This window comes from Vulpes vulpes, chromosome 3 (genome assembly GCF_048418805.1).
Source record: "Vulpes vulpes isolate BD-2025 chromosome 3, VulVul3, whole genome shotgun sequence".
Classification (NCBI taxonomy): domain Eukaryota; kingdom Metazoa; phylum Chordata; class Mammalia; order Carnivora; family Canidae; genus Vulpes; species Vulpes vulpes.
Genome location: NC_132782.1, coordinates 89,101,475 through 89,384,034, shown reverse-complemented (window position 1 = coordinate 89,384,034; position 282,560 = coordinate 89,101,475). Strand labels below are relative to the sequence as shown.

Here is a 282,560-nt window from a genome sequence, read left to right as displayed (position 1 = left end):
ACCAGCTCTGAGTACAGACCCTAGGGGATTTCTCCAGCAGAGGGGGTGGTCGAGGGGTCTTGGGTACCAGTGCCAGCCGAGGTGGGTAATGTTGGGCAAGACCTGAGGCCTTTCTGACCCTCAGTCTCCTCATCTCTGAAATGGGGAAAGTCTTGTTCTTCTAGTATGGTGTTGTAAGAGGAATGGCAAAACGGGGAGGTGGAGGGAATGAGTCAGGGTGGGGGCTGTCACTGCCCTGGGCCCCGAGGTCCCTGCTGAAGGGGCCACTCAGGTTTCCTTCTGAACCCACCCAGGAAAGGCTGCATCTGCCCCAGCATCAGCTCGTGTGTCATGGCGTGCCAGAGGGCTTCACATCGCCTCGTTGGGCGAGGGGGTGCTTGAAACTATCCCGACCAGGGTCCTCCTCTCCCAGTCCTGTGCCTGGTGATTCAGACTCGGTGTGATGGGGGAAGACTCTGAGAAGTCCAGGCTTTGGTGGGGGAAACCCAGAGAGGCTGTGCAAGCTGAGAGTGGGCATCTAACTGATGTGGAGGGTTGGGGGACTTCCTGGAGGAGGTGCCATTTGAGCTAGACAGCGCAAGTACAGAGCATGTATAAGAAACTTCCAGCACTTGGCATGATAGGGGGTTGGGGGTAGGTGGGGGGCAGGGGCGGTCAGCAGGGGCCACACTGTGACAGTGCTCAATGAGTCCAGGATGAGGGGCTGGACCTTTGGCCCCCATGCCCCCCCTCATAGGAGTGGGCCAGGCTTCTGCGGCTGCCACCACAGCGGCCACAATTGCTGGGGGAGAGCTTGGCATCCTGTGTTTCTTTGAATCGCAGCTCCAGGAACAATGCCGCTTCCTGTGGGTGTCCTCCCGCCCGCGCTGGGGCAGCCTTGCCGCCCCTGCTGCCCTGCTCTTCCTCCTCCAGCCCCATCGTTAGGGAAGTGGGGAGGTGGTCTGCGGGGGTGGGGTGGGGTGGGGTGGGGGTGGTCTCGGTCTCTGGAAGGCTCTTGGGGCTAGACCAGCACCCCCTCTGCCCCAGGGCATGACCACAGGCTGGAGGCTGCCCCTCTCTGGTCCTCCTTGTCCCTGGTGTACGTTAGGGAGTAATGGAGCCCACCTCTCAGGGCTGCTAGGGAGACCGAAGAAGAGTCCTGGGCGGCCCAGGACTCTGTTTCCGTGCTTTGCTCTGGCTACAGGGGAGCTCTTGTTATGCCCATTTGACAGAGGGGGATACTGAGGCTCTTAACTGGCAGACAGCCCATCCCCTCCTCTGCTGGTTGCTCTGAAGTAGGGAGACCGGAGGCCTGGCACACTCACAGCCCCACCCTCCCGGGTACCCTCTCCAGGCCGCCTGCCTCGCTCTCCCCACAGCTGAACAAAGGTGACTTTAATCTCCGTAGCCTTGGGCTGGGTTTTTAGGGCACCACCAAAGCGCGGGAGAACAGGCCCCGCTTGATCTCATTAAGAAAGCATTTTCCTTTTAATCCAGCGACGGCAGTGGCGCGTCTGCACTGGCCGGTCTCAGCCTCCCACAGCATTCCTGGGCTGAGATGCTGGGGAGTGGGTGGGGGGCTGGGTGCAGGTCTGTGCGTGCGGGCTGCCTTGGGGTGCCTGCTGGGCTCTGGAAAGAGTGTATGGAGAGGGACTACGTGGGGTCTGCCCCGGCTCTCAGCCTGTGATCAGCAGCTAGTGGCCTCACCTGAGTATGTGCTCTAGTCTGAGGTCAGGCCAGGCAAGGGGTGGGGGGCTGCCCTGAGGACCACCTCGAGGTGGGTCCCCCAGATTCCTGGATGTGTACTGTGCTCCAGGCTTGCACGTGCTAGATCTCTCTTGGACCCACAGAAGGAAACAGGTCCGGTGGGCATGGAGGTGGGGGTCTTCTGCTGCCTTCTTAGGCTCAGAGCACCCCCCTCACCAGCACCGGGCCCCGGCTTTGCATTCAGCCATGCCTGGGTGCGCTGGACGGCACGCGCTGGGCGGGCCTCGCAGAGGAAGGAACATTCCTCCCCGTGTGCCGACGGGCCCAGGCGGGTGCCGGCAGCTCCTGGCCCCGCCCCGCTGCCCCCTCCCCCTTCCTCGGAGCGATCCTGGCAGGGGTGGCCCGAGCTGGCACAGGTGGAGCCTTGATGTGGCCTTGGGCGAGGCCTGTCTGCCAGCCTGGATTTCCTTGCCTGAGCAGTGGGAGGGGGGCTGCCGGGCCTCGTGGGGGCTGGGGGTACTGATCTTGGGGTTGGGGCACATGCGGTTTCCTGCCTCAACCCTCCTGATGATCAGCGTCTCCAGAGAACAACGGTGCCTTCTTAGGCTCAGAGAAGGTGACCTGCCTGGCTAGTCACCCTGCCCAGGGTGTTGGGGGTGGGGGCAGACTTGAAGGCCCAGCCCAGAAGGCTGTAGTGCTGTGGCTGCACCCCTGCCCATTGGACCTCTCGCCCAGCCCGGCCCAGTTAACCAGGCCAGCTGTATGGTAATGGGCAGCTCGGCCACTCCTGCTTAACGCGGCCGAGTTAAGGCCAGCCCGGCGAGGGGCGCCGCGCGGCCCAGGACAAAGCTGGCGGACAATGCCTGGTGATTCATCCTCCCTCCGGGCCCTTTGTCCGCCAGGGCTTGGCAGCCGCCCAGCAAAGGCCTTTGTCCCTGATTGAGACTTGGCTTCCCAAAGCCGACCTCCTCCGCCTGTCCCCCCCCCCCCCAGCCCCTCTGCCCCCTCCTGCAGGCTGGGCGCTGTGTCAATAAGGGTGTGTGTCCCGCCAGGTGTGCGGGGCAGGCAGGGAGCCGGTTACCTGGCGGGTGGGCGGGGCGCCCTACCTGGCTCGTGCCGGCACAGCCGCCCAGCGACCTGGGGGCCCAGCTGCTGACATGGGGGGTGGGGTCTGCAGGAGTCCCAGCCCTGCTTCTGCCTAGGTTGGGCATTGGAGACCCACTCTGTGCACGTGGGGAAACAGGCCGACTGAAGGGTGGGCGTGACTGAGCTGTGGCTGCTGGAGCCCTGGGGTATCCAGCTCCGCACTCCCACAGTGGCCCCGGGGTTGGGGGACACAGAGCTGCCTGTTCAAGGTCACGTTTCTCCTTCCAGACGTTCATTTTCACCGATGGGGAAGATGAAGCCCTGGCCAGGCGCACGGGTGAGCCCTGGGCTTGGGGAGGCCAGGGGGACTCCATTCCTGGGAGGAACTGTCCCCTCCACCCGCCCTCCTCCCCTCCAGAGAGGTCACAGAGGCCACGGGCCAGAGAGGGCAGTTTACTCAACTGGTTTGCTCAATGCCCCGCCCCACCACTCGGAGGGGGGGGGGACACTCAATTCTCATGCAAATGAGGTCCTTTCAGCTCCCGAGGCCCTTTGAGCTGATGTGGCGGCAACAGGTGGCCGGTGCTGGGAAAAAGCCGCCTGAATGGGCAGGGGCGGGCCGGGTTTGCCCTGAAGGGGGCTGGGCGGGGGGGGGGGGGGGGGGGGGGGGGGGGGCTTGATCACTGGGCCGTGAGCCCTGTGCTGGGGAGGGGGCCGAGGGGGGAGCCCGCTGCAGGGCACAGCTTGAACCCAGGGCACCCTGGGACAACCCCCGCTCTCCCTGCTCTGCTCTCACGGGGCGCTCGGTCCTCTCTGAGCCAGCTCGAACCTGCTAACGGCCCCCCTTCCCTTGTTCACAGGCAACGTGGTCAACACCAACTGCTCGGCTGCCCACAGCCGCCAGGCCCTGTCCTGCAAGATGGCCGTGGAGTATGACCACTTCATCGAATCGGGGAGGAAGTGAGTGTTGGCCTCAGGCTGCCACCCAAGGATTGTGCCCCATCCCCTCCAGGTCCCTGCCCTGGCCTTCTGCACCCCTTGACGCCCTGCCCTCTGTCCCCTTTGCTGCCCGCTTCTCTGCAGGTGGTTCTGTCATGTGGACGATGACAACTATGTCAACGTCAGGGCTTTGCTGCGACTGCTGGCCAGCTACCCGCACACGCAGGATGTGTACATCGGCAAGCCCAGTCTGGACAGGCCCATCCAGGCCACAGAGAGGGTCAGCGAGAACAAGGTGGTGAGTGCCCTGCTCTCTCGGGCCTGCCCTGAGCGGGGAGGAGGCCAAAGGTGTCCCTGGAGCCTGGGGCGAGGGTCTCACCACGCTCCCTTCCCACAGCGCCCTGTCCACTTCTGGTTTGCCACTGGTGGGGCTGGCTTCTGCATCAGCCGTGGGCTGGCCCTGAAGATGAGCCCGTGGGCCAGGTGAGTGCCCTTGGTGTCCCCCCCCCCCCCCCCGCAACCCCCCCCCCCATGAACCTACCCTGGGTCCCAAGGTTCCCCCTCTGGGTGCCTGGCCTCCTTCATCTTCCCAGCAGCAGGTGTCCCTAACCTCACTTATGGGCGGGCTGAGTCATGAATTCCCACCTCTGCCCCCAACTGGTCACTTCCTGCCTACTGGGCAGCAGGGGCTGGTCAGCGCCAGACCCAGGCACCACTGGGCAGGACTCCTTTCTGCACCTAGTAACCTCCAATTCAGAATTGTCAGGCTGGTTCAGAGCAGGGTGCTGCACTGGGAGGGGATCTGCATCCAGCTCCCCAGGGGCATGTTCCCTCCTCTCCCCAGTCTGGCTTCTTCGTTCCCTGCTGGGTCCTACCAAGCTCCTGATGGGCAACCAGCTCCTGCCTTTTTGTTCAGTGGTTGGGTCCTTTCCTCCTGCAGCAGGGGCCACTTCATGAGCACGGCCGAGCGGATCCGCCTGCCGGATGACTGCACCGTAGGCTACATCGTGGAGGCCCTGCTGGGTGTGCCCCTCATCCGCAGCGGCCTCTTTCACTCCCACCTGGAGAACCTGCAGCAGGTGCCAGTGTCGGAGCTCCGGGAGCAGGTGTGCTGCCCTGGCCTTGGCAGAGGAGAGCTGCTGGGCTGGGAGGGAAGGGGAAAACCAGAGGAGGAACCAGGTGGTGTGGGGGGAATGGGGAGTCACTGTTGTAAGCAGGGACATCAAGAAGGGCCCCACTCTTGGCTGCCCCTCGGACACCCCCACCCCCGGCAGGACCCTGTTCCTCTCCTGCGCGACATACCTAGTCTGTGCTGTTTGGGGGCTCTTCCTATATATAGCAGCAGAGGACTCTTGGCCTCCGCTGAAGCCCCCACTCTAGACCTCATCCTGGGTCGTGCAGGGCAGGTGGGGCGAGGTACAGTGTGACTCGTGGGCCTTCCTTCTTGGTCCAAGGGAGGGCAGAAGGCACAGCTGTCCCCCTGGATTAAAACCACAGGGCCCACCACCGACAGAGCCCAGGGCATGGGGGCCCCTCCCAGCTTCACTCTGTGCCTCCTCCCATAGGTGACCCTCAGCTATGGCATGTTCGAGAACAAGCGGAACGCAATCCACATGAAGGGGCCCTTCTCAGTGGAGGCTGACCCGTCCAGGTGAGGAAGCAGGTCCAGATAGAGGCTGGGATGTGCGGCAGGTCCCCTGAGGGTGCGGTGGGGGTAGGGGGTCTGCAGGAGCTGGTCCTGGGAAGCCCCCCCAGGAGCCTTGCTCAGGGTATAATAGGCCCCCCTCTGCGGCGGTGGGTCTGAAGATGGGTCTCAGTACCCACTCCCCACACAGACCAGCCCCCTACTCCATCCCTACAGGTTCCGCTCCATCCACTGCCACCTGTACCCGGACACACCCTGGTGTCCCCGCACCACCGTCTTCTAGCAGCCATGGTTGAGACCCCGTCCTCGGGCGCCCCTGGTATCCAAAGGGCCCGGGGACCTGTGTTGTGCCGCCCTGGCCTTGGCATTCGAGGCTCCCTCAGGGCCGTGCCTGCGTGTGTGTGCTCTGTGCCTGTGTGCAGCAGGCTGCTGGGCAGTTCTGCTCTGCCAAGGAACAGGCCAAAGTGCCACTTGTCTGCCTTTCCATGCCCCGTGGGTCAGCAGGCTCTGGCGCCCCATCCCAGGATGTGTGTCAGAGGTCACTCTGTGGGCCTTTTTATTATTTTGGGGTCTTTCGACAGCATGAGGACCAGGGGCTGCTCTGCAGGGATATGCAGGTGCCTCTCCCTTCCTGTCGGGTGCAGGCTCTGTGCCAGGGGGGCCCTGCCTCCGAGCCCCTTTTCCCACACACTGCGCTCAGAGGAACAGCAGCCAGCACCTGGGCGCAGCCACCCCATGAAGCCCCTTGCGACCATGTGGCCAGGTGAATAGCAGCTCCCCTCCCAACCATCCTGGGTGGGGTGTCTTTCCAGTCCTTGCGGAGGTCTTCTCTTTGTCTCCCCATGATGGGGAGACAGAGCTGAGCATATTATCACCTCTCTGAAGTAGAGAGAAAGTCGCCCATAATGGGCGTGTCTGTAAATATTGTGACAGTATTTTTTTACTGTGCTTGTTTTTTCATAAGAGGGTGGGTAAAAGGTAAGGTGTTCTTGTTTTGGGGGGTGGGTGGGGTGGGTGTTATTTTATCTTTTCTGTGGATCAGAAAAAGCAGAAGCCAAACTTGAGATGATCTTTGTTGTTCAAGCTGATGGAAATGTCTACTGCTCCATATATTTATATGTCCCAGCATCTGGACCACCCTCGCCCCCTCCTGCACCGTACCTGTCCCCTGTAGGCCCAGCTTGGCACACCTGGCCCGTGGGGTGTGTTTTGTCTTCTGTTTTTCTTTCTGCAAAGACATAGCTAGGAAAGCCACCGATAATGGAAAAGTTCTCAGGGAATTGAAGTGTGGTTACTATGGTGACGTCCTTTGCTGTGAATAAAGTGCTCTTTGGGGCAACCCTGGGGTTCTGATCTTGCTGGAAATTGGGCCTGAGGTGCAAGTCCATGGGAGATGGATCCAGGGGACCTGGGGGCTTGTTTGCTGTCAAGGAGGGGGGGGAGAGAGATAGAAGGGAAGTGGAGCAGTCACTGGCAGGTGCGTGGGAGGCACGGCCAGCCCCAGGCACCCTGGATATGGTCAGGGGTGGCGGAGTGGCCCTAAGGCTCCATCCTGTGTCAGGCCTGGTTCTGGAGGCTGCAGGGAGCCTTGCCTTCCCTGCGGGAGGGATGGGGGCTTGAGATGGCGCAGCCTGGGACCTTCTTACCTGGCTTCATCCCCATCACACACTCACGGATGCCATATCCTTGTCCCACTTTGGAAATGCCAGAACTAAGGCTCGGAGCCAGGGACCGCCAAGGTCAGGCACCTAGGCTGGCGGGGTGGTAAAGAGCTCAAACGCAGAGGCCTGGTGGTCTTGGGTCCTGGCCTCCCCTTCATTCACTTCTCAACACAGAATGGAGACAGTCATTTGAAAAGTGCCACATTTCCCCAGCCCTGACCTGCCGGGGGGACTCAAAGCCAGTCCCATGCCTGGGTGGCTCAGCAGTCGCGTGTCTGCCTTTGGCTCAGGGTGTGATCCCAGGGTCCCGGGATCGAGTCCTGCATCAGGCTTCCTGCATGGAGCCTGCTTCTCCCTCTGCCTATGTCTCTGCCTCTCTCTTTGTCTCTCATGAATAAATAAAATCTTAAAAAAAAAAAAAACTTAAAAAAGCCAGTCCCATCCCCACCAGCCATGTGCTTGCATACTCAGCACCCCCAAATGGAGGGCATGGGCCAGGACATCCTCCCTTCCTCACAACCCTTGCTGGTGGTGGCTCCTCGGGCCTGGGGGCACCTGGCCAGGGCCTGACCCCATCTGGGCCTGTATAGCCCTGAGTCAGCAGAGTGGCTTCCGGAAGGGCTGTGGGCAATGTCTGGGACAGAGGGAGGGGAGGAGGACCCCTGAGCATCACAGCCTGATCCCCTGTCCAGGGTGCCCCCTCTGTGGTACAAGGGGCCATCCTAACTAATCACCAAGGAGAGGGAGCAGAGGGCGGCCACCGGCAGAGGAGCCTGCTGCCTGCCTGAGTACAGAGCCAGGGCCCAGGCCGCTGGCCGCAGCCCCACAGAGCTGAGAGAGCCCTTGCTGAGACAGGTAGTGCTGGCCTCAGAGCTGGGGGCGTGGGGAGGAGGCCCTGGGTCCTCGTCTGAGAGCAGGGGTAAATGAGTCCCCAGGGCTCTGGATGTGGGGGGCTGCCACCCAGGGGCACAGACACCTAGCCCTTCCCTCTTCTCAAGAAATGGAGGGCGGGCAGTTCCTCCTGAGAAGGGGAAGCAGGTCCAGGAGGGGCCTGACGGGAACCAGCAGCCTGATTTCTTCCATCTGCTGCCCTCAGGGGTGTGGGGAAGGGGCCCTCCCCCAGGAAGATGAGTCACAGAGTTGACCTCACTTCTCCCCCCGCAGCAGGCCTGAGGGTGTCATGCTCTCCCCTCCACCCCCCTGCACTGGGCTAGTGGCTGGTTGCCACACAGGGTCCTGGCTGTCCCATGGGGGTGCCCATCCCCCAGCCTGGCCCCTCCCACACTGCCTGTCTTTTGGGGGCTTTCAAAATAAGTAACCATGCAGCCATGGGGGCAGCTGGGTGCTCCCCACCCCCACCCCCTGGGGCTTCCGTGCTGCCAGGCGGCTGAGCACGCTGCTGCGCCAGGTCCAGGCTGGGGGGCCCCTCCCTGCTCGGTTTAAACAAACTTCCCTTCACCTGGGGCCATCACAGCCGACTAGACTTCCTGAGAGGCAGTGGCGCATCTGAGCTCCAGGCTTCACTGGGGTTTGGGGGGGGGGGGGGGAGGTCCGGGTCTCCGCACAGCCCGGGAAGAGGTGCGGAGGTGGAGGTGGCGCTGCTCCAGACGCCTGGGACAGAGGACAGACAGCGGACTGGGTCCCCACCACCCTTCCCCAACCTGGCCCACCCCCCTGTGGTCAACCCCGGGACTGCCTGGAGGCTCCCTTTCCTGCTGGGGGCTTCCTCCAATTCCGGCCTCTCTGGGCCTGGGGTGGAGCGGGTGGGGAATGACCAGGGACGGTTTGTCAGACGGACAAGCCCTTCCTGCTGCTGCCCCAGGCCCATCTGCCCCCGCCCCCCCCCCAGCCCCAGCCTGGCCAAATGTTGTTGGAGGTGACCCCTTCCTGAGCCCAGGGTGGGACACAAACACACAAGGCCCTTGGGGCATCACTAGGAGAAACCCAGGGACCAGGGGGCTCCTGTCTGCACCCCTGGAGGTGGTCGGGCTTATGTTAGCATTCTGGGTTGGGAGCTTAGAGCTGTGGCTGCCCCTCCCGTGTCCCCTACCTGCTCTGGTGCAGGTTTGTGGGGACCCTCCCCCTACTGCCGTGTGCAGTCCACTTTGGTCCTTGGGTGCCAGCTGCTGAGGAGAGCTGCTGCTCTCTCCCTACCCAAATCAGCCTTCCCTAGGACCCACCAGAATCCCCGGGCACGCCCCATTCTTGCCCTTAAAAGTTCATATCACGAACCTGAAAGTTTTTACCAGTATGTGGTCAAGAAGAAAGCTCCAGCCGGCTGCAGCAGGCCACTCAGGCCGCCCCTGCCACCATCCTGCCCACCCCCCAGCTCTGATGCGGGGCTGGCCGTGCCACATCCTCGAGGCCCATCCTGGTGGGATCCTTGGGGCCTCCACCCGGCAGAGCCACGGTGAGCCCCAGACTAGCAGCGTTGCGGGAATGCAGGAGTGTCCTGAGCTCCAGGATGGGTCCCGCAGTCCTGGGACCGGCCCTGCCCGGAGTCTCCCGTCCTCTGAGGCCCCAGCGCCCCCTGCTGGCCATCTATCTGCCTGACTCCTGGAGATGCTCTTTCCACCACTTACAGACCCTGCTCCTTCTTGACCTCCCAGGGCTGGGATCAAAACACCTGCCGCCCCCCAGCCCGCCCTGGGGCTCCGAAGTCCCCTCCTTCCTGGAAACCTTGCCTCCTGGCTCCCAAGCTCGCTCGCCCACCCTGCTCCTGTGTCCATACCAGGTTGCTTTGGCCTCCCCTCCCCCAGCCCTGCTTCCTTGGTCCCCACTACATGGTCACTCCCCAGATCTTACCTGCCCCAACACCCCACTCTGCGTCCACCTCCTGTCTGTGCCACTCCCTCCCTCCATTTCCTGACCCTGGTGGACCCCCAGCCCCCCTCACACCTCATGGGCTCATCCTTCCCTTCCCCAGGTTCAGTCATAACCTTGAGCTCACCTCTACCTCTCCTGGCTCTTGCTTCTTTGTCCTCTCTCAGCCAAGCCTGTCCTCTGCGCTTGGGCAGCTGAAGGGAAACACTGCCCTCCGAGTTCCAGAAGGAGCCTCTGGCCGTGGTGAGTCCCCTGTGCCCGCATTGTCCCCACCTGCTCTCTGGCTCCCCTGCAGTCTCTGCCCCCACCCTCCACCACTTCCTCGGGCCCCCCTACTTCATGAGATCCACCCCCCATCCGCCCCCCACTGCTGCCCAAACAGCTGACAGCCAGGCCAGCAGGGAGTCCACCCTCCCATCTCTGGTCAGCCCTCCACTGTGACTTGGGTCCCACCCTTCTTGGTGACTGAAGGCCACTCCATAATGAGCTGTCCCCTCTTCCCTCTGCAGCCATGCCGTGTCAGTCTGTCCCATGTGCTGTTATCTGTCCTAAAACACACACGCAGGCTGGCACACACACACTCCTCGAGGCCACACTCCCTCCCGGTGTGGCACTGTTTTTCTACGTTGCAGCTAAACTCAAAGAGGAGGAGTCACATCTTGCTGTCCCCGCGTCCTCTCCGGTGCTCTCCAGAGCCAGCTGTTAGGCTTGTCCAAGGCTCCCGTGGTGTCCAGGTGGCTGAGCCCACTGGTCTCTTCTGGTGCTCCTGGAAGGAACCTGGCCATTAGCAGCACACAACATGGTCCCTCATCTCTCCTCCACACTGTCCTCATGTGGCTGCCGGGACACCCCCCCCCCCCATCCTGGGCTCCTTCTGCCCTGCTGGCTGCTCCTCCCCACTCTCAGACCCCAAACACTGGCTCTCGGTCTCCTCTTCTGCACCCATTCCCTGAGGGATGTTACCCAGGATCGTGGCTTTCAACAGTGTTCAAGCCAAAGACTCCAGCTGACTGTTGCCACCTAGTGCTCTCCCCTGACTCTCAGACTCATTGTTCCACCCCTCCCTGCGCCACCTCTGGAGGAACTAATAGGCATCTTAGGCTCAACATGTCCAAAATAGGACCTCTGACCTTCTGATCCCAAACCTGCTCCCTCCCCAGCTGCCTGTCTTATTTTATGACAACACAGACCCCTACTTGCAACGGATCGACCTGAACCCCACACCCACACACAGTGTGGGGGAAGTGCTGTTGGCCTGCCTTCCAGAACCCACTCCTTTCTCACCACTCCTCAGCTGGCCAGCACCGGCTGGGCTGCCCTCTGCTCTGGCCTGCACCATTGCCATTGCCTCCTACCTGCTCTCCTGCTTCTGCCCCTCCTCCCTTCCCAACTCACCAGCTAGGGCCATCCTGTTAAAATGAATGTCAGGTCGTGTCAGATGCTCCACGGCATCCTCCTCCTGCAGAGTCAGCCTCCCAAATCCTTAGGAGACCCACTGGCTCTTTGCAATCCTCACACCTGTGCTTCATCTCTGACCACTCTTCTCTGCCCCTCCATTCCAGTGACCCTCGCTTCTTTTCGTGAACACACCAGCCTCAGGACCTTTGCACAGGCTGTTCTCTCTGCCCGGAATATTCTTTCCCCAGATATTCTCCACACTAGCTTCCCCTGTGGGCAGAAGGGTAGTCCCCAAAGATGTTCACATCTTAATCTCCATAACTGGTGAGTATGCTAACCTCACAGCAAAGGGAACTTTGTAGATGTGAGTAAATTAAGGACCTTGAGATGGGGAGATTATTATCCTGGATTATCCAGGTGGGTCCCATGCAATCACAAAGGTCCTCATGAGAGGAGGCAGGAGTGTCAGGGTCAGACCAAGGGATCTGAAGGTCCACCACTGCTGGCTTTGAGGATGGAGGAGCCGTGAATCAAGGAATGTGACAGGTTCTAGGACTGAGATGTCACTGTGCCTTCTCTGACACACAGGGAAACTGAGGTCCCAGAGGGTCAGGAAGTGCCTGGACTCTTTCCCTTGTGGGGCTCTCTTGCCTTTTGGGCTCCTTGGCCTGATGTCCCCAGTTCACTCTGGGGGGCCTCAATTCACCCTGAGGCCCCCAGTTCACCCTGGAGGCCTCAAATGTCTCCACCCCTGGGTGCTGGGTGTCCTCAGGAGCCAAACTGGGGTCAGCTGTCCAGGCAGCTGGGGTGTGCTGTAGCTCCGCCTGGTGTCTTCCACTGAGCCTTGCAGGTGCTTCGGTCACCTGTGCCCCAGGCATGGGAGACCAATGCTGTCTGGTGAAAGGGTGTGTCCCCCAATGCCCGGGGCTCTGAGCCCTCCTGGGAGGTGGGTGGTATTACCTTCAGGCGAGGAAAGTGAGCCGACCAGCGCCCCTCCAGAGCTCCGTGCTGGATTATGTGGCACCTTCCAGAGTCCCTTTCTCAGATGAGAATAAGAGTGACTGTTAACCCTAAAAACACAGCAGCCAGTTGTCACCAGCAAAACGAGCTTACTTGGGAAGGGCACAGCCCCGGAGACCCCCACCTGCGCACGAATCACAAACAGGGCTGGCAGCCAAGGGGCGCGCCTGCTTATATATCCCCACGGGGGAGGCGGGGCTGCTCTGGACAGAAGCCCATTGGAGGAGACCCGAGCGGCTGCTTCTCATTGGCTAAGCGGTAAGGCCTCTCATTGGCTGGGCTGTTGCTGGAGGAAGAGATACACCTGTGTCTTCACGTTGGGTGGGCAATTGGGGCCCATGGTCCCTGCTGGCCTCTGGGCACACATCGGGCTCCTTTATTCCTTTTCTGGCCATCATCCTGCCTGTGGAGTAGGGGTAGGGGTAGGAATGGGAAGGGCCCCAAGGAGGCCAGTGCCTGGAGATGCCCCCATAATGGGGCCCAGGAAATGCACTTCCCTGGGGACACACCATCGTTCCCACATGGCCCCCTTCAACACCCCTGGCCTAAGGCCAGACCTGTCCCACTCAGAGGGCACTCGGCACAGGCTTCCCACTGCCTGAACTCCTGGGTTGGGTCGGGTCCCCGCCTACCTCCCCCTGGGCGGAGGGGGGCAGGGCTCTTGGCTCCCCAGCAGGTGACCACACTGCCCACACACTGGGTCAGGAGCCAAATCAACTCGGGAAACGAGGCTTGTTTTTTAAAATTTGTTTATTTTAAAACATGAAACCCAAGCTGAATAGAAACCACAGAAATTACATTGACGAGATTTTTAGTTATCTGCCAAGAAAAATAAAGCCCCCAAAGAAATAAAAATCAAACCCCAAACCCAGTTAAAAATCAAAATCAAAAACAAAAAAAATTAAAAAACACAGCGACAGCACATACAGCCATGGCCCTACAGAGGTTGGAGGAAGATGCTGGAAGAAGATGCCGAGTGGTTCAGGCCTCAGTACCCCCTTCCCGCTCAGGGCCCTAAATCACACTGGGGAACGGGTGCCAGGGCCAGAAGGGGAATTGGGAGGGTTGGAGTCTTAACAAAATTATATTGACTGATATGTTATATGTAACAAAACGGTACAGCACACAACCATTATGGTTAAACAGAAGACCCTGGCCCCTGCTGGTCCCTTAGTAGGGGCCCAGGGAGGCTACCCACCTCCCACAGGGCTGGGCAGGGGTCCCGGGTACCACGGGAAATGGTGCTTGGGCTGGAATTGCATAGTGAGATGGGGTGGGTGGATGCTGGCCCAGATGTCCCGGCTGGCCCCTGCCTCCTACTTGCCCAGCCTGTCCGGGCCTGGGAGCCAGCTGGACCCTCTGAGGCTCCAAGGCCCCTGGTGGTCCTCCCTCCCACCTGCCACCCACTTTGTCAAGGGCCACCCCCCAGATGCTGTAGGGCCTGCAGGGAGCGAGGCTGGGGAGGGATATGGACAGGTCACTGGGATGGGGGGAAGGGGACCCTGAAAACTCAGAAAGAAAACCAATGGCGGGACCTGTTCCCCTCCAGACTGAGGCTTGTGTTTGAACCCCCGCTGATGATTCTCCTTTTCCTTTATTCAACCTCGGTGAGTAGAAGGAACTTGATGAAGTCACAGACGGGGCAGGCACACACGCATACGACGCACGGTGGGGACTCCCAGGACGGCCGAGGTCCACAGCCTGTCCAGGCAGCGCCCGCCTCTCATGCTATGTACATTCACATTGCGGGCGGCCTCCGAGGGCCGCGGGCAGCCTTTGTGCTTCTGAGCAGCGACAGAGCGCACGGCAGGGACCAGGCAGGACTGCCGGGGCCTCCCTCCTGACACCGGGCCAGGGACACTTGCCACTGGTGGAGCCCGGAGGGAGCACTGGGCAGGCCTGCCGTGGGGGCCCAGCGCAATGGCCGGGGAGGCCTGGGGCACACAGGGCCCTGCAGTGAGGTTTGGCCACGCCCACAGGCTCAGATGCAAGGCTCAGGGCCCCAGGCCCACCTGGAGCACCCTGCGTTTGCTTGCTCACTCCCCTCCTTTCCCCGGGGCGGAGGTGGCCCCAGGAGTGGGGCAGATGTGGCCTGGCCCCCAGCCCACCTGCCCTTTTGGTCCCAGATACCAGCACAGAGAAAGGTTCGTGGAGGGGCGGGTGGCATCTCCCCAGGCCTGTCCCTGGGAAGGGCACTGTCCCGCTCTGGAAGGAAGAGCCCACATGCCCGTAGGCGGCCTGGCCAGTTGCCTGCTTCCCGCTGCAGGACCCTGGCCCGGGCCCTCCCTCATGGTTGCTGGCTGGTGCTCCGCAGCCCCTGGCCTGACACACAGGCCAGAGCCTCTCTGTTTCAGGCTGGCCAGGCCAGGGCTGAGACTGGCAGGGGACTTCCCATCCTGACTTGCCGGTGGCACACCCTCCACGGCAGGAAACACAGCAAACATTGTACACTAAAGCCAAAGCACCTTAGGGAAGCCTTGTTCCCACTTCACAGGTAGGAAGAATGAGGCCACAGGGACCTCGGTCCTACAGCCCAAGGGACATTGGTTCCCAAGGACACAGTCGTCCTGGGGCAGCACCTGCCCAGGGACAGGTCTCCAGGCTTTCAGGCTGCCTGTCAGTCTACAGCCCTTCCCCAGGAGCACCCCAAGAAGAAAACGGCTACTCCAGCCCGACTCCCAGCCGGTTGTCCTAGGCTCACCTCTGGCCTGGACTAGGGGTTACATGTTTCGGCTTGGGGTCGGCCAGGGGCGCTCGCAGAGGTGAGGTTAGTGGTTAGTCCCAAGAGGGGCGGCAGGGGCCGAGGGCACATTCACAGCCAGCTCGGGTCCAGCCCCAAGGCCGGACTCGGGACACTGCGCCTGTCCTGGACAGAGAGGGAGCTGACAAGGGAGCGCTGCTCGGCCTGCAGCCCCGCCTGCCCTAGGATGACAAATGTGGTTAGTGCAAAAATGAACCGGACGAGCTGCCAAGTCTTGGGGTGAGGGAGGGGTTTGGCACCAAGAACATGGCCACCCCTGGGGGGCGCAGCCTGGGCTCGGCGTGGCACCTGCCGTCCTCCTGCCGCTGTGGACGGCTGGGCTCCACGGGCAGGGTGGGCGCTAGGGGAGAGAGCGGTGCTGGGTGGGAGGCAGAGAAATGGGGGCCTCCCCAGGAGGCTTCTGGCAACCGGCAGGAGGGGGCCTGTGGTCAGGTGGAGTGAGAGAAAGAGGAGCTCCTCGGGAACTTCCTGCACAGGAGCCTACCGGGGGGCAGGTGCACGCCGAGGCCCCTCCAGCTCCCTGGCGCAGAAGGGGTGCTGCACAGCCTGTGAACCAAGTGACGCACAGAAGCCTTGAGGGCGCAGGAGAAGCACTGGAGCTGCGGGAGGGAGAGAGCAGGCTGGGGCGTGAGCCGAGATGGGGGTCCGCAGGGTTGGTGTGCTGCACAGTAAGTGTCGGGGACACAGCACTGAGCTCAGCCCCGAGCAGGGCTCTGCAAACCCAGATCCTCAGAGGTGGAGGGGCGTGGGGAGTGAGGGCTGGAGGGCCCAGCGTTGGTGGCATCGCTGCCCTGGTCCAGGTGCATGACCCGAAGAGGGCTCCTGCATCTCCAGGCCCCTGCGGGAAGGGGAGGGGAGGGCGAGCGGCCGCGAGGGTGCCTGCAGCGGGCCTGGTGAAGGTGCGGAGGGTCCAGCGGGTGGTCATGGGTGTAAGCGGCAGTGCTGGCACGGGGAGGAGCAGGGCGATTGGCACGTGGGCGGGTGGCCGGCCGGGGCTGTCTAGTGGCCGCTGCCGCTGGAGTCGGGGCGAGGCTGGCTGGTGGCGAGGTATTTGGCTCTCATGCTGGAGGTGTACTGGAGGGAGATAAGGGGAAGAGGGGGTCAGCAGGGCGTCGGACGTGGCCGTGTGGGCCTAGGTGAGCCGAGCCAGAAGCACCCCTGCGGCAGGACAGGATGGGAGTGGCACGGCTGGCGGAGCCCTGGCAGAGGGGCTCAGAGGAGCCGGCTGGCCTGTGAGCAGAGGGCCAGCCCCTGCACCCCAGGCTCAGGATGGGGACCAGCGTCCTCTTCTGGCGACAGGAGCACACTCAGGCATCTGGGCCCCCGGCCAGGCAGAGCTCAGCCCTACAAATAGGCAGCGTTTGGAGGCTCCCCAGCCGCACCCCCAGGTGCCCAGGACCTGCGGCCACAGGCAGGTTGCCCTCAACGGCTGGGCTGAGGGGACGTGGCGAGCCCGCCTCTCCGAGTAAGATCCTGATCGAGGAGAGCATCGTGCAAAGGCGGAGTCAGGTTATGTTCGAGAAAGGGTCAGGCAGTCCCCGAGGGCCCAGACAGGCAGGGCCATGGGCCACAGGAATGGGGAGGCCCCACGGCTACACTCTGCCCTGTCACTCGGGGAAAGGAGGGCCCCTCAGGCCGGGGTGATGCTGCTGCCTGCTCAGGAAGGGAACAAAGTGCGCGTCCTCCCAGCTCACGGACGCAGGAACGGACGCAAGGATGGAGGTGGTGGGGGAGGTGAGGCAGGTGGGGGAGGGCAAGGGCTGCTCAGCTACCCTCGTCCAACCTGAAGCACGAGGGTCTCGATGTATGTGCGGGGTCCTCAGGGAAAGACAGAGGTGGGTGCTACGGCCACAAGCCCAGCGGGGTGTGGATGAGGACCATGCCCTGGGCTGCTGGTGGTAGAGAGCGTGGCAGGCTGACCCCGCGCCTCAGTCTCCGCACCACGGCCCCTAGCTCAGGAGGGACAACGCTCCCCGGACCTGACAGCCCTCCTGGAACTCCTGGTAGGGAAGAAGGTCATGAGTGCCGGTGGGCCGGCCAGGACATTGTCGGAAGGAGGAGCAGTGGGCACCAGGGAGCCATGTCATTCCACAGACATGCAGCAGGGGGTGGGCACAGCACCCCAGGCCCCTGAAGGAGCCCAAGCAGGCGGGCACAGACATGTGGGGTCGGCTGGGAACAGCTTGCACGCTTGCCTGCATGCACCTGTGTGTACTTTTGAACATGCAGGGTGGCCCCTCAAGGGCTGGGCCTGCTGGCCACACCCTCAGGGGTTAGCTCACTGAGCCTAGGCCCCAGGTGCAGGCACGCCCTCGGGCCTGGGCAGATGGTCTCCTTGCTGGGAGGCAATTAGAGAGGGCTAGGAGCAGCTGCAGCTGGGCCAGGGGTAGGGAAGGGGCTCATGGCCCAAGGCCAGCATGAGGTCTCTGGCGGGGCTGGTGGCTGACAAGTCTGCAGGCCTGTAAGGACCCAGGGCTGGCCCAGCAGGTGCCTGGCTGAGACGGCCCTGCTGTGGGGCAGCAATCAGCAGAGAGCACGCAGCAGGCGGTGCAGGGAGGGGCACCTGGGGGGTCAGTACCTGTCACTCTGAGGGCACGGCCACCACAGCGTTCAGGCACTATCCATGGGCTTAAACTGCCAGCCCGCGTGGCTGCCAGAGTCCAGGGCCGCCAGATAGCGCTAGGAGGGCCCGGGGTGGGAGGGGTGCAGGAGAGAGAGAGAGAAGAGAGAGGGCGGCCTGAACGCCAGGCTGTTGGGGCCCGGGCGGGGGAGGGGATGGAGCAGAGTGGCGATGGGGAGGGCCGCTGGAACAGGACGATGGCTTGCAAGCCCACACAGCTCCTGGCACCTGGGGCCACTGCACAGACCTATTTCTGAAGGTGGGTGAGCTTCAGCTTCTCTGGCCCTGTCTTTTGCAGCCCATCACCTCCAGGAAGGCCACCAGGGCCCCTGTCAGTCAGCAAGCTCCTTCTCTTTTGCACCAAACCAACCTGTCCCCTCTTTTCTGTTTCAACCCTGAGGCCAGAGGGGACACTGGCTAGAAGAGCCTGAGGCTGAATTCTGGGCTGAGTTCAGGAAGTCCGTGGAGGAAATGAAAGGAAATGGAACAGACTGGGGAAGGAGAGCCAGGGCCCCTTAGGGTCAAGGTGACCCACCAGGTAGCCAGCCCCCAGCTGCCCACTCTGACCCCAGGGCATCTCCAGCACCACCATCTCCTGGGGCCAGATGTCCACTGGAGAGCCCCGGCTCAGGAGACCCCTCACTCCGGCGCTGGGGGCTCACAGCAGCAGCCCCTGGGGCCACACTGAGCAGGAGAGTGACACCAGACCCCAAGGCAGCAGGGCGCCCCCCTCAGGCCTGCCCCCCACCCACAAGGCCTGGGACTTACTGAGGGCGGCGGGGACTCGCGCCCGATGAGGGGGGTATTCTCACAGCGTGGATTCTGGAAGTTGGCGTTCTGGCTCCTGCGGTGTGGGGAGAGGGGCCGTGAGTGGCTCCAGCCTCGGCAGTCCCAGCGCTGGTCAGAGGCAACTCTGGAGCCAGGTGGACCCCATGTCCACCCTGCTCTGCCTGGCAGCCTCTGACCCTGGGCGTTCTTGTTGCTTCCCTGCATGTGGCCCACAGTCAAGTGCCTGGGGTGCCCGTGACCTTGGCAGAGTAACCAGAGCTCAGTGGCCCACCTGCCTGCCTCAGCCCCGCTGGAGCCCACCCCCAGCCTGGAAGCCTGCCCGCCACATGGCTGGCCCTAGGCCCTCCACCGCGGTACCCTCACACCCTAGACACAGGGCCTCCATCTGACCGAGTGGCCTCACTGTTGTGGCCACAACACAGGTTTGCCTTACCAAGCCCTGGCAGCCCCAGTGGGGGGCCCAGCTCTGATGTGACCCCGCTGTCTTGAGGCCCCTGCCCCGGCACCCCCACAGCTTCTTGGCTGTACTGGGCACTCTGAGCTCCACACGCCTACCCCAGGGCCCGGGTCTGCCTGGCTCTGCTCCCTCACCTCCAGCTCTGGATGCTACTCACATGTACTCGGTAACAGGGGCATTGCTGACGGTGTGGGCCGCAGCTGGAATGCTGGTCTCACTGCCATAGCTGCTGCCACAGCTGTACAGGCTCGGCATGTGGACACGGTAGAGGCTGTCGTGTGTTTGCCTTGGCCCTGGGGCCGCTTCCTCCTCCCCATCCTCGTCAGGGCCTCTGCAAGGAGGGACACCCGGCACAGGTTCACACCCTGGCCCAAGGCAGCCAGCCAGGAGACCTGAGCGGGGTCAGCTTGGATGTAGATATACCTTGTTCCAATCCTGGCTTGGTCACAGATGGCCTATGGTACTGTGGGCAAGTCACCTTGGTTTCGTCCTCTGTGAGTCGGGGGTACCAAGGGCCCTGACCTTCAGCCTGTGCACAGGGATGCTGTCTGCCTTGAGGGAAAGGGAGTGCAGTGCCTCCTTGGGGGCAGAGGCGGTTGGGGGCCTGGAGGTAGGGGTGCCCTCTTCTGGCCCTGCAGGTCCCAGCCTGCACCTCTGGGTGGCCTGAGCCTAATCCTCCTGCTCTGCTGTGCTCTGGCTTTCTATCCTCTCTGCTCAGGCTACTGCAGAGCGAGGCAAGAAGCTGGAGCTAGGCCTTGGGCATGCTCAAGGATCTTCATGAGCTGCCTGTTCCCAGGTCAGATTTATGGCCAGGCTGCCTGGTGGTGATGGCATAGGTTAGCCAGGCCTGGGTTCACGTCCCACCTCCCAACCACCAGCTGGGTCACCTTGAGCAGAGGGCCTTCCTCTCTGGGCCCCTTGCAGTGAGATAAACAGAATAGGGGTAGCAACTGGTTGAGGGTCAATTACCAGCCAAGCCCAAGGGTGGGCCCTTACACGCAATGGTTCATCTAGTGCCTACCTGACCCCAAGAAGGGTATACTCTTACAACCCCCATTTTACAGTTAAGGAAATGGAGATCCAGAGTGGCTAAGTGACTTGCCCATGGTCACTCAATAAGCAAAGACAGAACCAGGATCTGAATCCAGGCCATGTGGTTCCAGGTCTGTTCTCTTAGCCACTTCCCTAGAGCTGCCATCTTTAGTATTTCTGCCATCATCACTACCAGATTCCTCACTGCCACCACCACTACTATCATCATCATCATCACTACCATCATTATCACTACCACCACCATCACTGTCATCATGACCATCAACACCATCACTACCACCATCACTACCATCCCCAGCACCATCATCACCATCATCATCATCACTACCATCATCATCATCATTGCCATCATCATCATTATCACCACCACCATTATCACCATCACTTTCATCATCATGATCGTCACCAACACCACCACTGACAGCATCACCACAGAATACAACAGAGTAGAAATCCAGACAGAAGGAAGAGATCTGAGCTGTTATCAGAGCTGGGCCACCAAGAAGCAGTCACAGCCCAATAGGAAGGGAGTTGGTAAGTCTGGGAGATCAAGTGTAAGGACCTAAGCAAGGGAAGGGGCCTGGCTCCTCCATATACCATTCAACTCAGTGCTGATCAGGGGGACTGAGGCAGGGGCTGCCAGGACCCCCACATCAAAGATCAGGACATAACAGCCCCATGGGAGGTAGCTGCCATCCTGGTCACTCAGCTGAATGGGCCACGAAGGCCACAGCCACCTGGACCCTCCCTGCAGAAGCTGCAGGTCCCTATAGCTGGATAGCTGCTTTTTCCACCCACAAGCCCTGCACATGTGCACACAGGGGCATGGAGACGGACAAGACATTGTGAGGAGAGCTGGGCAGAAGAGTGGAGGGGCATGATGCACGGAGCCAGCACTAGCAGGCAGGAGACCTGGCTCCACTTGCCTGCTCTGGATTTGTACGTCACCTGGGCTGGGAGCTCCTCTAGACTTAGTTTTCCATCTGTGAAACGGGGCTACTCCCCTCGGACTTGCCAGCCGCAGAGCACTACAGAGGCTTACAGAGTGTCAGGAGGTGAGGAAGCATTTGTTCCTGTCCCTGGGGACTAAGACATGGGTGTCCAGAAGGCACGTCCCTAAAACACCTTCCATGCCATATGGCCTGGGGCAAGCGCTGAGTCCCTCACCTTTTCTGCTGCCAAGTGTGGGGGACACTGCAGACGATGGAGCTGAACATGAGGGCTGTGACGAAGGAGAAGAGGGCCAGGTAGATGAGGCCCTCCACGCCGTCATAACAAAAGCCCGTCAGGGCCTGCACGTAGTCCTGAGGCCAGACGGCACGGGGACAGCACGGCCCACAGAGACCAGGAGAGAGACGGGGAAGGGAGGGTGAGATGAGACATGCCAGAGCCTCAGTCCAGCCCGCTCCTGGCAGCCTGGACCCCGCTGGCTCCAGTCTGGGCTTTGGACCCACCAGCCCTTGGTGAGCTCCCATTCTGAGTCCCCATCCCCCAGTTGTTCCTCTCTGCTCCCTGCTGTTCCCCCAACACCCCAGCTTCTTCCTCTGCACCCCCTCAGCTACACCCTCTGCCCTCCACCCCCAGCTGCTTTCTTCTGTTCCCCCAACACCTCAGCTGCAACCCTGTCCCGCAGCTGCTCCCTTCTACCCACCCCCCCCAGCTACTCTTCCTGCCGCACATCGCCCCCCAGCTGTTCCCCCTGCACCCTCTCAAGAGGCTGGCTCTCACCAGATGCAGGCTACGGCAGTCCACCAGGGCAGTGAGATGCTGCAGGTTCACCTCTGTGCCGTTCAGCACCTCCTGGACTCGGAGCAGGGGATCCTGGAGGGACACATGGCACACAGGGTCAGTACCACGGTCGAGAGGGGGCACTCGAGCCAGGCACAGGTCCCCTGAGAGCCCTCCAGTGCCTGTCCACCCACACCCTGCTGTCAAGACCACCCTTGACCCTGCAATCTTGGCACACGGACCCTGGTCTTCTAGAAACGACAGCAGTAGTCTGGGTCCTGGGCTCAGGGGCACTGCTGAGGACATGAGTGTAGTGGGCAAAGTGAGACCCACCAATGCCTGTCAGAAGGGGAGCAGCAGCAAATACCCATTTATCTCCTGATGGGGGCCCTGGTGTTTTAAAAATTCTACTTTAAGGGACAGTTAAAGGGAAATTTTTCATGATATTTCAGGTGACAAAACATCATCCAAATGCTCTGTATAGCTGGATGCTGTAGTGTGCGTGTGTGCATCTGTGCGTCTGTGTGTCTACGGGCACCGCTGTGCACACCCTCTCCATGGAATGATGACTTCCCAGAAACCCTCCAGGTCAGATAGGGTTCCTCCAATACCAGCCACAGGACCCAACACTGCAGGTTACGGTGTGTATTTTAAGGGCGCCCTGTGATTCTGAAATGGGCCTCAGAATGACCTAACTCACTGTTAGGGGCTGAATTGCATCCTCTCACCCCCTCCCCAGACTCATACATTGCATTCCTAACCCTGAATACCTCACAATGGGACTATTTGGTGGTGGGGTCTTTCAGGAGGTAATTAAGGTAAGAGCGGGTCATCCGGGGGACCCTAACCCCACAGGACAGAGGTCTTGTAAGAGGAAGGGGTCAGGGCACAGACATGTGCAGAGGGACAGCCACGCGGGGAAATAGGGAAAACAAGGCGTCCACGCACCACGGAGAGAGGCTGTGAGAGAAGCCAGCCGAGCCTGCGCCTGGTCTTGATCACCCCGACTTGCAGCCTTAGCATGTAAGGAAGTAAATCCCTGTGGTCTACACCCCCCGTGCGTGGTACTCCCACACAGCACCCAGCACACCCACATACCCACTCACCCACTCACAAAACACCTAGAGGATGCCCTGGCCCTGACAGAAACAAGAAAGAAAAGGAAGGAGCTTTAATGTATGTGTGTATATGTGCATTTTTTTTTTAACTTAAATTTGGTGAAGTTTGTTGCAGAAGGTCCAGCCGGTCACAAGAGAAGTCTGAGAGGTCAGCCGTGCGCATGGGTGGTGCCCAACCCACTTGGCAGTGTGCGCACCAGGCAGGCCCTATAGGATGACCCCCGCAGGCAGACCCCCGCAGGCAGACCCCCGTGGGATGACCCCTGCAGGGGCACCCCCATGGATGATCCTTTGAGGATGACCCCTGTAGGCAGACCCCCACGGGATGATCCCCTGAGGATGACCCCTGCAGGAGGACCCCCATGGGATGATTCTCTGAGGATGACCCCTGCAAGGTAGACCCCCATGGGATGATCCCCTGAGGATGACCCCTGCAGGCAGACCCCCATGGATGATCTTTTGAGGATGACCCCTGCAGGCAGACCCCCATGGATGATCTTTTGAGGATGACCCCTGCAGGTGGACCCCCATGGGATGATCCCCTGAGGATGACCCCTGCAGGTGGACCCCCATGGATGATCCCAAGGATGACTCCTGCAGGCGGACCACTGCGGGATGATTCCCACGGGATGACCCCCACAGGCGGACTGGCACCTCCTAGGAAGCTGAGTTTTGTCAGGAGCATGGTAATGGACGGATGTATGGGACCAAGTGCTCAGGCCCCAGAACACCTCAGGGGAAAAGCTGCCACCTCTCCAGTTCCCGGAACAGCCCCCATGGGCCGGGGGTGGACTTTACTTTGTTCCTACATGTTTCCTTGATGTTCTTTTTTTCAAATTCAAAGAGTTTGTATTACTTTTCAAATAAAGAACAGAATTATTTTAAAAAACCTCTCCCAAGGGATCCCTGGGTGGCGCAGCGGTTTAGTGCCTGCCTTTGGCCCAGGGCGCGATCCTGGAGACCCAGGATCGAATCCCGCGTCGGGCTCCCGGTGCATGGAGCCTGCTTCTCCCTCTGCCTGTGTCTCTGCCTCTCTCTCTCTCTCTGTGACTATCATAAATAAATAAAAATTAAAAAAAAACAAAAAACAAAAAACAAAAAAAAAACAAACCTCTCCCAAGTCCCCAGGGCCACAGATGAAGGAGAGGAGGAGAAGCCTCTCCATGGAAGGACTCCCAGCAAGGTCCCAGCACGAGCAGCCTGAGCTGGGGCACCGGGACAGGTGTTGCACTGAGCCCTGCTCACCCTGCCGGCCACTCACCTTGGTGGCCGGGTACTCCCGGGGGACCGTCTTCAGAAGTTCAGCCACAACGTCCTGCATTTCTACCAGCGCCTTGTGGCTGCCAGACAGCTTCTGCTCCACAGAAAGGCAGGCTGATTCAGGAGGGGTGGGGCACTGGCTCCCGGTCCCACGGCCCCACCCACACACAGGTCAGCCAGGTTGTGATGCTTGGGGCTCAGGCCAGCCCCAGGCACTCCACTCTGTGGGCCTAGAGAACAGAGCTCCCCAGTGTCCAGAGATAACAGATCACCGAAATGATCTTCAGAGCAGGTGGTTTTCAGGACCAGTAGGCCATGCAACCATGTGGAGAGACAGGCAGTGGGCCAAAGCGTTTCCCCCCAAATTTCACCATGACACCTGTACAGTTATTCCCCTCCCACAATGAGGCATCCCTGGGTCGCCAAAGACAGTTGGATTTGCCCTGCAGGGTGGCCAAGGGCAACCCAAGAAATGAAAGAAACTCCAGGTATTTGGGGGGCATTAAGCAGTCCACCTCAAGGGGCTTACACTGAGGGCATCAGGGCGCCAACCCCAGGGGCAATTAGTGAGGTCAATATGGCATTCATCCAGCTGCCCCTGATGGCGCCTTGGGTCCTGGGGTCTAATGAGGTCTGAGAGAGGGACTGGGGGGCTGCGGACATCTGGGCTGTGGGGGTCAGGGCCAGTTTGGCCTTCCGGGGGCAGGAGAAACCTGGGCACTCACCTGCTGGAAGGGGTTAGAGGCACGGGGCGAGCAAGCCAGGTAGTACTGCAGGATGTCTGTGGACAGAGGTCAAGGTGGCTGTGTGAGGCCAGACATCCGTGTGTGCTATGTATGTGTCTATGTGTGTGCCCACATGTGTGCTCACACAGGCACACGTGTGCGGGTGTCCACAGTGGTATATAATTTTGTAGCTCTATATAGGTCTGCATGTGTGTCTGTACACACGTGTGAACAGACATGTGTGTGACATGCATGTGCGTGGGTACGTGCATCTGTCTGTTGTGCCTGTGTGTATTCGAAGATGTGTGAGAGGGGAGGTGGACTGCAGAGAGCCCAGGCCCAGGGCCCAGACCCTTCTGCTCCAAGCGGCATCCCTGCAGCATGCATGATTGCATGCGGGGGGCAGCCCTCTTCCTCCCTTCCCTCTGGGGCAGCAGGCAGGGCACCAGGGGTGGACATGGGGTCAGAAGACACCTAAGCACGCATCTGCCCCTGGGTCACCAGGGCAGAATAACAGTTCTTAGGCCAGAACATTACCCCACGGAGGAGAGGACGTGACGTGTATGTTGCAGCCAGGAGGGCCTAGGACTCAGGTGGCCTGTCTCCCCATTAGAACATGTCAATTTGGCATCTCACATTTGAAAATGGGGATTCACTTACAATTCTGATTCTGAGAACCCTAGGAGAACCAAGCCTGGCTGGAGCTGGGGGAGGAGCCCTGTCTGCCTGCCCCACCCCCACAATGCAGGCCCCCCCCTCAGTGGGGTCAGGGCTCTTGCCTGAGGCAGTGATGCTGGCTTTGGAATTCCAGGCACCTCCCATCTGTGGGGAGCCCTCTAGTGCCCGGTGCAAGATGGGGACCAGGAGTAGGAGCTTGGGCACAGGGCTTTGCCACAGCCCGGGCAGCTTCTCGCACAGCTCCCACACTCCCACACTCCGCCCCTCTGGCCTGGGTTCCCACCCAGCCTGTGTGAAACCCACTTCACTTTGGCCACCTGTAAATGGAGCCAGCACGCTGGCCGTGGTTCTGCCTGGCTCTGGGAGGGGAGGCCTGTGGCTTGCAGGTGGGAGCCCACACTCACTTGAGGTGGGGGCAGCTCGAGCTTGCTAAGGACCTAGGAGTCCTGAGCAGTGAGGACCTGGGGAGGCCAGGGACACTGGTGAGCACAGCAGGCCCAGCCCTCCCCACACTGGGGGGCAGACAACCTGCCCTCCGGGGGCCTCCTCGGGCTTGGGTGGAACCAGTTCCTTCAACCAGATAAGCTAAAGCCAGCCCATATTCTCCTCCCTGTGGCTTTCTCAGGCAAAGAGGGGAAGATGGTCCCAAGAGGGCCAGCATTTGAAGGCTACTCAGAACCCCTGTCCCCACGGAGACAGCCCCTCTACCCTTCTCTCAAGGAACACACAACACTCACAGCAGGGCAAACTGATGAGCTGAGCACCTTCCAGCTCTGGCTGCACCTGAGCCCCAGAGTCCTGCATGCACCTGCTTCCTGGGATGGCCCAGACCCGCTCCCGGCAACCCCCTCCGTCCGCGTCCCCATGACGACAGCGGCTCAGGCAGAGAGCAGAGCCCTGGGTGGCTCCCTCCCTACACTCTGCTTCTCCAGGTGCCCCAACATGCTGCCTCACGGCACATCCCCATCCACCTCTTACCCCGCTGGCTGGAGGCATCCTATCTCCTGCCTGGAGGAGTGCAATAGCCTCCCTGCCTTCCTACTTGACCTCCTTGGCACTCCAATAGCCCAAAGCACCTTTTAAAAGGCAATCCAATCCTGGATCAGGTCTCTTCTAGGCTTCCCACCCTCCAACGGACCCCTCAGGATTAAGCTCAGATTCCTGTCCTCGACCTTGCCTGCCAGCCTCCCCATCCTCTCCTTTCCCAGGTAGTCTATCTTCTGCCTTACAAACACATTAAGTCTGTCTCTGCCTCAGGGCCTTTGCATAAGACACATAGCCTTTTCTGGTTCAATTTTAAAGCCACCTCTTTGGCAAGCCACACCAACTGCTCTGAAACAGCCTGTCATCACTTGCCTTGCCTGCCCCCTGGTCACCTGCCTTCACCCTCATCCCATGCTCCACTGTCACTGGCCTCACACAGCACCTGTCATCATTCTCAGAGCACCCCGCCTCCCTCACAGAAGGTGTTCCTGTTCACTCACTAGCCTCCTCATCTACGGGAGTCCTGCCTCCCCCAGGATGCCTTGGCCTCACTCAGGTGGGTCTCCCCAGCCTGGCCACCGGGGGTGCGGGGGTGCCAGCTCAGACATAACTGCAGACTCACCCCCGCTCAGCACCGAGTGTTCCTCCACCATCCTGGTCACATAGGTGTCGGGGTCCACACAGAAGTCACTGGAGCCCTGATGGGTGCAGGCAAGGAAGATGGGGTGACCAAGCTAGGCCCCCCAACCTTCAGCTCTCACAGATAGAGCCTGGACCCTGGGTTTGCTCTCAGCTCAGGAAGGTAGAATAGGGATCTGGGAAGGCACCGACTTGCTGCGTGCCCATGGAAAGGTCCCTACTCCATGGGGAACGTCAGTGTCCCAGGGGAGGGTGGGAAGGGAGAGAAGTGTGACATTCCCCACCCCAACCCCATGCCTAGGCCAAGCAGACCAGATCACACTTTCCCCTGCCACTCACCACAGACACGGCCAGCTCCAAGCCTAGGGCGCCCCAGCTGATGACCAGGGCCAGGACCCCCAGTAGGCAGACCCTTGGGGCAAAGAAAGCCAGTCAGCACCCTTACAGCTAGAGTGGCTGCAGGCCGGAGGGTCAGCATCCTGGGAACATCTAGGGGTCTGCCCACACAAGGGCTGCTCCTCCTGCAGTCTGGCCTTAGCTAGAGTGACCCGAAGGCCGGGCACAGATGATCTCCCTCCTACCTGGGCTGGGCTCGAGTAGGGCCCAGGGTAGGGCCAGGGAGGGCCAATCTTCCTGCTTACCCCTCCCTCTAGCAGACGATGAGTCTTGGCCTTCACCCTGCTCTCCATGGCGTGGCCAGAGGGACCTGGTAGCCTGGGCCAGACCCTATGGGGCTCAAACCCTGCGGGGCGCCTCCTCAAACCACCAGGCAGGGTTCTTGCTGGCCCCTGCCTTACTGGAGGCCTGACCTCACCTGCCTCCCTTGGTCCAGTCACTCAGGCCTCCCGCTGCTCCTCATACCCCCCACCCCCCGCCAATGCAGGCTGTGCCCTGGTGGTCAGACATCCCTGGGTCCCTTGGGCCTGCGCTCCAGTTTTCCCATCCCAGTGAGCCACCTCCCCAAGGTGGCCAACTGAATAAGTGATGCAGCAGGGACTGCTGCCAGACTGCCTCCAGGCTAAAGACAGAGTCCCCAGCTGGACCTTCTGGTGTCCTCATGACTAAGTGGCCTCTGGGTTACAATGTGCAGACTTAAGGGGCAAGGAGCCCAGTGGGAACTGAGGACAGGCAGGGCAGATGTGCGCACCACAGGGGCACAGGTCCAGGACACAGGAGGAATGTCAGAGGCTCCCCATAGCAGATCTGAGGCTAGCTGCACAGATGGGGGAGGGCGAGGCTGACTTAGAAGATGGTGCTGTGGGTACCCCACCTCTGCCCTCTGCCCCTCACGCCCACAGACTCACCCAACCAGGATGCCTTTGGAGCTGCGGATGAGGCCGACCAGCACCAGCAGGCAGATGGCCACGTCAAGCAGCAGCAGGCCCAAGTAGCCCAGCCACCTGTGGGCACATGGTGGGTGTGGGTGGGGCACAGAGGGTGGGAGTGGTGGTACTGCAGGGGCGGAGCTAGCACAGGGGCAGAGCTGAGGGAAATAGCCAGGGGTCCAGGGGAACTAGGCCCCAAACCACAGCTCTGACCCCAACCAGCCCAGGGAGGTCCACCTCTCCTGCGTGGGCAGAAAAGAGGGCCATCCGCACCTGTACCAGTCGTAGACATCGGCCTGCTCAGCCAGCACCTCCAGCGACACAGAGGGGTTCCTCCAGAAGGGGATGGCAGCTGTGTAGCCCAGCAGCGTCTCAAGAAGGCCCTGCAGCCGCTGGACCGCACGCAGGGGCTCTGGCCGCGCAGCCAGCTGCCGCTCCAGGCTCTGCAGGCTAGGCTCCGCCGAGCGGTTCAGGGCGGCTGCCGTGTCCCACACCTGCGCCGGACCAGCGGCCAGTGAGCCCGGGCACAGACGGGCTCCCCGCTTGTCCCCCCGCTCACACACGCAGACACTGGGCCCCCTCCCCACCGGGCGGCCACTCACGCGGTCCTGGACCCCTGCCACTGTGCGGTTGGCGTGGCGGAGCGAGTAGGTGGCCCGATGGATGCCGTCACTGGTCTCCCCGTTGCCATAGAACCCCACGGCGATGCCGGCGCTGGGACAGGGTGGAGGGTGGGGGGAGGGGGGAGGGGGCATGTGAGGGCGGGGCGCCCTGCACTGGGGAGATCCGGCCTGTCAGGCCCGCCCCCACCCGGCCAGCCAGGGCCCACGCTCACCTGCAGACCAGCGTGGCGATGATCACGCACCAGGCAGTGCAGCAGCAGTCGGCGTCCAGGTGCTCCTCGCTCTTGCGCCGCCGGCAGCACAGCCAGAAGGAGTAGAAGAGCAGGAAGAGGAGGTCCAGGGCGAGGCAGGCCAGCGCGGTGGCCCCCAGCAGCAGCAGCGCCTGTGGGAGGTGGGGAGGCGCTGGAGGTATGGCCCCCCGCCGGGCTCTGCTGCACCTAACGGGCACCCGGGCACACTCCCACCCAGCCGTCCCCCCAGTGCTTGGGTGGCTGGCTCAGCAGGCCTGAGATCCCACGGACGCCCCGTCCTTTACCCTGTACTGGCCATCAGAACTGGACCCAAGCTACACTTGGAGGTCCAGGATGTCATGGCCATGGGGTCCTTCCAGGCCCTGTGCCCTCCACATTGGAGCCCAAAGCAGGATATGTCTATTCCGGGGCCTCTGACCAAGCCCAGGAAGGAGGGCAGATGGCCACGTGGCCCAAGAAGGCCCCTAACCTCCTGAGCCTGTTTTCTTTTTTGTAAAAGGGGGGCAACCTCTCCTCAGAAGAGACTGGTAGAGTGTCAGCAAGGGCACGCCTGGTAGGGCCAGGCACACAGCAGAGCCCTCACCGTCAGCCTGGACCCTGCTCTGGATCTGGCCACCTTCGCAAGCCCCTGGGCCCTGGGTGGCCCGAAGGGCCCTGAACTCCCTGGCCACACCCCAGGCATCACCAGGGGAGGAGGAAATGCCTCCTGCAGAACCCCCTGTCACGGAGGTGGGCACCACCATGGATGTGGCTGACTTGAACTTTCCTAAGAATTATGAACACGCTAAGTAAATTTAAAAGCTTTTGTCTTACTTTGGGTTTATTAACAGACTTATTATCTTGGCTGATATTTTCTACCTCATCTCATCTATGATTATTAAAATAGATTTTAGAATAAAGTCCTGATTATATTGTTAAAAAGTTACTAACTTTCCAGAAATGTATGCCCACAGGTCAACTTGGCCAAGGCCAAGTGGAGCCAAGTCATCTTATTATTAGTAGAGCCTGGTGAGCTCACTATGTGGAGAAATGAAATAGCAGAAATTCTGTAGTTCTCAAGTAGCCCACAAGAAAGCTGCATCTGCTGCAACATTTTGGAGAAAGATGTTACTTTCCCTTAGCCTCTACCATCATACCTTCCTTCCATTACCAAGGGGGCGGTTTGTTACTGGCAGAAATAAATTGCATTATATACCAAAAAAAAAAAAAAAAGAAGTGGCTGACTTGATCCAGCAGGGACTCCCACTGTGGGCCCTGCCCCGGGCTGGGCCTCCCTCTGTTGGAACACATGCCAGATGCCAGCCTGGCCTCCCCTGGGCACCCTGCTCTCCCTCTTGCCTGGCCCAGTGTGTCACCTCCACTTCACCAGGAAAGAAACTGCCCTCAGAGATATGGAGGAAGGAGCCATGTTCCTACGTCACGGCCCCTCTGGGATCTCTACTCACACGCTTTGTTGGCATGGGAGTGACCATCTGACAGGGATGCAGACTGGGCCTGACCATGTGAAACTCACGGCAGAAGGCAAGTAAGTGCCACGCATGAGGTCCAACGCATAGTAGCATCCACCCCACAGGGGCCATCAGATCTGGGGTGCAACCAATAGGCACCCCACAGCTGCCCTCCCTAGGCCTGGGGGTACCTGAACACACCCTCCCTCCCCATGTCTGAGTACTCAGCAATGTGGCTGTCCCTGGAGTGCTCCTGAGGGGTGGGAGGCCCACCTGCCCCCTGCAGCACCCCCTTGGGAAGAGAGGCTCAGCCATAGAGGCCCTGATACCCAGCAGCTGTCTCCCCAGAGATGGTTGCCAAGCAGCAGAGGCAGGATGGCACTCCCTGCACTCCCAGGAGCCCGCTGCTCCCACAGGTCTCCCACCAGGCCTCCCACCTCCCACCTAACCAGGGCTCACACCTCTGCCCCCACACCCCACCATGAGGCACAAGATGGGGGCCCTATCTTGGGGAAGACCAGGGTTGCAGGCACCATGAGGCTGTAGTCACATGTCACAGTCTGGCCTTGCTGGCCGCCCCACCTTCCATATGGGGACCATGGTCACTGGGGGCTGGCGCCCTCTGTCCCTCCCTCAGACTGGGGGTGCAGCTGCCCACTATCTCTGCCCTGGCAGGAGGGCCTGATGGGCCCTGGCCACCCCTGCAACCGACCTGGAGTCAGCGCCCCCTCATCAGCCTAAGGCTCCTGGAGGTCAGGGGCGCTCATGTCACAATGGTAACTCGGTACTGGTAAGACCAAGGCCACAGCCAGGAGTCTCCAGGCAGGAATCAAAGGCTTGTCAGAGGGCCAAGGGCCAGTCAGGGAGGGGGGTCACCTTCACAGTCCTGCTATCAGGCCCCGCCCTCACCCCGCCCAGCACCGGATGTCATTAACATTAGAGTGGAAGAGCACTGTCTCCAGGGGTTGGCCCTCCCATGCACAGGTCCCACCCACTGCCTCCTCCCGGGTCAGAGGCAAAGGGCACATCGCAGCACTGTCCCTGGGGCCATGGCTCACAGGGGACATCTGAGCTTCCATTGCCACCATGTCCTGATGCTGCCACCTCTTCTCCATCCTGCCTGCAGGCTCCTCTCCTCCCACAAGCCCCCAAAGACCACACCACACCCCCACCCGGAAGCATCCACCCAGAAAGAACCCCCCGTCAAAGCCCTGTCAACCCTGGCTCCCAGACTGTGGCTGTGCCCACCAGCCCCATGCCTGGCCCATGCTGGCAGTCCCCCTGGAGGCCACCCTCTGCTCTAACAGACGTCCCTTGGCCCGGCTGGGTGGAGTCGCCTGCCCCTGCCCCTGCCCCTGCCCCTGCCACCCCACCACTTCCTGTCTTGCTTGAACCTCCACCACCCCCACCATGTCCAGAACACAGCAAGCTTGGAGCAGGTGGTTAAATACACACATGGACACACATCCTCCTGAGGTGGGGAAGCTGGGACTAGAGGCACCCGCGCTGGAGTCCCAAGAGCCCACCCAGCCCTCACTGTCATCATGACTCACCAGCAAGCTCCTTGCAGGCCCAGAACACTGCCTCAGGCGTGTCAGGACCACCCATTCCCATTTGCCAGATGGGAAAACTGAGGCAAGATAGCACCACCGGCCAGGTGAGACATCACACCTGGAATAAGGCTGGGCTCCCCACTCCTTTGGGAGCTATGGCAGGTACCAGGCCTGGCAGGTCCACAACGGATCTCACTCACGGCCCCCGGAGCCACCCAGCAGAGGGAGCAGGGACAGTGCCTGCTGGACGTGAGGTGGGCCCCAGAAACCAGAGAGAGCAGGACAGGGAAGCGCACAGGGGCAGGTCTGTGATTTACAGTGACCGGGCACCTCCCTGAGTGGGCACGTCCTCCTCCAGGAGGTCAGGGAAGGGTGCTGTGTCTCTCTGGGCGAGAATCACACTGGTACCTTCCTTGGGTCCTCTCCTACTGCTTTGATTTGGTTTGTTTTGTTGTTGTGGGTCTTTGGTTTTGTTTTTTTTTTTTTAACCACACACTTGTACTAACTTTATAATTAAAATGCAGAACCAGAAACCTGTTCGTTCTTTCCAGCTGAGCGTGGGAGGCCCCTGGTCGGCGCCCAGTTCTGCCACATGAGAGTTCCTGTGTGGTCCTGTGCCCACATGCACACTCACACACATGTATCCACACTCAAACATCTACACCCATGCATTCCCAGATGTGCACGCCCACGTTCAGACCTACAATATGCATGTGATGGTGTCATCCTATATCTCCCCAGCAGTGGCAGGAACAGTGGCCTGTGGTCGTGGGTAGGGAGAGGGGCTCCCAAGCATCTGGGTGCTGGGATACCTGCAGCAACTGGCAAATGGGAAAGGCTGCTCGCCTTGGGGGCATCACTACCACAGCCACGGGGGCAGAGGACACTCTTATCCCGTGCCTGTCTCACAGAGTGGGTCCAGGAGTGGGGCCACTGCCCAAGGAACCCCAGAGCCCGGCTGGACGGTGATCCTATGTTCTGGGGCTCAGATCCAGGTACTCTCCAGAGGCTTCCCTGGAGGCAAGGACAGTCAGAAGCTCCGGTGCCCCTCTGCCCCCACGTCCCCCCTATAACACTGCACCTTGGGAGCCAAGCATCCACACAGCCAGGATCCCAGCTCCAAGAAGCCCCCTGACTATGAAGAGCCTGTTTCTATCATCTCTGCACTGGGTGTGTCTGCCCAGGCCTGCCCCGGTACAGTGCTGGAAAGGCCTCATGAAGCTCACCGGTCTAGCAGAGGCAGTGCTCCCAACCCCAGCACAGAGACCTGGCACACAGGGGTCACTCACACGTGCCCCTCTCACCACCCCGAAAGTCTGAGAGGCTGGGGGCTCTCTCTCTCTGGCAGGAAGTCAGTCTCCGGGGCTGGTACCACAACAGCTTCCCTCAGCCCCCAAGGAATGCACCAGAACCCACCCCTGCCCCCGCCCTGGATCACACAGGAGGGCACTGGGTTCCAGCCCATCATGGTGAACGTGCAGAGCCTGTCGCCGGCTGGGGGCACGAGCCAGGCACGGGGGCGCCCAGCACGACCTCTGCCCCTGACTCCTAAGGCCGCATTCCCAGAGGACAACCTTCCGCTGGCCTTCCCAGGGGCAGCCCCGCCTCCCCCTGGCCCCCCTCCCCTTCCCCTGGGCCCATTCAAAGAGAGAATGGGAAATGTCTGATCAGCATCTGGGCTCTAACCACATGGAATCTTCCATCTGTGATGGAAGTGATGTCAGCACTCGGTCAGGCGAGGCGAGATGCTCGGGCCCGGATCCCCACCGCTGGCCACAGTGCTGGCCGCCAGCCGCCTGAAGCGCTAAGAACGCACTGGGCTCTGGGCAGGCGCCGGCAGCGAGGACTCGGCGTGGCCCTCCCACCCCTCCTGGCCCCACAGCTCATTTCTGGGCCCTGGACCATCCCATCCTCTCAAGGCTCCCGCAGCCCCTTCCAGAGCACAGCCTCTACCCCAGCCTGTGCCCACACACTCTCCTGCATGCCCTGACGTCTGCCAAGGCCCCTGTCCACTCTGGACACACCCAATGAGCCAGAGCTTGGGGGTCTACAGCCTTACCCTGGCCCAGGTCTGAGGCCCACTGAGGGACCCAAGCCCCCAGCCCCAGTGGGGGAGCAGGGGTAGGAGGGGGCCCAGGGCAGCAGCTGTTCTCTGTGTGAGCCTAAACTGGTTCCCTGCCTGGGGCGGGGGTGGGGGCAGGGGGGGATGTTCCCTGGCTCAGTCCCAGGCTTGCTGGCAGTCAGGGTACTGGGGGCCCCACGCTAGCCCCGTGAGGGGAGGGCTCGCGGCATGCCACCAAACCTTACTAAGAGCTTTGCAACAGGAGGCTCAGCCTCACCACTGGCCTGGACATGGCCTGTCAGTGTACCCCACCCGTGTGCAACACCAGGCTCACGTCAGCATGGGCCACCCCAATGTGCCAGAGGCCACCAGGCCAGGGTAGCCACACAGGGCCCTTGGCAGCACACCCATGTGCCATCTGCACACAGACAGCCCAGCAGTAGCCGCACACAAGCCTGCATGGGAGCACGCCACCTGTGGAACCTACACTGGAACCCCCGATGGACCGTCTCCCTACACACCTCCCCCCAGGGAGGAGCCTCATGCCCTTGGCAACTGCTCCTGACAGGGACCCAAACGGTCAATCCCCCTGTGGACCACCACTGCCAACAGCCAGGCTAGGGAACCCCTGCCCCCCTGGAAGTCCCTCCCTGGGGCTCTGATGGGACGTGTGGGCCTCCAGCTCCCCCTAATCCCAGCCCCACAGTGACGCACCCCCTTAGCCAGCCTCCTTGTGGGAAGTCACGTGCACCCAGGCACAAGCGCTCACGGGCTAGGGAGACGTGGGGGCCGGCAGTCCAGGGGTGATTGGTATTCTCAGGGAGTCAGGAACCCTCATGATCACACAGCAGGAGGTACGGAGCCAGGACCCCAGCCCAGGCTGGTGGAACCAAACCTGACATCCCACCACTGCCCGTGGCACGAGAGGGGCCAGCAAGGTACCACCCAGGAACCCAAACATGCCTCAGCTGGAGCCTGGGTCTGGGCTGAGCCAAGGGATGGGCACTGAGCTGGGCTGCTGCCATGGCTCCTCTACGTCCGGGGTCCCTCACTGGAAAGGGTTCACACCACACAATGTTGCCCACTCCCCTGGGCTGGCCCTCTGGCTCACGCATGGACTCCCTGCTCCCTAGACCACCTGGGGAGGGGTAGCACCCACCTTGCAGGCCAGGGGCCTGAGGCCAGAAGGGATGTTGGAGGCCCATGCACTTCAGTGACACAGGAAGCAGGGTCCAAGCCCACATAAGCCTCCTGAGGAAAGCTCTGGAAAAGGCCCCTCTCAGTTCTTGGGCCAGGCTAAGTGGGTGCCGAAGGCTCTGGCCATGCAGCAGAGCTGGGCGCCGGGCTGGCTGTTCAGCCCGCAGCCCCCCACCCCTCTAACACACTTGGCTGTGGCTCCCAAATGCCGACCAGAAATTAAAAACAGATTTTCCACTGTGCTGGGCTTGGGTTTCACGAATTCCATGACGGTGAGCTCGTGGCCATCCTGGAGAAAGCACAGCCAGCGGCCGGCCAAGCAGGAGCCCAGAAGGGGCCCAGCTGTCTGTCCAAGGCTGTCCCCCCAGGCTGAGGGCTGAGGGCTGAGACCCAGAGCACCAGGCCGCACATGGACATGCAGCAGCTGAGCCCTCATGTCCCCACAGGGGAGGGGGTGGGTCATCCCCCAACCCAGACCCTGCCTGCCTGCCACCCTCCAGCCTGCTCTCCTACTGCCCAGGCCACATGAGCTCACGGAGTGAACAGACACAGAACACGGCACAGAGCTTGCCCTCCCCGGGGTGAGGGTATCTATTTTGGTCCTGGTGCTCTAACACGTTTCCCAACATGACACCCAGAAAAGTCCTCTGCTCTTCCCCAGGCTTCTCTGCAAGCGCCTCTCCAATGGCCACCCCTAAGACCTAGGCCACGGGCCTCAGATGCAGCCAGGAGCCAGATTCCTCTGGGGAGTGGTAGGGGCACGCCAGCTGAGGCCTGACGGTGGCCCACATGTGCAGGCTCGTGTGTGTGCACGAGTCCATCTGGGCACATAACCACCAGGCCCCCTGCAGACCCTGGCACAGCCTGGGCTCTCTACCTGGTCCTGCTCCTGGGGGCACACCCCACATCCAGACACCTTCTCTGCAGCCCTCATCCTGCTCCTGATACTTGCCTGAGGCCTGGCTTTGACCAAGGCCCACCCAAGCCCTCACAGCCCCCTCCACAGTGTGAAGCACACTCGCTGCCTCGGCAGATGTCTGCTGTGCGTGGACCCCCCAGGAGTCCTGCTGGGCAGGCAGCAGCACAACTCTGCAGACATGCGTCATCCCATCCCTCCCTCGGAGGGACCCTAGGCAGGCCCTGGCAGTTACACGCCCCACCTTAGGACCTTAGCTCAGGGGCACCCTCTGGAAAGCAGCCCCCACCAACGATAGCATGAGTGACTCCCTGCTCTGGGCGACAGGGCCCAGTGTGTGCCTATCAGAGCCTCACCATGCTAGCTGCAATGGCCTGTCTATGGGTCTGAGTCCTTCCCAAGACCACGAGAGGCCCCCCAGAGCCATGTGAGGGCCATGTGTGAGTGCTGGCCCAGCACAGGGCTAAGGGCAGACTCCCCGCAGACTCCGGGAGCCAGGCACGGGTCCAGCCACGCACTCCTGGGATTCTGCTCCACCCACCATCAGCCTGGTCACATGTCCCAATTCCTGGGGGGGGGGCCACATGGGGACATTTCCTGTATCTGTGACCCAGTCCCTGGGCTGCAGATTCAGTTCCTCTTCCCCAGTCGAAGACTCAGCAGAGCTGCCTGTGGTTGAGGGGGCCCGGTCCCAACACCCGCTGAGCTCCCCAGAACTGGCCCCTGCTTGGGGACCCAGGGAGTCTCTGCATGGGGGCTGAGTCCACGGAAATGGGGGTACCAGGCTGGAGCGCAAGCCTGCCCACATCTTCTAGCTCACCGATGCTGGCTGGTCAGTGGCCTCGATTCTGCTTCTAGAGAGGCCACGATGCCCGCCCCGAGGGCTGCTATGTAGCTGCCCAGAGAAATGCTTAGGAAAAGGAACAGCAGGAGCCCCTTCTGGCAGAGCGGCTGCAGCCTGGGCTAAGAGCCACAGTACAGCCTGCCCAAAGCCTGCCCAAGAGCCCCCGGCCAGAGCTGAAATGGCTGGTGTCCCTCCCCGCATGTCCCCTGGGCAGAGCAGTACAGTGCTGGGGACACAGCTTCTCACCACATCCCCAGGCCCTCCAAAACCAGGAGTCCCCAAAAGGCCTAACAATGGATCCTATGCCAATGCCAAGCGGCAGATGTGCCAGGCTTCCCATTACCCACCTCCCCCCAACCACTGCCAGGGTGTGGACTCGGTTGTAGAGGTAACCAAAGGCCAAGTTCCCCCTCCCCCCTACCAAATAGGAAACAGCCAGTCCATTTGTCCCAGCAGGGCTACCCTGTCCCCCACTACCACATCCCCCAAGTCCAGCTCCTCGGCTCTGTCTATGCACAGGGCATTCTAGAATGTTCCACGCACTCCTCGGGGAGCTCTGTCACACTTGGTCTTACCATCACTCAGCATCCTGACCATAACCGTGGGACGCTGGCACCAAGAACCAAGGGGCAACAAAATGGCCCAAAAGTTGGTGATGATAAGGGCATATGGTGTGACTCCAGTTTTAGGGGACACCTGGCCCACAAGGATACCTGCATGGACAAAATCCAGCCACAGGGGCTCTCTGTTGTTTTCTTCATGCTTGTTCCTGTTTTCCAAATGTCCCATGAATGTTTACAATTTTTGTAAATGAGAAGGCAGGCGACAAACACTTTTCTAACCTCTGGGTTAACAAGAAGGGTGACAACAGGGCTAGCCCACCCACGGGACACAGGCAGCCTGCAGTCAGGTACGTGGCTGACCTTGCCTGAGTCACGGCTTTAACCAAGATGCTGTGGTGTTAGCTAGGAGACCACTGGTCCCTGATGGTCATACAACCCAGAGTTCCAAAAGGCCCTCTGAGCGGCCACCCAGCCTGGGTTCACACACCTCCGGGCATTGAGTGCTCACTACCCACTGAGGCAGGATATTCAGACTCCCTTATTTGGGGCTGAGGCTGAAGTTTCTCTCTGCCTCAGGGCCTTTGCATGTGCTGGTCCTGGTACCAGGACCGGCTTCCCCAAGGTCTCTGCATGGCTACCTCAGTCTTATCTTTAGGGTCTCAACTGAAACATCCCAGAGCTCAGGGTTCTAACAGGAAATAGGTCCCACATTCTGGGCAAACCTGAAGTAAATGCTACCATCTGACCTGGAAAGTGAGCCAGGCCGGTGTCCACTTAATGGCGGGCTCCAGGCAAGTCCCAGTCCTCTGGGCATTCACAGTCTGGCAGGCCAGGTAGCATGTCCTCCAAGAAGCCTTCCCTGACCACTGAGCTCCTGCAGGCCCTGTCCTGACCCCTCCATCACCTCATAGCTTCCAGCTGCCCCCCACACCCCCGCCCCTGAATTGGCAGAGATAACAAGCAAGAATAAGAGATAAAAGAGGCTAAGGGCCAAGAGTGTGAAGTCGACTTTTGCCTGAGGACATGGGGGTGTGGAGAGTCCAAGGGAAGCCCAGAAAGATGGCTGGTCCCACCCAAGGTCACACAAATAGGAAGCAACAGAGCTGGCACCCAGGCCCCCAGTCTCCAGCCTGAAAAGAAGGCTCTGGGACACCGCCCCAAAGCCAGGACAGGCCCTACCATCACCTCATCAAGGCACAGACTGGCCTCAGGCCACATCAGGCCCCCAGACATGGGGCCCAGCCAGCTCAGCTTAGCTGAGCGGCCACCAGTCTCCTCCTTCCTCTGGGTCTGCAATCCCTCCCACTGCCCCCCATAAAATGAGAGTCCCCATCCACTCGGCTGCCCCTTGTACGGGGGGCTCTGGGCCCAACCCCAGGGAAACAAGGCCAGCGGATCTTCCTGGCAGACATGTGGGGGGTGGGGTAGCACAGACCAAACCCAGAAGCTTCTCTGCCTCCTTCCACTACCTGCCCACCCACAGATCCCACCAGCCCCCACAGAAACCACAGCAGCACCCTTCCTGTAATCTGTCCATTCAGCAAACGTCACGGGCCCCTATGAGATGGATTCAGAGGCCGGGGAGCCCCTCCCCTGCAGAATGGAAGTCTTGGGAACAGGGGAGCCTGACACCTTCATCCCCTAGAAAGATGCCATCCTTGCTCCTGCAGAGGCTCCAAAGCCCCCAGTGTACAGCCAGCCAGGGCTCTGGGAGTCCTCAGAATAGCCCTGCAACTGTTCCTAACCTCTGCAGGGGGTGGCAGAGGGGGACCCAGGAGGCCCCCACCCTCCCAGGACAACTCTGGCTCCTACCACCTACTCATCATGTGATTCTGAGCCTCAGTTTGCTAATCTGTACAATGGTGACAACCATCCTCATACCCCAGGCTTGCGAGAGAAAGGGCTAGTGATAGCTCCACATGGTGCCTCAAATCAGGACCTAGCTTAATGGGGTTTTCCAGTGGATTTTACCAGGGCTCCCAGCAGTGGCTGGTGGGGGCAGGAAATAGCAAAGAAAGGCAACAGCTGGTCTCTCCCCTGGACTTGGGCTGCGCTTTGCCCCTGGGCAGTCCAGAAGGCAGAAGCCCTTCTCCCCAGCTGGACCCAGCTCACAAGGGGTCCAGCTGCAGCCCAGGTGGGGATTGGTATAACAGGCTCCCAGGCCCAGAGGGGGTGCCTAGGTCAGGACAATGAGGGGTCCACCACCCAGCAGTGGGAAATGGGATAGGAACAGCTGCCCCTTCACAGCTAGGAATACTGCATCAGGGGAGGCAGGAAGGGGCTCCAGGCCACCGCCCACACCGACCCATGGCCCAGCCACCCAGGAAGGGAGCTCTGTCTGTTGCAACCAAAAATAGAGCAGGAACACAGGGCCCTTGCATTCCCCACTGTGACCCCACAAAAGTGTGCCAGCCCAGATTTCAGGATGTGGCAATTAAGGATCAGAGAGGTCAAATGCTTGCCCAAAAGCACCAGCATGGGAGGGCAGGGGGCAGGATGTATGTCCAGGCCTGGCTCATTCTACAGCCCCCAGCCAGGAGCGGAGGCGGCGGGGGATGGAGACAGGCTGGTTTCCACGCCGTGAATTATTCAGTGGCTAATTCTGCTCCGCAGAGAGGAGGCAGAAGAGTGAGTCAGAGCCCTCCCACAGCGGAGGAGGGAACAGTGATCACAGAGGCTGGGGGCAGACACCAGGGACCTCTTAGGGGCACAGGGCCCTGTAGGGGGTCAGGCTGAGCTGGGGGGCTGGCTACCATTCTGGAGGCTTCCACAGGCTGCAAGCGTTGGCCCCTCACTCCCTTCCCCACAACATGTCCCAGGAGCCCCAGAGGGCAGGAGGTTGGCCCACAGCAGGTGCCGCCTGCAGGCCAGCAGGCCAGCTCTGTGCAAGTCCCAGACACCCCAGGTGGCCCCAGGGGCAACCCAAGAGCTTCCCAACTGAGAAGTGGCAGAGAACTTCCTAAGTACAGCAGAGCCCCTGGCCCGTGGGAGCCAGGAGATGGACGTGACAGAGCCATGACATATGGAAGCCCCTGGGAGCACAGAAGGGTGTTGTTCCCACACTGGTCGGCACCCCAGGGCTGGGCTTGTAGAATGTGGGCGTTGAGTTTTATAAAAATCATGCTCTCTCTGGGCATGCCTGGGCCAATCCTTGGCCCCCTTTCTAATCTGCTTAGAAACAAATCAGCAGAGCTGGGGGTGGGGCGGTGGGGGGCAGGCCTCAGGTGAGCACTGAAGCTGGGAGTGGTGGGCTCCTCTGCAGAGTTGGGGTGCCCATGGAGCCCTTGCTCTCTGCTTCCGATTCTCATCTTCTAGATGAGGGTGGCCACAGAAGACAGAGTTCTACAAAGGCGAGGTGCGATCATATCATGGAATCCTGGATTCCCAGGCCATCTTGACAAGCAAGGCCGTTCTACTCCACCTGGGGCTCTGCAATGACCACTGGAGAGAAAGCACCCCGGGGGAGTTCTGGGTGACCAGGCATCCCTGCCATGGGGCTTCTGGAATCCGGATCCCCAGGCAGGAAGGAAATGCCCACAGCCTGGTCCCCTGCCCTGCACTCAAATGACAGTGGCTCAAGCGAGGGGGGGGGGGGGGGAGTTGGTGCTTGGGCTTGGCATGACCCCAGGCCTCAGGTTCTACTGGGAGAGCCTGGTCCCTTGGGGAGAAGGCTGCAGAGGCTCCCACTGCCCCCTACTCTGCCCAGACTCCCAGACTGAGGCCCACCTTGAGTGTCCCTGTAGTCAGGCCTTCCTTCCTCAGGGGCTACTGGCAGCCGGGTCTCTAGGCAGGCCAGGTGTCACCACCGCACACACGGCACTGTGTGCATCCCCACAGCCTGGCCACCCAGCCGGGGGTCACTGCCAGCCACAGAGGGCTGGCACCTGCCCAGCTCACTCACCCACCAAAATCTTGGCAGGGAGTGGGATTCCCCAGCTGGGGGGAAGGGAGCGAGGAATCCCCTCCTGGCTGCACCCAGTACTCTCAGGTACCAGCTTGGTCTCAGAGCCCTGGGCCCTTGTGGGTTGGGGGCTCTGCAGGGCCACAGGTGAGGGCTGCCCCAGGAGTCAGGCAGGGGCCTGGGCTGGGGCTGACAGCTGGCACAGGGGGCTCCCCCAGACCCCAGAAGGGAGGGCCTAAGTGACACCCTTAGGGGAGAAGACTAGCATCTGCAGGAGGGCCATGGACCCTCGATGCAGGACGGGGGTCTCTAGACGCTCACGGAGGGGAGCCCCAGGACGCAGGAGACCCTGGGGAGGGCGGAGGCCATGACCCTCCAGGGGGACGGGGGCGGCGACCCTCGGGGAGGGGAACCCCCCAGACCCTCGATGGCGGTGGGGGGGGTCGAGGGCCCCCAGACTCCGGCATGGCGAGGCCCGGACCCCGGGTCCTGACCCCCGACCCCGGGGGGCCGCGTCACCTGCTGGTAGTCGGTGTCCTCGGGCCGGAACTGGCTGCTGGTGGTCTCCCAGCGCAGGTCGAAGTGGGGCAGCCGGTGCAGGAGGTTCACCCACCAGGGCGCCGCGTAGCTGACCCCGGCCATGGCGGGCCGGCTGCCTCGGGCGCGCGCCGCCGCGGGGCTCCCTCGCTGGCCCGGGGGCGCGGGCTTCAGGGGTCCGCCACCCCCCGCCTGGCCGCCCGCATCGCCCGCGCGCTCCTGGGCCCGGCCCGGCCCGGCTCGGCCCGGCTCGGCTGCGCTCGGCTCCGCTCGGCCGCCCGCGCCCGCCGCCTCTTTGTTCGCCGCCGCCGCCGCCGCCGCCGCCGCCTCCACGCGCGCCCCCGCCCGCCGCCCGCCGCCCCGCCCCCGCGCCGCCATTGGTCCGCCGCCCGCCGGCCCCGCCTCTGCCGCCGGCCCCGCCCCCCGCCGCCATTGGTCCGCCGCCCGCCGGCCCCGCCCCCGCGCGCCCGCCCCGCAGGCCTCCGCCCCCAGTCCGTCATTGGCTCGCTAGAGGAGGCTCCGCCCACCAGGAGCCCCGCCCCTCGGCCAAGGGGCGCCGAGCGGGGAAGACGGAGCGGACACCCGGCGCCCAGCCGCTGATTCTCCACCCGCAGGTGGGGGTGGGGGCTGGAACCCCGCTGCACATCGGCACGCCTGGCTGCGCTTCCCAGGGTTCCCAGGGTGCTCGCTCGTCGGCTCGACCGCAGCACGTTCCTTGAGCTTCTGCGGGGGTTCAGCCTGGAGGGGCTCCGCTGGCCTCTTATTATTATTTCTGGACCTCTTGCATCCTGAGAAACAGGTCCCTCCTTACATCTGGGACTTTGTCACCTGCTATGTTCTGGCTCAGCCAGCTCTGTGGGCAGACAGGCCCCTTCTGGCAGGCTGGCTGCGCTCTTGTAGACTCCGGGCAGTGGCTTCCCAAGAGGCCTGTCCATCTGCTCACCTGCTTGACCTGACTTGTCTGTTTTCTTGTAATAAGGCTGGGTGGCCTCACTTGGCCTCCTGCAAAGGCCCATGGGCATAGGAGAGCCTTTGCAAAACTATGGTGTCCACCCATGGGATAATGTAGATACCACCCAGTTGGGGAAGAACAGCCTTGCAGGAAGAGAGAGGTCACATTCTCCATCCCTAAAGGGCATGGTGTCTGGGTCCTGTTATTAGCAGCAGGTCACACAGCCACAGACCCCCTGCATCACCCTGACTCCCATGCCCCCAGGCACCAGTGTATCAAGCCTACCAGGGTCCTCATGTGGAGGCATGGGGTCTATGAGCTCTTTTCCATGTTTCCAGAAGCCCCAAAACATTGTGCATTTCCATCTGATAAGGCCAGAAATCCTGACCTAAACATGTGAAATGATAACTCAGCTGTCCTGAGTGGACTTGTGTCCTCCCCACCCCCACAACACACACACACACACACACACACACACACACACACACACACACAGATAAGTCCTTGTCCTAACTCCTGGTACCTGTAACTGTGGTTTTATCTGGAAATAGGATCATTGCAAATGTGAACAAGTTACGATGAGGTCATACTAGACTATGGCAAGCCCTAATCAAATGACGATGTCTTCATAAGAAGGAATTTGGACACATTGACTCGGAGATGCAGAGACACAGAGGGAAACACCATATGAAAACAGAAGCAGGGTTGGGGGTAATGTCTCTGTAGCCAAGTGACCCTGAGGGTCACCAGAGCCACCAGCAGCCAGGACAGAGAGGCCTGCAGTAGAGTTTCCCTCAGAGCATCACAAAGAAACAGCCCTGCCGACATTTCAACCTCAAATGTGGGTATCCAGAACTGGGAGACCCTAAATGCCTATTGTTCAAGCTGTCCAGTATGTGGTGCTTTGTTATAGCATCTGCAGGAAACTCATACGTTGGGCTGTTCAGAGCTTCCACATGGCAGGTGTTCTGCACCTCTGCGTGGCCGGAACGGCAAAGGAGGTCATTGCTGATCAATACTCACAATGTGTCTGGTCTGTGGAAACTTTTCCTAAGATTGAGGGAGGGGAATGGGCCCTGGAGGGAAAGTAATAAAGGGGCCCAGGGTGGAGAAAAGGAAGAACCTACAACACATAGTTCTAGAAAAGCACTTCAAGAGCCTCAAATCTACTGTGGCTTAGGGCCCCCAGGTACTAGAGATAAACCCCCCTCCCTGAGACTGAAAGGCCCCCAGGAAACCACAGTTCTTTGGTGGGCAAGTAGGATCCAGGGGTTCTGGAGTCTGACACTTGTAGCTGTGTGATCTTGGGGAAACATCTTTACTCCTGTCCCTGATGGGCAAAAGGGGTTCCTGTAGCCCCACACCCAGAAGGGTGACAGGTAAAGGGAGAATCCTGGGTGGAGGGGAGAGGCTACAAGGAAGTCCTGTCTGCCACTCACACACACCATCCTTTTACCTGGTGGTACTGGCTCAAGTGACACTGGTGGTTTTTCCTGCCTACCCTGGACAGCTGTGGCCAGACTCTGGCCCCACTCTACAGATGGACAAACTGAGTCCCAAGCCCCACCATATCTCTGAATCACCACCCAAGCAGGGAACCAAGACTCAGGCTTGTGCTGTTGGCCGTAGACCGAATGACCTGAAGTAGAGCACTGCTGACCCAAGAAGTCAGAGAGGACTCCTTCTGCTTTGCTGGCCCCTGACCAGGGTAGCAAAGGACACACTCTCAGTGACTCAGCAGTGACTCAAGAGAAGGCAAGGGAAACAGCTAGTCCTCCTCCAGCTAGGGAAGCAGCTGGAGCATCCCAGGGGGTGATCAGCAGCGGGGACATCCCATCACCTCTACCATGGGGACCTGGAGCCAGGAGCCCAAAGGCAGGAAGGACAGCTGGCAGTCTCCAGCTGAGCATCCCTGAGCCAAGCACCCCTGGAGTGCCCACGCCCGTGTCCTCCAGCTCCCCACCAGGTGCCCACATCACAGAGGGGTAGTGAGGGGGGTTTCAAGCCTCAGGAATGAAGAAACTTGTTCTTTATCCACACAGTCAGGTGGCAGACAGATGGGCCTCAGTCCTTGTTTAAAATGGGATTAGAACCAGTCCCATATTGGGGCATCTGGTGAAGCACTGGTCTTCAGCTCAGGTCATGATCCCAGGGTTCTGGGATGGAGGCCCACGTTGGGTTCCACATTCGGCAGGGAGTCTACTTCTCCCTTTCCCTCTGCCTCTCTACCAGCTCAGGCTCTCAATCAATTAAATAAATGAAATCTTAAAAATAAAAAACAAAAAAACAAAACAAAACAAAAAACAGTCCCATGTCCTGGGAAGTTTGTGTGGTGGAGGCCATGCCTGGAAACGGCAGCAGGGACCAGGTTCCCATGCACATTCCGTGTGTGGGCACCATTCTGGTGCTCCCATGACTTCTCCACCTCCAAAGCTCTATCTCTGAATTAACTTTTCCACATGACGACCTCAGATCCTCTGTGAGCCTTTGCCTTCTCATGGCTGAAATGGGTAGAGTCATCCTTCACTCAGGAATGAAGCGCTGACTCACGCTGTCACGTGGATGAACCTCAAAAAACATGACAGAAGCGAGACACAAGGTGCCACATCTTGTGTGATTCCATTTCTAAGAAGTGTTTGGCGTAAGTGAACCTAGAGAAACAGAAAGTGGCTGAGTGGATGCAAGAGACTGGGGCTTTAGGGGTAGGAGGAAGAACAGGGAGTCACTGATGAATGGGTATTGGGGTTTCTCTTTGTACTGTACTCTGGGGAAAACTTTGGGAACAGAGGTAGTGCTTGCACAATATTGTGAATGCACTGAATGCCATTGAACTGTTCACTTAAAAACAGAATAGTTATATCTTACTGCACACACAAAATATGATTACATACCCCCCTCCCTTCCTTCCTTCCGGTGAAGTAGAGTTTGTGAGCAAAGGACAGAGATGAGAAAGCTGCTTAGACGCATCTGGTAGAAGCATCTGGAATGCAGTGGGAGGGACAGGCCAGACCAGGAACTCCCCAGGGTCCGAGTCCCAGGCCAGGAAGGTGGCTGAGTTGAGGCTCCTGAATGGTTGTCCCAAGACCTGTGGGCGCCAGGAGAAAGGCCTGGCAGGGCCAGGTCCCCAGATGCTGGGGCGGAAGCCAGAACAATGGCATCCCCTGCATTTGGACCCCTTCCAGAGAGGTTCACATTTTCCATGGAGATAGCACTCATGAGAACTGGCAGGGAGAAAAGAAAGCCAGGGGCCAGGTTTCCCTGGCGCCTGCTGCGCCCAATGTGGCTGGGTGATGCTCTGCTGCATGCTCCCTGTGGATACCTGGCTCGTGGGTCCTGGTCATGGGGAAGCCGTGGGAGCACTGCTTTCACTCCACCAGGTGACCTGGTGGAGAGATGCCAGCCTGCCTGGTCCCCGAGAGGTCCACAGGGCAAGGCGAACACAGACCCAGCCAGAGTGAGGATGTGAGCACCCCTCACTTGTCTGGAACCACCTCCCCAGCAGCCTTGCCTATCCAGAGAGCCCCTGGAACAGTAAATCAACAGGGATGGCCGCTGGCAGCCAGGGATCCCGCCCCAAGTCCCAGCCTGCAAGCTTCGTCTTGCTCAGAGCCTCCTTCCTGCTGGCCCAACACGCAGCACAGACAGGGCTGGTCTCTGGGACCCTGGGCTGAAATGACAGGAGAAGAGCATTCACAGAGACCCCCACCTCCGGGGTGGGGCGATTTCCCCATAGCCCCTCCACCCTGCCTGTCTGCCTGGCCCAGCAGGGCCGCCAGGTCTCGCCGTGAGGAGCATCACGTCAAGAGTCACCGGAGGGACTCGGGCTCATCTCAGGCTTTGTCCACCAACTCTGAGCCCATTGGAAACCCCATGTCACCTTCCAGGGCTTTATGCTCACAAAGCACAGCCTCCCCATTTTACAGCTGAGAAAACTGAGCTTCCAAACCACAAGCCTGGCTCGTCAACAAAGCAGGAAGCTGTGTCCAGTGGTTCATCTCACGCCAGAAGATGAGAATCTGTGCACTGCACAGATAGCACGGACACCAGCCCCGAGCCGGATGGCTCATCTTTACAGCCTGCAAGAGAACCATTGCTCCCTCATTTTACAGACAAGGATACTAAGGCCCAGGACTTGAAGCTGCTCGCCCCGAGTCCCAAGCCAGGAAGCTGGAGACACCTTGGGGCCACTGGGTAGTGCACACCTTGTCCTGGTCCAAACTGAGGTCCAGCCTTTGCCTTCAGCTTTGGGAAGATCTACGTCAAGACTGTAACTGTGTCTTCATTTAGGGCAGGGACTGGCCCCATTAGAAGACCAGCTGCATGGGATGCAGGATGCTTGGGTGGCTGGCTCAGTGGTTCAGCATCTGCCTTCAGCTCAGGGTCGATCCCAGGGTTATGGGATCGAGTCTCACATTGGGCTCTCTGCATGGAGCCTGCTTCTCTCTCTGCCTGTGTCTCTGCCTCTCTCTCTGTGTGTCTCTCATGAATAAATAAATAAAATCTAAAAAAAAAAAAAAGAGAAGACAAGACCAGCCAGATGATTTAGGATGGGGGCTTCGGGGTCCCACGGCATCAGCCGACTTGGTAACCACGTGGGCAATGAATGAATGAATGAATCAATTAGTCGTGCCTGTGTCACAGAACCCGAGGGCGGGGCTGGGGTGGGGCCCCCTGGCTGGCTATGCTCCATGCATTTGCTCATATGTCACTGCCGGAGGGTCACCCACCCTGAGGGCAACAGAAATGTCTCCTGTGAACACCTCCTGGGCTGCCGTCTTGCAGCACTAACTTTGGCTGGTTTTAAGCCTTCGTGGTAATGAACTGTTTTGGGGAGTTTATCTTGCTTTCATGATGTCCATGAGTCCTTCTAGTGAATTCTCGAATCTCAGTGTGGTTTGGAGAGCTCTCCAGACTTATGGCAGGTGGAGTGAGCAATGAGACAATCTCAGGGACAATGCCCTCAGACTCTCAGGCAACTTCCCTGTCACACTTGGATCTTGCTCAACCGTGCACGAGATGGGTGACCACCATCCCCCTGTTAGGAGGAGAAAAAAGGGCTCAGAGAATTAATTACACATACAAGATGTAAACCTCTGTCTTTCAAATTTTAATCTAAACCTCTCTGCAGTGTAGACCACCAAGCCATGTATTTTGAAAAGGCCAGTGTAGGACTTATTTATTGCTGCATAATGAACCACCTCAGAACTTGCTGGGGTTTTTTAAATTTTTTTTTAATCTATTTTTTTATTTTTTTCATTTATGATAGTCACAGAGAGAGAGAGAGAGGCAGAGACACAGGCAGAGGGAGAAGCAGGCTCCATGCACCGGGAGCCTGATGTGGGATTTGATCCCGGGTCTCCAGGATCGCACCCTGGGCCAAAGGCAAGCGCCAAACCACTGCGCCACCCAGGGATCCCCGAACTTGCTGGTTTAAAACAACCGCTGCCTTATTCGTTCATGACTCCGGGGGTCAGCTGCTTGGTGCAGCTGGGTGACTCTTGGGCTGCTGTCACCCTGTGGTCATGGGGCAGCTCCGCTGGTGCTGGATGGTCTCAGATGCTCTCACTGGTGGCTGGTGATTGGTGCTGACCCTGTGGGCCATGTGGTTCCTGCCAGCCACGTCGGGCTTCTTCCTTGGTGTCTCGGGAGGCTGGAGAGCACAAGCCCTGAAGCATGAGCGCTTGTCTGCTCATGTCCTGGTTAATAATGCTCCATTGGCCAAAGCCAGTCATAGCCAAGCCCAGAGACAACAGGCAGGACAGAACAAGACATGGACACAGGGAAGTATAGACTCAGGGTTGTGGCTATAGCAATCTTGACTGTGTGGACTTCCAAAAGGGGAATGGATTTCTTAAAGTTCTGGTGCTCTCAATGGCCATGAGAATACATCCTCTTCCTCCCTGGCAGGCACAGAGGAGGCACAAGAGGGTCTTTGAAGCTGAAGGACTCGTCGTTTCCTCCTGGCGGCTCATGACCCTGACCTCCGTCTCCAGGAGCAGTGGGAAGGGGACTCTGGCTTCTAGCTGGTAACAAAGGCTGGCCAGGCAGCCATTGGAAGGATGGGCTGCCAATCACACGGTCCCCTTGCTGGGGGGGAGAGAAGATGTCTTCCTGGGACCTCGGAAGCAGGCCAGCAGCGTGGGGAGGGATCGGGGCCCCTGGCCTGGGGCCGTGGGAGAGATAGGCTCTCCCCTCCTCCGGAGCCCTGCCAGCTGCTCCCAGGCTTGGGCTGTCTGCTGACACTGTTCCCCTTCCAAGAGCTGAGCCCCCTGGGTCGGGCAGCCTTCCAATAGCAGTCCCCCCGTCTGTAAAAGGAGGACAATCTTGCCTCCCTCCCTGGGTGGGTGCCAGGATTACACTAGAAAGGGGATGTTCACAGCCGAAACCCAGCTTCCTTCCATCATTGTAAGCTGTTGTCCCACATGATGCACCCAAGTGCCCTTGGGGGCCTGTCATTCACCCCACCACTGCTATGGCCCTGCCCACGTCGTCACCTTGGGGACAGAGTCCACAGGGGCTTAGACTGGCCTCGTTCCCTCACACATGGTTTTGCTGGTCAGGGTGGGGCCCAGGGAGACGGGGTGCGCCAGGTTTCCCTCCCCAGGGTGGGCTGCCTCTTCTGGGACGCTGTGGAGACCTCCTGCTCCCCTTGGTCCAGAAGGAAATATCAGCCCACCCAGGGCTGTTAGAGGAAGCACCTCCCCCACTGTGTCACTGGGCACCTGGGGCAGACAGGGCCATGCTCCCTGCCTGAGCTTGTCCTCACCACCCTTGTCTGCATGAGGGACGCTGACTGTGCCACTCCCCTGCCGCCCTCATCCTCCCTATCTCTCCCGGAGGTGCAGGGCGGCAAGGGTCAGGACAGGGGCAAGGCAGAGGCTTCCGGAACCAAGGCTATGATGATGATGTCACCATGGCCCTTGATGGGTGCTCCGTGCATGTCCTGGAATGGACACCCTCATGATCTCCGGGAGGTGCCCTGGCTGGCATAGGCCCGCTCCAGCCACCTGCTCACAGCCACCCACAGACAACGTGGCCCCTGTCACTCCCTCGTTTACAGATGGGGAAGCTGAGGTTTGGGTCACCCCAGGTCACTGGTCAGGGTGGTCTGGCTGGAACTCTTGGCCTGGATTCTTTTGTCTGCAGGCACAGGACCCCTTTCCTCCTCAGATACCCCAGCTGGCTCTGCAGCATGGGTGGGGAGAGGTGGGCAAGTGGGAGGCACCACAGGGCTCACCATCCTGCCTGTCTCTACTATCTCCATCAGGGCCCCAGGAATGCATCGAGATCACTGAGGATGGAGTGTGCTGGAAATGTGCTGCCTGTCTGGAGGGGTATCCCCATATCCCCCACCCCGGGATGCTCTGAGTGCTCTCCTCTCTCTGCACAGGTGGCTGGGAGGGGCTGGCTTCACTGGGCTCCAGTGGGCACTGGAGGGGGGCAGCAAGCAGCATTGACAGGCTTCCTCACCAGCCCCTGAGCCATTGTGTGCCCTCCCAGCTGCCAGCGGGTCCTTCACCTCCTGAAATACAAATCAGAGCTTGTCATTCTGCTGCCAGCAGCCCTTCCCTGCTCCCAAGGTTCCCAGGGCTGAAGCCCCCCTGCAGCCTCTACTTCCGCCCTGGCCCACCAGCCCCAGGCACATTGGAGCCAATTCCAGTTCCAGGGTGAGGACCCCCACCCACACAGCCCTACCCCTCATTCCCTCCCCTGGGCCCCCTGGCCACTGCTTGCTCTGTACTCTGTGCCCCTAGGCCTCTGGGGCCTGGACCCTCGCCACCCGGGTAGGGAAGGCCCCACCAGAGTTCTGCCCACTGGGGGCCTGGCACCCTGGCATGTACATATTTGCTGGATGCAGGAATTCACTGCAGTCTGCATGGCGCTCTGCCCAGTTGACAGGCTTGCAAACAGATGAAATACACCCTGGTACTTGAAGGGGCACAGAGCTTACCCCCTCTGTGCCAGGCACACAGCAAAACATGTAGCAAATAGTAGAGTGGGCAAAGGAAGTGTGAGAGGAGGGGCTGATCCAGAGACCTTCCCGGCAGGCCACTTGGGCTGGCCTGGGGGACAGGAGGCTGCTGGCAGGAAACAGCTTGTGCAAGAGGGTCAGTTGGAGGGGGTGTTGCTGTGTGTGCCTGAAAGGGAGGACAGGGGTCAGGGCCAGGAGCAGGGAGCTGTGCCAAGCTGGGACATGGAGGGAGTCCAAGCTGCCACGTGGAACCTCAATGAGTCTGTTGGGGAGAGAAGGTGTGCGTTTACACTGGTTTTCAACAAAGGAGCACAGGGCAGTGTGGGGAGGGTGGACCCAAGGGCCTGACTCTAGAATCACGGTGCCAGGAGGGAGATGAGGAACAGGGAGGAGAGTGCCAGCCACCTCGCTGGATCTTACCTCCCCTTCTTCCTTAGTAACAGAACCTCCTGTTTTTATTGTGTCTATGGCCAGTTAGAATAAAGACAACATTTTCCAAGCTCCTGGGCAGCTGGATATGCAGGTAACTATCTTCTGACCAAGGGGACATCAATAGAAGTGTGAGGGGACACCTCCTTTCTCCTTCCTTTCTGTTGGCAAGAGTGTGTGTCAAGGCTGGTATCCAAACAGCCACTTTGGGCCATGAAGCCTTGTGTTCCGGGGAGTGAAGCAACAAGAGTATGGGTCTTTGAAAATTGTGCAGCCACCCTATCTTACCTGCACTGTTTCTCTGGGGCCTTTGGAAACTTCTAATGTGTTTGGGGTTACTGTGATTTTAGGTTTACTGTGATTCTCCAGCCAGATCTAAACCTAACAAATGCAAGGATGGAGGGGAGGGCTCAGATTCTGAGGGCTCTACGGAAACTTGATGGGGTGTGGGGAGCAAGAAGAGAGAGCCAAGGCTGCCTTTGAGGTCCTATTGGGAGGTAGAATGATTTGTTCAGCATGCATTAGGCACCTTCTGTGTCTGCTCAGTATACAGGTGAATGCCTGCTTTCTTCAGGGAGCTTGTGGTCCTCAATGGGACAGACAGACACTTGAAGAGCTCTGCTGGAAGAAGCAGCCGTGAAGCCCTTCGTGCGTTTGTTCTGCAGTTATTGAGCACCTACTCTGTACCAGGTGCTGTGCTAGGTCTTGGGACCAGCAACAGGCATCACAAACCCAGTATGGAAGGTAGGGAGTCTGATGGGAATGTCAGACAAGCATCAAATGATCTTGTCATTAAATGACAGAGTAGAACTCGCCAAGTGCTACAGGGGGAATCCCAGGCCCTCAGCGTGAGTGACTGCCCGAGACTGGGGAGGAGGGGCCGAGGGGGTGGTGGTGGTGTCAGGGCACGGGAGGCTCCCAGGGGCTTTGTGACACTCTGCCCTGTGGGGTGGGTGTCTCCAGGGCTCTCCTAGACCAAAGCCACTTGCCCAGTGCTTCTCCCTCCCACTTGTTCCTGGCGGCCCCGACTTGGCTGTGGTTGACAGCAGATGGGGCCTGGCCAAAGCGAGTCCAGGCCCACAGGATGAAGGGGCAGGGCCATGCAGGCAAGGCTGGGGTGCTGGTTTGGGCTGTCATGGGCAGGGATGGACACGAAGAGGAGTGGACACATGGGGGCCAGCTTTAGGAGGTGAAGGCGATGGGAGATTGTGTCGACACATTGGGGACAGTGATGAAGGAGAGGGAGAGGCCCACGTAGCACCCCCTCCAGGCTTCTGGCCTGTGTGCTTGGTGACGGGTGGAGGAGGGGTCCTCTGAGGCTGTGCCTGATGGGAGGAGAGAATCAAGTCACTTAGAGGGATTTTTTAATTGGGGTAAAGTATATATAACATAGCATTTACCATTTTCACCAATTCCCAGCATCCAGTTCAGGGGTACACTCACACTATTGCACACCTGCCCCATCTGGATCCAGAATGTTCCAACCACTCACACTGAGATGCCGACCTCATCATGCATGGACCCCCATGCCCGCCTCAGCCTGGGCACCACCATCTGCTGTCTCTGTGGGTTTCACAGCTCCAGGGACCTTGTACAAGTGGACTCAAGCAGTGTTAGTCTTTTTGTGACAGTCTCGTTTCTTTGTCTTTCTTTCTTTCTTCTCTCTCTCTTTCTTTCTTTCTTTCTTTTCTTTCTTTCTTCTTTCTTTCTCCTTTCTTTCTTTTTTTCTAAGATTTTACTTATTTATTCATGAGAGATACATAGAGAGAGAGGCAGAGACATAGGCAGAGGGAGAAGCAGGCTCCCCATGGGGATCCCGATGTGGGACTTGATCCCAGGACCCTGGGGTCATGCCCTGGGTCGAAGGCAGATGCTCAAACACTGAGCCACCCAGGCGCCCCATGACCACCTCATTTCAATGAGCCCCAGGTCCTGTCCTCCAGTTCAGCACTGGGTAGCAAGGGTCCGTGCTTCCTTCCTCTTCAAGGCTGTGGAATGATCCCCTGTGTGTGTGGACGGCATCTTGTTTGTTCCTCTGACAATGGACAGTTACCGTCTGACTCCGGGGAGCACTGCTGCTGTGGACGTGGGTGTGCGAATCCCTCTTTGAGTCCCCGATTGGAGTTCTTTGGGGCCATATTCCTGGCTGGGGCCTGTGCTGATTCTGTTTCCTTTTCTTTTCTTTTTTTTTAAATTTTTATTTATTTTATGATAGTCACACACACACACACACACACACACACACAGAGAGAGAGAGAGAGAGAGAGAGAGAGAGAGAGGCAGAGACACAGGCAGAGGGAGAAGCAGGCTCCATGCACCGGGAGCCCGACGTGGGATTTGATCCGGGGTCTCCAGGATCGCGCCCTGAGCCAAAGGCAGGCATCAAACCGCTGCGCCAACCAGGGATCCCTCTGTTTTCTTTTCTGAGGAGCTGCCAGACTGTTTCCCAGAGCGGCTGACCCGTCTTCCATTCCCACCGACAGTGAGTGGGCAAGGGTGCTGACTCCTCTGCATCCTCCCCAGCACCTGTGACATTGTGTGATTTTATGTTACATTATGCGAGTCTATCTCATGACTTTGTGTGTGATTTTACTGCCATAGCCATCCTGGTGGGCATGAGGTTGCTGAGTGTAATTTTGGACAAGTTGAGGTGGAGGTCTTGGAACATCCCCAAGGCAATGAGGAGGGGATGGCTGGGCAGCCAGGACTGGGGTGAGCAGACCATCCCTGGCTGCAGAGGCACATGTGCCATCATCCACGCAGCACAGACGACGGAGGCTATGGCACCTGTGAGCTCGTAGGAGCGGAGGACACCGGTGGGTGGCAGTGGTCTGTGGCACAGGGGTGTGGGTTTTGTGGCAACTGAGGGAAGGGGTGGTCAGCGGTGTCACCTGTCGCTGGGAGGTCTAAACTTCCATGGGCTTCGGGGTGAAGGTGGGCGTCTGAGGCTGGAGCAGAGAGCCTCCTCTCAGTCCCCAGCAGGAAGAGGAAAGAGTCGACACAGGAGAGAGAAGTCAAGATGCCATCAGTAGTAACCACATAAGGACGGGGATGCAATCGAGTAGCAAACAGAAATGTAGAAGATTCCAGAAGCATACATGCAGATCATACCTCTACCTCAGGCCTCCAGAAGCAAAGAACGAACGCAGCAGAGTCCACAGAATTCTGAGAGATTTTTGTCAGGACCTCTCCTGATTTCCAAAGTACTCACTGCAGGGGTGGATGGGTGGGCAAGAGACATGGTTCAGAATGTTCCAGAATGCCCTGAGACACCTCTCCACCCCCCAGCTGCAGGATGCGCTTTTTCGGAGCGCCACGTGTCCTGCTGGGGGGCAGTCGGAAGCCGACCAAGTGCCTCTGGGCAGAGAAGCTGCCTGGGATGTGGGGTGAGCCTGAGGGCAGCCTCGGCCCTGCGCTGCCTCTCAGGGGGCCGCCCAGAGCAACCACGGCTGCACCACGCCCTTCGTCCCAGCGAGTAGGACAAGGAGCATCCCTGGAAGCAGAAGCCACCCCGCAGCGCGGCAGAAGGGACGGAGGATACAGCCCACACAGCCCGTGGAGGACGGCGACCCAGGTCGTCAGCAAGCGTCAGGAGAGACTGGGAGATCCTGGCTCTGGTGCCTGGAGCACGGGACCCAATGCCCAGCGTGAGCCCGGTGATCAGACGGTCCCTCAGGCTCCTTTCCTCTGTTGAATTCAAGTAACATTAAAGGTGGTATTTAAAAACCAAACCAGCACATATCCGTCTCTTTCTAGCCTATTGTAAACTTATGTCTACGTGGCATTTACCTACCTGCCTTCCTTCCTTCCGTCCGGTCCATCTACCCTGCCCTCCGTATACAAATGCAGGGAGGCATGGACGCAGTGATATTTACCCAATGCCAACGGCGGTTATCTCTGCGCAGAAGGACTGTGGACCCTGTGTGGCAGCTCGAGGCTTTTCTAGCTTTTGCAATAATGTGTTAGATGTGAGGGAAGTGGTCTGAGAGCCAGCGGGCAGGAGGCAGGGTGCACAAGGCAGAGGTTGGGGGTGTCAGGGCACGGGGACAGTGGGTGGGTTCTTTCCAGGATGGTCCAAATATAAGAGGAGGATTTCCCCCTGAAACACATCCTTGGGGAATGAGGACCCTGCCTTGGGCTTAAGTGCTTACCCAGCATCTCATCCTGCGGGGCTCTCAACACGGCAGCCTGGCTCCTGAGAGCCAGAGCCGGGGGGCCCTTCCGACAGAGCCAGCTAAAACTGTCACCATCGTAGCAGGAGAGCCTCATGTCTCAAATGCTGGGTGTCCCCTGTGGCACTGGCCTTTGGAAAATCTCTTGGCGCACACAGCTGTGATTACACTGTGAGAGACGAGTGCCCGCGGCCGGGCAGGAGCCAGCACACCGGGACACAGACGTCCTCACGTCCTCACGCCTGTCCTCAATGCTTGGGTAGAAGTGTTTCCAGAGGCCAAGGTTTCCTTACGGATCTTTACATGGCTGATGATCGGACAGCATGGGCAAAGTGAGGACGACGTGCATTGGAAACTGTCCCGTGACTCACATGGGGTGGTGTAGATGCCGGTGTGAGCTGGCCAAACCCACGAGTGGCTTATTTCATAAGTGGTTGTAAATATGTCCGTAGGACCCAAGAACACACTACTTACAGACAAGCTGGCGTTGGACAACTTCATCCACATCTTTCAAAAGTGCCTGTTTGCACATTGGTCACACATTCCCCTTTTGTGTGGTCTTCTCCTTGGAACAACAGAGGTGCCCCATATAGTTCAGCACTGCCAGAGTTTATAGCATGTGTATGTGTTTGTGAGTTTTTGCATATTCATGTGTGTGTTTGTGGTGCGTGTTTGTATGCATGTTTGCGTGTGCATATGTGTGTGCGCATGCCCATGTCCATCGGCATGTGTCTGTCCACAGGTGTTTGTGTGAGGGGCGGTGTGGCCCATTCCATGGGGATGGCTGGTGGCCTTGCTCAGATGTGGCAGCAGAGTGGGGCTCTGGGCAGGAGCCCGGGGCCTGGTGACCGAGTGTAGGGTGAGGAGCATGGAGGGAGACAGGGGTGATGGCCAGGTTTCTGGCTCAGGAAACCCAGAGGCCTGTGATGTTGTCATGGAGACAGCATCGAGGGGCAGGGTGCAGGTTACAGGGCGAAGGTCAAAGCTGGGCCAAGCTGAGTTTGAGGCATCTGAGACACGTAGGTGCAGACATTCATCTCAATCTCCGGGGAGTCCGGGTGTTAGGGACAGGGCCCTGGGGTTGCCCGTGCCCGGCAGGCAGGCAGGGGACAGGGCTGGTAGAGCTCGGGGGCTGGGCAGGGTGGAAACTGAGATGAGACATGGGGCAGCAGCCACCGTGTCAGTGCTGCTGAGGGGGCCGGCCCTGGAGCTGAGCTGGGGAAAGGCAGTCCAGGCAGATGGCAGGCCGTCAGCAGGGACAGCCACTCTAGGGCCCCGACCCCAGCAACCCCCTCCCTTCCCACCCCTTGCAACCAGGAAGGGGAGGGCTGAGGAAGAAGCGGCCAGGCTGGGCTCCTGAATGAAAGCCCTGGGGCCTTGGCACACATTGGACCCTCTCCTTTGAATCCCTGGCAGTTCTGGGGCTTAATTAACGAACAGCTCGGGGCACCCCTCTCTCTTCAGAAAGGACTCCATGGAAACGTCCCACAGGCTCCTTAGGCAGGCTCTGGTTAATGGGGCCGCTCCTCGGGGCTGTAACGGCCCGGCTGGGTTCCCAGCATGTTAATGGAAGGTGCTGGCCAAAGGCCATCCGCTGGCACCCACGCCAGCAACCTGGGCCCGTTCCTCCTCCTCATTCACGTTCCCAGCCCAGTAGCAGCGCTGGAAGGAGCCAGGGATTTGGAGTCTGACATTTTTTTTTTTCCTATTCCCTGGTGACTTTTGAAAAATCTCACTTTTAAAGTCATCTTGGCCAAGGGCCTGGGGGTAACTTGCAGTCATGAGTGGTAAAGAGGCCACACGGTCCTTGCGGGCCAGACTGGGCACCAGACCAGTGACTCCCAGGAGCCCAGAGCCAGTGGCAGGAACGGGGAGGTTATGTGTGTTGGTGAGGTGTGTATCTGTATGCATACTTGCGTACCATGTGTTTGTCTACACCTGCTGGCCGGGGCCGAGGCTGGAGCTATCCCCCCAACCCTGGAGGCTGCGCCTGTGCTGGTGGACCTCAGGCTCTTGGAAGGACCCATGGGGGTGGGCTCAAGGCTGGGGAGGGTGTCTGAGGGGCCCTGCCCTCCGCTGCCACAGACTCCATCAGGCCCAAGCAGCTTCCCGACAAAGCAAGAAGCCTTCCCAATGAGCTATTGGTTAAAGAGACGCATGGTGATGGGGCACGAGGTGGGCTTGGGCAAGCGCTAGAGCCAGCCAACAAGTCCCCAGAGGACTTCAGGCAGATCCCAAGGGACCCGAGGGCCTGGCAAACAGCCACATGTGAACCAAGTCATGGGATACCTTGCTCTGTGCAGCAAACTCCTGGGAAGTGTATTCCCCAGAGATGGGCTCCCTTATGTCACTGGATAGTGGGATTCCTGACAATCATTCCTTCCCTGCTCCTAAAGAAGAATTTGGGGGAATGCAGTGGGCCAGGAGAGAGAAGGGGGTGGGTTGGCAGCGGAGGCCCTCTCCTTCCTGCTGGTCCTCAGTGCCTGAGCCAGTGCAGCCACCCAGGCAAAGGGCTGGAGGCCCAGGAAAGTGACCCACCACTTGGCCCAGCGGGTGTCTGAGTAGCTTCTGGTCCTGCCCCATGGTTTTCCCACCAGCTCCTGCCCCCGCTGTCCTTTCTCCTGAGCTCTCGCCTGCTGGGAGAGAACCAAGGGCTGCAGAGGCCATGGCATGGCCTGAACTCGTTTGTCATCACTTGGCTCCTTCAGAAAAGCCACAGAACAGTCTTTCCCATGAGACAGGAACAGCATCTGGATGGCCAGCCCAGGTCAGCCTGCATGCATCCTGGGGGGCATCCCTGGGGCCCCTGGACAGCAGTGCTTCGAGAGGGCGGGCTCCAGCAGGTGCACAGGAGCTGTGGTGATAGCTAGGGCAAAGTGAGTTGTACATGCTCCTGGACTTCCCCTCTGGAGGGCAGGCACCTGGGCCTTTGGGGTGCTCTATGCCTTCCTGCTGGGTTCCTTTCCTTTCTCTGTCTCCCAGGCATCAGCCTAGCTGTCCTAAGGCCCCATGCTGGGACTGGCCCCTAGGTGAGGCCCCTCTCCCACCCTGCCTTGGGCTGCTCTGAAGCCCTGGGAACCCTACCCCCACCCCAGCCGCCATGCTCGGGCGCTGTAAGCACGTGGGCACCTGGGGTTCTCCACAGGGCCTGCAAGGTCACAGAGCTGCAGGGTGGGCTGTCCCTCAGAGGGTGTGCGTGATGGATGTTGGCTGAAATCACAGCCTGGAGGTGCATCAGTGACAGAGGCAGCTTCCAGACTGTTTGCTTTTAATAGATCAACAATGCTACACCAGAGGTGCACGGACAGACCAGTGTACATATTTACAGTTCCCAGGGGATGATCCTGCCCTCTGGTCGCGGCGCACAAGCCAACCCGGATACTGTGCGGAATTGCCCCTTTCTCCCGGGCAGGCCTTGTCCAGGCCCGAGGCAGGGACATCCCTACGACCTGAGCCCCCAGTGCCACTCGCTCCTCAGAGTGAAGAGTTGGCAGAAATGCCCGTGTTTTGTGGGAGGGGCGGGAGGAACCACATCCGAGCTCACAGGCCTACGGGCCCAGCCTTCCTCGCCCTCGGATGCGCACTCGGCCCCTACAGACCCTGAGCTCTGAACCCGGCGCCCAGAGAAGGGTGGTCTGGTCACCGTGGAACAGACCCCATGGATGACCCAAGTCAGGGCCAGCAAGGAATTCAGTCAAGTTACCAATCAGTCCAGTGGGAAAATAAAGAGAAAAGAGAATTGACCTGACAGCCCACAGACCAGGCAAAGAGAAGAGACTAAACTAGCCAAGCCTCCTGGCTGAATTCTTCTCAACCCACTGTATGAGCAGAACCTAACAGGGCGGGCCCAGGTGACTTGGGATGGACGTGCTGGGCTGGGGGACCTCACTGCCCAGGGGCGGGGGATGCAGAGTGCCTCCTGCCACGTGTCTTGTTGGTGCTGGAGCAGAAGCTTCCTGACCACAAGGAGGAGGGCCCACGATTTTCCCCAAGCAGAACCTCGTGCTCCTCAAGAGTGACCTCAGAAGGGCTCCAGTAGGCACTCTGTCCCAGCCAGGGTGAGCTTTCTAGCATCAGCTCTGGGACCCGGAGACGTGGGGTTCTAGAGGCCCTCGGAATCCCACCCAGGCCTGAAGGTCTCCATGTTACCATCAGCAAGGGCTAATCTCATGAAGGGTGAGACTGGGCTTCTGAGTGGAGCTCTGTGCAGTAGAGGCTGGGCTGCGGGCTCCCCACTACTCTTTCCTTGGGGCCGGGGGCAGCTTGACCATGCAGGTCGATGCTACTTCTTGATTACAGTTTGGTATCTTTTAAGGCTCAATCTACACAGTGACAAAGATCCCTCCAGACTCCTTCCTGGGCACATCCCGGGGGTGGGGGACAATGAAGAGGAGAGGTCTGCTTGGAGAGGCGCAGGGAGGAGCAGCCTGAGGAGCCCGAGCCCATCTTGGGGCCTTGACGTCTTCGTGTCCTGTCATGGGTTGGGGAGAGCCTGCCCCAAACAAGCCTGTCACATCTCTCTCTTCCAGAAGGTGTGGCCCTGGCGTGTCCAGCTTGGCCTACTTACTGGGCAGAGGTGGGAGCACATGGTGCCGGGAGATGTTGGTGGGGAGAAGGAGGTGCTGGCGGCCCAGCTCCAGACAGAGCAACTCCAGACAGAGCAGCTCTTCCCAGCTCAAGGCCAAAGGTGGCCAGGAAGCTGCTCCCCAGAGCATGTGTTTGCAGGGCTCCTGGTGGACCCTCAGGCACAGGCATTGTCCATCTGACCCTGAAAACCAGCCCAGCTGGCCCTTCCCAGAGATTAAGTAGAGGCTTCAGGATTCCTACACAGACAACCAGACAAGTGACAAAACCAAACCAAAGAGAAAAGCCAAATAAGAGAGTGCTGAGCTGTGGAGTAGGTAGTTCTTTCTTAACGAGATAAATTACTTTCCAATTCTGGTCACTATGTCCCCCGGAACATGCCTCGTCCTACGAACCCTGAGCTCCCCGGCAGAGCCGGCACCGTGTGAGGGCCCAGGGCCAGGGCCTAGGGCAGGGAGGCCATCTTCCTTGTGGGCAGAGCTGGAGCAACAACAATCTCGTCTGAATCCTCTGAGCTGCTGTCATCCACTTGTGGAGGCCCCATGGGCTGTGGTTGCTGTTGCAGTCCTAAGGGAGAGGACGGCCCTGCAAGGAACCAGAGGGGGTTGTCACCCAAGCTGCTCAGGGCTGGAGTGTGCCTTGGGCTGCTGTTCTCCAACACCTTGCATCGGACCTGCTCCTGCCGGGACGCCCAGGGTCACACCCAAAGCAGTGAAGGTGGGACAGGCCTTCAGAATCAGTGTCACAGCATCCACAAAGCCACCTCAGCCTCCAAGCTCAGCTCGGAACATTCTGGCCATTTCCAAAAGGCCAACTCCTGTAAAAGGTGATGGCTGGCCAGCAGTGAGGAAGTTTGAGCGTGGGCGGGGGTTTCTGAGGACCACTTCATGTTGGCACCCTGAATCTGGGGCCTGGGTGGGGCTGCGACCTGAGTGCAGGTGGGGCTGGGGACCACCTGCATGGGTAACAGCCACCTTCCTTATGACATGGGCCCTTGGGCAGGGGAGGCAGGCAGGACCAGGAGGTGCCCAGTGAGTCCTGTGAGGCTTCCAGCTTACCCTCCCCTGCTTTCTACACATACAGCCAATTTCCCAAATCCTCAGTCCGCGCTGGAAGGGGCACCCCTGATGACTGCCTGCACCCGGAGTGCCAGCTTGGTGGAGGGCGGGGGAGGCGAGGGCAGGGGGTGGGTGGGCAACTGGCCCCACACAGGGCCATGCTCCAACCGGTGGAGGATGCGCAGTCATATGGCGGCCAAATACCACAGTTCACAAGCTCTGATAGGGTGAAAGTTGAGTGGGGATCTTTGGGTCAGATATGGCGTGAAACCCTCAGCTCATGCAGGAGATCCTCCAGGGCCCAGACCCAGCCTCCCACACTCACCAGAGCAGGGCTGCAGGGAGGCTGGCTTCCCTGGCCCCCATGGCCCCAGCACTTCATCCTCTGCTGCCGGCCCCTCCACAGTCTCCCCACTGCTCACGTCACTGTCCTCCTGGCCTGAAACAACACGCACACTCAAATCACCTGCGGTGCACAAAGCCAACAGCCAACACAGGCAGGGCTCGTCACCTCCACCTGTCTTTCTACCCCGAGGGCTTTGGTTTGGAAAAACTGCTTCCTTTTGCAATTTGCCCTGTCCTAATCGGATTCCATCTGTGCGACCCAAGGGCTCAGCACGGAAAAATCCTCCAGTGCACATGCTCCACACGAGCGCCGCGTGGTGACAGCATGCTGCCCTCACAAATGAGACCTCAAGACTGTGTTTCTTGGTCTAAAGACAGCATCAGATCTCATGCACTCCCGCTCATCTCCAGCATCACTGGGAGCAGGAGCTGGCAGCAAGAGAGGCTCCCCAACCAGTGTGAGGGGCCATCAGAATCCCAAGACCTGAAGAAAATGCTCAGGCCGCTCACATTGGGCTCTATCTCACACATGAGGCTGCAGGCCCTAGCCCAGGACCCCACGTCAGCCACTGGGCAGAGCAGGGACTGGGCCTCGCAGCTGGGGTACAGCAGTCCTGCCAGGTCCAGGGATTTCTGCAGCTTTTGGACCGTAATGAGGCAGAGAAGCAAATACAAGCAAAGCTTTGCTCAAAACTAACAAATAGGAAAAGCGCTGGCCTAAGGGAGGGAAACCACACAGCTCCAGTTAGAGCCAAGAATAAAAACCAAAGACACATGAGCCACGAAGCTCCAACTGTGTGGCCCGTTGGTTCCTGGAAGCTGCTACAACTGGCACCAGGGCTGCCTCCTGTGGGCTTGCCTTTCCCAGCAGCCTGGGGGATGAGGGCCGAAGCTGGGGGCACCTCCCTGCTGACAGCCATACTCTGTGCCTGAGTGGTCGCCCTGGGACAAGCCCCCGCACGTGCCTGCACACCCCGAGCTTCCGGGGCAGCGGCCGCACTGTTCTTAGAGCCCAGAGGGCCAGCAGCCCCTTGCATGGAAATCCAAGACAAAATGAAATTACCAGGAGAAGCAGGGCAGGGTGGCGCGGGCGGCTGGCGGGCGGGTGCCAGAGCGGGTCTCCTCCTCCTGGAAGCTGCAGGGGCGGCTCTCTGACTGGCGGCACTGGGGAAGAGAGAGAGGCTGGCCGCTTGGACTTTACAGATGCCCCTACCACCAAGGCCTTGGCAGAACCAGCACGGGTGGGTGGCACAGGGCACAGAGCATCTGCCATTGGCCTCCTGGGCACATGCCAAGGTCAGGCGTTGACGCCTTCTCTCCCATGGTCTCTAGTGCTTGCTGCCGTGCCTGGTGGCACTGGTGAGACCCCAACCTGCGTGGCATCCCCAGCCGCCCCAGCTCATTGGGAACCAGACTGTGAGATCCTGGCTCCACCTGGCTCTCCTTCGGCAGAGAGGAAGCATAGCCTGAAAAGTGATGGGCGGCTGCCTTTCCTGTTGTGTAGACTGGGAAACGGGAACCCAAGCCTCTTGCCCCTGCACCCCAACAGACACTCCCTTGCCTGCTGCAGATCCTGCTCTGCCCGAGTTGACCTAGATGGGGTCTGAGTTTCCGCATTCAGGGCTCCAGCAGGTCTGGCAGGATCGTGGCTATTGAGAACGAATGTGAGCTGCTATGGGAAGGGCCTGACAACACTCGCGCCCTCCTGAGCACTGAGGTCATGTCGAATTTTTTTTTAAAAGGGTAATGCGTTAGGACAAGAGAGCCGACTACAAACTGGTGGGAACCAGAATCACACGGTGCCTATGCCTTTCTGTTGGCTTTCCCCAGCACAAGGGAGCCATTCCAGGAAGGCACCCTCCTGAGGGGCAGACCTGGTGGGCTACCCCACCTGCATCTGCAGGAGGAGCTCTGCACGGCGCGTTTGTGATCACGTGACACGTCCTGGCTCCCGTGCCCTGTGCCTGTGCATGGGTGGCCTGGTGGATAGGCAGCTTCCTGCACCGTGGCTGGTGTCTCCCAGTGACATGCAACAGAGGGAGGCCTGCCAGTTGGATTTACCTGTGTCTGACCCGTGCCAAGTGTGCCCGGAGGACGGACTGGATGGTGGTGATGGCCTCTTCCTCCCCGGGGTCATCCTGGGCCTGGATGGCACGGCTTGGAACACGTGGTGGTGGTGGGTCCTGCTATGATACCACAGTGGAGAAAAGAGCCATTTAGAAGCCTCTGCCCACCTTCCAGGTGTGGCAGGGCCCCTACCAGGCCCCCAGAAAGTCGTGTGGGTGTGCAGCCCCATTCCAGGTGGCTTATCTCGTCACTAACCATGTGCTCAGCAGGCTCCTGACCCTCAGATCCTAAAGATTCTTAAAATGAATGTCTTGTCATTTTTGCAGAGGAGGGACAGATACAGAAAATGCTCATCTTTATTGTGTTTTTAAACTTCTGCCTTAATTGCGAGACAGGCACACTACCTAATATGTGAGCACCTCAAAGCCATGTGGCCCCTGAATTAAATCCAGCTGAGCCTGCACTACAGGTCCTGGTGCCTGGCCCAGTGTGGCCCTCTACACACAGAGTAAGGTGCCAGGTAGGACACGGACATAGAGATGCCGTGCTGCCCTGGATGATGGGGCATGAGATGGCGATCTGGAGAGAGGGCAGTTAGCACCCTGCTGTGTCCCACTCCCAGGGTTACCTGGCCTGGCAGGCTGGGAGGCCCGGGGGATTCTGAAGCACATGCCTGGCTTGATAGAAGCTTCACCCGTGCTAGGTGTCCCCTGAAAACTGACTGAAGCACCGTAGCCGCCTGGTGGGGAACGAGGAGAGGGAAATGGGTGTTAATCTCCCTGGAAGGTGGCAGGTGCAGAGAATGGGGTGATGGAGGGGAAAGCTCTATCAGCAGAGAAAACTTTCTCTCTCACTGCTGCATAGCCACAGCCTCTGTGTCTCCTGCCTACTGCCTCGTGCAGGAAGAGGCATACCCAGCATCTGAACCCAGGCATCTGTTCAATGCTATCACATTTAGCTGCTCATATTCGTCCATATTCTAAACACAGTTATGTTTCCATATTGGGTAGTTAAGCCCATGCAACCTGCTTTCTATACACCTCTTTCAAAACCAAGTGGGCCAAAGCATGATCTCAAAAGGTAGCAAAGGGATTATTTATCCTCTGACCTTAATCTTAAATGATCTCCTCAGACACACATATGGATGCTCTGTTAAGTCTGAGATCACTGTTCTGGATTCCAGGGGCAGCCCTGGCTGGAAACGTCACAGCATGACAAAAGGGTTGAGCTCTCATCGCATATTAGGCAAGCGCCACGCGAGCACACTGGGGCCTGATATGTCGCGTGTTTCGAGGTCAAGATGCTTCCAGCATCACGGTAACTAAAAGAAACAGCTTTGCTTTGTTGTTATTGGAGGCAGTGAAGGAGATGTCCTGAACTCAGGGTTCAGAGACAAGGCCCAAAAAGCGTGGTGAGAATAAGCAGGTGCATGTATAGACCGACCTGGGGCGGGGCGGGGGGGGGGCTTGCTGCATGCAGATGACCCACAGCGAGGGCTCGTAATGAGCGACACAGGCTGGGGTGACATGACAGCCACCAAAGCACTACAGAAGCCCAGCTCAGCAGCATCCTGCAGGGGTCTTGTCATCATCCCTTGCCTGGGGAGGTGAGGACAACCAGGCCTGGGGAGACCCCTGAAGACAAGCAGGAGAACACGATAGCACATGCTAGCCAGCTAGCTGGCTGGGAAACACTCTATACAGTCCTTTGAGGAATCCCAGATTCACCCATTCACTCACCCATTCATTCCACACAATCTGCTGAATGCCTACCACGTGGTGGGCAACATCCTAGGAACTGTGGATACAGTGGTGTGAGGACAGAGGTGGTCCCTGCCTCCGAGGAACTTACATTGCAATGGGAGACAAGCAATTTTAAAAAAAGTAAAATATCAAAATATCAAGTGGGGATGAAAGCTATGAAGAGAAATAAAGCAGGACATGGGGCTGGAGTGATGGCTGATGTGGGGTATTCAGAGACCGGGTCTCTGAAGAGGTAACGTTTCCTGTGTAAAGCAAGGGGGCAAGGCATGCAAGTGTCTAGAGGAAGAGCCTTCTAGGCAGAGGGAGCAGCAAGTGCAAAGGCCTGGTGTCAGGAATAAGGTTCGTATTTCCAAGGAGTGCTGAAGAAGCCTCCAGATTGGCCAGAGAAGAATGAGCAGGGCTGGAGGGGTAGCCAGAGAGTGTGACATGGAGAGTCTTCAGGCAATAACTTTAGATTTGCTTCTAAGTTTGAGAGCAAGTCATGTACAGTGATGGTGTTATTTATCATTTAAAACATGTCACCCTGGAGGCTGCACAGGGAATAGGCTGAGGGCGGACAACAGCAGCAGCACAGGGCCGTGTGGGTCTCCAGGGTGGTCTGGGTAGCTGGAGGCTCCCATCAGTTCTGCTGCTGCCTCCAACCTCTGCTTCCAACTGATCACACAGACCTGCTCTCTCCCCAGCAAGCCATGCTCCTGTGCACGCCTGTCTTCTCCCTACGCCTGGGAGCCCCCACACTCCCCAGGCCATGTGCCTGGCCTTCACAAGAGCCCTAAGGCACACCTGACACCCTGACCTGCAATGACTTGTCTCAACAGCTTTCTGAGTCCTGAGGGCCCACCAGGTTACCAGACCTGAAGTGATGATCAAGAAAAGTATGTTGAAAGAACGATTGATTGAATATATCTGAACATGTGAAGTTATCCCAATATTCATCTGACGTTGGTATCACCGGGTCTGGTCTGATTTCATGGAAACCAGTGTGTGAGACATCCCACTGTGACTTTGCTCTAGTGCAAGACTATATATTTTGAAACAGATGAAATAAATCTTGCTTACCTCAGCCAGAACAGCCTCTTTTTTCTGAAATAAAGAGATACATTATGAATTAACACGAGGATGAATTTTTCACAATACAGTGTTCATTTCCTGATCCTGTCTCTGCCACAGTCACCACAGATGGAGAAAAGCAGAACTGGGGTACCAGGGCACTCCTCTCATCGAGAGCGCCCTCCTCACCACCTGCAGCCCAGGAAGCTGGGTGCATCCCTGTCCTCAGCTGGCAGTGCTGAGGGAGCCAGCAGCCATATCCAGATGGCCAGCTTTCTTAGGATGAGTCAGCTGCAGTCGGTGTCGCCTGTGGCTCTGGGTCAGCCCATGGGAGCTCTCTGTGAGACATGACTCACAGGCACCACCGTGCACACTTGTCTTCAGCCCCAAGTGAGGAAGCCCCTTCCCACAGCCAGAGCGGTCCTGACACAGGTGTCCTCTCTGGATGGTCATGTCTGCTGAAGAAACTACAAAGAGGACCCCCATACTGACTCCCAACCCATTGTCAGAAGCACCCAGGGACTGGAGGAACAAAGATTGAGCTACACCCAAGGCTGAGCCAGAACCAGCACAGAGGCCCTACGAATGTGTATTTTTATAGATGTCAGGGAAGCCCGAGTCCTTCTGGTGTGGAAAGCCCGGGATGATACACGAGCTATAGTGGTCAATGACCACAGCCAACAAAACATACTTGCCAGATCCTTTTTGATATTAATCAGAGTGCATGGCCCACGGCCATTATAGAAGAGGATTTGACCCTTGACGGGTTAAGGAAAAATGGAGTATGAGGACCAGCAGGATGTAAGATGAATGAATGAATGAATAATAGTAACAATCAGACTGGCCAAGAAACCACCAAGCAGCAGATGAGGATAGCACCAGCAAGGATGTGGGGCGAGCTGCAGAGTGAGGAAGTCTAATGGTGAGCCTGAAAAGTGCAAAAGTGGGGGAGTGGAAATGTGCCATGACTCGAGACAGGCAGAAAAGATGGAACCACATTGCTTGCGGAAGTGGACTCTGAGTCAAGGAGGCATGGTGGAGTGTGGCCAGCTGTAGGCCTGTTGATGGCAGAAAGCGTAGCTGGGTGTGGGGTGCAGTTGCACTGCCAGGGGGCTCCAGGAAGGCCCAAGGCCTTCCTCCTCATGGCTTCAGACACCATCACACCCTGACATGAGTCTGAAACGTGCAGACCAAGAGGACCTGGGGCTGAGGTCCCAGGACCCCAATTTCCAATCAAGTAGCCTTTTGAATGCTATATTCTCAGATGTAGGCATGTGCATCTGATGTTTCTGAGTTCTTTTAACACAGAATCCTGAAGAAATGACTCTGCTCACGAGTCAAGAAGTCAGCTGTGCCCCAGCTCCTGGAGGGGCAGGCAGTGGAAGCCAATGTAGGTGACAGGTCCTGCCAAGTTGGTGGGGAGCAGTGAGCTAGGGCACTGCTCTGAGAGCACCTTACATTTTGTCTTTTTAAATTAATTCATTAATTAAATTTGAGTTTTTTAATTAATTTGAGAGGGAAGGGGGCAAAAGGAGAGGGAGGGGCAAAGAGAGAGGCAGAGAGAGAAGTCAAACAGGTACCCCACTGAGCGTGGAGCCTGATGTGGAGCTTGATCCCAGAACCCAAGATCATTACCTGAGCCGAAATCATGAGTCAGATGCTCAACCAACTGAGCGGCCCAGGCACCCGCATTTGGTCTTTTTGATTAAGGAAAGGTCTGATGAAGACAAAGGTGAAGGGAAAAGCAGCACCCAGACAGACATAGTGGCTCAGTAATGGTGAGCTCCCTCCAGGTCTGGGGTGAGGAGGACGGGGAGCTTGCAATGCCTTCCTGAGCCAGAAGATGAGAGTGTGCTGACAAGAACAAAGGCCCAGGAGCCAGACCTGAGCGCTCCCACTGACCAGATGTGGGACAAACTGAACGAGAAAAGAAAAAATGACTAATTAATCTAAAAGCCAGAAATGTCCCAGCCCTCAGATAGAGTGGGGGAAGAAGCTTGCTGGCTTCCTGTAGAATGACCACCGGAACAATCCCCTGCTCTGAAGTTAGGGTTTACTTAGCGCTTGATGGGAAACAGGGAAGTTTTGAGCCTGCCTTTTTGGGAGACCATGGAGTGATGCCCTGCTGACCAGCCGATAAGCAAAGCTGCTTTACAGAAGAGTGCCAGCCCCAAAGTCCCCCCATAACTGTGTGACGTGATGGGCTGAGTAAAGGTGTGTGAAGGGTGCAGAGCCATTGGTGGAAGGTGGGGACCAGAGTGCAAAGAGGTCATTCTTCCCACAGATTTACAGGGTCATTGTCATGAGAAAGGTGTTGCCTGACAATGGCAGAAGCTGGCAGCTGTGACATTACCCTGTGCCTGCGGTCAGACACAGGAACAGGACTCCCTGGTCTCACCTGTGCCTGAAAGGAGATGATGCTCTGGCGCAAAAGGCCTAACCTGAGCGGCATCAAGCTTGCAACCCTGACTTGCTGCTTACAGGGAGGAGACAAGGGCCACCACAGGAACACAATGGGACAGATCCTGTACGTGGGCACCCTGCAGGGGACTGGCCCTCGCTCTTCATAAGGACGTGCAAGAACACTGCAGAGTTCTCACTGGATGTGGGTCAACGCTCAACCTTGACTGGATTGGGGCTGACAACGTTGATCCTTGAGAAGGGATCCTGGGGCACGTGGGGAGATGTGGCTATGAAGGTATGCCAGAGGCCATGAGACACCCTCTGCCTCACTTTGGGGTGTCTGAGGGTGCCTGCTGTGGTGAGCTGGGTGCCCTCGTGCTCAGAAGATGCCGAGAATTCACGTTTAAAACTTACTCTCATAAGGTTGTACCAAGAAACGATCCACATAGAAAAGAAATAATGCTGAGTGTTAACTGCTCTTGAGGTAGGGGCAAGAATTTGCGTGGTACCTTCCTGAATACATGGAGTTCTTCCAAATATTCTAAATGTTCTATACATTCTCATAACAGAAGTTGCGAAGAAACAGTAGCTTAAGAAACTCTATGGACAACCTTCTGGAACTAAGATCTTATGATATTCAGACAGCCAGAGAGCTGCACAGTCTCTGTTGATTCAGCCGGGGAGAAAGGGCCCTGCCATGTTCTACAGCCAGGAGCTCTTTCAGAGCGCAGAGCTCGTCCAAGGAGACGGCCACTCTTACCCCAGAAGCTCAGGAATGGAGCCCCATTCCTCCCTCCACGAGATAGCATGCGGTCTCCCGGGCTCCTCCCCGGTCACCCTGCTTCCCCTGCCCCGGACTCCTTGCCAGTCACCCCACTTCCCCCACCTCAGGCTCCCCTTCTCCCTCCCCCCTGCCCCCCCCCCGCCCCCCGTCATCTCCCCTGCTTCCTCTGCCCCAGGCTCCTCCCCCTGTCACCCCACTTCCCTTGCCCTGGGCTCCTCCTGTCACCCTATTTCCCCTGCCCTGTGCTCCTCGCTCCACCTCTCCCCAAGCATGAAGGCATTCAGCACAGACTCATAGCTCCTTGTCTCCTGGGTCTGAGACATACATTCTCAGCTTTCATGGGTGGCCTTCCTGTACCCTAACTTATAGGTGGTGTCCCCTGAGGAGCAGCCACTCAAGGCAGGTTTTTCAGAGTCCCAGGAAAACAGACCACAGCCTGAGCTGCTTTCCCCCAGGCAACCCCAGAAGAGGGGCTTCTCTGGGGGTTTGAATTTCCAGTTGTTTCTAGACTGGATCCACCTCACTGTGGAGCCCATGCTCAGCCATGTTTAGGGGGACAGGGCAGAGATTTCAGAGTGCGGTCAGGGGCTGCACCCAGAGCGGGTCTCCCTTGGAATCAGCCACCCGCCGCTGTGTAGTCAGTGAGCTAACAAAGGCTTCCGGACAAGCCACTGCCCCTCTCCACCTCCAGATGACCCTGTAAGGGTCCCTGTAGGAGCTACTTTGGGTCCAGGTGCTGGTCTACCCCTCACCCCCCACGACATTCTGTCCCACATTTCCATGCACGCCAGCGGCACCGATGCACAGAGCCTGTGTGGCAGAGGGAGCAGACCACAGTGAGGCTGCCCGGGCTCTCACCTGCTGGCAGTATCTCTTCCAGCGGGCCTGCAGGATCCTGGCTGCCGTGTCTCTTTGCCCCTTGGAGCAGGTGGAGGGGGGCCGAGAGAAGCCCTCCTCACTTGGATCTGGCTCATGGTCCTGCTGAGAGAGCCTGCTGGTGGGAAGGGAAGGTCGGGGTTCTTCTGGGGTCTGCAGAAAGGTGCAAAGGACGATTAAGCCGGGCAGGGAGGATGGGTGAGGTGGCAGGATGCTGGCATGATACAGGCTGAGCTCATCAGACTAGATTTTTTAATGTGGAGGAAAAATCTGTACCCTACACGTTCAGTATGCCGTACTACAAAAAAAAAAAAAAAAAAAAAAAAATCTCTGCAGAAACAAGGTACAGCTAATAAATGGCTTTAAGGTGGTTTTCATCCACCTCCCTAAACCCGGTGTGATGGTACTCCCATGAGAGGATGACGGGGTGACACCCCTGTAAGTCTGACACGTGGCCCTTCCGAAGCTACGATGTACTTCCTGAGCTCAATGACACGTGTGTGTTATTTCAAGGTTTACCTGCTTCTCAGGCATCTTGTTTTTGGTCTTTCTTTTACTCTAAAGACCTTTGCAATTGAGGGCAATAGATTTCTAGTTCAGTTTTCACGGTGAAAAGAAGCTCCCTGCATGGAGCCTGCTTCTCCCTCTGCCTGTGTCTCTGCCTCTCTCTCTCCTCTCTGTGTTTCTCATGAATAAATAAATAAAATCTTAAAAAAAAAAAAGAGTCCAAATTTATTATCTGCAATGACATCTCTCAATAAAAATCCACACCCTGGACTATCGTCCTCACGCTGGGGGCCTATGTTGCTGGAGGACCCCTTCGTGAAGATGGAAACTGGTAAAAACTGACACTGTCCCAGGTCCAAGGAGCCAGGCCCACCACCCACACCCCGGGGCCCCTAGTGGATCAGTCACTATCACCAGGCCCTCCTGGCGCGCCCAGTTACTACCCACCGAGACCCCCAACATCCAGCCAGAGAGGGGCTTATCTTCTCCCTCGGTACCAATATGCCCCCCACATCACTGTTCCTCTGTGGCAACATGACCTCTGTCACTATGTGGCCTGTCCCAATGGGAGCAAGAGAGTCCCATCAGTCACCTAGAGATAAAGGAATACTCACTCCAAAACTCTTGGCAAATAGCTGAAAGGATTTTAAATTTCAATAGAGAAATTCCTTGAGGCAACTGTTAGAAACTGACCCCCTGCCACCCTGATTAAACCTACAATTCATCACCCATGTCCAAACGTGGAGAGCCAAGTCCATTTGGAAATGCATTTCCAGCAGGAAAACCCCAAAGCCTGTTATAAGAATATACATGCCTGTTATAAAAAATTCAGACTACGCTAGAGGTAAATAAAACTGCTCATGGTCCCACCATACAGAAGCAAGCCATACTTCGGTAATTTGTTCGGATTTTTTTCCAGTGTGAGTTTTTTTTTTTTTTTCTAATCTCAGGGGATCGCTGCTGTGACCTTCTCTGGAAGAGACAGATTTGTTTCCACCAAACAGTAGGTCACAGGTGGCTTTCTGAGTCAGCCAGTGGAGACCTGTTCCCCACCAGCAGTGGCTGGACAGGGTCCTGCTATCCCGCTGGCAGATGCACGGCTCACCCGTCGGTCTCCCGTCCGTGGCGTCTGCACCACTACTGCCAGGCTACCTAACATCCTTGTCCCTGTGGCTTTGCAGAGGGTACGGCTATTCCCTTGGCCCACTCTTGGCACGAACAGTGTGAAACCTGGGGCCCAAGGTAGGCTCCTGCAGATAGTAGGGACATAAAACCTCCAGGTTGAATAAGATGCCTCAGTAAGTCCTGAGTATAACTTTGACACTGGGCAAACCTCGAGAAGCCCCTCTCAGGGGACGTAGAGATGGTGATTAAGGATGTCAACCCTTGAGAAAAAGAACGTTCATCAGGGCTCCCTACCAGTGCAGCCACTGTGTCTCACACTGAGTTAGTGGAGGATCAAAATCCCGAATTGCTGGGACTCACAGGAAAAGCGGCATTCTTGTGGTAAGGTGTGCAGAGAAGTGGGCCTGTGCCCTTGGTGCCGGATCCTCCTGGAGGTCAGCGCGAGGCCTGGGGGACGAGGAGCCCGCACCAGAGCCACCTTCCTGACCGTGGGGGAACATCAGCGCACGGGCGGAGCCTGGCGCTACAGTGACTCTCCTCTGTCTCCGCATCAACACTCTGAGGAGACAATAGGAGAAACTTGCTTTGCTTCCCACATGAGTGTCTACAGGAACCCTGAGCAGGTCTCTCTGTAGAGGGAGGGGTCTCCAAGAACCAGATGAATTAAAACAAGCAGAAGAGTTGACGTTTGCTTCTGTTGGGTGCCTCCGAGGGGTCAGGATCACCCAGAGTGGACAAGTCACAGATGGGGGAGCCCTGTCGGCTCAGAGGTCTGTGAGCACCCGCTCGGGAAGAAAAGGGGCCCCTGCCAGTGAGGTGGTCCCCGGAGACACACAAACATAGCTCCACCGCCCACATGCCCCCACCCCAGCAGCCCTGGCCTCACATCTATCCACCCAGAGCAGACAGCGGGCATGGTATGCAGGGGGGCAAGGGGTCCCCTGGAAGGTGACGGTCATGCAGAGCGGCTGGCTTCCTGGACACTGGGACCGTGACTCTACAGGACTCAGGACATTAACCAAAGCACTTTGGAGAAACCAGCACAGAAATGCATCCCACAGATAACACAAAAAATATACTTTACTGAACCACAAAAATAGTTTCCGGAAAGGCTCAGGAAGGACTCACATAGTCCGACCCTCACACTTGGCCAGCAGGATATGCCGGCACCAAGGCTGTCACGCAACCTTCGGGAACTCCAGCGCGTGTGCACCACGAGACTGCCTTTCCTTGCCTCCCTGGTAAGCTGCGGCTCATCTCCATTTGCCACCAGAGCTGCACCCATCAGCTTCTGCAGATTCCCGACTGTCAGCACTTCTCTGTTTTTGAAGTACACACCATGTCATGTAGTGTAAGAGCCCTCCCCACGGAGACTCCAGCTCAGGAAGCCAGCCTCAGAAGACACCAGCCAGCCCAGATTCAAACATCAGAATGTGTCTGTTTCACCCTCAGCAGGTAACGCAGCCCTAGAGCCCGGGGACATTCTCTTTTCCCGGCGGCCGGTGACCATCTCTGTCAGGTCACTTGTTATAAAACAGTAAGTCGCCTTCTGAAGCAACAGAACTTCTTGGCTATGATGTGTACCCCGTAAAGGCCCACTATCCTGGTGGATCCCCTGGGTGTTACCATGTCTGTAGCAAGCAGACGGGGGCTCATGGAAAAGGGATCGTAAAGGGGCTGCCAGGTGTTATCTACCATTTCTGACGTGTGCTCGTTGTGGACGCTTCCCCACCAGCCTGGCTTTATCTACCACACGTTTACATGGTGGAGTCCTCTTGGAGCACACTGCTACCACAGAATTTTAATACCAATGTTATTTGTGTTAATAGATTATACCTGCCACCTGAAAAAAATCCATCAATTGGAAAAAAGGATTAGCAAGGAGGCACAGTGCAGCCACCAGAAGTCCAAGTGCAGGTGGCATAGGGCCAGTGGATACCAGAGGGCTGCTCTGGCTCAAAGGTGGTGTCAGGGGAGCCAGCCCCTTGTGGCCACAAAGACCAGCTCAGCTGTAGCTGCCTCCATGAGGGGACAGGGACAGGAGGGTGGGTGCCTGCAACTTACCTCTCACCTTGAACCTGCCATTTGCCACACACTCATTCAACACCTGGACATGTGCAAAGTTCAGTGGCAGGCACGGGGGTCTCGGAAGATGCTCTGCCACAGTGAGCACTCTCCTGGCCAGGCTGTGTCCGTGTCATGGCCTGAAGCTTACATTAAACACGCAGGACGGGGGACAGGAGGTCCTCCCCAAGCGTTGCCCCTTCCCCAGAAGGCCTTCTCAAACTCCTCACCCACTAACAGACACCCCTTGTTGGACAATTAGACTTTCTGAATAGGTGAAATCCGGGGAAGATCTTCACCCAACTTCAGTATCTAAGACTCAAACACTGTTCAAAAAAGTCACTTAACTGACAATTGATCAGTTCAGATCCTGGGTTCAACATACACAATTTGTGGAGATCAAGGGGGACGGTAAGGGGAACGGCCTGTCAGTGCCAGAGTCAGGAGAACCAGGGGACCAACCCAGCAGAATGTCCCGCTCAGGCCGAGAGCCCCACGGCACTTGCACAGGAAGTCTGAAGCCCAGCTGAGCCATACCTCAGGACTCATTTCCACGGGGTTGTCTCTCTCTGCTCTCCTAATCTCTTCCAGTTCTTGACACTTCTTCACAAGCGTTTGAATTTCCTCTCTAAAGTAGGAGGGAGAGGATGACATCTTAACTGGTCATCATGCAGTGGCCCATGTCTCCATGTCTGTATGTGACTGCAGGGCCGCCTGCGGGGGTACCTCTCCTGCAGCCATTTGAGGCCCCCAGTACCACCTCCCTGCACCTTGGCCAGCATGGGGTCCCTACTGCAGGACCATGCTCTGTGGCCTGTGTCTGCGGCCAGGCTGGCAGCCCCAGGAGGGCAGGGCCGGAGGATCCCCAGGGCCAGCACTGCCTCTGATGTGTGGGAAAAATCCTGGTGGCTGGAGTGATGCATGGGCCAGCAGCATTTGGGGTTTTCAGTGCACAATGTGAGTGGAAGCAACTAGGACTTGTGTCCTTGCTATAGGTTTTAATGGCAATAGAAAAATAGCTCTTCCCTGCACGCCTGCCCTTTCTGGTCTCTTCCGGCCCTGCCTTCCGACAAAACGTCGTCACAGTTCTCCTGAAAACAAGTACTATTCATTCTAGCAATCTGTGTCTTCCTCATTATTCTGAGTGGTATATATTTCCATCTAGGGTTCTAGCCTACTTTGGGGGGGCACTTCTCATTGAGGTAAAATTCATAGAACATGGTGCGACCATCACCACCAATTCAGAACACTCCTCCCACCCAAGGGAGCCTTGCGTGGAGCAGGCCCTGCTTATTTCCCTGCCCCCCACCCCTCCCTGAGAATCTGCCCGTGCGTATCCAGTCTGTGACTCTTCCTGTCTACTTCCTTCATGTGGCACCCTGTGCCGGAGGCTCATCCACGCCATCATGTGTGCCAGAACCTATTTCTTTTTCTTCCTTCATGTGGACATACTTGAATTTCTTATCTGTGCCTCAGCTGATGGGCTTGGGGCTGTCTCCCCTTTGGGGTCTATGAACAATCGTGAAGGAGCAGGATTCTGGCCCTGGATGGCGCCCCTGGTGGCTGTGGCTGCAGTGGAGGGTGTGTGTGGAGGACCTGGCATCACACCACAGAGGCAAAAACTGCCTGATTGTGAAGAGCTCTTTCCCAGAATTGGGATTTTTACTCTAAGGGACACAAAGAGCTCCTGCATGATGTCAGGAAGTGAGTGACGGATTCAGGCTGGGGCTGCAAGAAAATGCTCCAGAAGCTGTACGGAGGGAAGACTGGAAATGCCTGGAATTGTGGGATCTCTTGACAGCCTCTGACTCCTGGCATGCTCACCTCAGAGCCTCCTCTCTTCCTCTTCTCTCCTCCTCACCTCCCTTCATGTCCTCCAGCTCCTTCTGCAGGTCAGCATTTGTCTGGAGCAGCTGCTTCATTTCCAAACTGAACATACAGAACCAGAAACATTTCAGAGTTCGTGAAAATGAAGGACCACGGTTACATGAATTATCACCAAAGCAGGAAGAGCTTTCCAAAAACATCACGTCACCCAACTTCCTTCCTCATGACAGTGGATGGACGTGGGGGCAAATGGATAGAGGCACTTGTTTATAACCACGCAGCCAGAAGACCCGAAAGGCCTGCCACCCTGGGGGGCTGTTCCTCCAGATATTCACTGAGTACCTGCTATGTGCAGCTATTAGGTACCCAGGATACAGTGGCGAGGAGACTCAGATGAGCTGTGGCCCTGCTCTCATGGAGAGAGGCTTTATCCCAACAGTCCCACAATTGGTATGTAACCGTATCTCAGATGAGTGCTAGGAGGGTCCTGCCTGCACCACACGGGGCTGCTACTTGAGCTGAGCCATTGAGGACAAGGGGGTGACCTGGGACCTCCAACTAAACTGCTTGCTCCCTGATAGGCTTTCCTGGTCCTACAGGTGGCATGTGGCTAAGAGCACCGTTCCAAGTCTGAACTCAGCTCCACTGCTCACTGTTATGTGACCTAACTTTTCTAGGTCCCTTAATCTTCTATGAATCAGAGGAAAAACCTTGACTATTTCAAAGAGTAAGGGCTGAATAGGTGGAAGCTCTTATCATGCCAGGTGACAGCTGAAGAGATTATCAGAGACGTTACTTACCTCTCAAAATGACTAGCATTATTTACCTTTCAAAATGACTAGCCCAGTTTTTTTGATAAATACTAATTTTTACAAAGAACCTACCAATTCACATAGATGTACTTGGATTGGAGGACTAAGAACAGGTGGAGTGTGAAGGGATTTTCCTCTGCTGTAAACAGAAGGCAGCAGAGAACTTAGTAGGTGAGGAGTCAGCTAGGGAGTCCTTCTCAGACTTAAATGTGCACATGAATCATCAGGGGGCCTCATCAGACAGAGTCAGATTCAGGAGATCTGGGTCTGACAAGGTTCTAGATCTCCAACCAGCTTCCAGGTGTGCCACGCCTAGGTTCTGCATCTCTAACCAGCTTTTGGGTGGACAGGGCCTAGGTTCTACATATCTAACCAGCTCCTGGGTGGGCAGGACCTAGGTTTTGCATCTCTAACCAGCACCCACGTGATGCTGAGGCTGGTGGCTTCCCTAGGCCACTCTGAGAGATAAACCCCATCTCAGAAGATGCATGGGTTTAGCTTACTTATGACAGAACTGCGACCAGAGAAGCCACAAGTAAACAGCAGAGGAAACATCTTCAGTAAACTACAGATCAAGACACCAGAGAAAAAAACAGTGAACAAGCAAAATCTGGAGATTTCGCCTTTCAAACTCTGAGGGTCACACTGAACCCTTCACAGAATTTGTGTCTTATTTGGCATTTAGACTGGATGTCATAAACATATAACTGCTCTCTGAACCACTGAAGATTTAACTGGCTTATCTACTTTACAAAAGTCAACGAAAGTCAATTCTTCCCAAAAAAAGAATTTGGAAATCACTCTGGAATTCTGCATGAAGAGATTTAAATACCTCCCCTTCTTTCAATGATGTAATATGGTCAGTTAAGGCCTTCTTTTCACCACTAAGTGACTTTTACTTCACAAATAAGATACAGGAAGTTGGGACGCCTGGGTGGTTCAGCGGTTGAGCATCTGCCTTCTGCCTTCGGCTGAGGTTGTGATCCCAGAGTTCTGGGAGGGAGTCCTACAACGGGCTCCCTGCAGGGAGCCCGCTTCTCCCTCTGCTTACGTCTCTGCCTCTCTCTCTGTCTCTCATGAATAAATAAAATCTTTAAAAACATAATTTATTCGTTATGTTTATTATTTAGTCTTTGTCCCCTCTGAATGTTGCCACTAAATAAACATTCAAAAAGGGTAGGAGTTTGGGACTCTTGGGTAGCTCAGTGGTTGAGCGTCTGCCTTCGGCTCAAGGCATGATCCCAGGGTCCAGGGATCGAGTCCCTGCGAGGAGCCTGCTTCTCCCTCTGCCTATGTCTCTGCCTTCTGTGTCTCTCATGAATAAATAAATAAAATCTTAAAAAAAAAATACAGTAAGTCTCTGAATCCTACAAAACTACCCCAGGAATTACTACCAGGAGTTGAGCATCTCCCCTGTATTCACCAGAATGCCAGTCTCTAGCCACAAGCCCTCCCGGGGGGCCAGAGTGCCAGTTGTGCCCCGAGACCTACTCTTTCTCCTGCAGCTGCATCTGTAGGGCATTCCGCTCGCCTTTCAGGCTCCGCACAGTCCCCCGCAGATGCTCGCTGTCCTCGTGTTGGTCACCTCGTGGCTGCCTGGACATAGTGGAGCTGGACGCAGAGTGCACCACAGCGTTTGCCTTGACCACTTCTGAAGCATGTAATTTGGGGCTTTCCATCGAACTTATTTTCTAGAGGCAACACAGGCATTTTTCAGATGTTCTTTCTCATTTTATGTTGCGGTTATGAAACCCAAGGAAGAGATAGTGACCAAGCAAAACTCGTCCCAAGCCCAGGTTTGGGACAAGCTCTGGGTGTGACCTTAAATCGTGGGACAGCTCCACCTCACGGGAGCCTTTTAGGACGGGAGCCCATTGGGGAGTGAAGAGCACCCCTGCCAGCAGAGCCCAGCCTGGGACAAGTGGGGGCAAGGCACCATTAACAAAATAGAACACAGGGCCTATGAAAGGGAAATTCATAAGCTTCTTTTCTTTGTGCTCATTTACTCTAGTATTTCCTTAGGATTTCTAGAATTTTCAAACTCTATGATTTTAATCTTAAGTGATAACCCAGTTGTGCCCACTAAGAACTCCTGAGGACTTGTGGCTTGCCTGATGCCAGCCTGCATCAGCAGACAAAGTACTGCCCTCGTGCACTTCAGAGCCACCTCTGGCTGACTTCCTTTCCTAACAAACTTTATTTTCAAAATACCCACAATATATAAAACTTATTAGGTTTTTCTGCTGTGTAAATATGTAAAGTTCTTTTTTTAATGCTCCTCTCTAGGTTTACTCTGCTCAGCCAAATAAGGGGGCAGATCCCACTTTACCAGGCTACTCAGAAGATGCTGACACTTCTGACTAACTCCAGTAGAATCTGATTGATTACTGACCAGAGGAATGATACTAAATTTACAAATTCACATGGCAGATTTGAGGAAATATTCATCTCCCCGATTTTCCGGGGGATACATAGAGTTTTCTGATGACTCAGATATACAGGATGGTGAGGGACCGGCCTGTAGAAAGCTCACATGCACACGTCAGGCTGAGTTTCTAAAAGGCTCTAGGATCACCTGCATCCATCCCTAGTCACACACAGAGAGTCCAAAACCATGTGCTGTGTGACCACCTGTAATATCAGAGACAGGAAGGACATGAGCCTTGGTCTCATCCAGACCTGCAAGGAGTCTGCCCTGAGTGCCATCCAGTAGACAGCGACTATTCATTAACATGTCCTCTCTGAGTATCCTATGAGCAGAGGACTTGTCTATGTTCCCACTTTATAAGCTGTCTGGCTTCTCTTTGAGCACAGGCTGATCCTAAAGGACAGGAGGTGGGCTAAGAGGCACACCACTCACTTTTTCCAGCTCTGTGATCCGTCTCAGCAGCCGGGGCTTACTCCACTCCATGTAACCTGATGGAAGCAATGGTTTTAAAGATGTACTTCATACAACCATCCGATGGCCCCTTCAGCCCAACCCAACTGTCTCAAGCGCAGCCTGTGAGTTTCCCCTTCCACAAGCTGGCACAGCTCGAACAGCCAGAAGCAAAGCTGGGAAACCCCCACCTGGCAGGTTCTTATAACCCAATGGCGCCTCCCCGCAAAGGATTCCCCACTGTGGAGCTGTCTGTAGGGTGACACCTACTCCTGATTCTACCGGTTAGGCTTTGGTGCCCCCGGTCAAAGATGGTCCTTCTCAAGGTCACACGAGTCCACTTTGCTGTATCCTTTGTCCCTTCCCTCCTGCGGGCACTTCCTTCCCTGGCCCTCCTAGCTCTTCCAGCTGTCTCACCAGCTACTGGCAGCAGCGCTGCTGGCTCACCTCGCCGGTCACCCTCTGAACACTGCCATGTCATATCAGGGTCTGCACTTGGGCCCTCCTCTGCACCACTCACTCGTGGGTGCTCTGAATCTCACCCAAGTCCTCTGCTGGTGATCACCTGCTGAGCCTCTGCCCTGAACTCATGGATACATTGTTTCCACTTGGATACTTAGTACACACCACAGACTAGACCTGTTCCCTTCCCCCAGACCTGCTCCTGTCACCTCCACCCCAGTAAAGGACATTCATCCTTTCAGTTGCTCAGATAAAAGCCCTGGAACCGAGCTCCTCCTGCATCAGAGGCTGCACCTGATCTCCCAAAGGTATCTGGAACCTGGCTACCTTTCAGCCCTATGGTGCTGCCCTGCTCCAAGTGGTCAGCAGCCTGTATGAGGACATTGTAGAAGCCCTGTCTCCCCATCTGCTTTTCTACAGTCTGCTCAGCATAGTAGCTGGTCTTCTCCCCAGGCCCAAACCCCCAGGGCCTAGGCATGGCTGGCACAACCCTGCCCTCCACCTGACCCGGCTCCTGTCTCATTGCTCCACCCTGCCATTGCCGACACATGCTGTACGCATTGGCTATGGGCCTGGCTGTCCCTCAGCTGTCCCAGGTCTGTTAGCTGTCACTGTCCCTGAAGACCCTATTCACAGGTGCACACCCTGCCCCGACCCCTGCTGACTTTCCACTTTATTTTGCTCCACGACACTACCACCTGACCCACAGCTGATGGGTTGACTTCTTGTTCCCCTCCCAGCATGACATCGCCCCCTACAAGGGATGTCTGCTTTGTTCACCACTCTACTCCACTCCCTAGATGGGTGCTTGGCACACAGCAGGTACCCATTAGATTTTGGGATACATTTTAGTGTAGCCTAGCAGGATGTGTCTGCATTTGTGGCAACTGAAATCAGGCCTCAGAGGCTGGGCAGGAGGGCCAGGACTCTCCCACAGCCTCTGCCTGCATCTTCCCTCAAAGAACATGAGACGTGGCCTCTCCTCAAGCGTCCCTCTGTGGGCGGCTCCAGGGATGGTACCCTTCATGGTGGAGACGGTGGGAGAGTTGCTCAGCACACGGTCCAGATCTTCCTTCAGGCTCTGGTTTTCTTCCGTGAGCTCCTGGACGCTCCGGGACAAGCTCAGGAGGGCACTGCTCACTTTTTTCTGTCTTCTGAGGCCCATTTTCTTCTCCCCTGGAGGCCTGGGAACAACAAGACCAACAGCTAGGTTTGAACTCCTAAACTGACTTTATAAAATGCCTTAAAAGAGGGGTGGGCACACAACAGCCCGTGGGTGTCTGGCCCTGGCTCAGAGAGATTTCCGCAGATATTTGCAATTGAATAGGAAACACAGACTTTGAACTCCAAGGAACATACAGTAACATATTCTAAATTGCATCACTAAAGTTTGTGTGAATTTACTTTGTCTTGTTACATAAACACTTGTCTAACGGTTCTGATTTTGCCCCTTATCCCAGAAAGTCTAACATACAGCCTGTTCAGTTTCTGTACCTGCAAATTTGCCTACTTGCTAAAATTTATTTGTAACCCCTGAATTGATACTTGGGGTGGCTTCACGGTCACTCAGGGACATGGGCAGGGTGGCGGGAAGCTTCAGGGCGAGTTCCTGGTGGGAGGGTGGGTGGAGGCCCCATGTGCTCCTCAAGCAGCACCTCCACTATATTGAGTGTGTATTTCCCTGTGTCTTTCGTTGGTGGTCTCACGGTTTAAAACAGGCTCTTCAGCACAATGCTCGGGTCTGCCCCATGGACCTAATCACCAGAAAGCACGTGTGTGTGATGCCACTTGATGTTGGGAATCAGCAGTATGTACTAAATAAGTGGTTTTTCAGCAGAAATACACACAGAAACAGGATGGGTGGTGATGTCGTGACCTGAGGCTCGCAGGAACCTACTCTGTATGTCCCCCAGGGGAATGGCTTTGTATTTGTTTGTGGACGCTGCACAAAACATACCTACCTCAAACAGCAAGAATCAGTTGTCCTTTATGGAAAAAGCTTGCCAAGCCAAAGGGGGCAAAGAGAAGGCTGTGCGTGGCACAAGGTAAATGCCTGATACACATATGCAGCTCAGTGCAGAGGCCAGTGGCATGGCCAAATCTGCAGTGAGGGAATCTTGGCGATAAGGAAACCCTGATGTCTCTCCTAATAAACTCCTTCAGGAAAATGAACTTGTGTTTACTATTGGGTATGAAATGTCTTCTTGACAAGGAAGGCCTGCTTTCAACAACAGTGCTTTCTAACTGTATGAGGGAAGTGTTCCATAGTAGGAATTAGGGAAGTAACGTGTGGAGAGTTGAGCACGCTGTTAGTAGCCAGCGTGTGGCAACCACGAGGGCACCTGTGTAACCATGCCAAATGGAAACAGGTCCACTCTAACAATGAACAAACCAAGCAGGTGTGGGTACTGCCCGCACTTCCCATGTAATGCCTATGCTATTCTTAGGACCAAACACAAAACACAGCTCCCAAGGAGATGATCATACTTCTTTCCGACAGTCTCGGAGCTTGCCAGCAGAGTCTGGAGACGATGAATCTGTAAACACCAAATTAAAGTCCATTACAATACAAAATGAGCATGAAGGCCCTCCTCTGAAAAAAGTCATAATCAGATTCTTGATTTCTGCCTAGTGGCTGGAGGTAAGCACTGAGTTTCTGGGATTCATAGTCAAGCAAAGATGAAATGGGAGAGCAGGGTCCCCAGGGCGTTGTGGGGTGACTGCCCAGCTCAGCAGTTGACCCGCCCCACCCAGAGAAGGCCACACACCTCCTCGTAGTATGTCTCCATGGCAATCCTCATCTCTTCCAAGTTGGTGGTCTTCATGTCAGTCTGCAGTTTGCTAGAAACCCAAGTTCAGAGTTAGCACAGCAGTGCTGGTATCCCCAGGGCAGACCAACAAGGGGAAGTGTGTCTCCCATAACAACAGTGATAGAACGGCTTTGCAAGAGAAGCAAACTGGGCAGGGAGCCTCATGGACTGCCCTTGAGGCCCATGGGAGGATCCTCACACCCTCAGGAACCCCTCCCTGTTGGACCAGCCACCTCCAGGTGCCAAAAGAGATTCCCTAAAGCAATTTCTTACTAAATAGAAGGCTGTTTGGGAAGAAGCAGAGTAACTACTAAGTACACGATAGGTGAGAACAGCTGCCTCTGGGGGTGGTGGGAGGAGCAGTTCAAAAGGAAGGAGCATCACTTCCCTCCTGCAGTACCAGTACCATTCCCCCACCCTCAGCATCCAGCAGACTTCAGACAAAAAGCTTTTGCAGACAAATGAAAGTACAGTTACAGACTTCAGGAATCTGTAACATAGGAGAAACCAGCAAACAATTCAAATTTTTATAGGTGACAATTTCAGCAAGAAACATAGGGAGGGGAACCAGGGCCAGGATGGACACTCCTCTATACCACATCACCAGGGGAGAGTGTGTGAGGCTGCCTGCTGCCCTGAGCAGCAGCAGGACGAGGCAGGGGCCAGGCAGGCAGCTGGTGTCCCAGCACTGACAGCTGGCATCAAGACCACAGACCCATGGGCACATACTCAAGCAATCCACAGAAGACCAAGGAAAGGAAGCATTTCTTAAATGCAGTGGGGACAGGAAAAGAGATTAAGGAAGATACTGTCCCCCAGTGATGTTTGGGAGAGATGCTAATACTCATTTTCATTTCTTTAGTACAAAGAGGAAGCTGGGATAAGGGACATGGGATGGGGTTGTAGGGGGACTGAAGCTGCAGACAGAGCAGACATTGCTACTTGAGACCAGGTCAGGTGGTGACCCTCAAGAGCCCCCCCTGCTGTCCTCCCTCACCTCCCCCCCGTCCCACCCATGGCCAGTGCCTCCATACTTGATGGTGTTGTCCTTCTCCTTGCACTGCTGCTCTAGCTTGAGAATCCTCTGCTTTAGCCCGTTAATGACCTGCCAATCAAACACCAGCAAATCAAGTTGACTGCCTCCATGTCCGCAACCTCATCCTCCCTCTGGACACTCAAGACTGTCCCCGGCCAGTTGACCCAGCAGCATCTGAACACCCTGCCCCCTTTGTTGCTGGCTTCTTTTGTGGTCTCTAGGTGCAGCAAAGAGAGGGCCAACTGTCCCCCTGGCTCAGTATGTGGTGGCAACAGTGGGGCGGGCCCCAGAGATGTGCCAGCAGGTGCAGGGCCCTCCCCTTGGCCTCATTCCACACTTGAGGGCTGACAGGAGCCACCACAGTGCTAGATACAAAGATTGACAACTGTGACCCTGCCCAGGGTGACTGGGTCCACAGTATTCCCCTGGGAGTGAGCAGAGCGGTAGAGGCCTGGAGAAGCCCCCCATGGCCCCATGCTTCCCTCTGGGGAAAGACCACTCATCCACCTCATTTCTTCCTTCTCTCTGCTAACGTACCATTCTGGGAGCTGGCACCCTTATGTTCCTGGAAGAATAGCTCTTCCTTTCTTCTTGAATAGCCAAGTGACTTTTTTTAAAAGCTAATTTTAAATTATATTAGTAACACATGAATACATCTCCTTGCAAAAAGGATTAAAACATTATAAACTATGTTCCTTGACCTTATCCCTCTCAACTAAATATCATTACGAATTGAATCTGTATTCTCTAGACCTTGTCATACGGATGTGTCCCCACTGGCATTATGGCACTGTTGTGTTTGCAGAAATGCCATCCCACCACGCAGTCTGCAAGTCGTTCATTTCACAGCACAAACGGTCTTGGTGGTCTAACCCTGTGCTGCCTACAGATCTAGGTTATTCTTGCACAGTACGATCATTTGGTGTAGACAAGCATTTCTCCACTGACAGATGTCTAAGCTGTGAATACAAACAAGCCTGCAGTAGATATCCAGCCTTCCTTGTGCATGTGTGCAAATGTCTCTTGAGGGGAGACGGTGACCAGCACAAGTGTCTAGTCACAAGACGCTGTGACTCTGAAGGGTGATTTGGCAACGGATGTGAAAGCGGGAATGGTACATACCTGAGGATCTAGAATTTCTACTTGTAATCAACTTTAATTGAAAAAAAAATTCATAGCAGGGCGCCTGGTGGTTCAGTCGGTTGAGCCTCTGACTCTTGGTTTTGGCTCAGGTTGTGATCTCAGGGTCGGGAGATCAAGCCCCACATCAGACTCCACACCCAGCAGAGTCTCCTTGAGATTCTCTCACTCCCTCTGCCCTGCCCCCTGCTCACATGCACTCTCTCTCTAAATAAAATAAAGTCTAAGAAAAAAAAACAACCAAAAACCCTACAGCATCAGAACAAAAATGCAAAAAGCCCTTCCTCTACAAGTATGCATTATTTACATAATTCTAAATCCTCCCCTAAATTAATCACATGATTCTGAACATAGTTGTATATTCTTTATAAATCATTTTTTTAAAATTAAAAAAATAAAAAATAAATCATTTTTAATAATCTTTAAAAATCATTTTTCTTAAGATGTATTTCAATGTAGTGTTATTTTAATTTTAATGGTTTCTCCTCAATATTCCCCTCTCGATTGGGCAGCTATAAATATCCTTATGTGAAAGCCCTTTTATATTGGATTTTTTCCCCAGAGATACAGCCCGAAAGAGAGCAGTACTGGACAAATGGAAGGCATGACTTCACGGACCATTCCTTGGCTCAGTCGTGCCAACTTAAAATGCAGCATCCAGCTCCGAGTATGCCTGTGTCTTCTCAGCCCTGCGGACACGGGTTTTGACCATCTGTTTATTCTGCTGTTTTAGGGCATGAGGGCTTTACTCATGGTGGTTCAAGTGAACATCTTCACTCAAGTATTGACGGCTGAGGTAGTGGCGGGGACCAAGGCTGATGTCACCCAGCCTGCATGGGGCCTGTGGATTCACTACGAACCCAAGCGGGGAGAATCTCTTAACCTGTTTCTGGATTTTAAAAAAAGGAGATTGACTCCCTACCACAAAAAATCCAACGAGATTATGTACGACCACGTAAGATCCAGGAGTCACTATTCATCTAAAAACGATTTTCTTGTGGAAACACTTGGATTTGTTCTCAGGCTCTGAAAGCATTTCCTTTGTGCTGTCCTCGGAGCAGAGCCAGGCTTTAACCATTTATGCAGGGCTGAGTTTTGCCTTCTGTACAGGCCAGCACAGACTCTTCGTGTGCTCGGGGTAGAGGACTCTGTTGAACTGATTCACATCCCCCCGTTCCCCGTTATATCGAGCCAGTTCCCACTGTGGTCTCAGAGGGTTTTGTTATAAATTTTGTGTCACCAAACCCAACAATCCTCTCACTAATGTTTCTTAATTCCTTGTGTTCAATAATCTCAAAACCGTGTCCCTTCCCACTTTCTTTTTGAATTTTGCATTTCTATAAAACTGTGCTCCCTTGACTCAGGTTTATCATGATACACTTTTGGACAAAAGTGTATCATGGTTCCTGCCACTGCACCCACTGCAGAATGGCTCCCTTAACCATCACCACATGTTGTGCAGTCTCACAGCAGAGGTGTCGTGTGTGTGTCTGCTGTTTCTGTCCCCACTTAGCGTCATTAGTTCAGCGCGATGTGTGTATTGGGTGTGGCGGGGGACATCTCCACTGTGACCTTGTTCCCTACAGTGTACCTCCTGCTCTGTGCGGAGCCTGCTCAGCCCCCTCACGTCCCCTAACAGTGCCCGCGGCGTCCTCTTGCAAGCCCTCTGGCTGCATGAGACTGGCTTTAGGGAGCTCTGGGCCCTCATCTCTGTCATTGTTGCACGACTGTGTTAGAGGAAAGGCATCCCTCAACCGTGGGCTGTTTTCAGATTTCAGTGGGAAGGTTATGCGTCCTGCTGGAGATCGTACTCACCCAGCCAGTATCAGGCCTTTTCTCTGCCAGAGTCCGAACAAAATCCGGGCCCTGCAGTAAGCAGATGGAGAGATGAAGACACAGGCGGAGGGAACGGCCTCTCCCCCCAGCAGCCTGAGGAGTGGAGCCTGTGCCTTCCCAGCCCATGGCCGGGTGCCACCACTGCAGGACCATGACTTACTCGGGATGAATCCAAAAGCTGCTCTATCTGCCGGTCCTTCCTGCTATTTTCCTCTTCTAGGCGCCGAAGCTTTGTTCTCATGAGATCCACATCACTTTTCTGCATGTGCAGGGACTGAAGGGAAACATAACCACGCACACGCACACCCATGCACACATGTGCGCACACAAATGCCAGGGGAAATAGCAGCCGGAGCAGGTCTGGCAAAGTGGCCTGGTGCCCAGTCAGGGTACTGTGTGTGGCGCAGGGGGACGGAGAGCTGGATGTCACAGGAAGGAGTCCTGTGGGCACCCCCGGCACTTGGTAGACGGGGACTGGGGAGATGCCGTTAGGTGCAGGACCATCCCAAGCGACTAGGAGCCCCCTGCCCTAAAAGGCACACCCTCCCTCTCTGAGAAACACTGCTCTACACATCGACACCATCAACAGCACTTCTGGAAAGTTCTACCATCACACTCCCTTCAACACCCACCTGACAGCCCACATATGTCACAGCAGGTGTCACTAAAACTTATCAAAGGCTAACTAATGTCCACTTAAAATCCTTGTCCTCAGCTAAGGCTCAGGGGGTCAAGAGCAATGGCTCCTAAGTTTTTACCAGTCTGTGGTGAACTGAGGAGAAAAGACCATGCTGTCAATTTTCCCCTAATCTAAGCTGGTTCAATCCCACAGCTGCCCTGTACTTGGAAATCTCTCCCTCCTTCTATTCTGGACTTCACCCTTTTATGAAACAGTGATGGCAAGGAATCTTTCATTTTTGTTTTCCATGTCCTCACTTGAAAAAGCTCTCTCCCGGGTGGTGAAACCCCACAGTACAGAGAGCATGAGGTTCCAACAGCAGTGATCAGCCGCTGCAGCCAGTGCCCATATGAGTAGCCAGTGTACATTTAATCAGCTTCCAGCATCAGCCTGCATGTCAATAAGCCAGTCATCCTGGAAACACCCTTCTCCTTTCTGGAGTCTTGTGGTGCGTAGCAGAGAGACAGCATCTGAACAAAACTACAACCGGCCAGCTGACTCGTAACGTGCACCCACGGAGGGTGGCCTGGCAGGTCGGCTGCATGCCCACCATTGGCCAGTATTGCTCTGGGGCATGAGAGTTCCTGGCACTCCATGAGGGCTTAATGAATAAGTCAGTTCATGTACAGTCATTGGGAAAAAGAAATCAAATAGTGGGAATTCTGCTTTGGAAATGGGGATACACTCACTGTTCTCTTTCCTCCTGCTCTGTACGGTGAAAAACCTTGGACATAGTACGTAGCACAAACAAAAGGAGCATCAGAAGGGGGGAGAGAAGAAGCAGACTAGCCTGGGGCTCAGGACCCAAGAGATGACCACAGAATCCCCTCTTGTGCCTTACACACTCTCAGTGGAGTGCAGAGGATGCCAACAGCCTACACGAGTCCTCAGACACAGACAGGAAAGCCTCTGCTCCCCAGCAGGAAAGGGGCAGCCTCCCTAGGCAGAAAACTCACAGACAACAAATGCTCCACCTTGGACAGATCCTGCAGAACAGAGCATAGCCCCACCCCTGTCAGCCAGGGCTGAGTGCGGAGCCCAGCCCCCACCCCTTACCCCCACCCTCTGGGCTGTAGCAAGGCTCCCAGCCCCTTTCTTGCTGAGGGAGAAGGGTGGTCAGAGGAGGCCCGTGGGAGGGTCAGGGCTTTAATGAGGCCACACACACAAAATAAAATGGAAGAATTATATCACGGAATACCAAAAATTGTATTAAATATAAATGATCTAAACAAACCACCTGGAAGACAGAAACTGGCAAAGTAGATTAAAGAACATGACCAAGCATATGCTGTCTACAAGAAACTGACTTTAACGTAACGAGACAGAAGGTGGCAGTAATAGGATGGAAAGAGACGGAGTGAGTATATTATCATCAGGCAAAGTTGATGATACTTCACATAGTGACTTTAAGGGTCAGTCCACTGAAGAGACAGGGACCCTAAATGCATACACACCCAGCAAGAGAGTGTGAAGGCACGTGACAAAACTGGAGGGGAAATGAAACCTATGAGCACAGTGGGGCCTTCAACACTCTTCTCTCAGTGATGAGCAAGCAGCTGGACAGAAACCCGGCAGGTGTGCAGGGGAGCTCACCCTGACACCCCAAAGGGTTTGACTGCCTGCACACGACACCCTGCCTGGCAGCAATGTACATGCTCTCTACTCTGGCCTGTGGCAAAGCTGCAAAGGGGCACTCCCTGAGCCACACAAAAGAAATGAAACTACACGGGATGTGTTCTGTGGCCGTAATGAGTCAAACTCACTTCAGCAACAAAAATAACGTGAAAATCTTTAAATTCTCAGAAATTTAACAACACAATTCCAAATAATCCACGGGCCAAAGGGTCTTCGGGGAATTAACACATCAAAAAAATACAACAGGGACCCTAAATGCATACACACCCAGCAAGAGAGTGTGAAGACACTCAGACAAAGACACAGCTGGACCAGGGCCGAGTGGAAGGAGTCACTTGTATGGGCTGCTGTGGAAGGCTCTCAGGGCAAGACACTGATAGAAAATACCAATCTTAAGAGGTCACATGCTCTTTAATTCCATGTATAGGACATTATCAGGATGCAAAAATTATAGAGATGGGGAGAAAAGTCAGTGGTCACCAGGAGTGAGGAGTGATGAATGGGGAGGGGAGGTGGGTGTGACCACAAAGGGACAGTTTAAGGGACAGTCTGGAGCAGCATGTATGTTGACTGTGGTGGCGGGTATGTGAATATACACACGTGGCAACATGGCATGGAATCCAACACTCACACTGTGCCCATGTCTGTGTCCTGGTTTTGATACTAAGCTGGCGGGTAGGGGAGACTGGTGCTGGGTGCAGAGGACTCTCCATGACATCTCTGCCACTGCCTGGGCGGTCTACATTCCTGGCCTCCAGCTGAGTACCAGGCGTGGAGTGGTGGCACGCACATGGGTACCTTGCTAAACTCTCACAGTGACCCTGTAAGACTGCCCCTTTATGATTGCCATTTTTCAACAGGAATTGGGAGGCATCACTTGCCACAGAAAACTGATCCCAGAGCAACAGTCATGGAAGTGACGTTCTCTTCTCTCTGCATTTAGGAGCTTAGGCTGATTTTTTTTCCAGAAGCCCATAATGTTAAGTTTGAATAAAGTCAGTATAATTTTACCCAGAGACCCAATTCTAGCCCCAAGGAGATTCACGAGTGTTGCTGCAGTGATTATTCGGAGTTCAAAATGAGGGTTCTCCCCACAGTATGCCTGAGAAGCAGTTGTCCAACATGTGCTTACAATTTCGAAGGACAAGGGAGTTCGGGTGCATGGAATAGCACTTTAACCGCCAGGCAGCTCCCATGGGTGAGGAGTATCTTGGTTCTATCTGAGATCTGAGCATCTTGTTTGGACCAAGACAGAAGGGCTGCGTCTTGTCCACAGTGGCCTAGACCACATGCTCCTCAGGTAGGATGGCTCACAGACTCCTCTCCACGGCTGTGCCCTGGGCGTGCTAGCTGCCCACACCCCGCTTAACTTCGGGTGCCCAGAGGATCCTGCCCCTGGATGCAGCTCAGCTGGCGGAGATGGTAGGGCTTGAAAGAGATTAATGCTATGTAAGGGAGTGAACCCTGGCCTCTTCTCCAGGGGCACAGGAATGCGGATGAGCACTAAAGAACAGTGTGGCACTGGTGGTGATGGTGACAAGGATGACGGTGATTTATCAGTGCAATTCATACTTTAAGGATGGGAGATAGCATGGGAAAGTAAAAGCAGCCCTGGCCCTGGGAGGCAGATGGCCTTGGTAGAAGTCTTCATTCTGCTACTGGTCAACCTTGGACAGACTACCTTGTCTGAGTCTCAAGGTCAGCACTGGCTAAGAGCCATGCACTCCCTCCCAGACTCCTGTAGAGACCCACTGAGTGAGGGCATGTGGAACATCCGGTAAATGTGAAACAGTCACACACATGGGAGGCTACTGATAATAATGACACCAGTGACCTTACCCGATGCCAAATCTCTGTGTAGAGGGACTGTGAGGTCAAGTCTGTGTTTCCCCTGCCTCCCTGCCAGGCTGCGAGAGCAGAGCACAGATGGAATCTACATACTTGGGGAGGCCTCTTCTACAGTGGTGCTAGGTGGGACACCCAGCTTTCATGACACGGGGCTGGGGTTTGAACTCGGGTGTCCCTTCAAAGCTCATGTTCATCCCGGGCAGACATTTCAGCACTGACCCTGACCTTCCCCGCTGCCCTTGCAGAAGGCTCTTGCTGTCGAAAACCAGCAAGGGATAGACAGAAACACTACCTTCTTCAGTTCAATGATCTCATCATACATGTCTTCCTTCTCTCTGTAGATGAGGGTTCCAGGAACGTGACCTGGAGGGGGACAAGCAAATGTTGGATAAGATCATCTGAACAGTAGATAGAATTCTTGGCTGTACCTGAAGGAAAACCTGGAAGTTGACAAAATTACCTTTTTTAAAAAAGGAGGCTTAAAAAAAAAAAGAGTAAAAATACTTCAACGCTTTTAGCCTGACCGCCATACTCCCCGCAAAAGTAAGGAGACTAAAACTGAGAGTGATCCAGAAAGATAAAGCAGGAGGAAATGGAAAGGTATGAACACAGGGCTCGCATGCAGGAAAAGGAAAGAAGGGGTCAAAAGAAGTGGTTAAGTTCAAGTTTTTAAATAGTAAACCAAGTAAAAAGGCAATGAACAATACCCCTTCCAATGTCCAGTGAATGAAGTGTAGTGAATGAAGCATACTCTGGTTTCAGTAGGATACTTAATGTATTAAGACTCTAGAACATTCAAGCCTAAAGTAGAACATAGAGCCAGCAAATGCAGGGAGGGGATCAGCTCAGGGGGCAAGGTGACATGGGCTCACCATGCTCCCTGCACAAGTCTCCAAGGAGAGCAGTGAGAGCCAGGTAGGAAACGTGGATAAAGGCGAGACAGAAAGGCAGAGACAGGACAACAGACCCAACCTTTCTGGTGAGATTTGGGCTTTTTATTATTTGCAATTGTTATTTCTAATATTGTTTATCCAATAGATTTCCTTTTTTTTTTAGATGTATTTATTTATTCATGAGAGACAGAGAGAGAGAGAGAGAGAGACAGACAGATAGACACAGGCAGAGGAAGAAGCAGGCTCTTAGCAGAAGCCCAATGCAGGACTCGATCCCGGATCTCAGGATCATGGTCTGAGCCAAAGGTAGCTGCCCAACTGCTGAGCCACCCAGGCATCCCTATCCAATAGATTTCTTTAAGATTTTATTTATTTATTCATGAGAGACACACACAGAGAGAGGCAGAGACACAGGCAGAAGGAGAAGCAGGCTCCACGTAGGGAGCCCGACGTGGGACTTGATCCCAGGTCTCCAGGATCAGGCCCTGGGCTGAAGGTGACACTAAACTGCTGAGCCACCTGGGCTGCCCCCAATAGATTTCAATAAGACTCTAAGCTTAGGGAGGCAGGCCCAATTGGAGCCCGGGAAGATACCACTGTCCACATTAGGGAAACTACTTTCTAGGAAAGCAGAGTGGACTTGTAGGGTCCCTGTCCTCTCTCCATGATCTCATAGGGATGGAGCCAGTACAGGAAGCCCCAAATCTCACTATGTCAAAGCACAAATCTCGGGCTTTCCCTCCTTGTGGCCTCGTCACCATTAGCGTGCTCACCGTTGCTGGCGGAACGCCTGAGATTTGACCTCTTCATTCTTAAAGCTTCTGTCAGATAGTCGGGAGTGCTGCTCAGGGGGTTGGTCCATGCATGCTCCAAGGTCAGGTCTGACTTCAGGGGTTGGGTCAGACTTCCTGGTTTGAATGTGCATGGATTTAATAGGACAGGACAGATAAATGAAACAGGAGGTTTTGCCCCTAATAATCAATCTTCGTGGGTTGAGGAAAGTTTAAGTCAACCAGCAGATACTGACAATCTTGGTAGGCTGATAGATGTTTAATCAGCAGCTCTCAAAAGACAAAGCCCAGTTTTATAGCATCTGCCTATTTCCATGGTATAAATATTCCCACCACATCCAATTTCAAGCTGCCAGTGTGACATCGACCAGCTCACAAAATTCCTAGAAACTGAACAATTGGCTCTTGCAAGCCAGTAGGAGCTGGTTCCAATAGGCCACGGCCAGCACTGCTGAGACATCCTAAGACTCAAAGGGATACAGTGTCACACACGCAAACCATCAGAAACCACACTTAATGCAACGTCTTTGAGAGGATTAAAAACAATGTCATTCAAATATGTCAATATCAGAAACTCTATCCTAAATTACCACCTGCAAGTCCTAAAACTCTCCTCTGGAGCAGGAAAAGTTTCTGTCGGAGCAACCACATACCTTGCTTTGAGCTTCCCAGCCACAGCTTCTGTGGGGTTAAGGACATTCTGTTACCAAGAGGCATGCTGGCTGCTGTCCTCAGAGATCTCCAGGATGCCACTTTTCGTGGCTTAGAGTGATAAGGTGACTCTGGAAAGCCAATATATGGTTTCAGAAGTGCAAGATATCAATGCCCCCTCAACATATGTGCTTCAGAGAGGCAAAACAGCATACTCACCAGAACATTCTGACAAAAGTCAAAAACACAGCTATGATATATGTACATATACTTATATTTCTTTTTAAATTCCATTATAAAGACAACATAATGGGAAATTTGTCTAAAAACACAAATCCTTAATTTTACCAATATTTGGCGTTTTCAGATGCATGTGTAGTTTTACATAGTTGTAATATAATGAACATACAATTTTGTGTCTATTGTACTTAACGTTGTAAAAAATGGTCCATTTTGTGACATAAGCAATAATATCAAGAACTTAATGTATTAAAAAATCTAGAAGAGGGGTGCCTGGGTGGCTCAGTGATAGAGTGTCTGCCTTGACCTGGTCCAGGTCATGATCCCAAGGTCCTGGGATTGAGTCCCACATCAGATTCCTTACAGGGAGCCTACTTCCCCCTCTGCCTATGTCTCTGCCTCTCTCTTTGTGTGTCTCATGAATAAATAAAATAAAATCTTAAAAAAATAAAAATAAAAAATCTAGAAGAAATGAGAAAAAATGACCTTTCTACGGCATTTTTAGTTTTATCAAAACAAGGGAAATGTTTTAAAATTCTTTTTTTAATCTGGGATTTCACCTCTTTAATTCTGGAAGATATGACAAATTTATGGAAAAACTTAGTTCGTCATAAAACATGTTTATAATTAGCAAAGAAATGTCTGTCTATAGCAGGTCCTGAAAAGTTAACATTTTTTAAGTTTTTAAAAAACTTCCATGTTTTTTTCATGGCTTCAAAATTTATGAGAAATTTCCCATTATGATTTAGAACAGGAGAATAAAGATACATTAGACTTGGATGCATTTTCGCTCACCGGAAGATGAAGGCCTTCCAAATTTGTTCATTTAAGTGCTCACTTATAAAATAAATTAGTGGTTAGGAAAACAGCTCCCCAAGTAACATTTCCCTCCTAAATGTATGCGATTCATCGACAAATAGTAAGAATTCCTCAGGAACATGTATACGCGTAGACCAAAGCGGGAAGTACGCTGGCGAGAAGGGCTGCAAGCACCAAACCCCCACGCCTTGGAAGCTACAAACATGCGAAACTGGCTTAGGCATTACAGAGAAGTAACAAGCTAAGGGAACAGGACACGCAGTTGCTGCTGTCATAGCCCGGGGAATCCAGACAGAAGTGCACCTGCTGAAGGGGCGTTCCGAAGGCCGTGAAGGGAGATCAGGCCAACCAGTGTGAGGCCACGCCGGCCCAGGGAAAGAGGCGTCAGAGCAGGGGGACAGGACACTGATAATCGGCACTGGTGCTGGATGAGAGGCCCTGCTAGGCTGCCAGGAGAAAGCGCGAGAAGAAGTGGGGCCGCTGAGGTTCAGCAGTCCTCTCGAGTTGTGATTTGGGGGTTCTGACCATTGTGTATTACATGAAATGCAATTCTGACATTTGCAGAAATCAAGTTAAAAACAATTTGATTTTTACAATTTTAAACACTCGAAACACTGACTTTCAGTAAGAATCATGAAAGATGCTGTGACATTTACCTTAGGTACCTTGTAGCCAAAAAGGACTTCAAACAAAATGGTTCTAAAACAAGAAGGGGGCGGCCCGGGTAGCTCAGCAGTTTAGCACCGCCTTCAGACCAGGGTGTGATCCTGGAGTCCCAGGATCAAGTCTCACATCAGGCTCCCTGCATGGAGCCTGCTTCTCCCTCTGCCTGTGTCTCTGCCTCTCTCTCTCTCTCTGTGTCTCTCATGAATAAATTTTTTAAAAAAAATCTTAAAAAAAAAGTGAAATAAAACAAGAAGGGTTAAAACACAAATACCACACTTCTACTTCATATAGACTGTCAATTTCCTCCATGGAAGGAGAGGACCACATCAAAAATTCAAGCTGATAGTTTCTTTCTAATGCTTATATTACTTTGTAACATAAAACATGCTTCTCTCCTTTGCTGGAATTTATCGTTCCAATTATGTTTTTCTTGGGCTAATTTCTCTGAGTGTGTCACATACATGACACAGTCTGTTTGAAATGTACATGTATGTAAAAAACATATATATAAAATAAAGTCAGGGACAGCCTCAGGTTTTTGAGTCACAAAAGGAAGCCAATCCAGGATTTAAACTTTGTCATAAAAACATTCCTAAGCATAAGATTCACATGTGATTGGTTCACTGTGCTCTAGAGCAATGTCAGACAGTTGAAAATGAGAGAGGCCGGGCTGGCCATCTGAACTAATTCCATGGACCTCGGACTAAATGCCTGTGCCTCCCATAAGCCTTACTTCGAAACCTAAAGCCCTAATGTGATCACATTAGGGGGTAAGGCCTCCAGGAGATGGTTGGGTCATGAGATGAGACCCTTGTGATGGGATTGGTGCCCCTATAGAAGGGACCCCACAGAGCTCCCTCACCCCTTCCTCTGTGTGAGATACAATGGTAGTGGCTGTCTACAGCCCAAAAGAGGCCTCACTAGAACCCAACCATGCTGGGATCCTAGTCTTGGGCCTCTGGCCTCCAGGACCATAAGAAGTAAATGCCTGTTATTCAGAAGGCACTCAGCCGCCTGGGTGGAGGACCCATCCCCACAACCTGGTTCCCCGACAGGCAGCCACCTGCTTGCCCACGGCCAAGGACAGTGTCTCCCGGACAGATCTGCCACCCCTGCAGAGGATGGGGAACACAGAACCTGCCAGCAAACGCAGCCAGGGAGAGCCCACAAGAAAGCCACTACACCTGCTCAACACAGTGTGCTGACAACAGCTCTGACTCTAGAGCCAAACCCCAGGGCACAAGGCCCTCTGGCCACAGCAGAGCACAAGAGAAAGGAAAGAGCACAAGAGGCCAGAAGCACTGCGTCTGCCAGAGGCCCCAGGGACAGCAACCACTCAGGAGCCTCAGCTCCTCATCAGGCCTCCTCCCACGGGGACCACTGGGGCCACAGGGGAAGGCAGGGACCCCAAGAACGCCAGCTCCAAACACCCTAACACAAAACAGAGCCAAGCAGTGGAGTGTCTTTTCTCAATGACCCTAAGTGTTTGAAGAAGATATTCATGATCTTTCTCCCAAGATGCCAGGGAAGGACAGTTTCTGAAAATCATTTTCTGGGTTAAACTAAAGAAATTTGAGGGATGAGGGGCCTGGTCATACTTACTCGGTGATGTGGGTGGAGGTTTGTGGAAACTTTTCCTTTTTGCTTTCTGAAAGAAAGAAGAAATGAGGTAAAGCATGCCCAGCCTTCTGGAGCAGCCCAGCAGCCTCAGGTGTGAAGCACAGGTGTGATCAGGATGGGTCAGGGCAGGTGCAAGGGCAGCGAGATTCACCCAGCAGAGATGTTAGCATAGTCTGGGCCAAGAAAGAAACCCATTGCAAAGCAGGGCGACCCCAGGAAACGTAATGAGTACAGCACTCTAGCTGGGCCAGGTCCCCAGGAGCTCTGGTGACACCACCTAAGTGCAGACAGGAGATACCACACAAATGGTGTATCTGTGACCACCCCACTGTCCTCATATCAGCGCCTGGAGCGCCAGGGTATGACTGTCCATGAGGGCAGATTCAACAAGAAGAAAGCCTTATGAATAAGGCACCTGCGAATCCTCCTGGGGAGGGAAGGTCCAGCAGAGGACAGATCTGTTGGTTCACCATCTCCCGGGCCAACCCTGATGCCAAGTGCAGAACTGGGCACCAACTTGGTTCTCCTACCCACTACTTGCGCGCCTGGGAAATGACACACCTTTGGCACCTTGTTTTCCTCAACTGCTTCCCACTAGACAGAGGATCCCCTTTGCTTCCCTTCTGGTAGAAACAATGAACTCTACATTCTGAATTTTACCCAGTGGACGGGCTGGATCCCTACTTCTCCAGGGGACATGTTGTGCTCCTATTCTCAGTGGTGTGGAGGGAACATCCCTAACTCTGCAGAGGTTCCTCACGACAGACAAGGAGCCTATGAGGCTCTTGTGGAATGGGGATCTGCTGGGGCCACATGCCCTCAGAACTCTGTGCAGATGTTTGTCTGTGACCCTGCCTTTTGGACACATGCTCCTTGTGCTCTTCTTTCCCAGGCTGGTGGGCTTTTCTATCCAGCACAGCCTCCCAGATGAACCCAGGGAGACCAGGATGGGGGCTAGTTTGCCTGGAGACGCTTCAGCCTAGCTCCCTGCATCCTGGGGACTCCAGGGGCCATCTGGCCAGGACATCATGCAGTGCCAGGGCTGTGGCTGCCAAAGGGTCTCTTTCTCACCCGGAGCCCTCTCCTGACTGGGGATCTGGAGGGGGGTGGTGCAGGTTGTAGGCCAAAACCAGATGCAGAATAGGAGTTTATAATATGCCTCAAATATACTCTGTTCAGGACTAACATCTGGATACAAGTTTTAAAATGATAACCACAGTTGTTTACATCCAACTAAGAGCTGAGTAGCATTTGGAGTTTGTATTCCAGCTCCAAACACAACATTTGTGGGGTATGACCTGGTGCACATGTTTGAGTTACAAGAAAAAGGGGCAAAATAGCCTAGCTGGTGCTAGGATATGTGGCTGCCCCTCAATCACACTCACCGTCTCAAAGTCAGAGTCAAAGGTAATTGCAGATAGACTGTCATCTCCCTAGAAGAAGAGATGCAAACATTGAAATTTTAGGGCACTGCTTGGCTCCCTACAGTCATATACACAAGGTAGAAAAAGCTCATCCACAGCTATGGAGGCAGAGACTCAAGAAATTCAGGACACATGAAACAGGTGGTGGCCAGATGGCTCCATCCAGCAGAAGGAATGGGTGGGGGACACAGCACAGAAACCCTGCCTGAGGGGCTGCTCTGTGTCTGTTGGTCCAGAGACACCATTTTCAGGGAACTGCTGGGTACTGTTGACAAACAGTTCAGGATAAAAGGATTTCGTTTTCTGCACTGTTTAAATGTGCTCGCATCACCCTCACATCAAAACATGAGGAATCTGTAACTGGATCCTATAAGAGCAAGTCAAAGTCATTTCAAAAAACACATTCATTCATTAATACATGCATTATTATTTGGACTAATAAAGCTTCCTGCCCTGGCCTGGGGGTTGGGGGTATATTTCGGTACCACCTAATTTCAGTAAGTTAGGAAATAAAATCTGTACCACCTAATTTCAGTACTAGGATGTCATTTCCCAAGAGAAGAGTGTTTCCATGTTAACTCACCCAAGTTTAAATCCTAAAAAAAGTGAGAGAGAGAGAGAAAGGAGGAACAAAATTTAAATCCTTCAGACTGTTGTGTTGCTGATTGAAGCTGCTGCTGAGAGGACTGCACGCCCCTCTTGTGAACCAATGACACTGTGTCTAGCTGCTGGGGTGAGTACGTCTCAGTGAGCCATCTGTGGTGTGGTGGAACCCACTTACTATCCTAGTGGGGCTCTGATGCCTTCTGAAAAGCACAGAGATAATCCAAGGCTGAGCATCAGCACTTTGAGCAATAATTCTGCTAGCAGCTTGAAGGACCCCTGGAAACAGGACCGCGGCGGAACATGGATCAGGTGTTGCTACACAGCCTCTCTGAGACACAGTCTGGACTAATGGTGCAGCGGGACTTGACGTGGGACCAGGGGGAAGGTAGTGTGCTCAAATAAACAGAACCTTTTATCAGCCACTTAGATTTTCGATGTCATTAAACGGGTGATGTTTTCAGGTGTAAATAGCACATGCCCATTATAGAGTTTTCTTTGAGCAAAGTGGATTAATATGATGTGCAACATTAAGGAAGGGAAGGCAGAGGATTTGATGTGCAGATCCTGTTCAAGACCAGAGGAGCCACAGCAGCAACCATGTCCTGGTGCCCTGGCATCACAAAGGACACACCTGCCAACCACACGTGTGAACCCCCAGGAAAACTACATAGAGAAGCCAAAAAAAGTTTCTCTTGTGGAGACTCATCATTATGACTTGTTCTGAATAAAACCTTAAAAACTGTGTAATGACCTGAAGGCTCAACGAGGGATTGAGGTTATGTGTGTTAGCTCTCTCTGCAACAGGTCTGTTCACCCACCACGCCTTCTCCCCAGCCTGTCCCCCACCACGGGTCACCACCTGCGCCCCACCAGTCAGATCTGGAACCACAGAGCCTCCTCAGACCCGCCCCTTCAGTCCCCAGGAGAGAGACCACACACAGTGTTAAAAACAACCAAAGCATTAATGGTTGATTCCCTGAGCATGATCCGCGCTGCTGCAGGCTGGCGAACTAGACAGCACCCATTCATGGCCCGCCAGGAACACAGGGGCCTCTGGGCACTGGGCAGGCAGGCAGGGGGGTCCTGCAAGGCAGGGAGTAGCAGCAGGCCTCTGGGCCAGCTGTGATGTTGGCCACGCCACCAACCCTCCGCAGCTCAGCTGCCTTGACAACGGAGGACACATTCCTCTACCAGATGTTTAAAAGCACTGGAAGTATACATACACTAGTAATTCAACCCTGGGGCAGAAGATATGGCATGTCCAGAAGGAGATGCAGGGGCCTCTAGGGACTCAGTACATGGTGACAGAGAGGAAGACGTCTTCCAGAATGGTGAGGTGAGGAGCTTGGGTGATTGTCTCAACAAACAAGAAAATTATAAAACAAACAATCGGTTGAGGTTTCTGGAAATTGACCTAAGGGCATACAGCAATAGAGAAAGATTCATTCAAGAAAATTTACTAAATCTGAGGAAGAATCTGAGTGAGAGTCTGGGGCACTCCTCGCCCCCCAAGCTCCATCCCATAGAAACTACTTCAGAGAGACCTGCTCTAGGTGGGTGCAGGCAGGATGGTGGGGAATGGTGGGGGAGTGTTCCAGAAGCAGAGTGTAAGCTCTGCCCCAGGTGTGGCAGGCTAGGGATTCTGGGTCCCCAAAACCCCTAAGCCAGTTTGCTTATAGGGCAGAGATTCCACACAGGGAAGGTCAGGCCCAGAAGGACAGCACCCCTCCTGGAGCAGAGGTGTCACTCCAGGAGAAGCATGTGGCCGTCCCCACTGCCAGTTCTGTGCAGTAGCACAAAGGTCCTTTCCCAGGGGAGAGGCAGGCCAACACTTGTGCCCAAGGGGACTAGCTTTATTTGTGGCAGGTAGTGGAGCATCTTCATGCTTCCCTGATCCCACTGCCAAGTCAAAAACCACAGTGACACAGTGGAGAGTAATTGCAAAGCCCCCTCACGGTGTGATCATACCAACAGAAAACTAACCAGCAGAGCAAGCAGAACTACAACAGGCCCAGGAGAGCCTTCCCAGGGTCATGGTCAACCCTGAGGCTCAGGGAGGCTGCCTACAAGCACTGGACTGCACCCATCAGCAGCAGGCTCAAGGTGGACATGGAAACACCCCCCACACGCACCTAGATCAACAAAGGGGCACAAGCCCACCAGCACTTGGGGCCTCAGCATGACCCTAAACTAAATACTAGTTGAACAAGAAGCTCTGACCCAAGAGCAGCTCCCAGGAAGCCAGGCTTAGAGGTAAAATCACACATCCTTGGAAGTCTCGGGGGGCACGTGCTCATCTAAGGCTGCCCTCTTAGGCGACATGGGAGGGGAGCAGTCCAAGCTGCTAGGCCCTGGTTGCAGGTGGGCAAAACCGTAAGTCCCCATCCTGTGGCAGCAGCCCCCAGGCCACATACCTCAGATGCACACACACATGCCACAGATGCACATGTGCACAAACACACATGCACACACACACACCACACATGCACATGCATATAACAAAGCACAGGTACACATGTGCACACATGCATGCATACACATGCAAATGCATGCACACATGTACACACAGTGATAAAGAGCAAAGTTTTGACTGGCCAAGGAGCTTACCCATAACCTTTGACCAGAAAGTGGCTTCTGCTGACCCAGGGGTGACCCCTAGGTAGTTAGGCTAAAAGATGCAAACAAGAAAGAATGTGAGCAGGGAATCAGAGGCCGCACAGGTGTGGGAAGACCAACTGCAGAGTGAGTCCAGCCAAATCACTCAGCAAACAGACGAACCACCAAGCAAACCCCATTGCTCCCATGGGGAGGAGGGATCAATACCAAGTTGCTATAACATTCTATCTAAATGTCTAGCTTTCCTTTTTTTTTAAGTTTTATTTTTATTTTTTTAAAGATTTTATTTATTTATTCGTGAGAGAGACAGAGAGAGAGGCAGAGACACAGGCAGAGGGAGAAGCAGGCTCCATGCAGGGAGCCCGACGTGGGACTTGATCCTGGGTCTCCAGGATCACACCCTGGGCTGCAGGCGGCGCTAAACCGCTGAGCCACCGGGGCTGCCCCTAAATGTCTAGCTTTCGATGAGAAACTATGATACACAGAAGCAGGAAAGCATGAGTGGAATAAGGGAGAAAAGCAGAAATAGAGTCTTTTGAAGAGGCTCAGGAAATAGACTAACAGCCATCATAAATATGTTCAAGCCCTTTTACCAGCACTGGCTCTTACATCACAGGTGGTCCCACTCAGGCTCCATGTCACCCCTGTGGCTCTGTACCGTGGTCAGCGGGGCTGCTTATAGCCCGCACAGTGAGCCCCCGGCACACAGCACATGCTCTGTGAACTTCACCGGCCAGCCTGGAGGCAGCTCCATTCCACTTAGGGAACGGACAGACAGAGCAGTGCCTGCTCTCAAGAGGTTTTTGTCTAATCTCAGACTGATCCGAGATCAGCAGAAAGCCACAGGTCAGCCTGGACCGAGGGCTGAGAGTCTCCTAAGCGCCAAGAGACTTTTGTGCCAGCTTCTCCACGACTGGACTCCTTGAGACCAAGGCACCAGAGCATAACTGGTTTTGTGCCTCGGACTCCCATGTATAGGGGGCTTAACAAATGCTTGCGGGTGTAAGAATGTGTATAGTCACATAAAAGTGAAAACAAGAGAGGGAAAGCTGAGAAACAGGTAAAGTAGGAGTAGCCACAGGTTAGACTTTAAATCACGCTCTTGAAAACACGTGGCTGTGGGAAAACGTCAACAACAAATTAAATGGTAAAGGTCACGACACAATTTAAACATGATCTCGATTTTTTAGAAAATCTACGTGGGAAGAGATGCACTGAAGAAAGACTGGGAGGAAGTCCACCCGATATTGAGGTGGTCTGGCACAGGTGGTTAGATCATGGGTAAGCTGTCTACGTTTTCTCTAGCAGTCATGGCTTTCGTAATCACGACCTGGGAAGTCACTTTCTAAAGATGAAGGAGCAAGGAGTGCGCCCAGGTAGGTGAGCTGGAGATGGGCCAGGACTCGGTGCCTTGAGGGATGCTCTGGTACTGGGTAAGCTCTGTGCAGCCCTGCGGGGCTCGGCCCTCTGAGAAGGAGCAACGGGGCCAAAATGTCTCTGTCTGGAGCCCTCCAGAGGCTTCTCACGGTGCCCACAATAAGGTGCAAACTCCCTGCATGGCCTGCGAGGCTCCCTGTGGTCAGGCCCTGCTCTCCTTCTGGAGGGGCAGGGGGCAGCAAGCTCTCTCAGGCCCTGGAACAGTCCCCACCGTCCCACCTCCGACGCTCTCAGGTCTCCTTGCGCAGGGGCATCCAGGGAGTCCTGGGCACCTGCTCCAGCACCCAGCCTGAAGCAGCCGTCTGCAACCCACCGCGGCCCCAGGGGCCTGTTCCCTGTTCTGCTCGGGCCACCTGAGTGCTGTTGCAGGCCTCGTTCTCCCCGCACCTGCACCGCAGTGCCACTCATTCACCCATCGTGACACCTCCGGCGGAGGGCAGGCGCCCCCCCAACACTTGGCAAAGGCGCGAGCTGTCAGCACGCCTGCCCTCACCCTAGGGTGGGAACTTGGGGGCACCTTCTCCGGGAAGCCTCCGCCGGCGCTGGGCCGGACGCAGGTCCCGGAGGGGGGGGCGGCGCTGGGGCTTCTTTCCCCCCACCTCCACGCCTCGCACATCTGGAGGGCTCGGGCTGGGCGCCCCGAGGCACGGGGAGGGGCGGGCACTTACGCAGTGAGCTCCGTAGCCCCGCGGGCCGCGGTCGCAGGCTCGGCACAGGCCGGGGCCTCGCAGGCGCCGAGCGGCGAGGACGCGGCGTCCGGGAGGGCTTCCTGGAAGCGGCGGCCTGTGCAAGGGCGGGCGGGGTCGAGGGACGGCTGGAGGCTGGGTGCGGGGCGGGACGCCCGGCCGGCCGCCCGCGGGCGGGGACCCGAGGGCCGCTCTTGTGCGGTAACAATAAGGGCGGCTGTGAGCCGGCGGCCGCCAGCCGTGCGCCCCTTCCTCCGGCCCGCGCCCGGCCCCGCGGGCCCGGGAGCCGGAGGGAACGGGGAGGCCCGCCCGCGCTTACCGTCTCTGAGGCCGGCTCCGCGGTGCCCTGCGACATGGCGGCGGCGCTGCCCGGCCGGCCCGGGGCGCTGCGGGCGCGGCTGTCCCGCTGCGCGGCTCCGCGGGCCCCCCGGCCGCCCGCAGCCTCCGGGCCTGCCAGCCCGCGCGCCGGCCGCGCCCCCGCTGCCATGGTAACCGCGCCGCCGGCGGGGCCCCGGATGTGGCCGGCGCCGGCGAGCCGGGCCGACCATGCGCGTGCGCAGAGAAAGCCGCGGGCCGACGCGCCGCGCGCTGGGAGGTGCGGGGCGGCGAGCGCAGCCGTGCGGGAGCCGCGGGGTGGAGCGCGACGGTTCCCAGAGGGCGCCCCCCGCCTTCTCTCGCCGAGGCTCTGCGACAAGCCTGGGCGGCAGTCACCCCAACGGGATGCAAGTGCGTGCTCGGTTGACGCTGAGAGGGATGAGGGGGTGTGCAGGGTCCCAGGCTGCTCGCTCCGGACACCTGGCATTCCGAGAGCTCTCCTCCTTTTCTATCCCAGGCTCTGGGGTTCTGATGCAGCCCCAGGGCAATAAAAAGTGACGACTTTGCACGCACTCGGTGTGCATCATGAAGATCGTTAGGAGCATCGGGCTGCAGAGTTTGTTTAAATCATGAATAGCAAATATGATTTGCCCTTGCCCCTTGGCACAGGTGTGCAAGGGCACTTGCTCTGTCCCCTCACCCTGCTTTCTTTTTCCAGCCACTGACATTATCTGCTAACGCGTTGCGTGTCTGGAATGCAAGCTCTTGGGGCAGGGGCTTTGTTTAATTCACAGCCGTCCCCTCATCCCTGGGAACGGGGTCTGGCCCAGGCAGGTGCTCCATTAATATTTGGAGTCCGGGGAGTCATGTGACTTCCCTGTGGCGCTGTTTCCTCAAATATCTAGTGGGGGAAAGTGTTGCCGTGAGGACCAAGTGAGGCAATAGCTGTAAGGTGCTTAGTACAGTTGGTGGTCCGCCCCAGAATGAGTGCGATGCGACACGTGTCCTTTTTTTTTTTTAATTTTTTTTCAATTTTTATTTATTCATGATAGTCACACACAGAGAGAGAGAGAGGCAGAGGGAGAAGCAGGCTCCATGCACCGGGAGCCCAACGTGGGATTCGATCCCGGGTCTCCAGGATCGCGCCCTGGGCCAAAGGCAGGCGCCAAACCGCCGCGCCCCCCAGGGATCCCCTAAGTGTCCTTTGATGGGGTGGATGACTGACTCCTCACACTGCCGCAGTGCGGCGCAGCAGAAATGCCTGGCAGGTTATTACTGCCCTAGTTCTGGCACACAGGCTCTCCCCACCAGTAGGAGAAACTGAGCTGCTTATTTTAACAACTGCCATTTATTTCCTGGGGATACTGCCCACGAGGTAGACAAGAGCTTGTACCACCTAAACGACCTATGCCCGTGTGCCTTTTGCTCCTGCAGTCCCTTTGCTCTTCTGCTTGTGTTGTTTCTCTTACTTTCGCTCATTTAGTTGTCAGGACAGTACAGGGCCACTTTTTTTTTTTTTAGATTAAAAAAAATTATTATTGAGAGAGCAAGCACAAGCAGGGAGGGGCAGAGGGAGAGGGAAAGCAGACTCCCCACTGAGCAGGGAGCTGAAATGTGGGGCTCCATCACAACCCGGAGATCACAACATGAAGGCAGACGCTTCACTGTCTGAGCCACCCAGGCACTCTGTGTCCACAGCTTTTTCCTCTGCTGTTCTTTTTTTTTTTAATGACTTTTTCTTCCTTTTTTTAAGATTTTATTTATTTATTCATGAGAGACACACACAGAGAGAGAGAGAGAGAGAGAGAGAGAGAGAGAGGCAGAGACAGAAGCAGGCTCCATGCAGGGAACCTGACGTGGGACTTGATCCCAGGACTCCAAGATCATGCCCTGGGCCAAAGGCAGGCGCCAAACCGCTGAGCTACCCAGGAATCCCCTCTGCTGTTCTGAATCCTAAAAACATCTAAAAGCCTTTCAAAACGTATTGGCAAAAGCTGTCCTGACCTCATTTGTCAACAAAAGTCTGAGCTGAAGCTATTTATAGCGTCCACACGTTCAGCTTGTATATTAATGTGTTTCACCACAGAACTTTTAATGCATTTGATTATGGTGTGCCCATCACAGCCTGGCAGGAATGTAACCTCACATTACAGTGTATGTGTACCACGTAACCGCTCACACGTTCCTGAACCAAATGTCCTCAAAAGTTTCAGGTGAGGAACACCTGGATGGCTCAGAGGTTGAGCATCTGCCTTCGGCTCAGCCTGTGATCCCAGGATCCGGGATGGAGTCCCGCATCGGGCTCCTTGCAGGGAGCCTGCTTCTCTCTCTGCCTGTGTCTCTGCATCTCTCTGTGTCTCTAATGAATAAATAAATAAAATCTTTTTTTAAAAAAAAGTTTCAGGTGAGAAATGGTGGACCTGCATAATCTAGTATCCAACTCTGGAGCCATTCTGCCTGGGTTCGGACCCCAGCCAGGACAACCCATTAGCCCTGTAAGCTTAGGAGCTAGCCTCTGTGCACTTGAGTTCCCTGGTGAGGGGATGGTCATAGTACCCCTCCCCCCCAGAGTTAGTGCAGAATCACCCGAACTTCTATTAAATGAAGCACTTAACACAGTGCTGCCCTAAGATGCTATCCCCACGACTGCCAGACTGCGCAAATGCTCCTGTCCCCGTGTTTACAACGAGGGATCACAATTCAGGGAAGAGAGCTGCTCAGGTCAAGCCTTTTCACCCAAGCACCTCTAAGGGGCGGGGTGTCCAGAGTGATCACCCATTAAGTCAATGTTTTTAGAGTTCCTTTTTATGTTCGTACTGGTGGGAATTCTGCTTTCTATATCCTAATATGTACCTGGTGTATCCCCCAATATCCTGCTGTAACACTGATGCTCCAGGAAGATGAGGCTTTTAATATTTTATTTATTTTTTTATTTTAAGTAAACTTCCTGCCCAGCGCGGAGCCCAACATGAGGCCTGAACTCAGGACCCTGAGATCACGACCTGAGCTGAGATCAAGAGGCAGAGGTTTAACCACTGAGCCACCCCAGCGCCCCAAGATGAGATGTTTTTATCCACTGGCTTAGAGACCCTCTGGCACACCCCTGATGGGCCCTGAGGACCCAGGCTTAGAGACCCTCTGGCACACCACTGATGGGCCAGGCCCTGAGGACCCAGGCTTAGAGACCCTCTGGCACACCCCTGATGGGCCCTGAGGACCCAGGCTTAGAGACCCTCTGGTACACCACTGATGGGCCCTGAGGACCCAGTTTTGGGCCTAAAGACCTAGGGACTTAGCCCCCCAAACTAGGAAACCCAAAAGGGCATCCCACCCACCGGCCGGCCCAGACCCTCGGTCCTCGGCGTGGGAGGCCGCGCCCCTTCCGGCTTTGCACCCGCCCCTTCCACCGGAAGGCCCGCCTTCTGGGCGCAGGGCCCGCCGGATGTCGGGCAGTACCACTCGGCGCCACCGTGAGGGTGACGGGTCGGGCCCACCGGTTGGCCCCCGTCTGCCTCAGCTCCTCCCAGCTAGAGCTGGTTCCTCACGTGTAGGCCTCCGGGGCTCCCAGAGTGGCCTCCGGGGACTTTCGGGGTTTCCGGCGGCCGCCGTCCGCCCGCGCGCCCCCGCCAGGCCCGGCCAGTGGTGCGGTCCGGGGCGGGGCCTGCGGCGCCGGAGGCCCGCGGAGCAGGTGAGCGGCGAGCCCGGGGAGGGGTCGCGGCCGCGGAGGGCGCTCGGTGCAGGCCGGCGGGGGGGCCCGGGCTCCGCGGGCAGCCGGGGACCGGCCCGACGGACATCTCCGCCTCGTGCCTTCTGTGGGCCTCTCGGCCGGCCGGGGCGGCGGCGGCTCCCGCAAGGAGGGCTCCCTCCTTAGCGACCCAGCTTCCCCGCCGTCGGACAGACAGACACTCCCCCGCGACGGAGCCCTCGCGCACCCCAGCCTCCCGACCGCGCGCGGCCTGAGCGCCTGGCCACCGGGCTCCCGGTCCCCGCCGCGGCAGGACTGGCAGGTGCACGCCCCGGCCCGGGGGGGCCGACGGTGGCCCGAGCGCCTTCGGGGCAGACGCGCTGACCCTGGCGGGGAAGCTCTGCCCCTGAGCGTGGCTGGCGCCGGCCCACGCTCCCCTCCCACCAGGGTCCAAGGTTGGCAGGCCCGGAGCTCCTCAGGCCCCGAGCTCAGGGCCCTGCTTGCTCCTCACCACCTGCCAGGACCACCAGGCCGAGGTCTAGCGTCCAGCCCCGTCCAGCCCCGGGGGGACCCAGGCTGGGGGAGTGGCTGCCTGGGGCCAGGGTGGGTGGGACCTGGCCCGGACGTTTTCTTTGCAGGGATCTCCAGCATCACCATGGACCCAGAGTGCTCCCAGCTCCTCCCGGCTCTCTGTGCAGTTCTGGCAGACCCCAGGCAGCCCGTGGCAGATGACACCTGTTTGGAGAAGCTGCTGGATTGGTTTAAAACGATAACCAAAGCTGGTAAGGGGAGGATGCTGCTGTCGACTGTTCTCCGGAAGGCCAGAGGGTGCATGGGGCTCTCCTGTACAGGGGAAGGAGGGACCCTCTGGTTCCCTTCCTTCCATCCTAGAGAGGCCGCCTGGCGAGTTGGGGACAGCATCAGTTGAAGTCTGAGGGAGTGAGCAGGAGAGCTTGATCTTGGTACTCTCAGCTGCTTCCTGCCCTGGTCCAGGCTTCCTCCTTCAGTTCACTCTAGATGGCTGTGAGGGCAACGAGGAGCTTACTTTGTTGTTACTGTTGCATTTGTTTGTCTGCTTTTAGGAAATCATTTTTTGTTATGAAACTAACGTGTATCCTTTAGATAAACCTTGAACAACACAAAAGAGTAAAGAGGAAAATTAAACTACCATCTTTTAAATTTCCTTCCAGCCCGTTTTCTTAATGTGTCATAAAGCTGCATTTGTCTTTTTTTTTCTTTTTTTTCTTTCTTTATTTTTTAAGATTTTATTTATTTATTCATGAGAGACACAGAGAGAGAGAGACAGAGAGACAGAGAGACAGAGACACAGGCAGAGGGAGAAGCAGGCTCCATGCAGGGAGCCTGACGTGGGACTCAATCCCGGGTCTCCAGGATCAGGCCCTGGGCTGAAGGCAGCGCTAAATCACTGAGCCACCCGGGCTGCCCTGTCTTTTTTTTTTTTTTTTTTTTTTTTAAGAAGATTTTGTTTATTTATTGAGAGAGGGAGCAGAGGGAGAGAGAGAATCTCAAGCAGACTCTGTGCTGAGCATGGAGCCCCACAAGTGTCTGGATTCTACAACCCTGACATTGGGACCTAAGCTGAAATCAAGTGTCACTTAACCAGCTGAGCCACCCAGGTGCCCCAAAGCTGCATTTTCTTATAAAAGCAAAGTCACGCCATAAATACAATATGGTGTGTTGCTTTTTTTCTCTTTTTTAAAGATTTTATTCTTTTTTTTTTTTTTTTTTTTTGAGAGAGCATGAGCGCATGTGCAAGTAGGGTGGGGGCAGAGGGAGAAACCAGCTCCCCTTGCTGAGCCGGGAGCCTGATGGGGGACTCATCATGACCTGAGCCAAAGGCAGACACTTTACCAGCTGAGCCACCTAGCGCCCCTTGCTTTTTCTCTGTTAGCACTACAGTGAGTGTTTTCTCTGTAGAACATGCTGATTTTATTGACTGTCTGGTGTCCACTATATGAATGGACCATAACTTACACAATCACACCACTGTTACTAGGTGTTTGTGTTTCTGATGTTCCCTAGTGTAAATAATGCCCTACTGGCGTTTGATCTCTTGACTACCAGTGATCTTAGGATAGCACCCGTCATTAATTCCTGCTATTTGTTCATTTGGTGTACCTGCTTTTTTACCCTCCTTTGAATTGAACATCTAGGTCTTTTCTAATACATGCACGTAAGGCTGCACACTTCCCTGGAAGCTGCACCCCACAGGTTTTACTGCTCTGTACTTTTGCTGTAGTTTGTTTCCAAGTATTTCATTGTGAAATTGTGATTTTTCACAATTTTTCACTCTTCATTGTGATTTTTTTCTTTACACACAAACAATTTAAAAGGGTTTCTTTTAGATTTACAACGTGCGGTTTTTTTCAGTCTTATTATTGATTTCTAACTTATTAGACTTTAAAATACCTGTATTTTGATTTCTTTGTATCCGTCGAGGCTCTTACCATGGTAGAGTATCCTATTTTCTCATTCTATAGATTTTGCTTCCTGCTGCATTTCTGGTATTTGTAGAGTCTTCAGTGGTGGCCTAGTTTGTAGTCAAATTTTAAAAATTACTTTTATTTTTTTATTATTATTTTTTAAAAGATTTTATTTATTTACTCATGAGAGACACAGAGACACAGGCAGAGGGAGAAGCAGGCTCCATGCAGGGAGCCCGACATGGAACTCGATCCCAGGTCTCCAGGATCACACCCCAGGCTGCAGGCAGCACCAAACTGCTGTGCCACCAGGGCTGCCCTAAAAATTACTTTTAGACAGGTTTCTTTGAGATATAGTTTACATACCATGGAATTGACCCAAAGTAAACAGTTGATTGGTTTTCAGTAAATTCACACACAGGGGGCTTGGTACAGCCATTGCCACAGTGTAATTTTGCAGCACTGTCCGTCCCTTAAAGGAAGCGGGCCTGTGCCCCATGGCCTCAGCATTCTGCACAATGAGAACGGTCTTCACACGCGCTCCTTAGTTCAGATCTCCCTGGTTCAAGCTCGCTGTGTTCTTGCTAATTGGTTTGCTTGATTGTTTCTGAGATGGGAAGACCCTACCCTGAGATTGTGGATTCAACAGTTTTTCTCTGAAACTCTGCTTGGTTTTTTCCTTTACAGATCTTGAAGCTAGCTTAGGTACCTGCAGGCTTAGACTGTTCTACCTTTGAATGATGACTTTCTTCTTGAAGCACTGATGGTGCTTTTTGCTTTCAAGTCACATTGTCAGATGTTCTTCTGGATGCAACTGCCCTTCTAAGGCAGGAACCTGCATGCTGCACCCTTGCTGCTGTGCTCCTAGCCCTTCTGTACTGTCCTGCTTCCTCTGGTCTATAACACTATGCGGCTGGCTTAGTCTCAATTTAATATGAGCAGCGCCCTAACAGATGATCTTCTTCATTTGTTGAGCCTACTGTTTATTCTATTTGAAGCTATGTTCTTTGGGATTTTTTTTTTTAAGATTTTATTTATTTATTCATGAGAGACACAGAGAGACAGAGGCAGAGACACAGGCAGAGAGAGAAGCAGGCTCCATGCAGGGAGCCTGATGTGGGACTCAATCCCGGGTCTCTAGGATCACACCCTGGGTCAAAGGCAGCGCTAAACTGCTAAGCCACCCAGGCTGCCCTCTTTTGGATTTTTTAGAACTTCCCATGCCTTGTCTTTGTTTCTTTCCCCTCCTTTCTGCCTTGCATTGGATGGATAAAGCTTTTTTTTTAAAGTTTTTCATTTTCTGGTTTTGAAATTATACATTCCACTTAGGTTCTTTAGTGGTGACTCTCACACACAAACTGGATTTAAAAAGCCAAAAGTTAAAAAAAGTCAGAAGTTAACTAGAATCTCTATCCTCCATTCCACTGACACAAGGATCTCAGGGCCCTTTAACTCCAGCACAGTCTAACTGTTACTGTCTGGCATTTTGATTCTATCTTGTCTTAAGACCCATCAAAAAGTTACTTAGTATTTAAAATTGGTGCCTTTTTAAATTCGCCCATGTGTTTATTGGCTTCTTGGATTCATGATTCTCTCTTCCTTATGCTCTTCTCTTTCATTCTCCCTGAACCACATTTGTTGATGGTTGTGTCAGCAAGGGCCTCTTAACAGGAAACTGTCTCAGCCTGTGCCACACAGTCCCCTTCACCAACCTGAGTGCCTTTGAATAGGAGCATCGTGGAGTATAGACAACTCTGGTGCCGCATCTGGTTGAGGATGGCTGTTCCATTGTACTTCCTTGTGGGCAGCACTCTGAGTGTAAAAGAAAAGCACCCACTTGGGAGGTAAAAGTGGTCTTCTGCTTTAATTTGCATTTCCTTTTTTTGTAATCAGCAGCAACAGGAATGCCTGTTTTGGTTTGCTAGACACTTCTATTTCCTGTCCTGGTCCCTTACCTGATGTGGAGGTGATGGCTTTCTACTTCCTGCCCTCCCATCAAGTTCAAGTCATGACTCCCTTGTTGTAGTTGTTGCAAATGTTTTCTCTTGGTGGGATTGCTAAACCTAATATCGGGGGAGAAGAAGGTCTGGGAGTTGCCCGAAGAATGGTCCTTTATGGGGCACCTGGCTGGCTCAGTCAGTTAAGTGTCCAACTCTTGATTTTGGTTCAGGTCATGATCTCAGGGTCGTGGGATGGAGCAGTCAGACTCCATGCCAAAGGGGAGTCTGCTTGACATTCTCTGTCTCCCTCTCCCTCTATTCCTCCCCCTACTTGTGCACATGTGTGCCTGCACTGTCTTTCTCTAAATAAGTAAATAAATAAATAAATCGAAAGAAAGAAAGAAAGAAAGAAAGAAAGAAAGAAAGAGAAAGAAAGAAAGAAAAAAGAGAAGAAAGGAAAGAAAGAAAAAGAAAGAAAGAAAGAGCAGTCCTTTAGAGAAAGCTGCATCACTGTGCCCCAATGACACTCTCCCTGGCTGGGCCTGCCCCCAGGGTCCAGTCTCCTGTTATTACAGGAGAACCCCTGTCTGGTGGAGCTGCTGTGTCACGTGCTGAAACCCCAGGACCTGAGTTCCAGAGTCCTCTCCTTCTCACTCCGCCTCGCAGGGGTATTTGCAGCCCAGGAAGATTGCTTCCAGTATCTTCAGGTGAGCCGGGGTCTTCCCAGCTGAGGGACCCACAGGGAAGTGCACAGCTTGCTTTTGCTACAGGTACCTCAAGCAGTGGTGGCCGTAATCCCTAGGCCTCTGAAATGTGCTGACCCGTGTTTTGTCTTATATCATGAGGTTTTTATTCCTGAATGTGAACCTTCTTTGAAAAACCGGCCAAGAATGATGTTGGGGTGAAAGGGTCAGGTTTTTGGAATCAGACAGAGCTGGGGTTGGCTCAGTTCTGACACTTGGCCTGCTGTGTGGACTTGCCCAAGTTCACGAGCCCTCTGAGCCTTAGTTTCTTCCTGTGACAGACAGGAGAGTTGTACACGTCATGTGGAACTGTCACGAGGGCTAACCAAGACTGTCGGTCTCCCACTTGGTCCTGTTGGATGAATGAATGAATGACTCATAAGAATTTCTACTTAGTGATAGACATGGAGTTTGGGGAGCTCCCCAGAGCACTGCACCTCACAACTTTGCCTGCTCCTATGTGGGCACAGCTGGGTTGGTTAGGCGATGCCTGAAGGAGCCTGTCTAGCCCTTCATTGGCTTCTCTTGGCACCTCTCAGAGCCTCACCAGCTCTTGGGGAAAGCACATTAACTTTCTCTGACCTGGTGTGCACAGGGCCCCAGGAAGGCCATGCTATGATACAGTCACCTGAAGAGAGGACAGTAGTGGGGAGGGATGTGTTCTTTCAGTAGCTTTGGGATGCTGTTCATGGGTGCTCCTCAGTCTGGCAAAGCAGATCCTCCAGAGGCATGGCTCAGCACAGCTTGCTGTGGACTGACTTTCCAGGATGTTCTCTGGCACCTTACTATGCCAAAGTGTTTTGAGGCATAACTTTGTGCTTGCTGTCCTCATGGTACATAGGATAACGCACACGTACCCGTGGTACCTTGCGGCATATGGAGCTCTTCAGGGTTTGCAGAATCACTTTTGTTTTATCCTGGCAGCCCTGGCCAGTCAGCAGACCAATGGCCTTTATTTCCCTGATGAGGAAACAGGGGAGGCTTACTCTAGGAGCCTCACGGAATAGAGAGTCTGCTGCTGGCTACACGAGGGACGAGGGCCGCAGTGCCAGGCTGGCCTCCTGTTCCCTCCTCAGCTGCCCCTGCACACACTCCCGGGTGGTCTTACAGCCCCACGGGCTCCTCACCAGCCAGCTGCTCTGCAGTGGACAGCTCCAGGCAGGGGGCTGAGCTCTGTACCCACCCACTGGTGAAGGGCTGTACCTTCCTTTGGTGACAGAAACCTCTCTGCCCACCTACTGGTGAGGAACTGTAACTTCAGGGGGGCCCCTCTTTGATGACAACAGACCCCACAGGGGGCCTTCCCTGTGAGCTGCTAGCAGTGGCTGCTATAGAGTTAGACTTAATCCCTGAGTGAGTTAGACTTAATCCCTGAGTGGGTGGAGCCTGTCTCCAAGGTCTCTCGGTCCCTGATCCAGGCTCGGTCCCTGATCCTGGAGTCTGAGATGATTGGAAGGCCCCTGTACCTTGATGGTTGGGCCAGAGCCGATCAGGATGCTCCGTGGCCTGGCTTGCTCATGGCCTGGGCTCTGACTGCCGTGCCTGTTGTGCAGATAGTCTCAGAGGGAATAGCTGCACCAGTGAGCACTGACTGCCCTGGTAAGAGGCAGCATACTGTGTTGAAACCAATAGTGGTGGAGAATCTTGTACATGTGGCAGCAAATGTAGCACAATGCATGATTGTACTGTGGGCATCCCTAAGCTGGTGGAACTTGAGTGGGGAGTTAGCCACTGCCAGCTGGGCGGGAGCGGAGGGGGGTTAGCTTTGTGGGGGCAGTGGGCTCGCAGCTGGTTTGTAAAGGGTTTGAACAGGTACAGGGAGTGAGGTGGGCCGAGCACAACAGGTGTGCTGGGGCATCTGGAGTGGGGGATACCCAGAGGAGGGTGAGTGCCTTGGTGGACCCCACATGCCCAGCTCAGGAGTTCAGTAGGCTTTGGAGTCTATCAGGGGTCTGTGAGCCCGACGTCCTGGTCAGAGGTGGACTTTTGGAGGTGAAACTCATGGTACTGTTTTGGGGAGAGGATTTCTAAAGTAAACCAACAACAGGATTGATGAACCTTTGTTTAAAACCCAGTTCTCCCAAAGCTGTACCCTGGAAGGCAGACTTGGCCGTGCCTGGGCTGCCATGGCTGGCACTGGTGGCCACCTGCCACTTCCCAGAAGCACAGCTGCCTGTGGGCTCCCTGTGTTGGCAGCAAGAGAGAAAGTGCCTAGAAAAGTGCCTTGACCAGCCCCGGACAACGGAAAAATTGTCCATGATCTGCCCGCCTATGGGAACGGGCCCACGTCACCACTTCCTTCTGTACTTCCCAGCAGGGGGAGTTGCTGCCCAGGCTCTTTGGGGAGCCAGGGCCCCTGGGAGGAGCCGCCTGGACTGCCCCCTCAGTGCGCAGTGGCTGGATCCAGGGCCTGCGCTCCCTGGCACAGCATCCTAGTGCCCTGCATTTCCTGGCTGACTGTGGTGAGTGCCCTTGCCTGCCCCGTCTTTAGCCCGTGGCCTTGCCATACCTATGCGACCTCATTGCACCTTGCTGGGCTCATCTGGGAAAGCAGCTATGATGTCATGGGGCTGTTGTGAGGGGCACCCGGGGTGACTGGGGGGCCTGAGGCTCCTCGAGGTCACTGCAGTGTCCTTTGGCTTGCAGGTCAGACCCAGCAGTTAGGGTTGACTTTGAAACTAATTAGAATCAAAAGCTTCCTTCCAAGGGTCTAAAGCTGCCCCCCTTGGTGCCCTCCGTGCTGGTTCCCCTGCCTCTAAGCAGAGGGGAGGCTGGGGCCTTAGTGGTGCCTCTTGTGGCTTGCTGCATTCAGGCCCTTTCCCTGAGGCTCCCAAGTCTGGCAGTTAAAGCCGCCTGGTGGTTTTAGCATCTCTGTCCTCTACCTCGGATTCTGTTCCAGCTGAAGCCCATTTTCTTCTCTCCTTGCCCCTATCCCTTCCCCAGGTGCCGTTGACACCATCTTCTCCCTGCAGGGAGATTCCAGCCTGTTTGTGGCCTCGGCAGCTGGGCAGCTCCTGGTGCACATCCTGGGCTTGTCCATGCAAGGCCTAGCCGAGGGACACCCCAGCCTGCAGGCTGGTGATTGGCCAGTGTGTGCCCAGAAGATCGTGGGTCACATAGAAGAGTCCCTGCACTCCACAGCCGTCCCGCAGATCACACAGGCTCTAAACGTCCTGACCACCACGTTCGGGCACTGCCATGACCCTTGGACACAAGTTCTGTGGGTACGGCTGAGTCCCCTAGTAGGCAGTCTACTTGAGAAAGACCCTGTCCCAGCTGCACACTCGCTCGTGGACCTCCTCCTCAGTGTGGCCCGGTCAGTTCCTCTGGGGTGCATCCGGGGGTGGGTAGGAGTTGGGGGCACTATTTCCCTTGGGGAGTCTTAGGGTAGCTGTTACACCTGAGGCACATCTCATGGGCCCATCCAGGGCACCGCCTGGAGCAGGGGAATGCCAGAGGGGATCTGAAAGCCCACCCACCTAGGAAGGACTCTGTCTCAGCTGGGCATGCCCCAAGCCAGGGCTGTGGCAGTCCCGCCGCTGGGTGCTTCATGGGCTTTGGTGGGCAGGACAGAGAACTAACTATCTTTCTGGGCTTCTCTGCAGTTCTCCTGGGCTGAGCTCTTCTAGCTGCGGCCTGTGGGAGACTCTGGCTCAGACTCTGAACCATCTGAGCCCTACCCAAGCAGGGCCGCTGGCGTTAGGGATCCTGAAACTGCAGGACTGGTAAGGATTGGGGTTTGTTTTATGCAAGGACAGGCAGAGGGGTCTGAAGCATAGCCCTCGTGGTCAGGGACCTTTTGGGGAACTCCTGACGCCAGAGAAGGGTCGGAGGCGGCCATTGGGGGTATGGCTGGGCCGTAACTTGGTTATTACCAAGGTCTTGCTGGAGGCTATGGCTTCTATGTGCTATAGTGACAGAATGTTTTCAGTGAAAAACTGTATAGGCTCCCCAGAGATAAAACAGAGGCTTGGAGCTGTTCCCTTCTGAGCAGGGTTAGGTTCGTACCCAGGATCTGCTCCCCACTTTAGCGGCCTCAGCATGGCATGCATGTCAATGGGGTAGGGACTAGGGGCCCTGGGAAGGTAGAGGGGGACTCAGTGGGCAGGAGTGGCTGGACAGCTTCCTGCAGGGAGAGGAAAGGGTGCGTGAACCTAGAGAGATGGGAGGAATGAGTAAGTCTTTCCAGGGTTCTGGGCAGATGAGAGGTGGTCATGTTGGCCCAGGTTAGGGATGAAGGTCACCACAGGACCCACTCCCCAGAGGTTACTAGGGTATGGTGCAAGCCTGGTTCTGGGCTTCAGGCTGTCCAGATGTTCAGGGTGAGGTAGTGGTCCGCAGGGGGAGGACCGGGCAGCCAGCCTACAGGGAGAAGCTGTGCTGGCTTAGCCTCTCACCACACCGTGAGCCCAAGAACACTCCCTGGAGGTGGGCCTCCTGTCCCTGGCCCTGAGTAGACACTGTCCATTGGAGCAGGCTTGTCCTTCAAGGGGCTCTTCCTGGGGCTTGGGGAGGTACATTCCAACAGCTCCCATGGAGTCCCACATTGCTGGCCTGTGTACTGGTGGCCTGAGTGCTGGTCACAGTGCTTGAAAGGAAGCTGTTTCTCAAGGGGGTGTCCAGATCCCCAGCACTGGCCTCTTTGCTCCAGATTTGGTGGAGAGGTCAGGGTCAGGAAGCGGCACTCACCGTGTCCTCTGTGCTTAGTCCACAGGTGCTGAGGGCCCAGGCCTTTGTCATTCTTCTCCAGCCTCTGGCCTGCGTCCTTAAAGCCACGGGTCAGGACCCCGGACCCTCAGGTATGCTGCTTTCTGAGAGTAGACAGGTATAGGATGGGAGGCCCCTGGGGTCCCAGACATGTCCTTTATATTGGGGCAGTGACCAGCATGGTACCTAGCTCGCTGCCTTTGCCAAGTGCAGGTGGATGGGTGTAGGTTGTTGTCACAAGCGTTACTGCTGCTTGTCTCGTGTCCCTGCTGGGATTCACGAGGCAGCATCACCCCCCCGTGTGCTGTCCGGGGTGGCCCCAGAGCAGCTGGGTGTTCATGTGGACCTGAACCACATGGTGGTTTCTGTGACCAGGGTGGTGGTAGGGGGGGTGGCTTCCCCTGCTGTGACTCACGTTGCTTCAGCTATGAAGTGTGTCGGTGTGTCGAGGATTAGCAAAGTGGACCCAGGTGTGCCTCGTACCCCCATGTTGAGCACAGGGATGAGTATCCCAAGTAGTGGGACTGGCCCAGGAACAGGCTGTGGCCAGAGCTAGGCTCGATGGCTCAGGAGCCCTACATACAGGTTCAGAGCCCAGCTCTAGCCAGCCTGTGTCACCCTGGGCATGTCACCTGCTGGGAACCCCCGATCCTGGTCTCCAGTGTGTGGTGGCAGCCGCGGGGTCGGTGGCCCTTAGCGAGGCCTGCAGTGGCCAAGTAGGAGGCACCCGCTGATTGGGAGCTGCCTCTGGCTTGGCCTGCAGATGTGCTGGACAGTGCCACAGGTGACTCTCTGACAGTGGACGCGCTCCTCTCCTCCAAGGCGGCCTGTGTGGGTCTCCTGTGCCGGACTCTGGCCCACCTGGAGCTGCTGCAGCCACTAGTAAGTGCAGTCCTGGCCCATGTCCGCAGTGGCAGCCGGAATTGGGGCCTGCACTGACCTGCCCTCTCTCCCAGCCCCAGCGCCCCTGCCCCTGGCCTCAGGAGCCCCTGCTTGGGGCCGCGGTGACCCTGCTGCAGTTATGCAGGGGCTCAGCAAGCCCTGCCTCTGACGTGGGGCGCCACCTCTGCGCGCTCCTGCTGGGCTGCGTGCGGGTACAGCGGGCGGCCCTGGATTTCCTGGGGACGCTGTCTCAGGAGACAGGTAAGCCACGGTGCCCCCGCAGGCCCTGCTCACCTGCTGCTCAGCTGCACTGGGGATCAATGTCCTCTGCATGTTCTCTCTGGGGTAGGGTTGGGGTTCGGCTGTCTGACTTGTTCTGCCCCTGCTTTCCTTGGATTGATGCACTTTTGTGCTGGGGAGGCCCCTGGAAGGGCAGGGTGGGTTCTTTCTTCATGTCTGTCTCAGGCCCCCAAGAGCTGGTGACGGAGGTGTTTGCTGTCCTTCTGGAATATCTCAGGAGCCCAGACTCCAGCCCCACGGTACAGGCATGGGGTGCAGGGGGCGGGGGGAATGGGGAGATGTCTGGGGAGGACCCCTGCAGGCCTCTTGGAACCAGGTCTCTGTGGGCCACAGTTGCTCCTTTTTTTTTTTTTTTTTTTTTTTTTTAAGATTCATTTAGAGAAAGTGTGGGGGAGAGGAGTGGGGAGAGAGTTTCAGGCAGACTGTGCACTGAACGCAGAGCCCGACTGGGGCTCAGTTCTCACAACCCTGAGATCATGACCTGAGCTGAAACCAAGAGTTGGACGCTTAGCTGACTGAGCCACCCAGGCGCCCCCAGAGTCACTTCTTAAAGTGAGTTTGGAGGGGCAGGCAGCAGCATGGGGTTTGACCCAGGGCCTAGCAGTGGTGAGGATTGGGCACCAGGGGAGCTGAGCCATGGGAACAGGGCATGCTCTGGCGCAGTGGGGAACTGGAGCCAGATGGCCTCTGCACTTGGGATCCAAACTCTTCGTCAGCGTTTTCTGCAAACGTGGCCTCCCCGTGGCCCTGTGGTGGCTGTGCTCTGGTGGGTGCGGCGTGTTTGCCCCCTGCCATTGAGCAGACGGTTAGAGGATGGGACAGAAGGCATGGTGGATTCCTAGGCCTTGGAAAGGGTGTCTGGAGAGTCTCTCCGGCAGTCAGGGACCTTACGGGAGCCGCCTCCTTCTATCGGGATCCGCAGTGTCAGTTCTGCCCCTGCCTGGTGCTTTCTGCCTTGTGGAAATGAAAGCCAGTGCTTCCTTCTCACCATACCCCGGGGTCCCCTCTTGTGTCCTAGGGCAGGCACAGGAGTGCAGTGTGGGCAGATGGGGGCAGGCAGGCCAGCTCGGCCCCTCACCACTCCTGGCCCTGCAGCCCTGCTTTGCCTGCTCCAGGTTCTGAAGAAAGCCTTCCAGGCCACATTCAGGTGGCTCCTGAGCTCACCCAAGACCCCCGGCTGCTGTGATCTAGAACCCCATGCCCTGCTGGTCCTGAGAGGTAATCTTGGCTCTTCCCAGGTAAACCAAGGGAGTCGCCGGGTAGAGGCAGTTGGGGGCAGGATGGGCATGGCCTGGGCCACTCTGAGCTGCCCCTCCTGCCCCAGAGCTGCTTCCTGTGCTGCAGAAGCGTCTGTGCAGCCCCTGCTGGGAGGTGAGGGACTCCGGCCTCGAGTTCCTGACTCAGATGACCAGACACTGGGGAGGTGAGTACAGGGCATAAGGGGGACCCGACCTTGCCATACTGGTTGTCTCTTGTCGGCTTTGGGAAGCAGACCACCTAGGCTGCCCTTGGGGAAACAAGGGAGGAGGCTTTGGACTTGGGCCTTGGTCACAGCCAATGTGGCCGCTTGGACCCTCCCAGGGCAGGCTGGCTTCAGACATGCACTCCTCGCTTCGGAGGTACCCAAGCTTACCGAGCAGCTCCTACGAGACCCTGAGAGTTACGTCCGTGCCAGTGCAGTGACCGTCATGGGGCAGCTCTCCAGCCAGGGGCTGCATGTCACCCCTGTGAGCCCTGAGCACCCAGGGGGCCAGCAGGTAGGAGGCTATGGGTCCCCAGGCCAGGTAGCCCACATCTGGCAGCTGTCTTGATGCACAGGGTCCAGTGGGTTAGCCACTCGGTCTCAGGCAAGTCTGGGGCCAGGGTTCTATTGGACACATTACCTGAATCTGGCTCTACTTCCAAGCACTCCTTTTTGATACATGAGCAAATGGAGGGATGAGGGGAGAAGCAGGTTTAGCCCCAGACCTGCGTGACAGAAGATTCTTGGGGGGGGCGGATCTTCCCTGCTGTAACCCGCGCCTGTCAGTGGCGGCTCTGTCTCCCCTCTCCCCTCCCACCGCCTCTTGCTCTGTCTTCCAGAAGAGTCTGCTCGTGGAGCTTCTGCATATCCTCTCCACAGATTCAGAGGGATTCCCGCGGAGAGCAGTCATGCAGGTCTTCACCCAGTGGCTGAGGGACCACCATGCCGACGTGGCGGGGGACACGGAACAGTTTATGGCCAGGGTGCTCCAGGTTGCCAGCCAGGATCTGGACTGGGAGGTCCGGGCCCAGGGCCTGGAGCTGGCGCTGGTATTTCTGGAACAGACACTGGGACAGTTCCACTCCCACTGTCCCTATGCTGTGACCCCACCCGTGGCGGCCCCAGCTGGCCCGCTGGCCCAGGCCCTGCAGCCACTGTGCCGAGTGCGGCTCTTTGAGTTTGCCTTCCGTGCCTTGTTTGACTGTGACCGACCTGTGGCTCAGAAGTCCTGTGATCTCCTCCTCTTCCTGAGGGCCAAGACTGCTTCTTCCTCTGGTAGCCTGCAGGAGTCCAGGAGCGGCCCAGATGTGGCCTCCGTGGAGGCTGCCTTGCAGAGGTGGCAGGCAGGTGATCAGGGCCAGCCCCTGGGGGACCTGGAGCCTGAGGTCGTGCTGGCTGTGCTGAGGTCTGTGGACCTGGAAGGCCTTCGGGGTGCGTTAGCCGAGGGCAGTGACCACATGGAGAAGAGCCCTCAGTCACTCCTGCAGGACATGCTGGCCACGGTGGGCGTCCTGGGGGAGAACGAGGCCGACTGCTACTGAGCCAGCCCAGTGGCAGCGTCCCCAGCGTCCCTCTCCCCTGTGCCACGTCCCTTCCTTGGGACTGTTGTCCTGAGATCTCTGGCTGACCTGGCTGCACGAGGGACTATTTAGGGAGACCGGGACCAGGTGAGCCCAGCAAGGTTGAAGAGTCCATCTTGATGTATTATTAAAGAAGTGGCTTATTTTTTACTCAAAATAAATGGCATTTGATGGTGTCCCTGAGTTAGCCTGTGTTCTAAGACTGCCCAGGGGTAGGTCCCAGGCCCAGTGGGGCTTTGGAAAAGCAGCATCTGGGGGAGGATTTCTCTGCCAGACAGCCATGTGCTTCATGGCTGTGGGTCAGGGGGGTCTCCACCCCACTGTGCCCCGGGAATGCCCAGGAATCCGAGAGACAATAGCTCGGGCTGGAGAGTGTCCAGCCCTGGATTCTAATCCCTGGTGATAATGACCCCAGGTCAGACCAAGGCCAGGTCTCCAGCCTCTGAACCTGCAGGATCACCATATGCTTGTAGTGATTCAGAACCTGCTGTCTCAACTGACCAGGAAGGGAGAGGTGCTGGTGGTAACATGGGGGCGGGGGCGAGGGAGGATGGTCGGAACCTGGGCCGGTGCCCAGGGGGCCACACAGCTGCACTGGGACCAGCTCTCCTGTCTCCCAACTTTGGGATACTGGGCACATCACTCCCTCTTGGAGCCTGTTTTCTCATCTGTGAAATGGACATTCTCCCCTTTGGCTCCCACAGGCAAATGTCCTGGAGTTCTCTGCAGCTGGCACCGTCAACGAAGAAATCTCCAGAGAAAGAAACATTTTTAACTAAATTAAAGTACAACTTACCGAAGTTTGTGGGGTGAAGCCGTGCTCAGAGAGAAGTTTAGGCATTGAATGCAGGGATTAGGAGATGGCGAACATCACAGATCAGTAGGCTCTGCCTTCGATAACTAGAGAAAGAGCAGCTTACATCTAAAGCAGGAAGAATAGGGCAGTCCAGGTGGTTTAGCAGTTTAGCTCCTTCAGCCCAGGGCGTGATCCTGGAGACCCGGGATCGAGTCCCACGTCAGGCACCCTGCATAGAGCCTGCTTCTCTCTCTGCCTGTGTCTCTGCCTCTCTCTCTGTCTCTCATGAATAAATAAAATCTTAATATATATATATATATATATATATATATATATATATATATATATATATCAGGAAGAATAGAAAAAATTAGAACCGAAATCAGTGAAATTGAAATAGGAATTCAGTAAAGAAAATCATCTTAGCCAAAAGCTGATTCTTCGAAGAGATCAGTAAAATTGATAAGCTGGGTATGGAAAAGAGAGTAGGTACAAATCACTAGCCCCTGAAACAGAGGTGGGGACCTCAGTGCAGGTGATAATAACGGAATGCTGTGAGAAGTTTCAGGGTCACAGCTTGACCTAAATGAGATGGCCAATTCCTTGAATGACAGTCCACCAAACTCACACGGAAGAAATAGAGGATTTAAATTAGCCTGTTTCTGTTAAGGAAGTTGAGTCCATAACTCATAACTCCCAAACAGCACCAGGCCCAGACGGGTGTGCTGGTGAGCTGTACCAAGCACAGGAGGAAGCAATGAGCGCTCTCTGCTCTCCAGAGTGCTCACTCACCCTGACCCCCAAATCAGAGATGTTCTAGGGAAGCACCAGAGACCAGCGTGCCGTGAATGGTGGTGGTAGGCATTGTCATAGCTCTGGCAGGTGGGATCCAACAATGGAGAAATTCTAGACTGCCACCAGGTGGGATTAGTCCCAGGTGTGCAAGGCTGGTTCAGCCTTTGAAAATTAACGTAAGCGATCACGTCCACAGGCTCAGGAGAGAAACTGCACACTGGTACCAGTCAATGCGGAAAAGGCACCTGCTAACCCCTGCCCTGCCCTGTTCTCACCTCAGAGGTGAAGGCCCTGCCACCTCTGGAAAACCTGTGCGCTTTGCCGACATCACACACAACCTTCTGGAGGGAGAGGAATGTGTGGACAGCGGGGGGACCTGCTCAGGAAGGTTTGTGCGCTGTGGAAAGAGCCAGGGCTGTCCTGGGCCGGTCTGCATTCCCAGCGTGGGCCCGGTTGCCTCCACCTGCCCACTAAGGGAGACTGGCCTGCCAGATGCACTCACGGTCAGGGCCCAGCTCCACCTCTGACAGGCTGTTGGGTCCTGTAGATGCCCCCCCGCCCCGCCCCGAGCTGTGTGGGCCTCACCAGGCTGTTGAGAGCTGACAGGGAGACATGGGGCGTCGTTCGCAAAGTGGTTGGTACATGTTAGCTTCTCACTTTCCTCTTTTGTCTCCAACTGCTGTGTTCCTGAGGTCATGTGAATTGACCTGCCCACCTCCTTCCCCTGGTTACATACCCACACCCACACACACACTCCTGCCCAGACTTCTCTCTGAGTCCTGGACCTGCACACCCACTGCACACGGGTCAGCCATACTGGGGTGGGGCAAGGACGCTGCATGTGGGACATCATAACACTTCCCTGCACCCTCTGCCTCTCTTGTGGGTTCCTGGGGCCACTTCTTAATGTGTTTCCTTCCACTGACCTTCCCTTTCTCTGGCCCATTCTCCCTGGCTGCAGAGTAATCTGTCTAAGCCTGGGCATTGTCACTTCCCTGCCTACAACCTACCATGGCTCCCCATTGCCAGCAGGCTGCACGGAAGATTCTTAGGGCCAGGTGCCCATCAGCCTCTCCTGCATGGTGTCTTGCAAAGCCCTCCCCGATTCTCCTGGAAAATCATCCACAGGAGACTGAGTCACTGGCTGTGGCCCAATCTCTGGGCCTTCAGCCATTCCAGCTTCAGCAGGTGGTGGAAAGCAGGTGCCTAGGGAGCCTGCACTTATAGCAAGCACCTCGGGAGAGCCTGGTGGTGAAAATCCTCGTTTGGGTTAGTCTGAACATGTCATTCTGTCAACCGTCCTTCTTGGGGTACACTGATAGCAGGTATAGACTCTGAGCTGGCAGCTGTTTCTTCCAGCACATGGGGGTCCATGGAGCACACCACCGTCCCTGACAGAGGGACAGCAGGGGGACCCCGAGAGGTCACTGCCGGCCTCACTTCTGTTCCTGAAGGTAACCTGTCTTCTCTGCGGCTGCTTGGACAATTTACTATTGTGTAGGTGAGGGTTGCATTTTTGTTTTGTTTTGTTTTGTTTTTTAATTCTTGGGATTCACTGGGATTCTTGAATCTGGATTTTTTTCCACCCTGGCGAATTCTCAGCCCCTGTCCTTTCAGATGTCCTTGATCCATATTGTCTCTCACTTCTAGAACACCAGTCAGTCCCTGAGATCTCACTTTTCCCCTCAAATATCCTGTCCTTTGATTTATGTCCCATTCTGTACTGTTTGAAAATTTGCCATCACTTCATATAGCCTCTGCTGTGTGCTGACACTTTCAAGCTTGCCTTTTAATTCTTTAAACATGGCAAGCTCAAGGTGCTCTATGGCCTGTCTACACTAGTTGTAACACTAGCTGCTTATCATACCCCTGAAGATGCCATGGATGAAACTCACTGCTTACAGAGTGGTGGGTGCACTGAGGCTTCTTTCCTGGGCAGCTTTCCTCCCAGGGGTGAAGGGGACCCGGGCCCTGCTGTCCTGGTGTCACCGTCTGCCCATGGCTCCCAAGGCTCCTGTTTGGAACCTCGCCAGGTGTGCAGAAATGAGAGGAGAACATGAAGGGTCAAACAGGCCAGGCTTTGTGGGTGGGGTGCAGAAGGCACAGGTTACTCTGCACATTCCCAGGTTGGGGCTTCAGTCATGTGGTCACGACCAGCGTGGCAGGGCAGACAGAGGAGAGCGACTGGGGCCAGCCAGCTGGGATCTGCCATGACATGTCACATGGCACCTCGCTTCTGCCTGTTGGCTGTTGACTACTGACCGCTGGCTTTCAAACACTTGGAGGGCTCGCGTGAAGGGGAGCTTTCCTAGGGAGGAGCTCAGTGGGGACCTCCCTCAACCCAAATTCACAGCTTGAGCCAGGGAGCTCCACCTTGGGTGTAGAGTGGGTGCTCTAACGTCTGAGGAACTGTGGTCATTCAACTTTGGGTCACTCTTGGCCAGTTCCCTGGGGTTCGTAGCAGGATGGGGGGTAGGTTTAATTCTGACCCATTCCCACACTAACAGCATAGCCCTTTAGGTTTTCAGTTTAGGGTGAGGGGGGTTTTTTGTAATACAACCCCACTGTGGGCAGAACTGGCCCTGACTTCTGCCCTCCGACCCCACAAGGCCACCCAACAGGTATTGGCAGGTGTTGACAGATGCTCTCTGGGCAGAAGGGTGCCAGCCAATCAGAATTGATGTTGGACACTGATGTAGCCAATCAAGGTGCAGCAGCTGACCACCAGCACTGTTGCTATGCAGATTTCTCTTCCCAGTGAGAGCAGTTTAGATTATCTGGGCCACCCATATCACTGCAAACAAGGAGAGACACGGGACTTAATGCCACCTGTAGGAGCCCTGAGGTGCCCACAAGAAAGTGAGGAAATTGCTCAGACACAAGCCCTCCAAGGGGGGCTCTCAGTCCAGGGATGGAGGACAGATGCCCCTCAGGGTGGGAGCTCTGAGCCACGGTTCCCACTGAACACAGGCTGAAAAATCACACCGTCTCTGACCCACTAACATGCAGCTGCCCAGGAAGTGAAAGGTTTCCAAACAGGTGTCCATGGAGTGGAAAACTTAGAGTATGAAAGTTTTCCACTTCTGGTCCCCAGGTCCTGTGGCCACAGCCTTGGGCGGGCCAGCCACCCTCTAGCACCTGGGAGCTGTGGGCTCCTGGGAGGCTGAGGTGGGCCTCACACATGAGTCTCCATCCCTAGGTTCCAGCACAGGGCTGGCACATAGTAGGTCTGTGTATGGCCCGCACACTCTGGCCTGGTCCTTAGCATCCTGGGTGGAGAGCTTTTAGGGCACTCAGCATGTGCTGACTACATGAGATTGGGTGGCTGGTGGCCAGGGCCCTTGGGTAAGGGTATATTGGTTGGCTACTGCCGTGTAACAAATCATTTCAAGCCAGTGACTTAAAACCGCAGTGTTTGATTGTTTCTGCAGGGTCTGGGGGCCAGCCAGGCAGTGCTGCTTCCCTGGGCTTGATCTCATGCATCTGGGGTCAGCTAGTAAGTTTTTTGGGGTGGTCTCAGCTGGCATGGCCTAGGCCCCCTTTGTTCTCTCAGCTCGCAGCAGGTCGGCCCGGGCTTGTTCTCATGCTGTCACTACAGCCTAGGAGAGAACAGGCAGAGGCACACAGCTCCCTGGGGGCCTGAACTCAGAACTGGCCTGGGTCACTTCTGTCATCTTTTATTGGCCAAAGCAAGTCACAGACAGGCTCAGACTCAAGGTGGGATAGAGGCTCCACCTCTTGATGGGAGTTTCTGCAAAAGGCACAGATGGTTCAGGGAAGGGTGGAGACTTGGGGTTGCTTTTGAAGTTGTTCTTCCACAGAGGGGGAGCCCTGAGACCTTGCCCCATGGAGTCAACCTCCAACAAGATGGGAGGCTGGGCCTTGGTGCTCACAGAGCTACTGACCTGCCTAGGATAGGCCTCCAGTGGGCCAGTGGGGACAACAGTCCTATCTTAGGGCACAACCATGAGCTCTTTGTGAGCCAGGCCCATGCCTCAGGCAGCACTGCAGCAGGCACGGAAGCTTTGTTGAATGACTGAATGATCGAGGTCAGCTCATGTCGTACATAGCAAGAGGAGGTCCTGAACTTCCTTCTCAGGGTGCAAGCCTAGTTCAGGGTTGAGGGGACGTCTCTACTCCTGGGAGCACAGCCCCTGTGCCTGCCTGGGAGCCTGAGGGCAGAGACCTCGAGCCTCATCCCCTCCGTGGATACTGTCTTCCCTGCACTTGTCTGTTCCTGTCAGAGCCAAGATGTGTCGCCATGGAAACTGCTTGGCAAACACACCAGCAGGCAGAGGCGGCAAACAGCAGCTCGGGCGCCTGTTGCAGCGAGGGTGGCGGGGATGGCATGAGCGAGTGAGCGAGCGAGCACGCCTGGCTGTGTGTGTGACCTGCGTGTGTGAAGGCTCGGGGTGGTGTGCAGGGAGGGCGGCCCGCCCGGGTGTGCACTGTGCACGTGTGCCAGTGGGGGCAGGTGTGTCCGTGAGGGTGTGCTGGGAGTGCCACGCGCAGGCAGGGTGTGTGCAGGGGTGGGGGCTTATGTGCTGTGATGCCAGGCAGCACGTCCACCTGGGCTGAGTGCTCGGTAGGAGCTGGGCATCGCGCTGGACGCCGACAGGAACAAGACCCATGTGGCCGCAGCCCCCCAGCCTGTAGCACGCCATTCCGGGCCGAGGACAGCCACTGACTGGGTAAGCGCGTGTGAGGAGGGCTTCTGGGAGGAAGTAGTTGTCGGGGAAATGTGGAGTGGGCGTCATCCTAGCCGAGGGGCACGGGGTTCCGGGTGGGACGCCAAGGCCTGGAGGGCGCTGGGGAGGGGGAGGCGGGCGGCAGGGGGTGGGGCCAGAGCCCCCCTGGCACTGCGTGGGGTGGGGACTCCATCCCAGGCTGGGAAACCCAGGTGAGGGTTGCTGGATGCCTTCTAGGGAGAGGGACCCCAGAGGAAGAAAGAGGGCAGTGTCTGGAGCAGCCAGGGGTGGGCTGACAGACGCTAAGCGTGGGACGTGGTGGGCGAGGTGGCCACCTCAGGCGCTCCAGCGGGGACGGCTGGGCTTTACCAGGGGGAATCCTTGAGAGGCTTCTGGGGGGGCGCTTGGCTTCCTCCAGGGGTGGGTGTGTGTGGCTCGGAAGGGGCCACGGGAAGCCTGAGCCGTCATGCAGGTGAGGCTGGGCAGTCCGGCCCGGGGCTGGGGACGGTCCGAAGAGATTCTGGAAGTTGACCAGAGGCTCCTTGGGGACAGTGGGGGTGAGGGAGCATCTACTGGGTTGGGAAACGCTGAAGGGAGAGGGCTGTGGGGGGGGGGTTGCTTACTGGTGCCGTGATTGTGGCCCCAGGAATGTCCCACCAGGAACCCCCATAACGAGCTCTGAGCTGGAACAGGCTGGACCCCACAGCTCTCGGGGGCTCCAGCTCCTGCAGGCCCCGGCCCCTCCAGGCTGGGTGGATGTGGGGGGGGGGGTGCAGCACAGCCAGCAGACCTGTCTAGAAGAACCCAGCCCCAGGTGGGACTTTCCTGGCACCTCAGGAAGCCCACCCGGGTCCTTGGCACCCACTCCTGGCTGCTGTAGGCTCTGGGTCCGGGTTGTGCGTGTGAATGCAGTAGGGGTTCATGGCCTCGCCTAGGAAGGGGCCCTGCAGTGGGGTGGCCTCGTTCCGCAGCCTCCCTGCTCTGGCTGGTGGGAGATGCAGGCAACCTGCTCACTGTGGCCCTGCAGCCTCGTCGTGTCAGGCCGATCCTGGCCCCACTGGGACCCCCTCCCCTGCCACCTACCCTGATGGAAGCCATCATTTTGTGCTTGCTTGGAGAAGCTTCTGGACCACGGGTTCCGAGGACTTGCATTGGCCTCAGAGGCAGGCCCCCTCACAGGCCTGCCCAGACCTGCCCACCCATGTACCCACCCACTGGGGGTCTGCTCTCCACTGGCCTTCAGGCCTCCTCGGATCTCCCCTTCAGAGCAAGCAAGGGGCCAGGTGCACCTGACGGGAGGGTGAAGGGTACCCCAAATCCTGACAGCGTGACCTCAGGCGGTCCCCCTGGCAAATCGCTAAACCCTAACCCTTGGACACTGTGTCCCACAGAGATGAGCTGAGTGATGTGTGTGTGCCAGATGTCTTGGGGTCAGACACCTCCTGGAGGGCTGGGCATTGCTGCCGTTCCTGCCCCGTCAGCCCTACTACAGCCACCCGAGCTTGGTGACAGATGGCCACTTACTCTGGTTGAGGAAATTGGGCTGTCTGGGGGCCCCACTGTCACAGCTGAGCACGGGTCAGGCTTAGTCCTGGAAAGCCCTGCTCTCTGCACCCTGAGGATGGAGCTGTTGCTGCTGCTGCTGGGGCCCAGGCATAGGGCCTGTGGTTACCTGGAGCCCAGGTGGGCCAGCTCCAGAGTCCCGACGACCCTGATGGGGACAGATGTCCCCAAAGTGTGGGGGCTGCTTCCCCAGGAGAGGGCAAATGTTCCAGCAAGGGTCCGCATGTGCCCCACCCAGTTTCTGTTTCTCTGAGAAGCAGCATGTGGGGACTCCCTCTGGTCCCCTGACCTCCCCAAACCAGGAGAGGCCAGAGGATGTGCTGTAGAGACGCAGACACAGAGAGGTGGAGGGGACGTTGGCCAGAGCAGTCCTCCTGGGTACCCAGGACCCCCACTCTCACTGTGGGCTTGGCTGAGCCTGTGGGGATGGGCCGTGTGCTGCCACCAGGAGGGGCCGGGCCCTCAGTGCGTGGTGTGTTGGCAGGGGTGGGTGGGGGGGAGGTCCCCTGGCCCCAGCCGGCCTGGCTGCTCTCTGGAGGGCACAAGGCTTTCTGAGCCTGTGTCACAGGGAATCCTGATCTGGAGCTGAGGGTGGCCCCTTAGGCTGGACCCTTCATGCCCACTTGTCCCACCTCTACCGCCAAGGTCTTCTGTTCCCCCTGGGCGCCCCATGGGGCCTGGTGCAGGGTGGGCATTCTGCTGGGCATTCCGGGTAGCCAGGCAGGAGGGTCCTCGGCTTTACCTTGCATTCCTCTAGTGAACACAGCTCAGCTCCGGAGGCATTGCTGGGACCGGAGTCCTGGGGACACTGAGGCATGTGCAGGGAGTGACCCCCCCCCCGGTGGGGGAGCCCTGAATCCACATCCCTGCCCCATTCGAGCTGACCCCAAGTCCCACAGGCCATGGGGGGTCCTCCTGCTGCCTGGGCCTGGGCTCGGCCCCCGGTACCTCCCACCTGAACATCACCTGCCTCCCCGCGCTGCTCCCAGGTGACCTAGTAAAACATGTGACCGTGCCCGGGGGGGCATTTGTCCTTTTGGCCTTTGTTCCAAGGCCCTTGACCACCTCCCCACACCCCGGCCCCCCGGCCCCATGTAGCCCTACTTCCGTTCTCAAGCACCCCTGCCAGGACTTTCAATTCCCCAAAGGCCCCGTCCACTCTAACGTCCTGTCCACGCTCAGGCTGCCCTCTGGCTCGCAGGACCCCCTTATCTGCCCCAGACCCCAGCTCCCCTCGTCCCCCCCCATGGCACAGGCTCGGCAGTGCGGTCCCCCGCCCTCCCTCCTCCCGTCCCTGCGGTGCTCTGTCCGCATTCGCCCCTGTGTGCGCCAGGGGACAGGACAACAGCGCAGAGGGGCCCGGCCTCCCGTCCCCCTGCCCGGCGCCTGGCACAGCCCCTGTCCGAGCACCTGTGGAATGAACGCGCTGCGACCACCGTATGAAACACGTCTCTTATTCTCTTGTTGGTATCAGTTTCCTGAGGCCGCCCTGAGGAATCCGAGGGGACAGGGCCTCGTTCAAAACAGCAGAGACGGATGCTCTCGGCTCCCGAGGCCGGAGGCCCGAGTCGAGGTGTTGGCAGGGCCAAGCTCTGTCCAGAGGCTCCGGGGAGGCTCCGCCTCAGCCTCCAGGGTCCCCTGGCCTTCTCCCTGTGTCCTCTACCCTCTGTCACTGATAAGGAACCTGCTTCTGGATTTAGGGCCACTCTAATCTTGGGGTGATCTCATCTTGAAATTCTTACCTTAACTTCTACAAAGATGCTCATTCGCAGCAAGACCCCATTTGGGAAGGAAAACCGCAAGAGGCAGGTGCAGTGAGGTGGGAGCGTCCCCAGACCACAGGGCTCTCTTCCGCCAGGTCTGCCCAGGCTAGAGAATGGCAGTGAGCACAGAGGTGGGGACACTACCCTTTGACCATCTGGCTGAAAAGGTGGAGGAGCCCGCATTACTGCCCATTTCTGGGACTGGCTCTAACGAGGCGACTTCACAAGAGAAGTCTGGGGTCTGAGACGAGTGTGTCCCGGGGGCAGGGGCGTGGCCCGGGCGGGATGTCAGCAGGCTGCCTCCGATTCTGGGGGACCCGACACTGGGTAACCCCTGACTCAGAGCAAGGGAACGAGCAACTGAATGAACAGGCCGTCATCTGATTTCCAATTTGAGGCACTCAGTGGGCTGCTAGAAGGAGATGGTGTCCTGCCCCGGCGGTAGCGGCTCGGAGGGGGTGAGGCACCCACAGAGCCCTTCTCGGGCTCCCGGTTCTTTAACCCGGAAATCCTCAGCGCCCTGCACATCAAATGTGTAGTAACACCGGGAGCCAGACTCTGCTTGTAGAGATTTATCCCAAGGGGGACAAAATCAGATACGTGTGCCACAGAGATGTGTGGAAATAAGATGAGTACATCAAATATCGAGGAAACTGGGAAAAAACAACATCCCAAACCAGGTGCACCAGCCATGAGACAACATACACAAGGTGGGGACGCCCATTCCTGGTCGTTGACGAGGATGGTGCTACACAGGGCAGTCGCCCGCAGGACAGGATGTGGGGTGCAAACCCCTCCAAAGTATATTTAGACGTGGAGCAAAAACATCATCTGGAGGATGTCTGGCAAAAAGTTGAGAGATGACCTCTCGATGGTCGCCTCACAGGGTTTCCTTTGTTTTCCTTTATTTTTCAGAAATTTCCAAACCTACTACAATGGACATTTGTTGTCACATCATTTCCTAGGGTTTAAGTGAGAAACTCCCTTGCATTGTTGGGGACCGCGATGACAAATCTCTCAGCCATCCCATCCGTGGGGGCTCTTGTTTCTCCAGAGCGAGGCTGGGCAGACGGGTGGGCGGGTGGCCCGGGCGGGCCTGGGGGAGCTGGGCTCGGGAGCCCCCCTCCTAAAGGTTTCTGGACAGAGAAAGGGCAGCTTGGGGAGAATTGGAGCCCGGAGCCATAAGGCCGGCCTGCAGCTGAGGGCTCCTTCCTGCACTTGGCGCCCGCTCCCAGCTCGGGGCTGTGCACGGGACCAGGGAGCCACACCGGCCGCTGGCTTGGGGGCCCCGGGAGAGCCAGGATGCCCTGGACGTGGGAGGAAGGGTGGCCTTGTGCCCAGAGTGTGTGTCTTAAGGACGGAGCCCCTCCCTCCCTCTGGCCAGCACCCCTGCCACCAGCCCCAGGCAGGAGCCTCATGGAGACGGCAGGGGCCAGCCAGGCTGACCACCAGGGAGGAGCACCGCCTCCCAGAAGTGCGGGAGGGAGCTCCTTCCCCAACTACAGGGGCCAAGAGGAGGAGGCTCTTCCTGGCCACCCAAGCGACCTTTGGGAACCTGGGGGAGGCCCAGAGCCCAGCGCCGTCAGGACACAGAATAGGGGCTGCTGGAATTAATGGGTCTGTCGGGGCCCCACGGATGGGAGGACGGATTGTACTGGTCAGTTTGCCCTGCCTGGCCTGCTCTCCGTGCTCTCCTGGGTGGCAGCATGCAGATGGGCTCTCGCCCAGACTCAGGCCTGGGAGGTCAGTGCTGTCAGGAAGGAGGCCTGATAACCTGGCACTGTGGGCTGGCGGAGGGCTGCCTGGGAGGAGCACCGAGGAGGGAGCACCGGGCTTCCTGGTCTCCTGGTTTGGAAAGCTCAGGGTACACCAGCCACATTCACAGCCCAAAGAGGAGCAGGGTCCAGGTGCACTGGTCCTCTGGAGGCTCAGGGGTCCCCTGGAGCCAGAAGGGAACCTCCTGCGGGCCTCTGGCTCACCCTGTGGGAATGTCGTGCCAGGGCGATCCCTCCGGGTCCCTCCCCAGCTGTGCAGAGGACCCTGCCACACACCTTCCGTGTCCAGGCTGGGATGGGCTCTGAGGGCAAGCGCAGAGCTGCTTCCCTTGGGGCCCAGAAAGCTGTTTTCCCTCATCTTTAACAGGATGCCAGCGTTGCTGTGGGTTCTCTGTACAGTTGGGGGACCTTCACCAGGGGATGAGATCACCCCCAGACCCCACAGCCCAGGCTCCAGCTGTGGGCCCTCCCCCAACATCCTCCACAGTGCTTGTCCCTGGTCCTTCCTGGACATGTGGCTGCGTAGACAGAGACCAGGAAGGGTGCAGGGTGAGGTTTCGGGAGAGGTGCGTGTCCACAGCATGCTGGCTTGTGGCCCAGACTCAGCGTCCCTCCTGCCGCCCCTCACTGTGGCAAAGGCATCCTGAACAAGTGTCAGACTTTGTACCCCTAGACCTCCAATTTGCTTCTCCCATTAGCAGTTCGGGCTGTGAGATCTGGCACATTTGCTGAGGAATAATGGGCCCCATCTCACTAATCTGTGTGCGGAGCGTGGCCGTGTGTGCAAGCACAGGGAAGCTCCCAGATTCCAGACCGGGCAGGGGTGCTGCTTCCTGCTTGCAGGAGCCCCGATGGGTGGGGCGCCAGGGGCCAGGCCGGAGCCTGGGAGGGGACAGGGTGATGCAGGGCCCAGTTCCCTTGCCTTGGAAGCTTCTGCTGCATACACCCAGCTATTCTGGGTCCCAGATATCCTAGGGCTCCCCAGCCCGACACTTCCAGGGCAGGTGGCCTAAGAGCCGCTGAGGGTCAGCCAGGTAACATGGCCCCAAAACATGGGCTGCATCTGTGTCATCAGCATCCTAGGTTCCAGGGTCCTGACAGGTCTGGAGGCCTGGAGGCCTGGAGGCCTGGACTGGGTCTTCACTCCCTCCCAGTCCTCGCTCAGTGGTGCCAACAGATGTTTGAGGGAATACGTGACCGTAGTTTGGACACTAATGAGAGAGCTACAGTAGGTTACACTCTCATTTGACAGCATGAAGTGTTTCCCCATCCGGCAAACACTTACTGAACACCTGCTATGTCCCAGGCCCTGATGCGGGTGCCAGGAATAGGCCGGTCTAGTCCCCGCGTGGATTTATGCCACAGAGGGAGGGACGGATGATGAGCACAGAAATGCAGGGAGACCGGGTTCAGCCTCACATAGCCGTATGAACTGTGACGCTGGACCAGGCTGAGCTGGGGAGATCGGGAGGGGTCCGTGCACGGGGGCCAAGGAGGCCTCTGCAGGGCAGCCAGAGCCACGGACCTGGTGCCAGGGCCACGCAGGGAGGAACGTTCCAGATGAGATAACACACCCAGGAGGAAGACTACAGTGACCACGCCGGGTGGAGCTGCGTGAGGTCAGGACGAGAATTGGAGTTTGGGACTAGACGATGCGATGTGTCTTTGGAGCCGCACAGACCTGGGTTTCGGTCTCAGTGACCATTTATAGGCTGTGCGACTGCAGCCCCCTGAACCTCCGCTTCCCCATCTGTAAAATGGGATGCCAGTGCCTCCTTCCCTGCTGGGTTGGCACAAACATTACCCGAGGTGACCGCAGCATCCAGCGCCTGGAGGACCTGCGCCCCTGAGCGGACACTCAGCGTGCCTCGTGCTGTGGCAGGGGTGCCCACACAGAGCGCCATGTGACCGTCACAGAGGCCCCATGTGGCCAGCGCTCTGCAGGCAACATTAGTGGAGTGAGGCCCCCAATGCCCTATTCTGCGGAGCCAGGACCATTGGCGGCTCCGTCTTGCAGGTAAGGAAAGAGCTGAGGCGGGAAAGGACTTTCCCTGGCCTGGCAGCCCGAGTAGCAAGTCCTGGTCAAGTCCTGGCACCGTGCTCAGGACGTTCGTATGCCTCCCTGGGCTTGCTGGGAAGTCTTTACAAAATCCTCCAGATGGGACCTGTTCTTGGTCATAGCTCTTGGGGGGGCAAATGGCAGAAGTGCCCTAGAGTGCACTCAGGGCCGCGGTGCCTCCGGTGGCTCCGTCGAATCTAAACCATTCTCCGCTCTGTACGGGAGACCTGGGTCTGGGCCGCACAAGGAGAGCGTGCAGGGGGTGCAGGAAAGGTGACGGGGCCTCTGGCGTGAGCTGCGTTCTCTCTCAGGAGTGGGGGTGACCCAGGTTGGGGTCCTGTGCCACTGTGGGTCCCCGTGCTGAGCTACAGATGAGAAGGAAGAGGGAACTGTTAGCAGTGGTCTGAGAAGCCTCCGTGGCCCGGGGAGCTTCCCTGCTGCATCTCATCGGCAACCCCCCTCCCCTGGCAGCCCGGCGGGGTGGATGCTGCTCTAGAGAAGAGCAGTGAATGAAGCTTAGGGCAAGTGACGATCCAGCGACAGCTGAAGGGACCTCTCCCCCGCCTGCATCAGGGCCTGCCCTGCCCCGTGGGAACGGCCGGGGCCATGGCCTCCAGGACGGACATGCTGAAGCCCAGTAACCAAAGGGGAGCTGTAGCGAGCGACAGGGCTAGCAGACCCTGTGGCGTGGTGGCGGGACTGGCGGGATCCCAGTACTGAGGATGCCCTTCCCCTGGGGACCAGCCAGCACTGAGGCCAGGTCGCCCTCCAGTGTGAAGACCACCTGGGCCGCAGGCAGCAGGCTGGTATCCCGGGGTCACGGTGCTCACGCTCCAGACATGAGTGCACAGTGCGTGCTGCTCCCCAGGCACCGCTCGGGCTGCACTGAGCTGGGCTCTGCCCTCGGGGGCTGTCACCGTCCCAGCCTCCTCTCAGTTTTTCATCTATAAAGTGGGGGTGCAAGAACTCAGGCTCATTAAGAGGTTGAAATGAGGGGATATGGGCAGAGCACTCCCTGTGCTGTGCCCGGCACAGAAAAGTCCTGAAAAATCATTACCTTCGTATAGGCGGACTGCCAAACGATGGGGAAGTTCCAGGGGGCATGATAACAGAACTGGACTGTGTGTCATATGCTGGTTGTACCCCCGCATTGCTGGGGTAACCCTGATGCCTGAGTGCTGGCTTACCTGTCCCACCTGGGGCCTTCCCCTGGGCGGTGCTGCTTACCTGCCCCACCACCCCACCTGGGGCCTTCCCTGGGCCATGTGGGGCTTACCTCTCTCACATGTTTAGTTTCAAGAGCTCAGGCTCCATCCTCCCCCCTCCCCTAGGTATTTCTGGGAGCATCGGGGTGTCCCAGGTGCGCTCTGCAAGCACTCAGCAGAGGTCAGTAGCCATGTTTGGGGCCAGGGAGCCCCGGCCAGCCTTCTGCCCACTGGTGACCCCAGTGGCGGGTAAGACAGCTGTAAGAGGGGGTGTGGCGCCCTCGGCAGGAGCAGCCTCCAATCCCGCCTGGCAGCCCCATCACACTTTCCCCAGGCCCCACCTCGGTTCCTGCCCCTGTGCTGACGTCATGCTGGGACCTCCTCGATTTTTGATTTTCGTGGCCCAGGACTAGTGCCCACGATGCCCTAGGCTGCGCTGCTTGTGCTGGTTCCCAAGGGTGCAGGGCTGCGAGGTAGGGATGGGGCGTGAAGGCCATGGGCAGCACATGGAGGGAGGTAGTGGGGGCATGAGGACCCAGAGGGAACTGGGAGGGCCCCCCCCTGCGGTGGGGAGGGGGGTGGGGGGGGAGTGGGGGGCGTGGGGACTACCATGCCGGGTGCCCTGCACTGCATCAGCAACGGAGCACAAGGCACCGTGTCCGGGCTGGAATGTCCTGGCTGCGCTGCAGCGCGGGTACAAGCACGCAAGCCCCGCAAGCCCCGCAAGCCCCGAGGACGCCCTTGTGGCGGTCTACCCTGCTTGGTCCGGGGGAGGAAAACCTGGGTACCCCTGGGGCGGGAGGTGGGGAGTGTGGGGACTGCGCACCGGGAGGGTTTGGTGCAGGGCTGTGCTCTGTGGCCACCGCCAGGACGCCAGGACTGGACTTCCCGCCGGCCCCTCAGGCCCCCCACAGAGGGGACACCCTGCCGCGCAGGGGATCTGGGGAGGGACGGGGCTCAGGGACCCCAGCAGGCCACCTGTGTCTCAGAACAAAGTGACCCTGCCATTGCTGCCCATCAGTGTTGGAAGCACTCAGGCAGTAACGGAGCCCAGGGCGGGAGGGGGAAGGAGGGCACATAGCCTGCCCTGGGGTGGGAGGTACCCAAAGAACCTCTCCCCAGCCAGGGCTACTCCCTTACCTGCTCATCGGGAGGAACCTCGGGGACCACCCTTTACCATGAGGAGGCTCAGTTGGCTGTCCACCCCCCCCCCCGCCCTGCTGCCCCCCAGGAAAACAGGGCAGCACGCTGGAGGCAAGAAGAGGGTGTAGGGTTACTTAGAGATGCTGAAGTTAACCACCTGCTGGAATCCGGATGCGGGTCCTTCCCAGCCCTTGTCGCAGGGAAGGGTGTCTGGAGTCCAGGTGTGGGCTTGCAGGTGCAGGTAGTGGCAGGAGGCCCGGGTCTGACACGGGGCCCCTGGTCTAAGCCCCCGGTTCCCCTCCTAGCAAGTGGAAGCCTTCTGAGAAGCCATCACATCTCGTTCCGCGTGGGGCGGCTCTAGACACCTCGAAGGCTCGCCCCCAGCTCAAGAATGGCGCGATGCAGCTGCTGGGATATTCTGCAGAGCGAATTCAGAATAACAAGAATCAGAGCCTGCTTTGTCACCCGGAGGCTGGGGCATCTGTTCAGTCAGACAGGGGGGAGGTGGGGGCAAGAGCCCAGGGCTTTGGGGTTGGCAGCCTGCCCTCCATCACCTGGCCAAGGAGCCTGCTGTTGCTGCTGGCAGACGTCCCTGGGGAGGAAGTGGCTCGGACCAGGGTGCTGCTCCAGCAGAGGCTGGGAGAGGGGAACACAGTGCGACAGGGGTGGGGGAAGCGGCTGGAAAGGGTGGCCAAGGCCCCAGTGTTAACAGCTGCTGCGCAGAGTCATCACTGTCTTTGGGAGAGGGCAAGTCCTACCCCCTGCCTAAGGTTGCCTCCCCTGCTGCTGAAACTCCTTCAGCACCTAAGGGTCCAGGCTCCGTCGTGAGGTGTGGCTTTGAAACCCGGGCTGGCTGCTGTCCAGCTGTGTGGCCCCGTGTGATCACAGCACCTGTGACATCCCACCTTAGTGAGGCTCAGATGGGAGGACGCAGGTGGAGTGCAGGTGCATCGGGCACCTCTCGTGCTTAGCCACCACCCTACCCGGTAAGCAGGAGCTGGTGGCAGAGGGTGGCAGAGCCAGATTCACAGTGGGGAGCCCAGCTGGGGAGGTTTCCCTTCTGTATCATTCATCACTGCCAGGAGCACGGGTTGGCAGTAGCAGAGGGCTGGGAAGCGCCTCCCCCCGCCGGGCTGCAGCGCCCCGCCTCACGACACCCCTGCTGCCTCGGACCTGGGTGGGCCGGGGTCAGTGCAGCAATGAGCTAGCAGGACAGAAGTGTCGGGGGGCTTCTCTCAATGACCCAGGAAGATGAATGAGGGACTTAAAGATGTTTGTGCCTGAGCTGGAGGCTCAGTTCCCGATGAACTGCCAGCCTGTGTTGGTCCACGTGGTCACCCCTCCCAGGCCCTTCGGGCCCCCATGCCCGGTGGGTCAGGGGCCTGTGCAGGGCAGGGCGCGTGGGGCTCCACCAACTGGCTCCAGGCCCATCTCCCCGTGGAGATGCTTGTGGGTGTGCAGGTGTCTCAGGGAAGAGGATTTGGGGAGAACCACCCAGTTGTTCTCAAAGTACATCCTGGGGACCGTACGCTGGGCCTATGAGGTCAAAACTGTTTTCACAACAATGCTGAGCAGTAATTGGCTGTGTCCTCATGAGTGTAGGTGGGCTCTCCCAGAGGTCACGTGAGGCGACACATGGGGGTGTGCTGGTGGCGGTGGCACGTTGTCCTGTTTCACACATTCCTCAGTTTTAAGCTCAGATGCAGTAAATGTTGACAGCTACAGCCCACGTGAGCCAAAGCTCCCGGGGGTCCCTGTGGTCAGTCCATGGGTAGAGGCCCCAGGAGGGGGACACGGCTGCACGCCAGGCTGGCCAGCCTCCTTCCGAGCCGCCCACCGCATCTCCCGGAACTCTGGCGCATGGGCCTGTGCCCACGGCTCCCGTTCACACGCCCTCTGGGCCCTTCCCGTGCCACATGACTCAGTTCTGGGGGGGCGGGGGCAGCTGAGATGAGCCTGAGATTCACAGTTTGGATCAGAGTCACACCTGGGACAGACATGGTGGCAAAGCCCTTGAACTTTTAGTACAAAGAAGGCATTCTTCATTTCCCGGGGCTGTGCCTGGGCTCGGGCGTGTGGGGGCAGAGGTGCCCAGAGTGGAGTGTGTGGGGGAGATGGGAGAGCGTGTTGCCAGAAAGGCCTCTTCAGGGTAGGAGGAGGTCCTGGGAGTGAAGCCCAGAGTCAGGGGCAGTGTAGTGGGGGGCAGGAGAACCTCATCTGAACCCTTGTAGCTGTGCGTCCCTGGGCTAGTGGCTTCCCCTCTCCGAGCCTCGATCTCCTTGGCTCCTCGGTGGGTGGATACTGGTGAATACTGGTAGCTATGTTTCAGGTAGTGGTGGGTTCAGATGAGATGTTGAGTGAAAAGGTGAGCTCGAGGTTTACAGGATGGAGGCCATGGTTGGGGGGAGGGAATCCCAGGGGCTGGGTCAGGGTACCATGAAAACCATGACCCAGTCCCTCCCGAGTGCCTAGAAGAGCCCCGGGCTGCAGGCTCTTCCCCCAAAAAACTAGTTTATAGGCTGCTCTCAAGCACGGGACGATCCCAAGCGGCTGGGACAGCAAGAGAATGATTCAGGGGTACGTGCTGGAGGGAAGCCTCAGGTCTAGCTGGGTGCCCTGAGGGCGCTTGTGGATGGAAGGTCTGGGGAGAGGCAAGGGCCCTGGAGCAGGGTCATAGGACCCACATCCAGAAATAAGCCTGCGAGGTGCGCGTGGGGTCAGGTGCTCAAGGCAGCGCCCAGCTTGGGGCGCCACCTCCTCCCCTCCCCCATGGGTCCAGCCTTGCGCCGGGCAAGGTGGATGGGTGTTGCCAAGCCTGCTGTCCACGGGGGCACACTGAGGCACAATGGGGTTAAAGGTCAGAGAACCAGGTTCCTTCCGGAGTGCCAGCTGACATTCAGGGCACTCCCTCATCCAGGGTCTCCTGAGTGCCCCCCTGTGCCTGGCCCCCGGGGTCCTGGATGGCCAGCAGCTCACAGCCCACCTGGAAAGCTGCCCAGAGGGTCCGTGTCCACACAGCATGGTGCATGCTCCCCCTCTCGGAGGAGACCGAGAACACGCACATACAGCCTGCCCCCCGCATCCCCCAGGGCCGGCCAGAGCTCTAGGCATAGCCTTATTCGAGCCCATCTCCTCGCCCCCCTCCCTCCACACCGGTCTCCCCGCTGCCCCTGAAGCCACCACAAGGCCTTTGCACCTCTTTCCCTTGGGACACTTGCCCCAGACCGTCTAGTGCCCCTTCTAGGCTGCCGCTCGGACCTCACCTTCTCACTGGGCCCCCTGCCCTTCTGATCGCCCTGCCAGCTCTCCGCCCCTAACACCCCCTACGCAGTGTTCCCTCTTGCCTGGTACTGTCTGGCCCCCGAGGGCCAGGGGCCCCCCATGCTTGTTTCCTCCAGGGGAGCTGGCCAAGCTCTACAGTGGGCAGGGGCTCACGGATTGTCTGTCCAGTGAACCAAGGAAGGAAGGAAGGAGCCCAGGTGTGCCCAGTGCCGGGCCCTCCCTGCTGCCTCCGGGTCCTTCCGGCCGCGTGGACAGCCTGCCCGCTGGGGCCCTTCCCCAGCCCGTGCGCTGGGGTCCGTGTGTTTGTGCATCTGATGTTTCTTCCTCGAGCCAGGTGTTCACCCGGGGGCAAATGGCTGTGCTGCGCTGGAGTCTGGCGGTGCGAACGGGGTGCTCCTGGGAAGGTGGGGCCCTGCCGCTCCGGGCCAGGGGACCGGTGCAGGTGCATTCCTGCCCCTCTGGTTCTTGCCACCTGTGGGCCTTTGGGGACAGTTAGTTTTAAACTTGCTGTGAGTCAGCTGCACCCTCTTGGAAATGCGGGTAGCAACTGTATCCACTGCCCTGAGGGCTCAGGTGGAGGAGCCTCGCCTGGAGCTTAGGGGTGTATTTGCTGCTGACCCCTTAGCACTTCAGGGCTGGAGGGCTTATGTGTTGGTGAGACTGTTTGAAAGCAGTTTGGCCACACAGATCAAGATCCCTTAAACACATGGCCGTCTTCTTGTCTGGGAATTTCTTCTGAGGACATAGAAACTCAGACCTGGGTACCAACATGCTCATCACTGTGTTTTGGGGGCAGCCAGTTAAAAATAGCATTTATTATTATTATTTTTAAGTAGGCTCCATGCCCAGTGTGGTGCCCAACACGGAGCTCAAACTCACGACCCTGAGATGAAGAGTCGGATGCTTCACAACCTGAGCCAGTCAGGGGCCTCCTAAAATGGCATTAAAAAAAATTTCTTTTAAAAATTTTATTCATTCATGAGAGAGAGAGAGAGAGAGAATGGGGCAGAGACACAGGCAGAGGGAGAAGCAGGCTCCATGCAGGGAGCCGACATGGAACTCAATCCCGGGGCTCCAGGATCCCGCCCTAGGCTGAAGGCGGCGCTAAACCACTGAGCCACCCGGGCTGCCCTAAAATGGCATTTTCTTTTCTTTTCTTTTTTTTTAAAGATTTATTTATTCAGAGAGAGCGTGAGAGAGGCGGAGACACAGGCAGAGGGAGAAGCAGGCATCATACAGAGAGCCTGATGTGGGACTCGATCCAGGGTCTCCAGGATCACACCCCGGGCTGCAGGCAGCGCTAAACCGCTGCGCCACCAGGGCTGCCCAAAATGGCATTTTCTAATAGAATGTCTGAGAACTTGGGAAAACACTCATCCTATATGAAGTCAAAAGGATGTGAAGCTGCACGTGCCTTGGGACCTTATGACTGTAAAACATACACACGGAAAGAAAACCGTGCCGCTGTCTGTGCTGGGGCCTCCGTGGGTGCTCCGTCCGGTGGGCTCCCACCTCGTGGGGACCCTGGAAGGTGGGTCAGTGTATATACAGCCACCCACTACACGACATGTAATAACAAAAACTTACGAATGATACACATATGTATACACGTGTGTGTTTGTGTGATGTAGGTACACATACACGTGTGTATATGTGTGAGTGCGTAGCTAGAAATCTTTTCCAGGTGAACGTTTTAAGTTGGGGTGTTAGCCAAAGGGAGTCTGGGCTCATTTCTTCATTCTTCCCACAAAAACAAGGCCTGTTCCTGTCTTTGGGTTTTGCATCACCGGCTTGACTTTCTAACTGAAGGGTTGGCCAAGCGCCTTTCTCGCTGCGCTGGATCCCCCTCGTGCTCCGCCTATTACTTGTGTGTCTTTCTCTGGCTTCCTTCCTTGTCACCTCCCCCTGCCCTGTGGGGCTCCCCCTGCCCTGCGGGGCTCCCCCTGCCTGTGGCGTGCGCCTCCGGACTGAGACAGGAGCCTGGCGTCCACTGGTAGCATGGTAGCTTTTCGGGGTGTACGTGGAGGGGAGGGGGTGTCGCCTCCGAGGAACACAGACAAGCCAGTCGGCGCCCTGACTCGGAAGGAAGACTCCAGTCTGTGAACGCACTTTGTCCTGCTCTCCCAGCCCATCTGTCCCAGCATCTCCTCTCCCCGCCTGGCCTGTTCCAGCCCTTAAAGGGCTCTTTGTCCCTTGGCCACGTCTCCCTATTGACAGCTCTCCGTGGCTGGCACGCGTGCCTGTGCCCTGCGTGTGCCGGGAGACCCCTGGGTCTGGGCGCTGCACAGCTGGGTCTCCCCCACGTCCTCCTGGTGGCTTCTGGCTGGCCTGGCGACTCGGGGAGCAGGCTCCTGTCCCCAGGCATGCGGGACCCCACCGGGAAGGCCTGTCTGTAATTGGGACAAAGAGGTGGTGTGGGGCCCCGGGCGGTGGGGTGCACTTGGCCATCACAAAGGGGCAGGAACAGCTGGTTTCCTTCTTGGGGGGCATCCTTGGGCTTTGCAGGGACTGGTCATCCTTCCCAGGCGCCCCCTCCCATCTGAGGGGGAGTGGGCTCCAGGGCTCTGTGGACAGACTCCCTGTTGTGGGGTGCGGGGTGCCCCTTCCCCAGGGTGGAGCCAGAGCCCAAGCACGGGGCCGGGCCGCTCCAGGAGGAGGACAGGCCATCTTCTTGCCCCGGCTGGCTGCGAGGGCCACGACCCCTGCCCTGCCGGACAGAAGTGGCCCCGCGTGCTCATCACGGCCCGTCCCCTGTCCCCCGTCCCCCGTCCCCCGTCCCCAGGGTGTTGCTAGGCCTGGACGCGTCCGTGCCCTGCTGCGGTGCTGCGGAGACCCGACGCCGGGCAGTGCCGGGAGTCACGGGCCCTCTGCCCAGCCTCTGTCGGAGGGAGCCTTCAGCCACTCCCATCGGCCTGCAGGAAGATTCTGGAAGAGCTTGTGGCCGTCCCCTGGGGGGTTCATGGGCAACAGCAGGGGCTCCCCGGAGCGGCCAGGCGCGCCATGCTGCAGTGCAGGCCGGCCCAGGAGTTCAGCTTCGGCCCGCGGGCCCTGAGGGAGGCCCTGGTCTCGGCCGACCCGGTCCTGCGGCAGCTCTACACGTCGGCCTTCACCCCGGCGGAGAGGCTCTTCCTGGCCGAGGCCTACAACCCCCAGAGGACCCTCTTCTGCACGCTGCTCATCCGCACGGCCTTCGACTGGCTTCTCAGCCGCCCCGAGGCCCCCGAGGACTTCCAGGCCTTCCACGCCTCCCTGCTGCCCCGGAGGCAGAGCCCTGCCCGCAAGCACATCTACCTGCAGCCCATAGGTACTGGCCGCGGGCCCGGTGGGGGGGCGGGGGGGGGCAGCCTGGGCCATCAGGGCCTGTGGGGGAGCCGGGCTCTAGATCTGAGCCCCAGGTCGGGTGTCTGTGCCCAGGCCCCAGGCGGGCCCTGACGTGAGGTGGGGTGGGACTCCGCCAGTGGGCTTGGTTTTGGGGGTGGCATGCAGGGAGGCCCCCCTGGGTGCGGGCTCTCCATCCACCCTGACTCAGACACTGGTCAGACAGCCCAGGGCCGCGGGGCCTCTCGTGGTTGTATCACCAGCCGCCACACACAAGGGTGGCCTCATCCAGGCACGGTGCTGGGGGCTTGTGTTAGGAGCAGTTCGGTCACAGGCAGGAAACAGGCCAGGAGAGGTCACTTGACCTGCCCAGGACGCAGAGCTGGCGATGGGTAGGGGTGGATGTGAGTGCTGGCCTGTGTGACCCCGGGGCCCTGCTGGGGAGGCCTGCTGGCCGGGTGCTGGGGAGGAGGTGGGGTGGGCCAGCCCCCGAGTGTCTGTGTGCTGAGGGCGGGGCCCCAGCCTGGCAGGGAGGGTACCTGGGCCAGGTGTGGTGCCTGGCTTTGCAGAGGAGGAGCAGGCCTGAGCTGGGGACCAGCGGTCTGCAGGCACCCCTCATGCTCCATGGCCCCGTGGCCCGTCTGCGCTGGACGTGCTGCCTTCACACAGCTCCCAAACCACCCACTTTGTACCAGCGCTTCCCACGCTCTCATGAGCAGATGCACGGGCATCTCAGGTGGCCTGTGGCTCTGCATTTCCAACCAGCTGCCACCCAGGGACTCCCAGCCAGTCCCAGGTCATCCTGGCCTCTGCTCTCGGTCTGCTCCACTCTGTCCTCCTAAAATGCAGCCTGGTTGTAGCTCCCCCAGGGGTGCCTCGCCCGCCCGCTGAGCCTCATCTCACCTTCCCCGAATTCCACTCTGATCCTGCCAGGCTGGCTCTTTGCCCCATTAACCCCAAGGGGCCTCTGTGACCTGTCTCGGCTGCCTCTGGCCAGCCCCGGGGACGGTGGCCCCAGATGAGCCCCCACCCGCCCCCTGAGCTCTCCATCCTCCAGACTTGGGTCACCTGCATTTTTCTTCTGGGCATTGGCCTTTCCTTCCATCTCCCTCCTTTTATGTGTCTCTTTACAAATGTCTGTGTGCCCAACTCTGTGAAGGCAGGTCCAGTGGTCTGTGCTGGTGGGGGTTCTGGGGTGGGTGCTGGGGTGCTGGGCGCTGGCAGGGGGCCCAAGCGGCTGATGGGCTGCCCTGCCCCCAGATCTGAGCGAGGGGCCGGCGGGCGGTGCTCTGCTGGAGTACCTGAGGAACTGCACGGAGGCCTTCTTCTTGGGCTTGCAGGTCAGATGCCTGCCCTCGGTGGCCGCCGCGTCCATCCACTGCTCCTCACGTCCCAGCGGGGACTCGGACAGGCTCCAGCTGCACACAGGTGGGTGAGCGCAGTGGGGGCGGCTCTGGCCCGCATCGGTGCGAAGCTCTGCCACTTGGCACAAGGCCCTTTCTGGAACACAGAAGGTGGGAGGAAGATGCCCAGGAGAAAGAAGGAATCCCTTTCCCCTTTTTTTTATGTGGAAACCTCTATTTCCCAGCCTTGTGAAGGGGAGGGTTAAAACAAAGCTCACCTCCCCATCTGGCTGAGCGTCTGGAGACCTGACCACCAGCCTAGTGTCCATGGGAAGCCCCAGGGCGGGAAGAGCAGGTGAAGCAAGCCCTTTGGGGGCACCTGCCATTTTACAAGATGTCAACTCTAGCCTTTGGCCTTGTGTGTGCTCAGAAGACCCCTCCCTGCCCCCGGGGTTACCGGCAGCTGGAGGGCAGCTGGGGGGAGGGGCACAGATGGACTGGGGAGCTTTGGGACGTGAGGGACACCCAGACTCAAGTCTCAGGGGTCTCAGGATGGGGCTGGGACTCAGGCTGATGCCGCATCTGGAGGCTTCGGGTGGTTTATGGGCTGTAGGAAGCCCCCAGCCGGCTCCAAGCGGAGGTGTGTTAATCCTTCCGCCTCTCTCCTGTATCTTCCCTCTCCTTGTACCCCAGCCACGCTTCATTCCCTTGCAGCTAATCAATTCCGCAACTGCACCAAGTATCTGTGATGCCCGCACACCAGGTTCCTAACCTCAGTTATCCTACTTTGCATTTCTGTAGTTCCTAGGGGATTCTTTCTCAAATGAGTAGTGTCACTTTTTTAAAAATACCACTTGCCTGCTAAAATTTAAGCTCCGTATTCATACCCACACACATAGTTGCTGTGGTTTGTCTGATTCCACCGTCGGGAGCGCGCTGGTCGTCTTGCTGCCTGCGTGTCATGTTATTTTTCATTGTTAGCTGGACATCTTAACTAGAAAGTTAACTTTTAGAAGAACTCGTGGCCTGGGATGATGTGATTTGCCCTAGGGAGGATTCTGGTTTTCCTCTGCCCAGCATGCGTGGGTGCTGCCTGAGATGAAGGTGTGCAGCTTTTCTGGACGCCCGCAGCCCCGGGAATCCAGCCCGCACCCCTTCCTCCTCCCAGGAGCAGCTCAGCCTTAGCTGCCTGCTGCAATCCTCTCCTGGATCTAATATCCCATCAGGTCTCTGATTTTTTTTTAAAAGTCGTATTTGCTAAGATACAATCCATGTATAATGAAACTCTCCCTCTTGTAACAGCTCTGTGACCTATGACCCAGTCGCCATGGTAATCAGATATAGAAAAGCTTGCTTCGTGTCCCCCTACCCTATAATGTGCAGAGTGACCCCTGTGGCCGACTCTGCCCCCGCCTAGGATGCTTTCAGTTCTTATCTTGTATTTCACTCAGCTTATCTGGTTATCTTCAGGAGGAGTGCAGGTCGCAATCCCTAGCTCATGTTAGGGGAGTGGCTGGCATGGAGTTTTCAGGGGACTCTTGGTGGGGGCAGGTGCCATCCTAATGGTGGCAGGTTCTTTCCTGCATCCCAGGCTTTGGGGTTCGGCCACTAAGACCCTCTCCCGGTCCTAGACCCCTCTGTCTGGAGGACACAGCGCTGCTCCAGGGTTGGCTCCTGACCGCTGCATCTCTGTCCACACACCTCCAGTTCTGTGTGACCCTCTGTCTCCTTTCTAAGGACTCTAATGATTGCACTGGGCCCACCTGGATAATCCAGAATAACTTCTCATCTTAACGCCTTCAATTTAATCATGTCCACAAAGTCTCTCCCACCATGTGAGGCAGGACATTCATAGGCCCTGGGAACTAGGATGCAGGCGTCTCTGGGACCACTGCACTTTCCCGTGAACACTGGTCCCATTGGTCAAGAGGCCTTTCTGTCGTCCCCACTTGGATGACTCTGGGCCCTCAACCACCATGACCAAACCAGCTCTCCTGAGTTTTGGAGATGGAAACTCTGAGCTCTTACCCACATGACCCAGGCCTCCTGACCCTGAGGCTCAGGCCTGCGGCCCCTGCTCCACGTCGTGCGGTGTGGCTGCTTCGGCTTCTCTGCCTCAGCCTGCCTGCTTCTAGTGGAAGGTGGCTAGCCTGCCCCTGACTTTGGGAAGGCCTGGCTGCAGGCAGAGAAAGAGGGGATGATGGGATTTGCCTGCCCTGAGCCTGGGGCCAGGAGAGGGGGCCCCAGCCGCCTCCTTACCTTCCCTCTGCCCTCCCAGACGGCATCCTGTCTTTCCTGAAGAACAGCAAGCCAGGTGATGCGCTGTGTGTGCTGGGCCTCACGCTGTCTGACCTGTACCCCTGCGAGGCCTGGAGTTTCACCTTTGGCAAGTTCCTTCCAGGACATGGTGAGCCAGCCCCGCCAGCCCCTGCCTCAGCTTGCACATGTGGGGGGACCGCCCTGGGGCGCAGGTATGGGGCAGTGTGCATGTGTGAGCATCCCCTAACACCGGGGAAGAGGGCACACTATCTAGAAACATGCATCCCCACAGCCTCCTCTTGGGCCAGGGCCATTCCTTAGGCTCCGGCTTCTGCCTCAGTGCGCCTTTGTGTGGGTGCGCCAGCAGGGCCAGGCCTTTGGGATCTGTGTGCATCCTGAGGATGGGGTGGCTTTGCTCTCAGGCTCCCCGGGTGAGGCTGCCCTGTGTCTCTCGCTTTCTCCCCAGAAGTGGGCGTCTGCAGCTTTGCCCGGTTCTCGGGGGAGCTCCTGCAGTCGGGGCCCAGCGCCTCTGATCCAGCCCTGGCGGAGGGGGCTGCAAATGGCCCCGAGACACACGTGCAGGATGGAGGCCAGACCCTGTGCTTCAGCGCCCTGGGGATGATCCAGTGCTGCAAGGTGGGCCGGGGACCAGGGGGTGGGCTCGGGTGCTAGGAGATGGGACAGCAAGAGGATGGAAGGCCTGGGGCTCTGCTGATCCTGGATATATGCTAAGGATGCACCGTCAGCCGTGTCCAGTCCTCACGAATGGGCCAGGCTTTTGAGCATAGAAACCAGGGCCAGGCCAGAGCTGCCAAGGCCTTTGCTGAGCTCCCTTGGCTGTGAAGTGGCAGGATTTGGATTTGAACCTGGGTCTGTTGCCCAAGCTCCCGGCAGGGTGGCCTCTGGGTGCCTCTGCACAGAGATGCCAGTCTGTGCCCTGTGTAATCAGGAGCGGGGACCCAGTGCTCCCCGGCCATCAGGTGCCCCGGTGGGGCCACCCGGGGACTCAGCCGGAGGTCGGGCTCATGGCTGTGAGGGCAGGGGTGCTGTGCCGTCTCCCTCAGGTCACGTGCCACGAGCTTTGCCACCTCCTGGGCCTGGGGAACTGCCGCTGGCTGCGCTGCCTCATGCAGGGGGCACTCAGCCTGGACGAGGCCCTGCGGCGGCCCCTGGACCTCTGTCCCATCTGCCTGCGGAAGCTGCAGCATGTCTTGGGCTTCAAGCTCGTCGAGAGGTACAAGGTGAGTGGCATCGGGGCAGCCAGCCCCTGGACAGGGCAAGGGCAAGTCCCAGCTCCACCCCTCCCACCTGCTGCTCCCCTCCCATTGGGCTTGGCACATGGGCGTTGGAGGGCAGCGGGTGGCGTGGGGGGTCCTGTGCAAGAATCCGGGTAGAATGAACAGACCCCTGGGCCAACTTCTTGGCATCCTGCTCAAGTTGGGTGGCACATCATGGCCCTAGCCGAGCGCCTGCCACACCCAGCAATGGTGGCCGTTGCCATCAGGTTGTACCAGGACGGACAAGGGGCAGATGGCTTTTATCTCTCAGGCCACAAGAGTGAATACCAACGAGCTCTGGGTGCTGGTCAGGTGCAGGGGTCGGTGGGGGGGCGTCCTAGCGCTTCCTGCGACTGCTCAGGCCCCCTCCTGCATCACAAAGGGCCCGTCTGCTGTCCTGCACCTGCCCCGTCGTCGCTTCTCCCTCCTCCACCCCCAGGGCTGGCCTCTCAGGAGGAGGAGGAGGAGGAGGAGGAGGAGAAGGAGGAGGAGGAGGAGACCCAAGCTCTCTGGGAGGTCCCGGCCCAGCAGCCAGGCCAAACCGGCGGGGCGATGCTGCCCTCTGCTGTCGCCTCCAGGTGCTGCCCGGAGCAGGGTCCCCAGGCAGGCCCAGGGCCCAGGGCGATGGACCAGCGTCTGCCCCAGGGGAGGAACCCCATCCTAGGGGAAGATGGCTTTGCAAAGGCAACCTTAATTCTGAGTTCAGAACCCAAAGGCAGGTGGTTGTTATTAAGGCCCATCAACCAAATTGCTTCGGCTTAATTTTAAAACCAAAATTTTTTGACCTGAAGCTGTGTTTGAAGTTCTGGGACACCCCCTCTTGGAGGCTGGCAGCCTGGGTAGCATGAGGTCGCTCTCGGGGGTCAGGTCACGGCACCAGGCTCCATAGGGGACAGGTTCTTGGGCACCGCTGGACGGGGAGGGCCTGCATTTCTCACGGGCTTCTGGGGTGCTGCTGGACGGGGACCCCACTGTGAAGACAGCCGAGCTAGGGGGCTGGGTGGTTCCAGGTCCCAGAGCTGCCTCCCCATGTGGATCTTTTCTGAGTGACTCTGGGGAACGGCCAGCCCGACTGGAGAGGGGATCCCACCCTCAGCCCTGGGGAGGGCAGACGCCCAGGTGGCAGCAGGCTCAGGTGGGGCGGCTGAGGGCGGGCCCGAGGGTGCAGCTGGCACAGCTGCTATGCGTGTGAGGTGACAAGGGGCCGGCTCCCATCTGTACAAAGCACTGGGACCCCACTTGTATCTTTCCTCGGGACTGTGTTCACCTGACACAGCTTTCGTGGCTTTGTCCCTCTATCTTTCCACACACACCCCTGCCCAGGAAGAGCCTCACTCACATGATCGTGGAGGTGACCTCATGGTGACACAGGGCCTGGCCACGAGCGGTCCCTGCTGTCCCTCTGGACCAGTCAGCAGGGTGCTGGTCAACACCTGCTAGAGACCCAGCTGCGGTTTGTGGTGTAGGTGATGCTGGAGGCAGTGTTGGGAAGGGGCGTCCACCATGCAGACCCCAGGCAGGGAGATGAGCAGAGGTCGGAGCGAAGTCAAACCATGTAGAAAGGGAGGAATTTTGAGTATTTATCGCTCTTAATACAGTTTGAGTTAAATTATGTAGAGCTTACGATTAAATATTAAGGGTCAAGTTGAAGAACCAGTGTGTACCACTCCTGAGAGTTTGTGCATGGGCCCTGCCAGCAGAGGCCTGGGGGGGATCCGGGCCAGCAGGGGGCCCTGGGGTCCCCCGGGAAGGGGTTGGACCTCCTGGCAGCGCTCTGGCTTGGCGGGTGACGGCACACAGAAACCCCAGCCTGCATCTCTCCCTCCCAGAGACTTTACGCCTGGACTCAAGCAGGAACTCGGCCGCAGCCCGGCCTGGATGCAGGGGTGCCATCGGTGGCGGAGGACACCCCGCCCTGCAGCGCTGACTCGGGCCTGAGCTGCGGAAGCGAGTCAGAGCCGGGCAGCAGCCTGTCGGAGCCTCTGACCCCCGACGCGTGGAGCCACAGCTTCTCGGTGGGGCCGGAGCTGGAATCTGAGGACGGGCTGGGCTCCCTGGCCATCCCGGAGAGCCCGCCGCAGCCCGGACCCCCGCGCGAGGCCATCGAGGAGCATGGGCGCTGGCTGGCGCTGTGCATCCAGGCCCTGGAGAGGGAGGTGACGGAGGAGGAACTGGCGCAGGTGGACGCAGCCGTGGACGCCCTGGCGGGGTGGGAGATGTTCACGGGGCACCTCCCAGCCCCCAGGCCGGACCTACCCTGTGGCCGAGATGGCACAGGCCTGCGCCGGGTCCTGGGGGGCACGTTCTCCTCCCTGAGGAGGAAGCTGAGCGCACGCAAACTCTCCAAGACGGCATCATCCCCCTGTCGCTGGAGGGCGGAGGAGAATTAGTGCGAGAGTCTGTCTGTCCCCGGGGTGTCCTGCGCCATGCGCCCCCGGGGCCCAGGAGGGGAGCTCTCTAGGGAAGTGGAGGGAGATGAGCTGTAGCCCTTTGTCTGGGTCCCAGCAGAGGGTCCTTAGGCCCAGCCTGGCCTGCGCATCCCTCTTGTCCTCCAGAGCTGGAGCCCGTCTGTGCTCCTCAGGGGAACGAGGGGCCGTGGGGTAGGGCACTCAGGGCCCTCGGAGCCTCGGCTTCACATGGCATCCCCAGGACTTGGAGCCCTGGAGGCCGTGTCCGGGGAGGCCTGGCCTCTCCCCACAGCCGCTGCCAGGAAGGGTCTAGCTTACGGAGGTGTCCGAGACTGCCACCTGCTGCCACCTGCTGCCACCTGCAGTGGTGAAAACTGCGGTCTTCTGACAAAGGCGGCCTCCAGTGTCCGGTGCTTCAGAGCCTCTGGCTTCTTCATGGAATTTTCGGACTTTTTCCGACAAGGGCCGAGGCTGAGGTGGCCAGCCTGCCTGGGGGGCATCTGTGTCCCTTTGAGTCTGTAAAGCCATGCCGCTTGTACTAGAAGCTCTGCGGTGCATGCACACTTGCTTGTCCTGTCCTCGTTCTCAAGTACCCCTGGCTGCTGCAGGGAGAGAAGCTTCCAGTTCCTAGGGCAGAGCTCCTGCAACATGAGGAGGGTGGGCACAGCTCCTTCTCCCTCCTGGAAAGAGGCAAGAATAGGGGTGGCTCATACACTTTGTGGGTAGCTTACAGTTTGGGGGCTTTTTAAGGACAACAGTGCACAGTATGATACAGATTTAGGAGCCCCGCCCCCCCAAGCCCCCAGCAAGCAGGCCAGAAGCTTCCTTATAATCTGATGTCAGGCGGGAGTACAGGGTACCAGGCCTGTAGAGGGCTGGGTGCAGATGTGGTCTGCAGGTCTGGATCTGGGCTGCTGAGAGCATCACAGTGACCAGGAGGTCACTGCTTGGAAGACGGGGGCCCACGTGGGGGGCGGGGGAGGTCTTGTCACTGCAAACACGTCACCCAACCTCAGTGCCTTAGAGTCCAACCCTCTGCTTAGAGCTCAGGAGTTCGCCCTGTGGGCAGAGCCTGCAGGAAGGGAGGCCCCTGGCCTGATGGGAGCAGGACCGCAGAGCATCGCTGGCACCCCAGCGCCCCAGCACAGTCCTCAGCCAGGTTCACGGGGTGGTGCTCCGGGTCCCCCCTTCAAGGGTGGTGATGGTGGCAAGTTCTGGTGGAGCAGGGGCCCTGCCTGGATTGGCTGTCACGTTTCCTCTATCATGTTAGCTAAGTCCCCGTTTGCTTCCATCTTCTGCAAAAGGTGAGTGAGTCTCCAGCCGGAAGTGGTGAAGCTAGGACACCCCGACTCAGAGGTTGGGAGGGGGCGCTCAGGGCCGAGCCTGCGCCCTGGGGGCACCTGCCTGGGAGGAAGGGCCCCAAAGCTGACGATTCCCATGTCACCAGCTGCAGACAGAGGGCAGTTTTAAGGACAGCTGCTGGGGGAGCATTTTGAGAATAAACTTTTAGGCACCGAGGTTCCTCTTGCATCAAACGGGTGGGGGGCGGGGGCGGGGTAGAGAGCAGTTTGGGACAGTCCCCAGGGGAGGCGGCTCTGGCGGCGGATGTAATGCAGGCCATCTGCTCCTGCACAGTCACGGTCACAGGCCCGGCGGCGGAGCACCTCACCCAAGCTGAACTGGAGTATCTACACCTCGTGGTTTCTGAGAACCCAGGGGCCCTGGCTTTTTTTTTTTTTTTTTTAAATAAACATACAAAGTGGACTGTATTGCCTTCAAGCTCCAAATCTGTCATGGGCCCCTGTGAGTTCCACACATCCCCAAGGCCGAAGGTGTGAATGGAGCTAAAGATACTTGGGGGTCATGACATCATCTGTACGGCGGCTCCTGGGTGAGGTGGGGCCAGGAACCTACGCACCATCCAAAGTAGCTTCAACACATCCCAACTGTTCTGATTAAGGTGGATGAGAAACACTGCCCGCCCTACGCCGAGGCAGCCCCCTCTCCATCCCTGCAGCGCCAGGACATGTGCCTGTTAATACAGTCTCATGGGACAGAGGATTCGGACCTTTCTGGGAGGAATGAAATCTCCAGAAGGGCTTAAAAATAACCCCCAAACATGCCATGTCTTAGCCAAGAAGCTAATGTTAAAGCTAAGAATCCAAATTTAGATCCCATCCAGTTCAAAAGAGCGGCTGCACCATTCCAAGGGTGCGCATGCGCACACAGGTCCGAGCGTGAGGCTTCGGACCCGACTGGCAGGGGCAGCAGTGAGACCCAAGTCCACCCAGTCTCCCTGCAAACAACCAGCCCCTTCCTACAAGTCCTTGTAGGCACCGGGGACTTCCCACGTCGGTGTCCTCAATCCTCCACTTCTCGCTCATCCCCGGGTCTGGGGAGTTGCCCGGGGCTGCAGGGCCGCAGGGCCGCAGGGCCTACGTGCAGACCGGCCCCTCTGCCTTCAAGCTCTTTCCTAGGAAAGTGAGGAGGAAGTGACTTACATAGGTAAGTGAGGAGGAAAGGTCCTGAGGTTCCCGGAGGCTCTGGCAGCTGCAGGACGTTGTGTGCCCTCAGGTCCAGGGGGTGGCGTGGGTGGGGGGCTGGCACATTCTGGGGTGAAGGTGCCAGCTTACACACAGCCCGAGGCGCTGGGGCTTCGTGGATTGTTTGTCCAGAGAGGGCGAGTCCCCAGCTGAGCACGAGCACCCCCTGGGAAGGCCGGGGATCGGGTCAGGGCTTCACCGGGCAGCTGCCGGAGCAGAGGTGGGGCCGCAGCCAGGCCGGGAGGACTCCAGGTCGTGGTGGGGCAGTTACAAGCAGACAGGAACCTGGTTTCAAGGACGCCCAGGTAAATAGCCAACTTGTGGCCCTTGGAGAGACGGGAATGCCGCAGGGCAGCCTGGGAGCCAGGGCAGAGCGGCTGTCCAGAAGCAGGCTTGGAGAGCCACGGCCTCACGGCGCAGCCCTTCCCAGCACCGCCCGCAGCACCTGGATTCATGAGAACCCAGAGTAACCGCCGTTTATTTTTGAACTCGCTTCTTGGGCACAGGCACAAATGAAAACAAGCTAGTCCGGGATTTATTTAAAAAGGCAATTTCCAAGAAATGTCCTGAGGCACTGATGCGCTCAGTCCACCCCGCCCCGTGATGACCCGGACGACCAACGAGCGCCCTCACTGGAGACGCCTGAAGGCCGCAGCCTGCACCCCAGCGCTGCCAGGGAAGTGCGGCAGTGGGGCCCTGCGACAGGCCTCCATCTCCTGCCTCAGAGATGACCCCAGGAGCTCAACAAGTTAACCAGGAACGCCATCCACCGGGTTCCCCGCGAGGCCACCCCAAGCGGTCGCTACCTGAGCATCTCACTCAACATTGTATTGAAACTGGGTGAGGCTTGGTGTCCCCTGTCCCCTCTCCTTCGGGGCTCCTGCACACAGGCCTGCTGCACGGCTGCTCCGGCGCTGTCCCTCCTTCCCGCAGCTCAATGTCAGCTCTCTCCGCGGCCAGCACGGCTTCCTTCTAGGTCCCATTGATGTGCCCAGCACCCTGTTGTGTTTGTCATGGCCTCGGCTTCCCTGTGCCTGTAAGTCTGTGTAGCGGATCTCTCACTGGCCTGGGGTCCACTCACCAGTAGCCCCTGGCCTGCGTGGCACAGGTAGGCACACACTCACCTGCCCCTGGAACAGAGGGCTTCCCAGCTGCAGGAGCCCGGCTGAGGCTGACATCACTTTATTTGCCCTCATTTGGACTTTTAGCAACAAAAGGTGATTCACTGTTTCCTGCCACACTGGCTAGCGGAAGAGCAGTGTCAGATGGAGTGTTCCTGACTGTTCTGCATGGATGGGCCTTCCCCTACAAGTCCTCAGGCTGGCGTGGGGCCTTCCTCCCTCTGTCCAGCTGTGGGAATGCTCTTGGGGGCCACATGCGACAGGCAGGACAGTCACAGAAGCCAGAGACAGAGCTGGGTGCAAGGAGGGTCCCGGGAGCAGAGCGAGAGCGCCGTGCAGAATCGGGCACCGGGGCCCCACTGGGCAGAAGGGGGCTTTTCTGAGAGAGGCCGCCTAGCATCACAGGACGGGCAGGAGCTCCGTCTGTTGCCCTAAGTGTACAAGCAGGAGAAATACATGGAAGGAAAACATCCAGACGGCAGATCTTTCATCCAAATGGCATCAGGCCTCAGCCACGTCCCACCACATCCCTTAAAAATGACCTGGGTGCTTCCCCCCCGAACATTCCCCAGAGAGACGCTTCAGGGGAGGTGGGGACACTGGCGCCCTAACGGCACTACCTCTCCCTCCACCCCCTGCCTGGAGCCTGCCCTCCCCAGTTCTGGCTTCTCCCTGCTCCGTGGGGTGTGTAGCTCTGGTCAGCAGTATAACCAGCCCTCCCTGGCCCGAGCCCCGCAGCCCATACCCCTGCCACCCCCCGGCCTTGCTCGGTGGCCCCTGCTTCATCCCGAGCATGAGCTTCAGGCACAACGGGATCAAACTACTTGAGTGGCATTGTCCGTATTTTTAAAAGTCCTGAAGCTGAGGGGAAATTCACCCAAACCACAGGCATCTTAGTACCGAGATTTCTGAGGACCTCGATGTGCGGAATAAATGCTATGTGGTTCAAATTTCCCGGACGCTTATGTATTATATTTTTATTCTTAAAATTGATACATGCTATCAACTCACATGAAGAAAAGCCTGGAGGGAAGAGGGTGAGCTGCTGGAAGTCCAGCTGCAAACAAGAGAATCCACCCTCTGAACTGAGTCGGCATCCATTCCCACTGGGAGGCAGGGTGCCTGCTGGACCCGCTGGGCTGGCAGGTGCACACGGGGCCACGCAGCGTGGGGGGCTCTGGTCCGTGCACACAGCCATGTCTCCAGGACTGCTACGCTGATTCACTGCTGGGGATGGGTTAGGAATCCTACTTATCACACCGCCTCATTTTTGTTTGTTTTTTGGTGGTGGGGGTGGCTGTTATTTCCAGTTTTATATATACTACCTACGGCATCTTTCTGCCTCGAGGCTGGAGCTCCACATTCTCACCTGGCCGCTTGCTCATCTTCCTGTGAACGCTGCACATCTGCACTTGTCAGGATGTGTGGATAGCGTGCTGTGGAGCCATGCTGGCCATACAGGGTGCTCCTGCCAGGGGGACCCGCACGAGAGGATGACTGGCAAGCAGGCATGGGGTCATGGAGGCAGAGGACAGTGAGGGCCTAGATCCAAGGGTGCAAGCACCCACTCACCTCACTTTTCACTGGTGGCCTTGACACATGTCAGGAGTGCCACATGCACAACGAAACCCACTGGGAGACCTTGGCTTCTGGAAAGGCACCTGCGCCGCGAAACACACACTCCAGGATCCATGCTCACATGTGCTCTTCCCTCCTAACGATGTCATACGCTGCAGCTGCAGGGCAGCAGGACCTGGGGTCTGGTGGGATCCAACATGATGGGAAAACAAATGCATTTAAGGCGAATTTTAGTACGTTTATAAAAATCACATTCACAAAACATGGTACACCAAGCACCGTGGCTGTAGAGTTTTTACCCTTCGCGGTATGTATTCTCACCTGGTATGTGGTATTCATAAACGGAGGCCTACCCAGCAGCACCGGGGGCGGGCTTGGCTCTACACGAACTTCCAGGGTGGTGCCTGCAGCTGAGCAGGGGGCTGCTCCTCCTGGACTTCCCTTCAGTGGAGACCCCGGAAGGGCTCTGGGCTCTGTTTCCCTAGGGAACACTGAAGCCTCAATGTCAGCAGCCTGGCCCTTTGGCGGGGTCCTCCGTGCACACTCAGCACCAAGGCCGTGCAGCGGGGCAGGTAAGGTGAGCACAGGGCCAGCCAAGATGTGGCTGGGCAAGGGACACCGCACCTGGGTCAGAGGATAACCTGCCAAGGTTGACAGGAGTTTGAATGGAGTTAAGAAAAATGACATTTGGAATGTTTTATATCAATCTGAAGATGTCCAAAGATGAATCTTTAAGATACTAGAGGTGGACAGCCTCCACAGAGATCTGTTTGAGATTCCTTCATAAGCAGGCTTGTTAAACAATCTAACAGGAGGCAGGAGGGCCTCTGTGTATGAGGCCAGTTCCTATGTGGGGTTCGGGCACGTGGGCATGTTGGGAGCACGCGTCGCCCCTAAATGCTCCTGGACCCTTGGTGGCAGGACAGACGGTCTCTGGCCTTGGCTGTGGTCACAAAGCGGGGCCTCCTGGAAACCCTGCTCTTAATATTCCTTCCTGGTGGTCACTATGATGTCCACTGGGAGAAGTGGCCAGAACCAGGGGAGGAGGGGTTCTGCTCTTCCCCAACATCAGGGCAGCCTTACCGGATGATGTGTGGTCCATGCCGGCCAGCGCTTGGGGAAGTGCTGTTCCCACAGGGAACTCCACCTTGGCTGTGGATAGCTTGGGAGCATGCTCACTGGGGAGAAATACATCAGCTTTTAAAAACACAAAACAAAGTGAATACACGGTTAATAAAAAGCCTCTGAAGCGACAGGCCTGGAATAACAGCCCCGTTGTCATCACAGAACAGGACCCGCCGCATGGCCGGTCCTGCCCATCAGTGCGCCAGGTAGCCCGTCTCCTGGCCTGATAGGAAATTCGGGCTTGTTCAGGAACTCCCCAGTAGCTGCTCTTGTGTTTCACTCTGGTTCTTGTTAGAAGACATAAAACAGAGAACCCTCTGAAAGGAAAAAGTGCCTAGAAGCAGCTGGAAAATCAAGAACCTAATTTTCTAGTTGAGCCACATGCACTGTCAGCCAGGTGCAGAGTCTCCAGGTCCCTCTTGCTAAGATGCCCACAATGACATTTTTTTTTTTTTTTAATAAATATTTTTGATAGTCACAGAGAGAGAGAGAGGGAGAGAGGCAGAGACACAGGCAGAGGGAGAAGCAGGCTCCATGCACCAGGAGCCCGATGTGGGATTCGATCCAGGGTCTCCAGGATCGTGCCCTGGGCCAAAGGCTGCGCCACCCAGGGATCCCCACAATGACATTTTGATGCTCTGCTGCTGGCTGGTAAGATCAGAGGGGGGTGAGCCGCCACAGGGCAGGGTCAGACCCCAGAGCACAGGCCCACCCCGTCCACCAGCCAGCTGGGAGAGCCTGCCGCCCTCTCCCGTGGGAGAAGCACACACCCAGCCCCTGCCACACAGGGAAACCAGTCCCTAGGTCCCTAGTAACCCGCGTGTACCCAGCGGCGCCCTGCTTCTCCGTTTCCAATTAGGCAAAGCCCAGAGCTCACACAAGGCAGCTCTAACAACCCGGCAGCTCCAGGCCCAGCTCGGAGGCGTCACTACCATCAGGATTGTCAGATCCGCTGCAGGCACACACCCTCCTCCGAGGAGGGAAGCCAGGCAAGAGGAGGGGCCCGGGGAGCCACCTGTTAGGTTTTCACCTGAAGAGAACAGCAGCCGTGGGCAGATTAAATCCACCCACTTTAACACACCATCTGAACACCACGGGAGAAGCCGCTTCCAAGTCCAAGAGCCCTGAAGGCCTTCCCCAGCAGAGGGTGGGAGTCAGACCTCGCAGCGGGAGTGGGGAGGCAGCAGGGGCTTCTTTGCAGCCCAGGCCTCTCTCTACCCGCAGCCACCGCCTGAGGTTCAGCCGACACCTTTCTCTGAGCTTGGGTGCCCACCAGCACACCGTGTGCCCCTAAGTGCTGACACGGCCCAGGGGCCAGCTGTTGAATCCTCTTTGTGAACCAAGGGAGCCTCCTTTCCTCGGGGGACCAACACCTTTCTTGTCAGGGCCCAGGAGTGCCTTGTGAATGGCACTCAAGCCCAGTGTCCCCACACCACCTCCCAACCAGGGCTGGTGGCCCTGGTGCCTCATCAGTGACACAAAGAACCACACATACCTGCTCCCTCCATTTCCGGGGACTGTTTCAGAACAAGGCTACCAAGGTCCATCTGACATGCCTTATAATAGATGGGGCACGACTAGATGGGACCAAGAGACTGGAGATCGCCCCATGCTGGGAAAGGCTCGGCCAGAGCTCACCAGTGCGTTTCCTTGAGGCGGGCTGCTGGCCACAGCGAGGGCCAGAGTTGGTGCCCGAGTGAGATCATGAAGCAGAATTCTCACCCAGTGAAGCGGAGGATCCAGCTTGGGAAAAATCCTCCAGGATCGTTGATCTGCTTCAGAGGCTCTCTGCCTGGCTGCACAAGATTACTGGGGGCTTGGGAATCCGCGTAGACCGTGCTCCTACTGCATAGGCCCTGCCTGGGTAGCTTAGCTCGCAGCCTCTGCGAAGTTCCTTGGGGGATCTGACCGCGGCGTCAGAGCGGAGAATCACTGTCTTGTCCCACGTTTATGAGTGTTGAAATCGGAACCCAAGGAGCTCAGCCCACAGCCTGGAGATAATGGAGAGCATGCAGCACGCTCCTCCCTGGCGTTTCTCTAGGAGTTTGTGCCTCCTCTCACGTAAACACCCATAGCAGCGCCCCACCAGGCCACGGCCGCTGGACATCACCTGCACGCCTCTTTCTGGAAAAGACCCCTGAAATGATGAACCATGCCCCTGGCTAGGAGGCCTTCATGCTACGGAGTGGCAGGTTTCTCCATCCTGTGGCTGGGAGAAGAGCCTCAGGGGCCAGGGCAGCAGAGTCCCCACCTGCCCCTCCCTCTGGCCACCTCCGGTAGTGGGGCTCATCTGCGTCAAGTTGTCAATCACCAGCTCCCTCTCCTCGGGCTCCCGAACCTCAGAGCAGCGCTCGGGGCCTCGCTCACTTGCACTACGTGAGGGCAGCACACACACACACACACACGTGCGCACGCGCACACACACGTCTCTGTGTACAAGACGCTTTTATTGGCTTCTAAGCTGTGTTTCCAGTGCTTTCACAGAAAGCAGTACTTGTGACAGTTCGGTGTGTTGGGCTCTGTTCAGCGCACTTTGAGATATAAAAGCTGGTTATCAGAGACAGTGAACCTTCAGGGACAGTGGGGATTGGTGTTGTTGGGCTTTGAATTTTGGGGTTGGGTTTGAGAGCAGAGGGCAGATGTTAAGGAGCACCGGGAGAGCGGGGTGGTCCTCACCGCAGCGGACCCTCCAGCCAGGGCGAGCAGGGAGTAAAATGTGAGCCGTGAGCCGTCCGCGCAGACTGCGCATCCCGGTGGGTGCCTTCATCCCAGAAGCAGTACCGAGTCCGTGTCTGCCTGGGACATCCCCAGTAAGCCCCAGTGAGAGAGTCCTCACTGATCATCTAGCGTTGAGAGTACTTTTGGATCTTGGAGTTAAAATAACCGGACTTATTTTTCTTTTATCCAAGAAGTAAAAAAAGTTACAAGAATATGACTACTGGAATCTCGGCACATCACGACACTAAACACAAAGTCTTTTGAGACTACATCTCTACAAATGGGAAAGTATTTTGGGGAAAACGGTTCACGCATCCTTCTACATAAACAGTGTAACCATGAAGAAAGATCTTATTTTGAGGAAGTTTATTGTTACATTTTGCAATAATAGATGAGGCACGACTAGCTCCTGCTTCTCCAACAACTCAATAAAAAAGACAAATAATCAAGGATAACAGTGAAATTAAAATTAAAAAATACAAAAGCCGAAAGTTTTGGAGACAAAAACAACTACAGTCTATGTGTGGGAAAGCTGTGAATGGTTTTAGTTGAGCCTTGCAAATAGTTTTCTTTCCCCATCCCAAAGAAGCCCGGGGCTCTGAGCTGGGGCCTTTACAGACCTTCCCCCCTGCCCGGTCCGGGAAGCCGGTTGTGGACCCAGGTCGTGCCAGCCCCACTCTCTGGGCAGCTCAGTGCGCAGCCCCAGCCCTTCCCCTGGTGTGCTCCCACTCCGTGGGTTAGAGAGGCTGGAGCAGTGTGGACGCAGCCAGCTGAGCAGCCAGCTAAGCCTGGCCCAAGATGCCCCGAGCAGCATGGCCAGCGGCCTGGGCCTGGGTGGTAGCGCTCCCGCTGGCAAGCAGCAGCTTGAGGCCCTGGCCATGACTCGCAAGAAGGGCCACCACCTCATGCAGCAGGCTGTGGGCCCCTGCAGCCGCGAGAAAGGACCCCAGACTGCCCCCAGGGAGCCCGCCAGGGGTGCTCCTTTTTCTTTAAGCTATGGTCATCGGCACTGACCCTGGGTCACATCCTCTGGTTTATGAGGAGCCCCAGGAAGCAGTACAAAAACAGCAACGTTTTTTTCCCAGCCAAGAAAACCAAAACCCCAACAAACATGGACACAAAGCCTTGAGCACCAAGAGCGAAAGAGAATTTCATGTTGTCTCCTCATTAGGAACACTGATAACAAGATGACTCAGGGGCAGGCTGTGCTCCCTTCCCTTGTGGGTCAGCATCTACCACAAGATGAATGTTTATCTTGCTCGCCGGAAAGGAGCCAGGAGGAAGACGTGGAAGGGACACAGGATCGGGACAGGGTGGCCTTGGGACACGCGTTACTCGGCCACAGTCACGCTCTGAGGCCGGCTGGAGGAAGCTTTTTTTTTTTTGGTTCTCTTTTAAATGCTGGGGGAAATTCCACCACACGGGATAGACCTTCCTAGGAGACGAATGCACAGCGGGGCCAGCTTAGGATGCAGTGTATCTGACAGCCGGGGAGACCCCGCATGAAGGTAAGTGGGCAAGTGCACGGAAGGGAGACTCGTCTGCCCACGTCCACACCCACAGGCTTGGGCAGCTTCTCCCGGACAACAGATGTGTCGGGTAGTGTTTGCCTGTGATGCGTGTGCATTAATGGAAGCAAGAGACCCTGGGAAGAATCAAGACTTGGAGCAGAGCCGAGAGCAGGGACCGGCTGTCCAAAGGCATCGGGGTGGTGGCAGTGTACAGAAGCTCTGAGAGTCTGGGCTTTCTGAAAAGTCAGCTGTGGCATTCACCAAGGCTCTACTAGGAATCCTGCCAGTTTTCAGAAGCCCCGAGAGGAAGAGGAAGCACTCTGCTACCTTCCAAAAGAAGGGAGTGCGGATGCAGCCAAGTGTAGGTGTCGGAAGAGGATGTACAGGACACAGCAGCCACCCGAAGGCTGGTGGGGAGGGAGGGCAGGTGCGTGTAACAGGCACCGAGTGCACCCACTGCCAGTGTGCTGGCTGTAGGGCATTAAGGCAAACCCACTCCCATTCCCACCCTCTAAAGCTAGGGGCCCCTGGCCTCAGCCAGTGTGCCTGGACCAGGGTCTCTCAAGAAATTGGCACTAGGGTTTTACAAGGCAACGTGCTCGCTTTGGAGGTGGCGCGGAGACACCTGACCTCCCGCAAACCACCGTTAGGCTAAGCTCTCAGGTTCATCTGTCTCAATGGAAGACTCGCAAGTTAAGAGGAAAAAGCCATCTGCAAGGCCCGCTGGTTTGTGTTGTCATTACAGAGTGCGTGTGTGTGTGCACACCTGCCACACGCACATGATCCTCGATTAAACTGTGTCAGAGAAGGAATACAGTTCTGTAAAGAGAGAGAAGGCTGTGCTACTAGGTATTATGAATTAATACCAAAGTGACCCCTTGGATTCTCAGTAGTTTGACTACGCCCCGGGTTCAGTAGCTCACATCCAGGTGTCCATGTCCCCGGGCCTGGGGCGTGGCGGTGTGGCCGGCGCGGTGGTACCCCTGAGCTGGGCGCTGGGGGCACGGATCCGAGAAGCCCACTCCAGGCCCAAGAGGTCTAAGCAGCAGCCACTGAGGCTGCTATGGGCAACAGTGAGGGGCGCCCTCTCTCACTGCAGCATGATGTCCTTCAGATTCTCCTGCAGGATGGTGTCCTTCACAGCATGAAACACGAAGCGGATGTTCTCCGTGTCGATGGCGGTGGTGAAATGGTGGAACAGTGGCTTGCTGCGATTCCGTCTCTTGCGGTCGAAACACTGGACCAAGTAGCGCTGGACGTCCTCCAGCCTGTGGGGGTCACCTTTGAAGTCTGGGAAGTGCTTCTTGATGCTGACGGTCTTGACCTTCTCCACCAGGAGGTCCATCTTGTTGAGGAACAGGATGATGGACACGTTGAAGAACAGCTTGTTGTTGACGATCGTCTCAAAGATGTTCATGGACTCTACCAGCCGGTTGGTGCGCCTGTCCTCCATGAGCACCTGGTCGTACTCACTGGAGGACACCATGAACAGGATCGATGTGATTCCGTCGAAGCACTGGAACCACTTCTGGCGCTGGGACCTCTGGCCACCCACGTCCACCATCTTAAAGGGGATTTTTTTAATAACGAAGTCATGTTCCACAATGCCCTTGGTGGCTTTCCGCGCCAGCAGGATGTCCTGCTTACTAGGAAAGTAATTCTGTAAAATATGGAAGAAGGGAAGAATTTAAATTTAGCAGGTGAAGAAGAACACGGGAAAATAAGGATCAAGAGTCTGATGGACTTGCCTGAGAAGTTCAACCAAACACCAAAAGCAAATTTCACTTGCAAAATCAGACGCTGGCTGCGGGATGGGAAGTGAAGGTACGAAGCAGCTTGTTTCAAATGAGCAGAGGCTTGCCAGGCAGAGGCCAGTTGTTGGAATCCCCACCATCAGCCCCAGCCAGAAACCTCACTCATGTTCGTATCCACAGGAGGCTGACCACTGGTTCTGTTTCTGCCCACAGCCCCCTTTTACTTTTCTGACTTCCAGGCGTATGCGCTCCTGAACCCTACTGTGAACTAATTTAATCGAGGTTTTGCGATGCTGGTTAGATTAAGTCTGCAGTATACTTAATATGCCATCCTTGGGAGTCTTCAGCAACCGTTGTGCTGCCCGGCTAAAACCTCCATGACTGCTGGGCACAAGCACTCAGGCAGTGGCCCCGCCAGGAACCAAATAGGGATGACAAGGCCCCTCCAGAGGGGTACAGGGGACAGAGAAGCAATAGCAATCTGCGTGAGAGGCCCCCATGCAAGAGTAATGATCCAGCTACTTCAACAAATAAATGGAAAAGAAGGCAAGACAGACGAGAGAGAGACCTACAGACTATCCCACATTTGAATAGTGTGGCCCAGTGGTGAAGGATGAATTCCAACCACACACTCAGGAAAACATGAGTGAGACCCCCAGGCAGACCCCCAAATGAGCTGGATGTGGGTTGATATCAGGGAATGTTGCCGATCTTTTTTTTTTTTTTTTAAGGTTTTTATTTATTTATTCATGACAGAGAGAGAGAGGCAGAGACACAGGCAGAGGGAGAAGTCCCCGACGTGGGACTCGATGTGGAGACCAGACCTGGGATCACGCCCTGAGTCAAAGGCAGATGCTCAACCGCTGAGCCACCCAGGTGTCCCAATGTTGCCAATATCTTAGGAGCTACGATAGCATCATGGTCAGGACTCTGGAGCCCCATCTTTGGTGAAATCCCTCACCTGAGTTTGTTCTTGTGCTTGTCTGGGTTTCCCGGAACAAGAAGTTCCAGGAAATCCTCTGTTCACTAAAGAGTCCCTGTGTCCTCTGTGGTAGTCAGGGCAGGAATGTGAGGAGGAGGACATGGCCATGCTGCACCTTGACACAGAGTCTGGAGTGGACAGGGACGGTGTGCACGCTCACGTCACAGGGGCTGCTCTGACCTCCACGCATGCGCTCCTTAACCCTGGCTCACGGTTCTCGGGGTGGAGTCTGTACTCACCAGCTGGCCGATCCGGTCCAAGTTATCCAGAAAGTACTTCACCGATTCACCCTGTCACAGAGGAAAAATATGCACAACTCAGTCTTGGTGGAGAACCCTGATCTGGCCACCAGCAGATCATAATAGAATCGTATGAGTGGTATTTCACATCTGTATAAACGGGAAGGCAAAGGGACCACGAGCATCAGGAATTGTTAAAACTTAAAAACACAGTTGAGAGAATTTTTAAATGCAGTTTCTTTAGCTGTGGCCCCAAGATTCAAACTCAGACTGTTTTCAAAGCACCCCTGCATGACTCAGGTGACGGGCAGGGAGCTGGCCCCGCTGACCGGGCTGGCTGGCTCCAGAGCTGGAACGTTAGATTGGGAGCCTCTGAGCAGTCCTGCTTGGACAGACGTGGCCGTGGGCTCCGCAGACGTGGTCTCTAAGGAGGGCGAATCTTCAAGAATAGGCATGTGACAAACACCTTCCAGTTTTTGGATGTGGGCCTAACATTCCACCGTTACTGCCCACATTCCTAAGACCTGATTGGTAGGTAGCCTAGAATCAGGAGAAGCTTCAGTCGGGATTCTTTTTTTTTTTTTTTTTTTTAAGATTTTATTTATTTATTCATGAGAGACACACAGAGAGAGGCAGAGACACAGGCAGAGGGAGAAGCAGGCTCCATGCAGGGAGCCCAATGTGGGACTCAATCCCGGGACCCCGAGATCACACCCTGGGCCAAAGGCAGACGCTCACTCAACTGCTGAGCCACCTGGGGATCCGGATTCAGTCAGGATTCTTGAGGCAGGAAAGCCAATTCTTCACCCCCCGGACATTCTCTGCACCGAATGTTGATACAAGGCGGTTCTCCAGCCCTTTGAGAAGCCCCGTCCAAGGGCGTTGAAACGCTCATGGGAGTGGGCTGAACAGAGGGTAAGCGCACGGGTGTGGCGGTCTTCCCTCCAGAAGCAGAACGCAATTTACCAGGACGCGCTGAGCCGTATGCGCTCCGTTACACAGCCCCAGGGACAGTCCCCTCGGACAAGCCCACATCCGGGGCAGGTGCCCGATGTGAGCCCTCCCCCAGGGGGTCTCCTACTCCAGGCCCAAAGGAAGAAACTAAGGAGGCAACTTCCTTCAGCGGAATCAGCCTTCCGTGTTACGATGATAGCTTCTGGAGGACTTAGAGCATTTTTAAGGGCGACAGAGGCATTCCACACATTCTAGCACAGAGGAGGGTGAGTTTTCCTCTGGAACATCAGGGTGCGCTGGGTGTGCAGCCTGCCTTCTGCCCTGGGGACATCCGGGTGGGAGAGGTGGCACCCCAGTCTCTGCCACTCCGCCCCCTCTGACACCAGCCTGGGTGTGGGGATAGCCGTCTCTGCAGACAGTGAACCCACCTGACCCACCTGATTTGGGACTGCTCCTCCCCCATAACCCTGTCTCTCACCAACCCCCCGCTGCCTCCCACTCGGGGGCTCTGCAGGTGAAGGAGAGCCTATGAAGACTCCAGCAGGATCTGCCTGCCTGCCACCGTGTCCATGCACCGGAGGCCAGTTGGTGGTGGCCAGGTGGCAGCCCGGGCCGCTCTGGGCCACTCTGAGGCACACAGTGGTGGTACAAGGTAAAAAGAAACTGGAAAATGCTCCCCGACCAGGGGTCTCGGTTTGGCTGGGCATCAAGTCACGGCAAGGCAGATGCCCCGGCCAATGTTCTGTCCCAAAGGCATGACAACTGTCCTGGGGAGACACTGAGACATGAGTGCTTACCCCAATGGCACAGGTGTGAAAGGGAAAGTGCCCCTAGAGAATATAATAAGGATGAACTAAGTATAAGGTATGAAAAAGCAAGTCTGAATGGAAATACCCCCAGTGAGCCTGAAGTCAGGGTCACCCCAGCTGTGCTCTGAACACCACCATCCTTTCACTCCTTCAAAGCTACAAGGTTTATCTAAGACTCTCTGCCACTCCACACGACCGGTGGCCTGCGTGCTCTCTGAGCAGGGGGCGGTGGACGAGGAGGGTATGGTACCCAGTTTCATGCCAGGCCTGCCTCTTCTTCTGGGCGCTCTCAGGTCCATGTGAGGGCTGCTTTGGAGCTGTCCATCCACAGAGCTCTCCATCATGGGGAGAAAGGGGAGGAGGGAAGAGAATCAGCATGTTCAAACCAGCAAGGAGTCGCTGAGCTCCATGCTCCATGGCCCCACCAGGCTGAGTGGGAACCACAGTCTGGATACTGGTTTAACCGCCAGGGACTGAAGTGTGCACCATTGGATTCCACACACAGCCTAGGGAACAATCATTTGCATGGGCTTCAAGGTTCCCAGAGCACCCACTCATTAAAACATCCATTCTGATAGATTTCCAACACTAGGGGGATGGAGTCATGTCTTCGGAGAGATGGCAAGGGGCCGGAGCTGATGTGCCACTGTGGAATTAACCACTTGGCACCTGCTACAGACAGACTGACTGTGCTCCCACCTTCCCATCACATGCTAAAACCCAGCCCCCAGTGCCATGGCATTGGGCAGTGGGGCCCCGTGAATGGGGTCAGTGCCCTTGTAAAAGAGACCCGGAGCACTGGCTCCTGCCGCTTGTCTCATGAGGACACAGTGAGAAGACACTGTTCGTGAACCAGGAGCCGGACTGAATCTGTGGGCACCCTGACCTCCGGCTTTCCAACTTCCAGAACATTTCTCACAACCGCAGGCTAGGTATGTCTGTCAGCAGCCTAAATGGATCAAGATGGCACCTTTACAAAAAGAGTCTCATGTGTGACAGAACAGTCCCAGGGTCCTCTTGACGCCACTGCAGTCATGTGGTCTGATGAGAAAGAGTACACGAGAAATGGGCATTTTATAACACTCCTTGATCTGAAAATCTAAGTCACTTTTATTTTTATTTTTTTTTTTAAAGATTTTATTGATCTATTCATGAGACACACACAGAGAGAGGCAGAAACATAGGCAGAGGGAGAAGCAGGCTCCACGCACGGAGCCCGATGCGGGACTTGATCCTGGGTCTCTAGGATCAGGCCCTGGGCCAGAGGCAGATGCTCAACCACTGAGCCACCCAGGCGTCCCTAAGTCACTTTAATAACACCAATGGATTCACGGAGTAGACAAGGCACAGATCTGCAAAGTTGTGCTCAGAGGCCACCAGGCACATGCTTGACATCACACTGTCTCTCTGACCCAACTCCTAGCAAGATATGCATTTTTATTACCAGCAGCTGGACGTGTCTGGGGGGGTGCTGGTGATGGAGAAGGAGAGGTGGGCAGTTTCAAGCAGCAGTGGGTCTTTTTGGAGTACTTGCAGCTGTGTCACAGAGTGGCAAATGTGGCTGGAAGACATCACACCCACAGAGAATGAGGCTCATGGCAAGTGAACTCTATTCCTCACAACATCTTCCCTGGGAGCACCCCTTACCCACCCCTGCCTCGGATGAATCACATGTAGTGGGCTTGCTGCTGCTTTGAAATTTCCGTCACCAAATCACCAGACATACCCCACCCCGTCCCTGCATCACGAACCAGCCCCGTCGGTGGACATGGGCTGACCATGTGCTCCTCATTCAGCTAATTCAAGACCGCCACAGAACAGACTGGGTTCTTTCAACAGTGCACAAGACCAAGCAGTCAGATCAATGCTGCAGGTGGACTGGTCACACCTGCCTCCCTGCCAGCGGTGTGCCCCCATTCTCCTGCATCCTTGTTCAGTTGCTGGTATGTCCTGCCAGTGGCTCAGGTGGACGGGTGTTAGTGAGGTGAGTGCATGAGAAGCACCTGCTGGGTAAGAACCACTGACAAAGCTGGCGTGCAGGTGGGGTCGGAGGCCATCAAGGGACGGTGGCTCCAAGGATCTCCACCTGGGGCTGTGCTTTTCAGTTTGAAATCCTATCTGCGTGCACAGGAGCATTCTTATAGTTCCTGGACCTAGGGACACTGATTTTTATAATTTAAAATCTTAAAAATCTTAAAATCTTAAAAAAGATTTTAAATTTATTTATTCATGAGAGACACACACACACACACACACACACACACACACAGAGAGAGAGAGAGAGAGAGAGAGAGGCAGAAACACAGGCAGAGGGAGAAGCAGGCTCCATGCAGGGAGCCTGACGTGGGACTCGATCCCAGGTCTCCAGGATTACACCCTGAGCTGAAAGCAGAAGCTAACTACTGAGCCACCCAGGCGTCCCTGATTTTTATATTTTAAAATGCCGTCAGTTGTGCTGGGATGGAGACACAGGGGCTGGTCAATGGTGAGCTAGAGGACTTGGAAGTTTACTCGTTTAAACATAACAAATTACAAATACAAATTTTAAGGGGATCCCTGGGTGGCGCAGTGGTTTGGCGCCTGCCTTTGGCCCAGGGCACGATCCTGGAGACCGGGATCGAATCCCACATCAGGCTCCCGGTGCATGGAGCCTGCTTCTCCCTCTGCCTATGTCTCTGCCTCTCTCTCTCTCTCTCTCTCTCTCTCTCTCTCTCTGTGACTATCATAAATAAATAAAAATTAAAAAAAAACAAATACAAATTTTAAAACTGCTGTATATAAAAAACGACAACAAAGTATTCCAAAGGTCAAATTTTCATTTTCATTACTTACTATCAAATTTAGGACTTAACTTCAGCTTAATGGAGATGATAACCAAACAACATGTTTGAATAGAGAACTACAAATACTTAAAAAAAAAAAAAAAATCTAATCCCCAAGAGGAGAAACCCTCATTGTGAATTCAGGCTTTGCCAATACCTAGGACATTTCACTGGGGTTTTGGGAGAATAAATGATATCAAAACTCTGAGAGTGTTCTGGAAAAAGATAAAGCACCATATTAATACACATCATAGAAACAGAGATCCTCAAATTTTAATCTGGTGCCTATAAATCATCTGTTGCTAATTTATAACCCTAAAATATCAGGGACAAGGTTCAGTGTAGCACCTCTACCATATCAAAAGCCCCAAATGGGGACACCTGGGTGGCTCAGTGGTTTACCATCTGCCTTTGGCCCAGGGTATGATCCTGGGGTCCCGGGATCAAGTTCCACATTGAACTTCTGCAGGGAGCCCACTTCTCCCTCTGCCTGTGTCTGCCTTTCTCTCCCTGTGTCTTTCATGGATAAGTAAATAAAATCTTAAAAAAAAAAAAAGCCCCAGATGAACCCAACTGTCCACAGACAGAAGGAAGGCTGGATGGACCAAGCCCGTTATCTTCACGCAGCTGTGTCACATGCAGCTGTGGGGAGTGCATGGCTGACACACGGCCATGTGAGAAAAGGCAGGTGCAAAATAGGAAGGCTCCTTGTGTGTAATTGGAATGGTGGGGAAGGAAATGAAGACAGTTACTATTTGCTTATATTTAAGAAAGGAGACAGAAAGATAAATCAGCAAGATAGAAATGATGCAGGATAGAGGAAGGGAAAACAGGGCAGGAGGCACAAGGGCAGAAGCTAGATGTCTCTGAATGGATTTTGACTTTGGAACCATGTAGGTATCTTGCATAATTAAAAACAAAATTTATTTAAAATATCAACCCCTCAAAATGGAAACCAAACTACAACCAATGAACCTGCCAGTGTGTCAAGGGTGGGTAGAGCTTTGGGACTTCTGCCCCAGAATATGCAAGTGCGGAGGAAGCTGGCCCAAGCCTTGCTCACAAGGACCGCCTTGCTATACAGGTGTACCCATGCTTGTGAAATCCCCATATCCCACCTCTGAGTCCCTCACCCCAGTTCCCAGGGACAGCTGCCTCTTCCCATCCATGACTAAGACCTCAGGGAGGGCAGCCTCGGTGGCTCAGCAGTTCAGCGCCACCTTCAGCCCGGGTCATGATCCTGGAGACCTGGGATCGAGTCCTGCATTGGGCTCCCTGCATGGAGCTTGCTTCTCCCTCTGCCTGTGTCTCTGCCTCTCTCTCTCATGAATAAATAAAATCTTATAAAAAAAAAAAGAAAAAAGACCTCAGGGAAAGGTCCAGAGTGGGCACTCTAGAGTGCCAAGTCCCCTCTCATCTAGAATTTTTCTTTTTCTTCAACGGAGGTAAAATTCACATAACAAAAAAATTAACCATTTTAAAGTATATATAGGGGTGTCTGGCTAGCTCAGTCAGCAGAGTATGAGACTCTTGATCTTGGGGTTGTGGTTCGAGCCCCCAATGGGTGTAGAGATTACTTAAATCAATAAAATATAAAAAAAATAAAATCTTAAAGTATATAACACAGTGGCATGTAGTGTATTACAGGGATGTGCAACCATCAGCTTTACCTTGTTTGAAAACTGTTCACCCTGTTGTCACCCCCAAAGGCAATTATGCGCCCACAGCTTTCCGTTTCCCTGGGTTTGCCTGTATCTTGCATATTTCATATAAATGGTCTGGCTTAGTCCACTTGGCATCATGCTGTCAAGGTTCACCCATGTCGTGGCAGATGTGAGGGCTCTATTTCTTTCTATACCTGAGTAATATCCCAATGCATGGACGCACCATACAGTGTTTATTCATTTGTCAGTGGATGGGCTTCTGGACTGCCTCCAGCATTGGGCTACTGTTAGGAATATTCATGCAAAAGTTTTCATTTGAACACCTGTTTTCAATCCTTTTGGGCATATAATACACCTAGTAGTGGAATTTCTGGGTCATATGGCAATTCTATATTTAATTTTCTGAGAAACCACCACATTGTGTTCCATGGTAACTACACCCATGTGCATCTACATCAGCAGAGATGAGAAGGTTTCCCGTCCCCACTGGCACTTGTAAACCCCTATGTGTTTAACTGTAGCCACACTAGTGGGTGTGAAGTGGCATCTCACTGGCATCTTGTCTGGGTTTTAAGGTGCTGCTGTCTGTACATCATGAACTTGTGGGTATAGGAATAGCCGTTAGGCTCATTCCTGAGACACTTCTGCAAGTTTAGTGGTACAGATTCCAATTTCAGCCCTTAATAATCACAGATTAAGATTCTTCAATTGTATCACAGAGACTACCACAGAAAAATGAGCTAGAAAGAAATTCCAGAGCATGATTTTAGACATTTTTCTCCTCCAGATAATCAAGCACCTACATCATAGGGGGAGGGGAGCATAGGTGGGGTGGGGAGGGAGAGGGCTCAGCCAGTTCCTAAAAGTATCCACCACAGGATCCCCCCTTCCTGGTCCCACACGTAAAGAACTTAAAAGTTGTCATTCCAGTCCTCACAAGACAAAAGCTGAAGAAGTTGAAAACCAACAACCCTTCTTAGATCCATCTTTGATTTGATGTTACAGGGCCAACCACTGCCCCCACCTGGGAGAAGCAGGTGAATACAGTGACTTACAGTTTACTGGGGACAGAAGACGTGGCTGGAGCCAGCAATGGATGCATTATGCCGGACTTTCACCAGAAAATGACAATGCCCACAAAAAGGCAAAAATCATAGCCTGAAGAGATGAAGCAAGCATCAGAGCCAGACTCAGATATGGCAGAGGTTTTGGAATTAACAGATTGGTAATTTAAAATAATATGATTCATATGCTAAGGGTTCTAGTGCAGAAAGTGCACAACACGCAAGAACAGATGGGAAATGTAAGCAAGGAGAGGGAAACTCCATGTGTCACATGGAAATAATACTAGAAACCAAGAAAAAAAATCACAAAGTACGTCAGAAAATATTTGGGAGGCTCCTGGGTGGCTCAGTCAGTTAAATGTCTACTTGGATTCAGGTCATGATCTCAGAATCCTGGGATTGAGCCCCGAATCCAGCTCTGTGCTCAGTGGGGAGTCTGCTTGATTCTCTCTCCTTCTACCTCAGCCCCTCCCCCAGCCCCTGTCCGCTCTCTCAAATAAATAAATAAAATCTTAAAAAAAATTTTTTTTCAGATGTGTTAATTAGGGAGAAATCTGTACTTCTAAATGTTTATATTAGTGATGTATGGAAGTGCTGAATCACAACACTGTACATCTGAAACTAAATAACACTGTATGTTAACTATACTGCAATTAAAATTTAAAAATAAATGTTTATATTAGAAAAGAAAAATAATCCAAAATCATTGACTTAAGTTTCTTTCTCAAAGAGCTTAAAAAGAAAGAGCAAAGAAAACCCAAGGTGAGTAGAAGGAAGGAAATAATAAAGACCACATATCACTGAAATAGGAAATGGACACATAATGAAAAAAATTAATGAGGCCAAACGTTAGTTCTTCAAAAAGGCCAACGAAATGTATAATGTCTTAGCCCCATCAGTAAGAACAAGGGGAATCACGAGCATCAGCAATGAAACAGGAGTTACACTATAGACCCTAAAGACATTACAGAGATATTAAGAGAACATTATGAACAACTTCATGCTAACAAACTGGACTTCTTAGAAGAAATGGACAAAATGCCTTAAAAATTTTTATTTACTAACAGTGAAAATCTGACTAGAACTATATTTACTTTAAAAAACCCTGAATTAAAAAAATAAAAATAAAAAATAAAAATAAAAAACCCTGAATTTGTTAAAAAACAAAGCTGAATTTGTTATAAAAAATGTTCCCCAAAAGAAAAACCTAAGCCCAATGGTTTCATTGGTGAATTCTATCAAACACTCAAAAAAAGAAGTAACACTAATCTTATATAAACTTTTAAAGAAAACCAAAGAGGAAGAACACTTACTCATGCCTTTTATGAGGCCAGCAAAAACCTTTTTTTTTTTTTTTTTTAAGACTTTATTTATTCATGAGACACACGAGAGAGGCAGAGACATAGGCAGAGGCAGAAGCAGGCTTCTCACAGGGAGCCCGATGAGGGACTTGATCTCAGGACCCCGGGATCACGCCCTGAGCCAAAGGCAGACACTCAACCACTGAGCCACCCAGGTGCCCCCCACCAGGCACAACCCTTGATACCAGAACTGACAAGCATTACCAAAAAAGCAAAACTACAGACCAAAGTCTTCTTGTATAGACACAGTATTCTTCACAAAACATCAGCAAGTTGTGGTATTGTGATTTATGATAAGAAATGTATATTTGGTCTTCGTCTCCTGGCAGGCAGGGCTCCTAAAAGCCATGGGATTTTCCTAAGTGATAAAGAGATAAAAGTATCTTTTGTAATTCATAACAAGCTTCTTTCAACCTCACCTGAGTTTATATTAATGAGGTGATTTTTGGAAAGCTCCTACAGTTAGGGGCTGGTCCCCAGAGGAACAAACCATGATTAGAAGGTTGGAACTTTCAGCTTCACCCCTGACCACCAGGGAAATGGCAGGGGCTGGAGGTTGAATCAATTGCCAAATAGCCAATGATTAATCAATCATGCCTATGTAACGAAGCCTCCTATAAAAATCCCCAAACTACAGGGTTTAGAGAGCTTCTAGATTGTTCAACAAAAATGTATCCCTTTTTGGGAGGGCAGTGTACCCCAATTCCAGAGACAAAAGCCTCTGTGCTTGGGACCCTTCAGGAATGGCACTACCCTATGCATCTCTTATAATTATTTTTTTGATTTTTTAAATTTATTTTTAAAAGATTTTATTTATCTATTGATGAGAGACACACAGAGAGAGGCAGAGATATAGGCAGAGGGAGAAACAGGCTCCCTGCAAGGAGCCCGATGTGAGATTTGATCCCGGATCCCGGGATCACACCCTGAGCCAAAAGCAGATGCTCAACTGCTGAACCACCCAGGTGTCCCGCCCTATGTATCTCTTTGGCTATTCGTTTGGATCTTTTTTTTTTTTTTTAATATCTTATTTATTTATTTGACAGAGAGAGAGAGTGTGTGTGTGAATGCACAAAAAACAGAGGGAGAATAAGCAGGCTCCCTGGTGAGCAGGAAGCCCAATGTGGGGCTCAATCCCAGGACCCTGAGACCACAATCTGAGCTGAAGGCAGAAGCTTAACCAACTGAGCCACCCAGGCACCCCCATTTGTATTCTTTAGTAGCCTTTGTAATAAACCGGTAATCTAGTAAGTAAACTGTCTTCTTGAGTTCTGTGAACCACTCGAACAAATTAATTAAACCCGAGGAGGGAGTTGTAGAAACCTCTGATTTATAGTTCATGTTAGGAGGCCTAGCCAGTACAAGAAAAGCAAAAAATCTAGTAAACAAATGAAGGCGTAAGATCAGAAAGCAAGAACTAAAACTGCAGATTGCATAACTGGTTGCATATAAAATCCTAAGGAATCTATAAAAAAATTAACAATAGAACCAATAAGTGAGTCTAGCAAATTTACAAGATACAAGGTCAATATACCAAAATCAAGTGTATTTTTAAATATTTGCAATAAACAATTGGAATATAAAATCTGAAGAAAGCAATTCTACTTAACACTAAGAAACATGATATATTTAGGAATAATTTGTTTTGCTACATAGTTTGTATTTTGACATAATTTTGGATACACAGAAAATTGCAAAAATAGTAGAGATCTGTGTACCTATCACCCCATCTCCCTCAAGGATTACATGTTATAGTACAATATCAAAACCAGGGAACTGACATTGGTACAGTGTGTGTGTTCAGTTCTATGCACTTTATCACATCCCTAAATTTGTGTCATTAGTGTCCCCTCCACAACAGGGGGAGAAGTGATCTGTGAACACAAAGATCTGCCCCCAGACATCCCTATAGTCACCTACCCTCTTTCCTGACATCGCTAATTCCCGGCAGCTGCTAACCTCCCTGCCACTCTATAGTCACAGACGCGTTTTCCATCACATAGTTTCATTTCAGAATGTACCCTGAATGGAATCATACACCAAGTGACCTTTTGAAGTTGTTTTTTTCAGTCAGCAGAATGTCTTGAGGTCCAACTAGTTGTGTGTTATCAATAGTTTGTTCCTTTTTATTGCTGAGTAGTCTCCAATGAAAGAGATGCACCGTGGCTTCTTTGGCAACATTCACCCATCTGGAGACATCCTGGCTGTGGCCATATTTTGGCTAGTACAGATAAAGCTCCCGTCAACATTTGTGTATGGGTTCTGGGTGGACACAGTTTCCACTTCTCTGGGTAAGTGCACGGGAGTGGGCTGGCTGATCACATGGTTCAGTACATATTTAGGATTTTGAAGAAACTCAGAGGCTATATAATCCAGGATGGTTGTGCCATTTTACATTCCTGCTAGCAACGTGGGAGAGACCGGATTTCTCTGCATCCTTCCCACCTTTGGTATGGCTCCCAGTTTTGCTTTTCTAACTTCTAATATGTATCTCAGCATGGTTTTGCATTTCCCCTAATTTGCATTGCCCCAGTGGCTAGTGATGTTGAGCATCATTCCACATACTTACATGCCACATGCACATCCCTCTTGGGTGAGATCTCTTCATATCTTTTGCTTATTTTCTAGCTGGACTGTTTATTACTTTTGAGTCTCAAGAATTCTTTACGTATCCTAGAGAGGAGTCCTTGGTTAGATCTGGGGTTGGCAAATCTGTCTGTAGCCTTTTAATGGGGTCTTTTTGCAGAGCAAAAGTTTTAATTTTGAGGAAATCAAAATTGACCTTTTTTTTTTCAAAAATGATTTTTTTCTTTTATGGGTTTTGTATTTGGGGTCATATCTAAGAATACTTCATCCAGCCTTAGGTCCCAGAGTTGCTACGATGTTCTCAAAACTTCGTATCTTATGTTTAAATCACTGCTCCAGTTTATGTTGTGCCTAAGGTCATGAGATTTAGTCACGGTTCTTTTCCTTTCTCTTTTGGTCTATGGATATCCAACTGCTCCAGCACCACACTTGAGAGGCTAGCCCTCCTTTATTGGACTGCTTTTGCAATTCTGCCAAAATTGGTTGGGCACACTTGTGTGGTGCTACCTTTGGTTGGTTCCCCTGACCCATGAGCCCCTCTCTCCGCCAAAACCACTGTGGTGATTGCTGCAGCTGCACACAAGGTCTCGACATGAGACACTGATTGTTTGTCGTTAGTCCTTTTTTTAAAAAAAAATTTTATTTAAGAGAAAGAGACAGAGATAGCGAGAGAGTAGGAGTGGGGAGGAGAGGGATAAACAGGAGCCCAACATGGGGCTCGATCCCAGGACCCCAGGATCATGACCTGAGCTGAAGGCAGACAAGACATTTCACCCACTGAGCCACCCAGGAGCCCCTCATACTCTATTCTTCACTTTCAGAATGGTTTTGGTTATGCTCAAGCCTCTCCGTATAAATTTTGGAATAATAATATTTATATTTATAGAAGGTCTGGGTGAGGTTTTAGTAGGAACAGAAATCTGTATATAAATGTGGGGAGAATGGACACTGTTCCTTTGGTAAGTCCCCTAATCCAGGAGTGTGATTGGTCCTCTCCATCTGTTCAGATCTTCTGACTTCTTTAAGGAATGTCCTGTCACTTTTATTCCTACAAGTCATGTATGCATTTAGCTAAATTTACATAAAAGTATTTTCCCCTTTTGAGCATTTGTTGATGGTATTGGTTATTTTAAACTTCTGTTTCCATGTGCTCATTGCTGGTACACAGAAATAAAGTTCATTTTTTAAATATGTGGAGCTTGTCTCCTGTAACCTTGCTGAACTGACTTAGCTAGTTGACATTTTTTGGGGGGGGGGATTCCTTGGCACTTTCTGTCACTTGCCAATAGGAACTTTTTGGATTTGTGTGCTTCAGGCTTCCAGGTCTCCTTTCTTACATTTCCTGCCTTACTTTTGGTAAAAGCTACTTTTGGTAGCTAAAAACAGATTTTTTAAAAAAGGGTAAAAACCTCTTCTTTAGAAAGTGTAGAACACAGGCATAAAAAATTTAAGACCTAAGTAACTGGAGAGATGTGCTGTGTTCCTGGATTCCAGAAGCCTGAATATTGTTGAGATGCCAATTCTCCCCAAATTGATCTAAGATTTGGTACAATGCCAGGCAAAATCCCAGCAGGCTTTTTTCTTTTTCTTTTTTTTTTTTTTTTTTGGGCAGAAAATGACAAGCTCATTTTAAAAACATATTTTTAAAAAGTGATCTACAATAACTTAATTTTATCAAAGAAAAACGTCTTTACAATGTCTGCTTTCGAGACATCCTATGAAATGGGAGTAAGAGTGGGATTGGTGAAAGAAAAGGCTTACGGACAACTGAGCAAAATGAGAGACTGGTAATAGGACGTCCCAGAGACGCAAGTGGGTTTTGCCAGTTGTCAAGGAACTCAAGTGGGGGAGAGGGACATTTTTCAAAAATATGGTGCTGGAAAAACTGGTGATCTGTATGGGGGGCGGGAGGGAAGGAACACAGACCTTTATCCATATCATTCAGGAGAATTAGCTCAAAATGTGTCACAGACCTAAATGTAAAAACCAAAACTAAAACTGCAGACTTGAAAAAAACACATGACGATCTTTGTGCTCCTGGGTTAGGAAAAGATGTCTATGCTGGCAGACTTTTAAGATGAGCCTCAAGGACTGTGTCCGTGTACAGTCTCCTTCCCTCGAGCCGCGGCAGAGCTCCTGGACTCTTTGAGCAGTACTCTTTGAGTAGCTCCTTGGCTACTTTGAGTAGATCCAGGGAGGAGATCCGAGGTGGGTCTGATCTAATCAGATGAACCTTTCCCAAGAAGCATCAAGCTGTGATAGGAGGGGCCCCATGACAGGGAACCCAGGGTAGCCCCTGGGACTCAGAGTGGTGGCTGGTTGACAGCCAGTAGGAAGATGAAATCTCTGCCACACAACTGCAAGGAGATGAGCTCTGCCGATGACAGGGGAGCTAGCTGCAAAGGCCATTAAGGTGAGGCCACAGCCAAACGGACCCCTTGATCTCAGCCTGGAGAGACCCTGAGAGTGTACCCAGTGAACTCCAGGCACCAGGACTCCTGACGTGCACACACTGAGGGACAGCTCACTGTGTGGTGGCTTCACCTGGCTACACTGCAACACGGCCAGCAGAGACACACTACCCAGAAAGGAAGGGTTAGCTTCACCTGCCAGCCCTCAGCTTCAACAGTGTCTTGGCACTTAGGTACTGAATGCTTGTCAGTGAGTGAAGACACCGCTTTTTTTTTTTTTTTTTAAGATTTTATTTATTTATTCATGAGAGACACACACACACACACACACACACACACACACACACAGAGAGAGAGAGAGAGAGAGAGAGAGAGAGAGAGAGAGAGAAGCAGGCTCCATGCAGGGAGCCCGACGTGGGACTTGATCCTGGGTCTCCAGGATCAGGCCCTGGGCCAAATGCAGGCGCTAAACCGCTGAGCCACCCAGGGATCCCGACACAGTTTTTTTCAAAGCAGACTCTCCTAGTGCTAGCTTAGATATTATTTTCTTAGATAACCTGGTGGATTCCTCACTTGTGTTTGCAGTCTAGGCCTTTTCTAGAGAAACTTGCCCCCACACTGGAATGGCAACAAGGAATGACTCCTCCTCCTTATGGAGCTGCCTGATTTACATAAAACAGAAGCTCTCAGATCTAGTGAGTGTCTGAAAGATCTCTTACTTTGCATTAGTCATTAGTTAACTCAGAACAAAAGGGATTAGTCAGAGTCTTGTTTCTTCAGGTTCTTTTTGGAAAGCCCCCGTACTTTTACTGACTTATTCAAGTTAAACAAAGGAAACCCTTCTACCAAACTACCACTATTTACTGTATTAGAAATTAGAACCCGACAGAGTTTAAAAATACAGGAACAGACAAACATGAGTCCTGTTAGCCATCAGAGTGATGACATCATCACATGATGTCATGTGGCTTCTGGAAAAATCCACCATCTACTCTCAAATGAATGACGGTGAAAAAGACACATGATATCTCAGTATTATTCTGAAAGTTGTGTTGATCTTGAGGGGCCCCTGATAGAGTCTCAGGACCCCCAGACCACACTCAGAACCACTGCACTCAGAACGCTCCCAGTGGCAGGATCATCAAAGCCAAAGCTGGAAAAACCCAAAGGGTACCCCAAGTCCAGTAGATAACTAACTGGCAGCATTCTCTAGAGGAGCCCATGAGAATGAGCAAGAGGGAACTATCAGCATATGCATCAACACGATGAATCTCAAAATATTATGGTGAATGAGAAAAAAAAGTCACAGTGAAATACTGGCAGTATTCTTGATTCACATGATGCTTAAAAACTGGGAAAGCTAAACACAATAGTTATAGTAGCTAAATACACATATGATGTTTACTTTGTAAGTGCTGGTGCTGATCTAAGTGCTTTACACTTATTAACTCAATTAACCCTCAAAACTATGCTTGTGGTACGAATTTCTGTTTCCATTTTACAGACGATTAAACTGAGGCACAGAGTGGTTAGAACCAAGCATGTTATAAGGGTTCCTTGTACTGCTTAGAGATACTTTGGTGGTAAAAATACAAATAAGAGGAATGATGGACCCAGATCAGAAGAGCAGTTATGATGCGGCAGTGGCATACTGAATAGTCAGAGCATGCACGGTGGTGGGTGGTAAATTACCACAAGTTTCTTCTTCTGAGCAGCAGGTACAGATATGGGAATTGTTATATTTAAATTGTATATATGTTTTCAGATCCTCTTCTATACTCATGCAGGATATGAGAAATATATGTTTTACAATTTTAAAAAAGAAGAGAGGGATGCTTGGGTGGCTCAGCGGTTGAGTGTCTACCTTCAGCTCCGGGTGTGATCCCGGGATCCAGGATCGAGTCCCACATCAGGCTCCTTGCAAAGAACCTGTTTCTCCCTCTGCCTATGTCTCTGCCTCTCTCTCTGTGTCTTTCATGAATAGACACGTAAAATATTTAAAAAAAAGAAGAAGAAAGAAGAAGAAAGAAGAAAGAAGGAAGAAGAAAGAAGGAAGAAGAAAGAAGAAAGAAGAAAGAAGAAAGAAGAAAGAAGAAGAAGAAAGACAGAGAGACAGAAATGCAGTGAGGGCATCACAAAATCACCCCCCAGCCACCCCACCCCAGCTGGCAACTCCCCTCTAGCCTTCTCTCAGGCAAGTGCACTGGTCTCACTGAAGACCCTTGGCCAGCACTTTCCCTAGATCCCTGGTGGAGGCTGCTTGCTTTCTATCCGCCCCCTCTCCTGCCACCAGGCTGCTTGGGCTGCGGCCACCAGTGGCTTTGTCACAGGACCATGAACACAGGAAAACAACATAATTTAAAAAGTACTACACAAAAAAGGCAGATGCCTGGCATCGCAGACTGAGGACCTTGAAGTTGAGCAGAAAGGCCTCTGGCGGCCATATGTGAAACAGGTGCTTGGGCAAGCAAGGAAACTAGTGCTGGGTGAGGCAGGGTGCATGCTCCTGACCAGCCATCCCCTCTGTCCTGTGCCTTGGGGACGAAGTAAAATGTTGACAGAGGACTAAAGAGGTAGTCATTAGGATTTACTCAGGATTTCCAAGTGGAGGAGAGATCACTTTTACCAAACCAATTACCCAGGCTAGCTCCTAGGCAGCCCTGCCTTTGAAAGAAACTGAGGCATGGACTCACAAACATTGTACCAGTCCTGGAACATGGAGTCGGCTCATCACTGGTCACAGGCCAATCCAAGTCCCAGACAGGGGGCAAGCAGACACCAGAGCCTGAAGTGCCCTTCTAGCCGTGCAGACAACACTGAGGTTCTCCTCATCTCTGGGCATGGGGTGTGCTTCATCCCAAACCCCAGGACTCAGGCCCCCCCCAGGATGCAGCCCCCACCCCTTAGGACACAGGATCCACTGAGCTCCCAGGATGCCTCCCCAGAGCCTGTGCAGGTCTACCCAGGTACACTTCACACCCTGTGAGTCCCACCAGAACCACCTCTAAAAGCCTGTGACTGTCCCTTTAAGCTTCTGCACCCCGCCCCCACATCCCCCTTCCCTTCCTTCTGCAGCAGCTCATCCAGGGAGCTAAGTTTAGCTCCTACCACTTCCAGTCTTCCCTCTAGGGACATCCTCTGCTGGTGGGGCCGCCCCAGCAGCACAGCTTTCCAAAGGCCCCAGACGCTTGCTTCACTGAAAACACTGAGAGCCTGATGGAGAACAGCCCTCGGGTCCCTGGGAGGACAGAGGACCCCCCCCCCCCCACAACAGTTCTGGGGGGCTGGAGTGGCATTCTTCTGCCTGGACTCTTCATCACTCCAAGGCCTCCTGTCCTCCACAGTGGGGACAAGGGTGGCCTGGTCAATCCTCATAGTCTGTGACTCATTTGGGGCCAGCTTGTTTTGGGCCTGAAACAAGAAAATCTAAATGGAGCCACAATGTGACATGCACCTCACAAACCCCAACCCGTTTCCTCTGCCACCTGGACCTTGGCTGTGGGAGTCCTTTCCTACTCAGGCTCATGGAAGAAAACCTGGTCTGTGCAAGAGTTCACGGGAGGTTCATGTTCCAGCCTGCTGCACCCTGTCCCCTCCACTCAGAACCAGAACCCTGACCCAGAGCTGTGTCCAGACCAGGACACAGGCACATGGGCTGGGGCTCCAATGGGAGCTGCCAGTTCTTAGACACCAGGCCTCTGACATACATATGGTTCCAAGGATGGCTGATTTGCAGACAGATTTTGAGAAACTATAGAGGGAAAATAAAAGTAAGGAAAAGCCAGGAAACATATTTTTTTTAAAGATTTTATTTTTAAGCAATCTCTACACCCTAACATAGGGCTTGAACTCACAACCCCAAGACCAAGGACTGCATGCTCCATGTCCTGAGTCTGCTGGGCGGCCCCCAAGAAAGAGGAGATTGAAAGAGCTCTTCTGTAGCCACTGGAATGGACTGTATCATCCTCCAGAACCACTGCTAGCTAATCTGTTTAATCTCTAAGGACAGAAAAAAAATCCCTACTTCACAGTGTACGTGTTTCCAAAACCAGCCTCTCAATCCTAAACTCAAACATATTTTCACTTGATGTACAATTTGGCAACTACTGGTCCTTCTTTCATATATGCTTGAATTTGCAAACAAAACAAAACAACCTCATGAATAGTTGCCAGAATAGGCTACTGAGAAACAAAAGACTTCGGCCGGCCGTGTTGCACTAAAAAAGAACTAAAAAAGATCGGCAACTACGAAGATTGTGTTGATACTTTCGGTTGTGGTTAGCGCCACACAGCTTTTTAGATCACTACTTCGAATTCGGCTCCCAGCCACGCTGTCTCATCGGTCAGACCAACAAACATCAGAGTCTAACAACAACTCAGGCTGTCCAGCTGCCCAGCAGATGAGCCATGACCAGAGCCTGCCCATGACCCTTTCATACATATCACGAACACCACAGCTTCATCCTCCTTCCTCCACAACTGCCACCTCTCCTTTCAGTCCCCTAACACAAAATCTGACAGCAGAGAAATCTGTGAGACAAAATATGTCAAAAACCTTGACTCAAAACACCAAAAGCTCTGACTCTAGGGTTGAGGAGGGTGACACAGGTTTCATTGCTAGGAGGAGTTATAAGGGTCTAGCAAGTGCCCAGCTGGGAGATGCTGCACATACTCGATGTATGAAAGATTGCAGGTGGGGTATGTGGTTGGGTCACAACATCACTCACTTAGCTCTGCGGTGTCAGGCACGGTGCCATGCACTTGATGTGCATTATCCCATTTAATCCAGACACAGTCTAGTTATTCCCATTTTCCTATTTGAAGAAACCAAAGCTTAGAGGTTCACTGGCCCCAGGTTGAAACAGCTGCTCAGCCCCAAAGGCCAAGCTCTTAAGCAGCCCATGTGCAGAGCTGGGTGTAACGTGCAAGCAGTGTAACTGACCACCAAGAACCACACGCTAAGCTCTCTATATAAGAGTTAAGTCCAAATGTGCTTCCGAAAAATTAAATTAAAAAATCGGAATGAGGACAGTAATCTTATTTGTCATATGACCTGTCAGGGAAACAGAACTCAGAGAGGCAAGACAATGAGAGAATAAATCATCTGGACTGGGCAGAGCTTTGAAGCCAACTGCTTCCCCCTTGACGGTGGAGGAGAGCCAAAGCCAAGGGGTCAGGGTGCTCTTCAGTGGGATGTTTACCCAGCCTTATCCTCCCCCCACCTCGGGCTGAACAAAAGGGAAAGAGAAGTACTCAAAGCAGCCTTCTCTCTGCCAAAAACTGACTCATCCGCAATGCTTCAGCTTGGCTCTCTGGAGCAAAAGGCCAGCTCTGCTCGTGGAAGCAACCAGAGCTGTGGCTGGCTGGGAGGAGAGGGCCAGGGGCAGGAAGCCAAAGGCAGGGATGCCCCAGACGCTGCGGCTGGTGAGCCAGGGCTCTGCTCCTCATAAAGAGCCCTTGTGCTTTATGCCCTCGCCACCAGGGCTTGTAGGCTAAGGGTTCCGGTGCTCTTGGACCACAGGACCACTGACTCAGCACCCACCCCTCCACAAATACTCTGAAGAGACTGACCACTGCCTCTGGAGTCCTCTCTCCTTCCAGAATCACTGAAAACTTCTCTGCTAACAATGTTTGCAGGATTTCATGAGACCCCACCCCCCACCACAAAAGCCTAAGGAAGCACAGAATGGTACAAAAGCCAAAGGTAACTCCCAGGAGAAAATGATGCCCCACAGCATGTGAGGTGAGTTCAGAGAGATCCAGACAGAATGACTTTATTGCAGTACGGATGTCAGCATGCACTTGGCACAGTTTATGTGCTTCATCTGGCAGAGAATGCTCAGAGCTCCAGCACAGGTAGCCTATAAAGGATTTCTTCCTTTGGCCTTGCCAGCTGTCTGAGTAAATACTTGGTCTGAAAAAGCTCCCTGAACTCCCTCACCCCGGCAACAGTGTAGTTCTGTTGAGTGGGATGAGGCTCTGATACGTGTGCATGGACTCCTTTTTTGACTACATGGTCCTATGATCTAAAGCTAGCTGAAAACAAAAAAGAACTATCTCAAGGTCTAAAATAGCTGGAGAGAACCATGCAAAGATTTACACTTTCCAGATAAGCATCGCAAAGAAGAGTCTGGAAGTAGGCACCTACTGGTTACTGTGTTGTATTTACTACTGGATTGTGCCACCATACTTAAACATATGGAACCTTCACTAACTGCTCTCAATTAGCCTAAAAAAAAAAAAATCACATTAGTGAACTTCTACCTTAAAAAAAGATTACCTTACAAAACAAAATGAGCAAATGATCTTTATTTAGGTTCTGCTTTGTCACCAAGAGGAGCCTGTCCAAAACCACCTGTAAAAGCAACATTCAGGTTAGGGCAAAAGATGAAAGTTTATGTAATAACTTTTGTGAAACCGATTTGCTAAGCAATTTGGAGATCAGACCTCAGTGAGTAGCTAAAAGTCCTGATCAATTCCCTGTCTTTTTTTCCTTCTCTGCAGTAGAAAATGAGATGTGAAATAAACACCCAGTCCCCTTTCTGCCGTCAAGAATCAGCGCCAGACAGAGCCAACTTAGAACTTGGACCTCAGGAGCAAAGTGCCACCTACAGGAGTGTGCTCTTCGTGGAACGCCCACGAATGTGCATAAACCCCAATTCAGGCTACTTTTGGGGTACCTCCTTAGAACAACATCAGGGATTTGTCCAGGAACAGAGCCAAAGGAAAGGTAAGCCACCCACAGCCTGAGCAGCAGCAACCTTCTGGACAAAGGGGACATTTGAAAGGTGTCAATAAACTGCTTCTCAAAGCAACATGTTTTCCACCTCAAACGGAGAATTTTGCTTGATATTTCCGAAAAATGTTTTTAAACTCAGTCAATAAAGGAGTGAATTGTAGGGTTATTTCACAAAATCTTGCTTCTTAATGCTCAGAGAAGACACATATTTTATCATATTCTGCACTGAAACTGGTAGACGAAATTCCTTTTAAGAACAGAACATTCATTGAGAAGACAAAGCACTAGATTTATTAACGGTGCCTCCCCCTGCCCCTCAGCCCAGCCAGAAACACGGTTCCTGGTGACCAGCTCGGCTGAGGCTGAAATGAGCACTAATGACGGGGTAAGGTCTGGTCCTGACCCCCACGCTCCACTGAGTTTACCTGGGAAGGCTAATTCACTCCTTTCTTTCACAAAAAGGATCAAACTCACCCTTCTTCAGAGATCCGGAATTCGTACTGTAAAAATCACCTCCAAAGAGCAAAGCTTCAGCTCTCTTGGGAGGCACCTTTAAATCAAGCCGTGTCCCTAGCCAGAGAATGGACAGCAGTTCACATGTCTATCGCACACAGCTGAATAGATCAAACGTGGCTTATCCACACAATGGAATACTAGTCAGGGATGAAAAGGAATAAAGCACTGACCCATGCTGCAGCAGGCACCAACCTCAGACACATCATGCGGAAGGCAGGCAGGCAGACACTAAAGGCCAAATACTGCATGACTCCATTCACATAAACCATCTGGAAAACCAACAGAGCAGAGAAGGGATGAGGGGCTGCCTGGGGTTATGTGTACATGGGCATGAGGGGCCTACGTTTATTGAGCCGTTTATGAGGACGGTTCAATTCACTCAGAGTCACCAAATGGTACACTTAGAAAAAGCTGCTGAAAGAGAAAAAAAAGTTTCCATAAAACCAAGTTATTTACTCAAGAATGCTCCTGTTTTGCTCACACTGAGAATTAATCATCTCCATTTAATAACTTCTAAGTAGTTCGGGTTGGAGAACTATTTCAGAGGCTCAGAAGTTTTGTGGCAGGTAAAGCTCCAATTATAAAGTTGGTTATGGGGCTGTTTTCATCTTTATTAAGTCACTGGTATTTAACAAAACAGCAGCAGGAAGTTACACAGACCCTGAATATCAATGAAAAGGACCTCAAGTTGATAACTGTGCAGGGAGCGCCAGCCTCCTGCATGGTCCCCTCAAAGGGCCACGCCTGGCCCCGTATGTGGGGTGCAGAGACAGCAGGTGACAGGGGCTCTGCTACACTTTGCCAAGTCTCCCTACACTGATACAGAGCTTTGGCCTCTTAGAAGCCCCTAAAAAAGAAAGGCAGGAGCCAGTGCTTTCGTTTGGTCTAGCTGCCAGTCTGTGGAGTCACTCCCAGGGTGTATCTTCTCTGATAGCACTCACACTGGGGGTCTGGGTAGAAGCAACCACAGGTCCTCCACCCACAGGACAGGCGCTGACACATGCGGCCCAAGAAGCCTGTCAGGCTGCATTTTACATATTCTCCTCACATTTATCGACTGCCAAACTCCTTTTCCATGTGAGGCTAAAAAGTCTACTCTCTTTTAAATATCAGGGGGGAGGGGGAACCTTCTTTACAATGTATGTTTATGGGGGATCCCTGGGTGGTTCAGCAGTTTAGTGCCTGCCTTCAGCCCAGGGCGTGACCCTGGAGTCCTGGGATCGAGTCCTGCATCGGGCTCCCTGCATGGAGCCTGCTTCTCTCTCTGCCTCTCTCTCTGTGTCTCTCATGAATAAATAAATATAATCTTAAAAAAAACCCCAATAATGTGTCTTTATGAAAAAAGGAAGGCAAAATCATTACCTTAATAATTTAACTAAAAAGATTTTGGTACCTGATTGGAACTATGTCAGGTAGAGACATAGCAAGGATTAAAAAAAAGCATTCAGAAAAAAATTGTAAGATAAAGACTGAAACAGAAGGTGGGGGGAGAGAGGGGGCAAGGAGGGAGGAAGGGAGCTGTCCGCAAGCCAATGAGGCACACAGCGGTTCTCAGAATGCCTCTTGCGACTTCTAGAAGTTCGACATGATCTCAAAAAAAAAAAAAAAAAAAAAAAAAAAAAAAAAAAAAAAAAGGAAAAAAAAAAGGCTAAAAAATTATAACCAGAGACTTTTTGTCTTTGTGAGAACAAGAGCAACAATGCTATTGGAGGAAAATGGTTAACAATACTTGAAAAAGCCAGCCAAGTAAATTCCTACTCAAAGTTTAAGAAATTCTTTCATAGAGATAAAGGATGGGATGGTGCCCTGTCTGCAGAAGGGCTGCCTCAGGGACTCACAGGTGAAACAGATCGTCTGATACAAAGACACTGCAGGAAAAGGAGTCCTTGTAAAGGTTGCTGTGCCTTTTCTAGAAGTCTCCCAAGGCTGTTGCCCAGGACTCTTCACCGGTTTATTATTCACTGAGATGTGCATCTTATGTTCCTGGGGTTTTGTTGACCAGATTACAGTTGAGATTCTGTATCAAATTAATTTGTTCAATTATCTGAATTCTCCAAACCATGGTGGAGCTCCACTTTTAGACTTCAGGCTTCTCTCTGCTGCGTCTGGGTATCAGGTTTTACTTTGTTTCTACATATCAATTAGTTATTTTCTCTACCACAGTTTAGGGATCCAGAATCATGCTTTTACTTGACTTAATGCTAAAGAATTTTCTCTCATTCAAATATTTTGCTAAAATCATAACTTTAAAAAAAGATTCACAAATCCTGTAGGACTTTGGTTCTAATACTCTTAGTTGAGGGAAAGAAACCAAAAACATTTCTAACCCAGAACCTATCAGCTAATTTAATCAAAGCCAAGGTCTGTCCTCTGAGCTGTAGCTACAAATGAATGTGTCTGCATTTCTTGGCTTGTCTGCAAGCCTGAGGGGAGCTGAATACCACCCGTCCCCAGCAGTTTTAACCCCAGCTGGGTACTAGGCAGCATCTGAAGTACCTCTCATTTCTCACAGCACGTGCCAATGAATCCTGACCGGAATGCAGAGATTAATTACAGCTGGACTTGCTCTGCCCAATCCGTTTAGTGAATGGAGGCCCCAGAGATTTAAGGAAGCCTTAATTTTTTAAAATGCTTCTGTTGAGGCTGAGTGCAGGACTGTTGAGGTAGGTCTACTTACTGCATTTTGCATGGTGACAAAGTAACAACCTGTACTGAAGAAAATGGGGATCCTTTCTAAAGGGAAAAGAAGCACAATCCCTGGAATCCCTATTACGTTTTCCTAAAATTTTCACCCTTGAGATTTATAATCATTTTTGTTGAAATTAAGGGGAAAGTAACATTAATCTTGCCAGGCTGATGGCAAAAGTCAAAGCAAGCAGATTTTGTCCAATGAATGAATGGGCAGGGAATAGTGGGGACTCTTTAAACTCCAGAACTCCCTTCTGGATTTTGTGACTCATATATTCACCACTAACAAGCAGGGAGATCTGCATCTGGTGTTTATCACTAGCAGCATATCTTGTAGTATGTTGCCCATTATCACACAGACATCTACTTTTCTTAGAATTGTGGTGAAGACACATAAAATATACCATCTAAATCATTTTTAAATGTACAGTTCAGGAGTGCTAAGTATATTCACATAGTCATAAAACAGATCTCTAGAATTCCTTCATCTTGAAAAACCTGAAATTCTTTTAACTATTAAACAACATCTCCATCCCTTGCAGCTCCCCAGACCTCTAGGGACCACTCTGCACTTTCTGGTTTTATGAATCTACCTTAGATACCTCATGTTAGTGTAATCATACAGTATTTATTTTTTGTGTGTCTAGCTGATTTATTTCACTTAACAAGATATTGTTAAGGTTCATCCATGCTGTAGCACATGGCAGGACTTCCTTCTTTTTTAAGGCTGAATCATATTCTACTGTATGGATAGAGCACATTTTATTTATCCATCCATTTGTGACGGACACGGGTTCCTTCCCCTTCTTGGCTGCTGTGAATCATGTTGCTACCAACATGAGGGTGCAAGCATCTGTTTTTTTTTTTAGATTTTATTTATTTATTCATGAGAGACACACAAAGAGAGAGAGAGAGAGAGAGAGAGAGGCAGAGACACAGGCAGAGGGAGAAGCAGGCTCCATGCAGGGACTCAATCCCAGGATCCCGGGATCACGCCCTGGGCCAAAGGCAGGCGCTAAACCCCTGGGCCACCCAAGCGTCCCGCACCTGTTCTTTTGTATGTTAAGTGGGATTGCTGGATCATGTGGTAGTTCTACTTTAAATTTTTTGATGAACCTTGATGCTTTTTTTTTGATGCTCTTTTTAAATAGCAGTCATACTGTTCTACAATCTCACCGACTGCATACAAGGGTTCTAATTTCTCCACATCCTCCCCAACACTGGTGTTGTGGGTATTTCCCAGTTTTTTGACAGGAGCCATTCTGATGGGTGTGAGGTGATATCTCAGTATAGTTTTGATTTATTATTTCTTTGTTGATTGCTGATGTTGAGCACCTTTTGTACAGTGTTGGCCATTTTTGTATATCATCTTTGGAGAAAGATCTATTCAAATCCTTTGTCCATTTTTTAAAAAAGATTTTATTTATTCATGAGAAACACAGAGACAGAGGGGAGAAGCAGGCTTCTCACAGGGAGTCTGATGTAGGACTCGATCCCTGGATCTGGAATCACGCCCTGAGCTGAAGGCAGACACGCAACTGCTGAGCACCCAGGTGTCCCTATTTTTTGTTGTTGAGTTGTAGTTTTTTAAAAATATATTCTGGATATTAACTCCTCATGAGATATGTCACTCTCCCACTCCATAGGCTGCCTTTTCGTTCCGTTGATTGTGTCCTTCAATGCACAAAGTTTTTAAAATTTGAGGTCGCTCTCTTGGTCTATTCTTGTTTTGGCTGCATGTGCAGGTATACTATTCAAGAAATCACTGCCAGTGTCATAAGGTTTCCCCTTAATTTTCTTCTAAGAGTTTTATAGTCCTAATCTTAGGGTTAGGTCTGTAATCCATTTGGAGCTAATTTTTGTATGTGGTTTAAGGGCCCATATTTTTAAAAATATAGCATTCAACTGAATAGATGTAATAAAAATTTGTTTGACCTTATCAATAGCCATTTGGCATATTTCCAGTGTTTTGCTATTGTGAACAGTGATGACGCAAATATCTTTTACATAAGCCCCTCATATGAGAGCAAATATCTCCTCGTTTTTTAGGAATTAAAATTAACTTTTGGCCGGGTTGTTTCAAATTTCACGTTTTACTGATTGATGTGTATTGCAATCCCTTACCTTGAAACCCTCTAGACTAGGTAGGTATATTTTGGAATTCAGAAATTTTCTGAATTCTAGATTTGGGGAAGTAATATGGTTCATATGCTATACATTACAAAATGTCCCTAGTTGGGACCTAGGGTAGTACCTTATAACCTATGCTAATACTTGTGTAGTAATATACATGTATATGTCACACACACACACACACACACACACACACACACACAGGAGTATTTATAATCAGTGGGGAGGTAGACTATAAATGCCCAAAGGTAAGTGAGGTTAGGCTTTGCTAACAAGCAAGTGCAGGTCAGGTCAGATTAAGTTTTGCTGCCAAATAAGCAAGTTTCCATCACCAAAATCCATACACAAAATTCACAGAAGTGTAAGGGCTGAGGAACTGCTGATTTGAATCTGTATCTTTCAGCTTCACCATCACCGAGTTTAACCTAATGAAGGTGAGGAACCTTCCGATCTAGGTCCTGCCCTACCACACCAACGCTTCCCCACTCTTTCTCTGGTGTAGGAAACTCAGTGAAACACTAGCTATGTTGAGGACTGCTCAGAATGGAAATATCCAAGAGTTCTCTGAGATCTGCCCTTAAAAAATCAAGGACAGAAGGCACAGGGAAAAAAAGATTAGAATGAAGCCAAATGCTAATAGTGACCATTTCTCTTCCAAAATTGTTTTAATGCAACTATAGACATAAAAAAAATCATTCATTTATAAAGCTAGGTAACCAATGAATACATACAGGTAAAAAAAGTTTAAAACCGAGATAAAAGCATTTGTACTCCCCCCACAACAGTTAGCCACTACTATCAATTTGGTACCCATTCTTCCAGACCTGTCTCTAAATTTCATGCACAGACGTAGCTGTAGAAATTACTAGTTTTAGTATTTGTTTGGCCTTATATAAATGGGATCACATGCTGCATATCATTTTTCAACTTAGATTTTACCATGTCTTAGAGTTATGTGAATCTTCATTCCTTCTAACCACCATCCAGGATCCTGAAGGGTGATGCATGCGATGTACTTATGTAGGATTACTGGTGGGCATTTCTACAGTTACAATTTCTGCTACCACCATCAATGCCATAGTAACTGTCCTCATACATACATGCCACTCCTGGGACATGCACGTCCATAAGCTATGTTCCTACAAACAGAACTGCTGGCCCAAAGATTGTCCACATTTACATTTGTAATCACTCTGGCAAATTGCCTCGCCAAAAGGTTCTACCAATTATATCCCAAAGAACAAAGGTTGAAGGATATATTTTCCCTTGGCCTCACCACAGGGCCGGATATTAGCAATCTAATCCTCTTCCCCCTGCCATTTGATAGGTGAAAAGTGGTCTTTCATTACTTTTTAAGTCTAGCCTCTTTCGGGGCAGCCCGGGTGGCTCAGCAGTTTAGCGCCACCTTCAGCCCAGGGTGTGACCCTGGAGTCCTGGGATCGAGTCCTCTGTTGGGCTCCCTGCATGGAGCCTGCTTCTCCCTCTGCCTGTGTCTCTGCCTCTCTCTGTCTCTCTCTGGATCTCTGATGAATAAATAAATAAAATCTAAAAAAAAAAAAGTCTAGGCTCTTTCCTGACCACTGGAGGAGGGAGGATTAGGCACTTTTTCGTACTTATAAAAAGCAAAAACTTTATAATAATGATAAAAATAGATGACAGTAACATGTAAAGGTAAGATTCAGTTCCAACTATAGATGGGCTTAGCATTATGAGGAAAATAGACTCTGTGCTCAACATTGTTAGGATGCACAGATAGCCATGCATACATCTAAAATGCATGACTTTACTCAAGTTCACTGCCATTTATGAAGAGGATAACCATATGCCTCAGTTTGCTTTGGGCACCCTATTTCAAACTTATGGTCCTGGTGAAATTATCAGCAGAGTTCCCCCCCCGCCCCCCACTAACAACATGCCCTGATTCGTGTTATCAAATTACATGCTCACACTGATTTTACATGTAGATACATGGTGGCTCAGTAGCCACTAGAACTCCAGCAGGTCAGAGTTCAGGGGTGACATCAGCAGCAAGGCTAGTGATAGGGCAATGTGGCTCCCCTGGAATTGGCATCTCTTTTTAGTTTAAGACCTCACAGTTTCTGAAAGCTAATAGGAAGTTTGCCTCTGACTTTGTTTCCCCATGCAGGATCGTTACAGACCTGAATTACAGCACCCATTTGTTCCTTGGCTGTTCCCTGCTTAAATGCCAAGCTGTTCTGTTGCATTCTGGCAGTGTTTTAAGATCGTATGAACATGGATCTTGTGAGCATTAGGCTCTGATGACTTCCTGGTGCAGCAATCACAGGAAGAATACAATTAGCGAATGAAATTATTACAATCAAAGAAAAGAGCCTAATGCATACAGAGTTCAGGAACCTCAACATGCACAGTGTTTCATTCAGCTTTCCAAAGAAAAAACAACATCTCATGTGTCTAGAGTTGCAAAACAATAACCAAACTTATTATGTAGGGACAATGGATAAACTCAACTGCACAAGGTAGGGATACTGCTTTAAATCTACTGTTTCTGTCCCTCCCTTATCCTGTCATCTCTCCTAATAAAATATTTCTGCCTTCCATGTTTGGAAGACATAGTTTGTCTTTCTTTTCCATAAAAGGAGAAAAAAAAAAGTCTAGATAATTAAATTTTTCTAATGGGTGCCAATAGTTTCAACTTCCGCACCACACTTCCCACTGGAAGGACACAAGTCCTGTGGCAGTTATTACGATGCTACATCGGTCCAGGAGAAGAAGCGTTAAGGCAGCTTGCCTGGTAGACACATCTGGCAAACTCCGCTCATTGGCATGTTTCATTTGACAGATGCAAACTCGGAAAGTACTAAGTAAATCCCGGTCTTCAAACAATTACACTTAAATATTTTATGTGAATCACAGTACAATGTAGCCACCTTCGGGGACCCACAGAGGAGAACCCTCAGATGACTCTGACTCTGCAGTGAAGGGAAGGTAGCAACTTCTGGCCTGACAGCAGAGACCAAAGGAAGACTGCCTCGTCTTGGGAGCTCTGTAAGAAAGGCGGTCCTTTCCTTCCCCTCCCATCAAAGCAGAGAGATCCCAGGCCTTGCTGAGCTGACTATGTAAACAAAGACAGTGATGTTCAAAGAAGGCTCTGCTCAATGAGTTACTTTCGAAGGCACAGGAAAAGAATCCACTTAAAACCTGACCCGATGAACAAAGAGCATTATCTTTATTTTTTTTTAAAGATTTTATGTATTTATTCATGAGAGACACACAGAGAGGCAGAGACACAGGCAGAGGGAGAAGCAGGCTCGATGTGGGACTTGATCCTGGACCCCGGGATCATGACCTGAGCCAAAGGCAGATGCTCAACCATTGAGCCACCTAGGTGCCCCTTAACTTTTTTTTAAAAGATTTTATTTATTTATTTGATACAGTGAGAGTGAGAGAGAGGGAGCGTGCGCACAGCAGAGGGAGAAGCAGCATACCTTGCTAAGCAGGGATCCAGACACGGGACTAGATCCCAGGACCCTGAGATCATAACCTGAGCCGAAGGCAGATGTTTAACAGACCAAGCCACCCATGGTCCCCTATGTTTAACTTTTAATAAACACACTTTTTTTTTTTACACACTTTTCCAAAGCAGCAGCTCCATTTTACACTCCTGCTAGCAGCCTGAGAGCGCCAATCCCTCCACATCACCACTTGTGTGGTCAGCTCTTCTAAGAGGGTACAGGGGAACCTCATGTGGTTTCCACTTGCATTTGTGCACAGACGAGATACTGACTCAATCTTCTCACGTGTTTAAATTTACCATTTTAATCACCATTCAAATCTTTGGTCCATTAAAAGAATTCTGGGTAATTTGTTTTCTTATTATGGAGTTTTAAGGAGTTCTTTATATATTCTAGATACGAATCCTTTATCAGATATCTAACTGCAAATAATTTTCATTCTTTTAAAAGTGTCTTTCAAATGCAGATTTTAATTTTTGTACCTTGATTTGATTTTATACATGTTATGGTAAAAATTAAACAAAATTAAAATTTTGAATTCTCTATCTCATTCCATGGATCTATTTGCCTATCACGATGCTAATCCTACGCTGTAGATTTACAGTAAGTCTTGGAATCAAGTAGTGTGATATTCTTTGTTATTCTTTTTCAGAGTTGTCGTGGCTACTCTAGGTTCCTTGCATTTCCATATAAATGTCAGAATCAAATTATTAATTTCTACAAAAAGCCCAGAGAATTTTGTTGAACCTATAGGTAGATATATTGAGTCTTCAGACTCCTATACATGGTATATCAGTCTACATGTTTAGATCTTCTAATTATTATTTACCTGTACATCCATTTACTTAGGTCTCAGATATATGTTTTTGTAATTCTTTAGAATATTCCAAGATTTTGTACATCTTTTATTAAATTTAATGCAAAGTACGTTGTATTTTTTAATGCTACTATAAAAGCTACTTTAAGCTACTTTTTATTCATTGCTAATACATAAAAATATAATTATTTTTTAATAGACTGAAATTGAGAATAAAGTACAGAGATTTCCCATAAACCTCCTGCCCGCCCCCACAACCTTCCTGATAAACAGCACTCATTGACCAGACCTTTTTTTTTAAACCAAAAATGAACCTGCACTGATACATCATCATCACCTGAAGTCCATAGTTTACCTTGGGGTTCACTGCTAGTGTGTACATCATATGGGTTTGGACACAGGCATAATAAGATGTTCCTAGTGTTTTAAAAAACCCTCAGGCCTGTGTATTCATCATCTCCTGCCCTGTGCCAGCCACAACCACTGATCTCTGTCTCCTAGTTTTGCCTTTTTCAGAATGTCATATACATGGAATCCTACAGTTGGGAACCTTTTCAGATTGGCTTTTTTCACTTAGTAGTATGCATTTAAGGTTCCTCCATGTCTTTTCATGGCTTCATTGCTCATTTCTTTTTATTTCTTTTATTACTATTTTTAAATATTTTGCACCAGCTGTGGGCATGGGGAATGCCATGCTCTCCTTGGACACTGAGTATTTTCTCCCCCTTTTCTTCCTCCCTCTCTCCTGGAAGGCTGGGTAGCTCATTTCTTTTTCTTTTTTAAAGATTTATCCACTTATTCATGAGAGACACAGACTGAGAGAGAGAGAGAGGCAGAGACACAGGCAGAGGGAGAAGCAGGCCCCTCGTAGGGAGCCTGATGTGGGACTCGATCCTGGACACCGGGATCATGACCCGAGCCGAAGGTAGGCGCCCAACCGCTGAGCCACCCATGTGTCCCTGCTCATTTCTTTTTAGAGCTGCATAACATTCCACCATCTGGATGGACTAGAGTGAGTTTGTTTGTTTGTTTATTTATTTATAAAGATTTATTTTTTTATTTATTTATGATAGAGAGAGAGAGAGAGGGAGGGAGGCAGAGACACAGGCAGAGGGAGAAGCAGGTTCCATGCTGGGAGCCCCATGCGGGACTAGATCCCGGACTCCAGGATCGCGCCCTAGGCCAAAGGCAGGCGCCAAACCGCTGAGCCACCCAGGGATCCCCTAGACTAGAGTTTATGAATAAGTTCACCTACTGAAGGACATCTTGGTTGTTTGCAAGTTGTGGCACTTACCAAACAAACAAATAGTCACATGCAGGTTTTTGTGTTGATGTGCATTTTACATTCCTTTGGGTAAACGCCTCAGAGCATGACTGCTGAATCACAGGTAAGAGTATGTTTAATTTTGTAAGAAATCACCAAGGTGTCTTCCAAAGTAGCTGTACCATTTTGTATTCCCAATAGCAATGTTTAAGAATTTCTGCTGCTGGGATCCCTGGGTGGCGCAGCGGTTTAGCGCCTGCCTTTGGCCCAGGGCGTGATCCTGGAGACCCGGGATTGAATCCCACGTTGGGCTCCCGGTGCATGGAGCCTGCTTCTCCCTCTGCCTATGTCTCTGCCTCTCTCTCTCTCTGTGACTATCATAAAAAAAAAAAAAAAAAAAGAATTTCTGCTGCTCCACATTTTTTTCTTTTAAGGATTTTATTTATTTATTCTTGAGACAGATTGAGAGAGAGGCAGAGGCAGAGGGAGAAGCAGGCTCCATGCGGGGAGCCCGACATGGGACTCGATCCCGAGTCTCCAGGATCACGCCCTGGACTGAAGGTGGCGCCAAACCGCTGAGCCATCAGGGCTGCCCTATTCCCTCTGCTTCTATTCTCTGAAAGGAATTGTGGAGAACTGGTAAATTTTTTCCTTGAATGTTTGGTAGAATTCACCAGTGAGCCATCTGGGCCTGTGCTTTTTATTTTGAAAAGTTATTAATTACTGATTCAATTTCTTTAATAGATGTAAGCCAATGCAGATCACCCATTTCTTTATGTGTGAGTTTTGGCAGATTGTGTCTTTCAAGGAATTGGTTCATCTCATCTAGGTTATCAAACCTGTGGAAATAGATTGTAGAATTCCTTTATTATCCATTCAATTTCCATGGGATCTGTTGATCCTTGCTTCCATTTCTGGCATTAGTAACTGGTGTCCACTCTCTCTTTTTCTTAGATGGCCTGATTAAAGGATTATCAATTTTACTGATCTTTTCAAAGAGACAGTTTTTAGTTTTGTTGATTTTATCTATCGATTTCCTATTTTGATTTCATTAATGTCTGCTGTAATTCTCTTCTGATTACTCTGGACTTAGTTTTTCTAGTTTCTTTTTTTGTTTTTTTAAAAGATTTATTTATTTATTTATTCATGAGAATACACAGGAGAGAGAGAGAGAGAGAGAGAGAGAGAGAGGCAGAGACACAGGCAGAGGGAGAAAGGCTCCATGCAGACTCCATCTGGGTCTCCAGGATCACGCCCTGGGCTGTAGGCGGCATTAAACCGCTGAGCCACCAGGGCTGCCCTTTTTCTAGTTTCTTAAGGTAGAAACTTAGACTACTGATTTTAGATCTTTTTTCTTTTCTAATATATGCATTCAATGCTATGAATTTCCCTATAAGCACTGCTTTTGCTGCTGCATCTCACAAATTTTGGTAAGTTGTGTTTTCATTTAGTTCAAAATTTAAAAAACATTTCTCTTGAAATTTCTTCTTTGACTCGTGTTATTTAGAAATGTGTTGTTTAATCTCCAAATATTTTGGAATTTCTTTTTTTGTTTTAAGATTTTATTTATTCAGAGAGACACATACACACACACACAGAGAAAGAGAGAGAGAGAGAGAGAGAGAGAGAGAGAGAGAGAGAGAGAGACAGAGACAGGCAGAGGGAGAAGTAGGCTCCTGCTGCGGAACTCAATCCCAGGACCCTGGGATCATGACCTGAGCTAAAGGCACTCAACCACTGAGCCACCCAGGCATCCCTATTTTGGGATTTCTTAACAATTTTTCTGTTATTGACTTCTAGTTTAATTTCATTGTGCTCCGAGAACAGACACTGTATGATTTCTATTAAGTTTGCAATGGTGGCTTTATGGTCCAGAATGCAGTCTATCTTGGTTAATGTTCCAGGAGAGCTTGAGAAGAATGTGAATTCTGCTGGTGTTGGATAAGGTAGTCTTTGATGTCAATAATATCCAGCTGACAGTGTTAAGTTCAACTGTGTCCTTACTGATTTTATGCCAGCTGGATCTGTCCATTTTTGAGAGGGAGTATTGAAGTTTCCAACTATGATAATGGACTCATCTATTCTCCTTGCAGTTTTATCAGTTTTTTAAAAAAAGATTTTTATTTATTTATTCATGAGAGAGAGAGAGAGAGAGAGAGAGAGAGGCAGAGACACAGGCAGAGGGAGCAGGCTCCAACCTCATTCTTTTACATGTGGGTTTCCAGTTTTTCCAGCACCATTCATTGAAAAGACTGTCCTTTCCCCAGTAAGTGTCACTGGTACCCTTGTCAAAAATCATTTGAACATAGCACAAGGACTTACCTCTGAGTTTTCTACTGTCTTCCAGTGATTGATAAGTCTGTCTTTATGCAAGTACTACACGATTTTGATTACTAGAACTTTGTAGCAAGTTTTCTTTTTATAAGATTTTTAATTATTTATTTATGAGATACACAGAGAGAGAGGCAGAGACATAGGCAGATGGAGAAGCAGGCTCCTTGTGGGGAGCCCGATATGGGACTTGATCTCAGGACCCTGGGATCAGGCCCTGAGCTAAAGGCAGACACTCAACCACTGAGCCACCTAGGCATCCCTATTGTAAGTTTTGAAATCAGGACGTCTGAGTATTGTACTTTGTTCTTTTTTTAAGATTATTTTAGCTATTTTGGGTCCCTTGAGATCTCATGTGAATTTCACAAGAAGTATTTATTATTATTATTATTTAAGTCCCTGCCTAACATGAGGTGGGCTTGAACTCATAACCCCAAGACTGAGTCCCATGCTCTACTAACTGAGCCAGCTAGGTGTTCCCTGTCTTTTATTATTAATGGAAAAACATCATTAATGTTTTGAAAGGGATTGTACTAATACTGTAGATCACTGTGGATAATATTAACATCTTCATTTTTTAAAGATTGTATTGGTTTGAGAGGGAGAGAGAAAGAGAAAGAGAAAGAGAAAGAGAAAGAGAAAGAGAAAGAGAAAGAGAAAGAAAAAGCATGGGGGGGAAGGGCAAAGGAAGAAAGAGAAGCAGACTCCTTCCTGAGCAGGGAGCTCACCGTGGGACTCCATCCCAGGACCTCCAGATCATGACCTGAGCCAAAGGCAGATGCTTAACCGACTGAGCCACCCAGGAACCCTGAATTGATATTTTAAAATATTAAATTTTCCAATCTATGAACATGTTTTCATTTATTTATGTCTCCTTTAATTTCTTTCAGCATTATGTGTAATTTTCATTCACAAGTCTTTTACTTTCTTGGTTAATTCTAAGTATTCTTTTTAATGCTACTGTAAATAGAATTGTTTTCATAACTTCCTTTTCAGATTGTTCACTGTTAATGTATAAAAATGCAAATGATATTTGCATGTTCACTTTTTATCTTGCTACCTTGCTCAATTCATTAATTAGCTCCAACAGGATTTTTGTGGAATCTTTGGGCTTTCTACATTGTAATTATGTCATCTATGAACAGCACAGAGGTAATTTTACTACTTCTTTTCCAATTTGGTTGCCTTTTCTTTTTCTTACCTACTGCTCTGGCTAGAACTTCTGGTACTTTGTTGAACAGAAGTGGTGAAAGTAGGCAGGCTTGTCTTGTTCCTGATCTTAGAGGAGAGGTTTTCAAGTCTCTCACCACTTAGTGTGATGTTAGCAGTGGGTTTTTCATATGGCTTTTATTGTGTGGAAGTAATTTCCGTTCATTAATAATTTGTTGATTGTGTTTATCAAAGTGTATTGAATTTTGTCAAAAGTTTTTTTCTGCACTGAGAATACCATGTGTTCTTTCATCCTTCATTCTGTTAACATGGGGTATTAAAATGATTGATTTTCATATGTTGAACCACCCTTGCATTCCCAGAATAAATTGCACTTGGTCATTGTATACGATCCTCTTAATATGCCACAGAATTTAGTTTGCTAGTGTTTTGTTGAGGATTTCTGCATTTATGGATATAAGGGATACGGTCTGTAGTTTTCTCACAGTCTTTGGCTTTATTATCAGGATAATGATTGCTTCACAGAATGAATTAGGAAGTGTTCCCTTCTCTCTCTCTCTCTCTTTTTTTTTTTTTTTTTTTGGAAAAGCCTGAGAAAGATTGGTATTAGTTCTTTTTAAAATGTTTGTTAAAATTCCCCAGTGAAGGCATTGGTTCCAGAGCTTTTCTCTGTTGGGACATTTCTGATTACTGATTCAATATCCTTACCACTCACAGGTCCATTCAGCTTTTCTATTTCTACCTAATTTAGTCTTAGGTTCTGTGTTTCTAGGAATTTGCCAACAAATTTGATAACCTACAGCTGTTCACAGTTCTGTCTTACAATCCTTTCTATTTCTATACAATCAGTAGTTAGTTCTCATTTTCATTTCTGATTTTAGAACCTGAATCTTTTTCGCTTAGTTTATGTAGCTAAACATTTGTTGACTGTATTGCTCTTTTTGAAGAACCAACTTTTGCTTTTACTGATTTTCTTTATTGTTTTCTGTTCTCTATTTCATTTGTCTCTGCTCTCATCTTTTATTTCTCCCCTTCTGCTAGCTTCAGGTTTATTTGTTCTTTTTCTAGTTCCTTTCATTGTAGAATTAGCTTGATTTGAGATATTTCTTGTTTTTATAATGTCAGCATTTATGGTCATAAATTCCCCTTTAGCCCTGCTTTTACTCCACCCTGTAAGTCTTGGTATGCTGTGACTTTGTTATTAATCCATTTCTAAGTATTTTCTTGTCTCCCATGTGATTTCTTCTTTGGGTTAAGAGGATGCTGTTTAATTTCCACAGATTTGTGAATTTGTGAATTTGTGAATTTTCCAGTTTCCAGAACCAACAGGAGAGTGCATATTAAATAGTGTTATGTTCATATAATATTATCCTGCAAACCAATGAGAATGAAGGATTTACAACCCATGCCACAATGTGGATGAATCTCAGGAAACATGCCAATGGAAAGAAACTAATAACAAAAGAGTAAAATATGTATGGTGCCATGTATATTAAGTACAAAAACAGGCAAAACTCCTCTATGCTGTTAAAGGTCAGGATTATTTCTGGAGAGTGGGAGAGTCATTCAAGAAAAGGGGTCTGGAGATGCTGGTGATTTCATATCCTGATTTGGGTGCTGGTTAAATGGATGTGTTCAGTTTGTGAAAAGAGAGTTAATATAGGCATACTTCTTTTTATATGTAATGTATATACATAGATGTGTGTATATGCACATGCATATATATATATGTATAACAAATTCTCCAACAAAAGTATTTTAAGAATGAAACAGGGAAAAGTAACAGGCAGCAGTGGGTGGGGTTGTGATGTGAATCAAGAAGGCCAGGGCAAACTTTACTAAGAAGGTAATATTTGAATCAACTTTTCTAAGATGTAGAAGGAAGAGTATGCCAGGCAGAGAGAACAGCAAGTGCAAAGGCCCTGAGGCCAGAGACTGTGGTCAGAATGTTGAAGGGATCGCAAGAAGGCCTGTATGCTTGGAGCAGAATGAATGAGAGGAAGAGCAGATAGTGGGAGTGTCAGGAAACAGGACACATCATTAATTCATCAAACATCTTAATTATATAAGGTGCAGCTAAAGCACAAAGTTTAAGAACATAAATCTACAACCGTTACTGAATACTCCTTTCAGACTTAGATTTATCTCCCTTTTTATACAAACCACTTTCAAAGATGAATAAAACCAAACAACTATAAGAACAAAAATATGAATAAAGCCTTATCTATTAGTTGGTTCCTTAACAACAATAAAAAGACAATGTTGCACATATTTATGAAGCAAAATCTGTGTTTGAAGAGCCACTTTCTTACTTGGGGTTTGGTTTATGGTTCATGCATAGTGGCCGGCACAGTTAAGCACCCAATATATGCAAATCACTATTAATATCACAATCAATAATATTCTAAGAAGTGTGAATTGTATAATTCAGTTTACTGACATCTTTCTTTCAAGTTTGCTGGTAACAAACTTTCCTCATAGAACTTGAGCTTTTCACTACATTATGAATTACTTAACATTTTAAAATTAAAGCTTCTGAATAGATAATACACACATATAATACAAAATTCACAAAGTTTAAAAAAGACGGTGGTGTGGGGGAGCCCTAGAGAAGTAAGTCTCCCAGCTTCTAAGGTCTTAGGCTTAACCAAGTTATCCCTCTTCTGGAGTTGGTACACTACTTTTTCTTGATTTTACAACCTGTTTTGGGTTAAATACCATGATATAAGTTGGCTGGAATGAGCTATCAGCCAGCCAGAATGGTCTTGGGAGACTAGGATTTAAGTAAAAAGTTCTGGATGAAAAAGAGCAGGTCAAGAATAGCGAAAGAAGAAAAAATAACCAGGAAAGGGAGCCTGATTCCCACTCCCCTCATCGTAGTCAGCAGAACTCAGGAGGACTGCTATGCCCCATGTCTCAGAAAGAGCTGCAAGCTACAGCTCTCCACCAGTGCCATTAATAAATGCAGCAGAAAAGCAAAACAACCTTGAGTAATGAACACCTGTCTCTAATCAAACAGCCTGCTCTCAAGTGGTAGGGATCTTAGCAAAGGACTCCAACCATCAAATCCTGCCTGTGAATCACACAGAAAGTACCAGGCTTTCAAATCACACCAGGAGGGGAAGGGGCCTCAGGTGAGGCGGCACTGACTGTGTGTCAAAATACGTAAAGGAGCTTCCCACACAAAGAAGGCCTGGCCCCAGCGGTCCTGTTAGTGAAGCCTGATGGCTGCTCACTTTTCTGGGACAATACAACACCTGTAGGTCACTGATTCACACACCTTCCCTGCGATTCTTATTAGTGATAGCTCTCTTAAAGAAACTGAGTAAATATCATAACACCCCCAAATCGCTTACGTGGCTTCAAAACTCCAAAACAGCAGAGAAAAAGCAGGCGCATGCACAAACACACACAGATTATAAAACCCACACATTCCTGCTCTATGCTTACATTATCTTGATTGTGGGCACGGTCTTGTGGTGTATACATACTTACTTACCAAATCACACAATTTCCATATGTGTAGTTTATTATGTCAATTACACCTCAACAAAGCTGTTAAAATTCTTTTTAAAAATGAACATTCTACATTTAAAGGACAGGGAAGTATGGGATAAATTTTGAAAAAGTTCCATCAAGAGGGGCATGAATAAGTGATTTTGGTGCTAAAATGCAGAAAATTCACTTAAGAAGAATCATGCCAATCGCTGGCAGCGCTGTTTAAATGCAGCAGCATCTTGGTAACAGCTCCATATGCCTTTCCTTTATGTGGGCCTTCTGCTTTCAGGGCGTGTCCACAGACATGGTCTCCTCTACCTTGTAGCACACCTACAAGACAGGTAGTATAAACCCTCCTAGATGGATGAGGAACAAGGGCTCTGCGGGGCAGTCTCCAAGTGGCTAAAGTTAGTGGCAGAGAAGCCCAGGCCTCTGGCTTTGCTGCCCCCTGCCCACCTTCCCCCTGCCCCAGACAACACGTGTGGCAGTGCTGGCGACCTGTCAGCCTTTCTCTGGCTACAGAATCATTCTGCAATTCTGTAGTGACCACGACACCAGCAAAGGGAAGGGATAGGTCACCCATGGACTAAAGCGGGGTGCATAAGGCTATCCTGCAAGGGGAAATGCAGAAAGAGATACTTGAAATCTGAGAATCAGCATGAAAGGAGAGAGGAGAGAAAGGCTGCTGGCGATGAGCAAGTTGACAACAGAGCCTGGGTCAGACACCAGTACCCAACACTCACATCAGGAGCACAACCAGGTGGGAGAAGGGAGACCGTGGGGTTGTTGGCCCTTCAGGAACATAGGCTACTGTGGAGTCACCGACCTCCTGTACTCAGGCAAAACCATGACTTCCACCAGAACTCCAAGGATGGTCACATCTGGTGTGAGACATGACTTGTCCCTTCATACTGCCTGGGAGATACAAACGCAGAAATGGGCTCTGGAGAATGTGCTAAAATGCTCCAGAATGATGCAAAACAGCTATGCAGTAGGTATTTTCCTTTCTCTCCCGTAATTCTGCTTTTCTCAAAATTCAGGGGGCTGGGGTCTCCTTTAAAATAAATATTTTAATGCAATTTAACACTCTGGGTTCAAAATTCTTGGAAAGGGAGGAGGACAATCCTATTTTAATTAGAAAGGCATCCTTTTTCCAGTGCGTAAAAATAACAACACAGATCTGGCTATGCAGCCAAACACATAAAACGTGTCTTCTTCAAGAAATGGAGAAACACAAAGGACTGAAGTGAGCCGAGTACGAGGTTGGTTAATTGCCTTTGGGAAAGGCAGGAGGGAAGAGAGAGTGAGGGCAGGGTCACTGCCGTGGGCTGAATGTCTGTGTGTCCCCCAGCCTGCCCCATTTCTTACATTGAGGCCCCAGCCCCAACGTGAGGGGCTGGGAGGTGGGGCTTTGGGGAGGTAAATGGATTTACAGGAGGCCTTGAGGGAGAAAGCCCATGGTGGAATTAGTACTCTCCCTCCCAAGAGAAAAGAGTCCAGAGCTTGCTCTCTCCCACATGCCAAGATGAGGCCATGAGAGCCCAGAGAGAAGGCAGCTGCTGGCAAGCCAGGAAGGGGGCTGCCTCCAAGAGCCAAATCTGCAGGCACCCTAATTTTGGACCACCAGACTGCAGACCTGTGAGAAGAGATGCCTGCTACTTGTGCTGCCCCATCTATGTTCTGTTACAGCAGCTCGATCGAGCTCAGAGGGCTGTGGGACCTGCCTGCACAGTTCTGGAAGGCACACAGATAAAGCCTTGCGTTTATTTCTAAGCTTTGAACTTACGAGGTGCTCCTGTGATCCCAGCAAAGGTGTTTTCCAGCATGAGAAGATGAGGGTCCCAACCAGTCTCCTGACCTATTTATTAGGTGGTCAGCTGTCCATACCCACAAGGAATCCCTGAGGAAATGCTTGCACACAAACTTTCCCAAGACTCACTGGGATACACTTGCTCAGTTGTTAATACTGACCTGCTAGAAAGGCTTAGCGACTTAACAAAGAAAAGGCATGTTTTACCACAATTAAGAAAAAAGGCATAACAAGTTCATAAATCCACCATTTCATCTAGTTCTAATGCAAAATTCTCAGAAAAGTTTCCCTAAGGACAGCCTGAATAGGGCAACCCTTGCTTTTCTAGATGCCTCTTTCACTAGATATGACCCAGTTTTTCAGTCTGATGACCACTTATCAATCTTATCAACCTAGCAGTGGCCTCCATTCTCCTGTGTCCCATGTCCTTGAATGATGACTTTCATGAGAAGCCCATCTTGGTGAAGGGCTGTCTTCATGACCAAGTCAGGCTTATGTGGACTTCTCCGCACACTGGCAGGTGCAGGTGCCTGCTGCCGGCACCTGAACCCTGGTGCACAGAGGAAGGAAGAAAAGCCTGGGTCCGCAGCCCATGGCCCAATGCTGAGTACAGGAGAAATTCTAAATCAGCACACTGGTTTCCTGGGCAGACATGCCAGCATGATGCTGGGTGTTTTCACTGCTCTGAGTCGATCTGAAAGGAGGTGTGCTGCCCTTGGACAGCTGAGGATAGAGGCTCCCATGACAAGCAGCAAAAAGGGCTCTGAGAGTCAAGGCTCTCTCAGCACTTGCTGGAGTGGACTGCATTCTTGAAATATGGTCAAAGGAGGGGAGGTGATACAGCCATCCTTTGAAACTTTCAGATTAACAGCACATTTAACTTAATTAGAATTACTCAGACTTTCAGCCTTCTTTCAGGAACAATGCAAAAGATTTATTTATTTATTTATTTATTTATTTATTTATTTACTTATTGCAAAAGATTTATGAAATTGTTTTCTGCAGATGTTTTTACACATCATACTAAAATGTTTTCATGGCTTTTTCTGATTATAAAAATAATTTATTCTACCATGATTAAAAATAATTTTTAAAAAAGATTTGAGAGAGAGAGAGAGAGAGAGAGCGTGCACACAAGCAGGGGGAGGAGCAGAGGATGAGGGAGAAGAAGACTCCCTGCTGAATAGGGAGCCTGACCTGGGGCTCGATCCCAGGACTGTGGGATCATGACCTGAGCTGAAGGCAGACACTTCACTGACTGACCCACCCAGGTGCCCCCAAAATAATCTTTAAAATACTCATATTTGCAATTTAGACATATATAAAATAAAAAGTAATTGGAGTAGTCCAGTGGACATATTCACTCCAGGTTTTAATTCTCTATGTTAGTATATATGCATATATAGTAATAAGTATGTACATATATGTGTGTGTGTGTATTTTTCATATATACGTACTGCTGCTTGATCAGTTTTCACTTGATATGTCAGGGACTTCTTTCTACGTCAGTGTACATGGCTCCCTTTTAGCTTTTCTAATAGCTATACAGCATCTGATCCATGGTCAGTAACATAATTTGTGGTCTGCCAATCCCTACCGGAGAGTATTCGGGGTATCTCCTCTTTGTTTTAGCTTTTATGAGCAATACAATCGATATTTTTTACAAATAACCTTTGCATATTCATCTAAGTGTATTTTCCCTTTCAAATATCTATCATTATTACTGTAAGTTATAGCTTGACATAAGGCAAGCACATAAGAGATAAATGTACAGCTGAACTGTAGAAACGGCAACCACCAAGGTCAACAAGTGGACCACGCAGATCACTTGAGAAGTGCCCTCATATACCGCCCACCCTGACTTGTAAAATTAACCACTGTCCCTGATGCTCGTGGTAACATTTCCTAACTTTTTTTTAAAACAGATTTTACTTATTTATTCATGAGACACACAGAGAGAGAGAGAGAGAGAGAGAGAGAGAGACACATGCAGAGACACAGGCAGAGGGAGAAGCAGGCTCCATGCAGGAAGCCCTATGTGGGACTCGATCCCAAGACTCCAGGATCACGCCTTGGGCTGAAGGCCGGTGCCAAACCGCTGAGCCACCCAGGGATCCCCCATTTCCTAACTCTTTCCTGTAGTTTAATCACCTTTGCAAGTACTCAGCAACATTGTTGCATTTTAATGTAATTGTGTGTACATCTGCTTTCATGTCTGCCTTTGGTTCAACATCAGGATACTTGTTGACAGGAGCTGTCCTTTGTCCATTTTCTATGAAGGACTCAGGAATAAAAAACACTTTACTTATCCATTTGCTGAGAAATATGTTAGTTTTTCCAATTATAAATACTGCTGCCCTGCACATTTACACACACACTTTTCTATATACCCAGGACTGGAACCACTGAGCCACAGGGAATGCAGATCTTAAACTTGAGCAAATAATACCAATTTGTTTTCTACACGGGGTGTACAATTTATACACTCACCAGCACCAGGGCTTCTGAGTTCCCATTAGTCTTATTATCCTTGCCAATTCTCAGAATTGTCAAATGTTTTAATTTTGCAAATCTGGTGAGCATATACTATCATTTCATTGTTTTAAAAATGTCTGCTAAGACTTTAACCCATTTTTCTATTGAATTGCCTATTTCTTGTGGATTTCTGGAAGTTCTTAAAACATTCTGGACACCTCTCCTTTGTCAGTTATAGATGATGAACATGTTTTCCATTCCCACAGCTGGTGGGGTCTCTGGATAAACAGAAGTTCTTAATTTGATGGCAGTCAAATTAATCTTTTCTTTTGCATTTATTTGTATTTCTTTTCCTTCCTTCCTTCCTTCCTTCCTTCCTTCCTTCCTTCCTTCCTTCCTTCCTTCCTTCCTCCCTCCCTCCCTCCCTCCCTCCCTCCCTCCCTTTGAAAGAGCATGGGTGTGAGCAGTGGGGTGAAGGGACAGAGGGAGAGGGAGAGAGAGAATCTTAAGCAGGCTCCATGTTCATTCAGCAGAGAGCCTGATGTGGGGCTCAATCTCATGACCCTGATATCATAACCTGAGCCGAAATCAAGTCAGACACGTGGGCAGCCCCAGTTGTGCAGCGGTTTGGGGCCGCCTGCAGCCTGGGGTGTGATCCTGGAGACCCGGGATCGAGTCCCACATCAGGCTCCCTGCATGGAGCCTGCTTCTCCCTCTGCCTGTGTCTCTGCCTCTCTCTCTGTGTCTATGAATAAATAAATAAAATCTTAAAAAAAAAAAAAAGAGTCAGACACTTAACCAACTGAACCACCCAGGCGCCCCTGCATTTGCACTTTTAGTCACTTAAATTCTTCCCTATATCAAGATCATATAGATTGTTCTATACTACCTCCTAAAAATGATGTAGTTTTGCTTTTCATATTTAGGCTGCTTATGCATTTGAAATTGAGTGTATATTATGGGGTGAATTTCATTGTTCTCCACATGGTTCCACCAATTACTTACCTTCTTCTGCTGCACCCATTCCCCAGTGTATTGGTTATTAAAGTTTTTTGGTTTTGTTTTTTAAACAAATCTTAGTGTCAGATTTATTAGAGAAGGGGTTAGCAAACTTCTTTCCTGTAAAGGTCCAGATGGTAAATATTTGAGGCTTTGTGAACCACATATAGTCATCTTTTTTGCATATTCTTCTTTTTTGTGCTTTTAAAAATGTAAAAAACATTCTTAGCTGGGGGTCCAAACAAACACAAGCCACATGAAAGTTAGCCTGCAGGCCATAGTTTGCTGACCTTTATGAAGGACAAGTCCCTCCTACTTTTGTTTTTCTTCAAAAGTAGCTTGACATAATTAGTCCTCAGGGGAATGCAAATCAAAACCACAATGAGAAAAATAAAAGAAAGCTGGAAGAAGTACACTTCCTAATTTCAAAACTTACTACAAAGCCATGGTAATCAAAATAGTGTGTTACAGGAATAGGATAAACATATAGACCAACAGAATAGTAAATAAACCCAACACGTATGACCAACTGACTTTCATCCAGGGAGCCAAGACCACTAAATGGGGAAAGGACAGATGTTCAACAAATGATGTCAGAACAACTAGATGTCCAGGCAAAAGAATGAAGCTGGACCCCTATCTCACTCCATATATAAAAATTAACTCAAAAATGGATCAACAATCAAAATGTAAGAGAACCACCTAAATATAAAAAGAAAACACAGGGGTAAATCTTCCTAATCTTGGATTTGGTAATGACTTCTTAGATTTGACACTAAAAGCATGTCCAACAAAAGAAAAAAAATAATAGATAAATTAATCTTTAATCTTTCTTGTTTCAAACCCTCCATCTGGAATCACTTGCATTTTTGCTTGAAGTGGAGTCTTTGGTATTGTAGATAATAAGCTCTTTCTGTGTCTCAAAGGTCTCTGTTCTGCCCTTCATTTTATAGAATTCTAGATTAGTGGTTATACTCTCTCATAGACACCACCACCTCAAAGCATCATTCACTCTTTATGGTTTCTGTTGTAGCTTTTGGGAAGAAAACTGCCAAATTGTCCCTCCTTGAAAGTTCATCTCTATCATATTCTGAAGCTGCTTTTAAGATTTTTCAGTCTTTGGCTTCTGCAGTTTTATTGTGACAGGTCTAGTTATAGATGTCTTTTTTTTTTTTTTTTTTTTTTTAATTAATCTTGCTTGGAACTCTTTGGGATTCTTGACCATGACCTAATGTTTTACCATTTACCACTATCTCTTCTGACAGTACCTCTGCTCCAGGCTTCGTTCTGTAACTCTTGCTTAAATGTACATTACACCTTCTCCCACCAAGTTCTGCGCCTCTCAGCTTTCTTATTTTCACTGTTTCTTTCTGTTCCACATTCTTGAAATTGAGTCTTGCATTTCTTCAACTTTACTAATATTCTCTTTTATTGGGCTCAAACTAACACATCCACTGAGTTTTAGTTTTGGTTTTTGTATTTTTTAATTCTAGAAGTTCTAGTTTATTCTTTGAAGATATGTTAAGTCATTTTAAATAGTTTCCACATTTTTTCCCCTGAAGATATTTTCTAACTTTCATTTTCTTAAACATCTTAAGTATAGTTGTTTTACTTAATTTTTTTTTTTTAAGTAGTCTCCACACCCTGCATGGAGACCAACATGGGGCTTGAACCACTGACCCTGAGATCAAGACCTGAGCTGAGATCAAAAGCCAGATGCTTCATGGACTGAACCAGTCAGGTGACCCAAACATAGTTATTTTCAAGTCTGAGTCTGGTAAATCCAGTATCTAAACACCATGGGTCAGATTTTGCTGTCCTTTCTTCTGGTTCAAGACATTGTGCCCTGTTTCCCTGTGATTCTGGCTATCTTTACAATGCTTCCCTGAAACCCATCTTTAAAAACATTTCTGGGGAATCTCCAAGGTTTAAATTTGAAATGTCTTTCCCAGAGAGGTTTCCATTTGCTTCTACCAGGTACTTGGGCACACTACCTGTTTGGTGTCACTTTAAACTAAATGCACAGCACTGCGTTTTCTTTGACTATTCTTATGAGGCCCAGCACTGAGTCCTCCAGGGAGCCTACCTCCATGTGGGTTTCCTTTTGCCTCTTCCCCCTCCCTGCCCTGGCTCTGCAGTCAGGCAATGCTCTCCACTCTCCCCACTTTGTGGGTTTACTTTTGGTTCATCCCCGCACCCCCATGAGGTCCCTGTTCTTCACAGGACTTTCCTATCAGAGTCCTCAACATTGGCCTCTTATAGATCCTGAAAGGTCTATGAAACTCTGTAGTTCAGGATTGTGGTTTACATGACTGCACATCTCTGGGGAACAGCTGCCAGGGCATTTTGTACCTCTGCAGGTCTCACGCTCTCAGGGGTTGCCCTGGTGAGTCTTTACCATCTTTTCTCGGCACTTAGATACTTTCATGAAGTTGTTTTCAACATTCTATCTAGCATTTTAGTTATCTTCAGCAAAAGTCTCTGGATTACTAGGCTGCTGTAATTAGAAGCCAGAAATCTTACAGTTACTCCTTCAGAGTAAATTCCTTGGAAGATGAATTACTGCCAGAGGATGTAACACTTTGTGTTTTGACACACACCGAGAAACTACATCACTTTACTCTCCTGCCGCCTATGGATGACAGTACCAGGTTCCCAGGACCTCAATCAACCCAAGCTGTTCTTTATAATCATGACCAATCTAACCAACAAAAAGTTACTGCCTGAGTGGCTCCATCAGTTGAGCATCCAATGTTGGCTTTGGCTCAGGTCATGATCTCAGGGTCATGGGATCCAGCCCCCCTCTGGACTCCATGTTCAGCAGGGAGTCTGCTTGAGGTTTTCTCTCCCTCTTCCTCTACCCCTCCCCCTGCACGCACTCTCTCTCTCTAAAATAAATAATCTGAAAAAAAGTCACTCATTTCTTTAATTTGCACTTCCACGGATAATAGTGAGGATGGTAATTTTACTTCTTTCACAGGGTCTTGTTCATAAGAGCTCTTCATGTTGCAGCTGTTTTATACATTCTCAATATATATATATATATATATATATATATATATAAAGCTTTGTTGTATGTTGCAATTTTTTCCTAATTTGTCATTTCTCTTTTAACTTTCTTTATGCTGATGTTTGCCATACAAAAGTTAAAAATGTTTACTCAGTCAAATCTGTTATTCTTTCTCTTGAGGTTTCTGGTCTTGTTATCATGTAACATATTCCATTATTAATTCCACCACAGTCACGCGTCAGAGACATTGCAGGTTGGGTTCTGGACCACTGTGATAAAGTGAACATTAGATAAAGCCAGTCAAATGAATTTTCTGGTTTCCCACTACACATAGAAACTATGTTTAAACTATATTGTAGTCTATTGAGTGTGCAGTAGCATTATGTCTAGGAAAACAAGGTACGTGCCTTAAGTATAAAAAATGCTTTTGGCAAAGAAATGCTAACCATCCCCTGAGCTTTCGAGGAGTCGTACTCTATTTGCTGGTGGAGGGTCTTGCACCTTGATGTTGATGGGTGCTGATCGATCAGGGTAGTGGTTGAAGGCTAGGGTGGCCATGCCAAGTTATTAAAATAAGAACATGAAGTTTGCTATACTGATGGACTCTTCCTTTCACGAAAGGTTTCTCTGTAGCATTTGATGCTGCTTGATAGCATTTTACCAGAGAACTTTCAAAATTCAACTCTCCAACCCAGCTGCTGCTTTATCAACTAAGTTTATGCAATATTCTAAATCCTTTTTTTGTCACTTCAACAATCCTTACAGCATCTTCACCAAGTATGGATCCCATCTTGAGAAACTACCATCTTTGCACATCCATAAGGAGCAACTCCTCATCCATTCAAGTTTGCTGCAATTCAGTCCCACATTCAGGCTCCATTTCTGGGGCTCTCAATATTTCCACAATCCTTTAATGTGGGAAGAAGAATGATATCTGTGAAGCACAGAGAAATGAGGTATGCCTGCATATATAACATTTCTACCTGAATCATCATGTCACCAGCTTACAAGACCTCCGGAGGCAGAGCCTGAAATAACGTTATTCACAGGGATCTATGTTTAAATGCTTAACACTTCATATTTTTCCCCCTACAGGAGTAGATTTTAGAAGTCTGTAAGTATATAATCCTATTCATGATTAATGAAATGAAGGGGAAAGGGCAACATCATGAGCAGGAACACATAAGTTTCTCACCGGCCCCCGATCCAAGAATAGCACAGCTCTGCTTCCTGCTTCTGTGTCCTGAAGCAAGAGCCACCCAGTGGAGAGCTCAGCATGCCTCCCCAGCCAGAGGACAGCTCAGCATGCTCCCCACCCCCCACCCAGGCGAGCCTTCAAAGGCTTGGCCCACTCGGGGTTCCCTGAATCGTAATCCTGGCCAGACCGTTCATTAGCTGTGTCGTGGCAGGCAAATTTCTTCAACTTCTAGGCCAGGCCTCAAACCATCTTGGTATCAAACAGGAAGATTTAGTTAGAGAATTTCAAGTCCCTCTGATATGAACAGTTAGTTTTAAGAAGGCTGAGTTTTCCCCTACAAATCACATTGTGAAAGTTAACTTCGCTTGAAAGGTTAAACACACACACACACACACACACACACACACACACACACACACACGGTATCAAACTGAAACTAAAAAAAGTAATCTCTAGTCTTGTAGTCCTGAAATAGAACTCTATTTTCTCTAGAAATTATTCACTAATTCCTAACATTTCTGAGCTATTCTTTTAAGGTAAAAAAAACTTGATGCCTTTTTTCGTATATATGTATATACATCTGTATCGTATCTGCATATTTAGCTACCTATGTAGTGAGACAGACAAACCATGGCACCTCCATACCAGGGAGTACTACTTAGACAGAAACAGGCAAGCTATTGATACATGGAGACAAATGTCAGCCTCAGAAGGTCACACATTATATGATTCCATTCATGCAATCTGATAAATTTTAGGGATGGAGAACAAATCAGTGGTTGCCAGGAGCAAAGGGTGGGAGGAACGGTGGTGTGAGACTATGAAGGATCAGCACTGGTAGGTCTGGGGTGATGGAGTCCTGACTCCAGGGATGTTCACATGTGACCTGGAACCATACACACACATGCACACACTGATCCCAATTTCTCGGTTTTCTTATTATATTGGAGTCATGTGAGACTGACCTATGAGAGGAAATGGCTAAAGGATGCAGGGACCTCTCTGGGCTATCTTTGCAATTTCCTGTGAATTTATGATTATTTCAAAATACAAAGTTAAAAAAAAAAAAGTGTTAGGAACAATGAGCACCTGGTAATAGATTAGCATGACAACAGAAACTTGTTCCTGAAAAGAAAAAAAAAAAAAAAAGGAAGTAAAGGGTATCACTGGCAACTCACAAAAGAAGAACTATAAATGGCTAATAAACTTAAGGAAAGAACTAATAATCATGGAACTTTTCCACTTATCAGCTGGTAAAACATAAGGAAGAATAAAGTCAGTGTGGCTGGAGAATAAAAACAGGACAGCAGAGGGGATGGGAGGCCTGAGAAGGTGCACATGGTTGAGTATGAGGAGGAACTGCCTGTTGACCTCAGGGCTCACTAATTAAAGCCCAGGTCACTAACCCAACATCTGGGAACCCCCTCTGCTCCCTGGCAGCACGGGGCGGGGGGGGGGGGGCTGACGCTTTACCTGGGTGTGTGTGGGTGTCTGAGCTGCTCAACACCCTCCTGGCATGGTTTGTCTTGAAACCTGAAGCAAATGAAGGGTGACTGTCCTTCACAGAGAGGGGACATGAGGTTTGACATGGTGACCCTGGCAGAGCACGGATGGCAGGACGCATTTGGACACCGACACCATGACCACGGGGTTTACTGCCATTGGTTCCAGGGGCTGCTCCAGGGGTAGGAGGCCTGGGAGTCACTTGCAAAGAGAAACGGACTCTGCAACAGTGTTCTCAATTTAGAATATAAAATAAAATACTGGGCTCAGTATCAGCCACAGGGCTGACTTGGAGGGGTCCCTAAGCTGGGTGGGCAGTGAGAACAGAGGACCTCCAAATTCCTCTCCAGTTCTAAGACATACAGACCTAACCACTTCTCATCACCTCCACCATGATCGTGCTGATCTGAGCCACCATCCTGTCACCTAGATTATTGCAAAAGTCTTCAAACAGGCCTCCCTGCTTCTATTATCAAAACAGTTGCCAAAACAACCCTGTTAAAATGTAAATCAAACCACACCACACCACATCTCTGCCCAAAGCCCATGCCCTTCCAGTAACCCCTCAAAGCCCCCCAGAAGTCCCTCTGCTCTGGGAACTCATCCCCTCTTACCCTACCTGCTCACTGGGCTCTGAACACCAAGCTTGACCCCAACCCATAGCCTTTGCACTGGTCACTCTACCAGCTAGGACACTTCCCTCTTCCCCTTGACACCTATGAGGCCTGCTCTCCCACCCTCAGGGCTTTCTCAAATGTCACTCAGGGAAGCTACAGGAGTTTGGGCTCCCAGAGAGCCCCAGGACAGATACAGAGGCTGCAACAATATGGCCCAGGTGCCTGTGCCATGCTCTGTATGTCACTTCCACTTGTGGGTTTGTGCTGACGGCCCAGGTTCTCAACACAGGTCAGGATTAGCCTATGTGGAGCAGGATGGGCTGGGGCAGATATGTCCAGTAATTTTAAGAGCAAGAGTCAGAACAGAGTCCCAAGGCTACACTCTAGATTACCATAGCAGAAGGAGACACAAATGTCAGAAGAACTGAAGCTATGCTAAAGAACCCCCACCCTGTGATGCCCTATTTACCCAAGTAGGCCCCTCTCTCCACACACGACCTCAGTTCCCTCGGGTTTTCCTCTAATAGACACCATACGTGCACTTGGGCACACACACACACGTGCCTACAAATTTATTGACTGTCTCCTCTTATCAGACAGTCAGCTCCATATGCTGTTTGTTTGCTGCTATTTCCCCAGGATGCAGGGAGGCTGTGCCACAAATATCTGCTAAAGGAATGAACTCCATAGAATGTCTTCCACAGAAGACAGAAAGCACAGTCTCGAGGCATCCCTACTGGCCCAGAGATGGTACTTCAGGGTATTACATTACGTGCTATTATGACTGTCTTGGTCCTCAACACAGGAGAGTTAATATCACTCGGAGACCTCACACTAAGCACTAACCCTGCCCCCAATCACCTTAGAGGCAAAAAGAACTCTGGCAGAGGCTGCTGGCTGCCACCCTGGGCCACACTGGGCCTCTGCCTCAGCAACACCAGTCAGCAGGGCCCACAGGCAGCAGCCTCCTCCATAGGCGTGGTGACGAGACTCAGGCTCCAAGGATGTGGGACTTGCAGGAAGTGGCCCTGAAAGGAAGAGGGTGGGACACTCCTCTGCACCCTCCTCCTGCTGTCTGGTGAGGGCACGAGTATAGGAAAGGGGTCCACAGAAGGACACTGGGAAGGACCTGGACGGAGGCCCACCCTCCCATCACCGGACTGGCTGTCCCAGAAAAATATGGTCCCTCCCATTTCGGTTTTTCTGCCACGTGCAACCAAATATTGCAGCAGTAGCAGACACGTAGAACACTTACCAGCTGCTACAAACAGCAGGAGACCAGTACCGTTGGAAAGCAGAAAGATTCTCTGAAATGCCCCAAACTGCACTACAAGAAACTGCACTCACTGTACCTGCTGGGGTTTCCTGTCTTCCTCTAGCTTAAAACCTCTGATTATAGCATTTAAACAAGTCATGACAGTAGGGTATCTTGATAGCAGAGAGAAGGGGAGAGAGTTACGAAATCCAGTGAATGGAAGGTGCCTGGCTAGAACTCAGGCAGGCAGAAACTTGGTGAGACCAGCCACAGGGCCTTCAAGACACAGTGGAAATGCCTATGTTCTCCCCACACAGCACGTGGACATAACCTGCCACCTGTCAGGCATGCTGCTACCTCCCGTCTCATTTCTAATCCACCAGCTACCAGGGGACTGTTCCTATGTGGCTGAAAGCAACAGCCAAGCCATCATGGAATACACTTGTTCCTAGAAGGATGGGGCTGGGTGTGTCAGTCCCTTTGTTTCACATACCCTCAGAGAAAGCTACAAAAAGTTACTGTAGCTACAAATTGCCTCATTTTCAGCTTAGCATCCCTCTCTAACATCTCAAAGGTTTACTAAGTGAGCCCAGGTCCACGAACCTGTAGCATCCAGCTTTTTTGAAAAGGGACTGGTTCATTCTATACTAAAATGATGGAACTATCACCCGGCCCAACCAATGTCTGTTTCAGGAATGCTAAGGGGAATTTGGGGCACTACTTTATCCTGGAGTTTTATAAAGAGGCATTCCAAGGGGATCCCTGGGTGGCTCAGCGGTTTGGTGCCTGCCTTCAGCCCAGGGCATGATCCTGGAGACCCAGGATCAAGTCCCACGGCGGGCTCCTTGCTTGGAGCCTGCTTCACCCTCTGCCTGTGTCCCTGCCCCTCTCTCTCTCATGAATAAATGAATAAAATCTTAAAGAGAGGGAGAGAGAGAGAGAGGGAGAGAGAGATAGAGAGAGGCATTCCAAGCCTGAGAACTCGTAAACCATGATCTTACAGCCCTTAAAAAGCACATCCACTGGCGTCGGGGGGCAGGAGGAGTAGGCAACCAAGCAAAGCCAACACAGACCCTGCCTAGCAGAGCTATGCAATCAACCCAGAGTAACTCTGAAGCCCCAGGCGCCACAAAATCTGAATCTGACACATGTGGATTTTATGTCAGGCGCTAGGCTGGCAATTCCAGCGACTCTTTTTATAGTCAGCACGCTACTCCCTAAGCCATAGGATAATTTCCCTCTGAAAACGTCACACTCAGTGAATTCTAAGGAGGAAGCATCCACATACATAATCGTGATGAACGACCTTCCTCTGCATCTAGAATTCAGCCTAAACACCCAGCCTCTTTCCCAGCAACCTCTGGTAATTACAGGGACTTGATTCCTTCAAATGGGACAGAAAACAAAAATCATTCTGTGTAATAAGCAGAATCGTTTGATTTCCAGAAATCAAGAAATCCTGTGCAGTCAACATAAATGTGCTCCTCTGAACTGAGCCTTTGGTCCCATCTTCCACAGCAAGAGAAGACATCCTCAAGAAAGCACAATGCCCTGCCACTTGGAAATAAGAACAGAAAGGATGTAAAAAGTGATTCACAATCCAGGATAACTGTGTGTGCAGTGCATCTGCACAAATCCTGTGTGTGCAGTGCATCTGCACAAATGCTGGGCCACAGTCAGACAGTGGGAAGTCATGTGAGGAGTCCAACAGGAGGCACCAAACCCCCAGGATTGTTGTCCAGTCCTCCCAGCAGGAAAAAGGTTCACCTGGCCTAGAGTAGCACCAAGTCATCAATGTAGCTGACCAGCCACAATCTCAAAAGCATGTGGTGAAAAGCAAAAACAGTCTAATTTATCCAGAGAGTTCAGCATCCAGTGATTTTTCTCACGGCTCACCCTGCGTGTTTGGGGGGCTGGGGGAGTCCAACAATGAAGATGAAAATTAACGATATAACAAGCAAAGAGTTGTGCAAAAGGACACCCTCCCCCTCCCCTGCGTAGCGCTAAATTGGAAGCGGTGAGTCTGTGTATCACCCACTCTGTGCTGGTTCAAGTTCTCACTCTCTCACCATGCAAACAGATCGGTCATCTGCTTTGAACACCTCAATGGCTCTGCTGCCTACAGGTGACTCTGCGCTGCTCCACGTGGCCTGTGTGGCCACAGTGAAGGTGCTGTAGCTGTGATCCTCACTGCTGTGAGGCCTGCCCCTTGTCCACAATGAGGAACAGGGTCGAGTGAACCCAGGCTGAACCAATCCCTGTGTGGTTCTTCCCTGGCCACCATGCCCAGTCTCCTCCTGGCTCCTGTAGTGGCCACGCTGGTGAGACCTCATTCTGCTGCCACCACCTCACAAGCCCAGGGGAAGCCAGAGCCGCACAGGCTGAGCACAGAGATGGGGGCAGAGCCAGGGAAGGCACAGGACAGTCCCTGGAGCCCCCGAGGCCCCGCACCACTTCTGCTATGTTCCCTCTGCTGCCTCGCTCCCGACTGTCCCCAACGGTTCATTTTACCTAATCTTTACAAAACTCCTCCAAAACGTCACCTCCGGCCCCTACCTGCCTAGGCGGAATGGCCTACTTTCTCCCTTTATGCCTTATGTAGCCTGTCTATTCCCCAGTTATATTTCTTGGCACATTTTCCTGCTATTACTTGTTTGCAAAAGTGTCTGTCTTACCAGTTTTCAGAATAAATGGGACTTGACTTCTGCATAGTGCCTGGCATGCAGAAGGCACTGAAAGTCCACCTGCCCACGCTCAGCGAGGAAGGCTCTGATGTGCAAACCCACAGTCCCTTTCAGGGTAGGAGTACCCTTCTGATGAACAAGACCGTAAATTCAAAAAGTATAACAGAAAGCAAATTGTGGAAATATTATCCATATTCTGTATTACAAGCACATTAACTAGTTCTTAATTTGCCAGGAACATTTAAAACTCCAAAATTCTCTTTTATTAGAAAAAGGCTATAAAAGTAGATAATATTTGTGTTTGTTACACCTATGAGAAAAACCTCTAGGCTTAGTGTCTTGCTAGGTCTTACGTAAATGCATTTTGAAAGATAAGGCCTAAAATACTACAGTTATCTTTCTTTTTCCTGAGCTGCAGAGGTTGTATCAAACTCTGTGTATGAAATGGCAGTCGACATCAGCGCGCACATAAGGGCAAGACCCCCTCTGGAGCAGGAGAATCCCCTCCCCACACACCCATTCAACTCTCCACCAAGGAAAAAGGGCCCTCACAAGGCAGTCACCAGACTCGGCCTTTCTTCTTCTCCTTTTTGTTTCTGCCTCTGCCTGGAATGGCAAGTAAAACCCAGAGGGCAGAGGGAACAGGAAAAAATCCAACACCTGGCCGACAGCAATTCTCAGAGCTGGATCTCTCAGCTTGTCACCCAGGGAGGAGAGAAAAAACTAAAAACAAGTTGGTGAAGCATCACCCTGGAAAGGTTTTGACACGACGAAAAAGATCCACAGAGAAGAGAGACCAGGGTTGAGCTGCAGACGGGGGAGGGGAGGGCTGATCATGCTGCATGACGATGCTCACACTCCTCACGGGCTGGACCGTACACCTCGGCAGTGAAGACTGTGAAGGCCTATTGTCTGCCTATTTTACGAAAATGCTCTAATTTTTAAAAATAAAAGCAAACACATAGAAAAGTACAAAGTATGGCAATAAGCACCCATATACCTACTACTCGATGAACCAAACCCACTGTCAACGCTGCCCATTAGGATAGTCCTGCAAAACACTTAGCTTCCTGGAACGGTATACCCCCCCAGGTACCGTGTCCTCAGAGATCCCAGCTGGTGGAGGGCACAAGACAGAAACAGGCCAATACTCATATTATGGCAGCCTCTTAGCTGAACCCCATGCGAAGTGAGGTCTAGATTAAAGGCTCTTGAGGACAGGCACATGGCTGGTCTCATCACTGCTGTATCCTCAGCATATTACACAGTATCCAGCATATAGGAGGTGCTCCATTAAATGCTGTGTGAGTGAATGAATGGAGAAACAAGCAGAATGACTTCTGAGGCCCAAGTACCTCATGGTGATCACTCAGAAGACATAGCCTTGACTTACTCAGCAGGGAGGCCCCTTCTGCTTGAGGATGCTGCACACAACATAACACGGCAGACAGAAGTCTGGCAAAACCGCCCTACCACACGTCCCCCAGACGGAGCGCTTATTCAACAGGAGTTGTAAATAATCCGCTCTGGATGTTTATACTTGCTCCTTCAGTAAACTCTCAAATGGTTGTAGCGATTTCTGCCTTCTTTCCCAAAACATATCAGTTTATAGGGAAAAAGACCTGAATCCCAAATTCATACTTAGAGGTTGTTTTCCCTGGTTGTTTCTGATATTCCTGTCCCTTAGAAGATTAAGATTTCCTTCCCATGACAACAACACCCTCCAGTTCTTTTGACTCTTCTACCTGCATTTTTAAAGTTAACTTGAAAAAGAAAGTGAAATGAGAAAGGGTTATGAAATATCACCTGTAAGATCCACCAATGGACATTAATAGGAATGGGCCAAAGCTTGAGGGGAAACAGGGTAACTGCATTGTCTCAAAGTATCCCCCCAAATATTTAATAGTAACAAGAAGGAGAGTAACTTTACAGCAGAGAAACCTGGCAAGCACAGCCTTCCCTGAGTGCTGCAGGCTCATGTCACCAGGAACTGAACCTCTGAAATGAAGCACACCATCACTTCTGTGTTTTTCTTGCCAAAAAAATGCATCATCTTATTCTAATGATGAGGAAATACCAGACAAACCAAATAGTGACACTCCACAAAATATGTGACCAGTGCTCTTTAAGTGTTGAGGTCACAAAAACCAGGAAAAGACGCGGGACTGTCAGTGACCAGAGAATAAGGAGCATGACCACTAACGCAGCATGGGGACCGGAGCCAGAGCCTGGCACATAGCTAAGTACCCTGTGGGAGGATGGTGGAATTAGAGTAAGGTCTGTAGCTCCATTCACAGTACAGCACAGCACCTATCTCCCAGCATTGACAGCCTCAGGGGAGACAGGGTCAAGAGCATATGGAAACTGTATGGAAAAAATGACCATGCAGACTGCCTGCATGACCTCTCCAGAAAGTGAGAGAAATACAAATCACTCGTTAGAAAAAGCTGGCAAAAGCATGAATAGGCATGGCCCAGAAAACACATGTAGCCAAAAAACATTATCAGGGAAATTTCAATTAAACCGAAGGAGATACTATTACAATTTCTAAAGTTGGATAAATAATACTCAATATCAGCAAGGATGAGAGAGGAACAGAGAATCTCTTCTGCTGCTGGGAGAGGCAAGACTGCTATGGCCACTCTGGAAAATGATCGGACATAACTTGTCTATTTGGAGGTCAACGTGCCCAATGACCGGGCAATCCTGCTCATATGGGACATGTCCCAAAGAAACCCCTGCACACGTGTCTCAGGACATACACATAACAAAGGCCACCGCACACCTAGGAGAGAATGGATGGATCCTGATTTATTCCAACGGTAGAAAGGAGGGCTGCAGTGGAAATGAATCAACCACAGCCATGCCAGCAACACAGAACTGTGGGTTGCAGAAGCATATATACAGTATGAAACCATTTATATAACGTTTGAGAATAGAGAAAACTTTTAAAGTACATATTATGGCAAAACTCTCAAGAAAGGAGAGGGCTGATGGCTCCAAACTCGGGGTCCCAGCTCCCAGGGGCAGAGGGTGTGAGAGTCCCAGGTGCTTGGAGCCCTGGGGTGTGGGCAGGGATGGGTGTGGGGGTTGTGGATGGGCAGGGACAGGCACAGCTGTGCCAGTGATAGGGCAAACAGATACTTACTTGGTCTACAGAGAATGAAGGATAGCTAGGAAAAAAACAAAATGCAAACAGGCATATCTTCTATGAAACTAAATGACAGAGACAACCAGGCATTTCAAAACTGTCAGACTTTAAAATGGAAGGAAAGAATATGAAAAGAACAACTGGGAATGTTGAGATTAGCTCCCAAGGAGCCACACAGTACAAGCTGGAAAGTGGTTCTAAGGAGAACCAGGCTATGAACAAGCCTTAAACACTTTGAGCTTCGTAAGCTACACCACATTTTAGTATTTTAAGAGTCTTCTGTACTCCTTGAACAAAACATTGACTCAGCCAGCCTGAATTCATGCTGCCCCTCTTGAACCATTTAAAGATAGCTTGATTTGCCTCCCTTACATGTTTTTTGTTGAACATTAGGATTTACAGCAAACTGCAGCTTGCCTGTGCTCGGACAGTCTTCAAGGAACTTCTACTAAAGGTTAACATCAGCCACATAGAACACACTCGTGCCGCCCAGGCATGGCTCACTCACCAGCTGGAACTCACTCCTCCGGCTGAAAGCCTCCCTGATGCCGGAGTCCCTCCAGAGAGCGCTCAGAGCGGGGACGTAGAGCTGGAAGGTGGCGGGTTCCACCGGCAGCCCCGCTTTGTTCTCAAAGGCCAGGAGGAACATGCCGTGCTTCTCATTTTCTGAATACTGCCATGGAATGCCAAGCTTGTCTCGGGCATCGACAAGAACCCTTGAACCCTATGAGATAAAAGAGACAGAAAGGGCTTAATTGTGCTTCCAAGACGACCTCACAACAGAGAATCTCAGCACGGGCATCGACTGTCATCAAGCAGGAAACTCCCAGCTTGGGAACCAGAACCTGTCTTTTGGTTCGTTTCATCAAGGTGCCCAGGTCTTCACTCGCTGACATCTGGCAGCTCCTTGACATCAGGAGGACACAACTGCCTGTTCCAGCTAAAAGCAAGTGGAGAGACACAGATAGGTGACCAGCAATATGGAGATGGGACAAAACAAAAATGAACCACCAGCTGAGCAGCCTCCCCTCACATCCCCAAAACAGCTTTGGGGTTGGGGGGGTACATCCTAGATTTAATACCACCACTGCTAGTGATGATGCGAAACCGTTTTCATTATTTTGCTTACTTGCTCACTGTTAATGTATTTCTGGCCCTTCCTTTATCTCACAGATGGGCCAAAGGGATGGAGAAACTGCCTCAAATATAGGAGCCGAGGTGTCCAGGCCGCAGGAGATATGGTCTTGGGGACAACAGCCCCATCGGGAAGCAGGTCCAGTTCATCATTCTTAGGGTAGTGTTTCCCAATTAGCAATACTGTATCCAAGCAGTTTCTGAGTTCTGAGAGGACCCAGTGAACACTGTACCCAGCAAAGAATGGCAGGGGGCCTGGCCTATGCGTTAAAGCCTTCTTGGACTCAGGGTTGTGTGGCAGGCCCAGCACAATTGGAGCAGTAACTCAGACCCTGGTGCAGAGAACACAGGATCTAACTGCCCACCTGGCACTTGCTTCGAAAAAATAAAAATAACTGCTTTATTGGATATAAGTCACATAACACAATTCCCCCATTTAAAGTGTACACCTCAGTGGTTTGTAGTTGGCAGTTACCCTAAAAAGTTTTACTTCCAACACTCGAGTCAGGGCAGATTCATCAGTTCTGCCTTCCTTGTATCTCTGCTGTAGCGGTGGTTTGGTGCCTACACCTCCCATTTCTGCCTTGAACCACTGTGCTGAATGGTAATGGGGACCAGGGAGAGTAGCTGCCATCTTTCCTTTTCCATCTTTCCCAGCAGACCAGGACTGCTGGTGAGAGGCGTTCCTGTGAGTTCCCTCCTTATAGCCCACACTCGTGTGCCATCAGGATCCAGACCCATTTCTACTGACCCACATGTTTGAGGCTTACTCAGGGTAAAGCACCTAGCTAGGCATGGCGGATAACAACACGTTTATGAAGCAGAGTCTGATCTCCAGAAACCTGGAATCCAGCTGGAGAGAAAGACCTATGAATTAAGAAAATTAACACCCATTCATGATAAGAAGGCTCAAGAACTAAGAATGCAGGAGAAACTTCCTTAACTTCACGAACGCTGACAAAACCTACAGCTACTGCTGTAACTGATGGTGAAGGTGTGATTCCCTTCCTCTAAAATTGGAACAAGACAAGGATGCCCACGTTTAGCAGTGCCAATCAGTATGTACTGGTAGTGCTAGCCAGTATGGTAAGGAAAAGAAATAGAAGGTATAAAGATGAGAGAGAAAGAGAGAAAAAAAACCTGAGCCTATTTTCATTTTTTTTTAAGATTTTATTTCAGAGAGAAGACAGAGCAGGAGCAGGGGGAGAGGGAGAAGTAGGCTTGGACATGGGGCTGGATCCCAGGACCCTGGGATCATGACCTGAGCCCAAGGCAGATGCTTCACCAACTGAACCACCCATGCAACCCCCACACCCCTGTTACACACTATAAAACAGCTAACACAAACAAAATGAATGATGACACCAGATGGTGGTGAGGATACAGAGATTGCTGGTGGGGGTGTGAGATGGCACTGCCACTCTGGAAAAGCATTTTCCAGTTTTTCCTTTTTTTTTTTTTTTTAAGATTTTATTTATTTATTCACAAGAGACACAGAGAGAGAGGCAGAGGCACAGGCAGAGGGAGAAGCAAGCTCGCTGCAAGGAGCCTGATGCGGGACTTGATCCTGGACCCCAGGATCACGCTCTCAGCTGAAGGCAGGCGCTCAACTGCTGAGCCACCCAGGCATCCCCATTTTCCAGTTTCTTAAAAAATTAAACATATACTTATCATACTCCAGCCATCTCACTCCTGGGAAATGAACCCAGAGAAATGGAAATGTATGCCCTCACAAAAACCTGTGCAAGAATGTCCAGAGTAGCTTTATTCCTAACAGCCCAGAACTAGAAACAACCCTAAAGTCCTTTTTTTTTTAATTTATTTTTTATTTTTTTTATTGGAGAACACTAAAGTCCTTAAAAAGAGAAATGGTCACATACCGTGAGAGCCTCTGCACCATGGAATGGGACTTGGCAGTAAGAGGAAACGAACACTTGATTCATGCAACAACCTGGATGGATCACAAGAAAATTATGCAGAGCCCTTTCACGAAGATGGCGCCGAAGGTGAAGAAGGAAGCCCCTGCCCCTCCCAAAGCCAAAGCCAAAGCAAAGGCTTTGAAAGCTAAGAAAGCGGTGTGGAAAGGCATGCACAGTCACAAAAAAAAAGAAGATCCACACGTCACCTACATTCCGACGACCCAAGACCCTGCGTCTCTGAAGGCAGCCCAAATATCCTCGAAAGAGCGCCCCCAGGAGAAACAAGCTTGATCACTATGCCATCATCAAGTTCCCCTTAACTACTGAGTCAGCCATGAAGAAAATAGAAAACAACAACACACTTGTGTTCATTGTGGATGTCAAGGCCAATAAGCACCAGATCAAACAGACTGTGAAGAAGCTTTATGACATTGTTGTGGCCAAGGTCAACACCTTGATCAGGCCTGATGGAGAGAAGAAAGCCTACGTTTGACTGGCTCCTGACTATGATGCTTTGGATGTTGCCAACAAAATTAGGATCATCTAAACTGAGTCCAGCCGGCTATAAATCTAAATATAAATTTTTTCACCATAAAAAAAAAAGAAAATTATGCAGAGTAAGAAAAGGCAATCTCAAAAGGTCTACGTGATTCCATTTATAGAGTATTCTTGAAGTGACAAAGTTATAAAGACAGAACACAAATGAGCAGCTGCTAGGGACTGGGGATGGTAGAGGAAGCAGGAGGGCGGGTGACTTGTGCCAGGGTAGCTGGAGGATCCTGGAGGTGAGGGAGCTGAGATGGGCTGGTTACACAGACCCTCACAGGAGAAAGCATGTCACAGAATCTCATTCTCTCTCTCTCTCTCTCTCTCTCTCTCTCTCACACACACACACACACACACACACACATACACACAGACACCAGTGTGTCAATTTTCTGGTGGTACACTTGCACTGCAGTTCTATAAGATGTAACCACTGGGGGAAACCGTGTGATACCCCTCCCTGTTATCTTTGCAAGTTCCTGAGAACCTATAATCATTTCAAAATAAAAAGTTAAAAAAAAAAAAGTTAACAAGCAGCCATGACAATAAATGTTCCGATTTCATGGGTCTCAAAGTGAGCTTTTGAAGAGCAGGTTCACGTCAACAAGTGGCAACAGTGGATTAGAACCCACCCAGTGGGGAAAGAGGACTTGAATAAATCCTCAGCTCTCCTCCCTCTGGGTCCCAACCACCCCAATCCTGTCTCTGGGTCCTTCCCATCTCCTTACTTTTTCTGACAACGTCACACCAAACTCCCATCTGCCCAAAAGGACAATACTGAAAAGCTTCAAGAACCCAAGAAAACAAAGATGTTTCATATTCTCCACATTCTGCACAACAGAAAAATGTCTGCATACAGAGAAGGTAGAAGAGATCTCTCCAGTAAGACTCTTGTCTTACAGGTCACAGCACCTTCATGTAAATCAGACAAAGCTCCCCACCATCCTGGCACATGAGGCCCCCCTTGACTGGCAAAAGTGCTGGGCCGGAACCTCGGCCCACCCCCACCCCCAGCCCCAAGTCTGGTAACCAACCCACCTACATTCCTGATGGTCCAACGCGCACAAATCACACACAGCAAATTCGGTCTGACACACCAGGTATCACTTCAGTGCTCTTTTTACACATTAAAATAGTTCAGCTTCACAAGTAGCACATCTTCACTCAGAAGGGAAACGGAACCTCTGCTCCCTGGGGAGTTTCATTTTTATATGCCTGAGATGAAGGCCGGGAATCAAAATGGACTTAGAAGCCTGAGTGATCGTTTCCAAGACTGCTTTCAAAACGGCACAAACCAGGCCTTCCCTAATTATTGGGGTGAACACAGGTTTGGCTTAGAAAACCCTGGTCCATCCAAAAGCAGCCTGTGTTCCCACTGTACACTGCCACCCAGGCAAGCCTGGAACTGGTCCAAATTAACTTCACACAAACACCAAGAAAAGGCTCCTTATTTCTCTTTTTAAAAACCCAGGGAAATGACAAAACTGCTGATGAACTTTATGCCAGTTAGCTACGGTCTGTTTTCTATATCTTAGTCTCTTCATTTAGAGGGGAAAAAGCAACAAGAAAAAAGAGGTCCCTCTTGCCTTTTAAAATTTATCCTAGTGAAAAACTACTCTCTGCCAACTTTGTTCTGAATACCCAAAACTGAGATAAAGGAGAGGTTTCTACTTTGGGACATTTGCCTAAAATTGGAGCCTTCTTTTTCTTCCTTTTTCAAGAGAGCATAAAATCTTTGGAGAATTTCTATTTATTGTACTTTAGCAGAACTGATGGCTCTCATTATCATTATATAGAGCTGCTTATGTCACCATCATTATATAGAGCTGCTAATGTCTTGAAAGAAAGATACTACTGTACAGCGGATGTACTACAATAATAAAACACCTTGCCTCTTTCTTTTGTAAGAATAGACCTATTTCCTGAAATGTAAAGCCCAGAAAATCCATATACACTCAGAAGAAAAAGAAGAAAAGAATTAAGGCAGAAGACAACTTGCTTGTCTCATTGATAGCTTTAAGGAGAGCTGTTCTTTCAGTAACAATGTTATGGAAGTATTAATTTTTTGAGAACCATACATTTTATTCAGTTATCCAAAGGTGAACAGATAAGTCTTAAGCAGTTTGGTGACCTCATCTTGATACTATGTAACACTTGAAACTGTTCAAAGAGTACATTTTTAAGACAACTTATAAATCCAGCATTTTAAACTTTTTGTCAAAGAATAGATTCCCTGTCTGCTGGGGATGTAGATTTGGGGGGTTTTCAGTTTCACTGGACGGAGACCAAAACTTGCAAATCCTGTTATCTCATTTCAAAATAAATGTTGTTAGTTTAGCGCCTAATCAAACCAAATCTTCTCAGTCATTCCTTACTAAAATCTTCCCACAGTAAATACTAACGCCAAGATAGATCTAAAATGCTAGTGGATCAAATTAGCTTTTTCTACAGAATGAAACAGTGACATGAAGAACATGTGAAGGTCTAGAATGTTCACCCAATCAGATAATAGCATATCTACTTGGAAAGTTCTTTTTAAAAATATATTATTATTATTTTTTTAAACCCACTAGGGCCAAGTTGTTTGCCTTTGGCCACCGTCCAAATAAAAGAAATGCTGCCAGAAATGTAAACAGGATACATTTCTTTAAGTTAATGAGTCCAGCAAGCAAAGGCAGATGGCTCCTCTTCGTTTGTCTCTGAAGCTCAAGTGGATGAGAGCTTCTAATTGAGAGGGCAGAGAAAAAGTGAGAAAAGGAAACAGCAAGCAGACCGTCTGATCCTCAGAGTGCCACTACAGGACAGAGGCAGCAGCCCTCTGGCCGGGTCCCCTGCCCTCTCCTGTCCCCCCTCCCCCTACCCCCAGCTTTTGGGAACAAAGACACTGACAGGACAGGCTATTGCTCTGCTCTGGAATTGTACATGGAGACGTCCCTCATGCAAGGACAAGTGCCAGGGAAGATGGAGGTCGGGGGCAAAAAGATGGTAAACACGTCGCCTGCCCTGAGAGCTTCCAGGACACAGCAGCAGCACAGAGCACTGGATGCGCAGGCCAGAGAGGAACGCCACAATTAGAGGCAGGAGAAAGGTGGTGGGATGGTTGGGAACAGCACCATCGGTGGGAGGAGCAGGCCAAAGCCAGGGGGCAGAGAAGTGGGGAGTTTACTCTGCAGGAGCAGCGAATAATCAATGATCGATCACAGGGTCTGGGAAGGAACAGCTGCCTGCACAATCAGCAGTGGGAGGGAGCCATGCAGGTGTGGCAGGGAACAGGCAGCAGGCCTCCCCACAGGAGATGTGAGCTGACAGCAAGAGAAAGAAGTCATCAGGGGTGGGAGGTGAGGGGGCAGTGGAGAGAGTGCACGACCAGACCATCAGCCAGCTCTCCCGAAATGAGTGAGGTGGGTCCACAGGACGGTCTGGCTCCGGAGGGGCTCCGGAGATTTGGATAAGTTTAAGACAAATTAAATTTCATGGGACAGCAGCCACACTTCCAGGAAACAGAACTGTAAGGAAAACTCTGGGTTTAGGAAGTGTGCGGGAGAAGCAAACTGTTGTCATGAGCTTTTTCTGGGGACCCTGGAAAGACTGGTGCTCCTAAAAGCTAAAAAATAAATAAATAAACAAGGAATTCCACATGAGTTCAGAATTCCTCAGATCTCCCCAAATGGAATGTGAAAATCCATGCTGAATGTCAGAACTCAAGAGCCAGCAGACTGCAGACTTCTAGAGTCACCTCTCGGAGCCTCGCAGAGAGCAACTTTTCCTATTCCCTTTCAAGTGGCAGGCTCTAAGCCCCGGAATCTCCTTGGACTAAACATCCATTAAAGGTTATAAAGACAAATACTGGTACAAGGCGGAATGAAGCCTTCCTGCCAAAGTACAGTAAATAATAAAGAAATTTGAGAATAAATACTATCATTCCCAGGGGGGAAATCCCATAAACACTACAAATAGGTAACACAGCTTTAATACACTCATTCAGTGTTTTCAAGATTCAAGTCAGGATCCACACAGTGAAATAATGTTTTGAGTTTTTAAAAAATGAAACAGAACGTAATGGTAAATATTTGAGTGACTTGTAAATAGTTACCACAAGTGTTTCATAGAAATTCTGTTTTGGGGCACTTGGGTGGCTCAGTGGGTTGAGCACCCGACTCTCAGCTCAAGTCTCGATCTCATGGTCATAAGTTCAGGCATGGGGCTCCATTTTGGGTGTGGAGCCTACTTAAAAAAAATCTGTTTTAAAGCAAGATCTGTATACACAGGGAGAGATATATACACAGATGGATGTGTCTGTATATGTCCAGGCATCCACACCCACACCCACACTGGGTAAAGTGCATTTTCTACCGAGCACTGTAGTCAGAGAGCCACTGGACAGACTCTCTCAGGGTCTGCTCTGGGGTGGGTCCTCTCTTGTGTCTCTAGCACTTCAAATCTAGGGAACTGAGCTGATCTCAGAACTCCCAACAGTAATGAGCTGGGTTTGGGGAAGGACGGATAACAGAGTGGAAAGAGGTTGAGGGAGGTGGTGTGAGAAAATCGTGACATCCCTGTCCTTTGGGAATAGTGCCACCAGACTGCATTTGAGGGAACACAATCCTGGCCAATCTGTCAGGGACATCTTGGACAGCAAGGTAAGGTCTGGTAATGCATCTCATGATATTTTCTACCATGTAGACACTAATCAGGACAAGCAGTTAACATGCACTTTGGAAAGACCACTTTTTGACTTGTCCAAAGGTCAGATGTGTGACATGCACATCAGAAGCCAGTCCCTGAATAACTGCCACTGCTTCCAGCCTGATCCAGCTTGGGGCCTTGGCTTATTGTGGGAAACAACTGCACAGAGGTCACAAAAATGCTATCTTTCCACAAACCCTTCAAATTCTGATCAGGGTGTCCAACGAGCAGATGCAGACATGTACAAAATTCATGCTCTTTCAGCAATCCAAAGGCTGTGTCAGGGATGCTACAGTAACACATTACCATTGCTCACACAACAGTACTTGCCACGTGAACAGTACTGTGGTAAGTGCTTAACATCCATTAGTTCATTTCTGCTTTATAATACTGCAAGGTGAGCAGCACTGTGCCCATTTTACAGATGAGACAAACTGAAGCTCAATCACATAGCCAGTTAAGTGCAATTCTGTGATTCTAAAGCTGGTGTTTTTATTTATATTCTCCACCTCTGTGGATTTATCAGGCAAGTGAAGGTACAAAGAAAGGGGAGAAGTGGTCTGTCCGCCATTTGTCTTTCAACTGCTGACAGCAGGCCTGAGACTACAGCCAGATCTGAGTTAACCTTTGAGGACCTCACATTTCTGGTATTCTCTAGAAGATTTTTTTTTTTAAATAGCAATTAAAATCTACAAGTATGGGATATGCTTATGCCTGGCTAAATTAGAGAAAATTTAGTGAGTTCAGATCATACTTTAATCTCCAAACAAAGAGTAAAAAGGATCCTGACTTTTGAAAACACTGAATTAGCACATTAAGCTTTGTTACCTGTTTGTAGCGTTTATGGGATTTTTTTCCCCTTTGGAATGATATTTAGTATTTATCCTCAAACTTCTTTATTATTTATTCATGTAAACTACCTTAGCTGCACAGAATTAGAACATTCAATGGCTGCTCTGTCCAACTGAGAGGTCCTTAGCCACACATGGCTACTGGGCAATGGAAGAGTAGCCAGTCTGAATTGAGATGTGTTATAAATACATACTAGATCTCAAAAACTTAGTATGAAAAATAAAAACAAGTATCCTTTAGTTTTTAATACTGATCACAGGTTGAAATGATAATGCTTTGATATTTTGGGTTATCAAAATATATTAATTTTCTTTGTTACCTTTCTTAGTGTGGTTAAAGTATGTGTGTGGCTTACATTACATTTTCTGTTGGACTGAATCACTCTATGGGAACATTTCTTAAGTTGGAATTTGTTTCCTGATTGCAAAAATATTTTGAGCGTAGAAAACAGAGGAAACATAGAAATGAATTAAGAAGAAAATTAAGTCCTCATGAATATTACTACTTAGAAATGACTTGTTAATGCAGAATGTTATTGGTCTTGTTCTTTACAGAATTCTTTGTGTATGCATAAACATCTTCTAAATCTTCAACAACATTTCTAGCAATAGATCATAAACATTTCCCCATGTCGTTAACTATTTCAAAACTTCAGGATTTGTAACTGCTGCATAGTAATCCCACATATGGGGCGGGCTATAATTAAACTGATCCCCTGCTGCTGAATGTCTGAGTTGTTTCCAAAGCATGGAAAGTATGGATAACAAGGCCAGGAGCTCCCTGGATGGGCTTATCTGCTGCACATATCTGACTACTCTCCCTGTGAGAGATTCCTTAAAGTTGCATGATGGAATTGTTGGGTCAAAAAGTATGCACACATTTTTGAGGCTTTTGATAAGTATTACTGAAATGCTCTCCAGACACACTGTACCCATGTACACATTTATAGCTGGTAACTTTTCATTTTCCTAAAATTGTTTTTTTATTTGGTTTGGCTTTGCTAAAATTGTCCTACAATAATATTTAACCAGTCACATCCTCAAACCATAGCTCCAACAGAAATCCCAATCATTACCAACTGAAGATGAAGCAAATTGATGGGGGTGCCTGAGTGGCTCAGTCGGTTAAGGATCTGGCTCTTGATTTTGGCTCAGGTTGTGATCTCGGGGTAGTGAGATCAAGCCCCATGTTGGGCTCTGTGCTGGGCACAGAGTCTGCTTGGGATTCTCTCTCTCCTTTTCCCTCTCCCTCCACTCATGTCCTCTAACATAAATCTTAAAGAAAAAGGAAAAAATGAAGCAAATTTAGAGTGTGTACACATACACACACACATATATTGCCAACCCAAAGTCAGGGAAAAATAGAAAATCAATAGGCATTTGGCTTCTCTACTTCAAATAAGCTTTTATAGAAGCATTTTCCCCCTCTAAGTCCTATTAATAATAAACCAAATAAATGAATAAAAGTGAGTTAATTAAAAATAGATCAAATCATGAAGTAACTGCTAATAAAAATGCTTGAATATCTAAAGTCTCTCGCTTCCAATTAGAGAATGAAGCTCAGCCACCAGTACTTCCAGTGAAGCATCTCACTTGAAGGCAGAAAGAAGATGTAAAACCTTTAGCCTGAGTTCTTAGATGTTTCCCAGTCAGGAGAGCCTTGAATCTGATGGGAGAGTTAATGCCAATTCTTATCTATACAGACAGAAATCCTTGAAATAGTGAGGCATTAAGATAAAGTGTAAGAGGCAGAAAAATTGCCCGGACAACACACCAGCCTGACAGTTCTCATTCCTCTCTCTGAAGCTATCCTTTAGGAAGTCTGAGGCTGACTACAGGACTAACTGGAGAAAAGTGAAAAGACAGTAAAGTTACTATGGCAGAACATAAATAGCACCAATGTTGCACGTGGCCATGTCAATACATCCACCATCAGTGTGAGGCAGACTCCACTCAACTGCTAAGACTCTTTTGGATTAAGTCTTGGGGTACTCACACCTGGGCAGAGGAGCAACAGGAGAGGCAGCTACTCATGCATCCAAGGGAGTTCCTGGAACATTGCAGACTGGCTTCCTGGCTCCATTGAGGAGCTGCATAGGTCAAAGCACCTACCAGCCCCAGTATTAGCTGGGCCCTTTTCTGCATTCTGGAGCTCCAAACTGCTACAAGGAGGCCCTGCTCTTGGGGTAGCTGGCTTTGCAGACCTGACCAGTAACAGTTTCAATGTTTGAGAATGAAAATCTCCATCTATGCTTAATTAGCACTTATAAAAGAGCAGAGAGCCTCCAGGATTTTCACTATGTGTTTCATGAATCTGTGCATGTGTTTCCTTGTGACTCATACACCATCACTTCCTTCTTTAAATACAGAAGCAGACCTAATATGCAGTGATTTCTAATACCGCACACAGAGCGGCACAGCTTAGCTGCAGGTTTGGCAGTTTTCTGCCACTGTTATGCCTACAGGAATGTTCCTCTCCAGGTCATGTCTGCATGCGTCCCCTCCAGTCCATCTTCAAAATTCAGTTCACGGCACTCCTTGCTCAATCTCTTTAAGAGTCCCTGTCTCATCAGAGTAAGAGCCCAGGTCCAGAGCCCAGAAAAGAGCCCAGAAAAGGCCCAGAAGGTCCCACATGACCTGACCTTGTTGTTTCTCTGACTTCATTTCCCCCTCATGTCTCCTGTAGGCTGCTCCACTATAGTCACATGGCCTCCCTGCTACTGCCTCAGGGCCTTTGTACTTCCAGTTCCTGAGGTTTGAGACGCTTTGGCTCCAGATATCCCTAGGTTGCTTTAGATAACACATTCCCTCAGCTCCTTTGATTCTTTATTCAAAGATCAGCAAGGCCTTCCTTGGCCACCTTATCCATGACTGAGACCTTCTGCCACTCCAAGCCCACTTGTCCTACCTCTTCTCCACTTAATATCTCTCTTTAGCACTTACCACAAGCTGGCTAATGGATCTATGGTTTACTCATGCATCTTGTGTATTATCTTTCTCCTTCTACCAGACTGGTTGGCCCCTGGTGGAGTTTTGGGGGGGGGGTGTCCTTGGTCTGTTTTGTTCACTCCCATATTCCTGGGGCCTGGCACACAGTAGGTGGTCTACTCACTGAGAGGATAAATGCCTGGATTTCAGGTTCCTTATCTGCTAATCAAGGATAACCACCCTTTCTACTGCTGAGGCTATAGTGAGGAACACTGCAAGTAACATATTTATATACTAACTACTAAATCTTATACCCAAACTGATCAAACGGCATACAAACGAATGTCATCAATCATTTCAATTTGCTTCTCACTGGAAACCTTATCCCACATGAGGAATCATTATTGAGATTAATAAATTAATATTGGCTCATACATCATTTGATAGTAATTTAGTTGTATAATGGGTCTGGAAACTCCTCTAAAAACTATCTCCTTCCTATACGTCCAAGATAAAAAGCCAGTTTACAGGCAAAGTTCAACCAAAGAGATAGCTTAATTTACTGTACCAAGTAAATTAAAACTGTAGCATGACAAAGTTTAAATCAAAGAAATGCCCCACATCTGTATATTGCTTCTTTCCAAAATATACAAATGCTTTTATGATTAATAAGATACAAATAATTATTTAAAAGCATACTATGCTTGGAGCAGTCTTCTAATGTTAGACCTACTCCCAACCTGCAGACCCGGCCCAGCAGGCCCTGGGAAGGTGATAAGAGCAAACAGGGAAGTAGGGCTGCAGGGAAGATACTGAGACCAGAGCTCGGCCCTTTCAGACAAGACACAGAGAGGACCAGAAGCAATGAAGACTTTCCCATAATTAGGTGAGGAGACTTCCTCTTCCAACAGCAAGAAGAGTTCAGAATGTGGGCAAGAACACAGAGCTAGTGGAAGCCCCAGCCTGACATTCCCAAGCAGGGCATGTGGCAGGCTGGGGGCCAGGCAGTGATGTCAGACATAGAAAGGAAGTCTCCATTCCTATTCCTATTTGTCACAGTTGCTGACCTGGCTCTGCACCCAGCAGAGCAGTGCTCTCCATCACAGCAGCCCCATGGCACCGTGACTATGCTCGGAGGCGCAGCTGCAGGTGTCAGGCCTGCTCACGTGTTAGACAAACATCAACAAAGCCACCAGAACTCTGGTCAATCCACAGTGGCCCAGGGAGCCCCAAGACAGAAGAAAACATCAGCATCTTTGAAAGGGACTGGAGAATACACATGCTGCTTATTACTCAGATCGATTTTATTAATGACCAGTAGAGTAATTCAGAGAAGAAACCTCAAAGTAAAATCAATGTACGTGGAAGTACACTGCCTATACTCACAAGATGGAAAGCAGTAAAGAAGGGCTGTAAAACGAGAATTATTTCTACTGAACAGTGAGTCCCCATGAGCAACACTTGATGTGATTCCATCAGGCAGCCCTAATGGAGGGCCTGCTGGGCCAGCACTGACGTTGTGCTGGTTTCAGATGTCCCTGCAGGACACACGGGAAGGAGCAGCTCCCTACAAACAGGTTCTGCAGATGATGTCAACACAGCAAGCATCCATGTCTCTCCTTAAGAAGCACCTTCCAGGGGTGCCTGGGGGGGCTCAGTTGGTTGAATGTCTGACTCAGTCGTGATCTCAGGGTCATGGGATTGAGCCCCATCCCTGCATCAGGTTCCGTACTCAGAGGGTCTGTTTCCCTCTCCCTCTGCTCCCACTCCCCGGTTGCACTCTTTCTCTTTCTCTCAAATAAATAAATAAATAAATCTTAAAAAACAAAACAAAACACTCCAGAAAGAATCAGGTAAAAAGTCACATATTTCTTCCATATAAAACCAAAGGAAATCTGACATTTAGCCCAGAAAGTGTTAGTTACCTAGAGGTTGTAGGGAACCCCCCAAAAAGTCTCCCTAGTAATGCCACACTACCACTACAGAAGAGGTAGTCCAAAGGCTTTCAAGTGTTAAACACAACCAACATTTCAGACTGTTCTTCACCAGAAACCTGCAGACTAAGTTAATCCTCGTGTTTCTAATTCCATGAAAAAAACCTATTTTTAGTTTTCAAGTAAGTAAGAATATCTCCTTAAGGACACACATCTGCTTTTCCTCAAAATTATGATAAATCATTTGGGCAGTGTTTTCCTTAGCTTTCTTTTTCTTTTAAAGCTGCTAAGACACCAGCACAGTCTTCAGACCTCTGTAATTTACTAAAACTGGGTGAGTTCAGGCTCCTGCTCAGACTCACTGAATTTCCTTGACTGCACTGCTAAAGCTGCTGAACGCACAGACACTCCTGGTGAACTTCCAAGTCCATGTGGGTACCATGCAGGGGGTTGGGTGGGGTGGGTAAGTACAGGAAAAGACATGCACCCACCACAAAACCTATACCTTTAAGTAAAGATAAAGCTGGTGAACAATGACAGTTACTCAGCATTTGTAGGTAGATTGCAGGATGCACACAGTTGGCTCCCATACAAAGCAAGGGTTAGGGGTGCCGCCTCCGTCCCTCTGCACAGTTGAAAATTCATGTATCAACTTTTGACTCCCCCAAAACTTGACTACTAACAACCTACTGTCTGACCAGAAGCCTTCGGGAGAACACCAATAGTCAGTTAACACATACTTGGCATGGTCTACGTACTCCATACTGTTTCTTACAACACTGCGAGCTGTAAAAGAGAAAATATTAAGAAAATCATAAAGAAGGGAAAATTATGTACGGTGCTGTATTTATAAAGACAAAACCCACAAAACCATGTGTAAGTGGACCAGTGTAGTCTAAACTTGTGTTTTTCAAGGGCCAACTGCACATACACAAAATCAGACGAACTGACATTTAAAATGTAATTACTACATCTCCAATCAGAAGAGGTTACAGTTTATGTTTTTTTAGCTCGAAGATGAAACAGTTTCAAAACTGTAAATATTTATCAGCTTTGATGAAACTGAAGGCTCCTTCTCAGCAAGACCATGTTTTTGACTTTAAATTATTTAACAAGTAGATGAGGACAGACACAGTACAAAGTCCATCAGGTAGCCCCTACCCTCTCTGCCCCCCAGAGGGGACAGAGTGGCTGGTGGGTGACATTAGCTGCAGGGGTTACAGACACTAAGGACACTTGCTATCCCTGCAGGGAAAGCTCACCTTGTGCCGAGAGAGGAAGATGCCAGGGACAAAATGACAGTCATCCAGGGAGAACACTCAGATGGGAAAAATTAACCAGGCCTAAAAGGTGGGGCAGAAGAGTGTGTGAGGGGAAAAAACAGACGGAAACGCAAGTAATTGACCAGTGCGAAGTGTAAGAGCAGAACTGGAAAATCGGGAGGCCCTGGGATTAGTCACAAGGCTGGGATCTGAGGCTGTGGCTGTGTCTGCCGGCCTGCAGGCTCATGGGCAAGACGGGGGCTGCTCAGGAGGCAGTGCGGTGCCCCAGACTGCAGCCCTAGGCTGCAGTGGCACTCAGCGGGCAGGCTGGGCCCAGGGTGGATGGCGGCTTTCCCTCTGCTGACCTGCTCCATGCAGGTCAGCATCTGGCTCTGCGAATCCCATAACCTGAATGAAGGACAAGGAAAGATGCCAGAATAAAGACCCTCTCAACTCTGGCTCACAAAGCAAGTCAGAGTCCCAAACTGAGACTCTCGGGAAGTTCTTCTGCCAACAGAATCTTTAGTTGAGAGTCACCTCATAGAGGCCCTACCTTGCTGTCCCATTTAAAACTATAACCCCCACCACAAACTCCTGATTTCCTTTTCCTGCTTTTTTCATGGCACAGAATTTTACAGAATTTTAAAGTTAGAAGAATCTCAAATCAAATCACCCTCTAGATAGGAATTCAGGAATTCCTTATATCATCTTTCTATCCATTAATGGTCGTTAAGCCAATGTTTGACAGAAAAAGGGTTCCCGAGTTATACTGCCAACCCCATAAGCACCTTCCTGTACTGTGCCCTTGTCCCCCCTCCACGGAGCCCTCAGCTCACCCTTCCCTTACCACAGTGCCCTAAAATGATTTGTGTGTCCCCATGAGGCCACATGCTCGTGCAGCTCAGTGCCTGTGATGCAGCCACCATTCTCTCTACTGCCGAATACACAGTAGGCACCCGACAGACCATGCAGGGGATAAGGATTATGTTTCTAGCCCATTGTGGGCAGTCCCTTCTGTCCAGTCCAGGTCATCGTCAAACCCAGCAGGTGCCAACATTGCACAGCAGAGACAAGACAGATGGGCCACTCCTGAAGCTTATGCAGACTGAAGGGAAGAGGGATATCATGAGTCACAGACAGAAGAAATCACTGCAGCCCAGCCCCTGGACAGGACCTGTGCTCTGGAGGCAGTAATGGATCTGTAGGTCACTGTCAGCAGGGTTGTCAGGGAAGGTTGCTAAGGTGATAAGCTGACCTTGAGGAGGAGAAGGAGCCTGCCATGTGGTAAGCAGCAGGCTGAGCTTTCCCAGTGGAAGGGAAGCAAGGCACTGAGCTTAGCAGTTTTGAAAAACTGAAACCAAACACCTGAAGGGCTGGAGTGTGGCCAGTGAGGAGTGGGTGAGAGATGATAGTGGAGCCTGCTAGGTGCAGGCTCTGCAGGCAGCCGAGGTACAGTGCCTCAGGAGCTTTCCTGGATATTACATGGGATGCCTCGGTCGCTTAGTGGTTGAGCATCTGCCTTTGGCTCAGGGCATGATCCCGGGGCCCGAGATCGAGTCCCACATGGGGCTCCCTGTAGGGAGCCTGCTTCTCCCAATGCCTGTGTCTGCCTCTCTCTGTGTGTCTCTCATGAATAAATAAATAAAATCTTAAAAAAATATATTACAAACTAACTTAAGGCTAGGAGAAACGTAACGTTAGTATCATTTCACCAAACAATCTTAAAAGTTTGCCAATATGGATTTGGAAATAACCCATTTGGGAGCCTGGCTCTTTGGGTTATCAGTTTATCTACATGCACAGAGGTGCTTTAATATTTCCCCACAATCTGTCAAGACAACAGAACAGAGGGTTCTACTTATAAATGCCCTCATCACATGGCAGTGGATCAGGGTAGAGCAGAGACTTTTCACATATGTGTTGGCAAACAGAAAGCACCAGCACCACGTTTACTCTGCGGACCCGTATTGTCTAGAGCTGAGCTTTGATAAGCAGCCTGTAGTTCAGTCTGAATCTGAGGGAGAAAAATACAAACCTCTAGATTTTATAGATGTAGACACCACGAATGGTCTATATTGTACTACCATGATACCAAAGAATGTTCTTCCCTACGCCACCCTGGTCTGAGCACCACCCAGAGCAGAGGGAACGCTGTCCTGCCTGCAAAGCAGAAATAGGGAGTGGCAGGGACTCCCAGTCCTAATTCAGAATGACACTCTCAGCCCACTCATGTCGGGTGGGGCGGGTCTGCAGACCGAGGCTTGCAGGCCAAATCCAGTCTGTCTTCTGATTTTGTCTGGCCTGTGAGCTAACAATGGTTCATTGGAATAAATATTTGCATTTGATTTGGTGGTAGTAACACTAAGTTTGAACCCCAATTAAATTCAATGTCATTCCCCCCAGAAAAGAATTCTATTCTCAAGAGTATACCTGTATTACATAAAATTGTACTCTACATAACAATTCTCATTGTTACATTTTGAATTTCATCATAAAGTGTGTGAAAATTAATTTTCTTTCTTATTATGTGGATATCTACATAATAGACATGATATGGACTCCTGGTCCATGAAGCCTAAAATATTTATTCTCTCTACTAAGAACATTTGCTGACTCCTATGATTTTTCCTTCTTGCCTGCAAGTCAAGTGTATCTGACATTACGAACCCCACGAAAGGGTTATGAGGGTCCTCTCTCTGCAGACCACTACTTCTCAAGCCCTGGCTGCTGCGAGAGTCACTGGGGAGTTTTAAGCATCCTGATGTCCAGGCTGCACTCCAGACCCATGGAATCAGAGTTCCCTGAGGGTGGAGCCTGAGCTGGGCACTTCCAGAAGGGCCTCAAGTGACCCTACCACTGTGATCACTGCAGACTGGAGGGAAACAGGCTTGCGGGGGGGGGGGGGTTAAAAAAAAAAGAGTGATTTCATGTCTCTGGGCATTCCTACTCTAGGTTGCAACTATCTTTGAATTATTTCTCCTTGTATTCATGTTCTCTATTTTCTGTGTTTATGATGCTCTAACATCTCTGCAGCCTTGTAATCCTGGAGGGACTGCCCCTTCCCCGGCTAGCTAACTCCCTTTCACTGGCAAACCACCTAATGCAGAGCCCAGGAAGCAGGACCCCTCTGCCCTAATTACCCAGGGCCAGCTGGGACATCCCCATAGACAGGAGCCCACCCAACTATCCACGCCACCACCACCTGTCAGCTGCTCACTCCGCTCAGCCCACTCTTTCCCATGAAAGTACCACAAAGGCCCCTGGCCATGCTTTTACTTTTCCCTCTGTCTCCTGACTGGCCCTGGTGCTTCCCGAGTGGCCCTGGGTAGTGGGCCACACCCCTTTGCTGAAAATCTGTCGGTATAAACTTCTTCATGACTGCCATCTCCGTGTCTGTATGCCTAACTACTCCTGATTAGAACAAATCCTGGGTGGGGACACCTGGGTGGCTCAGTGGTTGAGCACCTGTCTTTGGCTCAGGGCATGATCCCAGTTCTGGGATCAAGTCCCACATCAGGCTCCCTGCATGGAGCCTGCTTCTTCCTCTGCCTAGGCTTCTGCCTCTCTCTCTCTGTCTCTCATGAATAAATATATAAAATCTTAAAAAAGGAACAAATCCTGGGTGTATTTTCTGTGGCTCCTCTAGCTCATGTACTTGACACGTCCCAACACTCTGTGTACTCAAACACATACACAGGAAATTTTTCACTTATCTGATATAAGGAATATGATTTTCCAGTTCATTTAACAGCTTCACTAAGACTTTCCATGAGAAGCGGTATTTGACAACACTCCGTGCAAAGCTGGAGGGCACAGAACTTACCTTGCAAGTCCATGTCTAAGTACCTGCTCTGAAGAGACCAGCCACAGTGCACTGCACACGTGAAGAGGATACAGTGCCGCCTTGTTGGTTGCAGGGAAAACAGAAAACCATCTTGCTATGTGTTAGTAGGGAACAGATTACAAATTATGTAATTATGCTAATTATATAATACATACATACATATTGATCTGTATGTACCAATGCGGACACACTGCAGACATATTGTTGAGCAAACCAGTTTTTAAAATAATATATTCAAAATACAATTTATGTAAATTCTTTTAATATTTAAGTATGGTGTGCAAATACACCCACGTGTGCACGTGGTAGGGGAAGGGCAGAGGCCAAGAGAGAGGATTCAAGTGGACTCTCTGCTGAGCACAGAGCCCAACATTGGGCTTGATCCCAGGACCCTGAGATTGTAACCTGAGCCAAAATCAAGAATCCCTTAATTGAATGATCCACCTAGGTGTCCCTTAAATTCTTAAAAACACATGAAATACGTATACTGATTATGGATACTCACACAGGTACTAAAAGTATCAAAACACAGACTGAATACAATCAAATTCATGCTTGTGGCTGCCCCTGAGTAGAAGGTGGTAAGAGCAGGCAATCGCAATGCTAAGAATGAAGCCAGCATTAGCTGAACCCTATGTCCAGGGAGCCAGGCTGGCAGGCATTAACTCACTTGACTCTTAGGGCAACCAGGAGACAGCTACAATTATCATCCCCATTTCATAGGTGGGGAGTCAAAGCTTGCAAGATAACAAAAAACCCACATCCCCTGCTCCCCACCTAACTGAACTACTACCAGTGTAACGCGCAGGGACTCCTCAGGTTCTCCAAGTGATGTCCCTGCCTGTACTCTGGCCCGCACTCCCATTTCCCACTTGGTACACATAGTGATCCTTTTATATATAAACACCAAGTCGGATCGTTTCAGTTCTCCACTGAAAACTTTCCAGTGGCTTCCCACCACACTTGGTTTTAAATGCATGCCTACAAGTCGGTGTGTGATCTTCCCCGTCCCTGCCATTGCTGACCACACTGCACCCACACTGACCTTTCTCTGTCTCTCTAATCCTCGGGCACACCCAGCCTCCGGGCTTCTGCAGGCACTGTTCCCCCTCCCTGCAGCACTCTCCCTGCCGCTGTCAGTGGGGCTGGCTTCCCCTGTGAGTATTTGCCAGCTGTGTGACTCCCAGACCTGCTCCCACAAATCAGTTATATTCGCCTGGCTACCTGACTACCATGTAAAGTTTTAACCTTACAACTTTATAAAGATGCAACTGCAGCCACATCTTAATTAACAAAGACAAAACTCCACGGAAATCACACATTCTACAAAGATTTAAGTGAAAGATACAAATCAATGATTTTCTGATTAATGTTCTGCTTATTGTAGGCTTAAAAGTTATTCTGAAGATTTTTAGATTATTGACGTTCTACAAAGACAGGCTGAGAAATAAAAGCAGTCGGTCACTCTGGTTTTATTTCGGGAGACTCTCTTCAACAGGGGTCAGGTGCCCAAAGGCTTTCCCCTCCCCCTACACTGCCCTCCTGCAGAAAGATCACGTGAATGAACTAACCCACCAGCATTCCTTTCAATAGTAAATACAACTGTGAGAAAATGGATGTCAGACCCCAACTGAGGGCAGAGAGACACTAGACCCAAGTGTTTCCAGTTTTATAGAAAAATGAATAATCACCTTTACTGGCTACTCATGAAACTCCCAATCAGTATGCATGACTCTATATAAGGAAACAAGGCTGTAACTCCCTGCTAACTCACTGGGTGGACAAAGCAACTCAGGCTGGAACATTCCCCAGCAGGTAACGGTGGCTCCTCTGGCCATCCTACCCTCTGCACCCTGTGTTCCACTTCCACCTGGCCTTAGAAAGAAACCTCCCTACACAAGACCAGGAGGTGATTTTTCTTCCCTTGGCAAATCTACCAGCACAGGGCTGGTTGCCAGGAAATACATGGATGGTCCTGACCTTCATGTTATTACAACACAAAAAATATTTTATGAGATCATCAAAATTAAAATTTGATTTTCAAGTTCTTTCAGACTTCTTTCCTCTAAAAATACTTATTTGCACATCCAACAAATACATAAATGCCTACACACCCATACCGTGCCAGGCCTTAGGGATACGAGGTGTGTTAGGTCAGGTCCCTGCATGGCCCCCCAGGACTGGTATTCTAGGATGCACTGACTGAGAACCATGCAAAAATGTAATATAGGCACACAAACTGCCAAGATTCAGATTGACACGACAATTTCTTAAATCTAGCTTTAAAACGTTAGAATGTTACCTACTCAGCTTTCCTATGTTCTGTTTTTATAACTTTTTACCTAAATTTGCAAATCTTGAAGCTGCTGCTGGACTCTTACTTTTTTCTTTGAGATGTTCTACTTTGCAGGTTTATTTCTTTCTTCACCTACCACATGCCACTGGGACAATATCCTCATAATTCAAAGACAATCTTCCCATCTGAACCAACATTTGTGATATGTCCAATAACTAGGAATGGTTAATTGTGAATAATAGAGACCTCAGATCTGGGGAGTCTTAACTTCCCAAACCTAAGATCTATCTTAAGGGAGTCCCTTTGTTGAGCTCTAAAGACAGTGACTTGCAAAGAAGCTGAACAAAATTAACATCCTCAACACCCCTCTAACCCCCACCAAGATGCTCTGCTAAAACCACTCCTAAAAGCACTGGATTTATCATCAGAGTTCCTCATGCCCGTTCCCTGACCTCACACTTACCAGAATTCAATATGGTTTAAGAGATTAGCAACAATAAACCTTTCAGGAACACTATAGTTACTAACCACTACTACGCCTCCAAATAAGTAATTTTAATTCTTCGTGACTACTCTTACATTATTTGGAACCATAAAAAGTCAGGTCTCAGGCATCTGTGGCGGGCTTTGCTGGATGGTCTCTTCCACACTTGCTGGACTATATACAATCCAGAGCCAGTCCCCGAGCACGGATGGGTCCTCCTCCCCACCACATACACCACGCCCACTGTGAAACCCAAGGGGCCTGTATTTCCGTGCAGGGACAAGGCTATTTATAGAACAGGCTACTGATGTAACTGAAGAATTGATAGCAGGAAGGGCAAACTGTATCCCCAGGAAGGTAACAGGAATGGAGAATGTGATGAGGAGATGAGAGCCAGAAAGAATTAGACATTCTTGGTCTTTCAATCACACTGATAACAAACTTCTGCAGATTTAGAAAAAGAAAATCATTTTGGAAAGGGCCCAGTCCTTCCTCAAAAGAACTGGAACAGTTCATCCAATAAGCACTTTGAAGAATCTGCTACAAGGTGGAGTACAGAGAAAACCAAAACGACATCCTGAACCTCAAATGATCTTGAATTCTAGTTGGACAGACATACAAAGTTAACAACAACAACAAAAAGTTAAAAATCATGTTGGCACAATAAAGTGCAAAATACAGTTAATATCTAGAAAGTGCAATGTAAATGAACAATCTTGATAGAATAAAGGGCTTGCAGTAAAACTATACAGAAAGACAGTTATTTAGAGTTTTTGTTTTTGATAAAAGTAATACCTATGCTTACATAAGTAAGCAAAATAAGAATAAATCCCCTTTAATTAGAGATAACTACTCATAACATTTTGGTGAATATAATCATGCCCCCCCCCCGAGAATTTATTTATTTACACTCAAACTTTGGACCTTAAAGAATAATAGCTCACTCCCTTTCTAGTTAAACATATCACGACCACATTTCCACATCTCAAATATATTACTTTCAATATTAGTGCCTTCAAAACATTCCCAGAACCTGGTCATCTCTCACCATCTCTCCTCCTTGCACCCAGGCCTCTCCCTCTGGAATGACAGCAACCACTAACCCATGAACGTCCAACTACCATCAGTGGGGTCACTCCTCTGGGGAAAACCATCACATGGAGCCTGTGTCCCTGAGACATAAAGCCAGAGTACATGGCCCCACTGGACCTGCACCCGTTCTTGGCTCCCTTCCCCTTTCGCGGGGGGGGGGGGGGTTCCTGGTTCCAAGCCACTACCCAGTCTCCAGGCTCCAGCCTCTTGGCATCTTCTCTGTGAGAAGCACTTTCCCCATGTCCCCCCTGCTAGCTTCCAGCCTCCTCCCCCTGTTCAAAGGTCACCTCTGACAGCAGGCTCTCATCTACTCCCCTCCTCCTCCCTCCCTCTGCTCTTCTTTTTCCCATGGCACCTCATGCCTTCCATCACTCTAGAAAAGTTAACATTGATTATGCTGGCCACTTATTTCCCTGCACTAGAGTATAAGCTCTAGAGGACAGGTACTTTTTCCTCCCACTGATTCATCCTAAGCACCTAACACATAGGGGCATTCAATAAATCTTAGTTACATGACTTCTCAATGGCTGTGTAGTACCCATTATACACTATAATCTAACCAAGTACCCCATACTGCTGGCAGTCAGGTGTTGTGGGTTGTTAGCATTATGAATTACACTGCAGTGCAGACCCTTGCTATTCAAAGTGGTGAGGACCAGCAGCAGCCCAGACCTCACCTGGGAGCTTACCAGAAATGCCAAGTCCCAGGTCCACTCTCTCCCAGGCCTGAATGGGACTCTGCATTCTCACAAGACTGCCAGGTGGTTGTATATACATGGAAAGACCCAGAGTATACCCCTGAGGGAGCCTCCTCGCAGGTCACAGAGAGTGACAGCCTGGCCCTGGGTGGCAGACAAGCCCTGGTGACCATCTTAATCACGCGCTTGCCCTCAAAAGAGAGGTGATACAGTGTAATGCCCTAAATCAATCCGGGTTACCCATGGGAAACAAACAGCACACTCATACTAGGGATGAATTACAAGGTGAGAGCTGAGCTGAAAGGGTAGACTCCCCGACCTGCAGTTCAGGAGGAAGACTTTCCCTCCTCCCAGAATGGCTGTGTCCTCATTCTAGATGGTAATACACAGAAGCCACATAGTAAGGAAAGTGTCAAGTAAAAAAGAAGGCCCTGGAAGGGAGGGAGCCATCCTAGCAAAGACAGGGAGCACACCTGTGCCCACATACAGCTACCGCAATCAGTTCTGGTTCAGAAGTTATGGGATCTATGTGGAGATTAAGGACTACCATAATTTCTGAAGCAGAAACACAGCCTTCTGCAAACTGCATGAGAAGGCTCATGCTAACAGTCGAGTGAAGGATACAAAGCAGACAAACCAGCAAAACGGCTATTGGAGAAATGCAGGCACACAGCAATCAAGACAGTGGAGAAGAACATGCCTTTGACATACTTTCCTTTGACGTATTTTCATCCCAGTTTTACATTCTCAACATTCTCTTTAAAATAATTTTTAAAAAACTCTTTAAAATCTCTTCGTATTTCTAATTATTTGGCATCTGGTTGGTAAAAATGGTCAGTAGTTCTCAAATATATATACGATGATCATTATAAAAATATGATGAGTCCTTACACAGGTTTGGTTAAATAGGAGGTGAAAGTCAAGAAGTTAAAGAGTCTTAAAAGCAGAGCAAAACAAATAGACGTATGAAAAGATCCTCAGTGCCACTGAGAAATGCAAATCAATATCACACATGCTATCATAAAAAAGGCAGCCAACAGCAAGTGTTAGCGAGGAGGTGGAGAAACGAACCCCCTGTGCACTGCTGGAGGGAATGTAAAATGGTGCAGCCAATTGGCAAACACTCTGGCAGTTCCTCAAACAACTAAACGTAGGTGTTCCAGCAATTCCACTCCTAGGTATACAACTCAAGAGAAATAAAAATTTGTCCACACAAGGCATAGGCCCACACATGAATGTTCACACAGCATTATTCACAAGAGTCAAAAGGAGGAAATGATCCAAATGTCCACCCACGGAGGACTGGATAAGCAGATTATAGTCCATTCACACAGTAGAATGCTACCCAGCCATAAAAAGGAAGGCAGTGCCAGGGCATGCTACGGTATAGATGGGCCCTGCAACATTATGCTGACAGGAATGAGAAAATGAGTCACAGACTGGGAGAAAATCATCACAATGCACATCTGATAATGGACTGGTATTCAAAATATACAACAAACTCTTAAAATTCCAGAATAAGGACAACCCAAAAAATGGGCAAAGGGTCTGAACTTCACCAAATAGATTGTAAATAAGCACATGACAAATATTCCCCATCCTATGTCATTAGGGAATTGTAAATTAAAACAAGATGCCACTTGGCACCTACTAGAATGGCTAAAATCCAGAACACTGACAACACCAAACGCTGGTAAGGGCATGGAGCAAGAGGAACTTTCAATCAAAGCTGCTGGGAATATATAATGGTGCAGTCCCTGTAGAAGACAGTTGGGTGAGTTTTACAAAATTAAACTTAGACCAGCAATTACATACCTTGGCATTTATGCAAATGAACTGAAAGTTTTTACCTAAACACAAGTGTTTTTATAGCAGCTTTCTTCAGGATTTCCAAACTTGGGAGCAGCTAAGATATCCTTCAAACAGGTAAATGGGTAAATAAACTGTGGTCTACCCAGACAGTGGAGTATTATTCAGCACTAAGAAGAAATGAACTATTAAGCCATGAAAAGACATGGAGGAAGGTTAAATGTATATTGCTAAATGGTAGAAGCCAACCTGAAAAGACTTCATATGGGATGCCTTGATGGCTCGTGGTTGAGCATCTGCCTTTGGCTCAGGGCATGATTCCGGAGCTCTAAGATCGAGTCCCACATCAGGCTACCTGCATGGAGCCTGCTCCTCCCTCTGCCTGTGTCTCTGCCTCTCTCTCTGTCTCTCATGAATAAATAAATAAATAAATAAATAAATAAATAAATAAATAAATAAATAAATAAATAATTTTAAAATGAAAAGGCTTCATACTATATGACATTCTAGAAAAGGCAAAACTATGGTGAAAGATCAGTGGTCACCAGGGGTTAGGGGGAAAGGAGGGCAGCATGAATAGGTAGAAGGCAGGGGGGTTTTAGGGTAGCCAAACTATCCTGTGTGATGCTGCAATGATGGATACACTAGTCAAAATACAAAACTGTAGCCACCAGGAGTGAGCCGAATATAACTATGGACTTTAGTTAATAATAATGTATCAGTGGTGGTTCATCAATAATAACAATGTACCATATTGATGTAAGATGTTAACAGTAGGGATACTCTGAGGAGGGGAAGGGTGGGGTGGGTGGGAAGTCTGTACCTTCCACTCATTTTTTTGTAAACCTGAAACTATTCTTAAAAAACAAGGCTCATTAACTTAAAGAAAAGCTAGACATAAAAGGCTACATATTTATATGAAATACCCAGAACAGGTAAATGTATAGATCAGCACAGATCAGCAGGTGCTGGGGTAGGGGGTAACTGGGAGCCACTGCTTAAGGAGTCCAGGCTTCCCTTTGGGGTGGTGAAAGTGTCTGGAAGTAGACAGAGGGGATGGTTGCACAGCACAGTGAATGTATTAAATGTCACTGTTCACTTTAAAATGGCTAATTTTGTTATGTGACCTCGATTATGAACAAAGCAGAGCAAAAATAAGAAGGTCATATCAAAGCAACTTTGCTGGTCAAGTTTTTGATGTCTGATCAAAATTGAAACACTGTTGTCCTGATTTTAAACACCTAAACTGAGAGAAGAGCCAGCAGACAGACTCCATCAGAGGCCACCTGGGGAGAGACTGCAGGACCAGACAGAGGACAGCAGGATGCAAGGTCAGGAGTTACGACTGCACATCACGTTTGAGACACCCGTGGGACCCTCAGGTGGAGGCGGCAAGGAGACAGTGGTATAAGAGTCCCAAAGGGACAGGGCTAGATGTGTAAGTTTGGTGGGACGCCCAGGTGGCTCAGTGATTGAGCATCTGCCTTGGGCTCAGGGCATGATCCCAGGATTCAGGATCGAGTCCCACATCGGGCCTCCTGCATGGAGCCTACTTCTCCCTCTGCCTGTGTCTCTGCCTCTCTCTGTGTGTCTCTCATGAATAAATAAATCTTTAAAAAAATAAATGGGTAAATTTGGAAATTACCAGTAGATGGAAGAATATCAGAGGACTGAGGACATAAGTTTTTATCATATCTTGTAAATACTACTTCCCAGTTTGCTCAACTCTATGCTCTCTTTCGCCAAGCAGAATTTCAGAAACTGTTATGGAGTCAAAAAGATCCCATATCTCTTTTATCCTGTCTTTGGTGTCACAATCTGAAAAGGCCTGAGATCTCAGAAGTATCCATCCACATTTTATTCTAGTATTTTAATTTTAGTATTTTTGCCCTTAATTCTATAGAATTAGAGTCTTAGAAGGGGATCTTTGTTTTCGTAAATGATTAGCCATTTTCACAGCACCATTTATTCAACCATCACTTGCTCCCCACTGTTCTGAAATATGATATTCTAAAGGCCCTGGTACAGGTGGGTCAGTCTGGGATTCGCATCTACTTCACAGTCCATGCCTATTCCTGAGTACAACTCTGCTTTAATCATGGTGGCTTTACCACACTTCAACATTTCTCATGATGACTGCTCCAAATACACTGCATTTCCCCCCAGAATTTTATTAGTTAAGACCACACATTTATCCATCATGCAAACCTCAGAATCATTCTGTCAAATTCTAAGTAAAATAAACTGGGATTTGACTGGTATTGGGTTCCATTCATAAACTGGCGTTATTACAGTATCAAGAATTTCCATTCACAAAAAATAATTTTTCCTAGACCTTTTATGTTCTTCAGTGAAGTTTTATGGCTCTAATCTTATAGGTTTTACTCACTTCTTGCTTATCCCTATAATTTTATCCTAGGTTGCTGTTATGAACAGAATATATTTTTAAATTTTTATTTAAATTCAATTAATATATATGTATTATTAGTTTCAGAGGTAGAGTTCAGTGATTCATCAGTTGCATACAATACCCAGTGCTCATTACATAACATGCCCTCTTTCATGCCCATCACCCAGTTACCTCATCCCCCACCCTCTTTCCCTCCCGTAACCCTCAGTTTGTTTCCTATAGTATGGTTTGTCTCCCTCTCTGATTTCATCTTATTTTATTTTTCCCTCCCTACCCCAGGATACTTTTCTATTATAGGAAAGTACATGCACTCACATGTTCAAACACAAACATTTATTTTGTATCCAGAAACTTCTGGAACCCTGTTTAATCCCAACAATATTCGGGGTGATATTTACCACTTACAATGCTAATTTTGTTTCTTCCTTTCTAGTAGATAGGTGTAATTTCTTTTTTCTTTTATTTAACTGACCAGAAACTCAACAACATCACTGAATTAGATGAGCACCTGGCATCCCTGACTTGTTCCAGCCTGAAATAAGAATGTTTTATGCAGGGAGAACCTTTCCTCCAGACAACACCCCTACAGCCTAATTGTAACATATCTGTGATTCTATCTACTGAGTACTTCATGGTCTCCTCTTGGATCATGTTGTTTACATAAAGTAGGTTAGATGAGGAGATCAATGTCAAAACTATTTGGGGAAAAAGTCATAATTGACGAAACAATCATTTGAGTATTAATTAATTATAAAAACAATACAAAAGAAACTATTCACAGATATCACCAATTACCTATAAAACTGGTGGACTTAAGAAGGCTTAAGACTTGTCTTTTAATCTACTTCAAAAACACCTACATTTAAAACTCATACTCAATCCTTTAAGAATGTTAGTGATTTTAAAAATTAACAAGAGACTAGAAAAAGGCATTTACATTGTCAGAAGAGTTTTATTGTATACCAGATATAGGAAAGAGAGCTCAGGCAACGTGGTGGCTCTTTTCCTGAAGTTACTGAGAATTAGGAAACAAGACAAGTTTCCAATTAGAAAAAAAATGTTGAAAAAAATGCTAAAGATGCTGTGGTCTCCTTGGTAAATATTTACACATTCTGAAAATATTCAAGATTACAAAAATTCTAAAGGAAGATTCAAACCACAAATTAAGTTAAACACCTACGATTAAAAATGAAAATATCCTTGTAGCTGTAGAGAGTTAACACAGGGGGGGAAAGGCTTTAGGTAATCACTACTGGACTGTTTTACTATATCAGTTATATTTATTATAGTTATATTAATTATGTGAATAATATAGAACATATCCCTGAAGATTCACACTATAAAATTATTACTATCAAGACACTCTTTAAAATAATGCTTACTGTAGAAAACACATTTTAAAAAATAAATTCATAATTGCTTCACAGAAATAAACATGTGGTATTTTGTTACTCTTCTAGTATTTTTTCCTAGCATGGTTACATATATTTTTAAAATAGATCATAGAGCATGAACTGCTGTGGCAGGTGTGTGTTTCAGAGTTTTGTGCAGTGCCCTAGGTGAGATTGGGTGGTGCTTGGGCTCACCTGAGACAGCTGTCACACTGTGCTAGAGTTTCCAGACCTATTGCTGCTGTTGTAGCACAGGAAACCATACACCACTGCTGGGAAGGTTAGCACTACTCAAGCAATACATTCATTTTTTAAAAAGAGGAGCCTAAGTAAGTCAACATCATCCCTCTTGCTAATGCCTCTGTGTGTTACAGAGCACTGATCGTCAGTCTCTCACCTGAAATGGAGCTCCCAACCTGCTCTTCACCTGATTAGGAAGCTGCCACAGTTAACAAACAGGATAATTACATGAGAGATCTGAAAACCGTAGAGCCACACACATGCAGAAGTAGTCAGCACTGTTACATGGCACCAGGGAAGGCAGCAGGAAGGCCAGAGCTGTTACCACATGTTGTAGGTGCCTGCCCCTGGGTCCTCCTGCCCCCACCCCCAGACCCTCCTGCCTCGGAGCCCACTTGCTTTTGTTAAGCGTACAGTGGGTTAAATGCCAGGAAAGTAAAACCCACGTGGCTGTTCCTGCTCTTGAGGCCCTCAGCTCAGCAGGTGCCCCAAGAAGTAAGTTTCCCTCTGCTCAGACAGATCCTTCTTTAGTGACCAGTGCCACAGCGGGACACAGAGATGGGTAAGACCACAAGAGTTGGCTTGCAGGCCTCACGCAGGGAAGAGAAAAGGAAGGCTTCCCCGGCCCAGGGAAGGGGGGTTGGTCTAGGTGCGCATCTCGCATCTCATCTTGCATCTCGGCGTAGACGCCTGCAGCCTGCAGCGCTGGGCCCAGCGCCCCACTTCCCCAACTGCGGGAGATGGGTGGCAGGCAGAACCAGACCCATCCCCACACCCTGACAAAGTTTCCATGCACCGCCCCCCCCCCGGCCCCCCCACCACTGTGTCTGACTTTCAAGACACATAACCGTGTGTGTGGCCTTTCGGTGTCTCGTTAACCCTACATGTGTCCTTTCTTCTTGTTACTGCTGTTATCGGACTCCCGGACTCTGGTCTTATATATAACACATGCTTTCACAGCCAACCGTCTTTTCCAGACTCGGGTTTTCATCTCCCTCTCGTGTGCCACCCCCACGCTCCTCTGGATCCAGGGCAGAGGGTGGGCAGGCTGCCTCTCTCCACCAACCTGTTGTTGGCAGGAGGGCTCTGGGGCAGCTTCCTTGATGGCATCTCTAGCAGTCTTTCCAGGCCAGAGCTGAAGTCTGACAGATGGATGTTGCTTTTGATCGGCGTCTGAGGGTGGGGCAGGGGAAGGAAAGTGGACCCTGTCTGGGGCACAGTGGGCTTTCTTCTGAAATCCTACAAAATGTCCAGCACTTCAAACTCACTTCCCGTCTCATGAGCTTTGGCTCAGTGCAGATTCTGCTTTTGCCAAGGTTCCTTTGCTTTTGAGCGCTTTCCGTAACTTTTCCCAGGGCTCCATTCCAGACACGGGTCTGCTTCTGGAGAAGTAGAAGACTAGTGAGAGCATTCAGGGTGCACGGACCTGCCTTCGTTCTTCAACGTTACTGTTGGGGGTGGGGCAGAGACCAAGAGATGTGCCTCACGGTCCCAGAATCGCCTTTCTGCTTTGGGTTGCAGTGGTTTCGAAATATTACGTTGGACCATATGAAACTGCCATCACAGGTGCTGTGAACCTGCCCCCATGCTAACACACTGCCCTGGATGGAGCATTTAAAAAGTGAATCAAGGCAATCCTCCACTCAAAATTCTGCATTCGCTGCCCCCTGTCACCAGTTACCTTGGCCAAGGTGGCCCTGCCAGGTCCTGACCAGGTTCTCTCTACCACCTTGCCATCCAGCATTTCCACAGAACGTTCTTTCAATTCCTTAAAAGCCTGCTTCTTTCCTGCCTACTGCTTCAGGGCATCTGCTCCTGTGCTCTTTCTTAATTCCTCTGCCTGAATTCTTTTCTTCCAGCTCACCCCAGACCTGGTGCCTCCCCAGGATTCCTGTGCTTTCAGCCTCAAGTCACAGAATACCCAACTCAAAGTCTGTGGATTATGAGGACACAGTGTGGGGCTAATGGCAGCTCTACCCATAGAGGGAAGGAAAACTTGGTTTTGTTCCTTGTTATAGCTGCAGTATGTAGGGAATCTGTTGAATAAATAAAAGAAGTCGAAAGCTATCACACAGAAGGAGGGTTTGTATCTTGTGCCGCTCCACAGAACATGATGTCAAATGGATTCGAGTGTTTCAGGGCCACCTGAAACAACTCAGTGTCAAGAAGCAGGTCCAGACAGGTGAGTGATGGCCCCGGTGAGGAACGCTGTGGGGAGGGCAGAAACTCAGGGACTCTGAGGTTCGGTCAAGCCCCTAATGTTTCTGCAAACCAGCGAGCAGTTAGCATTCTCTGGCATGGCTGGACAGACACAGGTGGGACCGCCCTACAGTGAAGCCCCCAAAACAGGAACACTGCCTCCCGGTGGGCAGGGTGGGATGGCTCCAGAGGAGGGAGCCTCGAAGGTGACAGACCAGAGTGTACATCCTTCTCCAAAATTCACTGGTCTGGCAGCTCACTCCTCCTCCCATTAGCACAGGGGGAAGGGGAGGAAGGCAAGAAAGTACTGGGGCTGTAATCTCCCCTTCATCAGAGTAAAGCCCCCAATCTGACTTTATGGGGTTACTAAGGACCAAAGGAGGTAACAGAGAAGGGGCCTCAAACACAAAAACCAAAGCTCCTGATACAAGAAAAGGTATTCTTCCTTCTGGGCAGGCACGTCCTCCTGGCTTCTGCAGCATCTCGCACACAAACACACACTTCATCAGTATATGTTGGCGTGGCTTCCCAAGATGATTACTTTTAATGAGACATCTGCTTTAAGCAGGATGTTCTAGGAGTGCTGGCATGTTTGTTTAAAAACCCAATCGCAGGGATCCCTGGGTGGCGCAGTGGTTTAGCGCCTGCCTTTGGCCCAGGGCGCGATCCTGGAGACCCGGGATCGAGTCCCACGTCGGGCTCCCGGTGCATGGAGCCTGCTTCTCCCTCTGCCTATGTCTCTGCCTCTCTCTCTCTCTCTCTCACTGTGTGCCTATCATAAAAAAAAAAAAAAAAAAAAAAAAAAAAAAAAAAAAAAACCCAATGGCAAACAAAACAAAACACACACACACACAAAAAAAACCCAATCGCATTAATATGTACTGATAAGAAGGTGAAGGCCAGTCTTCCATCTCTCAATCCTGACCAGCTAACCTCTCAGGGAGGATTCTCCTTTCCCACATTGCTCCACACTTGGACTTTACAACCTACAGGTTTCTGATCAAGTCATCAGAGTCCAGGGGAAAATCTTTCCCTTCCCATCCTAAAACAAGATTTACAGAGCTTCATTTTCTTGAGAAAACATGTACGTGGCCACAAATACACAGTTTGGGGTCATCCTAGGTGTGCCAACAATGTCAGATATAGAACTGGTATCAGGGGAGGACACAGATTAAACATCCCAGGTTGTAAAAATTACAAAAACAAACTTCTGAAGCAGCTACTCCCTTTCACCTATATTGGAAACCAGCAGCAAAGGGAGAATTTAAATAATCAATCCCTTTCCCAACTTGCTAAATGTCAAGTCTTTCACCCAGCATGCTGTATAACTTGTCCTCAAAGAGGAGCACCATTTTACCCTGAAAAAGCCAGCACCCTGCCACCCATGGTGCTCAGTCAGCAGCTGTGGTGCACTGAACCCCCTGCTACGGCTTATCTCAGCAGTTGGGTCACTGACTTGTCCCAGACATGAATCTCATCATACAGCCTGCAGACAGACAATTGTGATAGCCTCCTTCAGCAAGGCTGGGGCTCCCACCCAGCCAGTGACTTGACCAGTGATGTCTCCTCTCCTGCACGCCCTGCTATGTGTTTCCTGTCCCCACACAAGCCAGCTAGGTAGGTATGCAGTGCCAAAGGACTCGCTGCCGTACACACAGCACAGCAAAAGGCCTGGCTCTGAAGGTCGGGAGCAGGTCTAGCTGTGGCCCCAACATCGATCCTGGCCTTTTCTTGGGCCAGCAGGGAACCTCCCTTTGACTGTCCCAGACAGGCACTCAAGGATAGAACCAACACCATGCACAATCATCAGAACATTCAAGGCAATGACAATTTTAACCCTGCACAGGACATGGGTTCTGAAACTGAGTGTTCTGGTGGCTTAGTTTCCGCTCAACTCAGTTTCAGAATCTGACTCCCTCAGGCCTGGGTTCACTGGCTAACACCAGTCAATATTCATTAAGATCAGTCTTCACTCCTGAGTCTTGATGTATGTAACAGAGCCATCAAAGTTGGTGCCATGGTTTTAGCAGTAAAACAGGTGCCCAAGTTGAGAGAGTCTACTTGGCTTCTGCTTAAGAAAGCAGGGATGGGGAACATTTTCTTGTCATCCAGGACAATGGCAGGGCTGCTCTCCAGCTCCTTTCTATCCACTTGCAAATACTCCTGAGCTTTACAACTGTTCCTTTTCTGTTCTACAGATGTGGCACTTCCAGAGCTCACGTTCCAGATGGACGCAGACCACCGAACCAATGAAGTGTCAGCTTCCCGACCCACTACTGCAGAATGCAGTTTTCCTTTCCATACACCAATGTGCTTGGGCCTACCTGAACATGCACCCTAACAGGACCCAGACAAACTTCTTAATGCACAAAAGAATCATTCAAAATATCTAACCATGTGGCCAGCAGCTATTCTTCATATTCTGCTCACTCAAAGGGCAATCAGGTGAAACCGAGCAGCTGCTTTGTCCAGCCCACTGGACAGAAGAGGCAAAGAGGACCATGGCTTTTGCTGCAATACAAACTACAGCAGTTAGAACAGGAAGTAAAGCAGTGTGTCTGGAGGGAGGACACTGTTTGCTGTGACGCAAGTGAAGCGCCAGGTCCAGCACACATTAGCTTCTTTGGTTTGAAGATCACCCTGTAATTACATCTCTAGATAAGCCTTAAGTATAGATTTTCAGTTCCATTTACAACCGATAGGATCCATGGCCTCACTCTTAACTCTGTAATAACAGAAAATAATCATGAGCTATCAATGGAACACTATCTAACATCAAGCACAGCTATGTTCCAAATCTCATGTGACAGATGACTGGAAGGTCAAAACTGCTCCCTTAAAATTGGTTTGGTTAAAATAACCAACATGTCAGCCTGAAAGCTGGAGGGGAAGACCAGTTGGTCCATGTGCTAAGAATCCCCAACAAGGACCAGACAGGCCTCTGGATTTTTTTGACCAATAGAAAAAAGACATTTTTGTTTCTTGGCATTATCAAAGGACCAACCATGTGTGTCCAGGTGTAAAAGTAAATTTGCTTACTTAAAGGCAATTAGCCAACAAGGTAGTAAAACCCCAGCTGTTTTTCCAGACCCTGGAAGTGCATTTACGCTTCTGCTCTCATACAAACCCACCGTAGCAGCAGGTGCAAAGTGATTCTGAACCCAAGAAACAAAGACTCTGCAGGCCAGGAATTTCAAAGTGCTTAAAAATACAGAACAGCGGTGGAAGCTTCTTCGAAGTCCTATTCACCTTCACAAAAAATAATGACACAGGAAATAATCCTACAAAAGATCTCATTTTACATAAATTTAACATAATCTCAGATATTTTACCACAAAATTGCTTAACCTGCAGTCCACACAGCATTAAGTAGGCCCACTTTGAGGCTTAGGATGGCAAGGGACCCCTTTAAACTATGTGCATGTGTTGAACAGGACACATGCAGGACACTTTCTAGTGTCACAACTTTCAGATAGAGAGCATCCTGACCAAGGTCTCTAGCCAGCCACTGCATTATGACTAGTCCTCTGCACTAGAAAGTTCTCTCTAGCTCCTGCACTCCTTAATGATCCATACTATTAGAATTCTCTGTCCTAACTGGTAGAAACGCATGGCATGGAGATGGTCTCTCTCTCTCTCTCTCTCTCTTTTTTTAAAGATTCCACTTATTTATGAAAGATGGAGAGATAGAGAGAGAGAGAGAGAGGCAGAGACACAGGCAGAGGGAGAATCAGGCTCCATGCAGGGAGCCCAACATGGGACTCGATCCCATGACTCCAGGACCACGCCCTGAGCCGAAGGCAGGCGCCAAACCGCTGAGCCACCCAGGGATCCCAGATGGTTTCATTTGGATGTTTCTCTCCACCTGTTAAAACTCCATGGAGCCTTCAGAGGCCAGCTTAAATCATACTTCCTTCACAGGCTTTTCCAGGTAGCTCAGCCAGAATTAATCTTCCCCATTCTCACTGAACCACCAGTCTCCTTTTACAATGACATTAACATGCCATACATTCAGACTCTATGTTAAAGAGTGCAACCATCTCCCCAGCTAGTCACAGCACTTGAAGGGTCGATGCTGGGCAGGGTGCACCATTAACTAACCCCTACCCCACAGGGGCGAGCACATCACCTTGGGTATATAATCACAAAGTATTTGTTGGTTTTTGTTTCAGTGTCAACAAGAGACCACTAACTCTAATAATCTCATTCTTCACAAGGTTTCTATATCACCCACATAAGCATACACTAGGAGGTCCCATCTCTGGGTGGTTAAATGATACACTCACACAACTCTGTGTAAGGTAGTGAGATTTTCTGTCCATGAAAAAAGTGCTAACCTTTCAAATGGCTTATCTTGTATTTAATTCCAGCTGGATGTGGGATTTGTTCCTCACAAATGGATCCTGAAAGTACAGGTGAGGAAGGTGGAGGCCCTGGGAAATAAAGCCAAGCCGGTCTGAAGCCTGCCCACAAATGCCGAGGTACCTGCCATCACCAGAGTATTACCAAGCAAGTTCATACACACAAACTTTAGGGATAGCCCACACAGGGAGGGAAAGACCAGCATCTTCAAGATTATAAAAAGGAAAAGAATGAATAAGAAGTCTTACTGGGAATATTTGTGGGTGGTCAAAGCAATGAGTAGAGTTAAATAATCCCTGCAGATGGTAGTGTGAGGTCATAAAGTTAAAAATGATAGCCTGAAGGAGTCCTGGACCTGGAATAAGAAGACCAGGATGATGGAAACTTTTGGTTCTGGCAAGATGGAGTAGCCCCATGCCTCCTGAGTCCTCTCCCTTACCACCAGAGATGCTCTGGACAGAACACAGCAAGCAAGCATAGGAAAGATGGTGGAGACAAGGCGGCAGCCTGCTGGGACTTTAGGACCTGAGGAACCATGTGGTGGGGAGTTCCCAGGTAGCCTCACTGCCTACCTGTCCAGGACAAGGCGCTGCATAGTCTCTGAGCTAGAACAGCCCAAAGGCACAGAGGGAAAGAGCTAGAGAAAAGCTTGTTCTCCCTAGCAGGACTGGGGAAAAGGTGGTCTTACAACAGAAGACCACTCTGGCAACACCTATCCTATTCTAGCCAAATATTAACAGAGAAGTTGCATACATCAGCCACTGAGGTTTTGGCAGGGTGCAAAGAAAAGCTCATCTTCCACTTCCCCTTCCTGCCCTGAAGAACCAGGAAGCATCCTCTAAGTGGCCCAGGTAATGTTGGCAGGGCCAAGCCAGGATCTCCTCTCTTAACTCAAGTCTGGAAGTGCAGGAGGTGCTCCAATTCCCCAACCAGGTTGGTGTTAGTGGGAAGCAGGGCCTCCACCCTGATCCAGTCCCAGAGGGCAGGAGAAGGGGGTGGGAGGCTGGGCTGGTTGCCATTCTGCTGTTCCTAATGCTCCCTGGGATCAACCAGGCCGGGAAGAGTTGATGTCACATCCCACTCAACAGGACTCAAGGACTCAAGGACTCAAGGACTGGGAGGTCAGTAAGAAGAGCCACTGACCCTCCTATCACCAGAGTCTCAGAGGGAGGGGACAAAGAGTGGGACTGAAAAAAATATTTGAAGAAATAATGGCCCGAAACTTCCCAGGTTTGACAAAAGGCACAAATGTACATTTTCGAGAAGCTGAACAAACCCTAAACATAATAAACTGAAAGAAACCTATGTCCAGACAAATCATAGTTAAACTCTGGGAATTAAAGGACCAATGTGCAATCTTAAAAGCAACTAGAGAGACAGGACACATTTACTTACATAGAAAGACCAATTCAAATGACAGTGAATTTCTCATCTGAAATGAAGGCAAGAATAAGGCACATTTTACAAGTACTAAAAGGATGTGTCAACTGTGAATTCTATAACTGGCAAAGAGATCTCAAGGATGAAGGGGCTACATCCTTGTATATAGAAAAGCTGAATTTGTTGTGGCAAGGCCACCCTTAAGAATGGTTAAATGAAGTTCTCCAAACAGAAAAGAAAAGGTAATGGAAGGCTCAGAGCCTTAGGAGGAAAGACCATCAGAGCAGGTAAAAACACGGGCAGATATAACTATCTTACTTCTCACAGATTTCTTTTTTATTCTTTTTTAAGATTTTTTAATTTATTCATTTTATGATAGACAGAGAGAGAGGCAGAGACACAGGAGGAGGGAGAAGCAGGCTCCATGCCAGGAGCCCGACGTGGGACTCGATCCCAGGACTCCAACATCGCGCCCTGGGCCAAAGGCTGGCGCAGAACTGCTGAGCCACCCAGGGATCCCCTCTCACAGATTTCTTAAATCATATTTGATGACTGACATAAAACCATCTGATGTGGTACTCAATGTATAATAACAAATACTTAAAAACATATATACATTTAAGAAGTGGGGAGGGTAAAGGGATCTAAATGGAAGTTCCCACGTTTCACTCATAGTTGTAAAACACTAATGCCAGTGCACTGGGAAAAGCTATGCATGTATACTGTAAACCTAGAGCAACCAAGAAAAGTAAACAAAGCTTTAATTGACATACTAAAAAAATCAATCACCAATTGATGAAGATGGAATCCTTTTTTTTTTTTTTTTTAAGATTTTATTTATTTATGAGAGACAGAAGGGGAGAGAGAGAGAGAAAGAGGCAGAGGGAGAAGCAGGCTCCATTCAGGGAGCCCGACATGGGACTCGATCCCAGGTCTCCAGGATCAGGCCCTGGGCTAAAGACAGCGCTAAACTGCTGCGCCACCAGGGCTGCCCTGAAGATGGAATCCTAAAATATGTTTAACTCACAGGAAAGTAAAAACAAAACAAAACAAAAAAAACAAACAGAAAAATAACAAAATGGGAAACTTATGCCCAGCATATTAATTACCTTACCTTAAATGTAAATGGCCTAAATACACACATTAATTAACAAAGACTGACAGAACTTAAAAAAATACGACATAGGGATCCCTGGGTGGCGCAGCAATTTGGCGCCTGCCTTTGGCCCAGGGCGCGATCCTGGAGACCTGGGATCGAATCCCACATCGGGCTCCCGGTGCATGGAGCCTGCTTCTCCCTCTGCCTGTGTCTCTGCCTCTCTCTCTCTCTCTCTCTCTCTCTCTGTGTGTGACTGTCATAAATAAAAAATAAAAATAAAAAAAAATATGACACAACAATGTGCTATTTGTAAGAAGCTCATCTCAAAGCAACAATGTGGATAGGTTTAAGGGATGGGGAAATACACAACATGAAAACATCATTTTTTTTTTTTTTGAAAACATCATTTTTAAAAAGTGGCTATATTAAAATATCTGGGGCAGCCCCGGTGGTGCAGCGGTTTAGCACTGCCTGCAGCCCAGGGCATGATCTTGGAGACCCTGGATCGAGTCCCACGTCAGGCTCTCTGTATGGTGCCTGCTTCTCCCTCTGCCTGTGTCTCTGCCTCTCTCTCTCTCTGTCTCTATGAATAAATAAATAAAATCTTAAATAAAATAAAATATCTGATAAAGTAGGCTTCAGAGAAAAGAAATTACTAGAGGCAAAAAAGGATATTATACAATGACAAAAGGATCAATCCACCTGAAAGTCATAATAATCCTAAATGTTTATATACCACACAACAGAGTCTCAAAATGCACAATGCAAAGAGAGAAATAGACAAATCCACAGTTATAGCTGGGAGACTTCTACATCTTATTCTTAGCTAATGACTAAACAAAAAAAATCAGCAAGGATACGAAACTCATCACCAATATCAACAGTAATACCTGACATGTGTAGAAAACTCCATCAAACAACAAATACATGTTTTGTTCAAGTGCCCATGAATATTCACCAACAAAGGCCCACAGAAATATATACCATGATGGACCATATTCTGGGCCAAAAGACAAACCTAAGTATTTAAAAGAACTGAAATCATCCAAGGTATGTTCTCTGACCTTAATTAAGTCATAGACATCAATAACAGAAGGATAAGAGGAAAGTCTCTAAATTCTTGGAAACTAAAACACACCTCAAAATAATCCAAGGGTGGGGGATCCCTGGGTGGCTCAGTGATTTAGCGCCTGCCTTTGGCCCAGGGCGCGATCCTGGAGTCCCGGGATCGAGTCCCGCGTCAGGCTCCTGGCATGGAGCCTGCTTCTCCCTCCTCCTGTGTCTCTGCATCTCTCTCTCTCTATGCCTATCATAAATAATAAATAAATAAATATTAAAAAAAATAATCCATGGGTCAAAGGAAATATCTGAAAAGAAATAAGAATACACATGACACTGAATAAAAGCTAAAGTACAACATATCAGAATATGTTGGACACAGCTAAAACAGTGCCATGTGGGAAATTTATAGCACTTAAAATGCTTAAATTAGAAAAGAGGAAAGATCTCAAATAAATAATCCAAATCTTTACCTCAAGAAACTAGGGGGAAAAGGGCAAAATAAACCCAAAGGAAGTAGAAGGAAATAAGAACAGAAATACATGATATTGAAAAGAAGAAAGCCATAAAGTTATTGAAACAAAAGCTGGTTCTTCATGGGCAAAAAAATAAATAAATAAAAGTGATAAACCTCTAAGAAGACTGTAAAAATAAAAGATACAAATCATCAACTCCAGGAAAGAAACAGAAAATATGCCTCTCACCATTCTCATACAACATAATACCAGAAGTTCTAGCCATTGCATTAAGGAAAGAAAAAGAAATAAAAACCATGCGTATTGGGAAAGAAGAAGTAAAACTGTCCCTATTTGCAGAGAACATGATAATCTGTGTAGAAAATCCCAAGGAATCTATAGGAAAGCCCTTAGAACCATTAAGTTTATTCAGCAAGTTTACAGGACACAAAATCAAGACCAAAATATCAATTGCATCACTGTATATGAACAAGGTGCATGTGGAAACTGAGAATAAGAGCATAGTATCATTTACAACTGCTCTAAGGAAAGTAAGATACTTAGTATACACTTGAAACACATACCGAGTCTGAGAATTGCAAAATGCTGATAAAGAAATCAAAGAAGACAGAAATAAAGACATACCATGTTCATGGACTGGAAGACTCGACAAAGTAGAGAGGTCGTTTCTCCCCCAAAATGATCTATAGGTTTAATGCAATTGCTATAAAAATTCCAGGAAGATTTTTTAAAGATTTTATTTATTCATGAGAGACACACAGAGAGAGGCAGAGACATAGGCAGAGGAAGAAGCAGGCTGCCCGCAAGGAGTCCGATGCAGGACTCTATCCTGGACCCTGGGATCATGCCCTGAGCTGAAGGCAGATGCTCAACAACTAAGTCACCCAGGTGACCCAGATTTTTTTATAGACACAGACAAGCTTATTCTAAGATATACAGGGAAAGACACGGGTCCTAGAATAGCTAAGCCCATCTTGAAAAAGGAAAATGAAGTGGGAGAAAGCACTCTATCTAATATTAAGGCCTACTGAATAGCTACAATCAATGGAATGTGATAATGGCAGGAGAGATACACAGATTAGTGGAACCCAGAAATAGGCACATACAAATATGCCAAGTGATTTTTGACAAAGGTGCAAAAGCAATTCAATGGAAGCAGCACAGGCTTTTTACCACATGGTGTTGGAACAACTGAAAATTCAAGGCAAAAACAAAACAAAAGCAAAAACTATAAACTTCCAAGTAAACCTCACACATTTTCATGGGATAATTAATTCAAAATGGATTAGGAACTTAAATGTATAATGTAAAACTAAGCTTTTATTTTTATTTTTTAAAAAGATTTTATTTAGGGATCCCTGGGTGGCGCAGCGGTTTGGCGCCTGCCTTTGGCCCAGGGCGCGATCCTAGAGACCCGGGATCGAATCCCACGTCGAGCTCCCGGTGCATGGAGCCTGCTTCTCCCTCTGCCTATGTCTCTGCCTCTCTCTCTCTGTGTCTTTCATGAATGAATAAATAAAATCTTTAAAAAAAAAAAAAAAAAAAAAGATTTTATTTATTTATTCATGAGAAACACAGAGAAAGGCAGAGACACAGGCAAAGGGGGAAGCGGGCTCCCTGAGGGACCCCAGGATCACAACCTGAGCCAAAGGCAGACACTCAACCCTGAGCCACTCAGGTGCCCCAAACTACCAAACTTTTAGGAGAAAAAAATAAATATTGGGACCTAGGGATAGGCAAAGAGTTCCTAGTCTTGATATTGAAAGCATTGTCTATAAAGGAAAAAAGCTGATAAACTGTCTTCATCAAAAAAGGTTTTGCTCTGGATGAAAAGGAAAGCTACAAACTGGGAGAAAATACTTGTAAAACATAATATGTGACAAAAGACCAGAATCTAAAATGTATAAATAAAACCGTCTCAAAACATTCACCAACAATAAAACACAATGAACAACAAGCGATAAAAACCAAGGAACCTAGGTAGAAAATAGATAAAAAAAACATGAAGAGTCATTGCACCAAAGAGGATATATGGATGGAAAATCAGCACAAGAAAAGATACTTTCCATCATTAGCTGTTAGGGAAATGAAAATTAAAACAGTGATGAGCTAACTCTTGCACACCTATTAGAATGGCTGAAATAAAAAAGGGACATCAAAATGCTGGCGAGGATGTGGGGGAACTGGATCACTCAGACGTTGCTGGTGGGAATGTAAAACTGCACAGGCACTCTAAAAAGTTTGGCAGTTTCTTGTAACATTAACCGTGTAAGTGTCATACAACTGAGCAACTGCACTCCCAGGCACTTATTCCAGATAGAGGAAAATGTGTGTATGTGCAAATACATGTACGTGAATGTTCATAGCAAATTTATTCATAACAAGTAGAGAACTGGGACAACCCAGAAGCCTTTTAATGGGTGAATGGTTACATGGTGGGCTGTGGTAAATCCTTACCATGGATGCCACTCAGCAAACATAAGGCACAAATTACTGATTTTCAATACACACACAATAATGTGTGATTCTCCAGGGAATTTTGCAGAATGATAAAAGAGGTCACATTCTAAAAAAAAAAAAAAAAAGAGGTCACATTCTGCATGGCTTCATTTACATAATAATCTGGAATGAATAAAAATTATAGAATTGGAGAACTGATCCGTTATCACCAGAGTCAGGGAAGGGCAGAAAGGAGTGGCGATAAAAGGCAACATAAGGGATCCTTAATGGTGATGGGAATATTCTGTATCTTGATTCTCATTGTCAATATTGTGGTTGTGATACTGTATCACCGTTTTGCAAGGTATTACCATGGAAGGTAACTGGGTAAAGGGTACATGGGCTCTCTGTGTTATTTCTTACAGCTGGATGGAACTCCACAATTATCCCACAATTAAACTAAAAAAAAAAATTTTTTTAAGACTAGGTTTTGTTCCCCGCTCTGCCACCTACTAAATTAGGTAGCTGACCTTTTGTAGATTTTAAACTATCTTCAATTCTCTCATCGGCTAAATGGGACAATACCATCTAAAGCATGATAAAAACTAAATGTCACTCACGAAGGACAGGGCAACGGGCATGACACATAGTACTTCAAAAACAGCCTGTTAACACCAAATCTATGTGAAGACATAGATAACACGCTAAACAGTATCATTCAAATGTCCATTACTAAAGCCATTACAAAGCAATTAATTTAAAAGGTCTATTCCCAAATCGATTGGCCTAAAAATGGTGTGGCAAAAAGAATTTTTGGTTTTAAAAATTGGAAGAATAAAAAAATTGGAAGATGAATTTCCAACTAGTTATTGAAATAGTCACAACAGGTAAAGTGAATTTAAAATAGAACTACAGTTAGCAAAAGGTTGGGAAGGAAAATAGGATGCTAACAAATTTTATTTCTTTTGATTGGGAAGGCAGTACAAGTTAATGTTTCTGCGCAACGGGAAAAGGTTAAGACTGAGTTTTCTAAAATGCACTCAACACAACGACTTAGATTTGAGAGTCTATGTTTCTAAACATTTTCTCCACCTCCAGAGTTAAAAGAAAGTGGGAAGGAGTCAGCCAAATCCTCATATTTTTATACCTGCTTGGTTTGGAGGTTCAGAAAAGCAGCAAAAATACAATCTGGCTCTGTGATAGAGAAAGACAATGACATGCACTTTACCCCAGAAGATGAGGGGAATTTTAAGCACACAGTGGATCCCTTGAATCACACTGGGCTCCTAGCCTTAAAGTTGATGAAGTACTGGCCAGAGCTGACTCACAGAGAGGCTTTTGAAAGAGGTGAAAAGGAAAGGAGGGTTTTATCATTCAAATGATTCTCTTCCTTTCATTCCCCGCAAGATTCTAAAAGAGCTATTTCTATTAAAATAAATTATTTTAATAACAAATACAGAAAGTGGGAATGCCAGTGCAAGCCTGGAAGGAGGAAGGCCTGGGAGTTCAGACCCAGGGTTCCAGTGCTCAGATCCCAACGAGGAGCCACTTTCCTGCGAGGCCTGGAGCGTCTTTCTCATGGGTGAAGTGAAAGAAATGTACTAGATGGGTTTCTACAGCCCTCTGCTAAATTTAAAGTCCCTTGGGGCACCATAAAATGTACTCTCCAGACAGCTGTCTGGTATGACAAACTCTCCTCTACCTCTGCTTTGAGACATACCTGTAATTTGCTTTCCCCAAAATGGGCCTGGGAAAAGAGTAGGTGAGAGGGCAGGGCGAGTAGGGAGTAGGGAGAAACTAAAAAACACAACCAGAAAACCCCCGAAATGACCTTAGGTGCAGGAGAGAATTTACTTTCTGCTGCTCGTGATCAATTTTCTCCAGATTTCCTTTCTTTGGGGCCCCTTGGCACAGACTCACAGTAGAAAGAGACTAGAACCCAGACTTTGTCAACTCTACAGGTTTTGTGCCCCTCCCCACTTTTACTCCAAGAATAAGAGGAACAAGGAATAAGAGAGCCAGACGATCGATTACACACCACTTACGAGATACACTCAAAGTTGCAAAGCAAGGAGTTAATTTGTATCCTGATGCAGACCAACAAAACAATTACAGGGCCGCGGAGGAAATGTGAACCCTGGCTGGGTATCTGAGGATATTTAAGTAAGGAGTAACTAATTCTTAGGTCTGATAAGGGTACCGTGGTTGTTTTTAAAATGAGGCCTTATCTGCTGGCGGCATACGCTTAAAATACTTTCTAACGAAGTTATAGGAGGTCTGCGATTTGCTTCAAGCCACGGGGCAGGGGTCCAGGTGAAGCAGCGTTCAGGAGCAGACCAGCGCGGAGTTGGGGGAGGGGGCGTGGGTACGCTCGGCTTGTTCTAGTCGCTACTTTGTGTCGCTCTGAAGTTCTCCTAACAGGCAGTTCCACACAGGAGAGACTTGCGGCGGGTCTGCCCTCCTGTCTACGCGGCTCGTGGGAGGGCAAGGAAAAGAAAGGCTCCCGGACCCCAGGGGGCGGGCAGTGTGGGAAGCGCGCAGAAGCCATCCTGCAAGGGCGCGCCCCGACGGTGTCCAGGACCGGGCCCTCCCAATCCGCCCAAGCCGGCCGGCTTTTCCGCCTCTGCGTGCCCCCAGCCCTCGAGAAGGGACAGGCGGATGCCAGGGTCCGCCTGCCGCGGAGACGGGGTGAGCACCCACCCCCACCCCCCGCCCCCAGGTCAGGGCCTCCCCAGGCCAGCACCCCCCCAGGGCAGTGCTTCCCCAGGCCAACCCCCACCAAGCCAAGCCAGGTCACCCCCAAGACAGCGCCCCCAGGTCAGCGCCGCCCCCAGGCCAGCGCGCTCCCTCCAGGTCAGGGCCTCCCCAGGCCAGCACCAAGCCCCCAGGCCAGCACCCCCCCAGGTCAGCACCCCCACCCCAGGGCAGCGCCTCTCCAGGCCAGTGCTCCCCCCAGGGCAGTGCCTCCCCAGGCCAGGGCCCCCCCAGGCCAGTGCCCCCCCCCAGGGCAGTGCTCCCCCAGGTCAGCACCCCCACCCCAGGGCAGTGCCTCTCCAGGCCAGTGCCCCCCCAGGGCAGTGCTCCCCCAGGTCAGCGCCCCCCCCCAGGCAGTGCCTCTCCAGGCCAGTGCTCCCCCCAGGGCAGTGCCTCCCCAGGCCAGTGCCCCCCCCAGGTCAGAGCCCCCCCCAGGCCAGTGCTCCCCCAGGTCAGCGCCCCCCCCGCAGTGCTCCCCCAGGTCAGAGCGTCCCCAGGCCAACCCCCAGCAAGCCAAGCCAGGTCCCCCCCAGGTCAGCGCGCCCCCCCCAGGCCCCCCCTCACCCCCACCCCAAAGCCGGGGACACTCGGCCGCCGGGAGCTGCGGCCAGACCCGGGCCCGCACCTGCGCGCACCTGGGCACACCTGGGCACACCTGGCCGCAGGTGCGCGGGCGGGGCCGCGGAGGCGCGCGCACCTTGAGGATGTTGTCGAAGATGGTGTCGCGGAACTCGAGCAGCGCCTTCTGGTCGAACTCGCGGCCGTGGATGATGCGCATCTGCTTGAGGAAGGTGGACTTGCCGCTCTCGCCCGCGCCCAGCAGCAGGATCTTGACCAGGCGCCGCACGGCGCGCCGCTCGCGGGCCAGCCCCGCGTCGATGTCCCGGCTGCGCCGCCGCGCCTCGCGCTCCGCGTCGCGGGCCCCGCCGCCGCCCGCCCTGCGCTCGCGGGCCCCGCCGGCCTCGGCCGGCAGCAGGCAGCGGCTGAGGGTCCGCACCACGCCGGACATGGCCGCTCAGGCCATGGACCCCGCCGCGGGCGAGGCGAGCCCCGCGCGGCAGCCGGCCGCTCCCTCAGGCCGCGTCCGTCCGCCCGTCCGCCGCCGCCGCCGCCCCGAGGCCCGCTCTCGCCCGCCGCTCGGCCCCGGCGGAGGGGCGGGGCGCGCGCCGCCGGAGCCCGCCGATTGGGCCGGCTGCCGTCCATCCGGGGGAACGCGCCCTCCGATTGGGCCGCGCCGCGCCGGGAGGCGGGCGTCCCCCCGCCCTCGGGGCGGGATCGGCGCCGAAAGAGGCGGGACCTGTGGGGTGGAGGCGCTTCTCATTGGGCGCCGGGGATGAGGTTCTTTCTTTCAGAATGAAAGGGAGGCGGGGCCGCTGGGGAGGCGGAGCGGCCGTCCGCCATGACCGGTTATAATTGCTCCGGGCTCACGTCAATCACGGCGAACGGGCTTGGGATTGGGGGCTTGGCGAAACGGGGAGGGACCAGAAGTGCCAGGTGTACAGAAAGATGCTCCCTGGGCTCCCAGATTGGGTCAACCTGCGAGAGCAGGAGGCTAGCCCAGTGAACTTTGTGTAGCCCGAAAATGCCAATAGGAGGTGCAGCTGCTCGCCTTAGGTTTACAGAGAATGCTGTTCCTAAACCATTTTCCTTCCAGAAACGCGGGGGAAGGGAACACACATTTTCAGACACATACACCCTTTGAGAGTGGCATGGCCTTTGGGCTTCTGTCTTCTCTAAAAGCTGGCTAAGCATCCAAATCACCAGAAACTAACTACCCCCTGCCCCCCCACCCCCCTCCCGCCAAAAAAAAAAAATCTTATGTGGCACAGTGATAGGGGGCTGCAGTTGCTGGGTCTGAGCTGAAATCTCCCTTCAATCCCTTACTGGTTGCAGAAGTTTAGAAGCAACTCCCACCCATCCTCCTAACATCCCCTGTTTTTAGCTTTAATCTCTGCAAAATGAGGGCGATGATAGCATCTGCCTCCTATGGTTATGAAGGCATAAACCGAAACCATGAACTCATAAAACACTTGGCACACTGCTGAGACCCAAGAAAGTTCTTGCTAGGAGTTAGCTGACCTTATTACAGATTCATACCTGTCCCAGATGAAGTGTGAGTCAGAACTTCCTGGAAGGAGCTCAGGTTATCTCTTCACCAGGTGACTAGCCAGATTTGGGAACCATGGTCCATTAAAAGATAAACTGAGGCATATTAAAAATTGTAAGAGTTTGCAGTATTTGAGCAAAAATGGATTCAAACTGGGAAGTGTCAAACCAGAAGTGGTTAAGAATGCTCCTCGGAGTGGGCCAAGGAAAAGACCTATATAGAGAAAGTGCCCCAAGCAAAGAAAAGAAATTGATTGGCTATAGCTTATATAGGCTAGCTGGCTGTTTGTGATTGGCTGTCTTTTTAGCATTTTGATTTTGTAACCTTGAAGCATTTACAGGCTTCTATTTTGGTTTGCTTTCCTAAGTCACTTCAGTCTTAATGGCCTCCTTGTTGGATTATTTTAGCAAGTCTTAAAGATGATCCTGTCCCCAAACTGTCCTCACCAGGTGGAAAAAGTAAAAATCAGCTTGCAAACGACTGACTCAAGTAGTGAGGTTCCACACTGGGCCGACTGGAGCCCTGCTCTCTCTTTCGCTGGATCTCTGTCTCTGATTAGAGAGGGGTGAGTGATAGAAACAGTGATTGGTTTGGCTATTGTGGACATTGCTGCTATAAACATTGGGGTGTAGGTGTCTCAGCTTTTCCCTGCATCTGTATCTTTGGGGTAAATCCCCACCAGTGCAAATGCTGGGTTGTAGGGTAGCTCCATTTTTAACTCTTTGAGGAACCTCCACACAGTTTTCCAGAGTGGCTGCACCATTTCACATTCCCACCAACTGTGCAAGTGGGTTCGCCCTTCTCCACATCCTCTCCAACATTTGTTGTTTCCTGTCTTGTGAATTTTTACCGTTTTCACTGGTGTGTGGTGGTATCTAATTGTGGTTTTGAATTGTATTTCCCTGATGGCAAGCGATGCAGAGCATTTTCTCATGTGCTTGTTGGCCAAGTGTAGGTCTTCTTTGGTGAAGTTTCTGTTCATGTCTTTTGCCCATTTCATGATTGGATTGTTTGTTTCTTTCCTGTTGAGTTTAATAAGTTCTTTATAGATCTTGGATACTAGCCCTTTATCTGAATGTTTACAGCAGTAATGTCCACAATAGCCAAACTGTGGAAGGAGCCCCGGTGTCCATCGAAAGATGAATGGATAAAGAAGATGTGGTGTATATATACAATGGAATATTCCTCAGCCATTAGAAACGATGAACACCCACCATGTGCCTCAACATGGATGGAACTGGAGGGTATTATGCTGAGTGAAGTAAGTCAATCGGAGAAAGACAAACATTATATGGTTTCATTCATACGGGGAATATAAAAAATAGTGAAGGGGATTAAAGGGAAGAGGAGAGAAAATGAGTGGGAAATATCAGAGAGGGTGACAGGACATGAGAGACTCCTAACTCTGGGAAACGAACAAGGGGTAGTGGAAGGGGAGGTGGCGGGGGGACTGGGTGACTGGGTGACGGGCACTGAGTGGGGCACTTGATGGGATGAGCACTGGGTGTTATGCTATATGTTGACAAATCGAACTCCAATTAAAAAAGTATACAAAAAAAAAAAAAAGAAATAGTGATCTGTGATGTTATGTCCTCCCGTTCTGCAAATAACCTCTGCATACTCATGAAAATGCCAGATACCCGGGACTTTGGAAGAGGAAGCCAAAGGTGGAAAAGATGCATTCTTTGTGTCAAGAAACTTCCACATTAGGGAAGTTAGGGAGCCAGGATGCTCAAGTCACCAAGCACAATGAAGACTTTCAGAATCCCTAGTTTCTGCCCCAGAACCAGGGTATGCAAGGACCTCAACTCCCTGAGGTCCCTGAGTGCTAATGATATGCAGCATGTCATTTACAGAGGCATGAATCTTATCACCTGTGAGTCAACATATTACTTAGTATTCCGTCATCCTGCAATAGTTGATGAAAAAGAACGTCTTCTTTATGAAAATGTCTTTTTCTGCAAGAAGACAAAACACAAATTTTATGACAGAAGTGAAAAGGATTTGCAGAGGCTTCAGAAAGCCGCGTTTCTTAAACAGGAAATAGGAATTTTTCTGTTTAAGGAACAAATAAAGAGGAAAATGTAGAATTCAGCAGTGAACCAGAATTAGCTCTTCATTCAGTCAAAAGAAATTATGAAAAGGTGATTCACAAAATCCTCTGAACAAGTAAGTGCTCTGGACGACATTTACAAATAGCTTTGTATCTTTATAAATAACTTTGTGTCTGTGTTTATGCAATTATTATGCCGAGTCCAATTTGGGGATTTGATAAGGTCTCTGGACATACTTTATATTTGTCAAAGGGCTCAGGTGCTTGAGGTAAACAAGTTTATCTGTGTACTTAATAATCTCTTAATTATCCCTTACATTTGTATGACACCTTATAGTTTTTGAAGTGCTTCCACATACATGAACTCATTTGTCCTCTGAAACCTCCTGGGAGGGAGGCACGGCAGAGATTATTGTAATAGAAGATTCTGGGTCCCAGGAAGTTAATGTCACATGTCAGGGGAAGTACAGTGAGTAAATTGCAGAAGCTGGATTGGAAACCTGACCCAGTGTATTCCACATGTGCAGTATGAAATGGATGAAAGCATGAGAACTTTGAAACTTGGCTCTATCTCCTGCTAGCTATGTGACCTTGAACAACTCACTTAACCCCTCTGAGACTTAGTTTCCTTATATGTAAAATCAGGGGGGGTGCCTGGGTGGCTCAGTCAGTTAAGCATCTGCCTTCAGCTCAGGTCATGATCCCAGGGTCCTGGGATCAGGCCCCGGGTCAGGCTCCCTGCTCAGCCAGGAGTCTGCTTCTCCCTCTGCCCCTCTCCTGCCCCCACCTGTGCTCTGTCTCTTGTTTTCTCTCTCTCAAATAAAGAAAACTTAAAAAAAATAATAAAATAAAATCATGAAAAAAATAGGGCTGTGATAAATGTTGAATAAGCTAACACATATAAGGAAGGCCCTAACATATCATAGACATTCAATAATTTCTAACATTATTATCATTATCATGGAGCTTTGGGGACCCATTGCTAGAAGTTTAGAATAATAACACTGGCATGATGATGAAGAATTCATAAGGACAATACACTGTATAACAATCTAAAACCCGGGAAAAGGTCAGGTTAAATAAATTAAGGTACAGCCATATAGATGAAATAACATATAGTTCCTAAAAATAAGCAAGATCAAAATTTGTAAACAGATGGCCACCATGTGTTTAAAAATTGGTAGAGGGGTGGGAGGGGTGGCCTGAATGCTCCTCCCAACTTGTGTTCAATTCCACCTCCTGAGCTAAGGGGCAGCCAGGAGGGAGGGTCCAATGGCAGGGCCTGGAATGCATATGTGGAATAGTGAGCTTCTCTGGAATCTCTAGAAAAGAGAACAGCCACAGGACTCTCACTCTCCAGCTGGGTGGGAGTGAAGGGGTCAGCAGCTCCAAGGCCTGGGATAAGGCCCAGGACTCTGGAGTTCCCAAAAAGAATAAATCCCCTTGCATCCTATGAATGTAGGTCCATGTGAGGTCTTCTTTGGCCTGGGTGAATGTGGGAGAGCTGCATGGGCAAAGGTACTGAAAGATTTCTCGTCTCTGAGAACGAGAGCTTGGCAACAGCTACAACTGCTAAAACATGGAGCTTCCTTTATGTGCTCATCAGAGGAGCAACATCTTGCCTGTTGCATCATATTTTCTCACTAAAAAGAGACCCTAAGAGTTTTCCCTGAAAGCCAAAGAGCTCTGAGTAGGAAAAATAAAGTCTGAATAGGCTTAAGGGGACCCAGGTGCCAGAGAGAAGAAATAGAACATCTCAACTAATGGTAAATAGATGAATGCTTTACATCATTATCTTCATCACCATCATCACCACCACCACCATCATCACCATCATTATTATCATCATCCCATCACCATTATTGTCACTCCATCTTTGAAGAGTTGCTCATGGTATAAAATGGCATTGTACAGGCAAGTGGGTGGCACAGTTAGTTGGTTGAGCATCTGACTCTTGGTTTTAGCTCAGGTCATGATCCTAGTGTCATGAGATCAAGCCTTGCATCAGGCTCTGTGCTCAATGCAGAGTCTCTCTCTCTCTCTCTACCCCTCTCCCCCTTCCAAATAAATAAATCTTTTTTTTAAAAAATAAAATAAATAAAATGGCATTGTGCAACAACAATAAATGATGATGGTAACTATTGAGAAATATCGAAACAAGATGAGAGAATGGAAAGATAAAATGGAAGAAGTATCTCAAAACCTAAAGGACAACTATAAAGAGATGGAAATCATGAGAGGAAGGGTGGGAGAGTTACATGGGAATGCTAAGAGTTCTAGAAGGATGGGGGGAAAGAGATGGAAAAGAGAAGTAATAAAGAGACTTCTTTTTCTGACAGGATTGTAGACCAAATACTCAGACCAACCCTTCTGCAACAATTAAAAATGCCTTGTAAACTATTCAAAACTTTTTTAAAGAGTCACTGAGCTGAGTAAGGAAGGCTCAAGGGCCAAAGTCAAAGCGGAAACAAAAATTCAGAGTCAAGTGGATTAGTGGTAAAGCCACCAGCTGCCCTGATAACATCTGCTGAACCCCTGAAGATCAGACTTTCTATTTTCCTGGCTGCGGGAGATAAAGCCTAAAAATCATTAAAGGTAGAGAGTCTGATAGAAGATACCTGTGTAAATCCAGGCCCAAAAAGGACTACAAGCTCAGTGAAAGAGCTGGTAAAATCAACATACGGATGTCAATCATTTATCAACAGATTAAGTTCCAAGGGAAGTGAGCGTACATTTCTCTAACAACCAGTGAACACAGAATAAAATAAGGCATCATGAATGAAAGCCAGTCCAAACTACAGACAACAAAATCACACTAAAAAATGTGGGATACTAGACTTGTCAAATACAGATGATAGAATCAATATGCTTAATATCTCTAAAGAAATAAGAGAAGGAGAGGTGCGTGGGTGGCTGAGCTTTGGATTCTTGGTTTCAGCTCAGGTCATGAGCTCAGTGTCTTGGGATCAAGCCCCATGTCGGATTCCATGCTCAGCCAAGAGTCTGCTTAGGATTCGTTTGTCTCTCCCTCTTTCTCTGCCCCTCTCCGTCACTCCTGCATGCACGCGTGTGTATGCATGCTCTCTCTAAAATAAATAAATAAATCTTAAAAAAGAGAAATAAATGAGGGTATTTAAAGTATGAATAAGGGATAAGAGAATATTAAAAAAAAGTCTGGGAAGATGTGAACAAGAACCAAATAATACATCTAAAAATGAAAACTGGGCAGCCCAATCGGCTCTCGCTTTCTGTTGTTGCTTCTGGGTTACAAAAGCTAATCCATGCAAAGGCTTAGAACAGTTCCTGGCCCCTAGTGACTATCATATAAACACTAGCTATACTTGCTTTCTCTCGGGCTGCTTTTAAGGTCTTCTCTTTGTCTTTAATGTCCTTCAAAGTCGCAATAGTATATCTCCATCTAGATTTCATTTATCAAGCTGAGCATTCATCAACTTAAAAGTCTAAGCTATGATTTCTTCAGATATTGCCTCTTCTTCTCTCTAGCCCCTCTGGAACCCTGGTTAGCTAATATGTTCAATAGATCTTTCCTGTCTCTTATTCTCCGTATTTTTGTGTTGGATTCAAGGTAATATTTTCAGGTCTGTATTCCTGTCTACTCTCTTCATCTGTGTCTTAGTCTGCAACTTAACATACTATTATGTTTCTATTTCAATTATAATTTTCATTTGTATTTTTTGACATATATATATATATTTAATTTATTCATGAGAGGCAGAGAGAGAGAGACAGAGAAAGACAGAGACACAGGCAGAGGGAGAAGCAGGCTCCATGCAGGGAGCCCGACGTGGGACTTGATCCTGCATCTCCAGGATCACACCCTGGGCTGAAGGCAGCGCTAAACCACTGAGCCACCTGGGCTGCCCAAGATGGCCAGTTATAAGCCAAGGAGAGGAGCCATAGAAGAAACCAAACCTGCCAAAACCTTGATTTTGGACTTCTAGCCTCCACAAATGTGAGAAATTCAATTTCTGTTGCAAATCCACCTAGTCTATAGTATTTTTGCTATGGCAGCTTTGGCAATCTACTATGATGTGTGTTAAGAAGATGAAAAATAATCTCAGAAGGAAGCTCTGTCCTACAGAAAGAAAGAGAGGACAGTTTGTGAATATATAGGTAATTCTTATCACTGACTATATATTAAATAATAAATTTAACTTGTGGAGTTAAGGAAAAATAGAACTTGAACACTGGACACCAAAGGTATATATATATATATATATATATATATATAGGGGATGATCATAAAGTACCCTAAGATCTTTGAATTATTTGAGAGGAGAATAAACATGTTGATTAATGTTAAACTTTGTCGAGTTAAATATTCATGCTGAAATGTTTAGGGTAAACACAAAATGAAGAGAAATAGAGTGTGCAAATTCCACATCAGCAGACGGGAAAAATGGAATGAGGAAGCAAAAGTCAACCAAGACAGAAGAATGTGAGGAACGAAGGAGCTAGAAACACAGGAATAAAAAGCAGGATGAATGGGGCAGAATGAGGTGTAAATACATCCAAATATATGGCTCATCAAAATAAGTGTGAACAGACTAAAATAGCTCAAAGGCAACAAGAGTCAGACTGGATAAAATAAAAACAAGGTCCAGCCAGCTACCTGCTCATACCTGATGACACAGAAAAGATCAAAGTAAAAGAATGAAGGAAGATTTGCCAGGCAAATACTCAACGAAAGAAGTCGGCATATCTATATTAATAGGAGACAAAGTAGATGTTAAGTCTGAAAGCATTGCTAGTGGTGAAGAGTCATTTTATACAATAAAAAAGTTTATGGCACTGGTAATATATAACAATTCTAAACTTGTACGCACTTAAAAACAGCCTCAAACATTGAAAGGAAAGAATGGACACAATCTCAAGGAGAATCAGAGGAATCCACCATCACTGCTGGGGTGTGGGTGTGGATTAAACACACCTCTTTTTTTGTTTGTTTGTTTTTTATTTTTCATTTATTTTTATGATTTTTAAACACACCTCTGCTAATAATTAGTAGTTCAAGAAATCAAAAAATATGAATGTGTGACTCTTTTACCTCGGTGGCCCCCCAAAGAACCACTTCTCCTGGCATGAATCTGGATTGGATGTGTCAATCTGGATTGACAAATAGAGTGTGGCCGAGGTGATACCCTGCCAGTTTAAGTTTTGAGCCTTAAGGAAGCCTGATAACTTCTGTTTTCCGTGCTCTCAGAGCCCTGTGCTGCCTTGACAGGTTCAGCTGCTGCGCTGGAGAGACTGTGGGAAAAGGTGATGACCCTGGAACTACCTGCAAAGGGAGATTGCTCCAGCTGCCCTGCAGTGTCCCAGCTGAGCCATGCCCTTAAGCAACCCATAGCCAAACCACACCAAGGGAAGGACCAGCAACAGCTGCCTGGCTGAGTCCAGGTTGCAGAATCACGACCACATGACATGTGCTAAGTCACTAAGATTTTGGACTGACTTGCTATGCACCGTATCCTTACTGCTGCAACCGCCTTGTGGTGATGTGGTCTAATAAATAGTCCATTCTGATCCTGGTTCCACCCTCTACTCGTTGTATGGCATTGAGCAAATTGCTTAATCTCATTGTGCCCCCGCTTCTCATCTGCAAAGTGCAAGTGAGGCCAATTATTACAGAACACAGATTCTGTTCAAATACAAGGAACAGGGCAGCCCGGGTGGCTCAGTGGTTTAGCGCTGCCTTTAGCTGGGGTGTGATCCTGGAGACCCGGGATCGAGTCCCATGTCGGGCTCCCTGCATGGAGCCTGCTTCTCCCTCTGCCTGTGTCTCTGTATCTCTCTCTGTGTCTCTATGAATAAATAAATAAATAAATAAATAAATAAATAAATAAATCTTAAAAAAACAAAACCAAAAACAAATACAAGGAACATTTCCAAAATTGACCACAAAGGATGTTAGAAGACAAGTTTCAACACATTTTCAAGGATTGGTATCATCCAGATCTCATTCTCTGACCATGTTGCAATTAAATTTGATATTGTTATCATAATTATTTTAAAAATGCATCAAGTTAAATTTGGTGCTATTAACATTAATATGTCTTCTGAAAACTCTAAAGTTCTAGAAATTAGAAATAGACCATCCAAGCAAACAGCCCAGCTTGTTTTTTTTTTTAAAGATTTTTATTCATTTATCCATGAGACACACAGAGAGAGGTAGAGACAGAAGCAGGCTCCATGCAGGGAGCCTGACATGGGACCCGATCCCAGGTCTCCAGGATCATGCCCTGGGCCGAAGGCAGGCGCTAAACCACTGAGCCACCCAGGGATCCCCGAGCCCAGCTTGTTAAACTTGTTTGTTATGGTATCAGAGGAAAAAAAATCATTGGGGTTGTTATTGCCTGCTAACCTGGCGTATCCTTACTGCTGCAACCGCCTTGTGGTGATGTGGTCTAATAAATAGTCCATTCTGATCCTGGTTCCACCCTCTACTCGTTGTATGGCATTGAGCAAATTGCTTAATCTCATTGTGCCCCCGCTTCTCATCTGCAAAGTGCAAACAATAATGCTATGATAGTACCACAGCAGAACTGAAATTATTGAAGGTTAAATGAGATCTGTAAAGTCCTAAGAAGAAAGATGTGCAAAAAGTAGGGTCTCTGTAAATGTTAATTATTACTATTACTACCTTCATATTCTATACAATGACACTAACACTTGGCAATGTAAAGTCTCTTGCCCAAAATTGCATACCAAGGAAGCGGCAAAGCCAAAATTTCACCCCTGTGTTTCTGCCTCCATTGGCACCCTATTCTCCCTTTATGGCATTATGTGTCTCCCCCTCTGTGGGACCAGGAATAGAGTCACTATTCTTTCCTCCCCTTGCCCCCCACAAGCTAAATTCTGGAGAATTTAGCATCTCTCGCTCATATTCTGGAGAAAGATTGTTCCTGCCTCAGGACATAGGTACTCCCTCAGCTCCCATAACTATCCTGCTCTCAATTGTCTCCCAGCCCTTTTGGGCTAAGCTCAAACCATACTTTTTGGGAAGCCTTTTCTAATCCCAAACTTCCCCCTACACCCTACCAAAGTAGGCCCAGTTCTCATTATCTATTCTCCTAGTACCCCACGCTTTCCATTTCCAACATTTATCACACTTAAAACTATTTGTGTTGTTATATGTTGAATATCTCCCCAACTGCATCAATGAGGCAGTCTATCTATGTACGGCTGGAGCCCTGCAGCTGCACATAGTAGGAACTCAGTCACTGCTTGATGACTAGATAGGTGGAAGGAAAGAAGGAGGGAACAAAGGATGGATGGATGGATGGATGGATGGATGGATGGAGGGATGGATGGATGGGCAGAAGGATGAGTGGATGGGTATTTGGATGGTTGAATGGCAGGCATAGTCTCCAAGAGCCTTGAGGGCATCACGGAGGACCCTCTTTTTAGGACAGGCCTTGTCATTTCTCTTGGAAGTGGACAAGGGAATTCTTCAGGAGGCTTCCTGCCATGGTTTGTAAGAGAGTTGTCTTGCTAGCTGATTATTTCACCCAGAGTCAGCATGTTTTTAAGGAAGAATTAGTCGTGGGACCCAGGACTCAAGGCTGAGGCACTTCCCTATTTGAACCTAGGTCCTACTTAATTTGACCCCAAGTGCCTGAAGAACATTTATGGGAGCTAAGAGTCAGCAATTTTAAGAGCCAAGTCAACAGTCTGAACAGTAGGGTGACGTTTTGTCTCAGGTGCTTGTCAAGGTTCAAACATTACAGGTTGGTATGGGTTATCATTTCATCCTTGGTAGCAACACACATGGAGACTTTCACATCACCTCTGAGGAGCAGGCTAGGATCTGGCTAGCATTTGGGGATGTTTTGGGGAAATGCTCAAGAAACAGCGAGCCAGCTCACAACGGCTGCACAAATGCAAGGTCAAGCAGAAGGACACATGTTCTTTAGACTTAGGGTAGCCTCATGAAATTCCCCTAAATCTAAGACTTATCATTTCTGGCTGCCACTTCCATAAAGGTTGGGTGGGGGGCTCCCTTTGAGATTTTATTTGTTTATTTTATTTGAAAGCGAGAGAGAGAGAGAGATGGGGCAGAGGGGGAGAGAGAATCCCAAGCAGACTCTGCACTGAGTGTGGAGCCCAAAGCAGGGCTCGATTTCAGTACCCTGAGATCATGACCAGAGCTGAAATCAAGAGTTGGATGCTCAACCAACTGAGCATCCCAGGTGCCCCTGAGATCTCCTTTATGTCAATTCATTGCAGGACCCAGGCTGGCCCGGCAGCTACCATCTTGAAGACTGCTTGTCACCCAGCAGATGGAAAGAAAGAACTCTGGAGGGTTTTGCACCAACAATGAAATGCACAACCCAAAAGTGACAATGTTGCTTCTGCACACAGCAGATTGGCCAGAACTTGGGATGGTGAGTTTTAGATATCAGTTTGGGGAGGTCATTGTGCCCAGTGATTTAATCAAATACTACTCCCGGACATTGCAGTGACAGTGTTCTGTAGGCGTGGTTGACATCTACAATCAATTGGCTTTAAGTAAGGAGATTACCCCCAATAATGTGAGTGGGCCTCATTCAATCAGTTGAATTCATTCAACCATTAAGAATAAAAACAGGTTTCCCAAAGCTGAGGAATTCTGCTTCAAGACTGAAGTAACAAATCCTGGGTCTCCAGTCTGCTCACCTACCCTACAGAGTTCAGATCTGTCAACCTTATATCCTGTGAGCCAATTTTTAAAAGGAAATCTTTTGATGTATATAAATATAAGCCTCTTGATATATGTATATGCTACATTATACACACATCTATTATATCTAACATATGTAACATATTATATATATCATTGTGAGTGTGCATATATTATATACATAACATTATGTGTATATAGTACCCTGTTGGTTCTAGTTCTCTGGGGAAACCCCAAACTTATCCACAGCTACTTGTGTCTTCCTCAACGGAGGGACCAGGAAGTACCATCTTAACCACATACCAAAATCTTCGGATAGTAGTAGTAATAGCTCCTATGGAATTATTGCAAAGGTTAGAGATAATATATGGAAAAACTCTTAGGGCGCAAAATATATCCTGCGTATACTAGGCTATGGCATTTGCTAGCTGTGCTGACTCTTGACCAGTTACTCACCTCCCTGTGTCTCAGTTTACTATTCTGTAAAATAGACAGGAACTAGTTGAACCTGAATGGTTGGAAAGATGAAGTGGATCAACAGCCAGGAGGAATTTAGTCTGGCACGTGGGAAGTTACTTTATTCCTGTTATTGCCCCACCTCCTTCCTTGCACTTGGCCTTCTCATCCCGTTGCAGCTGTCTGGAAATGCTGCCTAACTTCCTGAAGACTTCTGCACCCTATAGGCCTGGGAGCACTCTCCTCTCCATCCACCATCCTGCCCTGCAAATACTAGGCAAGAGCAGAGTCCCATGGTGGTCTTCACTGGCTCCCTGGGCCCCCCTTCTGGTAGTCTGCACAGACCAAGGCTCCCAGAGCACAGAGGTGTAATGGGTGGTGGGCTCAGAGCCTGCTTCCCGGAGAAGGAGAAGAACAGGGGGGCTGCCCAGGCTCAGAGACCCCTCAGAAGGTGCCTATGGGGAGCAGTATGCACAGGAGCCCTGGAGCCTGAGGAGCTTCCTTGGGAAGCAAGGAGCTGTCCTACGACGGACTATATAGTTTATAGGGCCTGATACAAAATGAACATGTGGGGTTCCCTGTTCAAAAGGTGTTGGCCATTTCACGGCAGAAGAGCATCGAACCAGGTGTGAGGCTCTGAGTCCACTGAGAGCATGGGCCCAGGGGTGGGGGAGTGGGGGCAGGGGTGTAGGAGGGGGAGGCATCTAGGGTGAAGATCCTCACAGGGAGCACATCTGTGGCACGGAACTCCTGGGTGGGGAGCATAACCCGTCCTCCTGCGATGTTGGGTTGGACAGCAGCTCGCACCGGGCTCTGGGGCGGAGCGGAGCTGTTTATGGCCTATGTCGGGAATGCACAGGAAATGGTTTGGTTTTCCCCACTAGTGATTCACTCCCTCAGCCTTGCTCTCTCGTTCTCTGCTTCCTGTCCCTTTGCGAGGGCTTGGACAGATGCTGTCATTTCCCGGGCACTTTTGGGTAATAAAAAGGCCTGTTTGGTTGAATCTAAAACTTCCATCTCAAATCCAATTTCACGCTCATCTTGTCCCCTCCTGCAGAGCAGCCAGGCCTTGACCTGAGAGCCCCAGGAGGGAGGCAGGGAGGAGGAACCGACTGCCTCTCCTTCCTCTTCCTCCCTCTCTGCTTAGCCTGAGCTGTGGCAGGGAGGGAGAGGAGGGAAAACAAATCTAGGGTCTCTTTCTTAACTTGACAGTGACACCCCCCCCAGGACCCCCGATTTCTCCCCCATCCTCCTCAGCTGCTGTCTGCTTGTGTGGCTGGCATGAAGGGATGGGGAGACGGGGAGCTAGCATTTGGGCCACTTCAGCCCTGAGAAGACATCTTACCTGTGTCACTGCTGCCTGGGGGCACCTGATAGTTCTCTCCCTCCAGCTTGGAGGCCAGATCACAGCACTGGGACAACGGGAAAGGGCCCTCTTCATAAGGCAAGACACAGAGACACTCAGAGCTCTTCAGGGAAAGCCAGACAACAAACAGCTGCTTGTCTGGCCTTGGCACAATAATATCATACGATTGCAGCTTGTATTTACCTAACATGTTTTCTATGCGCCAGGAGATGTGCTGAGCACTTTCCCGACATTAAAGCATTAAATTTTCTCAACTAGGTGGTATGTGCTATTTTAAATCCCATTTTCCGTTGATGAGAAAATTCAGGCTAGGAAAGGTTAGGAATCGTGCCCATGGCCTCAGAACCCTGCAGTGGCCAAGTCAGGGCTGGATGCAAGCTCTCCCTAGCTCCATACCCTGTGCTCAGAGTGACTCTACTCTCTGACCTTGTGGAAGGCACCACATAAGGTGCATGAATACTATGGTGGTGATGGGGGCGGGGGGGGGGCGGCTGATTCTGCCTGTGGAGAATCAGGGAAGACTTCATGGAAGAGGTGACCTTTGGGTTTAGTTGTAAAGGGCAAGTGACATTTGCCAGGGGTGGGGCAGGCAGGGCACAGCAGCTGGAGGGAATGACATGTGCAAGGGCTCTGAGGCCTGGACCGC

General features: G+C 51.6%; 6 protein-coding genes and 2 long non-coding RNA genes across 55 annotated transcripts in view; 4 read left to right on the top strand and 4 right to left on the bottom strand.

Moving 5' to 3' along the window:
* The window catches only part of LFNG (LFNG O-fucosylpeptide 3-beta-N-acetylglucosaminyltransferase), an 8,605-nt gene extending 1,910 nt beyond the window's left edge, over positions 1 to 6,695 (top strand). The window contains exons 2-8 of the mRNA XM_026011409.2: positions 3,061 to 3,109; positions 3,633 to 3,732; positions 3,856 to 4,009; positions 4,109 to 4,194; positions 4,652 to 4,817; positions 5,277 to 5,362; positions 5,573 to 6,695. Coding sequence (XP_025867194.2) covers positions 3,061 to 3,109; positions 3,633 to 3,732; positions 3,856 to 4,009; positions 4,109 to 4,194; positions 4,652 to 4,817; positions 5,277 to 5,362; positions 5,573 to 5,639 — 708 coding nt within the window. The 3' untranslated portion in view covers positions 5,640 to 6,695. The remainder of the gene's footprint in view (positions 1 to 3,060; positions 3,110 to 3,632; positions 3,733 to 3,855; positions 4,010 to 4,108; positions 4,195 to 4,651; positions 4,818 to 5,276; positions 5,363 to 5,572) is intronic.
* A 6,295-nt stretch (positions 6,696 to 12,990) lies between these two features.
* TTYH3 (tweety family member 3) lies at positions 12,991 to 42,587 on the bottom strand. The gene is made up of 14 exons (XM_026011321.2): positions 42,273 to 42,587; positions 29,231 to 29,400; positions 28,998 to 29,109; positions 28,669 to 28,889; positions 28,375 to 28,470; positions 27,410 to 27,482; positions 27,054 to 27,129; positions 24,770 to 24,825; positions 24,046 to 24,138; positions 21,667 to 21,759; positions 21,106 to 21,242; positions 19,043 to 19,216; positions 18,408 to 18,483; positions 12,991 to 16,093 (listed from the first exon to the last, which is right to left on the bottom strand). Exons 1-14 carry the CDS (start codon positions 42,393 to 42,395, stop codon positions 16,019 to 16,021), a joined length of 1,575 nt encoding a protein of 524 aa, XP_025867106.1. The 5' UTR covers positions 42,396 to 42,587; the 3' UTR covers positions 12,991 to 16,018.
* An 8,826-nt stretch (positions 42,588 to 51,413) lies between these two features.
* Positions 51,414 to 55,374, top strand: LOC112929363 (uncharacterized). 2 transcript variants are annotated; one of them, XR_003236920.2, is made up of 3 exons: positions 51,414 to 51,737; positions 52,190 to 52,387; positions 54,072 to 55,374. It is a non-coding gene; the product is annotated as an uncharacterized lncRNA (long non-coding RNA). The 2 variants fall into 2 exon arrangements; XR_012000562.1 differs by lacking the exon at positions 54,072 to 55,374 and adding an exon at positions 53,063 to 53,194.
* On the bottom strand, positions 52,991 to 57,001 carry LOC140598281 (uncharacterized). The gene is made up of 2 exons (XR_012000563.1): positions 55,437 to 57,001; positions 52,991 to 55,330 (listed from the first exon to the last, which is right to left on the bottom strand). It is a non-coding gene; the product is annotated as an uncharacterized lncRNA (long non-coding RNA).
* A 2,065-nt stretch (positions 57,002 to 59,066) lies between these two features.
* On the bottom strand, positions 59,067 to 104,315 carry IQCE (IQ motif containing E). 22 transcript variants are annotated; one of them, XM_072753282.1, is made up of 25 exons: positions 104,173 to 104,238; positions 103,836 to 103,950; positions 101,722 to 101,782; positions 98,470 to 98,517; positions 97,067 to 97,112; positions 93,742 to 93,870; positions 93,071 to 93,205; positions 91,697 to 91,767; positions 87,403 to 87,516; positions 87,222 to 87,272; positions 84,265 to 84,335; positions 83,189 to 83,261; positions 82,908 to 82,957; positions 81,441 to 81,604; positions 79,941 to 79,996; positions 78,572 to 78,771; positions 76,266 to 76,370; positions 74,979 to 75,069; positions 70,728 to 70,898; positions 66,692 to 66,715; positions 64,498 to 64,608; positions 63,864 to 63,988; positions 62,866 to 62,966; positions 61,783 to 61,896; positions 59,067 to 60,984 (listed from the first exon to the last, which is right to left on the bottom strand). In XM_072753282.1, the coding sequence occupies exons 6-25, from the start codon at positions 93,803 to 93,805 to the stop codon at positions 60,845 to 60,847; spliced, it is 2,031 nt and encodes a 676-aa protein (XP_072609383.1). In that variant the 5' UTR covers positions 93,806 to 93,870; positions 97,067 to 97,112; positions 98,470 to 98,517; positions 101,722 to 101,782; positions 103,836 to 103,950; positions 104,173 to 104,238; the 3' UTR covers positions 59,067 to 60,844. The 22 variants fall into 22 exon arrangements, 20 of the variants coding, with proteins under 20 accessions (XP_072609383.1, XP_072609382.1, XP_072609384.1 ...); XM_072753281.1 differs by lacking the exon at positions 103,836 to 103,950 and having other exon boundaries at positions 104,173 to 104,281; XM_072753283.1 differs by lacking the exon at positions 103,836 to 103,950 and having other exon boundaries at positions 63,864 to 63,985; positions 104,173 to 104,273.
* A 3,314-nt stretch (positions 104,316 to 107,629) lies between these two features.
* Positions 107,630 to 121,868, top strand: BRAT1 (BRCA1 associated ATM activator 1). Of its 22 annotated transcripts, none has more exons than XM_072753273.1 (14): positions 107,630 to 107,856; positions 108,492 to 108,635; positions 112,790 to 112,944; positions 115,298 to 115,442; positions 115,924 to 116,296; positions 116,586 to 116,705; positions 117,688 to 117,779; positions 118,451 to 118,569; positions 118,644 to 118,830; positions 119,035 to 119,108; positions 119,985 to 120,087; positions 120,194 to 120,292; positions 120,451 to 120,626; positions 120,952 to 121,868. In XM_072753273.1, exons 2-14 carry the CDS (start codon positions 108,509 to 108,511, stop codon positions 121,651 to 121,653), a joined length of 2,472 nt encoding a protein of 823 aa, XP_072609374.1. In that variant the 5' UTR covers positions 107,630 to 107,856; positions 108,492 to 108,508; the 3' UTR covers positions 121,654 to 121,868. The 22 variants fall into 22 exon arrangements, with proteins under 22 accessions (XP_072609374.1, XP_072609369.1, XP_072609371.1 ...); XM_072753268.1 differs by having other exon boundaries at positions 118,990 to 119,108; XM_072753270.1 differs by having other exon boundaries at positions 115,295 to 115,442.
* A 5,724-nt stretch (positions 121,869 to 127,592) lies between these two features.
* On the top strand, positions 127,593 to 153,135 carry AMZ1 (archaelysin family metallopeptidase 1). 4 transcript variants are annotated; one of them, XM_026011346.2, is made up of 7 exons: positions 127,593 to 127,974; positions 143,544 to 144,065; positions 145,340 to 145,507; positions 147,701 to 147,829; positions 148,148 to 148,317; positions 148,746 to 148,922; positions 150,788 to 153,135. In XM_026011346.2, the coding sequence occupies exons 2-7, from the start codon at positions 143,762 to 143,764 to the stop codon at positions 151,346 to 151,348; spliced, it is 1,509 nt and encodes a 502-aa protein (XP_025867131.1). In that variant the 5' UTR covers positions 127,593 to 127,974; positions 143,544 to 143,761; the 3' UTR covers positions 151,349 to 153,135. The 4 variants fall into 4 exon arrangements, with proteins under 4 accessions (XP_025867131.1, XP_072609363.1, XP_025867132.1 ...); XM_072753262.1 differs by having other exon boundaries at positions 127,598 to 127,974; positions 149,341 to 153,135; XM_026011347.2 differs by lacking the exon at positions 127,593 to 127,974 and adding an exon at positions 136,710 to 136,809.
* A 7,667-nt stretch (positions 153,136 to 160,802) lies between these two features.
* On the bottom strand, positions 160,803 to 268,364 carry GNA12 (G protein subunit alpha 12). Of its 2 annotated transcripts, none has more exons than XM_072753260.1 (4): positions 267,878 to 268,364; positions 222,469 to 222,684; positions 164,938 to 164,988; positions 160,803 to 163,622 (listed from the first exon to the last, which is right to left on the bottom strand). In XM_072753260.1, exons 1-4 carry the CDS (start codon positions 268,259 to 268,261, stop codon positions 163,053 to 163,055), a joined length of 1,221 nt encoding a protein of 406 aa, XP_072609361.1. In that variant the 5' UTR covers positions 268,262 to 268,364; the 3' UTR covers positions 160,803 to 163,052. The 2 variants fall into 2 exon arrangements, with proteins under 2 accessions (XP_072609361.1, XP_025867195.2); XM_026011410.2 differs by having other exon boundaries at positions 267,950 to 268,362.
* Positions 268,365 to 282,560: the final 14,196 nt, after the last annotated feature.

Excerpts from the sequence above, each read along its gene's own strand:
- AMZ1 (XM_026011346.2), top strand. The coding sequence starts at position 143,762 with ATGCTGCAGTGCAGGCCGGCCCAGGAGTTCAGCTTCGGCCCGCGGGCC. Across the intron at positions 144,066-145,339 it reads CATCTACCTGCAGCCCATAG|ATCTGAGCGAGGGGCCGGCG; the intron begins GTACTGGCCGCG and ends CCCTGCCCCCAG. Across the intron at positions 145,508-147,700 it reads CAGGCTCCAGCTGCACACAG|ACGGCATCCTGTCTTTCCTG; the intron begins GTGGGTGAGCGC and ends CTGCCCTCCCAG.
- GNA12 (XM_072753260.1), bottom strand. The coding sequence starts at position 268,261 with ATGTCCGGCGTGGTGCGGACCCTCAGCCGCTGCCTGCTGCCGGCCGAG. Across the intron at positions 222,685-267,877 it reads GTGTGCCCAGGTGCGCGCAG|GGTTCAAGGGTTCTTGTCGA; the intron begins GTGCGGGCCCGG and ends TTTATCTCATAG. Across the intron at positions 163,623-164,937 it reads TGGACCGGATCGGCCAGCTG|AATTACTTTCCTAGTAAGCA; the intron begins GTGAGTACAGAC and ends CATATTTTACAG.
- IQCE (XM_026011324.2), bottom strand. The coding sequence starts at position 104,208 with ATGTCGCAGGGCACCGCGGAGCCGGCCTCAGAGACG. Across the intron at positions 91,768-93,070 it reads CAGGCGTTCCGCCAGCAACG|GTCACGTTCCTGGAACCCTC; the intron begins GTGAGCACGCTA and ends GTCCCCCTCCAG. Across the intron at positions 78,772-79,940 it reads GGATCACAGAGCTGGAAAAA|AAAATAAGTTCGATGGAAAG; the intron begins GTGAGTGGTGTG and ends TGTTGCCTCTAG.
- TTYH3 (XM_026011321.2), bottom strand. The coding sequence starts at position 42,395 with ATGGCCGGGGTCAGCTACGCGGCGCCCTGGTGGGTGAACCTCCTGCAC. Across the intron at positions 29,110-29,230 it reads ATCGCCACGCTGGTCTGCAG|CGCCGGCATCGCCGTGGGGT; the intron begins GTGAGCGTGGGC and ends ACCCTGTCCCAG. Across the intron at positions 21,243-21,666 it reads ACTGCCGTAGCCTGCATCTG|GACTACGTGCAGGCCCTGAC; the intron begins GTGAGAGCCAGC and ends GTCTGGCCTCAG.
- BRAT1 (XM_026011340.2), top strand. The coding sequence starts at position 108,509 with ATGGACCCAGAGTGCTCCCAGCTCCTCCCGGCTCTCTGTGCAGTTCTG. Across the intron at positions 116,706-117,687 it reads ATCCTGAAACTGCAGGACTG|TCCACAGGTGCTGAGGGCCC; the intron begins GTAAGGATTGGG and ends CTCTGTGCTTAG. Across the intron at positions 117,780-118,450 it reads TCAGGACCCCGGACCCTCAG|ATGTGCTGGACAGTGCCACA; the intron begins GTATGCTGCTTT and ends CTTGGCCTGCAG.